The 288,358-nt window shown below is 36.2% G+C and overlaps 6 protein-coding genes, 1 non-coding gene and 4 pseudogenes across 8 annotated transcripts in view; 7 read left to right on the forward strand and 4 right to left on the reverse strand.

The window, feature by feature from the left end:
• The first annotated feature begins 4,639 nt into the window (after positions 1–4,639).
• Positions 4,640–9,300, forward strand: LOC119536223 (olfactory receptor 4C46-like). Of its 2 annotated transcripts, XM_037838929.1 has the most exons (2): positions 4,640–5,549; positions 9,281–9,300. In XM_037838929.1, exons 1-2 carry the CDS (start codon positions 4,640–4,642, stop codon positions 9,298–9,300), a joined length of 930 nt encoding a protein of 309 aa, XP_037694857.1. The 2 variants fall into 2 exon arrangements, with proteins under 2 accessions (XP_037694857.1, XP_037694856.1); XM_037838928.1 differs by lacking the exon at positions 9,281–9,300 and having other exon boundaries at positions 4,640–5,578.
• Positions 9,301–22,930: 13,630 nt separating this feature from the next.
• On the forward strand, positions 22,931–160,083 carry LOC119536857 (olfactory receptor 4C13-like). Its single transcript, XM_037839572.1, has 3 exons — positions 22,931–23,598; positions 30,789–30,800; positions 159,825–160,083. Exons 1-3 carry the CDS (start codon positions 22,931–22,933, stop codon positions 160,081–160,083), a joined length of 939 nt encoding a protein of 312 aa, XP_037695500.1.
• On the forward strand, positions 24,967–25,072 carry LOC119538893. The gene has a single exon (XR_005217679.1). It is a non-coding gene; the product is annotated as a U6 spliceosomal RNA (small nuclear RNA).
• LOC119535834 lies at positions 48,475–49,830 on the forward strand (annotated as a pseudogene).
• LOC119535997 (olfactory receptor 4C12-like) lies at positions 86,274–87,203 on the reverse strand. The gene has a single exon (XM_037838435.1). It carries the CDS (start codon positions 87,201–87,203, stop codon positions 86,274–86,276), a length of 930 nt encoding a protein of 309 aa, XP_037694363.1.
• LOC119535835 (olfactory receptor 4C12-like) lies at positions 137,335–138,252 on the reverse strand. The gene has a single exon (XM_037838265.1). The coding sequence runs from the start codon at positions 138,250–138,252 to the stop codon at positions 137,335–137,337; it is 918 nt and encodes a 305-aa protein (XP_037694193.1).
• A 6,254-nt stretch (positions 160,084–166,337) lies between the features above and the next one.
• LOC119536858 lies at positions 166,338–167,191 on the reverse strand (annotated as a pseudogene).
• A 10,479-nt stretch (positions 167,192–177,670) lies between these two features.
• Positions 177,671–180,195, forward strand: LOC119538266 (annotated as a pseudogene).
• Positions 180,196–195,240: 15,045 nt separating this feature from the next.
• On the reverse strand, positions 195,241–196,153 carry LOC119535717 (annotated as a pseudogene).
• Positions 196,154–250,746: 54,593 nt separating this feature from the next.
• On the forward strand, positions 250,747–256,108 carry LOC119537549 (olfactory receptor 4C5-like). Its single transcript, XM_037840051.1, has 2 exons — positions 250,747–251,663; positions 256,083–256,108. The coding sequence occupies exons 1-2, from the start codon at positions 250,748–250,750 to the stop codon at positions 256,106–256,108; spliced, it is 942 nt and encodes a 313-aa protein (XP_037695979.1). The 5' UTR covers position 250,747.
• A 31,752-nt stretch (positions 256,109–287,860) lies between these two features.
• LOC119536859 (olfactory receptor 4C5-like) overlaps positions 287,861–288,358 on the forward strand; it is a 979-nt gene continuing 481 nt past the window's right edge. Inside the window, exon 1 of the mRNA XM_037839573.1 lies at positions 287,861–288,358. This exon is cut by the window's right edge and continues 481 nt beyond it. Coding sequence (XP_037695501.1) covers positions 287,895–288,358 — 464 coding nt within the window. The 5' untranslated portion in view covers positions 287,861–287,894.

A 288,358-nucleotide genomic window follows, 5' to 3' on the forward strand; every position in this document is an offset into this window, starting at 1 on the left:
CCAAACATGTTGGAATGGCTTTTTAAATGGATAAGGGGAAGATTCTGGAAGAATTGTGAGGAGCTTGATAGAAAAGGCCAAAACTGCTTTAAAGAGACTGTTTGTGGAAATATGGACTCTAAAGATACTTCTGATGAGGCCTTGAAGAGAAATGATGAACGTGTTGTTGCAAACTGGAAGAAAGGCGATCCTTGTTTTAAAGTGGCAGAGAATTTGGCAAATTGAGTCCTGGTGTCAGATGGAAGGAAGAATCTGGAAGCAACAAACTGGAATATTTAGCTGAGGAGATCTCCAGACTACATGTGGAGGATGTATCCTGGCTTCTCCTTGCAGCTTATAGTAAAATGCGAGCGGAGAGAGTTAAACTTAGAACTGAACTCTTGGGTTCAAAGAAACCAGAAGCTGATGGCTTGGAAAATTATGAGCTTCCAGGGGGTGGAATCCCAGAAGCTACAGCCCAATCTGAGGATGTAACCAAACATGGAACCCAGCCGCCATTTCAGTACAAGCCAAGATTGGAGATGGAATTATCCAGAAAGGATTTGTGGAAACTCCTATTGTCTGATGGCTTTGACCCCTGTGTGCTTCATGCAAAGCCAACAGAATTTTTGCGAGAACTTTATAGACAGAGCCATTGCTGGTCTGGACTGGAGGAGACAGACAAGGAAAAAATTAAAGGAAAAACTTCTTCAAAGACAGAGACATGGAGGTTGAGGTCTGGAGTCAGGAGGTCTTGGGCTGGGAGAGCGGAGCAGCCCACATGCATGGAAAGGGTGAGTTTGCCCTGGAGGTCGAGGACGGGCTTTCTGCCTCGATGCTCTGGAAGAGTTTTGCCACCTCAGGTCCCAAAGAGGTTGGAGCACATTCCCAGGGAATTGGGGAGAGCCTGGCTGCCACCACACTGTTCTGAACGGGTTGAGCATGTACCCCGGAGATGGAAGGGAATCCGGGAGCTGCCCCGATCTTTGAGGAGGGTGGGGCCGAGAAGGTGGTCTCCCCAATGTGTGGGTATGTTGGAGCACTCACCTAAGCTTTTGGAGAGAAAAGGGCTGCCGAAAAGGCCCTTAGGAAGGGTTAGGCTCCCACTGTCTCAAGCCCCAAGGATGCAACATTGTTCTGTTAACGACTCTCAGACTTTGAAATCTAATGGAGTTTGTCCTGCGGGTTTTAGGAACTGTTTTGGTCCTGTTAACCCTGTTTTCCTTACTCTTTCTCCTTATGGCAATGGAAATGTTTATCCTATGAATGTCCCTCCTTTGTATATTGGAAGCATATAACTTGTTCTAAGTCCACAGATCCAAGCTAAAGGAAAAGTATGCCTTAGGACTGACCACGCCTATATTTGATTTTGATGGGATTTTATACTTAACTTTTGTTACTGAAATGGTTTAAGTTTTTGTGATATTGTGATGAAATGAATGTATTTTGTATTTGGAAAGATAATGTCATTTTTGGGGTCCAGGGGGTGGAATGTGCCGGTTTGAATGTATTGTGTCCCCCAAATGCCATTATCTTTGTGGTCTTGTGGGACAGACGTTTTGGTGCTGGTTAGATTTGCTTGGAATGTGCCCCACCCAGCTGTGGGTGGTGACTTTGGTGGGATACTCCTATGGAGGTGTGACCCCACCCATTCAGGGTGGGCCTTGATCAGTGGAGCCAATATAAAACATAAAAAAATAGCTGCCATTATTTTTGTGCCTTCATTGCTCTACTTCTCAAGTAATAAATAGTGAGTTTCCAGAAAAGGTTTATGACTAATAAGAAAATATAAGCTTCCTCTGTTTTATAAGTCAACAGGGAAACTGCATCCAAACTTCCCAATTGGGAATTATATCACCTTGCTATTCAAATGGCATTTGATTTCTTCACAGCAGAGGTTCAGACAGAGAATGATAACTCTTACTTGGTTAAATTTGTAGTACAAGGAATACAATTCCCCATTAATAGATGGGTTTTTCTCAATTATGGCTCCCCAGAATGTCTGTTTCTAATACAAAGCTTTTCCATCAAAAGAGATAATTAATTCCTGGGAGAGCAAGCAGCAGCTACAATATGAAGTCCCTGAACCTTTTGAATACCTCTTTAAATATCTACGAAATGCAAAGTGAAAATATTTTGTTGTTCACATCTCCAGAGCAAGATTCATCAAGGGTAAAGGAACCCATGTAAATGTGTTTGCTCCACATTTTCTGCCTCTTGCCCTGCTGGAACAGAGACATTTATATATAGAAGATCAATTGTCCATAATATTTCAAGTGAGTACATTCTAAAATGAATCCCAGGTTTTCTTAGAGAAGATTTTGAGTTTTAGACTAAAAAGAACTTAACACTTTGAGTTGATTTGTGTTAACAACTGCTGATTTGAATTAATTAGTCTCTCTCCTGGTGTGTGGAATCTTTCCTAAAAAAGTTAACAATTCCAAGTACTGGTCAGTTTTAAGATTGGATTGTCCAAGAATAGCCCCAAATATGATTAAATGATCTATAAGACAGCTAAGGTAATTTTTTTTCCAGTGGTGATAGCTCTTATTAAAAATTGTTACTTTCCATATATATAAATATTTATTTTCAACACTTTTCAAATGTGGAAATAAAGTATTTCATCCCCACACTATTCCTTCAAAAGATAATAAATATCATTAACCTCATTTAACAGATGAAGATGAGAAGACTCAGAGAAGTTAAGCTATTTGTAGGACTGTAATCCAGATTTCTGACATCTGGCACCATGCTATTATTGTGAAACAATTTCCTTTAATAACCAACCCATCATGAGGATGAAAACAAAATTTAAATGCACTTCATTCACACAAAAGACATAAATGCAAATATATAATGACACAAAAATTAGTTAATTATTTTAGTGTAAACACAGAATGGGGAATCCTTTGTGGGAATAACTGCTACTATGATTTGGATTATATGAGTCTCTGGGGCTTCTTTAAAGTTAAATTTGAAGATGATTCTTTTTGAAATTATTACTTGGTTAAAAGTTCCCTGTATTATTGTCAATTCCTCCTGTTTCATAGGTGCACAGTCAGTCATAAAATGGAATATATGAAAGCCCTGTGTGTCCCCAGCATTACGCTTAATCTTATATATGCTCTTTCAATTGATTCTCATAAAAACCTGTGAGATGGATATTATTATGTCATTATACAGAATGTAAAATACCAAAGCATTTACTCAAGCAAATGAAGTTGCAAGCAGAAGATCCAGGATTTTATTTGGTCTTGTTAATTCTAAAACCAATACACTTAATTATTATGACAGTTGTTTTCAGCATTTTGCAGAGAACTCTAAGGGAACCAGAGAGAAGGGGTCAGAGAGAGGGGTGGGGAATCAGGGAATGAGGGAGAGGCCAAGAGGAAGGGGTCTTTCAATGAAAGCAGTATCACAATTATTGTAATATTAATTGATCAAAGGTTTTATTAAATGTGTTTTATTACTCATCACTAAACAGTAAACAAATAATAATAATTATAGTAATATCAGGAGATTACTGTTTCAGCACTATTTGTTATAATAACATAGGACATGGTATAAAAAATGAGAGGAAAAATAATAAACAAAGTAGCCTAAGACATCACCTTGTCTCTGCCCTTTATTAGCTGCTTGATCTTGGGAAGGCTTCTTAACATCTCTGTGCTTCTGATTCCTGATGTATAAAAAAAAATACAAAAATATTTAAAGTACCCATCACAAGGGTTTTTAGTGAGCATTAAATAAGCCAATGTCTGCAAAACACTTAGAACACAAAGTGAACAAAAGTTTCTGCTCATATTATCATTATTATTCTAACCATGGCCATTAATATCTGGGCCTGTTACATTAGCTGCAAAATGGTTGAGCAATGCAAATCACACAGGTTGTTATAAGGATTAAATAAAATTATATATGTGAAGCATTTACCTTCATGCTATATATATAACAAGGAATCATTAAAAGTATATACGTTATTAGCTACAATAAAGTTAATTGTATTCACACAAGAAACATCATGAATGCTTTATAGTAACATTTTAATTGTTTCTTTCATTAATATCACCAATACCTCTTTCTTTCATTAACATCACCAATACCTGCTATTCATGTGTCCACTACTATAGTCTCCTGTCTTGTTTCTCTGTCACTTGCTTTGACCTCCTTTCTGAACCTCAGCCCATCCTTGCTCCAAGACAAAGTTCTTTGCAATAGCAATATCCCAGTATTCTCCCTTTGTGCTTCTTCAACTCATTTTCTCAATATCTTCCACGAGTCTCCATTTCCTACAGAATAAAGGGTAAATTCCTAGTCTAACATCCATGCCCTTTATACCTACTTTTCCCAGGCTATCTGCAAATATGTATACTTGCCACTGCTTCTAAATTAAGATTTTAGTCATCAGTGAGCACAATCACCTGCCCTATTAGTTTACAAAATTTCTTCATAACTATGCCCTTTACATAATGTCACCTGTAGGGCAGTTTTAATAAGCTCCAATAATACAAAGTCTTTATTTCCATTTTAATAAAATCTGACACTAATTGACAAATCAAAAGAATTCAGATATTTATTATTATTATAATGGGAAAGTTTTTAAATTCAAGGTTGCATTAATAAAATTGTTTTCATTTCAGGTAATGTAACTAAGAGCCACATGAAATACATGGAAAATAGAAACAATGTAACAGAATTTGTTCTATTGGGGCTTACAGAGAATCCAGAAATGCAGAAAGTCGTATTTGCTGTGTTTCTTGTCATCTACATCACTGCTGTGGTAGGAAATGTGGTCATTGTGGTCGCCATCATTTCCAGTCCATTGCTGGGTTCCCCCATGTACTATTTCCTGGCCTATCTCTCCTTTATAGATGCCTGTTATTCCTCTGTCAATACTCCAAAACTGATCATAGACTCACTCCATGAAAAGAAGACCATTCTATTCAGTGAATGTATGACACAAGTGTTTTGGGAACATTCCTTGGGAGCTTCTGAGATCATCCTGCTTACTGTAATGGCCTATGATCGTTATGTGGCCATTTGTAAGCCCTTGCACTATACAACCATCATGAACTGGCGGTTGTGTGGTCTGCTCGTGGGAGTGGTATGGGTGGGAGGTTTTCTTCATGCAACTATACAGATTCTCTTCATGTATCGATTGCCCTTCTGTGGTCCTAACATCATAGATCACTTCATGTGTGATCTGAACCCTTTACTCAATCTTGCCTGCACTGACACCCACACTCTAGGGTTTTTTGTAGCTGCTAACAGTGGGTTCAACTGCCTGTTAAACTTCATCCTCTTGCTGGTCTCGTACATGGTCATCCTGAGTTCCCTAAAGAACCACAGCTTGGAGGGGAGGCGCAAAGCCCTGTCCACCTGTGTCTCCCACATCTCAGTGGTCATCTTATTCTTTGTGCCTTGCATATTTGTGTACATGAGACCTCCAACTACTCTACCCATTGACAAAGCTGTTGCTGTATTCTACACTGTCATAACTCCCATGTTAAATCCCTTGATTTATACCTTAAGAAATGACCAAATGAAAAATGCTATCAGGAAATTGTGCAGTAGGAAAGCTGTTTCAGGTTACAAATAAATATCTTTGAGCCCCATAATACTTCAACTGAAGAAAGTGCCAAAATGATATTTGGGATGTTCTCAACAAGGAATACTTACAGGAGAAAGAAAAGAACTAACCACTATAATTCTTAGATTCTGTACTGAAGGAAGCGGAGATGAGTGCAAGAAATGGAAGGAAACCTAGCAGGATCATTTTATGTGTATTTGGAAAATCCTGCCAAACTGGTCCTAGATTTTTTTATTTCATCCATGTTTATGGATTCACAGGCTTTCCATCTAAAAAAAGAAAGAACTAATTATATATATATTGATATTGAGCATTAATCTGTAATTATCCAAAGAGATAGGCATTGGCATTTCTGCTCTACGCATTTTACATGTGTGGAAACTGACAGAAAAGGGAAGGGAAAAATATATAAATGCATCAAAGAGTCAGTAACCCAGTTTTAGCTGGTTTTACAGCCATGCTCTTAACTGCTATGACATACTGCCAGGCAATGATGATGCAAATTTCAAGTACTTATAATAGCAACAATTTATTGAGCCAGAGATTACTGGGCACATTGTATATATTATTTCATTTTCTTTAGAAATAAATCCAATAACTTCTCATTAATAACTACCTATTTTTATAGATTGTAATTCATGGTCATTCATTACTTGCAAATTCTTGACAACTAACTGTAATCAGGGCTTTAAAAACAATGCACATTTAATCTTTGAGTGATAGTTCATGAGATTTTGCCATGTTTCCAACTTTCCTTGCAGGATTCAGAACTTATTTTTATTGTTCATTTAACCTGTGTTATGCTTATTACCCAAAATAAAGAATAATGACCCAAATAATACAACATTGGGATATTAGGCATAAATTTCTATTTGTTAAATATGTAGTTGCACTCAGTGCAGTACTTGTCAGTAAGATGCAATTATTTTTGCAAGATAGCACAATAGTTCGTACACAATAAATGCTGAATTTATGTATACAAGTATAAATCATATGAATAAATTGAATAAAGTATATAGCATATATGACATACTGGGGAATTGTTTCCTACCTTTATCTTATTTGGATTCTAAGGAGAATTTTAGCTATCTTTCATGGGAGATTACAATTTTATTTATTTATTTTTTAATCCTGCTTAAACTCAGAAATGAGAAATAAATTAAAACAGAGATTCCCAGCAATAAGCAAATAGTTTGTCTTGGTATTCTCCCTGCTTTCAGCAAGCTTTCATTATCCTATGAATATGAGCTATTTATCTTATATTTCTCTGTTAATCCATTTTCTTTTTGCTAACATTTCATTATTAAATGCTGTTTTGAAAAACATATGGCTCTGTCCACACACATGTAAATTTTAGGGTGCAAATATGTGGTTACTTTCTTCCTACTTCATTCATTAATCAAGGAGCATATATTTTTGAGACCAAGTAATGAGACAGGTGCTGGGTTTCAGTGGAGTGTAAAAAGAGACCTTACTGTAGAGCTTCAAAGAGATTATTATCCATTGGGACATCTTCTGTGTAAGGCAGAAATTAAAACAGCACAGGGGACTATGAAAGCACATGGGAGAATACCAAGCAAAAGCCAGGAAAGGGTCAGGAAAGGTCTCCTAGATAAAAGACATAAAACATGGAACTTGAAGAATGAAAAGCTTTCCACAGTGTCAATAGTCATGAAGTCATTGTAAGAGAATTCTTAGGAGATGGAATATACAACAGAGGTCAAGAAATCAAATAAAGTATGATATAAATAGAAAATATAAACAATTCAGTATAGCTGTGGTTGCTAACACGTGTGTTCACTCAGCAATTATTACTGAATCCCCACTGTGTGCCATGCACTATGATGGGCAACAAGAGGCAAAAAGTATAAATATCAAGAAGAGTCTAATAAACCTGTTAAGATCTGATGTTAAGGATGAAGGGGGTATCACTGAACTAGTGAGTGAAAACAGTGAGACTTCAAAATTAGAATGAAAACTCTAGCTGTTTTGTGGGAACAAGACTGGAATCAGGACCACAGTCAAGAGGCTATCCCATTGATTTAGGTGTGAAAGAACGAAAACCTGAATAGTGAAGGACACTGTTGTGCTCAGCATGAATTTCCTTCACCAGGCTTCGGCCCACATGACTCACTGCTTTGGTTCTAGGCTGCAAATAGCAATATAGCTCCATGCTTCTCTGGATAAATGTACCAGATGAAAAGAAAACTGCCTCACTTGAGGGATATTACCACTACCCCAGGGCACATCAAGGCACAATGACTAACTGCCATGGGGATACAAAAGGCTGCACACCTTGCCTCAAATTCAACTCACCTCTGTAGTGCAATGTGTTTTCCAGAGTTCCTCTGGCTCCATGCTGAAGCCAGACTCAGTAGGGGTCACACCCTTTCTTCTCTCTCCTATGGTCTGCTTTCCTCAACCCTTCTATAAATCACTTTCATAAAAATCTCCATGTCAGATTTGGCATCTAAGGAATCTGAGCTACAAAGGAAAGATATAAAAAGTCTCAAATAATATTTAGGAGTTATAAACAAAACAATATAAGATATGGTCAAGATTAGAGAGAAAAAGGACATGAATGAAATCCAGGTTTTGGCTTAGAGCACTGAATGGAGGGAAGAATGCTGGATGGACACAGAGAAGATGAGTGTTTCTTGGAATATGTTGGGTGAGATACCATGGAAGACATCCAAATAGCAATGTTCAGTAGGCATTGAGTAAATGAATCTGATCCTCAGAAACAAGAACTGGGCAGAAGAAATATAGGATTCTTGAGCATATAGAGGGATATTTTAGATATAAAAGCACTAACCATCACCATGGAAGAGTGCATAAAGTGAGAAGGAAGGAGGGAACAGAATTTTCTCATGGGATTGATGAAACCATGGGTGATCCTCAATGGTCTATCAAATGATCAATAGGCATTTTTGTATTCTCAGGAAAATACAAAAGAAATTGATCACAATTTCAATTTTAATAAGTTCCAGTTTATATATTATATATTAGATATCTAATATATCTAATTAGATATATTAAATTATTTAGATATTTATTATCATTACAACTATTAGATATGTCTAATTAGATATATTAGATATCAAAAAGATATCAAGTCATTAATACAAAAGCAATTTGCTAAGAAAGAAGGTCAATCAGAAAAAAAGGAATAGGACCAGATAAATGAAAATAATTGACAATATGCAAAAATGGGTTGTAGATTGAATAATTAATTGTGAATAATTTAAAATCTAAGATGCTTTTTTTAATGGTATTACAAAAGAAATAGACGGACAATATGTGAGAGCAATTTATCAAGTGCTATCAGTGTGAATTTAAAGACCTCCTTTTCCAAACTCACCACATCATTCAATGATAATAAAGCAATATACATTTTTCCAGAGAGAAAAATTTGCGTGCCTGGAAAGTATTAAAAATCGCACTGTTATCAGACCTTTCATCTGAAACATAATGTCATAGTTTGAAGCTGTATTGTGTTCCAAAAAGATCATGTTTTTTTAATCCATTCTTTTGGGTGTAGACCTATTGTGGGTGGGACCTACTGATCAGTTTATCAATTGAAGATGTGACCCACCTCATTCAAGGTGGGTCTTAATCATCTTACTGGAGTCCTTTTTAAGAAGATAAAAGATGGAAAAACCTTGAGAAGTCTAGAGTAAAGCCCTGGAAAAGCTAAGAGAGGACTCACAGAAAAGAGAGGAAGCCACTGAAGCTAGAAGCTGAAAGCAATGAAACCCAGGACAAAAGGACATGAGCCTTCCCATGTGACAGAGTTGCCCTGGATGTGGCTGCCTGTCTTGAGACTAGGTATCATCCTGTTTATGCCTTGACTTGGGACACTTTCACAGCCTAAAAACTGTAAATTTTAAGTTAATAAATCCTCATTTTAAAAACCAACCCATTTCTGCTATATTACATTCCAGCAGTTTTAGCAAACTGAAACACACTAGAAATTGGAAGCATGTGAAAAAGGTCTTTGGTGTCCTTATGGGGGAAAAAGCAACCTTTAATTCTATATAATCTAATCTAGCATTCAAATGTGAAAATAAAATAAATAAATTTTCAGAAAGGAAATGACTCAGATATTTTACTAGTCAAGCACTATGGATAAGAAATATATCAAGAATGTATCCAAGCAACACAATGATAATGCAAATAAAGATTATGAGAAGAAATAGAAGAAAATGAGAGGAATACTTCTCAAATGAAAAATTAAATATGAAGCCCAGATATAATAATATTGATTACATTTTTCTCTTTGGATCAAATAACCTTGCTTTGTTCTGCAGTGAAAAGGAAATATAGTGTAATCATTTTACCATAACTGAAGAACTTTGGATTTACATGTTTTGAATCATTGTATGTGCAAAGCATATATAGTTTAATTATAACTCAACAGTATGTAAACACTGTAAACTTTGCATGTAAAAATGAAACATAAAATCAAATGTGAAACTGATCAACTAGTGCAGTTTTTCAACTTTCATTTTGATGAATTAATAAATTATGTAAAAATTAAAGAAATCAAAAATAGAAGCTTAGAAGAGTGACAGCAGCATTATGATAGATTTAGACGCTCCAAGTGTTGATCCCACCCATGTAAACATTGAAAAACAAGCAATAATTTGCAAATGAACTTTCTCAAGACTCGAGAAAATTCTAGTATTAACAATATTTAGCAAATGCTGAATCTAGAAAAAGAGTACTTGATATGGTAGGAAAAACTACTGGAACATTCCCTAGCCCACCCCACATTTAATCCATAGCTTTGTTTGAGTTAAACCCTTCCTTCCAGTATGGATCCTGAGTTCAAGAGGGAGTAGAGTAACCTTTCCTTGTTTAATGGGTTGTATGTATATCTGCTCAAGTTCATCTGGTGGCAGTCTGAAAGACTAATGAAAGACACTTGTTTCTTCCTTCCCTGTCCCAGAAATAACCTCTGGAAATTGAAGTGGCTAACGGGGTTACTAAACACTGTAAGATAAGTGAACCATTGCTGCATGGGGAAAAGATAACAAGTTGGGACAAACAATAGAGAAACCAGGGCTGTGAGGAAAAGCTGAGATTTTCTGGAGAAAATGAGCATTGGAATGTCCTTGCACATAAGGGAATTAATAAAACCATGCACACACATGTACAAAAAGACCTGAGAGTACCCTATGCTTTCTCCTCAGGCTATGCTGAGACAAGCTTCAAAGACTGGGAAATGTAGTTTATTTTGTTTATTCTTTTGTTACTTACCACCATAAAGGAAAGCCACCATCATAATATTAGCTGTATATAAGCTAAAGAAACAGATACCTCCATGTTTGTATATATCAAGGGATACAGTCTGTGCACAGTTTGAAAAAAATCACTAAATCAAATGACTACTATAGTCATTAACAAATAAAAGGTAGAGATAAAAATATCAAACTCTGTGGAATTGTAAGAATATGATTCCCTGACATAACATATTCAAAAAAATGTTCAAATGTTCTGATTTTGACCAAAAAAAAAAAAAATCACAAGATATACAAAACAACAACAGACAAGATGGTATTGAGAGGAACAAAATAAGGTGGCAGAAACCATCAAGGAGGATACCTAGACATTGGATGCACCAAACACAGATATAAATTAACTCTATTATACCTATTCAAAGAACTAAATGCAAATACAGGCAAAGAAATTTAAAAAAAATCAGGAAAACAATATATGAAGAAAATTATGGTATTAATAAATAGATAAAAATTATAAAAGGGAAGCAAACATGAATGCAGACAGAACATGAAAAGCACATTGAATAACATTAAAAAAATTCTAGAGGGGTTTAAAGCAGATTTGAGCTGAAATAAATAGAATTAGTGAACTTAAATATAGGACATTGGAAACTATCTAGTCTGTGTAACATAAATTAAAAAGAATGAAGAAAATTAAATGTAGCTGAAAGGACTTATGAGACTTATGAGACACATCATTATAAAAATTGAGGAAATAATGGCTGAAAATATCCCAAATTTGACAAAAGATATGAACATACACATCCAAAATTCTCTGTGAACTCCAAATACGATAAACTAAAAAAGACTCACAAAGAAACACATAATAATGAAACTGTTGAAAGCCAATAACAATAAATAAAATGATTGTGAAAGAAGCAAAAGAGAAGGAACACATCTGAATCAAGGATCCTCAATATGTTTTGTTTGGCAAGTTGCATAAATGTGAAGTGCCAATTTCTCATCAGGAACCATGGATATAATAAAGCAATAGGACCAAATATTTAAAGTGCTGAAAGAAAGTAATTGTCAATCAATAATTTTTTATCCAGTGATAATGTACTTCAAAAAGGAGGGAGAGATTAATATTTTCCCGGAAAAACAAAAGTTGAGGAATTTTACCATCACTAGCCCAACCCTAAAAGCAATGCTAAAGGCATGCTTAAGGCTGAAAGGAAAAGTTTCTAGATAGTGGATCAAAGTGGCATAAGGAAATAAAGTTCTTTGCTAAAAGTAACCACATGGGTAATTATTACTGCTCTTACTATTGTATTGTATTTTATAATATGCAATTCTGCATCTGACTTTATAACGTTTTAAAATGCAAATGAGTAAAATGTGATGATAATGTTGGTATCAAATCAAATGTGATTGTTCTGAAAAATCCACAAAAAGCTACCTGAGCTAATAAAAATATCAGATAATCGGAGGGGTACATGAGCAGCAGTCAAAAATCAGTAGTGTTTTTATGTACTAGTAATGAACATTCTGGAGAGGAAATAAATGCAAAAAATCCACTTACAATAATAAGGAAAAGAATCAAATAAATAGCAATAAATTTAACCAATGAATTTCTACATGAGAAACTACAACATATTTCTAGAAGATATAAAAATGGAAGGACATTTGTGTTCATGAATTGGAAGATTAAACATTAAGTAATCAATATCTCCAAAGTTATTTACTCATTCAATGCACTCCCCATTTATAGAAATGGAAAAGTTAATCATTAATTTTATATGAGAGGTTTGGGAACCTGAGTCACTGAAATTATCTTGAAAAAGAATTAAAGTGGATGACTCACACATACTGATTTTAAAATTTATTGCAAAGTTACAATAATAAAAATAACATGGTAATATCATGACAACAAACATATAGAACCATGCACTTTAACTGAGAGTTCAGAAATAATCTCTCAATTCTATGGGCAATTGATTTTTGACAATGGTGCCCAGTCCACTCAATGGAAAATAGTCTTTCCAACAAATGCATTCTGAAAACTGTGTATCTATATGCAAAAAATGAAGGTGGACCCTACCTTACAACATATATATATATGCACACACATATGTATGTATATATAAAACACCTCAAAATAGATAATTGCCTAAATATAAGAATAAAAGCTATAAATTTCCTAGAGGAAAATAGGGAAGTATATTCAAGACTTTTTGTTATGCAGTGCTTTCTTAGACTTTATATCAAAAACAAGAGCTACAAAAAAAAAAAGAAAAAGAAAAAAAAAACCTAGCAAAATAGACTTCATCAAAATTAATACTTCGTGAGTCAAAGGATTTCATAGGAAAAGTAAAAATATGATAATATGATGTAAAAAAAACAGGAGAAAATATTTGGAAATCGTGTATCTGATAAGGGCTTAATTTCCAGAATATATAAGGAAATCCTACATGTCAACAACAAAAAGACCAAAAACCCATTTTAAAAATGGGTAAATGACTTAGATATTTCTCCTAAAAGATATACAATGGCCAAAATGTGCATGAATGGATGTTCATCAGCCATTTGGGAAACACAAATCATAACCACAATGAGACACCGTTTCTTACTCACTACAGTGGCAATTATTAAAACAACAGAAATCCTTTTTGTGGTGGACAGGACATGGAGAAAATGTAAAATAGTGCTATACTATTACTGTGGGAAGCAGTTTGGCAGATCCTCAGAAAGTTATGAATAGAATTACCAAATGACCAGGTGATCCCACCTCTAGGTATGTACACAAAATAATTTAAAGCAGGGACTTAAAAAGATATTCAAACAACAATGTTTGTGGCAGTGTTATTAACAAATGACAGAGGATGGAAGCTACCCAAGTGCTCATAAACAAATGATGAACAAACAAAATGTAGTATGTATAGCTATAATGAAATGAATATTATTCACCCATAAGAAGGAAGTAAGTTCTAATATATGCAACCATATGTATGAAATGAACCTTGAAGACATCATATTGTGTTAAATAAGCCAAATACAGAAAGGCAAAACTTGTGTCAACTCATTGATATGAAATTATTAGAATTAGCAAATTCAAAGAGTCAGAATCTAGGGTACAGGTTACCAGGGGGCAGGGTGAGAGATAGGAACAGGAAATTAATGCTTAATAGGTACATAATTTCTTTTTCGGGTGAAAGAAATGTTTTCGTAATGGACGAAGTTGATGTTAGCAGTACATTGCAAATGTAATTAACATCACTGAATTATATATTTGAATATGATTAAAAGGGGAAATATTAGATTTTATATATGTTACTGGAATTAGGACTGCACAAAGCACACAGTGAACTCTAATTTATAAACTATGGTCTATAATTAATAGTACAATTATGAAAATATTCTTTCATCAATTTTAACAAAGATATCACAATATTGCAGTGTTATTAAAAGGGGGGTACTTTGGGACTCTATTTCTGCATGAATTTTCTGTAAACATTCTTTAATAAAAAAATATTGAAAGTAACATACATAGCATGTTACATTTTCCTCTATATAGACAGTTTGTTTTTGCTCTATAAATTTCTTTCTAAATTTTAGAATGTTTAATGACATCCCAAACAAAATTAATATAGACACATCCTGAATGACCTCCTGATATTTGTGTGTTATTATACAGCTTGCATTTATTTTAATGATTGTATTGGTGCCACATTAATACTTAATTTTTCGTGGGTAATGAGAAGAAAAACAAAGCAGTCTTGATATGTTAAGAATACATTGGTGCCAAGGAAAAGACCGGTGCTGTCCTGGCTCTGGGCAGGAATGAAGTTTTCATAAAATTCAAAGGAGAAAAGAGAGCTGATTCATACCAGGATGGATAAGCCTGTGGAACTCAAGCTCCTGGGCTTGGCAGCAGGCAGTACCTGACCCACAAAGCAAGTCAGGTTTGTTTTCATAAGACGTTATTGCTCATCACATTAAATCAGTGAGGTTACTTCATGGTTTACTGATTTTAGAATTTTGTTTGAAATTAATTTTTAAATTTGGTTTGGTTTTATAAATGCTATATGCCTAAAAAAGTGTGTACTTCCTTTTATATCTGTTCATATTTTGATATAATCATTTAAAAGCAATCTTCAAAAAAAAAAGTAACATACAACACAAGGACAATGCTTAATGAAGAATAGACATGATACATTTTGGAAGAGAATTGTGGCATGTTATCTTTCCCAAAAATTGTTCCCCACACCCGTTTCAGCTAAGCCATGTGGTTTGGTGGTCCATGTACCGGGTATATGGGAAACAATCAGACCTTGACCTCAGTGAATTGTGGATTTGTACTTTGACCTGTCTGGTGACTTCCTGAGGAAATGACTCTGGTGGTTGCCAAAGTAACTCAAGCCTTGGAAATTTCTCAAGGCTGGAGGCACCTTCTGGTTGGCGTTTTATGAAACAGCAAATGAAAATGTAGTGGTTGAACTACCTAAGCACTGAATAAAAGATAGAGCAAGCAGCAGACAGACTGACCAATCTGAGAAGGAAGAGGCTATGGAAGGAGATACATGGGAAAATAGTCTTCGGAAAGCTTCTGTGTATGGCAGGTAATCTAGAAGCCCACATGTGTGTTCAGAGATAGATGCATAATCAGAAAAGTCCTGAGAAGACCCTAAGCTTTTATGACCCTAAGCTTTTATTACTGCCTGATATTTAGTCTCTGCACAATCAGTAAGCGAAGTATGAGCTGAGTTGTAAAGAACCTGGCTAAGTGTTCAAGGAATGTCCCAACACAGAGCAAGGAATAGAACAATATGGTTTTTGCTGCAATCTTTTAATCGATTTGCTGTCAAATCACAAGCAAACCACAAAACTAACAGAATAGAGACTACAGTGACCACATACAAAAAGGAATACAGTCTTTACAAAAAGATAGTAACTTCAAAAAAATAAACAAATATAGTGAAAACAAACAGCAACAACGAACACTGAGGTGAGGAAAGAATCTAACTTCCAGAGACATCACATTATATTATTCAAAATTTGCAGTTTTCATTTAAAAATTATAGGCAGGAAAGATGCCAAAGTATGCTATTTTCAGGAAAACAAGGAACTTATAGAAATTATTCCTGACATATCCCTCATTGATATACCTAGCAAAAGGCTTTAAATCAACCATTTTACATATTTTCAAAGAGTAAAATGAAACCATGGACAATGATCTAAGGGATACCAGGAGAATGACATCTTAAAAAGAGGGAATAATAATAAATATCCAGAAATTATGAAGGAACTTAATAGAAATTCTAGGGTGAATAGTACAATACTGACACAAATTCAGTAGAATGATTCAACAGAAGATTTCCACACTCAGATGAAAGGATCAATAAACTGGTCAAAATTGGTCAACTGAGATATTCTTGTCTGAGGAAGAGAGAGAAAAAGAAACACAGAAAATTCAACAGAGCCTACAAGACTATGTGATACCTTCAAGTGCCCCAGCATACATATAATGGAAGTCACAGACAGGAAAGAAAGAAGCGGACAGAAAGTACATTTGAAGAAATAATGATGAAAAATTTCCCAAATCACAAAAATTAAAACTAGAGACCAATAGCATTTGAATGTGGTTACAAAACTCCTCAACAAAATGCATACAAACCAAATCCAGAATTATAATAAAATAATTGTGCAATAAGACCAAATGGAATTTATCTCAGGCATGAAAGGGAAGTTCAAATTTGAACATCAGTTAGTGCAATACACCACATCAATTGAATGAAAGGAGACCACATTATCAACTCAGTTTATTTGAAAAAAAAAAATTTGACAAAATCCAATCCCTTTTCATTATTAAAAAAATAAAAAAATATAAAAAATTAAAAATTATAAAAAACCTCAACAAACTGGGAAAAGAGGAAATTGCTTCAACATGATAAAGGGAATCTATGAAAAATTCAAAACTAACAGCATCCTTAATCATGAAAGACTGAACACGTTATTCATAAAATCAGGAACAATATAGGATGTCTCTTCTCAATATTATTATTTAGCATTTTACTGTAAGTGCTAAACAAGGACATTAATGAAAAAAAGAAAAAGCATATGCATATGAAGGAAGAAATAAAATTATCTCTATTCACATATGACATGATCGCATATATAGAAAATCTTATAGAATCCACACATTCAATTCACACACACACACGCATACATATGCACATATAATTGTAAGATTTAATAAATAACTACAGCAATGTTACAGGATATAATATCAACATACAAATATCAGTTTTATTTCTATACACATGCAATGAACAACCTAAAAATGAAATTAAGAAAACTATTCCATTTACAATAGCATCAGAAAGAATAACATTCTTAGGAATCAATTTAAACAAGATAGGATGTCTTTTAAACTGAAAATTAAAAAAAAAATTTGTTGACAAAAATTAAAGGATACCTATGGATGATAACATATCTTGTGTAAATGGATTGTAGACAATATAATTAAACTGGCAATACTCTGCAAAGGGGTCTAAACTTAATGCAATCTATGTCAAAATCCCATCTCCCATTTTTGAAAAAATGGAAAAGCTCAACCTAAATTCACAGGAAATTGCATACTGCCAGAATAATATTGAAAAATAAGACAACATTGGAGAACACAAAACTCATGATATCAAAACTTATTACTAAAGCAACAATAATGAGTAGAGTGTAGTTCTAGCATAAGTATAGACATACAGATTGATGAAATGAAATTGATATTCCAGAAATAAATTCAATTATGTATGGTCAAATGAATTTAATTTGGTGCCAATACAGTTCAACGGGTAATAAATAGTATGCTCAACAAATGTTTCAGGAAAACAGTATATTCACAGCCCTACCTAGCACCATATATAAAAGTTAACTCAAAATGGTTTAATGATGTAATATAAAAGCAAAAAACATAAAACTCCTTGGAAAAAATACAGGGAAAAATTTTCAGGACATTGCATTTGACAATGGATTTTAAGATATGGCAGTGAAATCTGAAGTAACAGAAGAAAAAGTAGTAAAAAAAAAAACAAAAGAACCCAGTGTACAGAAACTATTTCAGAAAATAGCTTAGAGGTACTTGTCAATTCATTGTATGAAGTCGCTATTGCCTAAATACCAAATCTCATTTTAAAAAAATGACAGGCAAATATTTCTTGTGAAGGTAATCACAAAGTTATTTAACAAAATATTAGGATATCAAATCCAGAAATATTTTTTTCGAAAGGTAATAATGTACCATGACCATCTGGAGTTTATCCTAGGAATAAAAGCTTGTTTTGTCATTCAAAAACCACTCAACACCATTCACTAAATTAACAGAATAAAAGAGAAAACACACATGACCATTTCAATAAGTACTTAGAATTGTTTTATAAAATTCAACCCAGAAATATGATTCATAAAAAAAGTTAGCAAATGAGGGCTAGAAATGAACCCCCAACCTGATGAAGAGCATCTATTTAAAACTTATAGCTAATATCACCCTTAATGTTGAATATGTTCCCTCTAAGATTGACATCAGAATAAGAATATCTATTCTCAACATTTCTATTCAGAATTTTACCACAGGTTCTGACTATTATAATTAGGTAAGGAAAAGAAATAAGTGACATAGACTTTGGACAGGAAGATACAAAATTATAAAATATATTTGTTTGCAGATAGCATGAGTGTGTTGGGAGAAAATATTCAGTGCTTTACAAAACAGTAAGAGATCCAGTGAGTGAAAATTAATTAAGTCACAGGATACAAAACCATTGTAGCAAAATCAATTGTATTATCACAAGCAAAAAGCAATTAAAAAATGAAATTAGAAGGAAAATGATAGGTACAATACTGTTAGCATGAAATATTAGGAGTAAATTTAAAGAATATATTCAAGTATTGTGTATGAAAACTAGAAAACACTGAGAAATTAAAGTGAGAGATATCTCAAGTTGATGAATCAGAAGATTTATTATAATTATTATTATTATTATTGCAATTCCATTTAAAAACCAGCATAATTTTTGGAGAAAATCACTAGCTTATTCTGAAATTTATACAGAAATTCAAAAGAACCTAAAGAAGCAAATAATTTTTCAAAAAGAACACAGTTGGAGTAATTTCTATACCTAATTTCAAGACTTTCTACAAACTTCGATAATAAAATCTGTGTGGCACTGGCATAAGGATAAACATATAGATTGATGGGAAGAACAGAAAGTCCAAAAGCTGACTCAAATAATTGGTATTTTTTACAAAAATGCCACAGTAATTCAATAGGGAAAGAATAGACTTTGTAACAAATTTTGCTGGATCAACTGGCTATCCATATGAAAAACACAGACCTTAAACATTATCTCAAAACATGCACAAAAATCAACTCAAATTGAGTCAGATTCTGTGCCAGTTTGAATGTATTATGTCCCCCAGAAAAAGCCATATTCTTTGATGCAATCTTGTGGGGCAGACAGAACAGTGGGGATTAAGTTCGAATGTTTGGATTAGGTGGTTTGCATGGAGATGTGCCCCACCCAGCTGTGGGAGGTGACTCTGGTGGGATACTCCCATGGAGGTGTGGCCCCACCCATTTGGGGTGGGCCTTGATCAGTGGAGCCATATAAATGAGCTGGCTCAAAGAGAGGAAACGGAGTGCAGCTGTGGGTGACGTTTTGAAGAGGAGCAAGCTTGCTAGAGAGGAACGTCCTGGGAGAAAGCCATTTTGAAACCAGAACTTTGGAGCAGACGCCAGCCACATGCCTTCCCAGCTAACAGAGGTTTTCCGGATGCCATTGGCCATCCTCCAGTGAAGGTACCCGATTACTGATGTGTTACCTTGGACACTTTATGGCCTTAAGACTGTAACTGTGTAGCCAAATAAGCCCCCTTTTTATAAAAGCCAATCCATCTCTGGTGTTTTGCATTCCACAGCATTAGCAAACTAGAACAGATACCATTGTATTATCTTTGTTAATGCTAGATCTATACAAATTCTAGAAAAAATTTTGATGTTGAAATAGACTAATATTACTTGTATCTTACAATAGGCATGAACCATAAGAAAAAAAGATGGAAACTGGACTTTGTCAAAATTTTGAACTTCTGCTCCTCAGATAACATTTTATTAAAAGTGAAAATGCTAGCCACAGACTTGTAGATAATTATATTTTATATATGTGTGTGTGTGTGTATATATATCAATTCATTCGTAAAGTACCCAGATTTCCTATTTCTGAAATGTGTAAATACTTGAACAGAAAATTCACAAATAAAGATATAAAACTAGCCAACAGAACATGCAAAAACTTCACAATATTTTTTGTCGCTACACACTCCCAAAATTGACTACAAGGAAAAAAAGAAAAAGAAAACAAAAACTAAACATACAAAGTGACAAGGATTTGGAACTCTATTGCTGTGGTATAGATACTTCTCTCTAATTTACTGCTGCCTAGTATTCAATAGTCAGCCCATGGTTCATCAGAGCTCACTTCAATATGCAGCATTTTGGTGTTACTGGGTACTTCTAAAGCCCTCTGGTAAAATGTGAAAAACAACAGAAGGAATCATGGTCTTTAAAATAGCTAACATTATCTTTATGCTGTCACTAACCTAGCTCTCAAGTAATCAAAAGCAGGTTTCCAGAAAAGGTTTGAGACTGATAAGAAAAAGAAGCTCCCTCTGTTACCTGAGTCAACAGGAAACTGCATCAAATATTCACACACTGGAATGATATTGCCCTGCTATTCACATGGCATTCAGCTCTCTCAAAAACTGACGCTCAGCCAGAGAACAAGGACACTCATTTGGTAAAGTTTCCAAGTACAGGGAATACAATTCCCATTAATGAGTGGGCTCTCCAAAGTACCTGTTTCTGTTACAAAAGTTTTCCATCAAAGGAGATAATTTATTCCTGGGAGAGCAAGCAGCACCTATAAGACAAGATCCCTGAACCTTTATGGAAACCTTTGAATCTCTATTCAATGCTATGTGAAAATGATTTGCTGTGGTTCACATCTCCAGAGCAAGATTCATCATGGGCAGAGTGACTCATAACTGTGTTTCCTCCACAATTTTTCACCTCTTGCCCTGTAGGGACAAAACCATCCATATAAAGAAGGTCAGTTTTCAATAGTGTTTCAAGTGAATCTATTCTAAATTAAAATCCTAGATTTTTGGGGAAAAGGTTTTTCAGGATTTAGGTTAACAGGAAAGATTTGGTCTTAAGAACATTTTCTTAACAAATGTTTATTTCAGTTAACTGAATAATCTTTTTCCAAGTATGTGACATCTTTGTATTGAAAGTTATTAATTCCAAAAGAAGGCCAGTTTGAAGATGAGATTGTTTGTGAATACCCCCAAACTTCATCAAGATCACCTATAAAGGCTACTGAGGTAATTTTTTCAATAGTGCTGACTCTTACTAAAGACTGTTACTTTCCATTGAAAAAATCCTAATTTTCAATACCTTTCAAATATGGTGATAAATTATTTCTTCCCCACCCCAATCCTTTGATAGATCTTAAATATCATTACCCTCATTTAACAGTTAAAAATATTGAGGATTAGCAATTTCTAACACTGTAACTGAGAGCTCTGACTTCTGTCACCTTGCTTTAATCTTGAGAAAATCTCCTTTAATAATCAACACTAATCATAAGGCTGGGAACTATTTAAGTACACACATGACAGGCATAAATAGGAATAGGAAATGAAATAAAAATCAGCTGATAAAGTTTAGCACAACCACGAACCTGAAGAATCCTTCATGGGATTGACTGCTATTATGAGATGGATAGTATAAGTCCCTTTGGATTCTTTAAAGATAAATTTAGGGATGAATCTTCGTGTGCTTTTTACATGGCTAAATGTTTCTCTGTATAACTTTTCTAAGTGTCAGTTGTTCTGATTTCAAGCTGCTTACACAGTCATAAAATGGAATATATGAAAGCCTATGTGTGTCCCCTACCCTGTGCTGGATATGTTCACATATTCTCTCTCAGCAACAGAACAATCTGTGAGGTGGATATTATTATTCTGATTTTAGATGTACGATATCAAGGAATGCACTCTAGATAAAAGAAGTTGCAGGTGGAGCCACCAGGATTTTAGCTGGTCTTTCTTATTCTAAACCAATACATGTAACAACTGTGACAGTTGTTATCAGCATTTTGCAGAAGTCTCCAGGGAGGATCACAGAGAGAGAGAGAGAGAGAGAGAGGGATAAGGATAGGGAGATCAGAGCCTGAGGAAGGGGCCAAGATTAAGGGGCCATTCAGTGAAAGCTGTACCACATTTTTAAAAATATTTAAAACATTCCAGAAGCATACTATGTGTTTATATATATATATATATACACACACATATATATACTGATGAATGTACCTCCAAAAGAGTATCAAAATAATTATTGCTGAAAAGTACTGTTTTGCTATTGTTTTTTATAACAAAATAATATAGGTGAAGACAAAAAATATTATAAATGAATACTTTAAAGCAGATTTTTTATCCTTTCTTTCATTACCGTGACCCTTATTTCAACTGCTGTAAATAGTCTCCAAACAAGTTTCTCTGACTCTGACTTCCACCTCCTTTCTGAATCTTAGCCCTTTGTTCCACAAAGACACACAGAGGTATTTGATACCCCAATAACTCATTATTCCTCTTTTCACATATTTCTCTACATCCTTCCACTCATAATCCACTCATTTACCATAGTTTTTCATTTTCTACAGAATGAAGAGTAAATTCCTTAGCTTTATACCCATGGATTTTATATACATCCTCTATCTACATTTCCAGGATTATATGCAAATATATACTTGCCACTGCTTCTAAATTAGGCAATTAGTAATCAGTGAGCACAATGGTCTCCTATATTGTGTTCACAAAATTTATTTATTTGTAGACTGTTAGCTGAATTTCACCTGGGAAGTAGTTAATTCATAACCTTTTACTCCTATGTCAAAAAGAAAAAAAAACTCATAAAAACTGACAAATCAATAGAATCCTAGTATTATTTCTTATAATGAGAAAGTTTAATAAAATCAAGGATGTATTAATAAAAACTTTCTTTTCAGGTAAAGTTACTAAATGCCCCATGAAATTAATGGAGAATAGAAACAACGTGACAGAGTTTGTACTACTGGGGCTTACAGAGAATCCAGAAATGCAGAAAGTCATATTTGCTGTGTTTCTTGTCATCTACATCACTGCTGTGGTAGGAAATGGGATCATTGTGGTCGCCATCATTGCCAGTCCATTGCTGGGTTCCCCCATGTACTATTTCCTGGCCTATCTCTCCTTTATAGATGCCTGTTATTCCTCTGTCAATACTCCAAAACTAATTGTGGATTCACTCCATGAAAAGAAGACCATCCTATTCAATGGATGTATGACCCAAGTCTTTGGGGAACATTTCTTTGGAGGTGCTGAGGTCATTCTGCTTACTGTGATGGCCTATGACTGCTATGTGGCCATATGCAAGCCCTTGCACTACACAACCATCATGAACCAGCAGTTGTGTGGGTTGCTCGTGGGAGTGTCACGGATGGGAGGTTTTCCTCATGCAACCATACAGCTCCTCTTCACGTTCCAATTACCCTTCTGTGGTCCTAACATCATAGATCACTTCATGTGTGATCTGAACCCTTTGCTTACTCTTGCCTGCACTGAAACCCACACTCTAGGGCTTTTTGTAGCTGCTAACAGTGGGTTCCTCTGCATGTTAAACTTCCTCCTCTTGCTGGTCTCCTGTGTGGTCATCCCGTACTCCTTAAGGAACAACAGCTTAGAGCGGAGGCACAAAACCCTGTCCACCTGTGTCTCCCACATCACAGTAGTTGCCTTGTTTTTGTGACTTGCATATTTGCGTACATGAGACTTGCAACTACTCTACCCATTGATAAAGCAGTTGCTGTTTTCTATACTCTCATAACTCCCATGTTAAATCCTTTAATTTATACCTTAAGAAATGACCAGATGAAAAATGCTATGAGGAAACTGTTCTGTAGGAAAAGTAGTCCAGATGACTTTTAAATGTCTCTGGATTCCAAAAAAGTTTCAACTGAGGCAAGGGTAAAAACTATATTTTGTGGTGAATGCACAGCTCTGATTATACCAAGGGCCATTGATTGTAGACTTTGAATGGATTGTATGGTGTATGAATAAAACTTAAAAAAAAGAAAAAATATATTTAGAATTATCTCAATAAGAAATACTTGTGGGAGAATGAAAAACTAATCACTATGATGCATCAGAGGAAGCAGTAATGAGTTCAAGAAATGGGAAAAAACCTAACTGAGGACCATCTTTTTATGCATACTTGGAAAATTCTGCTAAATTGGAGCTTAGCTTTATGGACTTAATCCACATGTATGGATTCATAAACTTTACCACATAAGAAATAAAAGAATTAATAAAATAGATTGGTATTGAGAAAAAATATATAACAATCTAAAGAGGTACACACTGCTATGCACCCCATTTTATATATGAGCAGACTGATAGAAATCTGAAAATAAATACAGATGCGTTTCTTGATAGATTTCACAGCCATGCTCTAACTGCTATGAGAAACTTCCAGGAAATGATGAAAAAAAGTGTCAAATAATTATAATAGCAACAATTTATTCAGCCAGAGTCTCTGCTGGGCACATTGTATATATTTTTCTCATTTTCTTGAGATAAAAATCCATGAATTTTTCACTAATGACTGCTTATTTTTATGTCACAACTCATGGTCACAATTAATTACCTACAACATCATTGCAATTAACTGTAATTCAAGGCTATAAAAACAATGGGCATTTAATTTCTGAGTGATGGGCAATGAGATTATGCTGTTTTTTGAACTTTCTTGTGAGTTTCAGAATGAATTTATATTACTCATTTAACCCCTCTTATGCTTATATCCCAAAATAAAGACTAATGATTCAATTAAAGTAACACTTGAAATGTCAGGCATAAATATCTTTATGTTAAATATGCAGTTACACTCAATGAAGGAATTGCCAGCAGATTGCAATTACTTTTTCAAGGTAGCAAAACAGATGATACACAATAAGCACTGAATGAATGAACCAAGTATAAATCATATGAATAAAATGGATAAAATATACAGCATAAAAATGGAAGGTGCTCACATCAGCAGCACATATACTAAAGTCAGAATGATACAGGGAAGATTAGCATGGCCCCTGTGAATGAGTAATGTCAAATTTCTGAAGTGCTGTATATTTTTTGGAATGATGGAAATGTTTTGGTAATAGATGGTAGTGATGGCAACACAATATTGTGAACATAATTAACAGTACTGACATATATATCTGAATATGATTAAAAGAGGAAAGTTTATATTGTATATATGGCAACAGAATAAAATTTTTAAAAATCCATGGAACAACACTACACAAACAGTGAACACTAAATTAAACTATGGATTATAGTTAATAGTACAATTATAAAAATGTGCTACCACCATTTGTAAAACAGTGTTCCACAGCAATGAAAACTGTTAATAATAGAGTGCTTTATGAGAAGATTGTATTTTAGGTATAATAGTTCTCTAAATCCTCAATTACTCTAATAAAGAAAAAGAAAATAGTATGGAAGTCATGGGAATTGTTTCCTAACTTTATCTGACCCAGAGTCTAAGGAGAATTTTAGCTAGATATCATGGGGGAATCATGATTTTTTATTTTTCTTACTTAAACACAGTAGTGATGAAAAAAAAAAAACAAAGATTCCCAGCATATGAGCACATAGTTTAACTTGTTATATTTCCTGCTATCAGCAAGGTTTCATTATCTTGTGAATGTGAGCTATTTATGTCATATTTCTCTGTTAATCAATTTATTATTTTAATTTTATTGAGCTTGTTTATGTACCATACAATCATCCAAAGATGCAAAGTGCACAATCAATTGCCTACTGTGCCATCATGCAGCTGTACATCCATCACCACAATTTTATTTTCAATTTTTAGAATGTTTTCATTACTCCATAAGAGAAATAAAGATAAAAGAGAAAACTCAAATCCTCCCATACCCCTAACCACCCACCCTCCATTATTGACTCACAGTAATGATGTTGTACATTTGTTACTGCTGATGAAAGAATGTTAAAATACTAACTGTAGTACGTAGTTTGCAATAGGTATATTTTTCCCTGTATACCCCTCTATTATTAACTTCTAGTTATAGTGCCATACATTTGTTCAAGTTCAGGAAAGAGATTTCTAATATTTGTATAGTTAATCACAGACATTGTCTGCCACAAGATTCACTGTTTTATACATTCCCATATTTTAACCTTCAACTTTCCTTCTGGTGACATATGTGACTCTACACGTCCCCTTTCCACCACATTCACATACCATTCAACACTGTTAGTCATTATTACCATAGCATGCTATCATCATCTCTGTCCATTTCCAAACACTTAAGTTCAACCTAGTTAAATATTCTGCTGAAAATAAGCAATACTCCTCATTTCTTAGACTCATTCTATATCCTAGTAATTTATATTTCATGTGTATGTGTTTACATATTATAATTAGATCATATCAGTGAGACCATGCAATATTTGTCCTTATGGTTCTAACTTACTTCACTCAATATAGTACCCTCAAGGCTTCTTCATCAACCTGTTATTTTTTCTTTTTTTTTAAGATGGTTTTGTTCACCCACCATACATTCCATCCTAAGTGAACAATTCCTTTCTAAGTCCCCTGTGTAATCATGTATTTATGCATCCACCACAATCACCACTATCTATATAGGCACATCTACATTTCTTCCACAAACAAGGAGAAAGAGTCAAAGAAGGTAGAGACACTAAAGAAAAAGAATGAACAAAAATGACAGCTAAATTTAACTAAAGTGCAATAGAAGAGTCCGACAACATCACCAATGCCAAAAGTCCCATACCCCTCCCTTTTTTTTCCTTCTTTTAGGCATTTAGCTTTGGTATATTGCCTCTGTTACATTAAAGGAAGCATAATATCATGTTTCTGCTGACTATAGTTTCTAGTTTGCATTAATTGTATTTTTTGCCCAATACCTACCCATTTTCAGCACCTTGTAAGGCTGACATTCATTTGTTCTCCCTCATATAAAAACATATTTGTACATTTTATCACAATTGTTGAGCACTCTTGATTTCACTGAGTTGTACAGTCCCAGTCTTTATCTTTCCTCTTTCCTTCTGGTGTCCCACATGCTCCCACCCTTCCTTTTTCAATCACACTCACAGTCTTCTTTGTTCAGTGTACTTACATTGCTTTGCTACCATCACTGAAAATTGTGTTCCAAGCCTCTCACTCCTGTCTTTTCCTATCTGTCTGTAGTGCTCCCTTTAGTATTTCCTGTAGAGCAGGTATCTTGTTCACAAACTCTTTCATTGTCTGTCAGAGAATATTTTAAACTCTCCCTCATATTTGAAGGACAGTTTTGCATGATATAGGAGTCTTAGTTGGCAGTTTTTCTCTTTCAGTACCTCAAATATATCATATCACTTCCTTCTTGCCTCCATGGTTTCTGCTGAGAAATGTGCACGTAGTCTTATTAAGTTTCCTTTATATGTGATGGATCACTTTTCTCTTGCTGCTTTCAGGATTCTCTCTTTTTCTTTGACATTTGATAATCTGATTTTTAAGTGTCTTGGAGTTGGTCTATTCAGATCTATTCTCTTTGGGGTATGCTGCATTTCCTGGATCTGTAATTTTGCGTCCTTCATAAAAGATGGGAAATTTTCATAGATTATTTCCCCTAGTATTGCTTCTGCCCCTTTTCCCTTCTCTTCTCCTTTTGGAACACCATGACATGCACATTCATGTACTTCATATTGTCCTTCAAATTCCTGAGATGTTGCTCATATTTTTCCATTCTTTTCCCTATCTGTTCTTTTGTGTGTAGGATTTCAGGTGTCTTGTTCTCCAGTTCCTGAGTATTTTCTTCTGCCTCTTGAGATCTGCTGCTGTATTTCTCCATTGTGTTTTTCATCTCTTGTGTTGTGCCTTTCATTTCCATAGATTCAGATTGTGCCAGATGTTTTTTCAAACTTTCAATTTCTACTTTATGTTCACCTGGTGTTTTCTTTATGTTCTTCATCTCTTTTGCCATATCATCCCTGAACTTGTTGAATTAGTTTTTGATTTGATTTACCATATTTCTTTGAAAATCTTTAGTTGATTGTTTCATTAATGTGAAACAATATCTCAACTGTATATTTTTAATAAAATTTTTATTATGATTTTTCACATACCATACAATTATCCAAAGATCCAAAATGTAAAACCAGTTGTCCCCCACTACCATCATACAGCTGTGCATCCATCACCACAATTTTTTTTTCAATTTTTATAACATTTTCATTACTCCAGAAAAGAAATAAAGACAAAAAAAGGAAACTGAAATCCTCCCATACCACTAACAACCCCTGCCTCCATTATTGATTCATTGTATTGGTATAGTACATTTGTTACTGTTTATGAAAGAATGTTAAAATACTACTAACTGTATTATATAGCTTGCAATAGGTATATTTTCCCTATATACACTTCTATTCATTAACTTCTATTTGTAGTGTCATATATTTGTTCTGATTCATGCAAGAGATTTCTAATAATTGTACAGTTTGTCATGGATATTGCCCACCACAAGGTTCACTGTTTTATACATTCCCATCTTTACACCTCCAACTTTCCTTCTGGTGACATACGGGGCTCTGAGCTTCCCCTTTCCACCACATTCATGCACCATTCAGCACTGTTAGTTGTTCTCACAACATGCTACCATCACCTCTGTTCATTTCCAAACATTTAAGATCAACCTAGTTGAACATTCTGCTCATAAGTAACTGCTCCCAATTCTTTAACCTTGCTCTATATCCTGTTAATTTATATTTCATGTCTATGAGTTTACATATTATAATTAGTTCATATCAGTAAGACCCTGCAATATTTGTCCTTATGTGTGTGATTATTTCACTCAGTATATTGCCTTCAAGTTTTCTTCATCAACCCATTTGTAAGATGGTGTTGTTCACACACCATACATTACATCCTAAATAAACAATTGATGGTTCCCTGTATAGTCACGTATTTATGTATTCACCACCCTCACCACTATCTATATAAGGACATCTTCATTTCTTCCACAAAGCAGGAGAAAGAGTCAAAGAAGGCAGAGAGGCTAAAGAAAAGAAAAACAGAAACAGAAAGAAACATGAAAGCTAGGAAGCATCAAAAGGAAAGATAACATTAAACTAAAGTAGAATAAAGAGTCAGAGAACATTATGGTTCTGGTTTGTTAATGCTGCCAGAAAGCAAAGCACCAGAAATGAATCAGCTTTTACAAAGGGGTTTTATCTGGCTACAAACTTACAGTCTTAAGGCCATAAAGTGTCCAAGATAAGGTGTCAACAATCGGGTACCTTCACTGGAGGATGGCCCATGGTGTCCGGAAAACCTCTGTTAGCTGAGAAGGCATGTGGCTGGCATCTGCTCAAGAGTTCTGGTTTCAAAATGGCTCAACATCTCCCAGGATGGTTTCAACATCTCCCAGGATGTTCCTCTCTAGGCTTCAGCTCCTCAAAAAATGTCACTCTTAGCTGCTCTTGAGACATTTGTTCTCTCTTAGCTTCTCTGGAGTAAAAGTCTGCTTTAAAAGGCCATCTCCAAAATGTCTCTGTAAGCTGCAGCTCCTCTCTCTGCTCCTGTGCATTCTTCAAAGTGTCCCTCTTGGCTGTAGCAAGCTCACTCCTTCTGTCTGAGCCTATATAGTGCATCAGTAAACCAATAAAGGCCCGTGATGAATGAGTGGAGCCATAGTACCTGGAAATTATCCAATCAGGGTTATCACCTACAGTTGGGTGGGTCACATCTCCATGGAAACACTCAAAGAATTACAATCTAATCAACACCAATATGTCTGCCCACACAAGATTGCATCAAAAACAATGGTGTTTTGGGGGCCATAGTACAATTCAAACTGGCACATTCCAACCCCTGGACCCCAAAATGACATGCTTTTTCCAAATACAAAATACATTCATCCCATGAAAAGATCACAAAAACTTAAATCATTTCAGTAACTATAGGTAAGTACAAGATCCCATCAAAATCACTTACGGGCATGGTCTGTCCAAAAGTGAAATTTCCCTCTGGCTGTGGACCTGTGAAAGTTAGAACAAGTTATCTGCTTCCAATATACAAAGGAGGGTCAGTCATAGGATAACCATTCCCATTTCCGTAAACAGAAACTGAAAGGAAAACAGGTTTAAGGGACCAAAACATTTCTTAAAACCTGCTGTAGATTTCAAAGTTTGAGAGTTATCACAGAACAATATTGCATACTTGGGGCTTGAGAGAGCAGGAGTCCAACCCTTTTCAAAGACTTTCATGATAGCCCTTTTCTCTCCAAATGCTGGGGTGAGTGCTCCAACATATCCACATATTGGGGAGACCATCTTCTCGGCCCCACCCTCTGCAAACATCAGAGTAGTAGTGCTGGACACCACCTTCTTCCTCTTAAGGAAGGTACACCCCCTAGGGATTTTTCATTTGCATATAAAGAGATTCTTTGTTTCTCTGACTCTGCTATCTCCACACTTGTCTGGGTCAGAGTGCTGCGAGTATAAAATGGCTGAGGCTTTGTCTACTGCAGAGCACTGCAAGCTGAAAATGGCTGAGGCTTTCTACACTGAGCCACCCAGGTTGAGAGAGAGAAAAGGAGACAGAAAGCCCTCTTTCAGGGTCAGTCCACAGCACCCAGATTTACCTATTGGCTAGCGATAGCACTCAGTCCTCTGGGCTCTCCATCCCAAGACAGAGAAGTCCCCTGGCTCTTCAAGGTTAGTCAACAATAAAAACCTCTGTCTGCTTGTTGGGGATTTGCAGCTTGCATTGATCAGTCCACATTTGCCAATTAAAACTCCAGTGCTGCTCTCTATCACAGTGAGGCTTTGCAGTTCAGGCTGCCATCTCAGCTCAGGTCCAGATGTTTTACTTACAGATTTTATGCTTTGATCTCAGGCATTTCTCCCAATCCAGATTGTTGCACAATGTGTGGACAGTCATGGTCATCCCCCAGCAGTTTTTTTCAGAACTTTTACTAGTTGTTCCTGATTGTTTATTAGTTGCTCTGGGGGACTAATTAACTTCCACTCCTCTATGCTGCCATCTTCTCACCTCAACTGTATCATAATTGAGATGCAAGTTTGTTCCTTTGACTGGGCCATATCTTTGTTTTTCCAATTGTAATTTGTAGTTTTATGTTGTCTATGCATCTTGTTTCCTTGCCTACCCCAATCAGATTTTCCTGGACCAGAACTGGCTCAGGTTTCAGAAGGGGAAAATATTCACTATCAGATTTCCCTGAAGGTGTGTCTTAGAAGATTGACAAACTTTCCTGTGAGGTCTCTAGCCACTGTGCTTTTCCTAATCTGCCCAGCAAGTGGCACCTGCCAGCCTGTCACTCCTGACTGGTGTAAGGAGGAGTGGCCCCTTTAGTTTCTGTTTTGGCTCTTTTCCCCCAGGCTCTGTAGTCTGAGTTCTGCAGGGAAGGCAGGCCCTAGAGCTGGGCTCCACTTTCTTCATCTTAGGGAAGATATACCCCATAGGGAGTTATCTTCTGCATTTGGATTGTCTCTTTCACTCTGTTATCTCCACCCCTGTCTGGGTCAGAGCACTTTGAACTGAAAATGGCTGAGGCTGTCTCCACTGAGCCCCTCAGGTTGAGAGAGAGAAAAAGGAAAAGAAATCCCCCTTTCAGAGACAGTCCACAGACCCCCAGTTCCACCCATCAGTCAGAGAGAGTCCCTGGTCTTTCTGGCTCTTTGAGGTCAGTCATTTCTAAAAGCCTCTGTCTGCTTGTTAGGGGGTTTTCTGTGTTTGCAGCTTCTATTCAACAGTCCTCATTTCTTAACTAAAACCCCAGTTGGAGCTGGGCTGAGCTATATTCACTGCTCTGGGAATACTGCTTTCTCTCACAATGATGTCTTGTAACTCAACCTACCATTGGGGTAGGGGGCTCCCAGCACAGTTCCACTGTTTTTACTTGCAGATTTTATGCTGCAATCTTAGCCATTTGACCCAATCCAGATGGGTGTGCAATTTGTGGACAGTCACAATTGTCCCCCAGCAGTTTTTCAAAATTATTTACTAGTTATTCCTGGTTGTTTATTATTTGCTCCAGAGAACTAATGAAATTCCACTCCTCTCTATGTCACCATCTTGCCTCTCCCCCTAATCAGTTTATTTTTGGTAACATTTCATTGTTAAATGCTGTTTAAAAAAAGTGTATAGCTCTCTCTGCACATAAATCAATTTTAAGGTCAATATTTACCAATTCTTCCTTCATTCCTTCAATAAGCAGCAAATATTTTTGAGTCCAAGCAGTGTATCAGGTACTGTGATAGTGCTGGGGTTTGTTGCTGGGGAAAAAAAAAAGGGCAAGTCCTGCCATACTGCTAATCTTCAGAGCTTATTATTCAGAGACTCCCAGAAGATAGCAGAAATTACAATAGTATGGGGTTCTATGAAAGCACATGGGAGGAAAACCAGCAAAGTCAGGAAAGGGTAAGGAAAGGTCTCCTAGATAAAAAATATAAAGCATGGGACCTGAAGGATGAAACAGAGTTTAGAGGGTGAAAAGGCATGAGGTTGTGGTGAGAGCATTCCTAGGAGAAGGAATATATAATGAATTGTTTATTGAATTCCTATTTTGTGCCAGGCACTGTCTAAGCATTGAGAGGGTAAAAGGAAAAATAGGAAGACATGAGTCTGGAGAGATATGAATGGGGAAGATCAAGAAGGGCCTTACAGTCATGTCCTGATACTAACGACAATTTGAAAAGTATAGAAAGGTCTTTTAAACAAGTGAGTGATACAGTGATTCTTGAGTTTTAGAATGATAACTTTAGCTATAGTGTGCATAAAAGACTCAATGCAGGAGAACAATTAGGAGGTTATCCCAATCATTTAGGTGTGAAACAATGGAAATATGAACTGTTTTGGTGCCAGTTGAGATTCAGACTGTGGTGGACACTTTTTTTCCCAGCACAAATATTCTTTACTAGATCAGCACTCACATGTCTCAGCTTCTTTGAGTCTGGGCTGCTAGGAGCCCACACACCATCCTTTTCTGGATATTTGTATCAGATGAAGTGAGAGCTGCCTCACATGGGGGATATTCCCCACTGCCCCAGGGCTCACCAGTGCCAAATGATTGACTGGCAGAGAGGTGAAAAACAATGGACTCCTTCACTCAAGTGGAAACACACTCTGTATTGGAATCTGTTTTCCAGAATTCCACAGACTCTACCCCATGCAGAAGCACACTTCAGTTGATACCATACTCTTTCTTTTTTTAATTCAGTTCTATTGAGATATATTCACATATCATAAAATATCCATGTTGTACAATCAACTGTTCACAGTACCATCCCATAGTTGTGCATTCATCACCCTAATCCATTTTGAACATTTTCCTTACACCAGAAAGAATCCAAATCAGAATAAAAAATGAAAATAAGAAAAAAAAAGCACCCAATTCATCCCCCCATCCCACCCTATTTTGCATTTAGTTTTTTTCCCCATTTTTCTACTCATCCATCCATACACTGGATAAAGGAAGTGCGATCCACAGGGTTTCCACAATCACACTGTCACTCCTGGTAAGCTACATTGTTATACAATTTTCTTCAATAGTCAAGGCTAATGGGTTGCAGTTTGGTAATTTCAGGTATTTACTTCTAGCTATTTCAATATATTAAAACCTAAAAAGTATTATCTGTATAGTGCATAAGAATGTCCACCAGGGTGACCTCTCATCTCCATTTGATATCTCTCAGTCACTGATGCTTTATTTCATTTCATTTTGCATCACATTTTGGTCAAGAAGATGTTCTCAACCCCATGATGTCAGGTCCAGATTCATCCCCAGAAATCATATCCTGAATTGCCAGGGAGGTTTACACCCCTGGGAGTCAAGTCCTACATGGGGGGAGGGCAGTGAGATCACCCACCAAGGTGGCTTAGTCAGAGAGAAAGGGCCACATCTGAACAACAAAGAGGCACTCAGGAGTAGACTGTTAGGCACAATTATAAGCAGGTTTCTCCTCACCTTGCAGACACAATATAAAGCTATCATTTTTTTAATAATTCAATTTTATTGAGATATATTCATATAACATGCAGTCACACAAAGTGTACAATCAGTTGTTCACAGTACCACCAAATAGTTGTGCATCCATCACCAAAATTAATTTTTGAACATTTTCATTACCACACACACAAAAGTAATAAGAATAAAAATTAAAGTGGAAAAGAACAATTAAAGTAAAAAAGAACACTGGGTGTTTTTTTGTTTGTTTGTTTGTTCTCCCTGTTTTTCTACTCATCCATCCATACACTGGACAAAGGGGAGTGTGATCCATATGGCTTTCCCAATCACATCATCACCCCTTATAATCTACATTTTTATACAATCCTCTTCAAGACTCAATGGTTCTGGGCTGTATTTTGATAGTTTCAAGTATTTACTGCTAGCTATTCCAATTCACTAGAACCTAAGAAGGGTTACCTATATTGTGTGGTATGCCCACCAGAGTAACCTCTTGGCTGTTTTGGAATCTCTCAGCCACTGAAACTTATTTCATTTCATTTCATATCCCCCTCTTGGTCAAGAAGATGTTCTCCAGCCCATGATGCCAGGTTGCATTCCTCCCTGGGAGTCATAGTCCACGTTGCGAGGGGGATTTACACCCTTGGTTTCAGATCCGACATAGTGGGGAGGGCAGTGATTTCATCTGCCAATTTGGCTTAGCTAGAGAGAGAGGGCCACATCTGAGCAACAAAGAGGTATTCAGGAGGAGACACTTAGGCATCATTATAAGCAAGCCTAGTCTCTCCTTTGCAGTAGCAGTCTTCCCAAGGGCAAGTCCCATGATTTAGGGCTCAGCCCATCAAACCACCAGTCCCCAATGTCTGTGAGCACATCAGCAACCATCGAGGTGAGGAAGCCCAACACCCCTGCATTCTCCCCCAGCAATGTTCACATTAGTGGTAGCATACAATATTTCTCTTTTGGTGCCTGGATTATTTTGCTCAGCATTATGTCTTTAAGGTTCATCCATGTTTTCATATGTTTCACAACATCATTCCTTCTTACTGTTGCATAGTATTCTTTTTGCATGTATATGTAACATTTTATTTATCCACTCACTGCAATTGTGAATAATGTGCTATGAACACTGGCATGCAGATATCTGTTCACCTCACTGCTTTCAGATCTTCTGGGTATATACGAAGAAGTTCAATTGATGGATTGAAGGGTAGCTCTATACCTAGTTTTCTGAGGAACTGCCAGACTGTCTTCCAGAGTGGCTGAACCATTATACAGTCCCACCAACAATGAATAAGAGTTCCAATTTCTCCACATCCTCCCAGCATTTGTAGTTTCCTGTTTGTTTAATGGCAGCCATTCTAATTGGCATGAAATGGTATCTTGTTTCAGTCTTAATTTGCATCTCTCTAATGGCTAGTGAAGCTGAACATTTTTTCATGTGTTTCTTGGCAATTTGTATTTCCCCTTCAGAGAATTGCCTCTTCATATCTTGTCCATTTTATAATTGGGCTGTCTGTACTATTGTCATTGAGTTGTAGGCTTTCTTTATATATGGAAGATATCAATCTTTTGTCAGGTACATGGTTTCCAAAAATTTTTCTCATTGAGTTGGCTGCCTCTTTACCTTTTTGACAAATTCCTTTGAGGTACAGAAAATTCTAAGCTTGAAGAGTTCCCATTTATCTATTTTTTTTTCCTTTGTTGCTTGTGCTTTGTGTGTAAGGTCCAGGAAATGACCTCCTAGTACAAGGTCTTGAAAATGTTTCCCTACATTATCTTCTAGGAGTTTTATGGTACTGCCATTTATATTGAAGTCTTTGATCCACTTTGAGTTAATTTTTGTGTAGGGTGTGATGTAGGGGTCCCCTTTCATTCTTTTGGATTTGGATATCCAATCTCCCAACCCCATTTGTTGAAAAGACTATGCCCCAGTTCAGTGGCTTTGGGTGCCTTATCAAAGATCCATCAGTTGTAGATCTGGGGGTCTATCTCTGAATTCTCAATTTGATTCTATTGATCAATATATCTATTTTTGTGCCATTACCATGCTGTTTTGACTACTATGGCTTTATAGTAGGCTTCAAAGTCAGGGAGTATAGGTCCTTCCACTTTTTTTTTAAGAGAGTATTTAGCAATTCAAGGCATCTTCCCTTTCCAAATAAATTTGATAACTAGCTTTTCCAAGTCTGCAAAGTAGGTTGTTGGAATTTTGATTGGGATTGCATTGAATCTGTAGATGAGTTTGGGTGGAATTGACATCTCAATGATATTTAACCTTCCTATGCATGAACATGGAACATTTTTCCATCTTCTAAGGTCCCTTTCTATTTCTTTTAGTAGAGTTATGTAGTTTTCTTTGTATAGGTCTTTTACATCTTTGGTTAAGTTTATTCCTAGTTACTTGATTTTTTTAGTTCCTATTGAAAATGGTATCTTTTTCTTGAGTTTCTCTTCACTTCTTTCATTTCTAGCATATAGAAACATTACTGACTTATATGCGTTAACCTTGTATCCCACTACTTTGCTAAATTGGTTTATTAGCTCCAATAGCTGTATCATCAATTTCTCAAGGTTTTCCAGATATAAGATCATATCATCTTCAAATAATGACAGTTTTACTTCTTCCTTTCATTCAGATGCCTTTCATTTCTTTGTCTTGCTGGATTGCCCCAGCTAGTACTTCTAGCACAATGTTGAATAACAGTGGTGACAGTGGGCATCCTTGTCTTATTCCTGATTTTAGAGGGAAGGCTTTAAGTCTCTCACCATTGAGTACTATGCTGGATGTGGGTTTTTCATGTATACTCTTTATTATATTGAGGAAGATTCCTTCAATTGCTACCTTTTGATGTGTTTTTATAAAAAATGGATGTTGGATTTTGTTGAATGCTTTTTCAGCATCTATTGAGATGACCATTTTATTTTCCTCTTTTGATTTGTTAATGTGTGGTAATACATTGATTGATTTTCTTATGTTGAACCCTCCTTGCATGCCTGGAATGAACCCTACTTGGTCATGGTGTATGATTTTTTTAATATGCCTTTGGATTTGATTTGCAAGTATTTTGTTGAGAATTTTTGCATCTATATTCATTAGGGAGATTAGCCTGTAGTATTCCTTTTTTGTGGCATCTTTGCCTGGTTTTGGTATTAGATAGATGTTAGCTTCATAAAATGTGTTAGGTAGTGTTCCATTTTCTTCAATGTTTTGAAAGAGTTTAAGTAAGATTAGTGTCAGTTCATTTTGGAAAGTTTGGTAAGTTTCCCATGTGAAGCCACTGGCCCTGGGTATTTATTTGTGGGAAGTTTTTTGATGACTGATTGGATCTCTTTTCTTGTGATTGGTTGGTTGAGGTATTCTATTTCTTCTCTGGTCAGTCTAGGTTGTTAGTATGTTTCCAGGAAATTGTCCATTTCCTCTACATTGTCCAGTTTGTTGGCATAGAGTTGTTCATAGTATCCTTTTATATATATATATTTTTTTAAATTTCTTCAGGATACACAATAATGTTACCTTTCTCATAAATATATCATGCTGCTGCCTTCTCGCCTCATGGAGGCTGCTGAGTAGTCACTACTTAGTCTTATGTTGTTTGCTTTGTATGTGGTGAATTGCTTTTCTCTTGCTGCATTCAGAACTTGCTCCATCTCTTCAGTATTTGCCAGTCTGATCAGAATATGTCTTGGGGTGAGTTTATTTATTTATATGGGTCTTCTCTCTTTTTGATTTTGTTACTCTAGCTAGGGGCTTGTCAATCTCATTCATCTTCTTAAATAACCAACTCTTGTTGTTATTTATTCTCTCTCTCTTATTTTTTGTTATTCTCTATGTCATTCATTTCTGCTTTAATCCTTGCTATTTCTTTTCTTCTACTTGGTTTAGGATTGGTTTGCTGTTCATTTTCAAGCTTCTTCAGTTGACCCATTAGTTTTGTCATTTTAATTCTGTCTTCCTTTTTGATGTATGCATTTAGTGCTGTAAATTTCTCCCTTAGTACTGCTTTTGCTGCATCCCATAGGTTTTGATATGTTGTGTTCTCATTTTCATTCATTTCTATATGTTTAACAATTTCTCTTGCTATTTCTTCTTTAGCCCCTGATTGTTTAGGAGTGTGTTGTTTAATCTCCAGGTATTTGTGAATTTTCTGTCTCTGATGGTTATTGACATCTAATTGTATTCCATTGTGGTCAGAGAATGTGCTTTGAATAATTTCAATTTTTACAAAATTTATTGAGGCTTCTTTTATGTCCCAGCATATGTTCTATTCTGGAGGAAGTTCCACAAGCACTAGGGAAGAATGTTTATCCTGGTGATTGGGATGTAATATTCTATATATGTCTGTTAAATCCAATTCATTTATCAGATGGTTTAGGTTTTCAATTTCCTTATTGGTCTTCTGTCTGGTTGATCTATCTATAGGAGAAAATGATGTGTTGAAGTTTCCCACAATTACTGTGGAAACATCAACTGCTTCCTTTAGTTTTGCCCTTTTGTCTCATATATTTTGTGGCACCATGACTGGGTGCACAAACATTTATGATTGTTATTTCTTCTTGCTGAATTGCCCCTTTTATTAGTATGTAGTGGCCTTCTTTGTCTCTCATAGCATCCTTTCATTTAAAATCTATTTTATCTGAGACTAATATTGTTGCTCCTGCTTTTTTTGGGTGTAACTTGTATGAATTATTTTTTCCATCCTTTCACTTTCAATTTCTTTGTGTCCCTGTGTCTAAGATGAGTCTCTTGTATGCAACATATTGATGGTTCCTATTTTTTTAATCCACTCTGCCAATCTATATCTTTTAATTGATGAGTTTAATCCATTTACATTCAACATTATTATTCTGAACGCATTTCTTGAGTCAGCCATCCTATCCTTTGTTTTATGTTCATCAGATATGTTTTTTCCTTCTCTCTCTTGTCCTTTAATGAACCAGTATTGAGTTTCTTTAGTACTGAATTTTTCTCCATGTCTCTCTCTCCTTTATTTGTTTCTCTGTCAGTAGGGCTCCCTTTAGTATCTCAAGTAGAGCAGGTCTTTTATTAGCAAAATCTCTCAGCTTTTGTTTGTCTGTGAAAAAAATTAAGCTCTCCCTCAAATTTGAAGGAGAGCTTTGCTGGATAAAGAATTCTTGGTAGGAAACTTTTCTCTCTCAGAATTTTAAATATATCATGCTGCTGCCTTCTCGCCTCATGGAGGCTGCTGAGTAGTCACTACTTAGTCTTATGTTGTTTGCTTTGTATGTGGTGAATTGCTTTTCTCTTGCTGCATTCAGAACTTGCTTCATCTCTTCAGTATTTGCCAGTCTGATCAGAATATGTCTTGGGGTGAGTTTATTTGTATTTATTCTATTTGGAGCTCACTGGGCATTTGTGCTTTGTGTATTTATGTTGTGTAGAAGGTTTGGAAAGTTTTCCCCAACAATTTCTTTGAATACCCTTTCTATACCTTTACCCTTCTCTTCCCTTTCTGGGACACCAATGAGTCTTATATTTGGACATTTTATTTTATCTCTCATATCCCTGAGATCCATTTTGATATTTTTATTTTTCCCCATTCTTTCTTTTGTTCTTTCACTTTCTATTTTGTCCTCCTCCAGGTCACTGATTCATTGTTCATCTTCCTCTAGCCTTCTACTTTGAGTATCCAGAATCTTTTTAATTTGATCAACAGTTTCTTTTGTTTCTTTTATTTCCATAACATCATCTATTATTATTTTTTTAAAATTTACTCTTGCAATTTCTTCTTTATGCTCTTCTAGGGTCTTCTTCATGTCCTTTATATCCTATGCCATGCTCTTATTGTTTGCCTTTAGTTCTTTGATTAATTGCTCCAGGTACTGCATCTCCTATGATCTTATTATTTGTGTGTTTGGGTTTGGGCTATCCATATCATCTGTTTTTCATATGCTTTAAAATTTCTGTTGTTATTAGCCTCTTGGCATTTGCATAACTTGATAGGGATTTTTTAGGATATGTATGCTAATTTAAAGACTGATCTCTAATTTGTCAGATCTATAGCTTGGTGGCATAAACTTTCTCTAACTAACCAGCAGGTGACATCTGAGAGCCACCTATTCCCCTCCAGCCAGTTCTCAACTTTGTGGTGTGTGGGTGTCTGATTCTTGTGGGGTCCAATTGGTTCAGCAAGATTGTGTGTGTAGTTGGTGCTGCCCACCCTGAATGTGGGGCATGTGTCTGAGTGGTTAGGGAGGGAAGACAGCTTTAATAATCAAATCTCCCAAATGTTCCTGGAGATTTAAGGCTATTGCGAGAGTGTAAACCTTCAGTTCAGTCTGGCCACAGATTATCTCTGCCACTGACCCACAAGTCCTTGGTATTGGCATATGCTCCCTGGGATTTCTGAGTGGGTCCCTCTTCCAAGCTGTGCCCTCCTAGGGCCTCTGCTGAGCAAAGGCTGTGCTATGTCAAGAGTTCACACTGCCCCTCAAGGGATGTTCCGGGCCACTGTGCTGTATAGTGGCATTCCATCCTGCTGAAAGGATTGCTCTATGGGGTGTGGTACTTTCCCCCCTTTTCACACAGCTCTGCCTTCCTAGCTTGAGGACAATTAGCTTTGGGTGCATGAAAGGCTACTGTCCATGTCTGATATTGTGGCATGTGTGCATGATGCTAGAAACACTTCCTGTCACACTGGCTTTTTTTGGTGCGGCTCTGGGCTGTGGCGCAGACACCAGGCAGGAGCATTCTCAGCCCACCAAGAAGATGGCTTTAAGGGGAATGGTTATTTTCCCTTTTGGCTCACCTCTGCCTTCCATGCTCTGAGACAATTAGCAGCAGGTGTGCAAAAGGCTATCATCCATGCCAGATATTGAGGCATACCCACAGCCTGTTTCTGATGCACTTCACTGTGTGGTTCTTGCTGCCATATCCACAGCCACTTTTGGGTTTTTTTAAAAAGAACTAGTCCAACTCCAAAGGCCAACCCACAGTTTCCCCACACTGCAGCATGGCTGCCAGATATTCAGCAGGCTTACCCACTCATTTCAGAACTCAGACTCCTGGTTTCACCAAGTGCACAGTCCCTGTGGATTTAGTAGACTTTGTCCAGCTGGTGCATCACTGGAACTGATGTTCTCAGTCACTTTCTGGCTTTTATCTAATATTTTTCATGGAGGTGTTTTTTTGCCCTGCCTCTCCTAACCACAATCTTCTGGTAGTTGATACCATATTCTTTCTTCTCTCTTCTATAATCTACTTAGTTCAACCCTTCTCCTGTAAATTCCTTTCATAAAATTCTGTATGTCAGACTTTGCATCTAGGAATCCAAGCTGCCATGGAGAAATAGAAAAGGTTTCAAGAGTCATTTAGGTTTTATAAACAAACAAACATGAAGGAAGTTAGAGACTAGAGAGAGGAGACATGAAAGAAATCCAGGTTCTGGCTTTGATCTTTGAATGGAATAAAAAAGTCAAGATGGAACACAGAGTGGATGGGTGTTTTTGGAATACATTTGGTACAATGCCATGGGAGACATCCAAATAGCAGTGTACATTAATCAGCTGAGTATATGGCACTGATCCTCAAAAACAAATTTGGGCTAGAAAAATTTAGGATTCTTTAGCATACAGATGGCAATTAAAGAAATAAATGCATGAAGTTCCACCTAGGAGGAGTGTATAACATGAGAAGGGAGGAGGGAACAAAATTTCTCAATGTGAGTCAGTGACACTAGTACTCAATGGATAGTATTCCATGCACATACTCAATGGCTTATCAGATGATCCATAGGCACTTTCATATTTTTAGAAAAAAAAAATTCATCCCAACCTAAAACATTTTTAGAAACACCAGTTTGTATATAATTAGAGATTCAATAGAGTATCAAATAAAAAAATAAAAGCAGATTGCTAATACAGAAGACCATTAAGAAAACAAAGCAGAGTTCCTGATAAGTGAAAATGATTATCAACATGAAAAAATCAGTTAAAGAGAATTAATAATTCATTTTAAATAGGTTAAAATTTAAGCTACTAATTTTAATGATATTGCTAAGGATATAGATGGAAAATGCATGAGAGGAATTCTTATTTACTGAAATATATATGCCAAAGTGCATCTATTTGTAGTCCTAGAAGGAGAGAACAGAAACATTTGAAGATGGAATGTGTTAAAAGATAAAAAAGGAAGTAAACATTTCAGTTATGAAGGAAGATACAAGTGTTGAAAATGAAAGAGTCTACCAAGTGTCAATCCATGTGAATTTAAAAGACCCTACTTCCATTCCAGATTCACCTCTTTATCTAATGATAATGAGGCAATATAAATTTTTCCAGAGAAAGAAAAAAGTTTGGCTAAAGAAATAAAATGCATACTGGCATCAAATTTTTCATCTGAAACATTAGAAATTGGCAGCATGTGAAGAAAGATCTTTGATGGCCTCAGAGGAAAAAAAAAACCTGTAACCTTTAATTGTAAACCTTCCAGTGTACATTCAAATGTGAGAATTCTGTAAAGCAAGTACTCACAACTTTTTCTGGTCAAGCACCATGAATAAGAGACCTATCTAAGAATGTATCCCAACAAAACTAAACAAAACAAAAAATGCAATAAAGGATATAATAAGAAATAGAAAAAACTGAGAGGAATATTTTTAGTAAGAAAAATGAGATTTAAACCAAGGGTTTAATAAAGCTGATTGCATTTTGTTTTTTCTCTATGGAAAGAATCAGCCTGCTTTGTTCAGCAGTGAATAAGAATTTTCATATAATCATTGTATTATAACTGAATACCTTGGGATTCAAATTTTTGGAATCATTGTATGTGCAAAGCAGGGATCATTTAATTATAACAATATGTAAACACTATAACAATATGTAAACACTGTAAAACTTCTATATTATAAATAAAAATATATAAAATCAATGGTAAAATTGACTAGTCAGTATACTATATGTCTCATGTTTCATTGTAAGGTATTAATAATTTATATATAAATTTGAGAAATGAAAATAAAAAGAATCTATTCCATCTACATGATAGTAGAGAAAGAAATCTTGAATTTCCATCCCTCTCAAAGAAACATTGAAAAAACAAGTAATAACTGGCAGAACAACCTTTATCAGAAACTCTGGAAATCACTCAAAGTGTTAAAATAACTGAGCAAATGCTGAATCAAGAAAAGAACAAATGGTAGCAAAACCTCATGGCACCTTTGCTTCTCACCCATAATTCCTCCTCAGTTTTGTGTGTCATCAACATTTATTTCCATTAAGAGTCCCTTTCCTGGGTTCCAGAGTGGGTAGGGTAACTCTTCATTGCTTTATGGGGTGCATGTAGATCTGCTCCAATTCAACTTGTGACAGTCTGAAGAACTAATGCAAAACATTCATTTTTTGCCTTGCCTGTCCTGGAAATTACACTGGACATAGAAGAGGCTGACAGAGCCACTAAAACACTGCAAGATAAAAATTGAACCACAGATGCATGGGACAAAAGATGACAATTGAGACATACAATATGAAGCCCAGGGCTTTGAGAAAATATGCAGTTTTGGGGGAAATTGTAGCATTGGAATGTCCTAGTACACAGGGGAGTTTAAAAGGCCATGCATTTTAGCACGGGGAAAGATTCATGCACAAAAAGACTTGAGAAGGCCCTGTGTCTTCACCTCAGGCTGTGCACTGCTGGCTAAGTGTAGAAGGAGAGCACCAGCACAGAGCCAATCTGCAAAGACTGGGAAAAGAATTTTCCTCCACTTTTGTCTTTACTACTTCCTGACATTCATGAATTCACTTTTATAACACTAGTGCATAAAAAGTAAAGGAATAGAAACTTAGTGACTACATGACTTCAAGGGATACAGTCTTTGTTTAGTTTGAAAATTCAGTAGATAAATGGAAATCTATAGCTATTAACACTTAAAAGGGGAAAGATTAGCAAACCCTGCAGAAAAGGGAGCATCTTATTCTCATTGACAAAAAATTAAAATATTAAAAGGGTACAACTATATGATGATACTGTAAACAGTTGATTGTACACTATGGATTACTGTATAGTATGTGTATATATCTCAATAAAGAAATTTAAAAAATGAAAAGGCCCAGATTTCAACACAAAATCATAAGTTATGCCAAAAGAAAAAAAAAAAAAAACAAAAAACAAAAAAAAACAGGAAATGTTAGAACATTGAGAGGAACATAATAAAGCAAAAGGAACCAAGACATGGAAAGCAAGGAAAGGAGGAAAGCAAGACATTGAAAATACCAGCCACAAAGTTTAAAATAACTGTATTCAATATGCTTAAAGAGCTAAAGGCAATCACAAGCAAAAAAATAAAGGATATCAGGAAAACGGTATATGAAGAAAATAAAAATATAAATAAAATGATTGAAATTATGGAAAGTAACCAAAGAGCAAAACAGGACTTGAAAAATGAGGTGACTGAAATTTTAAAAAGAATATTTATAGAGGGGTTCAATGCAGATTTGAGCTGGAAGAAAAAAAAAGAATTAGTGAAGTTAAAGATAGGATAATTAGAATTATCTGATTAGAGGAGCATAAAGAAAAAGAATGAAGAAAATTGAACAAACCCAAAGGGATCTGTGGGATGCACTGTGTACCAATAGTCACATTATGGGAGTTCCAGAAGGAGAAGAGAGAAAGAACATTTGAAGAAATAGTGGCTAAAAATATCCCAAATTGACAAACAACGTGAATGTACAAATCCGAAAACCTCAATGAACTCCAAATAGGATAAACTCAAGTAGAGCTATAAAGATAACATGTAAATATAAAACTTTTGAATGTCAATAACAATCATTAAAAGAATTGTGAAAGAAGAAAATGAGATGCAACATGTCACGAAACAAAGATCCTCAATAAGATTAAGAGCCAATCTCATCAAAAATGATGGAGGCTAGAAAACAGTGAATGACACACTTAAAGTACTGAAAGAAAATAAATGTCAACCAAGAATTTTATATCAGTAAAACTAACTTTAAAAAAGTGAGAGATGAAGACTTTCCACAAAAACAAAAGCTGAAGGAGTTCATCACCACTGGATCTGCCCTGAAAGAAATGCTAAAAGGTGCTCCTAGGATTTAAATTAAAGGAAATCAGACTGTACACTAAACTGCAAAAAAGAAAGAGAGATCTTAGGCAAAAGTGATCTAATGGGTAAATATAAATTCCAGATTATAGTATTATGCTTCGTAACACCACATTTTATTTTTTAAATAATCAAAAATACAATGTATAAAAAGTAATAAAATATATGGTTTAGGAAACAATGAAAAAAATGTGATAGGTTAAAAGAGCAACTTAAAGGAGAGGGATGGAGGAACAAAATAATAGATTGAATATGTTATTCACATTAGGTAAATAATGAATCAAACGAGATTGCTATAGATTTAGGATGTTAAAACTATATCACAAAAAAGAAATGAGAAAGTGATTCTACATGTTTCATTCAAAAAGATTAACTAAACACAATGGTAAGGAGTAATGGAATAAATGAGGGACAAATAGTTATAAAAATTACAGAAACCAATTGCAAAATTTCAGAATTAAGTAGTTAGTTTAAATGTAAATTCATTAAACCCTTCAATCAAAAAATAGATTAAAAGAAGAGAGAAGAAAGCACGATGCACCTATTTACTGTTTATAGGAGGCTCTCATATACAAATACACAAATTAGTTGAAAGTAAAAGGATGGCAAAACATTCCATGCAAATAGCAAATAACTGAGAGCTGGGGTGGATATACTCATATCAGATACTGTTACAAAGGACAAAAAAAAAAAAAAAAGGGACACTGCATACTGAGTAAAGTGTTGACTTGCCAAAATGATTTAGAGATTATAAACATATTTGCAACTAACAACAGAACACTTGAATATGTGAAGGGAACACTCCCAAAATTCTAGGGAAAAATAGACGGTTTTACATTAATAGCAGCAGGCTTTAGTACACCACATTCAAGAAAAGCACAGGACCAGATGACATCCCAGTTGAATTTTACCAAACATTTTGTGGAGAATTAACATAAATCCTGCTCACACTCTTCCAAAAATACTTGAAGAGAAAGGAACACTTCCTAACTTATTCTATGAGGTCAACATCATCCTAATACCAAAGCCAAATAAAAATACCACAAGATAAGAAAATTAAAGACTTGCATACCTTATGAATACAGAAAAAATCCTCAAAAAATAATAACAAACCAATTCCAACAGCAGATTAAAATAATTGTACACTAACATATACGGCCACTTTATTTTTGAAAAGGCTGCCAAGTATATTCAATTGGGAAAGAATAGTCTTTTCACCAATGGTGCTAGAAAACAAGGCCCCTACCTCATACCATATATAAAAATGAATCAAAGAACTAAATGAAAGAGCCAGTCCTATAAAACTCCTAGAAGAAAATGTAGGGAAACATCTTCAGGATCTTGTGTTATGCATTGGTTTCTTAGACTTCACACAAAAACACAAGCAATGAAAGAAAAACAAAATAGATAAATGGGACCTCATCAAAATTATAAACTTTTGTATCAAAGGACTTTATCATGAAAATGAAAAGACAACCTACCCAATGGGAGAAAATATTTGGAACCCATGCATCTAAAAAGGGTTTCTATCCAGAATATATAAAGAAATTCTACAACTCAACAATAAAATGTTCAACAACCCAATTAAAAATGGGCAAAGTAATTGAATACACATTTCTGCAAATGGTATATACAAATAGCTAAAAAGCACATAAAAACATGCTTAACATGATTAACTATTAGGAAAATGAATTTCACACTCACTAGAATTGCTACTATTAAAAACCCCAGAAAATTACAAGTGTTGGAGAGGATGTGGGAAAACAGAAAAATTTATTCATTGCTGGTACACATGTAAAGAGTTGTAGCTGCTGTGGAAAAAAGTTTGGTATTTCCTCAGAAATCTCAGTATGGACTTACCATATGTGGTAGTTTGGAGCTGTTATGTACACCAGAAAAGATCATGTTATTTTAATCCATTCTTGTGGGTGCAGACAGATTGTGGGTAGGACATTTTGGTTAGGTTGTTTTAGGTTGTTTCAATTGAGATGTGACCCACCCAATTAAAGGTGGGATCAATCCTTTACTGAAGCCCTTTATAAGAGGATAAAAGGCAGAAACACTGAGAGAGTTTAGGGAGGAATGCCCTGGAGAAGCAAGAAATGATCCACAGAAACTGAAAGAGCCAGAACCCGAATGCAGTGAAACCTGGGAGAGAAGGATCAGCAGATACTGGCCATGTGCCTTCCCATGTGACAGAGTAACCCTGGTTGCCATCAGCATTTCTTCAGAGAAGGTATCCCCCTATTGATGCCTAAATTTGGACATTTTCATGGCCTTAGAGTTGTAAATTTGTAAACTAATGAATCCCATTGTAAAAGCCAACACATTTCTGGTATATTGCATTCTGACAGCTTTAGCAAACCAAAACATCATATGACCCAGCAATCCCTCTACTACGTATATACCCCAAAGAACTGAAAGCAGTGATTAGAAAAGATATTTGCACACCAATGTTCTTAGTGGTATTATTCACAATTGCCAAAAGATAGAAGCAACCCAAGTGTCCATCAACCAATGAATGGGTAAATGAAATGTAGTATAAACATACAATTGTATGTTATTCAGCATTAAAAATGAATGAAGTTCTAGGTTATGAAACAACATGAAAAGAACTTTGAAGACATTATGTTGAGGGAAATAAACCAGACACAAAAAGACAAATACTGTATAATCTCACTGATTATGAAATAATTAAGATAATCAAACTCAAAGAGAGAGAATCTAGAATATAGGTTACCAGGGGCTGTGTTTAGGGATAAGGAATGGGGAGTTACTGCTTTATGTGCACAGAATTTTTATTTAGGTTTATTGTAATGTTTTGGAAATGGATGTTTGCAAGGGCAGAACAATATCATGGGCATAATTAATAGCTCTGAATTATATATGTGAATGTGGTTAAAAGGGGAAATTTTAGGTCATACATATGTCATTAGAATAAAAATTAAAATATAAGACAAAGGACTATACAATACGGTGAAGCCTATTTTAAATGATGGATTATACTAAATAGTACAATTTTAAAAATATTCATTAATGAATTATAAGAAATATGGCATATTAATGCAAGATGTTAATAATATGGTGGTATAGTGGGAAAAAATACACCCTAATGTCAACTACAGACTGCTGTTAGCATTACAATTTTAATATTCTTTCATCAATTGTAACAAAGGTTACCACACTAATGCAAAGTGTTAATAACAGGCGGGTGAGGAAATGGGCATTCTGTATTTTTTACATGATTTTTATGTAAAGCTATGACTTTTAATTAAAAAAATAAATTTAAAAATGGATATGATAATACTAACAGAAAAAGTTATGGTGAAGTTTACATGAAATAAAATTGCACAAATGAAGTGGGGGAGAGGTGCAGCCAAAAGGCTTGAATTGATACTTCTCCAAAGAAGATATACAAAAAATGCCAATGTGCATGAGAAAAGATGCTGAATATCTTTAGTCACCCCTTTTTCAAACAGAATGCACATTATGTACACATGCAAGCTGAACTGAATATGTTAAAAGATCCTAGTTTCAGAGGATAAATTATGGTGATGGAGAATCTTTTGTTGGGTCTCTTACAGAAAGCATAAATTTGTCTTTGGATGATCTTTAAATGTATCTTCTGATGATTTAGTAAAACTTCATGTCTACATTTCAGACACTAGTGTTTGTAATGATCATGGCATACATTATATGCCATTAGTATACACCAGTGCAATGTAACCTGTGGGGAGATGTGGAAAACCTATTGTCATTATAGTGACTTCCATTACTTCCACATGAGAATCACAGAAAAGTTTGAAAATCTATCAAGCATATTGAAGCTTCTTGGCAAAAAGACTTTTAATAATATGGATAGAGATTCTTTAGAAAAGAAAAAAAAGGATCTGAATGCATGTTTGCAGTTATTATTAACTCCTGAAATGATGAAAGCATCACCAGCTTTGGCTCACTATGTGTATGACTTCTTTGAGAACAAAGCCTGCAGTAAAGGAAAAGGAGATTTGCTCACTAAATGGACCCTTGTATAAATTCACTTCATAATCCTATAAGGAATCTTTCAAATGCAGTTAAATCCTTCCTGATAGCTTGGCAGAGGGAATGACTAAAATGTCAGACAACGTGGGCAAAATGTCAGAAACGTTAGGCCAAGATATAAAGCAATCATTTTTCAAGGTGTCTCCTTTAATTCCAAAGACTGATTCAGATCTGGGACATCATATGTATCAGCTCCGCTTGACTGTAATGTGGATGACAATACTCCACTTGGGGTAATTGCTGCTTCTCATGGACTAGTATTCAACTTTAAAAAGAGCAATCATTGGTTGTGAAGGAATATCAAAAACCTAATGCAGCAGAAAATTAGTTTACTATGTAGATTGGATGGCCTCACTGGAGCAAGTAGCAGATTCAGTAAAACGTTTCAGTAATACATTTTGTCCAAAAGGCATTTTAGCAAACTGTTCTGTACACAGATAAAGCTATTTGAATTAGAACAAGAATTACAGGAGAAACTAAATTACTTGCAAGTATGCTAGAGGAACTGAAGCCCGTTATTGGGACTGTGACAACATGGAAAGGTATTCTTTGTTTTTGAAATGTTTCAGCACAATCAGCTAAATGGGGAAATGATTTATGTCTTCTTGGAAGACTTTTCAGAAACCTTATATCCAGAGTATATTCCATGAACTTTTAACTAACTGCATTCATGGTCAAAGCAGATGCAGAAATATAAACAGCAACTTAAAACTACTCAAGCCAATTCTTTACAGAAAAGGTTACTCCCCAATCTCTGAAGCTGGTGTCCATTTTGTCCAGGGCTGAGGGTACAGACAGATCCTCAGGGGCTTAACTTATACCCCGTTGTGTCTGCACCAGTCTTTTAACATCTCAAAATAGATTTTTAATATGTACTCTCCTATAATCTGGCCACTACCAAGAGAGATTTTCCATGTGTTAAATGGTTTGGTGCATATTTTTGCAACATTGGCAGGATACTGCTCCCACATCAAGCAAAATGTTGTTTTCTTCTGTCTCAAACTGATCAGCATTCTCAAGCAATGTCTAAGTGCCAAAGTGTGTATATAAAAGCTAAGGAAAGTACAAAATGGTGGTTCACAGATAAGTTGGCTAATTTGTTTAGGAAAGGGAAACTGTGCAATGTATAATTTGGGGAGATTTTTTTTACATCATTTTTTAGGTCTGTGTGAGCATTTTAACATAGCATGGTTTAATCAGGTGAATTATCTTTGGAACCTTTATTTCAGGTCTGGGGAAAGTGACAGAATATTCTAAAAGTAAGAATTATAGTCTTATGACATAAAATAAAACCAAATATAAAATAAACCCTCTCTTTCCCCCTCAAAAAAAATGCATTGAGGAAGCTCTGGAACCAAAGAGTAATTTTCTGTAAAAATTGATGTAAGTATGTAAGATAAACAGAATCTATTAGTATTTTAACAAGTGTGGTCAATGCAGAAGACTTGGTCTTTCAATCAGAATATGTGGGCTCAAGTGTATTTTGCTCCCCTTTCAGTCAGAAAATTTATTGTTTCTTCTTTCATAAAAAAAGTATTTGATTAACTGATGATTACAGTCTCTTTCAATTGGAAACATCATTGCGTTTAGAATTTTATCAAAGGGAAATTTCTAATCCACATACAAATGTCACAATGTTTGGAATATACATGGCTTTACATATTCAGTAAAACAATACTTTGAAAAGCTTCTGGAATATATATACTATATAACCAATAGGCCAAGTACTTAAAATATTTAAACAGAAAGATAGGATGACTATGTATTTTGTTGAAAATGCACCAATTTAATCCCAACTGCTAAAGTCAGGGCTGCCTTCTTATTGTAAGAAATAGGGATCAACCAAAAATCAGTGGGTTTGTAGGAGTAAGAGAAAGTCAAATACAGGACTCATTCCCAAACTAATGTTTTGGGTTTGCACAACTCCAGGGGGCAACATCTACATTGTTTTCTGGACTAAACAATATAAATTATTTTTGAAAGAGAACCTTTTTCTGCTTCAGTATAACATACAACGCAAACTGAATTATTTGAACCATAAATTTAAACAATCTTTTTATTCTGTGTAAGTAATGCTTCAATGCTGTAGAAATTATACAATTATCCACTAAAGGGCACAAACAACATTTATGAACTCCAATATGAACTAGGTCTTCAAAGTTTCTGGACCAAAATTTGGATGTTCAAAACAATCCTTCTACACATTCTTCTCAGCAAATGTTCCAATTTTATAACAGTTCTCTAGAATCCTTATACCCTACTTTTTCTTTTCATCTCAGAAGAAGGCTATACCTCGCACTTAACAGGAAAATATGTGCCATCACAGAATCATTCTTTCAATCTCAAGCCTTCTCATAAAAAATTCTATCTAAAACACTTTTCACCTTTATGCTTTCTTTCCCAGACTATTAAAACATGTGCAAAGGCTCCTATTTACTTTTAATATGTCCACATGTGCTCTGCATAGAGCTCTTCCTTGTCTCCTCAAATATTACTTCTAGCTCCCATGACCAAAGCAACCCCCAAAATGTTGATGAGTTCTGGTAGCCTTATTAAGTGTTTGGCCCTAGAAGAATAAACATAAGGAGGGGATTACAGCATTCAGTTCATTCTCATCTGTGAAATCTATTATCAGTCAGAGTTAGATTTATTCTGTCCACTGCCAGGAAACTCTCACTTGGGGTTAGTCTCATCCTTTCTATGCTGATATCTTCTTATAGGGAAAGAAATACAACCAAGCAGTAAGGCTGATGGAAGCCATGCTCTATATGAGTAAATGTGTGTTTCACCAAATCCCCAAATGTTCTCATTTCTTGCTAAAAGAAGTTCTCTCAATGGTGCATCTCTCTATGGGTGGAGAGGATGCCCATCGTTATCCCTCAACATCTTCTTATGTTTCAGGACAGCCTGAACCCAAACAGCTAAGTTAATTACAGCAACCCTAGTGATTGCTGCAAGGTTGCAGCCAATTCTATCACAGAGGCTGAGGGAGAAGAAATGGAAATGAAGTCCTCCCTACAGGGTTTCTCTTCTTCCTCCTCAAGGGGCCTTTACAAGGAGGTGAGGCTGAGTTTGAGTTTCTCAATGATATCTGAATATAAGCACTATCCCTGACTATGTTTGAATGATTCTCCATCTATAGGGTAGAAGAAAAATCTCTAGTCCTAGAAACAGATTATGATATACTGACTCCTAGACACCCCATTCCTTTTAAGTCACTCAACTGCAGGATGAGAACTGCTGGGAAACCTGTTTCCTAAATACTCTCAGTCAATCATTAGCGAAGATACCACAATCTCCCTGTATATAGAGTTCATTTATATTTTGTTTTGACAGTTTAACAGAAAACAGAACTATTTTCTAACTCTCGCATTCTCAGGAAGATGACCTTAAGAAAGTCATTGTGAGGAATAAATGAGCTAACACATGCAAAGTGCTTAGAATAAATCCTGACAAATGATAATCATTTAATAAATACTATTTAGTATTATTATGCATGACCCTTTAATGCAGGCTAAACTGTTTCAGAGAATAGATTTTTTAAAAGGATATTCCTCAATCTATCTATCACGTATTTTGTTTCAGTTTGCTAAAGCTGATTTGTGGAAAGTCCTATCATCTGACAGTTTTGACCCCTGTAAGCTGCATGCGAAACAAACAATTTTTTTTTTTTTTTTGTAACATCTGTATAGATGGTCTGGACTGGAGGGGATGGAGAAAGAACAAATTGAAGGAAAAATTTCTTTCAAGACAGAACCACGGAAATTGAGGCCTGGAGTCAAGAAATCTTGCACAAGGAAAGCAGAGCAACCCATGCATGTGGAAAGGGTGAGTTTGCCCCAAATGCACATGATGTATAATTTTGACGTGTTAGTATATTTTGAAGATTTTTGCACCTGTACTCATAAAAGACAAGAGTCTGTAGTTTTGTCATAATCTCTTTGTCTGATTTTGGAATGAAGTGAAGACTCATAAATTGATTTCAGAAACATTTCATCCTGTTTTATATTCTGGAAGGTGTTCAGTAGAATTGATATTATTTTTTCCTTCAGTGTTTTGTAAAACTCATGAGTGAAGAGGTCTAGGCCTGAATTTTACTTTGATGGTAGGACTTTTACTATGAATTCAATTTATTTTATAAGAAAAAAAGAGGTATTCTATTTTCCATTTCTTTCTAAGTCATCTTTGGAAGTTTGTGTATGGCAAGATATTTATCATTTTAATCTCTAAATTTTCACATTAATGAGCATAGGACTTCCCACAGTTTTTCCTTATTATCCCTTTTAAGGTCCTTATTATGTCTCCTCTTTAATTCTTGATATTTATAAATTGTACCACCTAATTTTTCTTGGTCATTTTGCTTAGATATTTATCAATTTCAATGATTTTTACCAAAAGAGAAACTTTCATTTCATTGATTTTCTCTAGTGTTTTCCTTTTCTCAATTCCACTGAGTTCTGCTCATATCTTATTATTGCTTTCCTTGTCCTTATTTGGACTTCACTTGCTCTTAGTTTATTCAATTAAATTTGATTGAAACAGATCATTTATTTGATATGCTTATTCTTTTGTAATACATGCATTTAATGTTATGCATTTAACTCTAAGAACTGTTTTGACTGTATCTCACATATTTTGAAATGCTTTTTCAAATTGTCATTTAATTCAAAATATTTTTGAATTTCACTTGTGACTTCTTTGACTTTGGATTATATATAATGAAAATAACCAAAATTTAAAAATAGACACTATCAAATAATGAGGAAAAGGCCTAGAGAAATTTGAAATATCATTTGCTGCTGGTGGCAAAACAAAATGCCAAACATTGGAAAACAGGTTGGCATATTTGTATGAACTCAAACCTACATTTACCATGAAAACCTCCGTCCACACTAAAATAAATCCTCTCTATGGAAATGCTTATAGTAGTTTTGTACATGATTTCTAAGAACTGGAAACCACCCAAATACCTCTCAACTGGAAAATGGATAAAAAGCTATGATATATCCATAAATGAGAATACTACTGAGTCATAAAAAGGAATGAAGTTGTGATACACACACAAAACATGGATAAATCTCAAAAGCAATGCTAAGTGAAAGAAGCCAGGCTCAAATGAACATGTACTGTTGTTCCAGTTTCCTAATGCTGCCAGGATGTAAAACACCAGAAATGGATTGGCTTTTATAAAAGGATTTATTTGGTCACACCATTACAGTCTTTAAGACCATAAAGTGTCCAAGGAAATGCATCAACAATTGGGTACCTTCACTGGAGGATGGCCAATGGCATCCAGAAAACCTCTGTTAGCTGGGAAGACACATGGCTGGTGTCCTCTTGCTCCCAGTTTGCATTTCAAAATGACTTTCTCCCAGGACATTCCTCTCTAGGCTGCAGTTCCTCAAAAATGTCACTCTTAGTTGCTCTTGGGGCATTTGTCCTCTCTTAGCTTCTCCAGAGCAAAAGTCTGCTTTCAAAGGTAATCTCCAAAATGTTGCTCTGTAAGCTACAGCTACTCTCTCAGCTCCTGTGCATTATTCAAAGTGTCCCTCTTGCCTGTAGCAAGCTTACTCCTTCTGTCTGAGTTTTTATAGGGCCCCAGCAAACTAATCAAGGCCAAGTCTCACTGGGTGGGGCCATGCCTCCATGGAAATTATGTAATCAGAGTTTTCACCTACAGTTGGGTGGATCACATCTCCATGGAAACACTCAATCAAAGAATTACAATCTAGTCAACACTAATACGTCTGCACACAAGATTGCATCAAAGTTAATGGCATTTTGGGAGACATAATACATTCAAACTGGCACAACTGTTTAATTGAATTTTCATTGTGTTCCAGGAAAGGTAAAAATACAAAGACCAGAATGGCTCAGGTTTAAGCAAAGACCTGGAAATTGGGGAAGGGTTGACTACAAATGTGCCCAGGGGAATATTTTCAAGTGATGAAAGTGTGAGATTGTGATGGAGTGTGAGAAGGGAGGTGCAATATGGCAGCATAGAGAGGTGTGGAAATTAGTTAGTCCCCTGGAGCAACTAATAAACAACCAGAACAACTAGTAAATAATCTGGAATAACTGCTGGGGGAAACTCGTGACTGTCCACACATCATACAACAACCTGGATTGGGAGGAATGCCTGAGATTGGAGCATAGAATCTGTAAGTAACAGCTGTGGAACTGTACCAAGAACTCCCTCCCCCCATGGCAGGCTTAGTTGCAAAACCTCTCTGTGGTAGAAAAAAGCAGCACTCTCTGAGCAAGCGAACAGAGCCCATCTGAGCTCCAACTGGGGTTTTAGTTAACAAATGTGGACTGCTGAATACAAGCTGCAAACCCCCAACAAGCAGACAGAGGCTTTTAGTGATGACTGACCTTAAAGAACCAGAAGACTAATCTGCCCTGAGAGGGGGAGCCCAGAAGACTGGGTGTCACCTCTGGCCAATGAGTGAAACTGGGGAGCCATGTACTAGCTCTAAAAGGGGTTTTCTGCCCCTTTTTATCTCTCTCAACCTGAACGGCTCACAAGAGAGAGCTGTAGCCATTTTCAGTTTGCAGCACTCTGACCCAGACAGTGATGGAGATAACAGAGTCAGAGAGACAATTCAAATGCAGATGATAACTCCTTAGGGTATGTATATTCCCTAAGAGTGAGGAGGTGGGCCCAGTTTTCCATTCAGAACCAGACCCCAGAGCCTTTGGGAAAACAGCCAAAACAGAAACTAAGGAGACCACACTTCTTTACACAGATCAGGAGCCACAGGCTGACAGGCACCACCTTCTGGGCAGGTTAGGAAAAGTGCAGACACCGGAAACCTCACAGGAAAGTCTGTCATTCCTCTATGACACACCCTGAATGTAACCCCATTCTGAGACCTAAACCCATTCTGATCTGGGAAAATCATACTGGGGTAATCAAAGAAACCAAATGCATAGACAACAGAAAACTACAGTCTATACTAGGTAAAACAAAGATATGGCCCAGTCAAAGGAACAAACTTACCCCTCAATCAAGGTACAGTTGAGATATTATTTTGCTTTAATGAAACATTCTATTAAAGATTTCCAAAGAAATATGCTAAATCAAATAAAAAACCAAATCAACAATTTCAGGGAAAATATAACAAAAGAGGCAAAGGCTATAAAGAAAATACTGGTGAACATAAGGTAGAAATTGAAAGTTTGAGAAAATAACTGGCAGAATCTATGGAAATGAAAGGCACAAAACAAGAGGTGAAAAACACAATTGAGACATACAACAGCAGATTTCAAGAGGCAGAAGGCAACACTCAGGAATTGGAGAACAAGATACCTGAAGGCCTACACACAAAAGAACAGATAGGGAAAACCATGGAAAAATATGAGCAACATCTCAGGGAATTGAATGACAACATGAAGCAGATGAAAGTACATGTCATGGGTGTCCCAGAAGGAGAAGAGAAGGGAAAATGGGCAGGAGCAACAGTAGAGGAAGTAAACAATGAAAATTTCCCACCTCTTATGAAAGACATAAAATTACACATCCAAGAAGCACAGCATACCCCAAAAAGAATAGATCTGAGTATATCTACACCGAGATACCTAATAATCAGATTATCAAATGTCAAAGACAAAGAGAGAAACCTGAAAGCAGCAAATGAAAAGTGATCCATCACATACAAAGGAAGCTTGAAAGGACTGTGAAGATTTCTCAGCAGAAACCATGGAAGCAAGAAGGAAGTGGTGTGATATATTTAAGATATTGAAAGGAAAAAAAAAAACACCAACCAACTATCTTATATCTGGAAAAGCTATCCTTCAAATATGAGGGAGAGTATAAAATATTCTCTGACAAACAGACAGTGAAAGAGTTTGTAAACAAGATACCTGTACTACAGGAAATACAAAAGGGAGCATTACAGGCACATGGGAGAAGACAGGAATCAGAGGTTTGGAACATAATTTTGGGTGATGTTAGCACAGCAATGTAAGCATACTGAACAAAGATGACTGTGAGTATAGTTGAAAGAGAAAGGTTAGGGGCATGTGGGACACCAGAAGGAAAGAGGAAAGATAATGACTGGGACTGTATAATTCAGTGAAACCTAGAGTGCTCAACAATTGTGATAAAATGTGCAATTATGTTTTTACATGAGGGAGAACAAATGAATGTCAACCTTGCAAGGTATTAAAAGTAGGGTAATATTGGTGAAAAAATACAATCAAAGCAAACTAGAGACTAGTTAATAGAAACTTTGTATTATGAATCCTTTAATGTGACAAAGGCAATATAGCAAAGATAAATGCCTGTAAGAGGGGTGCATAAGGGAGGGTTATGGGACTCTTGGCATTGCTGATGTTGTGACTCTTTTATTGTATTTTAGTTTAATTTTATCTTTCATTTCATTTTTTTTAGCTGTCATGTTTTTTCTTTCTTTTTCTTTTTCTTTTGTCTCTCTACCTTCTTTGACTCTTCCTCCTTCCTTGTGGAAGAAATGAAGATGTCCTTCTATAGATAGTGGTGATGTTGGTGAATACCATCTAACTATACAGGGAACCATCAATTGTTTATTTAGGATGGAAAGTATGGTGAGTGAACAAAACTGTCTTGAAAAAAAATGGGCTCATGAAGAAAACTTGAGGGCACTTCATTGAGTGAAATAAGTCAGATGCATAAGGACAAATATTGCATGGTCTCACTGATATGAACTAATTGTAGATATGAGATATAATTTAACAGGATATAGAATGAGGCTAAAGAATGGGGTGCAGTTGCTTATTATGTGCAGGATGTTCAACTAGGTTGAACCTAAGTGTTTGGAAGTGGACAGAGGTGATGGTAGCACATTACTGTGAGAATAACTAACAGTACTGAATGGTGTGTGAATTGGTGGAAAAGTGAAGCTTAGAGTCACATATGTCACCAGAAGAAAAGTTGGAGGCTAAAAGATGGGAATGTATAAAACAGTGAATCTTGTGGTGGACAATGTCCATGATTAACTGTACAAATATTAGAGATCTCTTTCATGAACTAGAACAAATGTATGACACTATAAATAGAAGTTAATAATAGAGGGGTTTATTGGGAAAAATATACCTATTGCAGACTATGTAGTACTGTTAACAGTATTTTAACATTCTTTCATAACTGTAACAAATGTGCTATACCAATACTATGAGTCAATAATGGAGGGGGAGTTGTTAGGTGTAGGAGAGTAATTGAGTTTTCTTTTTTGTCACTATTTCTTTTCTGAAGTAATCAAAATGTTCTAAAAATTGGAAGAAAAAATTAATTGTGTTGATGGGTGCACAGCTGTATGATGGTACCATGGGCAATTGATTGTGGACTTTGGATCTTTGAGTAATTGTATGGTATGTGAACAATCTCAATAAAATTAAACTAAAAAATAACTTAAGCTGACAGAGAAACTAATATAGATAATGCAGCTATTATTTAAAATCCTTGTAATAATATAAAATTTGTTTCATTAATTTGTTATACATTATTTGACTCCCTACTATATAGGCAATACACCAATCTACATGCAGTGATAATCAGGTTATTATAGAGCTTTCATTCTAGCAGAGAAACTGTTATTCATAAGCCAATCATATAGTGAATTCTTTAATTATAATTAGGGTAAGTGCTTTAAGGACAGGAAAGTGTTCATCAGATATAATGTGCCTTTTCTCTTACTAGGGCATGTTACCTAAAGACAAATAATACGATTTTTATCTCCAGGTCTTAACTCTCCTCTAATTTACAAAATTATATAGGCAAATACCTAAACTATGTCACTGACTGGATATCAGAATAGTATTCATAAAACTAAGTGTTTAATATCCCACTCTGAATTTATTTCTCATGTCATTAAATGGTGTCACCTTCCACGTTATTTTTCAGACCAAATAACTCAGTCTATTTCATCCCTTTATTCTTGTCACATTACTTATAAATGCATATGACAAATCATATTGACTCTACCTTCAAAATCAATGTCAATTTTAAACATTCTCACTGCTTTCTGGTTCTTCCCAGAGCTAATGCAATAGCCTCCTGATGATTTCTTTGATTTCATTCTTTTCTCCAACAATCTGTATTCCCATGACAGCACAAATGATCATTTTGAAATTGGATTAAAAGATGTCACTCCTTTGCTCAAAACCCTTATGGTGAATTCTTGTTACACACACAATAAAATCCAATCTTTGAACCTGGGCTAAAACATCTAAGATGACCTGGTCCCAGGCTGCCTCCCAAATTCATCATAACAATTCTCAAATGGGTTCAGACTTAATGCTGTATCTCAAATATATGAAATGCTTTTTCATATGCTCCATTCCATTATTCTTTTATAAATGTTAAATTCAAAGATCAGAAAGAGTTTACTTATAAAATAATGATAAATATTTGTAAAAGATGTAAGCTTACACTTTTGTTTATTCATTCAATTTACAAATATTTATGACACCTATACTTTGTTAAGACCTTCAAATAAGGCAGAGCCAGCCATCACAGTATGTACACTAATATGTTGAAGCTCAGGGACTATTCCAGGTGCCATATTATCAGAGGAAAAAATCATGTTGACTGAGGATTCATTCACCTTTACACCATTAGACTATTTTTTTTCTGAGGGAAGTATTCATTTTGACATTAAAAAAGGCTGATTACTTCAGTTAAGAACTTCTTTATTCCTGGCAAGTTCCTTATAAGCCTAATAATATATACTATATGATAATTTTATATGACATATAAAAATATATATAATGACATTCATATATCACATTTAATCCTTACAATAACAAGTATTGTTATCCTCATTTTATTGTTGAAGACATAGAGCATAGAATAATCATTTTATTTTCTAAGATAGCTGATTTGTAAGTAACAGAATAGAAATTGAAATCTAAGTTTGATTGCCTTCAAAACTGCAGGTTTATTCAACTTTTCAATTTCTATAAGCTCAAGTGACATAAATTCGTACATAATAAGAAAATTCACAAAATCAAAAAGTCTGGTTTCAACCTTCAGCATTTAAATACCACCTTTTCAAGACTTGTTCACAATCTGATGGAAGATTAACACATCTATTTTATTATTGACTCAAGAAGTTGTAGGTTTACAAAAAAATGATGCAGAAGATACAGAGTTCCCATATTCTTGCCCTCACACACACAATTTTCCTTATTATTAATATTTTGCATTAGAATTGTACCTTTATTACAATTGATGAAACAAATTTATTATTCCTCTACTAATAACTAGAGTCTATAGTTTAGAGTTCACAGATTGTACAGTCATATTACTTTCTAAAAAAAATTATTCTAGTAACATATAAGCAACCTAAAATTTCCCCTTTTTCACTGGTATAAATTACTTCTACAATGTTTTGCTATATCACCACCATCCATTACTGAAACATTCCCATCACCCCAAAGAGAAACTCTATGAATTAGGCATTAATTCTCCATTGCCTACCCCCCAACCCAACCCATGGAAACCTGTATCCTAGTTTCTGACTCTATCAAATTGTTTATTCTAATTATTTCATATCACTGAGATCATACAATATTTGTCCCTTTTGTACCTGGCTTATTTCACTCCATATCATGTCTTCAAGGTTCATCCATGTTGTCACATGTATCAAAACTTTGTTCCTTTTTATTAGTAAATAATATCACAATGTTTATCCATTAATATGCTGATGGATCCTTGGATTGCTTCCACCTTTTGGTAATTGTGAGTAATGCCTTTATGAATATCAGTGTCCAAATATCTGTTACACTCCCTGCTTTCAATTCTTTTGAATATATACCTAGGAGTAAGATTGCCAGGTCACATGGTAATTCTTTACTTAATTTCTGAGCAACTGCCAAGCTATCTTCCATAGAAGCTGCACCACTTTACATTCCTGCCAACAAGGAATGAGAGGAATGAGTGTTACTGTTTCTCCACATCCTCTCCCACATCTGTAATTTTCTGCTGTTATTCTTTATTTCATTTTATCTTTTAAATTAAATTTGTTTATCAAAAAATAAAAAAATAAACATTTCCAGATAAAATAAAACAAAGGAACAGGAAAAACAAATATCCTGATATATCTTCATTGTTTTCAATATGCTCTTACCATACCACAAAAAAACTGACAAACCATAGTCATTCCTGAACATTTCCATATCTTTGATTACCCTCAATATCTTATCTGTTCTTATTAGATTATTGTTCTCCATTCACTAACTGCTATCTCTAGGTCCCCTATATTCTACACTAAGAGTTCACATTAGTGGTAACATACAATGTCTCTCCTTTTGTGTCTGACTTATTTCACTCAACATTATGTCTTTAAGGTTCATCCATGTTGTCATATATTTTAGAACCTCATTCCTTCTCACTGCTGTGTAGTATTCCATCATATGTATATATAACATTTTGTTTTTCCACTCATCTGATGTAGGACATTTAGTTTGTTTCCATTTTTAACAATTGTGAACAATGCCACTATGAACATCAGTGTACAAATACCTGTTCATGTCATTGCTTTCAGGTCCTCTGGCTAAAATATTGAGAAGTGAAATTGCTGGATTGTGCAGTAATTCAATAGCTGACTTCCAGAGTTGCTTTACTATTTACTGTCCTACCAGCAATGAGTAGAGTTCCAATTTCTCCACATCCTCTCCAGCATTTGTAGTTTCCTCTTTGTTTAATGGCAGCAATTCTTATTGGTGTGAGATCATACCTCATTTTGGTTTTGATTTGCATTTCCCTAATAGCTAATGAAGATGAACATTTTTTATGTGTTTTTTAGCCATTTGTATTTCCTCTTCAGAGAAATGTATTTTCATATCATTTGCCCGTTTTATAACCGGGGTATTCATACTGTTGTTGAGTTGTAAGATTTCTTTATATATACAAGATATCAGTCTCTTATCAGGTAGATGATTTCCAAATATTTTCTCCTGTTGATTTGGCTGTCTCTTTAACTTTTAAGCAAATTTCTTTGAGGTACAGAAGCTTTTAATTCTAAGGAGTTCCCATTTATCTATTTTTTTCTTTTGTTGTTCTTGCTTTAGGTGTAAGGTCGAAGAAGTGACCTCCTAATACTAGGTAATGAAAATGTTTCCCTACATTATCTTCTAGGAGCTTTATGGTGCAGTCTCTTATATTAAGATATTTGATCCATGCTGAATTAATTTTAGTATAGCATGTGAGGTAGGGGTCCTCTTTCATTCTTTTAGATACAGATATCCTATTCTCCCAGCCCCATTTGTTGAAGAGGCTGTTGTGTCCCAATTCAGTGGATTTTGGAAACTTATCAAAAATCAGTCAGCCATAGATCTGGGGGTCTATTTCTGAATTCTTAATTTGATTCCATTGATCAATTTGTCTACCATTATACCATTACCATGCTATTTTGACTACTGTGGCTTTATAGTAGGCTTCAAAATCAGACAGTGTAAGACCTCTCACTTCATTTTTCTTTTTTAGAATATTTTTTACAATTTGAGACATATTTCCCTTCCAAATAAATTTGATGACAAACTTTTCCAAATCTACAAAGTAGATTGTTGGAATTTTGATGGAAATTTCATTAAATCTATAGATTTGTTTGGCTATAATTGACATCTTAACTATGTTTAGCCTTCCTATCCATGAATATGAAATACCTCTCCATCTCTTTAGGTCACCTTCTATTTCCTTTATTAGTTTTATTTAATTGCCTGTGTAAAGGTCTTTTACATCCTTGGTTAAGTTTATTACTAGATATTTAATTTTTTTAGTTTTAATTGAGAATGGAATCTTTTTCTTGAGTGTCTCTTCAGTTATGTCATTTCCACTGTATAGAAACATTACATATTTATGTGTATTAATCTTATATCCTAACACTTTACTCAATTTGTTTATTAGCTCAAGTAGGTGTATAATCAATTTCTCAGAGTTTTCCAAGTATAAGATCATATCATCTGCAAATAATGAGAGTTCTGCTTCTTCCTTTCCAATTTTGATGTTGTTTATTTCTTTTTCTTGCTGAATTGCTCTGGCTACATCTCCTAGCACAATATTGAATAACAGTGGTGACAACAGGCATCCTTTTCTCATTCCTGATCTTAGAGGGAAAGCTTTTAGTCTCTCACCACCAAGTATTACACTTGCTGTGGATAATTCATATATGCCCTTTATCATATTGAGGAATTTTCCTTCTATTCTTAACTCTTAAATTGTCTTTATCATAAAAGGATGTTGGATTTTGTCAAATGCTTTTCAGCATTTATTGAAATGATCATTTAATTTTTCCCTTCTGATTTGTTAATATGTTTTATTACATTGATTGATTTTCTTAGGTTGAACTACCCTTGCATACCCGGGATGAACCTCACTTGGTCACAGTATATAATTCTTTTAATGTGCATTTGAATTCAGTTTGAAAGTATTTTGTTGAGAATTTTTGCATCTATATTCATTAGGGAGATTGGCCTGTAGTTTTCCTTTCTTGTAACATGTTTATCTGGTTTTGGTATTAGAGTGATATCAGCTTCATAAAATGAGTTACATAGTGTTCCATTTTTTTTCAATTTTTTGAAAGAGTTTAAGTAGAAATGGTGTCTGTTCTTTGTAGATAGTTTGGTAGAATTCCCCTTTGAAGACATCTGGACCTGGAGTTTTATTTCTAGGAAGCTTTTTGATAACTGATTGAATCTCTTTACTTGTGATTGGTTTATTGAGTTCTTCTATTTCTTCTTTATTCAGTCTAGGTTTTTCATGTGTTTCCAGGAAATTATCCATTTCCTCTAAATTATATAGTTTGCTGGCATACAGTTGTTCATAGTAACCTCTTATGATATTTTTTATTTCTTCAGGGTCCATGGTAATATCCCCCCTCTCATTTATTATTATGTTTATATGGGTCTTCTCTCTTTTTCACTTTGTCTATCTAGCTAAGGGTTTGCTGATATTGTTTATCTTCTCAAAGAACCATCTTTCGGTTTTATTTATTATCTCTATTTTTTTCCATATTATTTATTTCTGCCTTAATCCATGTTATTTCTTTTCTTCTACATGCTTTAGGATTAGTTTGCTGATCATTTTCTAGTTTCTTCAATGTTTCCATTAGTTCTTTGATTTTATCTCTTTTTTCCTTTTTAATGTATACATTCAGAGCTATGAATTTCCCTCTCAATACTGTTTTTGCTGCATTTCATAAATTGTTACATTGTGTTCTCATTTTCACTCATCTCTGGATACTTATCAATTTCTCTTGTAATTTCTTCTTTGATCCACTAAGTCACAGTGTGTTGTTTAACTTCCAAATATTTGTGAGTGTTCTGTTTCTTTGATATTTATTAACTTCTAGTTGAATTTCATTGTGGTCAGAGAAGGTGTTTTGAAAAATTTTAATATTTTTAAATTTGTTGAGGCCTGTTTTATGCCCCAGCATATGAGCTATCCTGGAGAAAGTTCCATGAGTACCACAGAAGAGTGAATATCCTGGTAATTTGTTATGTAATGTTATATATTATATTTATTATATATCTTATGTATATATATACACACAAGGAAACTCCTGGCTGCTGGGCTGTAAAATGTTATCTCCCAGGCAACTAAAAAGTCTTGGCCTGGGGCCAATAAAGCCTGTCTCCCAGGCCACTGCAGAGTCTCAGGCATGCTGACATGATAGATCCTGGTGCCATGAAAGTCCATCTTCTAAGCAACTGCAAAGATGGCTGTACTGGAAAGGGAACACCATCCCTTCCATGATTGTCTGTCCACTCAAACCACCAATCCCTGGTAGGGAAGCTCCCAGCTACAGGTTATCTCCTTTGCCTAGTACTTTGTCAGGTGCCCAGGGTGTGGATGGCTACTTCCCTCTGCACTCTCAGTTGGCTCATTGGCATACAGAGCTGGGCACTCTCCTGTCTTGAAAACAGCCTCTCAATTTCTCCAAGTAGGCACTCACTATGGGTATAGAAGTCCTTGTTCAGGTGGTGGGACCTAGAAAGTGCAGTTCTGGAGCATGTTGTTTCTCTTTTTTAGCATTTTCATGGAGGAGAATCCTTCTCTGTCTCTCCCAATCTGCCATTTTTAATGTTTTAATTTTTAAATAGGTAGAAATTCTAGTGGGTGTGAAATGGTATCTCATTTTGTTTTTGATTTTCATTTCCCTAATGGCTAATGATGTTGACCACCTTTTCATGTTGCTGTTTGACAATTTGTGTGTACCCTTTAGAGAAATGTCTATTCAAGTCTTTTGCCCATTTTTTAGTTGGGTTTTTTTTTCTTCATTGTTTAGTTGTAGGATTTAATGCATTCCTAATATTAAATCCTTTTTGAATATATGGCTTCCAAATATTTTCTCCCTTTGAGTAGGTTGTCTTTTTTATTATCATGGTTAAGTCCTTTGATTCAAAAAATTTAATTTTGATGCAGACCCATTTATCTTTATTTTCTTTGTTGTTAGTATTTTGGTGTAAAATTTAAGATACTATTGCCTAACACAAGATCCTGAAGTTGTTTCCCTGTGTTTTATTGCAGGAGTTTTATAATTCTGCCTTTTATATTTAGATTATTTTTATCCATTTTGGGTTGATTTTTGTGTATTTTGTGAGAGGGGCCCACCTTCATTCTTTTGTATACTGACTTCCAGTTTTCCCAGCACCATTTGTTGAGGAGACTATTTTTTCCCAACTCATTAGATTTAGGGATCTAGCACTCTTGTCAAAAATATTTTGGCCATAAACGTGTGAGTTGACTTCTGAACTCTAAGTTCATTTCCATTTGTCAAAATGGCTGTCCTTGTGCCAGTACCATGCTGTTTTGATTACTGTGTATTCTTATTAAGTTTAATGATCAGGAAGTGTGAATCCTGCCAATTCATTTCTCTTTTTCAAGATGGCTTTGGTTATTAATGCCCTTTACCTCTCCATATAAATTTGATGATAAGCTCTTTCATTTCCACAAAGAAAGTTGTTGAATTTTGATTGGGGTTGCATTGAATTTTTAAATCAATTTAGGTAGAAACACTACCTAAGGAACTATGTCATTAACACTACCTAAGGAACACTACCTAAAGGAACACTATGTAAGTCATTTTATGATACTAACAAACCAGATAAATATAGTAAATTAAGGGAAAGCTGTTGGACAATTTCCTTAATGAACAGAGATGCAAAAATCCAAACGTAAATTCTTGCAAATAAAATCCAAAGGCTACGTGAAAAAAAAAATTGCAAATCACAACAAAGTGGGGTTCATTCCTGGCATGCAAGGGTGGTTTGACTAAGAAAATCAATTAATGTAATCAACATATTAACAAATTAAAAGGAAAAATCAAATTACCATCTTGATAGATGCTGAAAAAGCATTTGACAAAATTCAACATCCCTTTTTGATAAAAACACTTCAAAAGGTAGGAATTGATGGAACCTTCCTAAATATGATAAAGGGCATATATGAAAAACCTACAGCCAGCATATACACAACAGCGAGAGGTTAAAAGACTTCCCCATAAGATTGGGAATGAGACAAGGATGCCCACTGTCAACTCTATTATTCAACATTTTGCTAGATGTTCTAGCCAGAGCAATTTGCTAAGACAAAGAAATAAAAGGTATCCAAATTAGAAAGGAAAAATTAAAACTGTCATTATTTGCACATTATATGATCTTATATTTGGAAAATTCTGAGAATTTGATGGCAAAGCTACTTGAGCTAAAACAAATTCAGCAGAGTGGCAGGATATAAGATTAATACGTGTAAATCAGTATTGTTCCTATACACTGGTAATGACCTAACTGAAGATGCAATCAAAATAAAATTCCATTCACAATAGCAACTAAAAAATCAAGTACCTAGGAATATAAAAACCAAGGATATAAAAGACCTACACACAGAAAATTAGAAATCTTTACTAAAAGAAATTAAAAAGGACCCAAATATGTAGAAAAATATCCTGTGCTCATGGACAGGAAGACTAAACATCATTAGTATGTCACTTCTTCCCAAACTGATCTACACAATTCCAAACAAAATTCCAACAACCTACTTTGCATATTTAGAAGAGTTAGTTATCAAATTTATTTGGAAGGAAAAGGAGCCTTGGATTGACAAAACCACCCTTAAAAAGAAGAAAAAAGTGGGAGGACTTACATTTCCAGACTTTGAAGTCTACTATAAAACCACAGTGGTTGAAACAGCATGGTATTGGCACAACGATAGACATATTGATCAATGTAATTCAATTGAGATTTCAGCAAGAGACCCCCATATCTATGATTGACTGATTTTTGATTAGTCCTCCAAATCCACTGCACTGGGACATAACAGTCTCTTCAACAAACGGGGCTAGGAAAACTGGAGATCCATAACCAAAAGAATAAAAGAAGACTACTACCTCACACCCTATACAAAAATTAACTCAAAGTGGGTCACATATCTCAATATAAGAGACAGCATAATAAACTCAGAAGATAATATAGGGAAACATCTTCAGGACCTAGTAATAGGAGGTAAGTTCTTTGATATTACACCCAAAGCACAAGCAACAGAAGAAAAAGAAATAGATATATGGGAACTCCTCAAAATCAAAAGCTACCATGCCAAAACAGAAACTAGAGGGGCCACACCTCCTTACACCAGTTGGGAGTGACAGACTGAGAGGCACCATCTGCTGGGCAAGTTAGGAAAAGCACAGCTGCTAGAATCCTCACAGGAAAGTCTGTCAATCTTCTAAGACACACCCTCAGGGAAACCTGATACTAAATATAGGCCCCTTCTGAGACCAGAGACCCTTCTGCTCTGGGAAAATCTGTTTTGGACAATCAAGGAAACCAGATGCTTAGACAACAGAAAACTACAAATCACACTAGGAAAAAATGAAGATATGGCCCAGTCAAAGGAAAAAACTTACACCTCAATTGAGATGCAGTTGAGATATTATTTCACTTTAATGAAACAATCAAAGATTTTCAAAAAGAAATGCTAAATCAATTCAAAAACCTAGTCAATAAGTTTAGGGAAGATATGACAAAAGCAATGAAGGACATAAAGAAAAAAATGGGTGAACAAAGGAAAAAATTGAAAGTTTGAAAGAACAACTGGCAGAATCTGGAAATGAAAGGTACAACCAAGAGATGAAAAACACAATGGAGATATACAACAGCAGATTTCAAGAGGCAGAAGAAAAAAATCAGGATCTGGATGACAAGACACCTGAAAACCGACACACAAAGGAACAGATAGGGAAAAGAATGGAAAAATATGAGCAATGTTTCAGATAATTTCATGACAACATGAAGAGCATGAATGTTCATGTCATGGGTGTCCCAGGAGGAGAAGACAAGGGAAAAGGAGCAGAAGAAATAATAGAAGAATAGAGGAAATAATCAAGGAAAATTTCCCATCTCTTATGAAAGACATAAAATTACAGGTCCAAGAAGCACAGCATATCCCAAACAGAATAGATATGAATAGGCCTATGCCAAGACACTTAATAATAATATGAAATGTCAAAGACAAAGAGAGAATCCTGAAAGCAGCAAGAGAAAAGTGATCCATCACATACAAAGGAAGCTTGAGATGACTATATAAGAATTTCTCAGTAGAAACCATGGAGGCAAGAAGGAAGTGGTGTGATATATTTCAGATATTGACAACAAAAGCTGAAAGTATTCCTATATACTCAGAATATTTTATTTTGGTGGGCAACACAAAGATAGTAAGATTGTATTACATGATTTATGAAGAGTTGTGAGTTTCATCACCTCATAGCTTCTGCTATGACAGATACTTGCCAATAAATGCATTAATCAGATGACTTCAAGATACATGGAAGATGTGGACATGATCTATTTCCCTATTACTCAAAATGTGTGTAAATATCACCTGCTTCAGAGACATCAGGGAAATTTGTTTAAAATGCAGATATAGCAATCCAAAACTCTCCCACTTATGAGAGTCTCTAGAGCTGTGTCCTCAGAATCTGTATTGAAAAAACAACTCATTCTGACAGTAAATTGATGATTGACAGCCAAATAGGCAATAACTAAATCTAAAGAAGATATCATTATAATGATGAATAATTACCCACTTGATCCTTCCTTCAAAGCCCTATAGGCCAACATCAAACTACTTTTGACAAACCGTGCTCAATTGATTTGAACAACCTAAAAATCATCTTCTATTCCCTTTAACATTTACAGGATAAATCATATTTTACATTGTCTTGAATACATCTTATTTTAAATCATCTTTTGACCCCAGAGCTTCCTCATATCATTTTTCACCTCTGCATTCCTGAGAGTGTAGATCAAGGGATTTAACATGGGTGTTATCATGGTATAAAACACAGTCACAGCTTTGTCAATGGGGAGGGTGGTCACTGGGCAAAGATATGCAAATATGCAGGGTACAAAGAATAAGATGACCATAGTGATGCGAGAGAAACAGGTGGACAGGGCTTTGCATCTCCCCTCCAAGCTGTGATTTCAAAGTATACAGGATGACCAAATAGGATACCATCAAAAGGAGGAAGTTTAACAGGCAGATGAACCCACTGTTGGCAGCAACAAAGAGACCAAGGATATGGATATCCATGCAGACAAGTTTTAACAAAGGGTTCAAGTCACACATGAAGTGATCTATGACATTGGGGCCACAGAAGGGCAGCCAGACTGTGAAGAGGATCTGAATGGTCACATGGACAAAGCCTCCAGCCCTGATCACTCCCATGAGGAGGCCACACACCTTTCGGCTCATGATGCTTGTGTGGTGCAGCGGTTTGCAGGTGGCCACATAGCGGTCATAGGACATCATCATGAGCAGGATGATTTCAGCTGCACATAAAGGATGCTTGGCAAAGATTTGAGTCATGCACCCCCTGAAAGAGATTGTTTTCTTCACAGACAGAGTGTCAGCTAGTATCTTAGGGGTAATGGAGGAAGAAAAACAGCCATCTCTAAAGGATAAATATGACAAGAAGTACATGTGGGACCCCAGGTACCTGCTAGAGCTGACAGTGATGATAATGAGCAGGTTGCCTGCTATGGTTACAATGTAGACAATTAAAATCACAGCAAATGAAAATTTCTGAAGCTCCACATTCTGGGCAAGGCCCAGTAAGAAGAATTCTGTCATGTTATTCTTCCTCTTCATCCATTTAACTCAAGTGCCAGGTGATTTATCTGAAAAAAACAAAAATCAACTTATCCTCAGTAGCAGCACTTTCACTGTTGAATACCCTTTGAGTGCCTTAGTTTTCCTAGTTTTACCTAATTCAATCAGAAAATTATATTAACTTTTGAATTTTTTTTATCCAACAGGTGACACTGGAAGTGGTGTTTATTTTGTTCACTATGATTTCCTGATTTTCCTTTAATTTTGTAAAATAAAAAAAAAGATGTGCAGATGATAATTTAGGAAAAAAGAATTCTGTGCATCATGTTTCAAGAGCCAGTCCATTATATGGTCATATATTCAGTGCAGTCACAGATACCTAAAAGTGCATATATTTACCCCAAGTTCTCTGGACATATTTAACAGAGGAAAAGCCAAAATCATTCTACTGATTTATCATACAAAAAGTGTCAAAGACAAACAGAGATTCTTCCAGGCTCTTCACCTCATGATTCATCACATTTTGTGTTTTCTCTGCCTATAAACATCTTCATTTTGTCAGGACTGAATAGTAGTGCTGCTACATCCTCCCTATAGCAGAGATTCTGGTGAACATCTATTACTGCACTTGCCACATTGTCATATGTTCATCTCTGTGTGTCAAACACTATGTATGGATCCTTGAAAAAAATTATCTTGCCTTACTCCTCTTGTACTTAGCCATTCTTGTATCCACAGTATCAGCCAAATATTAAATACTCTTAAAGCATTTGCTGCAAGAGGGAGAAGGAAAAAAGCATAAGAGAAAGAAAGTGGGAGAGAACAAGTTAGAAATACATGGGAAAACAAAGAAAGAACTAGGCACTGAATCCAAAGACAGTTTGGAAACCTTGAGTAGAACTATCCTTTATTCTCTATGTGGCATTGATTAATTTTATGAATTACTGTTCAATTTATTACTTTGTTAAGCAATGAATAATTATACGTATATATATAGGATTGTGGTGAGGATTAAAGCTTTCTATTACTATTATATGAATTAAGATTTCTTATGAGAGTACCACAAAAGAAAACATAAAACTGTCTTCCAATATCTTCAAAAGTAATAAATTCTGAAAACATAATCTAAAAAGTGAGCAGAAATGGGAGAACTATGGTAATAAAAAATGAAAAAGAAAGTTCATCAGATGTTTTGTTTTAAATACAGCAGGTTACTGAAACAATACTTAACATAATGCTTATTTCTTGTGGGCTTTTTTAATTTTTTTATTTGTGTTATTCTTTCATTAATTCACTCAAGGAATATTCCTTCTAAATTTGACTCTTGAAATTGAGTATGTTTTTCAAAACTGAACAAACATTTCACCATTTTAGTAAATATTTGGAAGAATATGATGCCTTACTGGACTTAAGACCCATTCAATTTCCTATCTAGAGTGCTGGCCAATGTTAGGTACCACAAAACATTTGCTTCATAGGAGAAAATGTGAAACAAAGAAAGGGGGAGATAAAGAAAGGGATGCGAAAGAGAAAGATGGACATAAACAGGGTCAGCTAAGAAAAACTCACTTTTAAAGAAGTTTGCATTTTGTAATATTTTGAACAAGTGCTGGATTTGAAATCCAAACATTTTATCCAACTCAAATTAATTGTGATCAATTATCATCAATAGCAGGGAAAAACACTGAAAAATAAATATTATAACTTGCTTTATGCACTAAGAGGTTAAAAAGTTCATTTTTTTGACAACTTGATAACAACTCTGATTTGTCACCTTAATTATAGCAGACTAATGAAATCTTGAAATAAAGCCTATTTTCGATTTTTCATCCTGTTTGTGTGCCACCAGAGCCATGGTTATGCTAATTTAGTGAGTTGAGGGTTAAAGTCTTTCCAGAAAATAAAAGACTAAAGTAAGGTCAAAACCAATAAAATTGTGTTTCTTTTATATACCACCAATGCACGTCTATCTGTCAAGAAATTGCTGAGCCTGAACTTGTTCCCATCAAAAACTATCCAAGATAATAAACTCATCCAACTTTGATGTTTAAAAGGAATTTTGATCTTGGAGAAAAGGAAGATCAGCTTCTCCCACCCATTTCCATTTCACCAGATTCACGGAAATCTCAAAGTTTTTAAAATGTTTATATGGAACTTTGCCTGCTAGCCTTAAAAGGGGCACTAACAACAGTGCATCCATTTTTCAAGCTAGAAAAGCTTATCCAAATATCAAGATAAAAGCACTATAATAGAGGTACCCTGAATGAGAAATCTGCTGAATCAATCCTTCCTTTTGTCAGAGCATCTATGCTCAGTCCAGAGTGAAATATTTGGTCCTTCTTCTCCCACCATTTCACTGGAAGCCCATGTCTGGCTCCAGACTGTGTGAGAGAGAGACACTGACTTTATGATTTGTTCTGACCAGAAATCTTCACAGTCCTTCCTTCTCAACTCAGTCAGTTCTCATGTTATAGAGAGACAATTTTATTCAAGTGGGTGACTCGTCCTGGGCTTCTCAAGGGAAGAATAATATTAGGAGATTTGCCAAAATGGCAAACAAATGCATATTCCTTCCCCCTACTGTCCCTATAACCAATGAATGATATTTTTGACAAGGGTTAGAAATCATCTGCCAGATTGGGGTGATCATCAGACTGGAGTCAGAATATAGATTCTTTGTTTCTGTTTTACAAAAAACATTCACTGAATTACTAAAATTAACCAGGCAGAGTTTTGCTCAATAATAACAATGATAGTAACAGCTATTGAGTACTACAAGCCTATATTAAACCCAATACATGTGCTACCCTCTGTAGTGGGTACTATTATTATTCCCATTTTTTTAGATGAAGAAACTGAATCATTATGAATTTAAGAAATTTACCTTAGAAAAAAGCAATCAGTTGGCTGGACTTAGAATTATACCCATCTGCCTCCATAGCCCAGACAGTATCTCTGCCTTCATGATTCAAAAAATTAAAACAACAAAAAGACAAGAGTGATGAGTACTATTAAAAGGGACAAGGTGTCGTATGTCTGCAACATGAGGACGTAGCTTAATTGCAGTAGAGATGGGGTGCTCAAATAAGGTTTCCTTAATTAAGCAATGTTTAAGCTAAAACCAAATATTATCCAAAGTTTAGCTTAAGAAGTTAAGTGTGAGTTTGGAAGGTTAACAAATTTGTGAAAAGAACTGCAGCATGTCATTTGATGAACAATGAACAAGTACCTGTGTAAACCCACCATTTGCACAGGCAATTCCATTCTGTTAGGAGCTAATTACAATCCATTTCACTTTCCCCAAAGGACCTTCAATTATACTAAATATTTTCATAGTCAATATAAATTAGCTGGGATTGATAAACACAGATCTGATCTCTTACATAAGCTGAGCCATAAATATATTTTCTTACATTGAAATATGTTATCTAGACTTTCTTTGCTTCGGTTTGCTCATCTTCAAATTAGGACTAATAATGGATGCCATTATGTATATATTAAACAGGATCATAGTAAAAAATTAATAAATAGGATTTTTAATAACTTGAAAAAAAGCCAGGTTTAAACATTTGAGATGAAATTTTCACTGACATGTTGATAATCTGTTTTTAAATGACTAAAAAATCTTCCTTCTCAGACATATTTTATAAATTACATCCCACCATAGAATAAATAATTTTGTCACTCTGTCTCCCTTGAGCTGCTTGCACTTCAGGGCACATGTTTTAAAATCTTCAGCTGCTGTACTTTGGAATCCATTCTTTCAATTTTAGATGACACTCCTAGTGGAGCTGGTGCTTCACAGCTGATGTAGGTGGATGGATTTCAGGGTAGTTTCCACTTTTCCAGAATTACTGACAGATTGCTATGAAGATTTACTCATAGCAACAGGTATTTTTATGTGCCTACTATTATTTGCATATATGTATATATGAATCATACTATTATTATGAGCCACTGGGTATGTAAATGTACAAGAGTACTAAGAAATGCCAAATAACTTCCTGAGGTAGTTTTATGAAAACAAACTCCCTGCAATTATATATGAGATCCCATGGATTCATAAGCTCTACATCACATTGCATTTTCACGCTGTTTTATTTTTGTAAATTAAATGTTATCTCATTGTTGGTTTCATTTGCATTTCCCCAGTTAATAGTGATTTGATTATGACTCCCTGAGTTTATTCACCACATGTCTGTCTTTCTTCTGAAATACTTGCTCATGTGTTATGCTCATTTTTCCATTGGATTGCTAATCTTTCAACTGTTTGATATATGGCTATTCATTCTATAGCATAGAAAGTAATCTTTTGTCAGATGCCTTGCAAATATCATCTAGTTTTGATTTTTCTTATTCAATACTTCATAGTATTTTGATCTCTATAATTTCTTAATTTAAATGTTGATGTCTATAGATAATTCCTCTTATTATGAAAGTTTTTGTCTTTTCTTTAAGAAAACATGTAATCCAAGGTCACAAAGATACTCACTTATGTTTCCTTTTAAATATTTTATGTTTGGTTTTTGATATTTAAATTCTTAAACAAACTGAGATTTGTTATGAACTCTGTCTAATCCAAGTTTACAAAAATTTGCTCCAGTTTTCTCCAGAAGATAGTTACTTTCATTTTTACTTTTAGTTTTATGACTCATCACAAATAATTATTGTGGGTTGTTAAATATAAGTTGAGGTTCATTTCATATGGATATACAGTTATTAATGGGTCTTTTGTTGAAAACACTTTTCATTTTTTCATAATTTCTAGCAGGTCTTGTAGCCAGAACCTGGTTGGCACCCAAAGTGAGTTGTGGTGCAGGCTCATTTTCTTGTCTCAAGAAAGAATTCAGGGACAAGAGGAATAGTAGCAAGCAGTAAAGTTTATTTGAAAGGCCAGCACACACAGGGAAATAGCAAAGGTAGGTAAGAAGGAATACACACTTGAGAGGTCAGTGTGGGCATGCCCCAAGAGAGAGGGCATGCTTCATTGAGCTATATCCAGATTTTATATGTTAACCTGTGGCTATGCTTTAGGCCAGGGTTGGGGGTGGAAATTCCCATTCTCCCCCACACTAGCTTAACCCCTCCTTTTCCCTCCATCTGGATATCTCAGCAAATTCAGGGAATTAGGGTCTGGTTCTCCTTCCACCAGCCCCTCCTTTCTCCCTCCACCTGTATATCTCAGCTGGTTTTCATAGGGTTTGGTTTTCCTTTTGCTTGGCCCCATCCTTCCTGCTCTCTATCTGGCTATCTATGACTTGATGCTGACTCTCCATTTGAACTGACCAATGCCCCTGGCCTGCTCAGAGTGCCCTATTCTAGCCTGCCTCAGTCTTCCATACATGAAAATACAGGGAACAAAGAAGAGAACTACGTTGATGTGGGAACCAAAGGAGGAAAGGGATTTCCTTCTCCTTTCCTGATCAAGGTTCTTTAGGGAATGCAAAATGACACCATAAGAGATGAGTAAGAGCAGCAATATAATCCTGCAGGTCAGTCCTCCATTTCCCACCACCAGGAGACCAACAAACATAGGAATCAGTAGACAAGTTACAATGAAGGGTACACGTCACAGGTAAAATGATCACAGAATGGAAGTACATGAGGTGAGATAAGTTAAATTACTGAGTACAGAAATCCCCCAGTTCAGGACACTATTAGCAGAACAACACACACCATTGCCTTATGAAAATCAAATAACGTGAAGGCTTACAGATGGTTGCATAATTGTCATATGCCTTCACCAACAGAAGAAAGACCTCTGATCCACCAGAGAAGAACCCAGTAAAATGCTGGATCCTACAATCCTGGAAGGATATGGTCTTTTTTCCAAAGAATTAGCCTGAAATCATTTTGGGGAAAATGGATGAGGAATAAATGACATCCATAAAGGATAAGCTAGCAAGAAAGAAGTACATAGGAGAACCAAGGGTCTTACTGACAGTTGCAATCATGAAAATGAGAAGTTTCCCACCATGGTCAAAATGTAGAAGAATAAGAACATAACAGAAAGTATTTTCTCTTCCTTTGGATTCTGTGTGAGACCCAGAAGTATGTAATATATCACACTGTTCCTTGGTTCCATCTATTCTTTAATTAGTGTTTCTATCAGATCTTAGAAATGGTTTATCTATAAAGCGATGAAAATATTTTAAATGTACTGTAAGCTTAATGTCTTATTTATTTATTCAATCAAAACATGTGTTTGGGGCCTCTGTGTCTATCAATCTCTCATGGATATGAGGATTAACAAGTTGTATATGATAGTTCCCCACCCTCAGTGATTTGATAAGTCACACAAATACAAAACAATATAATAAGAGCTATTTCAAATTGTATTCATGTGATCCTAAAGCTGCTAATTATAGTAACATTTAAATCAATCTGTGATCAGAGTAGTCTACCTAGAAGAAGCAATGTTTTAAGCTAGTTTAAGGAGAAGTGAGAATTGACTGAAACAAAAGAGAAAGGAAAGGGAATTCCTTGAAAAGACTCAGGATGTATAAAGTGATACTTTTTTCAACAACAAAGAATAAAGAACTTGTTTTCTTGGTAACTTCCCTAATTATTCTGTTACAATTCTCATTTTGGTCCAGAAGCCCATTTTAAAAGTTGACATTGCAACTGAGATCCAAAGAAATATAAGTTGTTACTATGGGAAATGCTGTTACATGTGGAACAACAAACACTGAGAAGAGTTCACCAAGTTCAAGACACCAAAATTCACTGGGTCTGGAGTATAAATAAGGAGAGCAAATAGGACGCAACGAGGGTGAAAAGATTAACAGGGAACAAATCATGAGGACATTATAGACCTTGGTAAGGAATTTGATTGTTATTTAAAATTCATTTAAAGTGAGAATAAATTAAACTGGACACATATTTTTGTAATTAATGAATTCCATCTAATAAAATATGTCAAAAATAAGATAGAAGACTTACTTAAGAATTGCTATGTAAATACGTGTTATATTGTGCTAGAGGCCGACGGTTGAGGACTATAATATTCACTTGCCTTTCTACTTCAGCACTAAGCACAATGTCTTGCACAGCAGGTAGTCAGCAAACAATAAATGGAAATATGAATATAACAGTGTTTTAGTTTTCTGGCTGTCAAAGCAAATATAACACAGTGAGTTGACGTAAATAACAGGAATTAATTGGCTCATGGTTCTGAGGTTAGGAGAAGTCCAATATCAAGGCATCACCAAGGTGATACTTAGTTCCTGAAGACTGACATTCTGAGGCTGGCTGTTGAAAGGGCTCCTCTTTCACACTTTGATGCACATGGAGCTCTCTTCTGGTCTCTCTCTGCTCTTCCAGGTTCAGGTGAACCAAAGCTTCTTGTTTCCATTTGTCTGAATTTCATTCTCCATATAAAGGACACTAGTAATAGGATTAAGACCCATCCTGATTGAGTCTCGCCTTAGCTGAAGTAACCTCACCAAAAGGTACTACTTACAATGGGTTCACACCCAAAGGAATGGATTAAGTTTGAGAGCATTTTTTCTGGGGTACATAAAGCTTCAAATCACCACACTCTACCTTAGGACCCCCAAAATACATGTTCTTTCTAAGTGCAAAATATATTCATTGCCTCACCTCCTCCTAAAAGCCTTAAGGCATTTTAGTACCAATGCTAAATGCAAAATGTTATCAAAATCTGTTATGGATATGGCCTGTCCTGGGGCACAATTCTGCTTTGTCTGTGGAACTGTGAAATCTAGAAAACAAGTTATCTGGTTCCAACATACAATGGAGGGACAGGCATGGGATAGACAGTCACAATCTAATAGGGAGAAATTGGAAAGGAAACAGGGGTCACAGTTCCCAAACAATTCTGAAACCCAGCAGGGCAAATTCCATCATATTTCCATGTCTGAGAGTCATCTTTGAACTGATATTTTGTCCTCCAGGCCTGATGGAGTGGCAGTTCCACCCCTTCTAAGCATTTATGCAATGACCTTGATCTCCCAGGACACTGGAGTGGAGGCTCCAGCCTCTCTGAGTATTGTGGTGGACTAGACTCACTGTGAACAACAGGGACCCCAACATCACTGAGCAATGAGGTAGCCACACTTTTCCTGAAAAATGAGGCATAATGCCTACCCTCTGCTACTGCCAGGGCAGATGGACTGTCCCTTCCAAATACAGGGGTTAACCTGCCCCTTCCATTCATGAGTCCACTCTCTTGGCCTGAGAAATCCCTTTGATCCAAACCTTTTCTTCCATGGTTCAGCCCTCAAAGTCATTCTTTCTTTGATTTATCCCTTCTATGCCCCTTTTAGTCCATGATGTGAGCCTTTCCATTCATACAAATTTAGCAAAAACCCTTGCTTGCCTGCAGTAAACAGGGGTCCAAGCCATCAGGCATTAGAAATTTCCACAGATCTTTGCTGCATAACAACATTTTCAATCCTAATTTCCCTCTAAATGGCTGACTGGTTCCATGTTATGTTAAACCTTCACATGGAGACTTATTGTCCTGGTTTGAATCTATTATGTCCCCCACAATAGCCAATCTTTTGGCTGTAGACTTACTACGAGTAGAATCTTTTGATTGGGTTGTTTCCATAGAGATGTGACCATGCCATTAAAGGAGGGTCTTGTTAAGTTTACTGGACTAATCAAGACCCACATGCTTGGAGACACAGACAGAAAGACATTTGGAGATGCTAAGCTCAGAGATGATGACCAGAGTTTGTTCTAGAGAAGCAAAGAGAGAACCCCCAGGTGCTTAGAGAACAATGCCCTGAAAAAACAAGCAAGGATGCCTAAGAGCTGAGAAAAAGAAGCTAAAAGAGACAGAAGCCCAAGCAAGGATGCTCAAGAACTGAGAGAGAGAAGCTAAGAGAGATTGAAGCCCAGAGTCATTTTGGAGAAATCCATTTTGAAACCAGAACCTGGGAGCAAAGGACCAGCAGATGCCAGCCAGGTGCCTTCCCAGCTACAGAACTGTTCAGGATGGCATCAGCCTTTCTTCAGTGAAGGTATCCTCTTGTTGGCACCTTAGTTTGGACACATTTATGGCTTCAGAACTGTAAATTTGCAACCTAATAAATTCCCTTTATAGAAGCCAATCCATTTCTAGTATTTTGCATAATGGCAGCTTTAGCAAACTGAAACACTTATTCTCTGGGGATTCACTTTCTGGAACTGCAGGGAGGTTCCTGTTGGAGCCGCTACTGGCCCTAACCTCAGAGCATGTTATCTGAATAGGCTCTGAATATTCAAAACTGTTAATTTATGGTTTCTATGTGCTTAAGAGTTAAATTTTCAGCATATCTCTTTCTTCTCTCATTTAACTGTAAGCAGTATGGAGGAAATGGGCTATATTTTCCACACTTTGCTTGGAAATCTCTTCAGTTGAATATCCAAGTATATCACTTTCAAGTTCTGCCTTCCATCCATCATCAGAAATTCATTTAGCAAAGTTCTCTTCAACTTTGAAATAAGGATTACCTTTCCTCCAGTTTCCAATAACATATTCCTTATTTCCTTTTAAGGCCTCACTGGAAGTACCTGTAGCTTCCATATTTCTGGCAAGGCTCTTTTCAAAGCAATGTAGGCATTTCCTATCAAGCACCCCTCAATTCTTACAGCTTCTACAATTACCCAATAACAAAGTTATTTCAAAATGTTTCAGTATTTGCAAAAACAGCACACTACCCTCTCAGTATCAAAAACTGTTTAAGTTTTCTGGCTGCCAGCAAATACCATGAAGTGGGTGGGCTTAACAATGGGAAATTATTGTCTCATGATTTTGAGGTTAGGAATTGTCCAAATCAAGAAGTCATCAAAGTAATATTTTCTTCCCAAAAATTGGTGTTCTGGGACTTGCTGTTTGCAATCCTTGGTACTGTGGCCCTCTGTCACATGTCATTAACATGGCAGCCTCCCATGACCTCTCCCTACTTTTCCAGATTTCATTGACCTTCAGCTTCTTACTTCTTGTTGGTTTCTTTCTATCTGTCTGAATTTCATTCTCCTTATGAAGGACTCCAGTAATAAGGTTTAGAATCATCATGACTGAGATAAGACACAACTTCACTGAAGTAACCTCATCAAAAGGTCCTATCTCCTACTTACAATGGGTTCACAGTGTGTAGTTAGAATGGCAAATAGCTTTACTAATCATCTTAATTGGCTTACACTCCTGTTTTTACTCAGTAATCTACAAAGAAGAAACAAAAAGCAATTGAAGCAGGGTGCAATGCCAAAGATCCCTTGTGGTATTGATAGAAACCTCTGCTTCCGGTAGAAAAGGACTATAAATAAAAGTCAAGCTTATGCCAGCAAGTCTGCTTATCTTCAAATGACAGCCACAGCTTTGCAGAGAAGTCCTGCTTATGAGGGTTGTGAATTAATATAACCCAAAAATACTCTTCTCCAGACAACCCATGACCACTTCACAGCTCATGAAGCCCACACTTCCCTTGCAACTCAAGTCTTCCTTGCCCCTCTCCATCCCCTCACATCCTCCCCTTAAGATCTGCCTTCTCAAACCCAGTCCCTTGAGCACTAACTTTCTTTAATTCTGCTCCCTATGCATGCCACTTAGCTCAATAGACTTTTTCTGCACCTTGGTTTTCAGAGTCTGTGCATCCCATTCTGAACTTATGACCCACAGCAGTGGATTAAGATTGAGAACATGGTTTTCTAGAGTACATATGGCTTCAAACCACCACAAACACTATGGTATCAAAGCTCTATTTCCTGCTTTCTAATTTCCTTGGGAGCTTTTATGTCAGCATTTTTTCCTATGTGTAGAGCAAGCAGAAAAAAGAAAATTTTTAAGTTTTTTTTTTTTCTTTTAGAAATACACAATGATCTATGGGAGAAAATGAAATCCAATATTTGAGCTCTAATCAACAACTGTAGTGAATATCAGTGGAGTCTAGTAGTGGCCCTTTTGCAAATTTTTCTAATTTCCTAAAGTGTAATCCACTCTCCCAATATAAAATCCAAAGAACTACATATGCCAGTTCCCCTTGCCTGTTGGGTACAGATATGTAACATAAGTTATGCTGAACAGGTGTATCTGTGTAAGCCTCTGTGTTGGAAATTAGTTCACATGAAGCTTGGTGCTCATGAGGCTCAACAGACAAGTCAGGGAAAGTAATAGTAGCTTTCCTGTTGGCAGTGGCTGCAAAGCCTTGGTGGCACAGCAGCAGCAGTTCCTTTAGTAGGTCATATCTTGTGCAGGGGTGCTACTACATGCAGTTGCTATCGTCTGAACCCAAACTTCATGACTCTAGCCCTTCCGAAGATCCTTTAAACTACTTAATTGCATATAATACATCCCTTCAAATTAAACCAACTGGAGATGATTCTGTGTCTTCACCTAATAACAATGGTTGCTATATCAAACTGACCTTAATTTCTGCATTTCAATTTATCACCAAAATTGGAATGTCATCACTTTCAAAAGCACTCCAGTTGACAAGTGTCTTTTTAACAAATGCAGTTAATCTTCAGAAAATACGTGAAGATAGTGGCCATTTACTCAGGGACTGCTTATTAAGTGCTTATTCTGTGACAAGCTTTGTTGTAAATGCTGCTGATGCAGTAGTTAATGAAACAGGCATTACTTCCCCTTTCATGGAATATGTTATAGTTTGGAGGAGACAAATAAATCAGATAAATCAGTTTGCAAAAATGCCATGTAATTGAAAATAATTGAAGGAGATAGATGATATGTTTACAGTGAATGGTAAAAGAAATTCTCTCTAAGAGGAGAGAGGGTGAGGAATTTGAACTGTTTATTTACTGGTGATGACAAGTCACCAATTTGAAAATCTAGATAAGCTGCATTTCAAGAAGCAAGAAGAGCTTGAATAAAGTGTAAAGGTGAGAATGAGGCCACCGTCATGGTGGCAAAATGAATGTGGGAGAGTGGGACCACATGTGATGAATGTTTGATTGGGGATCAATTATACAGTGTCTTATAGACCATGAAAAAACCACTTCAGATTTATGTAATTCTAGTTAAACGTATCAATTTCCTTCTACCAATCTACTTAATACACCTTCTGTAAGTGAATGCAATGGCATTTACATGGGAAAATATATCATGTTTAAAGAAAGGTAAGATATGAAGAAGCAAAGTAGAGCTCAATGCTCTGAGCTTCTCCAAAGAGTTCACTAAAGAGAGAAATTGCCAGAAGGAATACACAAAATAGTTTAGGTGAGGCAGGTTGTTTCAGTTCATTAGTTTTATTTCTATTCATCCTAAATTTATGTGTGCTAATTATTAATAGTAAACTTAAGCTTGTTGATGATCTTCAACTCAGAATAGAAGAGAACATACAATAAGCCATATCCAGGTCAAATAAAATTCCCCTCTCATCACAGTAATCAGCTCCCTAAGAGTTTTGTTCATGTCCTTTTAGCTCTTCATTCCTCTTTGCTGGACATGGATAGAGAACTACTGTAAACTCTCATTCTTGGGTCATCCAAGACACCAGCCTAAAGTGGCCCACTGCCAGCCTGAGACACTCTCTAGCACATCACTTGCTTCACTGCCTTTTTAGCACTTTTCATACAGCATTTATGTTGATTTTTTTTTATGTTTCTTATTTAATGTCTATCTCTCTCCTTTAGAAAGTATTCAAATATGTAGGCCCTGGAGGCAGAATATATGGGTTCAAATACTACTTCATGTATTCACCAACTTGTGACTTTGGATAACTTATTTAAATAATCTAAACCTAGTTAACTCTTTGGGAAAGCAGGAATACCAGGTATATACCTCCTAAGACTCTATGATAACTAAACAAAAAAATGCCTTCATAAGGTAGAGCCTGTCACATTGTAGTAAATAAATAATAACTTTCAGTTTATTTGTATACTTTCATAGTACAGCTCTCCTAAATGTCACTTAAAATTCATTAAATATGGGGGATTTCGTAAGCCTAATTTTATTTGGGAGACAGACTTTTAAAATACATTTTTTGGATTGATAATTACAAACATCCTGAGAAATATATAATGTTCATATGGCCTCTTAATATAATATCTATTTCAGTGATGTAATAAAATTAAATCAGTTTTAAAACATCAGGTAGAAATGTGACACTAATGAAGATACGAGGAAGGCAGCAAACTTGACATTTATTAAGCACCTACTGGATTTGAGGCACTCCCCTAGATATTTTGCACTCATTACCTCATCTAATCCTTAGGAGAATTCTAGGAAATAAATAAAATCATTTCATTTTACATATGAACTAAAACTTCAGAAAAGACTGAGACGATGTGAAATGCATGCTGAGTTATATAAACTGGGGGGATGGAATTCAATCACAATTGTATTGACTTCAGAACCACAAATTCTTGCACATCATCTTAAAGTTGGCTGCCTACAGGACTTCCAAAGGCAGAATAATATCTCTAGAGGTCAATAATGTCAATGCCTGAAAAGAAAATATGATGTCACATAGGGTTGGTAATTCAAGAAGGCACCTTTACACTAAGGAGACATGGACCAGGAAGAGACCCACAGAGGTCCTGATGTGCAGAATAAGGCTTCTGTTAGTTCTAGAGGAAATATAAGCCTGAATCTGCCCAATGTTTATTCCTTTTAAAAACACATATAAAATGTTTACCCTGGGCCAGGTAGTGTTATAAGTACTTAACATGTATTGACTCATATTACTAGCCCAATAATTTCATGAGGTTGTTACTATTATTCATTTCACAGATGAAGGAAAAACTTGCCAGGTTTTTCAAATCCCGGAAATCACATTCCAGATTCAGGTCATAAACACTGCACCATGCTACCTCCTCTGAATAAATATGTCTTTTATTTTAGGTCTGCTTATATTCTTCATACTTGCAGTGTTGACCTCACGCTCCTGGAAGATGATCCTTTGATACTTTAAACAGAGTTTGGCAGGAGGAATTGAGATCCACCAATAGATCAGCTCCAAGGTCTTACGTGGTGGCTTTAAACTGTATTTACCCCAGAAAAAAAAAAAAAAAACATTTTGAAAAAGATCTAACTTATATCTGTGGATATAATCTAATTGTTAGAAGAATCTTTTGATAAAGCCACTTCAGTTAAGATGTGACTTACCTCAGTCACAATGAGTCTTAATCCTGTTTCTGGAGACCACTATAAACAGAATGAACAGAGAGAGAGAGAGAAAGCCATGGAAGCAAGAAGCTGAAATCAATGAAACCCAGAAGAGAAGGGAGAGATTCTACCATATTCCTTGTCAAGTGACAAACTAAGGTTAGTTGTCACCAGCATCCAACCCCAGAAGAGCACAGTGTTGGGGAGAAAGTGTCGCCTTGCCAATGCACTGATTTGGACATTCACATTGCCTCAAAACTGTAAGCTGAAAAACGCCCATTTTTAAGCCAATCCTTTTCATGGTATATCCCTTGAGCAGCCTGGGAAACTAAAACATCTTTGAGTAACCAGGACTAATGCAGTTTGAAAAATCAAAAGACATTCAGGAAAAGTTGATGAGTTTGGGGACTATACAAGAACTCAATTATTCCTCCAAGGGCAATCAGATCTCAGCATAGTATTTGTTCACAACAAGGGCAGAGCAATTATGTGTCATCTCTTCTAAAGTTAAAAAAAAAATAAAGAAAATGAGGTAGTGCTCAGGGCCTGATGAGTAGCTGTGTTATATTTTCTGAGACATTGTTAATATAAAATGTTTACTACGGCTAATATTTATTTAGCGTGTAGAAGTTCTAAGAACTCCAAAGAGATTTTTGTATTTGATCCTGAATATGCCTCTGTCATTTCCCTTTAGCTACAACTTAAATATGTTGTATTTTGCCAAAGTTCACACTATCAATGGTAAAACCAAGATCTGAACTTTGAACTTTCTCTCTCAGACCCTATGCTAAAACCTATAATCTATTTCTACAAAATGTCCATAAAAAACATAAAATATAATATGTCATTGACACACTGTCTTAGATTGCCCAATTTGTTATCACAAATACCACAAATAGGTTGACTTAAAGGAAAAGTACTGTTTGGTTCTTGGTTTCCAAGGCCGAAAGTGCAAAACAAGATATCAGTGAGGTTTGTTTTCTTCCTGAAGAGTTTACCAGTTTGTTGTTGAATAAAGGTGATCCCTGGAATTTCTTGGATGTTCCATCACATGGCTATTTCCTGTCCTTTCTTGTGCTCTTTTTTTTTTCCTGACTTGCACCTTCTAACTCTTTATTAGGACTCCAATAATCAGGAAACATCCACTCTCTTTCAGTTGGACCATACATTAGCTAAGATAACATCTTCAAGAAGTTCTATTTGCAATGGGTTCATCGCAACAGGAATGCAGATTAAGATTAATAATACGTATAAATTGATGTAAATAATATCACCACACACAGTGAAACTGAACATAAGGCTCTCAATGTGAAAGACTAGATAGGATAACAATAGAGATTTAGTCCAAATAATGCAGAAGGAATAACTGCAAAACCTTCTTTGGGAGACAGAAAAAGACAAAGAGGGCATCAGACCAGAAGTGGCTGAAGAATAGAAAGTACAGTAAGAGAAGAAAGGCAAAAAAAAAAAAAGCTAAGAGCTTTCCTATTCATCCACAATATTTTATTTTGGTTGGCAATGGCAAGGATAGTAAGCTTGTATTACATGATATATGAAGATTTGGGAGTTTCATGGACCTCATAGTTTCTGCTATGAAGGATACTTGTCAAGAAATGCATTAATACAATGACTTCAAAATAGGCTGAATATTTGGACACAGTCTATTTCACTGTTACTCAAAATGTGTGGAAATATTGCCTGCTTCAGAGACATAAAGCTAATTGTTTAAAACGCAAATATAGCAAACAAAAATAGCCCTAGTAACTGGAGTCTCTGGAGCTGTGTCTTACGTATCTGTATGATAAAAACATATCTGATGCTAAGAGTACATTTATGATTGGCAGCCAAAGTGGCAATAAGTAAATCTAAAAGAGATATTCTTATAATGATAAATAATCACCTGTCTGATCTTTTTTTCAATGGCCATCATCAAACTACTACTAACAAATAGTGTTCACTTGGTTTTGAAACCCCAAGAATAATCTTCTGTTCCCTTTACCATTTAAAGGATAAAGTCACTTTTTATATTGTCTTGATTACATCTCACTTGAAATCACCTTTTTTACCCATAGTCTCTTCATAGCATTTTTCACCTCTGCATTTCTGAGAGTGTAGATCAAGGGGTTTAACATGGGAGTTATCATGGTAGAAAACACAATCACAGCTTTGTCAATTGGGAGAATGGTCACTGGACGAAGATACACAAATGTACAGGGTACAAAGAATAAGATGACCACAGTGATGTGAGAGACACAGGTGGACAGGGCTTTGCGTCTTCCCTCCAAGCTGTGAGATTTCAAAGCACACAGGATGGACACATAAGAAATCAGCAAAAGGAAGAAGTTGAACAGGCAGATGAACCCACTGTTGGCAGCAACAAAGAGACCAAAGATATGGGTATCCATGCAGACGAGTTTTAACACAGGGATCAGGTCACACATGAAGTGGTCTATGACATTTGGGCCACAGAAGGGCAGCCAGACTGTGAAGAGGATCTGAATAATTGAGTGGAGAAAGCCTCCAGCCCAGACCACTCCCAAGAGGAGGCCACACACCTTTCTGCTCATGATGCTTGTGTAGTGCAGGGGTTTGGAGATGGCCACATAGCGGTCATAGGACATCACCGTGAGCAGGATGATCTCAGCTCCACCTAAAAGATGCTCAGCAAAGATTTGGGTCATGCACCCCCTGAAAGATATGGTTTTCCTCACAGACAGGGTGTTAGCTAGCATCTTGGGGATACTGCAGGAAGAAAAACAGCCATCTATAAAAGATAAATATGACAAGAAGAAGTACATGGGTGACTCCAGAGACCTGCTAGCACTGATGGTGATGATGATGAGCAGGTTGCCTGCCATGGTGACCAAGTAGACAATTAAAAACACAGCAAATGAAAATTTCTGAAGCTGCACATTCTGGGTCAGACCCAGGAGGATGAATTCTGTCACATTATTCATCCTCTCCATCCATTCAACTCAAGTGCCAGGAGATTAACCTGAAAAAAAATTAAAATCAATTTATCCTCAGTGGCACTTTCACTTATGACTATCCATGGAGTGCCTTAGCTTTCCTAGTTTTACCTGGTTCAAAGTCAAGTAAAGAATTATATTAACTTTTTAATTTTCACATGTAACATGTGACACTAGAGATGATGTCTATTTTGTTTTCAATAATTTCCTGATTTTAAAACATTTTCTACAAGAAAAGAGATGTATGACTTTTAATTTTGGAAAAAAATGCTGTGCCCCATGTTTCAAGAGTCAGCCTATTATGTGATCATTTATTCAGTACAGTCTCATATACACAAAGGTGCATGTATTTATCCAAAATTGGCTGGACATACTTAACAAAGGAAAAGTCAAAATCATTCTGATTTGTCATACAAAAAAGTCAAAAATATACAGAGATTGTTTCAGGCTATTTACCTCATGAGTCATCACTTTTCTTGTGTTCTCTGCCTGGAAACATCTCCACTTCTCAAGACTGAAAGGTTGTGCTGCTACATCCTCCCTATCTCAGAGATTCTGGTGATTGTCATTACTGCTCTTGCCACATTGTCTCACATTCATCTCTCTGTGTCCAAGAGCATGAATCCTTGAGGACAAATATCTTACCTTACTATCCTTGTAGTCTTAGCCATTCTTGTATTCACAGTGGCAGTCAAGTTTAAACACTCATTAAGAATTTACTGAGAGAGGGAGAAGGAAAAAGGCAAAGGAGAAAATACTGGGGGTGGGGGTGGGGAAGAGAGAGAAATTCATGGGAAAACACAGAAAGTACTGGGCACTGAATCCAAAGACACGGTTTAGAATTCTAGAGTAGAGCTATCCTTTATTCACTGTGTAATATTAATTCATTTTATCTATTCATGCATAGTTTCTGCATCAACTAAACAATTAATAATTATCCCTATACAGCACTGTAGTGAAGATTAAAACTTTCTATTATTTTTATATGATTTTAGTTTTCTCCTGTGAATTCCACTACAGAAAACAGAAAACTATCTTTCAGTATCTTCAAAAGTCATAAATTCTGAAAACTTAAGCTGAAAAAGGGAGGAGAAATGGGAGAACTATGGTTACAAAAAAGTTAAAAAGAATGTCAATTTTTTTTTAAAAAAAAAGTCAGTTACTGAAACAATACATAACAAAGATTGTTTCTGGTGGGCTTTTCCATTTTCTATTTGTTGTGTTCATTAATTCACTCAATGAATATTTCTTCTAAATTTGTCTCTTAAAATTTAGTATATTTTTTCAAAACTGAAAGAGTAGTTCACCAGTTAAATAAATATTTGGGAGAACGTGATGCAGCACTGGACTTAAGACCCATTTGATTTCGTATCTTGGGTGCAGAAAATGTTAGTTACCAAAAAACAATTGCTTCATAAGAGAAAATGTAAAACAAATTATGGGAGAGAGAAAGACAGGGATGAAAAAGAGGAGAAAGATGGACATAAACAGCAAAGAAAAACTCACTTTTAAAGAAGTAGGCATCTTGTAATATTTTGAACAAGTGCTGCATTTGAAATAAAAACATTTTGTGCAACTCAAATTAATTGTGATCAATTATCAATATCAGGAAAAAATACTGAAAAATAAATGTCATAGCTTGTTTAACACACTAGCAGGTTAAAGAGGTTATTTTTGGACAAATTGATAACAAAGTATAAACAATGGATTTGTCTTCTTACTGATTTTTACCAGACTAATAAAATCTTTAATAAAGATTGTTGATTTTTCATCCAGTGTGTGTGCCATCAGAGCCATGGTTGTGCTAATTTAGTGAGTAAAAAGTTAAAGTTTTTCCGGAAAATGAAAGATCAAAGTAAAACAAAAACCAAGAATATTGTGCTTCTTTTACATACTGATGCACATCTACCTGTAAAGAATTTGCTAAGCGTGAACTTGTTCCCATCATAAGCAATCCAAGATAATAGACTCATCCAATTTAGGAGTTAAAAGGAATTTGCGTCTTGGAGAAAGAGGAAGATCAGCTTCTACCATCCATTTCTACTTCTCCAGACTCATGGAAATCTCAAAGTTTTTAAAATTTTTATATGAAACTTTTCCTGATATCTTGGATAAGGGCCCTAATAGCAGTTTATCCATTTTGAAAGCTAGAAAAGCAAATCCAATTACCAAGACATCAGTATAGATAAGAGGTCCCCTGAATGAGAAATCTGCTGAAGCCAGTGCTTCCTTTGTCAGTGTATCCATGCTCAGTCAAGAATCAAATATTTTGTCCTTTGTCTCCCACCATTTCACTGTAAATCCATGTCTAGCTCCTGACTGTGTCAGAGAGAGACATTGTTTTTATAATTTGCTCTGATCAGAAATCTTCACAGATCTTCCTTCTCAACTCTGTTAGTTCTCATATTATACAGGGACAGTTTTGTTCAAGTGGGTGACTCATCCTTGGGCTTCTCAAGGGAAGAGTAATTAATGTTAGCAGCCTTTGCCAAAATGGCAAACAAATGCATATTCCTTCCCTCTACTGTCCCTCTGACCAGTGAATAATATTTTTGATAAGGGCTAGAAATAATCTACAGGACTGGGATAATCATCAGGCTGGAGTCAGAATATAGATTCTTTGTTTCTATTTTACAACAAATATTCATTGAATGTCAAAAATTGACCAGGCACAGTTTGTTCAACAATAACAATGACAGTAACAGCTATTCAGTACTACATCCCTATATTAATCACAATATATGTGACACTTTTTGTGGTGGGTACAATTATTATTCCCATTTTTTTAGATGAAGAAACTGAATCTTTATGAATTTAAGTATTTTACCCAAGACAAAGAAAGCAGTTGGCTGGACTAAGAGTTACACTCATCTGCATTTATAGCCCACACAGTATCTCTGTCTTCATGATGCAAAAACTCACCTATCAAAACAGCAAATAGACAAGAGTGATGAGTACAATAAAAAGGGGCAAGGTGCCATATGTCTATAGAATGGGGACACAGCTACATTGGCATGCTCAAGGAAGCTTTCCTTAATTAAGCAATGTTTAAACTGAAACCAAAAGATATTATTGAAAGCCTTGATTAGGTATTTAAGTGTGAGCTTGGGAAGGTTAACAAGTTTGTGAATAGAACTGCCCCATGTCATTTGATGAATAATGAACAATTACCTGTGTAAACCCACCATTTGCATAGGTGGTTCCATTCTGGTAGGAGGAAAGAAACTACAATCTATTACATTTTCCCAAAGGCACCTTCAACCAAGCTAAATGTTTTCATAGTCAGTATCAGTTAGGTGAATTTTCTCGAGCAGACTATTAAAATGCATCCAGCAGGTAAATAACCCCAGATATAACTATTCCTTAAATATGAGCAAACACAGCTTGGTAGTAACCACAAAGCCTTTGGATAAACACAGATCCAGTCTCTTATATAAGTTCAGTCATGAATATATTTTCTCTTACCTTGAAATATGTTACCTAGCTTTTCTTCATTTCAATTTTCACATCTTCAAATTATGGCTAATAATGCATGCCATTATTTTAAAGTTTAATTAGGCCCAGGGTATGAAATTAATAAATAACAGTTTTTTTAGTAACTTAAAAAAGCTATATTTTCAAATTTGAGTTGAAATTTTCTCTGACATATTGAGAATCTGTTTTCAAGTACTAAAAAATCTACCTTCTAAGATATTTTTAAAAATTATATCCCACCACAGACTAATATTGTCACCCTGTCTCCCTGGATCTGCTTGCCCTTCAGGACAGATTTTGAAATCTTCAGCTGCTGTACTTTGGAACCCATTCTTTCTGTCCTAGGTGATGTTCCTGGTAGAGTTGGTGCTTCACAGCTTATGTGGGTGGGTGGATTTCAGGGTGGTTTCCACTTTTCTAAAATTTTTGACAAATTGCTATGAAAAATTGTTCATAGCAACCGGTATTTATGTGCCTATTATTCTATGTGCGTGTGTGTGTGTGTGTGTGTGTGTGTGTGTGTGTGTGTGTCTCCAAACTGAGATTGGTTATGGACTCTGTTCAATCCAAGTTTGCAAAAATATGTTCCATTTTTCTCCAAGAAGATTTTTTTACTTTTCATTTATACTTTTATGGTTGTATCTCATCTCAAATAATATTTGTGGGGTGTTAATTATAAGCTGATGTTCATTTTTATCCATATGAATATCCAGTTATTAATGGGATTTTGTTTAAAATATTTTCATTTTTCATAATTGCTTTAGCCAATTTTTTGTGAAAATGAATTGATGATATATATGCAAGTGAATTTCTGGACTCTATTCCATTTCATTGAGGTATATTTTTATCTTTATGTCAGTACCACACTGTGTTGATTATTGTATCTTTATATTAACTCTTGAAATCTTGTGCATATTTTCAAAGAATAATTCCTTCATGTGATATGCTAGATTTATTCCTACATATTTTGTTTTTTTATTTAATTGAAAATAGTGTTTTCTAATTTCATTTTCCATTGTTTCTTTTTGTTTTGTTAGAAAACATAATTTATTGTTATATATCGTTCTTTTTCCAGCAAAATAGTTAAATTTACTTAGTAGTTCTACTCTTTTCTTTTCTAAAAACACACCATATAATTTGCATATAAAAACAGTTTAATTCTTTCTTTTCAAACTTTATGCACTATTTCTTTTTCTATATAAAACATGAGTACTACATCTAGTAATTTCTTGAATAGAAGGGAAAAGCAGACATCATTGCCTTGTTCCCATATTTAGGAGGGAATTGGTGCAGTATTCCACCATTAATTCAGTGTAAGCTTTTTGTTAATGTGCATCATCACATTCAAGATATTTACTTTTATTCCTAAATTGCTGCAAGTTTTTTTCATAATTGGAATGATCTTTGCCAAAGCTTTCAACATCCACTGAGATGACCATATATTTTTTTAAATATCTTGTTTATTATATTGACTGTTTTTTCTATTAAATGAATCTTGCATTTCTTAAAGAAGCCCCACTAGGTCATTGTATATTATCTTTTAATAATATGACTACACTTGTGCTGACACTGAAAATGGCAGTATAAGAAAGCCCCCAAGCATCCATTGGCTAAAGCAAAGATTAATCTGGCATGCAACTTTCACTATCAACTTTTCTGGAACTCTGTAGCCTAATCAGGAACATACAGGAGAACATAAGAACCAATACAGAGGTGTATTCAGGGGGCTATACCCCCTGAAAATTTTTGGCCAACTAGCAAAAACTTACAGAGCCATCTTACTCAAAATGCTGAAAAATACTTAAGGGGTTTGAATAACAGAATGTGTGCCAATCCAAAAAAATAGCCAAAAATAAAAAGACAAAAAGAAATAAAAAAAAAAAAAAAACCAGCATTGCAACAGTATGAGAATCTCATGCACCCTTGTTGGGACCTGTCCCAACCACTCCATGATTTGAAGCCAGCCTTGCTCCCATTGTGGTTCAGTGGCCTTGTTCCAGAAGAAGAAGAGTAACTACCCCCATGTACATCCTGGGGCAGCCGTATCTCAGTGCCAATCTACAGGGAGACAGCTGAATGAGTGAACTCATTTCTGTCTCAAGCTCTCAGAACTTGCCCTGCAGGCAGAAATAACTTATGGACATCTAAAATTGGTTAAAAAAATAATTGCAAGTGGCCTGGCACGAAGTTTTCTCTGCCTTAAGTCATGCAAAAGAGCACATGGGAGAACTATATAATCAATTTAGGAGGGAGTAGAAGGAGCATTTGTATTCTTGTAGACAGGAATTTCCTAAGGCCACTAACAAACACAAAATTAGGACAAGAAGTAGGCTCAGAAAAGATGGAGAGGACCCTGAACTTCACATTTACCTCAGTATAATCCTCTTGATATGGGGGCTAAACTCTGAGGAAGAGTACTAGCCAACAAAGAGCCAATTTTAAAGACTATGAAGGGTATTCTTTCCATTGCTTTGTTTGTTTTAGCTTCTGGCTCATAAGGGTACATCAGTCATATTGCTAGCTAGATATACACTAAGAATAGAAAGGAAAATAAATGAAAAATAAAAAATGAACAGAGCCTAAGAGAACTTGTAAACCAATAATCAACTAATATATGCATTACGGGATTCACAAAAGGATATGGAGAAGAGAAAGAGACAAAAGGAATATCCAAAGATATATTGAAAAAATACATGGCAAATTTTACAAAACACTGAGAAGCAATTAGTGCATTTAACATCACAGAATTATATATGCAAATGTGTTTAAAAGGTGGAAATTTAGGTCATACATATTTTACTAAAATAAAAATTAAAACATAGGATTATACAGCACAGTGAAACCTGTAGTAAATGATGGATGACAGTTAATGTAGAATTATAAAAATGTTTTTTCATGAATTATAAAAAATGTACCACATTAATTGAAAGTGTTAGTAATAGCATGCTATATTGAAAAAAATAATGTAAACTTTTGACTACACTTAATACTACAATTATAATCTTCATCAATTGTAACAAAGTTTCCACTAATGCAAATATTAAAAAGGGAGGGTGTAGTAAATGGGAACACTGTATTTTTTAGATGATTTTTCTGTATATCTACAAATTTTCTAGTACAAAAATTTTAACATATCAAAGAACTAAATGTAGGAATCAAAACTATAAAACTCCTAGAAGAAAACACTGGAAAACATCTTGAAAATTTGTGTTAGAAAATTTTTTCTTACTCATTATACCAAAAGCATGAGCAACAAAAACAAATATATATATATATACATATATGATTTAAATTATGTGCAGCAAAAGATTCCATCATGAAAGTTAAAAATACAACTCACACAATTGTAGAAAATGTTTGGCAACAACAAATTCATTAAAGGTTTAATATCCAGTATATATAAAGAAATCGTAGAATTCAACAACATGCAGGCAAACAACCCAATTTTAAAATGGCAAAAAAAAAAAACCTTAAATCTTAAATAAACATTTCTCCAAAGAAGACATACAAATGTACAAAGAGCACATGAAAAGATGCTTAAAATCATTTGACACTAGAGTATTGCAAATCAAAACCAAAATATGTTATAATTTTACATGCACTATAATAACTACTACTAAAAGTGGGAATTAAGAAATATCGGAAGGGAGGTGGAGAATAAGAAGACTCATTCATTGTTGGGGGAATGTAAAATTTTGTGGATGAATGGAAAAAAAATTGGTTTTTCCTTAGAAAATTAAGAATGATATTAGCATATGATCCATGTATATTTCTCTTCTACTTATGTTTCCAAATATTAAAAGAAGGGACTCAACCAGATATTTGTCAACCAAAGTTCATGGAAGCATTTTTCACAATTGTCAGAAGATTGAAGCAATACAAGTGTCCCTCAACAAATGAATGGTTAAATAAAATGTTACACACACACACATACGAAACTCAAACATACACACAATGGAATATTATTCAACTATAAAAAAGAATCAAGTTCTTATACATGCAACAACTTGGATGATCCTTGAAGACATCATGTTGTGAGAAACCAGGCATGAAAGGACAAAAATTGGATGATCTCCTTGATATGAAATAATAGATTAAACAAATTCATAGTGTCATGCAGTTAACAGTGGCCAGTGTAGGGATAGGCAATGGCATATAAATGCTTAATTGTTATAGAGTCTCTGTATGCATTGATAGAAAAGTTTTGATAATGAATGGTGGTGATGGTAGCATTACACTATGAATGTAATTAACAGCAATGAATTAAATATTTGAATATGGATAAAGGGGGAAATTTTAGCTTGTTTTTATGAAACTTGAATGAAACTTAACAGAAACACAGGACTGTTCAACACAAACAGTAAACATATATAAACTATGGGCTCTCTTTACTAGTACAATTATAGTAAAAAGTTTTATCAGTTCTAACAAAGGTACCACACTAATGCAGTGTTAATGATAATCAGCATGAATAAGAGGTGGTATATGGAAACTCTATATTTTGTTATGATTTTTTGTAAAATTACAACTTCTCTAATTTAAAAATTAGCCGCTGTGCCAGTTTGAATGTATTATGTCCCCCAAAACACTATTATCTTTGATGTGATCTTGTGTGGGCAGATCTATCAGTGTTAAGTAGATTGTAATTCTTTGAGTGTTTCCATGGAGATGTGACCCACCCAACTGTGGATGATGACTCCAATTGGATAGTTTCCATGGAGGTGTGGCCCCACCCATTCAGCATGGACTTTGATTAGTTTGCTAGAGCACTATATATGCTCAGACAGAAGGAGTGATCTTGCTACAGCCAAGAGCGACACTTTGAAGAACACCCAGGAGCTGAGAGAGAGAAGCTGCAGATGAGAGGCAGTTTGAAGATGGCTGTTGAAAGCAGACATTTGGTCCAGAGAAACTAAGAGAGGAAAAATGCCCCAAAAGCAACTAAGGGTGACATTTTTGAGGAACTGCCGCCTAGAGAGGAATGTCCTGGGTAAAAGCAATTTTGAAACCAGATCTCTGGAGCATATGCCAGCCATGTGCCTTCCCAGCTAACAGTGGTTTTCCGGACACCATTGTCCATCCTCCAGTGAAGGTAGCAATTGTTGATGCATTACCTTGGACATGTTATGGTCTTAAGACTGTAACTGTGTATCCAAATAAACCACCTTTATAAAAGCCAATCCATTTCTTGTGTTTTGCCTTCTGGCAGCCTTAGCAAACTGGATCAGTTTTTGGTACCGAAGTTGAGTGCTCCTGAGTTTGCAAATACCAAGCATGTTGGAAGGCTTTTTAAATGGATAAGGGGAAGATTCTGGAAGAATTGTGAGGAGCTTGATAGAAAAGGTCTAAATTGCTTTGAAGAGACTGTGGAAATACGGACCTTATAGATACTTGTGATGAGGCCCTGAGCAGAAATGATGAATGTGTTGTTGCAAACTGGAAGGAAGGTGATCCTTGTTTTAAAGTGGCAGATAATTTGGCAAAATTGAGTCCTGGTATTGGATGGAAGGCAGAATTTGAAAGCAATGACCTGGAATATTCAGCTGATGAGATCTCCAAGCCAAACAAAGATGAAGTAACCTGGCTTCTACTTGCAACTTGTAGTAAAATGTGTGAGGACAGAGATAAGCTAAGAAATGAACTCTTGGTTTCAAAGAAACCAGAAATTTATGGCTGGAAAAACTCTGGGTTTCCAGGGGGTCAAACCCCAGAAGCTACAGCACAATATGAGGATGTAACCAAACATGGAAACAAGCCACTAGCTCAGTACAAGCCAAAGGTGGAGAAAGAGTTAAGCAGAAAGAAATTATGGAAAGTCCTATTGTCTTATGGCTTTGACCCCTGTGTGCTTCATGCAAAGCCAACAGAATTTTTGTGAGCTCTTTACAGAGCTGCTACCAGTTGGGACTGGAGGAGACAGACAAGGAACAAATTGAAGGAAAAGAAATCTTCAAAGACAGAGCCATAGAGGGTGAGATCTAGAGTCAAGAGGTCTCAGGCTGGGAGAGCAGAGTGGTCCACACACATGGAAAAGGTGAGTTTGCCCCAGAGGTCAAGGGTGGGCCTTCCAGCTTGATGTTCAGAAAAAGTGTTGCCACCTCAGGCCTCAAAGAGGGTGGAGCACATTCCCAGGGAACCGGGGAGAGCCAGGCTGCCATCCCACTGTTCTGAAGGGGTTGAGCATGTGGCACAGAGATGGAAGAGAATCCAGGTGCTACCCCAATGTTTGAGGAGGGTGGGACTGAGAAAGTGGTCTCCCCAATATGTGGATATGTTGTAGCACTTACCTCACTGTTTGGAGAGGAAAGGGCTGCCACAAAGGCCCTTAGGAAACATTAGATGTCCACTCTCTCAAGCCCCAAGGATGCAACATCATTCTGTAAACGACTCTCAGAATTGGAAATCGAATAGACTTTGCCCTGCAGGTTTTAGGAATTGTTTTTGTCCCTCAAACCCTGCTCTCCTGACTGTTTCTTCTTATGGCAATGCACATGCTTATCCTATGACTGCCCCTCCTTTGTATATAGGAAGCAGATAACTTGTTCTAAGTTTCACAGATACAGAGCCTGAGGGGAATCTTGCTTTTGGACAGACCATGCCTGTAACTGATTTTGATGGGATCTTGTACTTAACTATTTTTATGGAAATGATTTATGTTTTTGTGATATTGTGATGGGATGCATGTATTTTGTATATGGAAAGATCATGTCATTTTGGGGCCCAGGGAGTGGAATTTGCCAGTTTGAAGGTATTGTGTCTGCCAAAATGCCATTATCTTTGATGTAATCTTGTGTGGGCAGATATATCAGTGTTAATTAGATTGTAATTATTTGAGTGTTTCCAAGGAGATGCAACCCATCCAACTGTGGATGATGACTCTGGATAGTTTCCATGGAGGTGTGGCCCCACCCATTCAGCATGGGCCTTGATTAGTTTGCTAGAGCACTATATAAGCTCAGACAGAAGGAGTGATCTTGCTGCAGCCAAGAGGGACACTTTGAAGAATGCACAGGGACTGAGAAAGAGAAGCTGCAGATGAGAGACAGTTTGAAGATGGCTGTTGAAAGCAGACTTTTGCTCCAGGGAAACTAAAGAAGAAAAATGCCCCAAGAGGAACTAAGAGTGACATTTTTGAGGAACTACAACCTAGAGAGGAACGTCCTTGGAGAAAGCCATTTTGAAACCAGAACGCTGGAGCAGATGCCAGCTACATGCTTTTCCAGCTAACAGCAATTTTCTGGACACCATCGACCATCCTCCAGTACAGGTACCAATTGTTGATGCATTACCTTGGACATGTTATGGCCTTAAGGCTGTAAATGTGTAACCAAATAAACCCCCTTTAGAAAAGCCAATCCATTTCTTGTGTTTTGCATTCTGGCAGCCTTAGCAAACTAGAAGAGCCCCCAAAATGTAACACACAATGGTTGTGAACTATATTACCTGGTAAATTCAGAAAAATCTAGGGCAGTTTCATATATGCTTACAAATTTGATAGCTTTACATGAAAACGGAAACACTGTAATACATTTTTGCATTTTTCAAATTCCTGAAAAAAAAAAAATTAGTAGTAAGCCCAATGTAGGTAGAAGCTAACAAATTTAATTGGGTTTCTGTGGTATTTTAACTTACCTACCAAACATTGTGCAATTCACACCTAATTTGCAGCCATAGGGAATGCAGCTCACCTGCCTGGTGACCTGGGGTTAATATGAAATATAATGGCAAAGAATTCTCATTTTGTATTTTGACTTGCCTGGTGAGTCTGTAAGGTATTTGCTCTGGAAGTTTCCTTAGTTTAAATAGCTTTCAAAATTTCTCAATGCTGGAGGAGACTCAAGATTGATTATTGTCAAGAGCAGCTAAAGACAAATATACTAAATGCAGCAGCCTAAGTCAAGTGGGCAGAAGAAAGAATCAGTGGAGTTGACCATAGTTCAATTGGCATTATCCAGTCTGAGAAGCCAAAAGGAAAAAGATTGAAGAAAATTTAACAGCGCCTAACAGACAGTAGCATATCATCAAGTATACCAACATATGATGAACAATGGAAGCATAGAAAGAAAAGAAAAAGAGAAAAGGACAGAAAGAATATGTGAATAAATAATGGCTAAAAACTTCCCAAATTGAAAAAAAAAAATGTATATACATATCTAAGATGCTCAAACAACTTAAAATCAGGTAAACTTACAGAGATCCACACTGAGACATAATAATGGCACTGCATATGCAAAAGACAATGATAGAACCCTGAAAGCAGGAAGAGAGAAGCTATGTTTGGTGTAACAGGGATCCTCAATAAGATTAACTGCTACTTTCACATCAAGAAACACTGTGGGGCAATAAAACACTGTGTAACATACTTAAAGTGCCGACAGAAAATAACTGCCAACCTAGAATTTTATATACAGCAAAATAGTCTTACAAAAATGAAGGAGAGGTGAATATTCTCACAGATAAACAAAAGCAAAGGGAGTTTGTCACCACTAAACTTTCCCTAAAGAATCAACAAAACTAAAAGAAGTTGTTCAGGTTGAAAGAAAAACACACTAAACCATTTTTATAGTTGCAGCAATAAATGAAGATCTCTGGTAAAACAAATACATGAATAATTGCAGTATTATTGTATTTTTGGTTTGTAAGTCTGCTTTTGTTTCTTATAAGATCAAAAACAGAAATGCATAAAAGTAATTAGGCCTCTATGGTTTGGGCACACAATGTAAAGATATATAGTGGTTGACAAGGACAACAAAAGGGGAAGGATAAAGAACATAAGAAAGTAGTACGAGTGTGTTATTGAGGTTAGATTGTTATTAAATCCAATGATGTTATAGATGTCACATGTTAAAAATATACACAGAAGGAATTGAGAAGTGATTCTTAGTGATTTTGGGAAAGTTTCAGCTAAGCATAAAACTAGGGAGTAATGGAAGAAAAGAGGGACTAATGTGGTATGACACACACAAAAAATTGCAAATAGCAGAAACAAATCCTGCATTATCAGTAGTTAATTTAAATGTAAATCCATTAAGTTCTCCAATCAAAGCTAGTGATTGGTTGAATGAATTAAAAAATAAAAGCATGGTACAACTACATGTTGTTTGCAAGAGACTTACCTTAAATTCAAATACATTCATAAGATGAAGGTGAAAGAATGAGGAAATATATTCTATGTAAATTGTAAGCAAATGAGAGTTGGGAGGCTATACAAATATCAGATAAAAAAATTTTGGACAAAAGCTGTCACAAAGTGCAAAAAAGACACTATCTATTAATGAAAAGTTTTATTGTTCAAGATGATTTGGCCATTATAAACATAGAAGGACTGAACAATAGAGTTCCAAAATATTTGAAGAAAATAATGACTGAAAAGAAGGGAGAAATGGAAGTTTATCTGTTAAGAAAAGACTTCAATACACCCATTTAAATGTTGGATAGAACATCTAGACAGAGATGAAAAAGGAAATAGAGGACTTGAAAAACACTAGAAGCCTATTAGATCTAAGATATTTTTAGAATACATTATCCAAAACAATACAGTACCCATTCTTCTCAGGTGCACATAGGTTATTCTCCAAATAGACTATACATGAGGTAAAAATAACAAGACAAATTAAGTTTTAAAGGATTGAAATCATGCATATTTTATTCTCTGTACATAAAAGAAAAAAGCAAGAAATCAATCACCGAAGGAAGCAAACACAAGAAGAAAACATGGAAAATACATAAATACACATGGAAATTACACTTTTACATAACCAATGTGTCAAGAACAAATGACAAGGGATATTGTAAAATACCTTGACAAAAATGCAAATGAAAACACAAAATACCACAACTTTTGGAATGCAGGAAGGGCTCAGATGGAATTGTATAGTTCTAAGCATTTACATTTAAAAAGAAGAAAGATCTCAGATCAGTAATGTATACTTTTAGAAACTGGAAATTGAACATCACACTAAATCCAGAATAGTTCTGAAGGATATAGTAAAGATTAAAGTGGAAGTACATGAAATAGAAAATAGTAAAACAGTAGATAAAATAAAAAATTGTAGTGTTTATAACCATTTATAAACTGGTTGACAATTATCTAGAATGAAAAAGTAAAAAAAAATTATAGAGAAGAGGCCACTAATTAAGCTGAAACCAGATTGTGGGTATTCCATAATTATTAACTAATAAAAATGATTGAAAGAAAATACTATTAAGAATTTATGTCAACCACATGAATAAATCAAAGCAGAAGAACCACATGATCACCCCAATTGATGCAGAAAAGGCATCTGACAAAATTCAACATCCTTTCCTGATTAAAGCACTTCAATGGATAGGAATAGAAGGGAAATTTTTCAATATGATAAAGGCAATAAAAAACTCACTGCTAGCATCATACTCAATGGGGAGAGACTGAAAGCTTTTCCTTAAGATCGGGAACAAGACAGCGATGCCCACTATCACCATTGTTATTCAACATTGTGCTGGAAGTTCTAGCTAGAGCAATTAGGCAAGAAAAAGAAACAAAAAGCATCCAAATTGGAGAGGAAGAAGTAAAACTTTCACTATTTGCAGATGACATGATTCTATATGTAGGAAATCCAGAAAAATCTACAGCAAAGTTACTAGAACTAGTCAATGAATACAGCAAAGTGGCAGGCTACAAGGTCAACATGCAAAAATCTGTAGTGTTCCTATACACAACTAATGTGCAACAAGAGGAGGAAATCAAGAAAAACAAAATCCCATTTATAATAGCAACCAAAAGAGTAAAGTATTTAGGAATAAACTTAACCAAGGACACAAAAGAACTTTACACAGAATACTGTAAGAAATTGCTAAAAGAAATTGAACAAGATCTAAAAAAATGGAAGAACATACCATGTTCATGGATTAGAAGACCAAATATAGTTAAGATGGCAATTTTACCTAAACTGATTTACAGATTCAATGCAATACCAATTCAAATCCCAACAACTTACTTTACAGAAATAGAAAAAACCAATAACCAAATTTATTTGGAAGGGCAAGGTGCCCTGAATAGCCAAAAATATCTTGAGAAAGAGGAATGAAGTGGGAGGTCTCACACTATCCAATTTTGAAGAATATTACAAAGCTACAGTGCTCAAAACAGCATGGTACTGGCATAAGGACAGATATACCGACCAATGGAATTGAATTGAGTATTCAGAAGTAGACCCTCACACCTACAGACAAATGAAGTTTGATAAGGCAGTCAAGCCAAAGCAACTGGGAAAGAGCAGCTTCTTCAATAAATGGTGTTTGGAGAACTGGATATCCATTTCCAAAAGAATGAAAGAGGATGTCCATCTCACACCTTATACTAAAATTAATTCAAAATGGATCAAAGACCTAAACATTAGCACCAAGACCATAAAACTCTTAGAAGAAAATGTAGGGCAATATCTTAAAGATCTTGTGATAAGAGGTGGTTTCTTCAATCTCACACCCAAGGTGTGAGCAACCAAAGAATAAATAGACAAATGGGATCTCCTCAAAATTAAACACTTTTGTACATCAAAGGACTTTGTCAGAAAAGTAAAACAGAAACCTACACAATGGGAGATGATATTTGGAAACCACATATCAGATAAGGGTTTAATATCATGAATATATAAAGGAATCCTACATCTCAATAACAGAAAGACAAACAATCCAATTAAAAAATGGGCAAAAGACATGGACAGACATTTTTCTGAAGAGGAAATACAAATGGCTCAAAAACATATGAAAAAATGCTCAACTTCACTGGCTATTAAGGAAATGCAAATCAAAACCACAATGAGATATCTCACACCTACCAGAATGGCCATTATCCAAAAAACAGAAAATGACAAGTGTTGGAGAAGATGTGGAGAAAGAAGCACACTTATGCATTGTTGGTGGGAATGTAGAATCATGGAACCACTCTGAAAGACAGTGTGGAGGTTCCTCAGGAAGCTAAATATAGATTTGCCATATGACCCAGCTATTCCATGGCTAGGTATATACTCAGGGAAACTGAAACTTAAGACACAAACAGACATTTGTAAACCAATGTTTATTGCAGCATTATTCACAATTGCCAAGAGATGGAGACAGCCTAAATGTCCATCAATGGACAAGTGGATAAACAAACTGGTATATACACATGATGGAATATTATGCAGCTGTAAGACAGAGCAAAGAGATGGTTCATATAATAATGTGGATGAACCTTGAGGACATTATGTTGAGTGAAGTTAGCCAGAAACAAAAGGACAGATTCTGTATGGTCTCACTAATATGAACAGACATTAATGAACAAACTTTGGGAGTTAAAAGCTGACAACACAGGTGACCAGGAGATAGAAAGAGGGCAGAGACCAGACATTTGATGCTGAAGAACTACAGAATGTTTAGGATTGATTGTATAGATCCAGAAATAGATAGCATAATGCTGTGTGATGGTAGCACAGTATTGTAAGTACACCAAACAAAGATGTCTGTGAGTAAAGCTGAAAGAGGTGGGATAGGAGAATGTATGACACCAGAGGTCAAGATAGATAATAAAGACTGGGACTGTATAACTTGGCAAAAACTGGAGTGTCCAATGACTGTTACTAAATATACAAATATAAAAATGTTTTGGCATGTGGGAGAGCAAATGAATGCCAACCATGTAGAGTGTTGAAAAAGGGATGATATTCAGGATAAAACATAATCAAAGAAAACTGGAGTCTATGGTTAACAGTAACATTGTAGTATACCTCCATTAAATGTAACAAAGGCAATATGTCAATGCTAAGTGTATATGAGAGGAGGATATAGGGGAGGAATATGGGACTCTTGGTAGTGGTGTTATTTTCTGTCCTTACTATTATATTTTATTGTATGGCATGTTATTTTTCTTTTTATCATCTTTTTAATTATTGCTAAAAAAACAGTTCTTCTTGTAGTATTCAATATGTTCAAGTGCTGATTGTGGTGATAAATGTACAACTTTATGATGATATCATGAACAACTGATTGTACACTGTTGATAAATGTATGGTATGTGAGTATAACTCTATAAAATTGTAGGAAAAATATATATAGGAGTAAAAGTGTTGGAGAAAACATGGTGAGAGGGATGTACTTATCTACTGTTGATGAGCAGGTAGAATGGTGTAGCCTTTCTGAAGGTCAGTGTGGTTGTTCCACAAAAAGTTATGTGGGGACCATTAGGTCCTGCAACCTCATTATGGGGTATGTCATTGGAGGATCTGAGAGCAGAGACATGAATGGACATTTACAAACTGTTGTTCATGGAGAGAGTAATCATGATTTGCAATGGGTGGAGGTGACCTCAGGGTACATAGACTGAGGAACAGAATGGTGAACTGTGGCGTATGCATACAATGGAATATTGAGCAACTATGAGAAGAGTGAAGCTGTGAGACGCACAATGAGGTGAATGGATCCTGTGCACAGTATTTGAGTGAAGTACACCAGAAATAAAGGCAAACACTATAATGCCTCACCAATATGGACCAATTACAATGTGTAAACTCAAAATTGAATCTTAGAACATAGCCAAATGTGGACATGATTATTGTAATAGTCCCTAGATTGTAAACTCTTAAAGCAGTCAACTCTATTCCTGAATTGTAATGCCTGTCTCTAAACTTTGAGATGCTGATCCCTTAGTGTATAACTTAATTGGTCTCTGGAACAATGCATATCTCTGCGACACCTGAAACTCAGAACTAGAGCTTGGCAGATATGAATGTCAGTATTAGTGCATACAGCATGTGTTTAAAAAAAGCTGAAAAAGAGCCCAGACTTCAATTAGTGATATGAATGAAACAGATCTGTTTAAGACTAGGGCAAACTGGGCCAAAGGGTAAAGGTCTAAACTGACTGTGTTTTGAAACTTCAACTTCCATGTGAGACCAAGGGAAGAGATGTCTATTTGGTGCAGGATCTATATTTTCTAAACAGTATAACTCTACAGTTTGTTCAAACACCACAATTACATGGTACTTTGAATAGGAAGTGAGATATGGTAGGTTAGCATAGGTTAGAATGAAATAGTGACACATCCCAAAGTAATTTGGGCAGAGAATAAAAAATATATTTACAGTTCCCCACCCCCCCACCCCGAGGAGCTGGGGGAAGGTGCAGAATTGTTGGACTTCCTCACCTGGACTGGTGTTGATGTTGTCACAAACATTAGGACTGTTGGTTTGATGTCTGAGCCACGATCATGGGTCTTGCCCTTATGAAGCTTGTTACTGCAAAGGAGAGGCTAAGCTTGCATATAATTGTGCCTAAAAGTCTCCCCCTGAGTACTCCTTTGTTGCTTACATGTGGCCCTTTCGCTTTCTAACTGAGCCACCTCAGCAGATGAACTCACTGCCCTCCTCTCATGTGGGATCCAACTCCCAAGGTTGTAAATCTCCCTGGCAACACAGGATATGATGCCTGGGGATGAATCTGGACCTGGCACTGTGGGATTGAGAATATCTTCTTGACCAAAAGGGGATGCAAAATGAGATGAAATAGTTTCAGTGGCTGAGATATTTCAAATGGAGCTCAGAGGCCACTCTGGTGGACATTCTTATGCACTACATAGATAACACCTCTTAGGTTTTAATGTATTGGAATAGCTAGAAGTAAATACCTGAAACTACCAAACTCCAAACCAGTAGTCTGGACTCCTGAAGATGATTATATAATAATGTAGATGACAAGGGGTGACAGTGTGATGGTGAAAACCTCGTGGCTCACACTCCCTTTATCTAGTGTATGGATGGATGAGTAGAAAAATGGGGATAAAAACTGAATGACAAACAGGGTGGGATGGGGGGATTGTTTGAGTGTTCTTTTTTTACTTTTATTTTTTATTCTTGTTCTGGTTCTTTCTGATGTAAGGAAAATGTTCAGAAATAGATTGTGGTGATGAATGCATAACTAAGGATCATACTGTGAACAGTTGATTGTATACCATGGATGATTGTATGATATGTGAATATGTTTCAATAAAACTAATGAAAAAATTTAATTAAAAATAAAATTGAAAAAACAATTTACGTCAACAAATTACATCACTTCAATGAAATGGAAAAAAAAATAATAGAAATTCACTCAAAAAGAAACAGAAGATCCCAAGAGGACTAAAAAGTAATGCAATTGAATCAGTATTCAAGAACATCACAACAAAGAGAAAAACAGGACATGCTGGAATCTCTGGTGGATTTTACCAAATATTCAAAGAAGAATGAACAACTTTTTCAAACTGTTCCCATTAATTGAAGAAGAAACATTTCCCAAATGATTCTACTAGGCCACATTACACTAATAACAAGTCAGGTGAAGATATCCCAAGAAAGTGAATATACAGACTAATATTATTAATATAGATGCTAAAATTCTCAACAAAATATGAGGAAACAAAATCTCAAAGCACATGAGAAGGATATATACTATGATCAAGTTGGTATTATCCCAGGAATGTGAGTGGATAAACATAGGAAATTCAATCAATATAACATGCCACATTAAAAGAAAGAAGGAAGAAAAAAAAGCACGATCATCTCAATTGTTGCAAAGAAGGCATTTGACAAAACACAGAACAATTTCTTGATAAAACATTAAGAAAACTGGGACTATAAGAGGATTTATTGAATATGATTAAGGAAATATATGAGAAAAAACCACAGCTGATCTCATACTTTATTAAAGACCGAAAACTTACCCCAAATTTCAGGAACAAGACAAGGATGCCTAAATTCACCACTGCTCTTCAACATTTTACTGGAAGTTCTGGCCAAATAGACAAAATCCCAAAAATTACACCAGAAATATATGAGAACTAATAAGCCAATTCAACATTATTGCAAAGAATAAGATAAGCACATAAAAACCAGTTTGTTTCTGTGCATTAGCAATGAACATTCCAAAACTGGAATTAAGACTATTCCATTTAAGGACTTGGGCAAGATGGCGGCATATAGAGGAGTGGAAGCTAAGCAGTCCCACTGGAACAACTACAAAAAACCAGAACAACTAGTAAATAATCCAGAATAACTGTGGGGGAACAAACGAGACCATCCACTCATCATACACCAACCTGAATTGGGAGGAATGCCCGAGAACACAGCATAAAATCTGTAAGTAAAACCTGCGGAACCAAGTCGTGAGACCCCCTCCCCCATAGCCTGAGCTGCAAAGCCTCGTGGTGCCAGAGAGAAGCTCTCTCTCCAGCAAGTGAAAATAGCTCAGCTGAGCTCCAACTGGGGTTTTAAGTAGCGAGTGTGAACTGCTCACTGCAGGTATGCATCCCCAAAAAACAGACAGAGGCTTTGGGTGATGACTGACCTGGAAGAGCCGGAGGGTTGCCTTGGACTGGGTCTAAAGGGGACTATCTGTTTCTTTTTTGGCTCAGTGGAGAAAGCCCCAGTCATTTTCAGTTTCCAGGGCTGTGACTCGGAGAAGGGTGGAGACACCAAAAGCAGAGAGTGAGACCATTGAAATGCTAATGACCTCCACCTGGGGGGTCTGTCTTCTCTAGGAGGAAAGGGGTGGGGCCCTTTCCCTTCAGAACCAGACCCCAGAGCCTGGGGGAACAGGGCCATACCTCCTCACACCAGTCAAAAATTATAGGCTAACGGGCATCACCTGCTGGGCAGAAAAGCACAGTGACCTGAGGCATCAAAGGGTGGAGCAATTTTCTAAGACACACCCACAGGGAAACCAGATACTGAATATTTCTTCCCTCTGGGACCTGAGCCTGTTCTGGTCTGGGAAAACCTGATTTGGATAACCAAGGAAACCATGCCTAGACAACAGAAAATTACAATCTACACTAAGAAAAACAAAGTTATGGCCCAGTCAAAGGAACAAACATACACTTCAACTGAGATACAGGAATTTAAACAACTAATGTTAAATCAATTCAAAAAGTTTAGAGAAGATATTGCAAAAGAGATAGAGGCTGTAAGGAAGCACTGGGCATGTATACGGCAGAAATCAAAAGTTCAAAAAACCTACTAGTAGAATCTATGGAAATGAAAGGCACAACACAAGAGATGAAAGACACAATGGAAACATACAACAGCAGATCTCAAGAGGCAGAAGAAAACACTCAGGAACTGGAGAACAAATCACCCAAAAGCCTACACGCAAAGGAGCACATGGAGAAAAGAATGAAAAAATATGAGCAACATCTCCGGGAACACAAGGATGAAACAAAGTACAATAATGTACATATCACTGGTGTCCCAGAAGGAGAAGAGAAGGGAAAGGGGGCAGAAGCAGTAATAGAGGAAAAAATTAATGAAAATTTCCCATCTCTTATGAAAGACATAAAATTACAGATCCAAGAAGCGCAGCGTACTCCAAACAGAAGAGATATGAATAGGCCTATGCCAAGACACTTAATAATCAGATTATCAAATGTCAAAGACAAAGAGAAAATCCTGAAAGCAGCAAGAGAAAAGGGATCCATTACATACAAAGGAAGCTTAATAAGACTATGCGCGGATCTCTCAGCAGAAACCATGGAGGCAAGAAGGAAGTGGTGTGATGTATTTAAGATACTGAAAGAGAAAAACCACCAACCAAGAATCCTGTATCCAGCAAAGCTGTCCTTCAAATATGAGGGAGAGCTCAAAATATTTTCTGACAAACAGACAATGAGAGACTTTGTGAACAAGACACCTGCCCTACAGGAAATACTAAAGGGAGCACTACAGGGTGATAGAAGACAGGAGTGCGTAGTTTGGAACACAATTTTGGGAGATGGTAGCACAACAATGTAAGTACACTGAACAAAGGTAACTATGAATACGGTTGAGAGAGAAAGGTGGGGAGCATGTGAGACACCACAAGAAAGGAGGAAAGATAACGACTGGGACTGTGTAACTTGGTGAAATCTAGAGTATTCAACAATGGTGATAAAATGTACAAATATGTTCCTTCATGAGGGAGAACAAGCAAATATCAACCTTGCAAGGTGTTAAAAATGGGGAGGCATTGGGGAAGGGATGCAATCAGCATAAACTAGAGATTGTAACTAATAGAATCATTGTATTATGCTTCCTTTAATGTAACAAAGGTGATATACCAAGGTGAACACAGATAAGAGGGGGGGATAGGGGAGGTATGTTAGACACTTCACATTGGTGGTATTGTCTGATTCTTTATTCTACTTTGATTTAAGGTTATTTTTCCTTTTGCTGCTTCCTAGCTGTCATTTTTTTTTCCTCTTTCTTTTGCCTCTCTACCTTCTTTGACTCCCCCTCCTGCCTTGTGGAAGAAATGTAGATGCTCTTATATAGATAATGGTGAAGGTGGTGAACACATAAATGTATGACCATGCAGAAAACCATCGATTATTTACTTGGGATGGAATGTATGGTGAGTGAACAAAACCATATTAAAAAAAATGGGTTGATGACAGAACCTGGAGGGCAATATACTGAGTGAAATAAGCCAGACACATTAGGACAATTATAGCAGGGTCTCACTGAAAGGAACTAACTATAATATGTAAACTCATAGACATGAAATATAAGGTACCAAGATATAGGACGAGGCTTAAGAATGGGGAGTGGTTGCTTAGTTTGAGCAGAATGTTCAATTAGGATGAACTTAAATATTTGGAAATGTACAGGGGTGTTGGTAGCAATGTGAGAATAACTAACAGCACCGAATGGTGTGTGAATGAGGTGGAAAGGGGAAGCTCAGAGTCATATATGTCACCAGAAGGAAAGTTGGAGGTCAAAAGATGGGAATGTATAAAACTGAATCCTATGGTGGGCAATGTCCATGATCAACTGTACAAATACTAGAAATCAGTTCCATGAACCAGAACAAATGTACAACAATACAATTAGAAGTTAATAATAGAGGGGCATATAGGGAAGAACTATATACCTATTATAAACTATATACTACAGTTAGTAGTATTTCAACATTTTCTCATAAACAGTAACAAATGTACTATATCAATACTACGAGTCAACAATTGAGGGGGGTTGGTTAGGGATAGGGGAGGATTAGAGTTTCCTTTTCTTTTTTTCTTTTTTCATCTTTCACTTTATTTCTTGTCTGGAGTAATGAAAAGTTTCTAAAAATTGAACAAAAATTAAGTGTGATGGATGCACAGCTGTATGAGGGTACCCAGGGGCAAGTGATTGTACACTTTGGATCTTTGGATAATTGTATGGTATCTGAACAATCTCAATAAAAATGAAAAAAAAGAGACTATTCCATTTAAAATAGCACCTGAAAAAATAAAATGACTAGGGATAAATTTAACAGGAATGTAAAAAAAAACTTATATACTGCAAACAACAAAACATTGGTGAAAGAAATGAAAGAATATCTAAGTAAATAGGAAGATATCCTGATTTCATAAATTAGAAGACTTAATATTGTCAAAATGTCAATACAACTAGATGGTACTAATGTAAGGACAGATATTCACCAATGGAATAGAATTAAGCATACAGAAATAAACCAATATATTGCTTTTCTCTTGATTTTCAAAAAGATTGCCAAGTCCATTCAAGAGATAAAAACAGTTTCTTAAACAACTGGTGATGGAACAATAGGATATCCATATGCAAAAGAATGATGTTGGACTCTTCTCACTGTATACAAAAATTAATCCAAAATGGAGCAATGATTTAAATATAGACAAAGCCATAAACTTTTTGCAAGAAAACAGTGAAGTAAACCTTTCAGAACTGGTGTGCTGGTTTGGATGTATTATGTCCCCCAAAACACCATGTTATTTGATACAATCTTGTGGGGGCAAACATATTTAGTCTTGATTAGGTTGGAACCTTTGGTTTGGGCTGTTTCCATGGAGATGTGACTCAAACAGCTTTGTGCGTGAATGTTGATTGAATTATTTCCTTGGAGGTGTTACCCCTTCTGTTCAGGTGAGTCTTAATTAAATTACTGGAGCTTTATAAAAGCTCACAAACAGAAGGACCAAAGAGCAACTGCAGCCAAGAGAGACACTTTGAAGATTGCATAGGAGCTGAGAGTGGAGCTGGAACACAACCTGGGATCCGCAGATGCCAGCCATGTACCTTCCTAGCTAACAGAGGTTTTCCAGGCACCATTGGACTTCCTTTGGTGAAGGTATACTTGTGTTGCTGCCTTCATTTGGAAATTTTCATGGCCTTCAGACTGTACATTTGTAATCAAATAAACCCCCTTTATGAAAGTCAATCCATTTCTGATATTTTGCATGACAACAGCATTAGCAAACAGGAGCACCATGTATTTGGCACAGGATTCTTATATATGACGCAAATGCTCTAGCAACAAAAGAAAAAAATAGTTAAGTTTGACTTCATCAAAATTTAAAACATCTGTGCATAAAAGGAATTTAACAAAAATTAAAGACAAACTACTTTATAGGAGAAAATAGTTACACAATGTATATCTGAAAAGAATTTAATACACAGTATAGACAAAATACTGCTGCAGCTCAACAACAAATAGATTAGCAATTCAATTAAAAACTGGTCAAAGGAACTCAGTAGGTATTTCTCCAAAGATATACAAATGCCCAGTAAGCACATGAAAAATGCTCAACATCATTAGCTGTTAGGGAAATGCAAATCAAAAGAGCAATAATATACCATTTCATACCCACTAGGATGGCTATTACCAAAAAGTTGGAAAATAGCAAATATTGGTGAGGATGTGAAGAATCCTGAAAGTTCTTGCATTTCTGATGGGAATGTAAAGTGATGCAGCCACCATGGAAAACAGTTTGGCCATTCCTCATAAAGTGAATCAGAATTGGCATATGTCTCAGAAATTCCACTCCTAGGTGTTTGTGGTGTGTGTGGTTGTGTGTGTATACACAAAATAACTGAAGTTGGAATAAAACAGGCATTTGTATGCCAATAATCATAGCAGCATGGTTGACAATAGTGAAAAGGTAAAAATGAGCCAGGAATGTTTCAACAGATGAACAGATGAAGGGATAAAAAATAATGTGGCATATACATAAAATAGAAATTAAGAGTGAATCAAGTTTGATACATAAAACAACATAGAAGAACACTGAAATCATTATGATGAGTGAATTAGAAGACAAAAAAGGAAAATGCTGTATGATTCAATTTCTATGAGTTATCTAGAAAGAGCAAATTCATAGTGACAGAAAGAATAGTGTTTATCTTGGACTTGGGGAAGCAGAACTGGGTTTATTGCTTAATAGGCAGAGAATTTCTGTCTCAGATGATGAAAATGATTGCACAACAATGTGATTGCATTTAATGCCACTAAATCACACACTTAATGGTTAAAGTGTAAAATCTTATAGATATTTCACCATAATGCAAAAATGTTTAAAAGCAATAATTGTTTACTATTATTGGAGAACAATGTGTAGAGGTTTTAATTCAATTTTGCAACATATTTGGTAATCAATATCAACATTATCAAAGAATTCACTGAAATTAGTCAAATTAATCCAACCGGTACAAAAGTGTTACAACAAATGACAGTTAAATTATCTGTTAAACTGTGATCATTACAAAGTTAGTCATTTAGAATTGCAATGGTATTATCTTCACCTTCACAACAAAATTGTCCCCTGCCCATCTATGAAATGACATCATGAAATTGGGTATGAACCAAGTCTCAGTGGATTTTGGATTCTCCATCTCTCACAGTCCTATACATATGCCCTGTTTCATACTACAAGACTGTACTGACACAGGATCCAAATTAGCCTTATATTTAAGTAATGACTTAACATCCACAACATGTGAAACCTAATGAAGTTTAACAGGTTTCCAGTTCCAACTAACTGCTGTTGGGTTCTTTTCAAATTTTAGTTTACATGGGAGATGTTGGAAATTAGCAGGCACCTAGAAAAATCTTATCATTTATTCAGATGTTCTCCTAGACTATGGGGACCAAACATTTCCCATGAACTCATTACTGTGGTTATGCTGGCAAGATCCCAGACCATTGCCTTTAGCTACCTATGCATCCATTAGAAGGAGCTTACTTCATAGCCCCTCTTGGATCAATGTCCATGGCCTTACCGATCATTGTTTCCTCCTATTCTGTATAACTATGTTATTTTTTTATACATTTTCCTACAACTCACCTATGTCCAAGTTACTTGCTATCCTTTCACTTCCTCCCTGAAAAAATATCCCTTCTAAGAGGCAATTAAGTGACAATAAGTCCATTTCCTCTCTATGGTTTTCTTCAGTAAAGATAATTTCTGCTTGGACTCCTAGACCTCTGTCCACCTCACCAGGATTCCTTTAAGGCATTTTCACCAATGTCACTTTATCCATCAAATATATTTTTGCCATACATGTATCATTTGACTAAAATTCAAGTATATGTCTTGGATCCCAAAATATTGAGTCCCCCAGGATAGTATCATATTAATATTAGTTTGCCCTAAATATACTTTACATTTAGTATGCCAAAGAGTTTTCCTTGGATACCCCTTGCAAATATTGAGGCTAAAGTTAACCCATATAATCACTCCTAAAATGGCATTGGTTTCTGTTTCCAGGTATTCTTTATTTGAATTTTTGTCCTCAATCTGAAAAGGTAAGATCAATAAGCATTAGGATACAGAATACTAAGACAAGACTTGCATGCAGCAGGAAAGGCATGCATCTGGATCCCTTTCTCAACAGGCCAACACCTGAAGCTCTTTAATTGATCACAGTCTTTGTGGGCATCCAGGAGGCACTAGTTTTCACATGTTCTCTCTCAAAAGAGGTCTTTCATAATAGATATTACCTGTACAATGAGAACCAAAAGGAAAACCAACATTATAATTACCCCAATTCTTGCCCCAGTACATGTTGTTAGTCTCACTGAGACACGTCCCATAGATGACTCCAGATAGAAAGCTTTTTAGATCCACAGGAAACCATACTGAGCCATCAGCTTCCAACAAAGGTGAGGTTTAAATATAATGCAATGATGTCAAAATAATATTGGGTTTTCCAAATTTGCATTATTAATTTATTGCCTCCCTTTATATCTGCAATTATTTCTCCTTAAAATTTGTATGAACTTTCAATAACAACCTGTGTATGCAATGAGATCCCTTTTTCTCATGTTGCTTAATTCACATTTTTGGGTAATAAGGGAACTTTTCTTCTTCATTTTCTTATTTTCTGAAATCATTATCTGATAAAATATGGGTATTTTCATTCTCAAAATAATGTTATATCCTTTCGTAATTAAAGAGGCTTCCACTAGTCCAATAACAAGCTAACAGTCACCTTTCCAATGATGTGCATTTTTTTTTCTGGGTCAGGTAACTTCCCAGTCCAAAATGCAGGGTTAACACTAGATTGCAATTCCAGCATCCATTTTAGACAATGTTGTTTAGAAAAATGGAAGTTTTCCTCATGACTCTTTTTCACAGGAACACAGAAACATCTTCCATGAACTCTCCAGCATGTTTTCTCTCTTGTCTCATTGGCTAGAATTGTGTAACATGCTTATCCTTAAAACAGTCAATGGAAGGGTAGATGGAAGTACCATAATTGGTTAACACAAATCTAAATACCCACTCCTGGATTGGGAAGAGACTCCACTTTTCCTTCAAACACATGGACATGACACCAGAACAAAATGGAATGTTGATACAATGGTTTGTGAGCAACTCACATTATTTCCTGCACCCAAAATGTCTCTCTTGATTGTGCCTACTTTCTAATAGATTTGTAACCTCTGTCTCTTTCTTCCTGTTTCTCTGTCTCTTATATAGCTCTCTTCCTCTCTACTAACTTGTTACCTTGCTATTTATTCAAGATCAAGTTTCCCACAGACTAAAAAACAATTCAAACTAATCCCATGCCCCCTTTAGTAACTAATTGGAAACTCATAACAACTCTACTTTTTGCAACTTTCAGTTTTCCAAAAAGGCAACTGAAGCACAGAAAAGTTGGGCTCTTTGCACAAGATCACACAGATTATCAAGGATTGAACAAATGATTACCAAATAATTGATACAACTGTCATGCAAACATTGCTCTCAATTTAATTCAGAATATAATTTCCAAGTATTAGCTATGCATCATAAATTAACTGTGTCACATGTCAACATTTGTATTCTGCTTAACAATGCTATTTTAGTTAAGGCTCTTTTATAGGTTAAGATAATTTAAGTGACATGCATAGAGTCACAGAGTAAGTCCCATTGCTGGTGTGACTGTGCAATGGTGCAACCACTGTGGAAGACAGTTTGGTATATCCTCAGAAAATTAGATACCAAGTTTCCCTACAATACAGCAATGTCTTCTCAGTAAATATTCAGAAGGCCTGAAAGCAGCGACATGAGCAGATATTTGCACACCAGTATTCATAGCAGCATTGTTCACAATTGCCATGAAATGGAAACAAGCCAAGTACCCTTTGTGCTATATGCATATGATGGAATACCATGCAGCAGTTAGAATGAATGAGGTCATGAAACATGAAAACATGGATGAACCTTGAAGATATAATGCTGTTTGAAATAAGTCAGACAGAAAAGAGACATTGTATGTTACTACTAATGTGAACTCCTTGAAAAATTTCAAATAAGTGTCTTATAATGCAGAATATAGGGGACCTAGAGATAGGCAGAAGCTAGTCAAGGGGGAATGACTATCTAATACGTACAGATATGACAATGAGGGTGAACTAAATGGCATAGGAATGGTAAGGTGTGACCATTGGTTTGTTAATGGGATTATAAGTATCAGTGATGCATTGAAGGTGAACATGTTCATAAATGGTTATTTAAAGTTACATAATCCAGAGAGTAGCACCACAAACCTTAATGAGTATTAGCATGATGTACTTATCAGTTATGACACTGGTGCACAGAACGACCAACAGAGTGGTGTATGGAAAAACTATCCATGACATTTTAAAGACAATATTTAATGCCAATATCTTATCAACACAACACTAATACTAGGGATGAATAATTAGCAGCTAATAAGAGCTCTGGAATATATCAAGCTATGATAATTGTTTAAAGTTGAGAGTGATGATTGTATAATTAAGTGAAGATAATGCAAAAAACTGACAGTTTGTCTTGGGATAGGATACATATTAAGTGAAATTAAGAACCTAATACTGGGGAGGTGGGGCAAGATGGTGGCACAGAGAGGTTTGGAATTTAGTTGGTTCTCTAGAGCAGCTAGTAAACAGCCAGGAACAACTAGTAAATAGTCTAGAACTGCTGGGGGGCAACCATGACTGTCCACACATCATACACCAGCTTGGAATGGGTGGAATGGCTGAGATGGCAGCATGAAAGCTGTAAGTAAAAACTGTGGAAGTGTGCTGGGAGTTTCCTTCCCCCACAGTTGGCTGAGGTGTAAAACCTCACTATGGGAGAAACCAGCAGTCCCACCAGGGAGTAAGTGAATGTAGGTCAGCTTAGCTCCAACTGGAGTTTTAATTAACAAATGTGGACTGCTGAACATAAGCTATCACCACAGACAAACCCCTAACAAGCAGCAAAGTACCCTGAGGTCACTCCCAGTAGAGAGGAGGTGGGACTGCTGGGAAAAAAAAATGCAGAGGCTTTTGGAGTTGGCTGTGCTTAGAATACTGGGAAAAGCCTGTGTCCCAGGAAAAGGAGCACAGAATACCAGGTACTATTTCTGGCTGATAAGTGAAATTGGGGGACCAGGGACTGGCTCTGTGAAGGGACTTTCTTTCCCGTCTTTTCCTCTCTCAATCTGAGTGGCTTAGTGGAGAAAACCTCAGCATTTTCCGTTCTCAGTCCTCTGACCCAGGCAGTGGTGGAGTTAACAGAGTCAGAGAGACAAAGGAATAATTCAAGTGCAGAAGATAATTCCTTAGGGGGTGTATCTTCCCTAAGGGAGGGAGGTGGGGCCCAGCTTAAGTTCCTGCCCTCCCTTCAGAACTTAGAACCCAGGGCCTAAGGAAAACAACCAAAACAAACTAAAGGGGCCACACCTCCTTACACCAGTTGGAAGCAACAGGCTGACAGGCACCACCTGCTGGGAAGGTTAGGAAAAGCACAGCAGCTAGAGACCTCACAGGAAAGTGTGTCAATCTTCTATGACACACAGTCTGGGAAATCTTTTGAGACCTGAGCCTGTTATGGTCTGGAAAAATCTGACTGGGGTAATCAAGGAAACCAAATATTTAGAAAAAAGAAAAATACAAATCACACTAGGAAAAATGAAGATATGGCCCAGTCAAAGGAATAAACTTACACTTCAACTAAATACAGGAAATGAACAACTAATGCTAAATCAATTCAGTGAGTTTAAGAAAGATATGACAAAAGAGATGAAGGATATAAAGAAAACATGGGCAAACATAAGGAAGAACTCAGAAGTTTAAAAACAACAACTGGTAGAATCTATGAAAATGAAAGGCACAGAACAAGAGATGAAAAAACACAATGGAGACATACAACAACAGATTTCAAGACGCAGAAAAAAACATTCAGAATTTGAGAACAAGGAACCTGAAATCCTACACACAAAAGAACAGATATGGAAAACCATGGAAAAATACAAGCAGCATCTCAGGGAATTGAATGATAACATGAACTGCATGTATGCGTGTGTCATGGGTGTCCATGAAGGAGAAGAGAAGGGAAAAGGGGCAGAATCAATAATGGAGGAAATAATCACTGAAAATTTCCCATCTTTTATGAGAGACATACAATTACAGATCCAAGAAGTGGAGCATACCTCAAACAGAATAGATCTAAATAGACCTAAAACATGACACTTAATAATCAGATTGTCAAACATCAAAGACAAAGAGAGAATCCTGAAGGCAGCAAGAGAAAAGTGATCCATCACATACAAGGGAAGCTTGATAAGACTATGTGTGGATTTCTCAGTAGAAACCATGGAAGCAAGAAGGAAGTGGTGTGAAATATTTAAGATACTGAAAGAGAAAAACTGCCAGTCAAGGATCCTGTATCTGGCAAAACTGTCCTTCAAATGTGAGGGAGAGTTTATAACATTCTCTGACAAACAATGACAGAGTTTGGGAACAAGATACATGCTCTACAGGAAATAGTAAAGAAAGCACTATAGACAGATAGGAAAAGACCGGAGTGAGAGGTTTGGAGCACAATTTTGGGTGATGGAAGCACAATAATGTAAGTACACTGAAAAAAGATGACTGTGAGTATGGTTGAAAGAGGAAGATTAGGGGCCTGTGAGACACCAGAAGGAAAGACAGATGATAAAGACTGGAACTGTATAAATTAGTGAAACTAGAGTGGTCAGCAATTGTGATACAATGTACAAATATGCTTCTACATGAGGGAGAACAAATGAATGTCAATTTTCCAGGGTATTAAAAATGGGGTAATATTTTGGAAAAATACAGTCAATGCAAACTGGAGTCTATAGATAACAGAAACATTGTATTATGTTTCCTTTAACATAACAAAGGCAATATACCAAAGCTAAATGCCTATAAGATGGAGATATAAGGGAGGGGTATGGGATTCTTTGCATTGGTGATGCTGCCTGACTCTTTTATTGTACTTTATTTTAATTTTATCTTTTCTTTTGTACTTTAATTTTATCTTATCTTGTCACTTTTTTTTCTCTTTTGTCTCTCTACCTTTTTTTGACTCTTCTTCTTTCTTTGTGGAAAAAAATGGAAATGTCCTTATATAGATAGTGGTAGTGGTGGTGAATGCATAATTAATTGTGTGACTATACAGGGAACTATCAATTGCTTACTGAGTATGGAATGTATGGTACTTGAACAAAATCCTCTTAAAAAAATGGGTTGATGGATGAATCTTGAGGACTTAATATTCACTGAAATAAGTCAGACACAAAAGGACAAGTATTGTCTCTTCTCAGTGATAGGAACTAATTATAATATGTAAACTCATAGACATGAAATATAGTTTACTAGGTTATATAATGAGGCTAAAGAATGGGGAGTGGTTGTTTATTATGAGCAGAATGCTTAACTAGGTTGAACTTAAGCATTTGAAAAGGGACAGAGGTGATGGCAGCACATTATCAGTGCTGAATAGTGTATGAATGTGGTTGAAAGGGGAAGTTTGAGATACGTATTTCACCAGATGGAAAGCTGGAGGTTAAAACATGAGACTGTATAACACAATGAATCTTGTGGTGGACAATGTCTGTGATTAACTGTACAAATATTAGAAATTTCTTTAATGAACTAGAACAAATGTATGACACTTCAACTAAAAGTTAATAATATAGGGTTATATAGGGAAAAATGTACCTACTGCAAACTATGTACTACAGTTAGTAATATTTTAACATTATTTCATCAACAGTATTCCAATAACATGAGTTAATAATAGAGGGGTGTTAGATGTATGGGAGGATCTGAGTTTTCTTTTTTTCTTTTGTTTATTTTCTGGAGTAATAAAAATATCCTAACCTTGAAAAAAGTTAATTGTGGTGATGAATGCAAACAATATAATGGCACCATGAACAACTGATCATACACACTGGATGATAGTGTGGCATGTGAATAATCTCAAAACAATTGAATTTAAGAAAAGAACCCACTACTTAATAAATCAGGCCCTCAATTTGAGGCTTTCTGTTATAAAATTCAGGGTCATAAATGGGAGGCTGAACCTTCTTATAATTATGCCTAAGAGGCACCTCCAGGGAACCTCTTTTTTTGCTCAGATATGGTCTTGCTTTCTCTAAGCCCAGCTTGGGAAATAAATTCATTAACCTCCTCCCATAAGGCACATGACTACTAGGGAAATTAATCTCCTTCATGACATGGGACATGACTCCCAGGAATAATCCTGTCCTTGTCAGCAAGAGGTTGAAATGCCTACTAAGCCAAAAGAGGGAAAAAAGAAAGGTTACAAGCTGGCTAAGAGATCCCAAGTAGAGTTCAGAGGCTATCCTGGATGTTTCTCTTACATAAACTCCCACTAGACATTCCAAGTGGCCACAGTAGGCCCCCAATACCAGGGACCCTACCTGAGATTCAATGGGAGATTCACTCACTAGGTTTTCTCATTCAGAAACTTAAGTCCACCAGAGAGATCCTATGCCAGACAGTTCATAGAACCCAGAGACAACAGCCTTTTTAAGTAAAACAATCAGATGCAACCCCCTTCCCCAAACTGTTGACACCCCTTTCAATATAAAGAAGTTAGGGTGGTCACTGCCTAGACACCCCTGAAGATGGAGAAAGAGATTAAGTGAGAGGAAGGGGTCACAACAAACAAGAAAAGATTTAACAAACGTCTATGAATGCTGAAACATTATTTTTTAATCTTTTTAGTTTTCTGTCTCTCGCCTCCTTGTACCCACATTCTTCCCTCCCTTCTGTGTCCATGATGTGTCCCAGTTCCCAGGTTGCTCCCTGTTCCAAACTCCTGTCTACATAACCATAGCCAGGGTCACATAGCACCAGTCACCCCACTTTATCATTTCCAATGTGGGCTCATCCCCTTTATTTTTTTATTAACTTTATTTATGAAAAATAAAAAAAAATAAAAAAAAACTTTACATATATATATGCTTTTTTAGATGCTGGTGTGCTGGAATAGTTGGAAGGAGGTAAATGACATGGTATAACTGTAATCTATAATATTCTTTGAAATTTGTTCTAAAGCTACTCATTGAATTGTGCTTTGACAGTCCTCATCTTTCTGTATATACCATGTATTGTACAATAAGGAAAGAACTAGAACTGTAGAACTGTTACCCATAACAATTTTTGAAGTTACATATATAACTGCTTGTTGAGCTGTACATTGAGAGTAAACACCTTTATGTATGTAAGTTTTATTTTACAGTAATGGAAATAGTTGAAGTTGTGGAACTGTGACCCAAGGCATTCTTTGAAAATTGCTCTCTAACTACTTGTTGAATCATACTTTGACAGTTTGCACTGCTATGCATATATGTTAATGTTCACAATTAAAAAATGCATTAAATGCTATTTTATTGAAGGCTGTTTTATAAGTTCTGGTAACTTAAGTGATGAGTCACAGGGTAAATAATCAAATTGGTCAACATAACCAAGTTCATGACTTTAGTGTATGATTTCTTATCCCTCTCATATATAGGTATTCCCTTGTTCTAAATCTGAGCCTCTGTTTCCCTTGCATTAGGAGATGCCCAGAATCAAACATTTTTACTTTGTACTTGATAAGGTTACTGGAATAGGCCACAAATAGGAGATATTCTCATTTCTCCATTCTCACTTTTCTGGTCAGCTGCTGCACATAAGATATTGCTTAGGACTATGTCCTTCCTGTCACTGTTCATTGAACCAAAGCTCATGAACAATCCAGAGTTGGTCTGAGTCAGCAGCTCCTCTCTCAGCACATCCAGTGGGTAGACACATCACACCACCAGTGTCTGATGAGGTACAATAAAACAAATATTAGAGCTCAATTATCACACATAAAGTGCTTAGAACTCATCCTGATGAATATTAAAAGACTTAATAAATTACTAGGTATTACTATTATTTCCAAGTCTTTATAGAAAATGTCATTCCAAAGTTTATTGCACTGATCCATACAAGAGATTTTTTTAAAACAGAAATTAAATCTTTCTACCAAACATTCATTCAACAATTATTTACTGTGGAGGTGCTGTGATCCAGCAATGAACAAAGAAGAAAATCTCTCTGCCCTCTTTGAACTTACAGTCCAGTGGGGAAACAAAATAAACAAGTTTTAAAAGAAAACATAGTGTTTTAGCTACTCAAAAAGGCTAATATTTAATGTGAAAGAAAACATTAGTGTGAAAGAGTGGTTAGGATTGCTGGGAGGGGGGGAAATTTAAAAAGTGGTCAAGAAGGCTTCATGTATAGCATTAATATCAAAACCCAGAAAAAAAGTCAGAAACAAAAGGACAAATATCATAGGCTCCCACTGAATGAAATAATTAGAATATGCAAATTAATAAAGTTAGAATATACAACATAGAATACAGGGGCCTGATGGGTTGAGGAATGTGTAGTTAATTCTTAATTGGTATGGAGTTTCTTTTAGGGCTAATAGAAAAGTTTTGGTGATAGATGGTGGTGATGGTGACATAACTGAGAATGTAATTAATACCAGATATTTTATCATTGAAAGTGGATAAAATTTCAAATTTTAGGTTGTATATATATGTTACCAAAAGAACAACAAACAAAATCACATAGAACTGTAGAATGGAAATAGTAAACCCTAATGCAAATTGTAGAGTATAATTAATAAAATAATTGTAATAATATTGTTTTATAAGTCATTAAAAAGGTACCACCCTAATGTAAATGTTATCAACAGGGAAATCTGTGTATCTGTTTGGGGAAAAAGGTATAAGGGAACACTATTTTTCCTGCATGATTTTTCTCTAAACTTGCTGCTGCTGTAATAACTAAATAAATGATATAATCAGTGTAAATTTCCATATCAAAAGACTAAAGATGTGAAATCATATGTTCATCTCAATTGATGCAAAAAATTTCTTTGAGATAATTCAGCTTTTACTTATGATAAAACTCTTGGCAGATTAATAATATATCTACCTCAATATGAAATGTTAAACAGCATATGAATAAAGTGGTCGATTAAACAGAATAGAGTACTGAAATCAGTCTAAATACATGTGAGATCTTAAAATGCAGTAAAGTACTAACTTCAAAATGGTGAAAATTTAATAATAAGAAGCTATATAAAACAACAATCTAGGAACCATTAAAATTCAATGTCTAATGATATCCTTACATCAAGATAAATTCCAGATGGATGAAAAAGTTTTGAATGTGAAATACAAAAATGAAAGACAAATGCTAAAAAAAAATTAAATTCTATAAATGGGGAAGAATATTTTGGTAAGACTGAAGCCAGGAAACACTTCGTAAGCAAGATGTAAAAACCAAAGAAAATATTGGTTGTTCTGACTATGTAAATAGAAAAAAAATTCTACTAGGAAAAAAAATCAAGAACAAATAACAGGATGGAAAAATTACAATGACACATAGATAGACTAAAAGGCATAGTGCCATAGTATATAATTAACTCATAAAAGTCAGCATGGAAAGATGAACAATCAGAGCAAATAGGTAGAAGCAATTTTAGACAATCCACAAAGAAATACAAATAGGAAAATACAAACTGTTCAAAACTCAATTACATTTACACAATTTCAATTAAATTATACAAGTGAAACACATTGTCTCTAATCATACTGTCAAGTTCCAAGAATATTTATTGAATACTGATTGTTTAGAATGTGGACACAACAGGTATTCTCACTTCTATGAGCATGAGTGTAGTTGGTACAAACAAATGGATGGCATTTTGGCCATAACTATGAATACCCTTCTTATAAAGATGTATACCATTTGACCCAACCATTTCATTTATAGGAATTCATAATTGCATATATTCAAAAGGACCTATATTTAGTGCAGAATTATTTGTCATAGGAAAAGACTGGAAAAAATTTGAAGAAAACTATATAGATTAATTTTGTACATCTTCATGAAGGAATTTTATGCAGTATGTAGGTAACTAAGAACAACTTAGATTTATAATGACTGGTATGAAAAGATCATCAAGATCTTGAGTAAAAAACCTAAATTTTTACACAGAAGAACACAAACATGCATGAATATACACAATAAAATTTACTTGTATTTGCAAAAATTATTACATGAAGAATCTTAAGTAATAAAGTAGGGTGACTACATCTGGGCAGGAACACTGGAAGATTATGCTGAGTGATGTATATATTTATAGTTCACAATACTTTTTGGATGATTTGCACTTCACTATTTCTCAATTCTTTTAATTTAAAAAGTAGAAGTATTGTACAGTAAAAATCATATGTAATGCTAAAGAAATTTCAAAACAAGATGATCTATAAAGGATTTAATATTTTACTAGTTAAAAAAGAAGAAGCATAAATGACAGGACTTAAGAACAAATATAAGGCTGAGGGAAAAATTAGCAAATATAATTAAAATGAATTTAAAATTTTGTAACACTAAAAAAATTCATTCATTAATTTGTTATATATAAATTATTGGCTTCATAATATAGATGCAATATAACCTTCTAAAATTCAGTAACAAATACGACGTTATAAAGCTTTCATTTTGGCAAAGACTGATATCATTAGACCAGTCATTAATTCCTTAATTATAATTATGAGAAATGCTTTGAAATACAGTGAAGGGTGCATCAGATATAGCAAATCTTCTAGGATATTAGGAGTTATGTTCTAAAGTCAAATGATTCTCTTCATGGTGGTTGATGCAGTTATTTACTACCTAAAATGATTTTTCTTCTACAGAGCTTCATTATCATGTCATATAATATCTCAGAGTTTAGTTTCAGGGTTCTGTCTGGGAGTTGACAGTGTAAAATATGATCAATGACTTCTCATTGGGATCGTCTCAGGAGTACTTGCACATCTGAAAATTTAGGTAACGAAAAAGAAGACAAACACAGTGGTTAGGAACACAGAAGGAGAGTCCTTTCCATTTACCTTCCTGAATAAGGTTCTTCAGGGAGTCAAGAGTCAAGATGACATCAAAGAGTAAGAACAGAAATGCAATACTGCAGCTCAGTCCTCCATTAGCCACCACTAAGGGTTTCAATAAATGGTACCTGTCACAGATAAAAAGTCATCAATGACATTGGGATCCCAGAATGAGTCCATAGGGAGCTAAGTTTCATTGCTGAGGGCAGAACACCTCCAATCCAGGGCATTAATAGCAACATGACACACACCATTATCTCATGGAAATCTGATAATACAAGGACTTACAGACGGCCACTAAGCAGTCATGTGCCACTACCACAGAAGAACTCTGTTCCACAAAAAAAAGGTCCCTGTAAAGAGCTGGCTCATACAAGATTGGAAGGATAGGGTCTTTTGTCCAAACAAGAATTTTGAAATCCATTTGGTGGAAAAGACAGAGGAATAAATGGCATCAATAGAGGATAACCTAATAAGAAAAAAGTACATGGATGATTCAAGGATCTTACTAACAGTTACAGTCATGACAATTAGCAAGTTACCCACCATGATCAAAATGTGCAGGAACACAACAAAAATACTTTATATTCCTTTGGAAACTGTGTCAGATTTTAGAAATAGTTTATCTATAAAACAGTTATTTTTAAATTTATTAGAATATTAATCTTTGATTTATACATTCAATCAAAATTGTATGTGGAGCATTTATTTCTTTCATGGACATAGGGATTACAAAATTAAATAAGACATAGTTTCATGGCTTCCAAGATTTGACATATACTAATGGCTTCATATGAAAGAGGCTAAAGAAATGAATTCTACTATAAATATATTCATGTGATGCTAGGCGTAGTGTAGCAACATATAAATTAAAGTGTGATCAGAGGACAATTTCCAGAGAAATCAATGTTTTAGGTGAGTTTTAAAAGGGCACTGAGCATTGACTAGAAAAAGAGAGGATTGGAATGAATTTCCATGAAAAGTTTCAGAATGTAAATAGTCACGAAAGTGTAAACATAAGAACTCATTTAATATGGTTTACATGTTCAAAGTGGGTAGAACTAATAATAAATGGAGGACTATAGACCAAAGATCACTGTTATAGGTTTCATCCCAACTCATTGAATCCTCTTTCTTAGCTTTTTGTTTGGATATTCCCCCTTTTCCTGAGGTTTAAATGTGAAGCATCTCAGATTTTTATCTATAGGCCCTGTCTCACCCCTATAGTGAAGCTCATCTATTGCAATTGCCTAATAGATATTTTTAACTGGATATCAAAATATTATTTACAAAACTAAATTTTAAATTCTCCATGGAAACCTATTCCTTCCTAATTTTTCCCCAGCCAATTTCATTAAATGGCATCATCTTCTGTTTTATTGTCAGATCAAATCTCACAGTATCTTTCATCCCTTTACTCTTGTCACATTACTTATCAACATATATAACAAATCATACTGACTCTAACTTCAATCCATAGCAATTTTAAACATTCTCACTACTTCCTGGTAACTCCCTGGCCTACTGCAAAGCCTTCTCCTGGTCTCTTTGCTTTCACTGTCATCTCCAATAACCCCTGCCCTTGTGATAACACAAGGGATCACTTCGAAATTGAATTCAGAGATGTTGTTCCTTTGCTCAAAGCCCTTACAGTGAATTCTTGTCACAAACTTAATAAAATCCAATCTTCTGACCCCAAAATAAAACTTCTAAGATCACCTGATTCTAGGCTATCTCACAAATTCATTGTTAAAATTTTCAAATGGGTTCAGACTTGATGCAGTATCTGAAATATATGAAATGCTGTTCCAAATCCTGTTCCATTACTCTTTTATAAATGTTAAATTCAGAGATCAGAAACAGTTTATCTATAAATTAATGATAAATATTTGTGAAAGATGTAACTTACACTTTTGTTTATTCATTCAAGTGACAAATGTTTATAGAACATATTGTATTAATAACTTCAAATAAGGCAGTGCCAGTCATCAGGGAGTGTTCACTAACTTGTTGAAGCTCAGGCACCATTTAGCAAAGGAAAGAAATGGTTTTGGCAACTGAGGATTCATGTTTTCACAATTAGTCCAGTACTTTTCCATTTGGAAGTATTCTTCTTGACATTAATAAAAGGCTGATTACTTCATTTAAGAATTTTTTTTATTTCTGGCAAGTGTCATAAAAGCCTGATCAGAATTGTTCTAGTCTACTATATAATACTTAGGATAATTTTATATGACATATAAAATATATATAATCACATTTATATATCACATCCAATCCTTACAGTAACAAGTATTATTTTCCCCAATTTTTTTGTTGAAGAAGCTGAACACAGAATAATCATTTAATTTTCAAAAGGTGCACATTTTAAAAGAACAGGAATTAAAATCTAAGTTTGTTACCTTTAGACTTTCCTTTTTTTTTTTCAGTTTATCAGTTTTTATAAGCTCAAGTGATATAAATTTCTACATAATAGAAAAATTCACAAAATCAAAAAGTCTGGTTTCTGCTAATAACATTTAAAATCTCAACTTTCCAACACTTGTTCACAAACTGAAGAAAGATTTTTTTACACATGTCCTTTATTATGGACTCAAGAATTTTTAGATTTTCAAAAAAAATAATGCAGAAAATACAGAGTTCCCATATTCCCACACTCACACATAGTTTTTCCTAATATTATGATAATGCATTATAACAGTACCTTTGCTACAACTGATGAAGCAATTTGATTACAAATATACTAATAACTGTAGTCCACAGTTTACATTAGAATTCACAGTTTGTGTTGTACACTCTTATGTTATTTTTTTAATTTTTATTCTAGTAACATATGTGCAACCTAAAATTTCCCCTTTTAACTGCATATATAATTCAATTGTGAAAATTAATTGTATACTGTTTTGCTACATCACCACCAACCAATACCAAAATATTTCCATAATCCCAAACAGAAACTCTCTACCAATTGAGAATTAACTCTCCATGGCCTACCCCAACCCAGCCTGTGATAACCTGTATCCTAGTTTCTCACTCTATCAATTAGTTTATTCAAATTATTTCATATTAGTGAGATCATACAATATTTGTCCCTTTTGTACCTGGCTTATTTCACTCAACATATTTTCAAGGTTTACCCATGTTGTCACATACATCAGAAATTTGTTGCTTTTTACTAATAAATAACATTACAATGTTTATCCATTCATATGTTGACAGATGCTTGGGTTGCTTCCATCTTTTGGCAATTCTGAGTAATGCCTTTATGAATATCAGTGTCCAAATATCTGTTCTAATCCCTTCTTTCAATTCTTTTGGTTATATACCTGGGTTTGGGATTGACAGGTCATAGGGTAATTCAATACTTAATTTCTGAGAACCTGTCAAGCTGTTTTCCAGAGCAGCTGCACCATTTTACATTCCTGCCAATGTGAATGAGTGTTCCCGTTTCTCCACATCCTCTCCTGCATCTGTAATTTTCTGTTTTAAATTTTTTAATGGTAGACATTCTAGTGAGTATGAAATGGTATCTAATTTTGGTTTGCTCTACATTTCTCTAATGGCTAGTGATGTTGAACATCTTTTCATATGCTGTTTGATTTGTATCTACCCTTTGGAGAAATTCTATTCAAGTATTTTGTTCATTTTCTAATTGGGTTATTTGTCTCATTATTAACTTGCTGGATTTAAAATAGTCTTAATATTTAAACCTTTATGGATATATGATTTCAAAATATTTTCTCCCATTAAATAGGTTGTCTTTTTATTTTCATGATAAAGTCCTTTGAAGCACAAAAGTTTTTAGTTTTGATTGTGCCCCATTTATCTATATTTTCTTTGTTGCTAGTGTTTTTGATGTAAAGTCTAAGAAACCATGGCCTAACACAAGGTCCTGAAGATACTTCCCTGGGTTTTCTTAGAGGAGTTTTATAGTTCTTGTTCTGAAATTTAGGTTTTTGAACCATTTTGGGTTGATTTTTGTGTATGACGTGAGAGGGGCCTACCTTCATTCCTTTGCATATGGACTTTCAGTTCTCCCAGCACTACTTTTTGGAAGAGACTATACTTTACCAATTGAATGGATTTGGGGGATTTAGCACCCTTGTCAAAAATATTATGGCCATAAATGTGTGAGTTGATTTCTGAGCTCTCACTTCATTTCCATTTCAATATGGCTACTTGTACAAATACCATGCCCTTTTGATTGCTGTGGATTTGTAATGAGTTTAATGGTTGAGAAGTCTGAGATCTCCAACTTCATTTCTCTTTTACAAGATGGCTTTGGCTATTTAAGGCCATTTACCCTTCTGTATAAATTTGATGATAGGCTCTTTCATTTCCACAAGGAAGATTGTTGAAATTTTGTTTGGGGTTGCATTGAATATGTAAATCACTTTAAGTAGAATTGACTTCTTAACAATGTATAGTCTTCTATTAAGTTGAAATAGAATGTCCTTCACTTTGTATAGGTCTTCTTTGACTTCTTTTTAGCAATGTGTTGTAATTTTCTGTGTACAAGTCCTCTATGAAGTTGGTTATATTTCTTCCTAGATATTTGACTCTTGTATTTGCTATTATAAATGTAATTTTTTCTTGATTTCTTATTCTAATTTTTCATTATAGAAAAACCATAGATTCTTGTGTGTTGACTTTGTACCTCTTTTCTGAATTCATTTATTACTTCTATTAGCTTTGGGTGGTAAGGATTTTCTGTATATAGAATCATGTCATTTGCAAATAGGGAATTTTTGCTTCAAGAAGGAGAATTTTTTTTACCTCACTCATAAGTAACCAGAAATCCATTGTACTTCAGTATGACAGAAGTTGGCAAAAAACTGAACTCTCTCTTTCAGATTTGATTTCATATAGTTATGTCAGTCCTTTTCACTGACAGGCTATTCTGAATATTTGAGAAAAATATCACTTGAACCACAGATCCACTTAAAAGAAATTCCATGGTCAAACAGAAAACTTTCTTGTCTTATCATAATTTACTAAAAATGAAAATACAAATTCTATATCTTTTAAAAAAATAGCTATAAATTTATATCATATCCAGTAATTTGAAAAAGAAAAATTGCTTTTAGGGTATTTGATCTTCACATTCTAATGAGTTGCTTTGACCAAACTGGTTGCACATGACATTTTTATTAAATTTTTTGCCCGTTTTATATTATGCCATAAACCTAGCAAGAATCTCCTGAAATAGTTATTGCAGCTTTGAAAAAGATAGTGTCTTCTCCAAGATTGGGACAAAGGAAAATGGACCTATTATCCTTTCACAGCACAATATTTAATACTGAGTACCACAGTTGGTTAGTGCATAGACTGTTTCTTGCTTATTGAGATCACTGAGAGTTTCTACATATTTGAAGAACATCTTCAGTATAGAACCTGCTAGACCAATAACATAGTTTGTGTTATATAAATGTAGTAAATATCTTTAGAACCATTAGAGTTTAACTTGCTGTTGAGAATAAAGTACCAGCCCAACCTTCACATATAAAGTGAATTTAGCACCAATTTACTCACTTTTCCATAGCAAGTTTATCTTCCTTCTTATTTAATACTCAATTTTATCTGGGTTAAATTATTGTGAGGTATGTTAAAAATTTATTTCCAATTTAGATGTAATAACTAATTGTTTATCCAGTCACTGATTACTCTAAAATATTTAGTGAGACCATATTTGTGCCAGGTGCTATATTATGAACTTGGGATGCAATGTTAATAAAAAAAGAAAAAGAATAAGTAAAATATTCTAATTTCATTGAGCTTATATTCTTATAATAGTCAGCCAATAAATAAGTGAATGATTTTAAAAACTAATCATTATCTTTGATAAGCTCTGTAAAGACAATAAACAGAGCACTATCACAAAAAATAGAAGAAGATTTCTCCAGTTGATAAGGTAGACAGAAAAGGCTGACTTTATAGATTATATTAAGCTGACACTAAATATGACAAGGTTTTTACCATGGCAAGTTCTGTTTCATGTGGAAGGACCAATTTTGGAAAGACATTGGCAAATTCGAGACTGAAATGTCAGTGTTTCTGGATGGTAAATAAGAAAGGAGACAATAAAACAACTGAAGTTGAAAATATAACAAGGAAATAAAACTTAAAGGCAATTTAAAACTTCACAAGAAATTATTTTTACTTACTGGTTTTAGAGTAAAATAAATAAAGTTAAATAAGTAATATTTTTAATTGAGGAAGTTCCAACAAATCAAAAATCTCAAGATTACTGTAGAAGACTTTGATGAGAAGTGCTCCGAAGTCATATGCTATATATGCTAGTGCCAGAAGGTTAAGGAATATCTTATTCATTTGTCTTTCTAATTCTACAAGCACAATGTTTTGCATGTAAAATTTAGATGTATATATGAATATAAGTCTCTATGGGATCAACTGAGATAATTTGTCTGCTCTCTAACTTTCTTTGAGCCCTTTATTTCTTCCCTATGTGTTGGACAACAATGACAAGTGCACCTTATATTTTGTATAAATTGAAAAAAAAAAACTATTTATAAGGTAAAATAAAATCAATTATATGAGCTCCAAAATCCAACTGTATTGAACATTAGGGATATTGCTACAAAAAATCTTTTAAGGCACCCTGCACATTTGTTTCCCAAATGGTGAATTCACTTTCCCAATGCAAAATAAAAACTACATTTCCTAGAATTCCTTGCCAATAGGGTTCAGACATGTGACTTGGGTTCTGCCAGTCAGGTTCATCTGTGCAAGTCTTGAGTTGGAATTAGTTATAAGAGGCTGGGTACTAATGAGGGCTCAGCAGAATAAGAGTGGTTCTGAGATCAGGGGAAGTGGTAGTAGCTTTCTTACTTGGACAGAGGCAGCAAAGCCTTATTGACAGCATCAGCAGCTCCCTTAGCAGGTGGTCTCACACTAATGTGCTTCTGCAAGTAGTTCATGTGGCTGAACCCAGACCCTCGAATCAAGCCCTTCCAAAGATTCATTAAGCTATTTAATTGCCTATAATAAATCCCTTCAACTTAAACTAGCAAGAGATGATTCCATGTTTTCCACTGAGAAAACAGCTAATACCAAACTGACAAAATTTCTCTATTTAATTTTTTTCACCAACATTTGACTGTCATCAATTTAAGAATCATTCCAGTTAAAAAGGGTCCTTTTGATGGATACAGTTACTCCTCAGTGTGTTAGGTGGAAATGATGACCATTTATTCAAGAAATGTTTACTAAACTTTTATTCTCTATCAAATTTTGTTCTGTGTGCTGCAAATGCAGTAATTAATAAAATAGCCAATGCCTCTTATTTCATGGAGTTTATATACTTGTTAGGAAAGAAAGAGACAACAAATATGTCAGATAAATCAGACTGTAAAAATGTCTTAGAGAAAATGTAAGAGGGTGATATGATAGAAAATACCTCAAGGTAATAGAAAGCAGTTTTATAATGGGTAGTTAAGACTTCCTTGTAAATAGGAGAGCAAGTAGGACACATTGAGGTTGAAAAAATGAACAGGAAACAAATCATGAGAATATTATAGACCTTGGTAAGAAATTTGGATGTTATTTAAAATTCCATTAAACTGAAAGTAAATAAAATTAGACAAGCATATTTTGCAATTAAGGAAATGTCCATTTAATAAAATATGTCAAAAATAAGACAGAAGACTTACCTGAGAATTGCTGTGTAAACATATGCTCCCATTGTGCTAGTGGCAGAAGGTTGAGGACTGACTATCTATTCATTTTTCTTTATACTTTAGCACTAAGCACAGCAGGTAGTCAGTGGAAATTAAATGAAAACATGAATATAACACTGTTTCAATTTTCTGACTGATGAAATGTCTTGCAGTGGGTTGGCTTAAATAACAGGAATTAATTGGCTAATGGTTTTGTGGCTAGTAGAAGTCCAAATTCAAGGCATCATCAAGGTGATTCTTTCTGAAGACTGGCATTCTTCTGAGGCTGGCTGAGAAAGGCTCCTCTCTCATATCTTGAGGCACACAGAGGTCTCTCCTGGTTTCTCCCTGCTCTTCCAGGCTCAGGTGAACCAAAGCTTCCTGTTTCCCATGTTTTCTCTCCATCTGTCTGAATTTCATTCTTCTTATAAAGGTCACCGGTAATAGGATTAAGACTCATCCTGATTGAGAAGTCACACCTTGATTGAATGAATCTCACCAAAAGGTCCTACATAAAATGGGTTCACACCCAGAGGAATGAATTAAGTTTGAAGACATGTTTTCCTGGAGTGCATAAAGCTTCAAACCACCACACTCCAAACTCTGGAGCCCCAAAAGCCATGTTCTTTCTAAGTGCAAAATACATTCATTGCATCACCACATCCTAAAGCCTTTAGTCATTTCAGTAACACTGTTAAATACAAAGCCATATCAAAATCTGTTATGGATGTAGCCTGTCCAGGGGCACACTTCTGCTTTGTCTGTGGACCTGTGAAATCTAGAAAACAAGTTGTCTGCTTCCAACATACAATGCAGGGACAGGATAGGACAGACACTCCATTCCAATAGGGAGAAATTGGAAGGGAAACAGGGTCACAGTTCCCAAAGAATTCTAAAATCCACCAGGCAATTTCCATCAGATTTCCATATCTGAAAATTATCTATGAATTCCCCTGTTTTGTTCTCCAGGCCTGATGGAAAGTCAACTCCAACCCTTCCAAGCACTTTTGCAGTGGCCATGATCTCCCAAGACACTGGAGTAAAGGCTGCACCTTCTCTGAGTATTGAGGTGGACCAGGCTCGCTGTGAACAACAGTGCACAGACCCCATCAGCATAAGTAATGAGGTAGGAGCCCTTTCTTGAAAATGAGATATAAAGCCCACCCTCTCCAAGTTCCAGGGCAGATGGATTACCCCTTCCAAGCACAGGAGTGAACCTGCCCCTTCCATGGGTGGGCACACTCTCTTGGCCTGAGATGATCCCTTTGATCCACACCTTGTCTTCCATTGTTCAGTGCTTGAAGTCATACTTCAATTTGTCCCTTCTCTGTCCCTTTTAGTACAGGCTGTCAGCCTTTCCACTCATACAAATTTCACAAAAATACTTGACTTTGCCTGCAGTCCACAGGGGTCCAACCCATCAGGCAATAGAATTTTCCACAGATCTTTCTTGCATAACAACATTTCTGATCCTGATTTCTACCAAAATGGCTGACTGTTTCCATGTTCTGTTAAACCTTCACATGGTGCCTTATTGTGCTGGTTTGAATTTAATATGATCCCCACAAAAGTCATGCTCTTTTAATCCAATATTGTGGTTGCAGACTTATTAGGGTTGGTATCTTTTGATTAGGCTGCTTCCATGGAGATGTGACCCACCCAACTGTGGGTGAGATGTTTTGATTAGGGTATTTCCATGGAAGTGAGGCCTGCCATTTCAGGTAGATATTTATTAGTTTACTGAAGACTTTAAGAGACCTCAGGGGCTGATACAGACCAAGAAGCTTGAAGATACAGACAGGAAGATGTTTGGAGATGCTAAGCTAAGAGATGAAGCCCAGAGTTTGCCTCAGAGATGCTAAGAGAGGACTCCTGAACCCTTAGAGAGAAACAACCTGGAAGAATAAGCAAGGATGCACAGAGGCTGAGAGAAATAAGCTGGAGAAAAAAAAACACCCAGAGACATTTTGGAGCAAAGGACCATCAGATGCCACTCAGGTGCCTTCCCTGCTAACGGAAGTGTACTGAATGCCATTAGCCTTTCCTCAGTGAAGCTGTCCTTTTGATGCTTAGTTTGGACACTTTTATGGCCTTAAAACTGTAAATTTGCAACCTAATAAGTCCCCTTTATAAAAGCCAATTGATTTATGTTTTTGTTTTTTTTTTGTTTTTTGTTTGTTTGTTTTTTGTATAACAGCAGCTTTAGCAAACCAGAACACTTACTCTCTGGAGATTCACTTTCTGGAAACTCAGAAAGTGTCCTGTATAGACTTTCCTAGCCATAAACTCAGAGCACATTATCTGAACAGGATCAGAATTTACAAACCATTGATTTCTGGTTTCTTTGTGTTAAAGAGTTCAGTTTTCAGCATATCCCTTTCCACTCTCATTTATCTATAAGATGCAAGGAGGAACCAGGCTGCACTTCCAACAATTAGCTTGGGAATCTCTTCAGCTAAATATCCAAGTATGTCAGGTTCAAGTTCTGCCTTCCATCCATCATCAGAACTCAATTATTCATGTTCTTTTCAACTTTAAAATAAGGATTCCCTTTCCTCCAGTTTCCAATAACATAGCCATCATTTCCTTCCAAGGCCTCATTGGAAGTACATTTAGCTTCCATATTTCTATCAAGGCTCTTTTCAAAGCAATGTAGGCATTTTCTACCAAGCAATTCTCAATTCCTGCAGCCTCTGCCCTTTACCCAATTCCAAAGTTGTTTCCAAATTTTATGGTATTTGAAAAAAAAAAAACACCCAACTCTCAGTATCAAAAACTGTTTTACTTTTCTGGCTGCAAGCAAACACAATGCAGTGGGTTGGCTTAAACAATGGGAGTTTATTGGCTCATGGTTTTGAGGCTAGGAAATGTCCAAATAAAGGAGTCATCAAGATAATGCTTTCTTCCCAATGACTGCTGTTCTGGGACCTGCTGTCTGCAATCCCATGTCCTGGTGCCGTCTGTCACATGTCAATTCACATGGTGGCCTCTCCTGGCCTTTCCCTACATTTCCAGATTCCATTGACCTTCAGCTTCTTGCTTCTTATGGCTTTCTGTCAATCTGTCTAAATTTCATTCTCCTTCTAGTGAACTCCTGTAATAGGCTTAAGAATCATATTGATTGAGTTAGGGCAAAATTTAACTGAAGTAACCTTGTCAAAAGGTCCTATGTCCTACTTCAGTGGTTTCACAGTGCGATGTTAGAAAGGTATATAGCTTTACTAATCATCTTAATTTCTTTGTAGTTTACTCATGAAACTACAAAGAAGAAGCAAAAAGCAACTGAAGTGGGCTGGTATGCCAAAGATCCCTTGTGGCTTTGATAGAAACCCATGTCCCTGGTAGGAAAGGATTGCAAATAACAGTCAAGCTAACACCTGCAAGTCTGCTTATCTTTGACAGAAAGCCACAGCTTTGCACAGATGTCCTAGTCATGGGGGTTGCTAATTGAGAGACTGTGACCTAAAGACACTCTACACCAGACAATTCCTGACCCCTTCACAGCTCACAAAGCCCATGCTTCCCACACAACTCACATCTTCTTCACCACTCTCATCCCACCTCATACTCCCTGTATAATCTGTCTCCCCAAACCCAGCACCTTGAGCAGCAACTTTCTTTAATTCTCCTATGCAGTCATGCCACTTAGCTCAATGAACTATTTCTGCACCTTGGTTTTCAGAGTCTGTGCATTCCATTCTGAATTTAACAACCACAGCAATGGATTAAGATTAAGTACATGTTTTTCTGGCGTACATACAGCTTCAAGCCACCACCAGTACTATGGTATTAACTGAGCTCTATTTCCTGCTGTCTAACTTCCTAGGGGTTTTTTTATGTCAGCAATTTTTTCCTATGTGTAGAGCAAACAGAAAATGGACACTTTTAAATTTTGTAGAAAAAAACAACTGTTTGTGGGAGAAAATAAAATCCAATATTTGAGAACTAATTAACAACTCTAGTGAATATCAGTGAGGTGTGGTAGCAAAAAAAATCTTTCATAGGGCCCTTTGCACTTTTTGTTAGTTTCCTAAGGCATATTCCATTCTTCCAACATAAAATGCAAAGAACTAAATCTCCCAGATCCTCTTGTCTGGCAGTTGCAGACAAATGACTTGAGTTCTTCCAAACAGGTGCATCTGTGCAAGGATTTGAGTTGGAAATTAGTCATATGAGTCTGGATGCTGGTGAAGACTCAACAGACCAGAATGGTTAGTCAGGGAAAGTTATAGTAGCTTTCCTGACTGGCCAGAAGATACAAGACCTTGATGTCACAGCAAGAGCAGCTCCCTTAGCATGTCACAATTTGTGCACGTGTGCCTCTGCATGTAGTTCTTATTGGCTGAACCCAGACTCCATGACTTTATCCCTTCCAAAGATTCTTTAAAAAATTTAATTGCATATAGTACATCCCTTCAAATTAAACAAGCTAGAGATGAATCTGTGTCTTCACCTAAGAAGTATGGCTGGCATACCAAACCGATCTTAATTTCTGCATTTCAATTAATCACTAAGATTGGAATGTCATCATTTTCAAAAAGCTCCTCAGTTAACAAGAGTCCCTTTCACAAATGCAGTTACTTCAGAGAGTAAGTAGAGATAGAGGCCATTTATTCAGTGAACGCTTATTAACATTTCACTCTGTGACAAGCTTTGTTGCATGTGCTGTTAATGCAGAAGTTAAGGAAACAGGCAATGGCTATCCTTTCATGGACTACATTGTGGTTTGGAAAGAGAAGACAACAGACCAATAAATCAGATAATATAGATTGCAAAAATGCCATGTGAAAGAAAATAATTCAAGGAGATAAAGGGTTGGTTTACAGTGAGTGGGAAAGGAAGTCCTCTCTAATGGGAGTGAGGGTGAGCCATTTGAACTGTGTATGTATGTGTGAGGGCAAGTCAGCAATGGGAAGATCTAGATGAGTTGCTGTTTGGGAAGAAAGAAGAGCTTGTATAAAGATGCAAATGTGAGAATGAGGCCATTGTGATAGGAGCACAAAAAATGTGGGAGAGTGGGACCACATGTGATGGATGTTTGATTGGGGATCAATTATGCAGGATCTTATAAACCATGCGAAGTCCACTTAAAATTTACTATAATTGTTGTTAAATAAATCACTTTCCTTCTACCAGTAACAGAACAGTTGCTTTAAGTGAATGCTTCAGAGACATCAGTCTAATTTGTTTAAAATGCAGATACAGCAATAAAAAAAGAAAACAGTCCCACTTATTAGTCTCTCGATCTCTCTAGATCTGTGTCCTTGGTATCTGTATTTTAAAAGCAACTCTGATTCTGACAGTACATAAACAATTGGCAGGCAAAAAAGCAATAGGCAAATCTAAATGAAATATCATGATAGTGATAAATAAATACCTGCTTGATCCTTTCTTCAAAGGCCTATAGGCCAGCATCAACTACTTTTCACATATAGTGTTCACATGGTTTAGAACACCCCAGAAAAGTCATTTTTTATATTCTCTTGTATACATCTCAATTTAAATCACATTTTGACCACAGAGCTTCCTCATAGCATTTTTCACCTCTGCATTCCTGAGAGTGTAGATCAAGGGGTTTAACATGGGAGTTATCATGGTAGAAAACACGATCACTGCTTTGTCAATGGGGAAGGTGGTCACTGGGCGAAGATACACAAATATGCAGGGTACAAAGAATAAGATGACCACGGCGATGTGAGAGATGCAGGTGGACAGGGCTTTGTGTCTCCCCTCCAAGCTGTGAGATTTCAAAGTACACAGGATGGCCACATAAGAAACCATCAAAAGAAGGAAGTTTAACAAGCAGATGAACCCACTGTTGGCAGCAACAAAGAGACCAAGGATATGGGTATCCATGCAGACGAGTTTTAACAGAGGAATCAAGTCACACATGAAGTGGTCTATGACATTGGGGCCACAGAAGGGCAGCCAGACTGTGAAGAGGCTCTGAATGGTCGCATGGACAAAGCCTCCAGCCCAGGCCACTCCCACAAGGAGGCCACACACCTTTCTGCTCATGATGCTTGTGTAGTGCAGGGGTTTGCAGATGGCCACATAGCGGTCATAGGCCATCACTGTGAGCAGGATGATCTCAGCTCCACCTAAAAGATGCTCAGCAAAGAGTTGAATCATGCACCCCCTGAAACTGATGGTTTTCCTCACAGACAGAATATCGGTTAGCATCTTAGGGGTAACAGAGGAAGAAAAACAGCCATCTATAAAGGATAAATAAGACAAGAAGAAGTACATTGGGGATCCCAGGGATCTGCTAGTGCTGACAGTGATGATGATGAGCAGGTTGCCAGCCATGGTGATCAAGTAGACAGTTAAAAACACAGCAAATGAAAATCTCTGAATCCCTACATTCTGTGTCAGACCCAGGAAGATGAATTCTGTCACATTATTCATCCTCTCCATCCATTTAACTGAAGTGCCAGATGATTTACCTAAAAACAAAGTCAGTTTATCATCAGTAGTGGCATTTTCCCTTAGGAATGCTCGTGGAGTGCCTTAGTTTTCCTAGTTTTACATAATTCAAAGTCAAGCACAAAAGCATACTAACTGTTTTAAATTTTATATTCAACAGGAGATGAAAGAAGTGTTTATTTTGTTCACTACAATTTCCTGATTTTCTATTAATTTTCTCCAATTAAGGAGATATATGATTTTTAACTTAGGAATAAAATGCTGCGCTTCATGTTTCATGAACCAACCACTATATGGTCATATATCCAGTACAGTCACAGATACTCAAATTGGCTGAACATACTTACCAGAGAAAAACACAAAATTATTCTCCTGATTTGTCATACAAATAGAGTCAAGGACATAAAGATATTCTTTCTGGCTCTTCTCTACATGGGCCAGTCTTTTTCCTGTTTTATCTGTCTGCTAACATCTCCACTTTTTCAATACTGAAAGATGGTGTTACTACAGCCTCCATATCCCAGATACTGTGTGAACCCCCATTACTGCACTTGCCACATTGTCTCACATTCATCTCTGTGTACACTATGGATCCTTGAAGGCAAATATCTTGCTTTACTACTCCTGTAGTCTTAGCCATTCTTGTATCCACAGTACCAGCTAAAATTTAAACCCTCAAAAGCATTTGCTGAGAAAGAGAAGAGGAAAGAGACAAAAGAGAAAGAAAGTTGGAGGGAAACGGATAGAAATACAGGGGAAAGCAGGTAAAGAACTGGGCACTGAATCCAAAGACACTTTGCAATACTAGATTTGAGCTATCCTTTACTCACAATGTAACATTAATTCCTGTTATCCATCAGTCTTCATTTTTCTCCATCTGTTACACAATGAATAATTATGTCTATATATAAGATTGTGGTGAAGATTAAATTTTCTATTATTTTTATATGATTTTACTTTTCTAATGGGAATATCACCAGAGAAAACAGGAAAGCAAAACTACCAATATCTCCAAAAGTCATAAATACTGAAAACTGAAGCTAAAAGTTTGAGGAGAAATGGTAGAACTCTGGTAAGAAAAAGTGAAAAAATGTTTGTCAGATTTAAAATAAAACAGCAGGTTAGCAAAACAATACTTAACATAAGATTATTTTTGGTGGTTTTTTTTTTCTTTTTTTAACATTTGTTTAATTGTGCTATTCATTAATTGACTCAACAAATATTCCTTCTAAATTTGACTGTTAAATTTGAAAATGTTTTTCAAGCCTTTAAGTTCAGTTCACAATTTAATTAAATATTTGGGAGGATGTGATGTCTTCCTGAGCTTGAGTCACTTTTGTTTTCCTATCCAGAGTGCTGGCCAATGTTAGGTACCATAAAACATTTGCTTAATAAGGGAAAATGTGAAAAAAAAGGAAGGGAGAAAGGAAAAGGAGAAAGATGGACCTAAACAGAGTAAGCCAAGGAAGACTCTTTTTTTTTTTTTTTTTTTTTTTTTTTAAGAAGTCAGCATCTTGTAATATTTCAAAACAAGTGCTGGATTTGAATTCCAAAAAATATATATATATATATTAAACTCATGTTAATTGTGATCAACTATCATGAATCTTATGGAAAACTGCTGAAAAATAAATGTCATAACTTATTCTACATACTAATATGTTAAAGAGGTCATTTTTGTACAACTTGATAACAGGATATAAACAACTTTGTTGTCAACTTATTGATTTGATTTTTAGCAGACTAATAAAATTTTAAATAAAACCTATTGTCAGTTTTTCATGCAGTGTGTGTCACCAGAACTATGGTTATGCTAATTTAATGAGCTGAAAAAGTTAATCTTTCCAGAAAAAAAAAAGATGAAAGAAAAATTAAAAGCAAGACCACTGTGCTACTTTTAAATACCAATGAATGTGTAATGTCTAGGTGTCAAGAACTTTCTGGGTCTGAACTTGTTCACATCATAAGCTATCCATGATAATAGACTCATCCAACTTTGCTGTTGAAAAAGGGATTTGGGTCTTGAAGAAAGTGGAAGATCAGCTTCTGCCACCCATTTCCATTTCACCATACTCATGGAAATCTTGAAGTTTTAAAAATTTGTTGTATGGAAATTTGCCTGATAGCCGTGAAAGGGGCCCCAACAACACTGTATCCATTTTTAAAACTGGAAAAGCAAATCCATTTACCAAATCCATTTAGAGGTACCCAGAGTGAGAAATCTGCTGAAGCTAATCCTTCTTCCTTTTATCAGAATCTCCCCCTGTTTCACTGGAGGTCCATGTCTGGCTCCAGGCTGTGTGAGGGTGATACATTGTCTTTGTGATTTGCTCTGACTAGAAATCTTCACAGTCCTTCTTCTAAACTCAGCTCTTATGCTACGGAGAGACAGTTTTATTCAAGTAGGTGACTCACCCTTAGGCTTCTCAAGGGAAGAGTAATTAATATGAGGAGTCTTTGGCAAAATGGCAAAAATGCATATTCCTTCCCCCTACTGTCCCTCTGACCAGTGAATGATATTTTTCACAAGGATTAGAAATCATCTACAGAACTGGGTTAGTCATCAGGCTGGAATCAGAATATAGATTCTTTATTTCTATTTACAAAATATATTCATTGAATGCCTAAAATTGACCAGAGAGATTTGTTCCATAATAACAATGACAGTAAGAGCTATTGAGCATTACACACTTATATTAAACACAATACATGTGACTCCCTTTGTGGTGGGTACTATAATTATTCCCATCTTTTATAGATGAAGAAACTGAATTATTATGAATTTAAGCAATTTGCCAGAGAGAAATGAAAGCAGTTTGCTGGACGAAGATTTACACCCATCTGTCTCCATAGCCCAGACATTATTTTTGCCAATATGATGAGAAATATCAACTTTCAAACAACAAATAGACAAGAGTGATGAGTACGGTAAAAAGGGACAATGTGCCCTATGTCTATATAATGGGGACAGAGCTTAATTGCATCAGGGATGAGTGCTCAAGGAAGGTTTTCTTAATTAAGCAATGTTTAAACTGAATCAACATATATTGTCCAAAGCCTAGATTAGGGAGCTAACTGTGAGTTTGGGAGGGTGAACAAGTTTGTGAATTGAACTGCACCAACCATGTCATTTGATGAACAAAGAACAGGTATCTGTGTAAACTCACCACTTGCACAGATGGTTCCATTTTGTTGGGAGCTAATTACAATACATTGCACTTTACCAAATGTGCTTTCAATTACACTAAAACTTTTTGTGGTTAATTCGATTAGCTGGAATTTTCTTGAGGAGACTGTTAAAATGCATCCAGCAATTGAATGATTCCTGGTATAACTATTTCCCTAAATATGAGCAAACAGCTTGATAGCATCCACACAGCCTTTGGATAAATACAAATCCAGTCTCTTATATAAGCTGAGCCATGAATATATTTTCTTACCTTTAAATATGTTACCTAGCCTTTCTTCAATTCAGTTTGCTCAACTTCAAAATAGGACAAATAATGCAGTCATTATTGTAAAGATTAAATAGTACCATAGTTCAAAATTAATACATAGTGGTATTATATTTGATTCCTTAAAAGAAACCTAGGTTTTCAAATTTGAGATGAAATTTCCACTGGCATGTTGAGAATCTGTTTTCAAGTGACTAAAGAAATCTACCTTCTCAGACATGTTTCATAAATTATTTCCTATGACAGAATAACTAAAATTATAACCCTGCCTCCTTGGAGTTGCTTGCTTTTCAGGACACATGTTTTGAAATCTTCAGCTGCTGTACTCTGAAATCCGCTCTTTTGGTCTTGGGTGATGCTTCTGGGGGAGTTGGTGCTTCACAGCTCATGTGGGTGGATGGATTTCAGGGAAGTTTCCACTTTTTAAAAAATTATTGGCAGATCGCTGTGAAGATTTGTTCACATCAACAGGTATTTTACATGTCTACAATTTTTTGCATATATATATAAGGTTCAAATCTATGATTCATTGGGTATGTAAATATTCTGGAGTTCTAGAAAATGTCAGATCATTTCCTGAAGTAGTTTTTGGAAAAAAACACTACCAGCAGTGATGTATGAGATCCCACTGGTTCATACCTTCTATATCACATAGTATTCTAACACATTTTTTCTTTTGAAAATTAAATCTTACATCATGTTTGTTTCATTTTCACTCCACTAATTAATAATGATTTGAACATCACTCCATGAGCTTATTCATCACATCTTTCTTTCCTCTGAAATGCCCCTCGTGTATTATGCCCATTTTTCCATTGTATTGCTTGTCTTAATTTTCTTTTTATATGTGGGTGTTCATTATATATTAGAGAAAATAATATTTTAAGTGACTTTCATCTTCAAATTCCTTAATTTAAATATTGATATTTATATAATTTCCTCTATGATGAAATCTTTTTGTGTTGTAAGAAAATATTTACATACTTAAGGTCACAAATATGCTTATGTTTCCTTCTAAAATATTTTGTTTGGCTTTTCATATTTAAATTCTTAACCAAACTGATATTGGTTATGAACTCTGTCCACTCCAAGTTTGCCAAGGTATGCTCCAGTTTTCTCCAAGAAGATGTATACTTTTCACTTTCAATTTTAGGTTTATGACCCAGCTCAAAATATTTTTGTGAGGTTAATTGTAAGTTGAGGTTAATTTTTATCTATATGGATATCCAGTTATTAATGTGTCTTTTGTTGAAAATACTTTTCATTTTCCATAACTGCTTTGGCAAGTTTTTGTGAAAATCAACTGAGGATATATGTTCAGGAGAATTTCTGCACTCTCTATTCTGTTCTATTGAGCTACATATTTATATTTATGTCAGTACCCAATAGTCTTGAATATTATATCCTTACATTAACTCTTGAAATCTAATAAGGTTGGTTTTCAAAGAAGAGTTCTCTTCATGATATGTTAGATTTATTCCTATATATTTTGTTCTTTATCTAAATGGGCATAGCGTTTCCTAATTTCATTGTACTATGTTTTTATTGTTTAGGTAGAAAACAATTTATTTCTACATATCACTCTTTCTCCCAGCAAGATAGCTAAAATAACTTTGTAGTACTACTAGTTTATTTTCTCAATATATAACCATAAATTTGTATATAAAAATATTTAATGCTTCCTTTCCAAACCCAAACTCTATGTACTCTTTTTGTTTTAAATAAAGCATGACTACTACATCTAGTACTTTATCTGAAGAGAAAAATAGACATCATTGCATTGTTCCTACACTTGGGAGGGAAGTGGTGCAATATGTCACCATTAATTCAGTGTAAGCTTTTTGTTAATGCACATCATCATGCTAAAGATATTTACATTAATTCCTAAATTGATGCAAATTTGGGATGATATTTGCCAAAGCTTTTGACATCTACTGATCTGTTCATATATTTTTTCTACATCTTGTTTATTTCTGAATTATATTGACTGATTTTCTATTAAACAATTCTTATATTTCTTCAATATACCCCACTGGATCATGACATATTATATTTTAATAATATGACTATACTTGCAATGACATAAAAAAATGGTAGTGTAAGAAATCCAAAACCATCCCTTCATTAAAACAATGAATAATCTTGCATTAAACATTCACTGCCAACTGTTTTGAAACTCTGCAGCCTAATCAAGAACATAAGGAGAATGTAAGGGCAAAGATGGGGATGTAAAACATTCCAGGATGCTGATTCCCCATAAAATTTTCAACCAGCTAGCAATAACTGGCAGAGCCATCTTTCTCAAAACACTGGAAAACAGTTAAAAGATTGAAGTAACGGATTATTGCCAAACCAAAAAAACACAGTTTTTAAAACATTAGGAGGATCTCATGGTGCTCTTGCTGGCCCCTGTTCCAGCACCTCAATGGTGTAGATCCAGCCTTGCTCCCATTCATGTTCACTGTCCCTGTTCCAGATGGTGAAGAGTAACTCCTATAAGCAAACTGGGGTAGCTGTCTCTTAGTGCCAATCTATTGGGTGACAGCCTGAAAGAATGAACTCATTTCTACCTCAGGTTCCCAGAACTTTCTCCATAGGCAGGAACAGCTTATGGACAGCTAAAAGAGGGTTATACAGTAATTCCCAGCAGCCTGAAGCAGAGATTTATTTGTTTTCAATCATACAAAAGAGCACATGGAAGAGCTATAAGGTCCATTTATGAGGGAGTAGAGAGGGCATTGATATTCTTTTAGACAGAGAAATTCCTAAGACCTCTAACAAACACAAGATTAGGGAAAGTAGCAGGCTCAGAAAAGATGGAAAGGGCCCTGCACTTCACATTTCCCTAAGAATGAACTTCTTGATATGGGGCTAAACTCTGAGGAAGAGCACCAGGCTACACAAGCCAATTTTAAAGACTATGAAAAGTAGTCTTTGCATTGCTTTGTTTCTGTAAGCTCCTGGCACATAAGGGAATCTCTATCCTATTACTAGCTATATATATACTAAGAACAAGCATCTCAAGGACTAAGTCTTAGATTAACCCTTTAAAATATTAAAATGTCCTGTATGTAACAAAAGATTACAAGAAAAGCAAAAACAAACAAACAAACAAACAAACAAACAAACAAAAAGGATATGATTGCCATGCAAAGGAAGAAGAAAAAAATCAAGAAACCATAAACTCAGGAACCAGACTTTGGATGCATGGCACAAGGATTAAAAAGAAATGATCAGGTTGTTTATGCAGATAAAAGAAAACACAGAGAAAGAATTAAAGAACAGTAGGAAGAAATGAATTAACAAAATTAGAATCTCAATAAATGGACAGAAATTAAAAAAAAAAACAACAAAACAGAAACACCAAAGTTGAAGGCCACAGTAACTGAAGAAAAAATTCCCTAGAGAGTTTCAACGGTATATTTGAGCTGAATGGAATTAAAATCACTGACTTTTATATGTGAATGTGGATAAAAGGTGGAAATTGTAGGTCATATATATATATATATATTACTAGAATAAAAACTATAAGATAAAACTTAGGACTGTACAACACGGTAAACCATGTTGTAAACAATGGACTATAGTTAATAGTACATTTATAAAAATACTCTTTCATGAATTATAACAAATATTCCACCTTAATGCAACATGTTAATAATAAGATGGTATAGTGGGAAAATATCCCCTAATATAAACTATGGACTAAATTTAACACCACAGTTATAATAGTCTTTCATCAATTGTAACAAAGGTACTATGCTAATGCAAAGTATTAACAATGGGGGGTAGTATAGAATTGCTTTATTTTTTACATGACTTTCTGTAAACCTACAAATTCTATAATTAAAAAGTTTTTAAACTGGATCAAAGACCTAAATATAGGAATCAAAAGTATAAAATTCTTTGAAGAAAACATAGGGAAGCATCTTCAGAAATTGCATTAGCCTATGGTTTCTTACACTTTACACCAAAAGCATGAACAAATATACATATTTAAGTGAAATATATACATGTATATACATAAATGAGATGTCATCAAAATTAAAAACTTTCGTGCATCAAAACACTTCATGAAAGTTAGAAATACAACTTGCTCAATGGAAGAAAATATTTGAATACAACAAACCCAGTGAGGGTTTAATATCGAGTATAAATAAACAACTCATGTAACTCAACAAAACACAGGCAATGAACACAATTTAGAAAGGGGCAAACAAAAATTTAATTCGACATTTTTCCAAAAAAGGTCTACAAATGTCCAGAGAGCACATAAAAAGATTCTTATCACCTTTTGATATTAGGGAACTGCATATCAAAATTACAATGAGTGATAATCTTACATGTACTATAATAAATACTATTAAAATGGAAATTAATAAATGTTGGAGGGGAGGTGGAGAATACGAACTTTCATTCATTGTTGGGGGAATGTAAAATTTTGTAGATGAATGGAAAACAGTTTGGTGTTTCCTCAGAAAGTTAAATAGATTATTGCCATATGAGCCAGCTATCTCTCTTCTAGTTATAAAACCAAATATTGAAAGCAGACATTCAAACATATATCTGAATGCCAAAGTTCATGGCTGCATTCTTCACAATTGCCTAAAGATTGAAGCAACCCAGTGTCACACAGCAAATGAATGGTTAAACAATACATGATATATGTGAGTGTGTGTGTGTGTGTGTGTGTGTGTGTGTGTGTGTGTATGAACGCACACACACACATACAAACAATGGAATACTATTCAGCTGGAGAAAAAAATGAAGTTGATGCATGAAACAACTTGGATGATCCTTAAAGACATCATGTTAAGTGAAATAAATGAAGCATAAATGATAAATGTTGTATGATTTCACTGATATGAAATAACAGAATAAACAAATTCATCAAGTCAGAAACTAGAATACAGGTTACTGGTGGCCAGTGTGGGGTTAGGCAATGGAATATAAATGCTTAATTGGTACAAAGTTTTGTGTGCAGTGATGGAATAGCTTTGATAATGGAGGGTTATGATGGTAGCACTATACTGTGAATGTAATTACCTGCCAAAAGCTGGAAATTGGTAGTGTGGATTCAAAAAAAGCATCTTACAAGTATATGCCATTTACAAGTGTCTCACCTTAAATTCAAATACATGTATAGGATGAATGTGGAAGAATGTGTAAAAATACCCCATGTAAATTCTAAAGAAATGAGAGTTGGGAGGCTATACAAATATCAAAACAATAAAATAAAATAAAATAAATAAATAAGTTCTTAGTCAAAAAACTCTTGCAAATTCCAAAACAGACACTTTATACTGATGAAAATTTTGATTCAAGATGATTTGTCCATTATCTCATACAACAGAGCTCCAAGTTATTTGATGAAAATAATGACCAAAAAGAAGGGAGAAGTGGAAGTTTGTCTGTTAATAACAGGAGACTTCAGTACACCAATTTAAATGTTGGATAGGACATTTAGACAGATGAATAACAAAACAGAGAACTAGAACATACTATAAGCCAACTGGATCTAAGTGATACTTTTAGAATACTTTACCTAAACAATAAAGTACACATTGTTCTCAAGTGCACATAGATCATTCTAATAGACTATACATTAGGTAAAAATAAAAACATAAAATAAGTTTTAAAGGACTGAAATCACACATATTTTCTTCTCTGAACATAAAAGGATTAAGCAAGAAGTCAATCAGAGAAGAAAGGAAAAACTGGAAAATTCATCGATAAATGGAAATTATGCTCACTTAAATAACCAATGGTCAAGTAGAAACCACAATGGAAAATGCAAATACCTTGATACAAACAAAAATGAAATGTTTACATTTACAAAAGAAGAAAGATCTCAAATCAGTAATCTAACCTCATACTTTTTTAAACTATAAATTGAAGATCATGCTAAATCCAAAATAATTGCAAGGGATATAGTAAAGATTACAGTGGAGATACATGAAATAGAAAATAGTAAAACAATAGATAAAAGTCAATTTTTTCAAATTATCTATAAAATAGGCAAACAATTAGCTTGGCTGATAGAGTAAAAAAGTAGAGAGTAGAGGCAAATAATTAAAATTAAAAATGAGATTGGGGACTTTCCACAACCCTTAAATAATAAAAAGGATTGAAGGAAAAGACTATGGAAGGCAGGGTAAGATGACAGAATAGGGAGGTATGAAATTTAGTAAGTCCCCAAGAGCAACTAGTAAATAGCCAGAAACAACTAGAAAATAGTCTGGAACAACTGATGGGGGTACATTCATGACCGAACAACATCATACACCAGTCAAGAATGAGTGAAATGGCTGAGATTGCAGCATAGAGCTGTAAGTAAGGCTCCACAACTGTGGAGCTGTCACCCCTCCCCCACTGGCACAGAAGGCTGATTTGCAAAACTTTGCTGTGGGAAAAAGAAGCAGTCCCTACCAGGAGCAAGGGAATGATGCTCAACCAAGCTCCAATTGCAGTTTTAATTAACAAATTTGGACTACTGACTAATCACTATAAGCAAAGATAAACCCAAAGAAAGCAGGAAAGAAATGTGGAGGTCTATCCTGGCAGAGAGGAAGTGGGTTTGATGGGAAAAATTACATAAATAAATAAAAACAGAGGCTTTTGGAGTCTGCTGAGCTTAGAATACTGGAAAAGTGTTGAGTCCCAAGAAAAGGGGTACACAGAACTGGATACCAACTCCAGTTCTTGCCTAGTAAACTGGAGACTGGATACTGGCTCTGAAAAGGGGACTTCTTGCTTTTTTTCCTTTTTTTTTTTTTTCTTTCTCATTCTAAGTAGCTCATTAGAGAAAGTCTCAGACATTTTCAATTGTCAGCATTGACCCAGGCAACGGTGGAGTTAAGATAGTCAGAAAGTGAAAGGAAAAACTCAATTGTGGGAGACAATTCCCTAAAGTGTTTATCTTCCCTGAGGAAAGGATGGGCAGGACCCAGCAGAAATGGTGGCCCTCCTTCAGAGAATTCAGACCCCAGGGCCTCGGGGAAGGTGTGTGCAGAAACAACTTAAGCTTAGCTTCTGGCCCACTTGGTCTCTGGCTGGGACAGGGACCACTGAGAATTAGATACACCACACCTCTTTAGGCTGGTGGGGAGCTATAGGCTGACAACTGCCACCTGCTATACAGAATAGGAAAAGTACAGATTGAAAAGCCTCACAGAAAGCCTCAGGCTCTGCTGAGTCTCACCGTCAGGGAAACCTGATACTGAATACAGCCTCCTCATGAGATCTGGGCCTGTCTGGTCTGAGAAAATCTGATTGGGGTAATTAAGGAAATCAGATGCCTAAACCACAAAAAATTATAAATCACACTACCAAAAATGAAAATTTGGCCCAGTCAAAGGAACAAATTTACACTTCAACTGAGATACAGGAATTGAAACAACTCATAATCAAACAAATCTCCTAAATCAATTCAAAAATCAAATCAATTAGTTGAGGGAAGATATGACAAAAGAGATGAAGGATATAGAGAAGGCATTGGACAAACATAAGGGAGAACTCAAAAGTTTGGAAAACAATTGGCAAAACTTATGGAAATGACAGCCACAGTAGAAGAGATGAAGACACAATGGAGACATATGACAGCAGATTTGAAGAGGTAGAAGAAAGACAAGATGTCTGAAATCCTACACAAAAAAGAACAGATAGGGAAAACAGTGGGAAAATATGATATGATATATAAAATCAAAAAGGCAAAATGGTAGACAGTAGACATTACATTCAATGAAATTAGCCAGAAACAAAAGGATGGATACCTAATGGTCTCACTTATATGGACTAATATTGATGAGTGAAATTTGGGAGCTAAGAACACAGGTTATCAGGAGACAGAAGGAGGTAAGAGATCAGGAATTTGATACTGAAGGAGTAAGAAAGTTTGAGGGAATTGACTGTATAGGTAATGAAATGAAATGGATAACATAATAGTGTGTGAGGTAACACAATATTGTAACTACTCTAAACAATGATGAGTGTGAGTAAGGTTGAAAGAGGAAAGCTAAGGGCATGTATGACACCAGAATGAAGGACAGAAGACTGGTATTGTATAATTTAGTGAAACCTAGAGTGGTCAATGATAGTGATCAAATGTATAAACGTAAGAATATTTTTTAAGTGAGGGGGAGCAAATGAACGTCACCATTGCAAGGTGTCAAAAATTGGATGGTATAGGGGAAAATACAATCAATGCAAACTAGAGTCTACAGTTAATGGTAACACTGTATGATGCTTCCATTAATTATAACAAATGCAATATACCAAAACTAGATGTCTATAAAAGGGGGATATAAGGGAGTGTTATGGGATTCTTGCTGGTGATGATGATGTCTGACCTTTTCATTCTATTTTATTTTTATTTTTCTTCTATCTTTTTTAGTTTTATTCTTCATTTTTCTCCTTTTCCTGTTCCTTTGAGGAAGAGATGGAAATATCCTCGTAGAGATTGTGGTAGTGAATGCAAAATTATGTGATTATATCAGGAGTCAGTGATTGTTTTCTGAGGGTGGGTTGCATGGTATGTGAATAGTACTATTAAACATATAAACAGAGGGATACAAGTGCTGGAGAAAATGTGGAGAGAGGGATGTACCTATTCCCTGATGGTAGGAAAGTAGAATGGTGCAACACAACTGGAGGAAGTGTGGTGGTTCCATAGGAAGCTAACTATTCATTGCCATATGGCCCTGCAACCCCATTTTTGATATATACTTGGAAGAAGTGAGAGCAGAGACATAAGTGGGCATTGCACACTGATGTTATGGCAGCCATATTTGTGACACACATGGATGGTGGTGGCCTAAGGGTACATTGACTGAAAAATGGAATGGTGAACTGTGATGTATACATACAATGGAATACCTAGAAGCAGCATGAAGAAATGAAGTTGTTAGGTATGCACCTAGTTGAATGGACCTTGAGGACAGTATGTTGAGTGAAATAAACCAGAATTGAAAAGACAAACACTGTAGCACCTCACTAGTATGGATTAACTATAATGTGCAAACACTGAGAATTGAATCTGACTGCATAGATTATCAGGGAAGGCTTGTGGTAAATGTTCCTAGATTGTAAGCTCTTACAGCAGTCACATCTATTCATGAGTTGTAAAGGTTAACTCTAAATTCTGAGATGCTGATCTGTTTGTGTATGACTGGTTGGTGCCTGAAACTTTGGGTATCTGTGTGACACCTGTGTGCTTTAGAATGAATGACAGCATTACCCCATAAAGAAATTGTTAAAAAAAAAAAAAAGCTGAAATAGAGCTGAAGTCATGAGCAGAGATCTCAATTACAGATATGAATGAAACTGATTTGATTGGAACTAAGGTAAACCAGACTAAAGGGTAAAGGATGTTATTGACTGTGTTTTAAAACCTAAGCTTCTGTGTGAGACCAAGGGAAGAGATATTTATTTGGTGCAAAATCTATCCTTTCTGTAGCATGCCATATAATTCAACTTGCATGGTCAGTTTATTCAAATAGTATAATTACGTGGAACCTTGAATGGGGGTGAGATCTGGTTGGTTAGTACAGATTAATGTGAAACCCTTATACATCCCAGCATAATTTGGGCAGAGAATAAAAAGTATTTGCAAAGCCCCCTTGAGGACCTGGGGAAAAATGTGGAAACATTAAACTTTCCCACCTGGGGAATTTCTGATTTTCTTGCAAGCACTGGGGAATACCATTGTAGTTGGCGAATTCCTCAATCTTGGGGCTTTTCCTTATGAAGCTAGTCACTGCAAAGGAGAGGCTAATCCCATTTGTAATTGTGCCTAAGAGTCACCCCCAGAGAACCTCTTTGTTGCTCAGAAGTGGCCTATCTCTGAGCCTACTTGGCAAGTAAACTCACTGCTCTCCCCCTACATGGGACAGGATTCCCAGGGGTGTGGATCTTCCTGGAAATGCTGGACATGACTCCCAGGGATGAGACTGGACCTGGCATCATGGGATTGAGAAAGCCTTCCTGACCAAATGGGGGAAGTGAAATTAAACAAAATAAAGTTTCAGTGGCCGAGAAATCCCAAATAGGGCTGAGTGGTCATTCTGGAGGTTATTCATATGCATTGTATAGATATCCCTTTTTAGTTTTCAGTGTATTAGAATAGCTAGAAGGAAATACCTGAAGCTATTAAACTGCAATCCCTTATCCTTGATTCTTAAAGATCATTGTATAACTATGTAGCTTATACAGTGTGAATCTGTGATTGTGAAAACATTGTGGCTCACACTCCCTTAATCTTGTGTATGCAAAAATGAGTAGAAGAAAAGGGGGACAAAAAGTAAATGAAAAATAGGAGGGGAAAAGGAGTATGATATGTTTTGGTATTCTTTTTATTTTTATTTTTATTTTTATTCTTATTTTTTGGAGTAATGAATATGTTCCAAAAGTGGATTGTGTTGATGGATGCACAACTATGTGATGATACTGTGAACAATTGTTTGTACACTTTTGATGATTGCATGTTATGTAATATATCTCAATAAAATTGCATTAAAAAAAGAAAATACTATGAACAATTTATGTCATCAGATTAGATAACTTTGATGAAATGGAAAAATTCCTAGAAATTCACTCAAAAAGAAATAGAAAATCCCAATAAGTTTAACAAGTAAAGAGATTGAAGCAGTAATCAAAAACACCACAACAAAGAGACAAACGGGACTTGCTAGTTTGCTGGTGATTTTTACCAAAAAAACTTTCTCAACATCTTCCCATAAATTGAAGACGAAACATTTCCCAAATGATTTTACTAGGCCAACATTACCCTAATAGGCAGGTGAAGATATCACAAGAAAATAAAATTAAAGACTAATATTATTAATATAGGTGTTAAAATTCTCAATGAAATACTAGCGAACAAAACCCCGGAACACTTTAAAAGGATATATACTATGATCAATTGGGGATTATCTCAGGAATGCAAGTGAATGAACATAGGAAAATCAATCAATATAATATAATATATTAAAAGAAAGAAAGAAGAAACAGAAAACTATGGCCACCTCAGTTCATGCAAAGTAGTCATTTGAAAAAGTCCAGCACACTTTCTTGATAAAACATTAAGAAAACTGGGATAAAGGAAATATATGAGAAAACCACAGCTGATCTCACACTTGAAGACACACTGAAAACTTTTCCCCAAAGTTCAGGAACAACACAAGGATGCCTGCTTTCAGCCAAAGGAGTTAGGCAAGAAAAAGAAAAAAAAAGAAGCTAAACTTGAAAGGTCAAAGTAAAACCATCACTATTTACAGATGTCATGAAACTATATAAAGAAAATCTCAAAGATTACACTAGAAATCTATGAGAGCTAAAAAGTCAATTCAACAATCATGTAGAGAATAAGATAAAGACATAAAAATCAGTTTGTTCCTGTACATCAGCAATGATGTTCAAAAACAGAAATTAAAAAAACACAATTTCTGCACAAAGAACATATAAAATGTCTAGTAATAAATATAACAAGAATGCGAAAAATGTATACACGGAAAACTACAAAATGTTGCTGAAAGAAACTAAAGAATACCTAGGTAAATGCAAAGACATCTTGATTTTTTAAATTAGAAAATTTAATATTATTAATATGTCAATAAAACTAGTGGTACTTGTATAAGGACAGACATTTATCAAAGGAATACAAGCATACAGATATAAACCAATATATCCATTTTCTCCTGATTTTCCAAAAGATTACAAAATCCATTCAACAGATAAAAATAGTATCCATATGCAAAAGAATGATTTTGGACTCTTCTTGCTGTATACAAGAGTTAATATAAAATGAAGTAACAACCTAAATATAAGATGAAACAAAAAACCTTTACAGGACAACACTGGGGTAAATCTAAAAGACCTTATATGTGGCACTGGATTTTTATATAGGACACAATTATAAGCAGGTTTACCCTCTCCTTTGCAGTAACGAGCTTCGTAAGGGCAAGTCCCATGATAGGGGGCCCTGTACATCAAACCACGAGTCCTCACTGTTTGTGAGAACATCAGCAACAGTCCAGGTGAAGAAGTCCAACACCTCTGCATTTTCTCCCAGCTCCTCATGGGGGCCCTGCATATATATTTTTGTTCTCTGTCCATATTACTTCAGGATGTGTAGCATTTCATGCTAACCTATACAAACCTACCAGGACTCACTTCCTAAAAGTTCCATGTAATTATGGTATTTGAACAAATTGTATGAGCTAAATTGTTTAGGAAATACAGATCTTGCACCAACTAAACAACTCTTCCATTGGTCTCACATGGAATTTGAAGTTTTAAAATGCAGTCAGTATTGTCCTTTACCCTTGGGCCTGATTTGCCCTAGTCCTAATAACATCTGTTTCATTCATATCTCTAGTTAAGTCTGGACCCTTTTTCAGCTTTTTTTAACAGTTGCTATATGTGTTAATACTGACATTCATATCTGCCGTGTTCTAGATCTGAGTTTCAGGTGTCACACAGATACACAAATTTCCAGGGATTGATAAGGTTGTACACAGAGGGATTAGCATCTTGGAATCTGGAGATAGCCATTATAGTTCAGGAATAGATGTGACTGCTATAAGACCTTACAATCTAGGGACTTTTACAATAAGCGTCCCCCTGATAAGCTGTGCTCTAAGGTTCTATTCTAAGTTTACACATTGTAGTTAGTCCGCATTGGTGATGCATTATAGTGTTTGCCTTTGTTTCTGGTGTAGTTCATTGAAAATGCTGTCTACAGGTTCTATTCACCTCACTGTGTGTCTCACAGCTTCACTCCCTCTTGCAGTTGCTCAATATTCCATTGAATGCATACACACAGTTCACCATTCTGTTCCTCAGTCGATGTACCCTTAGGCAACCTCCACCTATTAAAAATCATGCAAATTCTCTCCATAAACACCAGTGTGCAAATGTCCACTCATGTCCCTCCTCTCAGATCCTCCAAGTAAATGCCCCCTAATGAGGTTACAGGACCTTAAGGTACCAACATATTTAGCTTCATGTGGAACAACCCCACTGTCCTTCAGAAAGGCTATACCATTGTGCCTCCTAACCAACCATAAATATATACATCCCTCTCTCCATGTTTTCACCAGGACTTTTATCCCTGTTTTTTTCCATACAATTTTATAGAGATATATTGACATATCATATAGTTATCTACAGTAGACAATCAGTTGTTCATGGTATCATCATACAGTTGTGCATTTATCACCACAGTCAGTACTTGAACTTATTGATTACTATAAAAAAAATTTTCTTAAACAAAGAATAAAAAAGGTAATAAGAAAAATAAAATATCATACAATGCAATAAAATAGTAGGGTCAGACAACAACACTACTACCAAGAATCCTATTTCCCTCCCATATATCCCCCTCTCGTACAAATTTAGCTGTGTTATATTGCCTTTGGTGCATTTAGTGGAAGCATATTGCAGTGTTACTGTTGGACATAGACTTCAGTTTGCTTTGATTATATTTTTCCCCAATACCATCCCCTTTCCAATACTCTGCATGTTGAAATTCATTTATTCTCCCACATGCAAGAACAGTTTTATATTTGTACATTTAGTCACAATCATTGACCACTCCAGTTTTTGCTAAGTTATACAGTCCCAGTCTCTATCTTCTATCATTACCTCAGGTGGCACCCATGCTTCTAGTTCACCTCTTTCAGCTTTTTTTCATGGAAATCTTTGTTTAGTGTAGTTACAATATTGTGCCACCATCACACATTATTATGCTAACTATTTCTAGATCTATACAATGAATCCTGCTGAACATTCTTCAGTCCTTCAGCATCAAATGCCTGATCCCTACACTCTTACTATCTCTTGGTAGCCTGTGTTATCAGCTTTTAACTCTCAAAGTTTGCTCACTAAAGTTAGTTCATATGAGTGAGACCATATATTATTTGTTCTTTTGTATCTGGCTAACTTCATTCAACATAATGTCCTCAAGTTTCATCCACATTATTATGTGTTCTATGTCTTTGTTCTGTCTTAGAGCTATGTCATATTCCATTGGATATCTGTACCACAATATGTTTATCCACTCATCCATTGATGGACATTTGGGCTGCTTTCATCTCTTCGCTATTGTGAATAATGCGGTGATAAACATCTGTTTACAAATGTCCATTCATGTCTTAACTTTCAGTTCCTCTGAGTATATACCTAGTAATGGAATAGCTGGTTCATGTGGCAAATCTATACTTAGCTTCCTGAGGAATCTCCACACTGTCTTCCAGAGTGATTGCACCATTCTACTTTCCCATCAACAGTGAATAAGTGTGGCTTTTTCTCCACATCCTCTCCAGCAATTGTTTCTTTTTGATTTGTATTTCCCAATATCCAATGAAGTTGAACATTTTTTTCATGTTTTTAAGCCATTTGTATTTCCTCTTAAGAAAAGTGTTTGTCCATGTCTTTTGCCCATTTTTCAGTTGTGTGTTTGTCTTTCTGTTATTGAGTTGTAGGATTGCTTTATATAATCAGGTAATTAAACCCTTATCTGATATGTGGTTTCCAAACATTGTCTCCCATTGTCTAGGCTGCCTTTTCACCTTTCTGACAAAGTCTTTTGATGTACAAAAGTGTTTATTTTCTAGGAGATTCCATTTGTCTGTTTGTTCTTTGGTTGCTCATGCTTTGGGTATAGCATCTAGGAAACAACCAACTATCACAAGATCTTTGAGAAATTCCCTACATTTTCATCTAAGAGTTTTATGGTCTTAGAAGTAATGTTTAGGTCTTTGATCCATTTTGAGTTAATTTTTGTATAAGGTGTGAGATAGGGGTCCTCGTTCATTCTTTTAGAAATGGATATCCAGTTCTCCAAACACCATTTATTGAAGAGGCTGCTCTGTCCCAGTTGCTTTGGCTTGACTGCCATATAAAAGACCAATTGTCCATAAATGTAAGAGTCAATTTCTGAACACTCACTTTGATTCCATTGGTCAGCATGTCTATCCTTATGACAGTACCATGCTCTTTTGAGCACTGCAGCTTTTTTTTTTTTTTTTTTGATTTTATAAAGGGGATTTATTTGGTTACAAATTTAGTCTAAAGACCAAGAAAATATCCAAATTAAGTTATCATTATGAGTATACCTTCACTGAAGGAAGGCATATGGCATCTGGAAAACCTCTGTTAGCTGGGAAGGCATGTGGCTGGCTTCTGCTGATCCCAGGTTGTGTTCCAATTTCTGTCTCAACTCCTGAGCGTTCTTCAAAATCTTGCTCTTTGAGCATTTTGTCCTCTCTTAGCTGCTCCAGAGCAAACACTGGGCTAGAATCTCCAAGCTGTCAGCAAAAGTCTGCTTTCAGCAGCTGTCTCCAAAATGTCTCTCTCTGTAGCTTTGTAATATGCTTCAAAGTCAGGTAGTGTGACACCTCCCACTTTGTTCCTCTTTCTCAAGATATGTTTGGCTATTTAAGACACCTTGCCCTTCCAAATAAATTTGGTTGTTGGTTTTTCTACTTCTGCAAAGTAAATTGTTGGGATTTTGATAGGTATTGCACTGAATCTATAAATCAGTTTAGGTAGAATTGATATCATAATTTAAGCAGTTTCTTGTAGTTTTGTTTGTGTAGGTCGTTTGCTACCTTCATTAAGTTTATTGCTAAATAATTGATTCTTTTGGTTGCTATTATAAATTGAATTTTTTATTGATTTCTTGCTCATTACTTGCATATAAGAACTACAGATTTTTGCATGCTGATCATTTTGCCTGCAACTTTGCTGTATTCTTTGATTAGTTCTAACAGGTTTCCTGTAGATTTTTCTGGATTTTCCACATGTAAAATCATGTCTTCTGCAAAAAGTGAAAGTTTTACTTTTTCCTCTCCAATTTGAATGCATTTTTTTTCTTTTTCTTGCCTAACTGCTCTAGCTAGAACTTCCAGCACAATGTTGAATAACAATGATGATAGTGGGCAACCCTGTCTTGTTCCTGATCTTAGAGGAAAAGCTTTCAGTCTGTTCTCATTGAGGATGATGTTAGCTGTGCATTTTTCATGTATTGCCTTTATCATATTGAGAAAATTCCCTGTATTCCTATACTTTGAAATGTTTTCATCAAGAAAGGATGTTGAATTTTGTCAAATGCCTTTTCTGAATCGATCAAGCTGATCATGTGGTTCTTCTGCTTTGATTTATTGATGTGGTGTATTACATGAATTGATTTTCTTGTGTAGAAACAGCCTTGCATACCTGGAATAAACCCCACCTGGTTGTGGGGAATTGTTCTTTTAATATGTTGCTAGATTTGATTTCTGAGTATTTTGTTGAGGATGTTTGCATCCGTATTCATTAAAGAGATTGAGCTATAATTTTCTTTTTTATAGTATCTTTTATTTTGGTATTAGAGTGATCTTGGCTTCATAGAATGAGTTGGGTAGCTTTCCCTCCTCTTCAATTTTTTTGAAAATTTTAAGCAGGATTGGCATTAACTCTTTCTTGAATGCTTGGTAGTATTCACATATGAAGCCATCTGGTCCTGAATTTTTCTTTTTTGGGAGCTTTTTGATGGCTGACTCAATCTCTTTACTTCTGATTGGTTTGTTGTTGTCCTCTATTTCTTCTCGAGTCAATGTTGGTTGCTTATGCTTTTCTAGGAAGTTGTCCATTTCATCTAAGTTGTCTAGTATATTAGCATACGGTTGCTCATAGTATCTTCTTTTATCACCTTTATTTCAGCAGTGTCATTAGTAATGTTTCTTTTCTAACTTCTGATTGCATTTATTTGTGTCTGCTCTCTTTTTTGTTTTGCTAGCTAGGGATAGATCAATTTTATTAGTTTTCTCAATGAAACTACTATAGTTTGTGCTGATTCTCAACATCTTTTTCCTGTTCTCAATTTCATTTTTTCTGCTCGAATCTGTTATTTTTCTCCTTCTGTTTTCTTTGCAGTTAGTTTGCTGTTCTTTCTCTTGTTTCTCCAGATGAACAGTTAATTCCTCAATTTTTGCTCTCTCTTCTCTTCTAATATAGCTGTTTAGCACAAGAAATTTCCCTCTCAGCATCATCTTTCCTGCATCCCATAAGTTTTGATATGTTGTGATTTCATTGTCATTTGCTTTAAGGTATTTACTTATTTCTCTTTTAATTTCTTCCTTTACCCACTGGTTTTCTAACTGTGTGTTGTTTAGCCTCCATATGTTTGTGAATTTTACAGTCTTCTGTTTGTTATTTCCAGCTTCATTCCATTATGATCCAAGAAAGTGTTTTATTATGATATCAGTATTTTTTAAATTTGTTGAGACTTGCTTTGTGACCAAACATGAGGTCTATCCTAAGAAATTGTTCCATGAGCACTTGAGAAAAATGTGTATCCTGCTGTTGTGGGATGTAGTGTTCTATACATGTCTGTCGAGTCTAGTTCATTTATCGTACAATTCAACATCTCCTTTCCTTATTCAACCTCTGTCTAGTTGTTCAATCCTTTGATGAGAGTGGTGTATTGAAGTTCCCAACCATTATTGTAGATTTATCTACTTCTCCTTTCAAGGTTCTCTGTGTTTGCCTCATGAATTTTGGGGCACTTTGGCTTGGTGCATATTCATGATTGCTATGTTTTCTTGATGAATTGACACTTTTATATTATATGGTGTCCTTTTTTGTCTCTTTTAATTGTTTTACTTTTGAATTCTAATTTGTCTGATATTAATATAGCTACTCCCACTTTTTTCTTTTTTCTGTTTGCATGAAATACCTTCTTCCAAATTTTCAATTTCAGCCTATTTTTTTTTCCTTGTGTCTAAAGTGACTTTCTTGTAGAAAGCATATAGATGGGTCTTGTTTTTTAATCCTTTCTGCCAGTCTGTGTCTTTTAATTAGGAAGTTTAGCCATTAATATTTAGTGTTATTGCTATAAGGGCAGTGCTTTCTTCTACCATTGTGTCTTTTGGATTTTACATGTCATGTCTTACTTTTTCCTCTCTCACCTTTTAACCTTCCTGATAATCTTCATTTCTACATTCTTCTCCAAACTTCTGTCTCCTGTCTTTTCCTATTAGCCTGTAGCACTCCCTTCAGTGGGCTGCTGTGCATGCTCAGCTTTTCTATTCTTATCACTTCTTATGTCTTTATTCTTTGCTCCATCAGAACTCACAGCTCTGAAGGACAGTGGAAGGCCATCTCCACCTGTGCCTCCCATATTACTGTTGTCATCTTACTCTTTGTTCCCTGTATATTTGTGTACATTCGGCCCATGGGCACCTTCCCCATTGATAAAGTTGTTGCCATGTTTTATACTCTAGTAACACCCATGCTAAACCCTTTAATCTACACCCTCAGAAATGCAGAAGTGAAAAATGCAATGAAGAAGCTCTGGAGCCAAAGAATGGTCTTAGATAATAATTAATGTAAATAAACAAGATGAAACAAAATCTATTCATATGTTAACAAGGGTGGCTAATATGAATGATAATGACCTTGCAATCAGAATTTGTAAGTTTAAGTATATACTATCCCTTTTTCTATCTGGAATCTTTAATGTTTACTCTTTCTTGTATATTAATGTTTCATTAAATAATGGTTAAATATTTTCCAAATAGAAATTCCCTTGCATTTACAGATTATTCATAAAAGGGACATTCTAATTGGCACAAAATTGTTACAATGTTTGGAGAATCCATGGCTTTACTTAATTAGTGGAACAATTCTTTGCAAACATCTAGGTATATATTATATATACAATAGGCCAATACCTAAAAAAATATTTAAACAAAAAGGGATGATGGATAGCTATTTTGTTGAAAATTCATGGTTTTAATGCAAACTGCTGACGTCACAGTGGATTTATTATTGTGAGAGATAGAAATCAGCCAGAAATGAGCAGATTTGGAGATGAGAGAAAGTCCTAAATTCAGACTTACACCAAAATTGCTGTTACTGTGTTGCAGGACTTGAGAAAGCCCCCTTTACACTGTAATCCAGGACAGCTTTTCCTTGAATAAATTATTTTCTCTGGCTAAAGCCAAGGAGTGGTATAAAACTATTCAGTTTACAGCCATAGAGCAAACTTGCACATGATATTCCCAGATAGAATGTATTTGTGGAGCACTTTTTCTTTCAAAACTATCTTACATAGCCCTTAACCTCCAAATAAGTTTTATTGGCTGGATTTGTGTGTTAGCTAATAGGACTAGAAGTAGATTTTAAAGGTATAAAAATAGCTGGTACAAGAGACAGAGTTTATCATGGGTGAGTTATCAAGGCAGAGTAAACACTTTCATATTTTAATAGAAAATTGCCTACCAGTTGCAGACTAATGAAATGGGAAATCCTTTGATATATAGGCACTTACATTGTGTGCCAATTTGAAACTGGTATATACCCCAGAAAAATCATCTTTTAATCCAGTCTTGACTGGGCAGACCTATTATGGATGGGACCTTTTGATTAGGTTGTTTCCTTGGAGGTATGACCCCACCCATTCAAGGTGGTCTTATTTAGTTTACTGAAGTCCTCTATGAGAGGATAAAAGAGGAAAAAGGGAAAGATATTTTGAGTACAGCACAGAGCTGGAGATACTATGCTAAGAGATGAAGCCCAGAGTTTGTCCCAGAAAAGCTAAGCAAGAACCCACAGACACTTAAGGGGAAAGCCACTGAAAGCAATGCAACCCAGGAGTAAAGGACTAGCAGACACCAGCCACGTGCCTTCCCAGCTGACAAAGGTGTTCCGGATGCCATTGGTCTTTTCCTCAGAGACAGTATCTACCTCTGGATGCCTTAATTTGGAGATCTGCATGACCTTAGAACTGTAAATTAATGAACTAATAAACCCCCATTGTAAAAGTCAATCCCTTTCTGGTATATTGCATTTCTAGCAGTTTTAGCAAACTGGAGCACATTGCACCGCTAAGGTAAAGAAGCCAGATGAAAGAAGAGGATCCAGCTCAAATGCAGTGTAGAAGTCTTCTGATCTTAGTGGCCATTGCTGTTTTTTGGAACTGAATGAACACATATTACCTCACAGTCATGCTAAACCTTATGTTAAATATATATTACAAACAAATTAATATTCAACAGTTAAGTAAACAATTCATTCCAGATGAGAAATCAGTTTTTCAATTGTGGCTAGCTCATTTGCTTATCACCAAACATCCTTGTGCTTCCCAACATATGTCCAGCTCCCTTATATTTCACTCAGACCATGTGCCCAGCTCACAGAAGAGTTGTGCTGCACTCAGTGTGAAATGTTAAGGAGCCTATGTGCAATCCAGCTTTCTTTTACCCTGTTTCACCAAGCATGCAAGACTGCATTAAAATGGAAGGACAACACAGTGGAAACAACCCGGATTACTGAGTGGAAAACTGCCCTACAGGATCACTCAACACTGAGTGGCTTTTACCTGATTATGAAATAAAACAGTATATGATCTGGATTCATCTGCTACCACAACAAATGTACCTTATTCTGACTAATTTGTTGACTAAATTCAACTTTACAAAGACCTGTAAGTATTAATTACCAGATTAGCATAATTGTTATGCTAATTGATTCTTAAACAGGGTAGAATGGATAAATAGCAATCCTCACACACACAAAAAAATCAATGAAAGCTTCCCTATGCTTTCAGTGTAACACACTACAATAACTGAAGTATTTAAATCATAAATTTAGACATCATCTTTTTCCTTTTAGCTATTATGGAAGTCAATGCTGAAAAAAGCTATACTGTCATAGAAAGGGGGTAGTAACAACAATTATGAATTACGATATGAACTTGGTTTCTTCTATGCTTCTTGAGCAAATTTTCTGGCTGTTCTAGATAGTTCCCGCTTCTATATACTCTTCTCAGCATATGCTCCAGTTTTGTACCAATTTCCTGTAGCCCTTACCCTACAAATTGTCCTCTCATCTCAGAAGGAAACTATTGCTCCCACTTGTCAGGAAAATAGAAACCATTACAGAATCGCTCTCCTCCTCAAGATTCATCAACAATAAATGTATCCATAAACCCTTTTCATCTATATGCCTTCCTACCCAATGAGTAAAACATTCACGATTCCTGTATAATTTTAATATGTCAACATGCATGTGACATATAGCTCTTTCCTTTTTCCTCAGAAATATTACTTCTAGCATCCATCAACAGAACACCCCACAAATGTTTATGGGTCCTCTAAGCCCTAATGAGTGTTTTGGCCCCAGAAGTGAAAAAAAAAAAAAAAAAAACAAGGGGAGGGAATTACAAAATTCCAGTTCCTTTCTTGTCTGTATGATAATGAAAGTCAGAGGTTAGAGTTAGAGTAGAGCTAGAGTTAAAGTAGAGCTAGAGTTAGACCTAGAATGCAGTTGTTAGGGTTAATCTGTGCCATTGCTAGGAAATTCTCACTACAGTTAGTGTCATTTGTCTCAGCTGGTATCCTCTTACAGAGACAGATCTAAAACCAATAAATCAGTTTCACAAAATCCATGCTCTATATAAGTAAATAAGTGTTTCACAGGATCTGCAAGGGCACCCACTTATTGCTCAAACAAGTTTCCTAATGGTGAATTTTTCTATGGGTAGGAGGATGCCCACACCACCCTCATTGTCTCCTAAGTACAGGGACAACCTGAACCCAACATGCCAAGTGAATTACACCAACCCAGCTGATTCTTGGCAAAATTGCAACCAAGTCCACATGAGAGGAAATGGAATTGGAGCTCCCCTCCCTTTGGAGTTTCTCTCTTCATCCTCTAGGTATATTTTGAAAAGGGGGCCTAACTAAATGTGATTTTCCCACTGACTTCTGCATGTAAACATAAACCCTCACTCTATGTGTGATGGTTCCCCTCTGTAGGGTAGAAGAAAAGAATATTAATCCTCTAACTCTATTACAATATAGTGACTCCTAGGTGCTCATGCAGAAACAAGTTATTTTATCCATGCCTTTTAAATCACAAAACTGAGTATGAGAACAGCTGTAAATTCAATCTCTTAAGTGCTGTCTGTCAATCATTAATTATAAGGCTACACAAAAAAAGATCACATTCACACAGGATATTCAGGTGATGTTTGAGTTGGTTCATAATATTCCAAATAGATATAAGTAGTATGAGAAAAATCTTACATACTGACACATGTAATTACCATTTTTGGTTATCTTCATTCCTTTGTATAGATCCATATTTCCATCTAGAAAAACATTCCCTCTGCCTGAAGGACTTCCTTTAATATATCTTGTACTCTGAGTCTGCTGCTCATGAATTCTTTGGGCTTTTACGTGCCTGAGAAAAATATTTATTACTGTTTGTTTGAGAAAGAACTTCTTGCTGTGTGTACATTATAGTTAGATGATTTTTTCTTTCATATGCTGTTCCACTGTCTCCTTCCTTGCTTTGGTTCTGCCGAAAAGAATGATGTCATTCTTATCTTCTTCCCCCATGCAACCATATTTTTTGCAACCTCTACTTTGCAAAATAGGACACAAGGCATGAAGAAATTGAGTAATTGTCCAAGATAACACAGAATTAAAAAAAATGATAACCAAGAGGGTCGTATTAGTGAGTATGTCTGCCATACAAACATTTCTCTCAATTTACTTCAGAAAATATTTCCCAAGTATCTTATATGCAAAATAAGTAGCTTGATGATTTAACGTGTCATCTTTTGGTATTTCTCCCAATAACCCTATATTATGTAAGGCAGTTTGACAGACCTTGGTAACTTAATTAACACATCTAGCATCATATATTAGTAGGTAGAAGATTTTGAAAAAAAATTCAAGTTCATGTCTTTTGTATATAATCCTCCAGGATGTTGGCATGGCCCATTCATGTAGAAGATGCCCCTGTTTATAAGTCTAAACTTCTGCTTAGACTTTCTTCTACTCTGGAGCCGTCAAGAAATTCCAAAAACAATGCTGCCTTGATGGTGCTAAGGCAGGCCACCAGGATGGAGCCCAAAGGTAGGAAAGGAAGTTTGGAGTTGTTGCCTTTTCTCCAACTTCTCTGTCCTGTTCAGCTGCTGCATACTGGATCTGTCTGAGAAATAAGTCCTGCTTAACTCTGGTAGTGGAACCCAAACTCCTGAACAATCCAGAACTGGTCTGAATCAGTGCTTCCTTTTCCATCACGTCCAGCATGTAGACATATCACAGCACCAGCACCTGAAGAGTTACACTAGCACAAGGATTACTGCCCAGGATTAGAAATCAGATCACTCTGGATTTAAATTGAAGTGCTAGTAATTATTAGCCTTTGAATTTGGCAAAATTTCCTTATACATAAATTGATGTGCTATGATCTCCCTCATCGGGATTATAAAGAACTAAGAAGAGATACCACACTTAGCAGAATGACTGATAGATAAAAGGGCTTATAATTTATTGGTTCTCATGATATTCATATTTCCTGAATCTCCTTACAATTTTCTCAGGGAATTTCAACTTCACTGTCAGGCTTTTTAATAGAGAGATCAAGCGTGCATGAAAGATTTCAGAATTATAAGGACTGGTGATTCTTGATTGAATACTTCAAAACTTGGCTTTTCTTCCCTCCAAATATTTTCATTTGCCCAGAACCCTAACAATAATAAGAGGAAAGAATAATACCTATGTATGTGACTAGTGACAATTCTTCTAAGAACCTGAGTAGCACATTGGCTCCTAAATGTTTCAGCCTGAATGTGAACACATCATTTCTGTGAGCTACTCCTATGGCCCTTCTTAAACACAAGGGGGCTGAAAATATGTTTGAAGCACTTGGGTATTTGGTGATGAGCTAATGGATTGGATTCATTGAGCAAAAGTGACCTCCAGATGGGGATCATAAACTCTCTATTTTGTGCTAGCTACTTTTGTTCCTATTATCTAAGGCTCAAGTCTATCCACTAAAAGATATTTTGGAGAGGAAGTGTTCTATGGATGTTTTTGAGGAAAAAATTGTTCACATATATATTCTCTCTGGGAATACCCTATGCAAGTTTTCTCTATGCTATACCTGGAAGAACATAATATCAACCCTTGGTTTAAGACAGAGAAAATAATTTATTCTGGGCAGAACCCAAGTTACGATGCAAAGGTGCTCCATGGGTTGTGCAACACAGCAGCAGCAACTTTGGGATGATACCTGCCTTAGAAACTTTTGTCCTCCACATACATTCATTTCTGATTGATGCCTATCTCCTACAATAATACGGCTACACTGAGTTCAGCAGTTGGGATTAAAGCAATTCATTTCCAACAAAATTCACAGCCGTATACTTTCTTTAAGTATTTTAAGTACTTGGGCTATTTGTTATATAGCTATACTTGAAGATTTGTGGATAATTTTCTATGGAATATATAATAAAATGGATATTCCAAACTGTGAAAATTTTATGTCAAATAGCAATGTTTCATTGATCAATAATTTGTACATGCACAGAAGTTTCTAATTTGAAGGAATTTTAGTAAACTTTTAATTAAATATTGATATTTTATGAAAGGAGAGCTATTCAAGATTCCACGTAACAAGGGGATATATATACATAGACCAGCATATTGTGACTGCTAGACCATTATCTTCTGAAACAGCAATACCTGATCTTAAAATATGAACAATTTTTTTAATCTTTTTATTTCCATGATTTGTTATTGAGATCGTGCTTTGACTCCAGATCTTCCTCATTGCAGTTTTCATCTATGCATTTCTGAGCATGTAGATTAAAGGGTTAAATATTGATGTTATCACAGTAGAAAATAGAGCCACTGCTTTATCCATGGAAAAAGTGGTCATGGGACAAAGGTATAAAAATATACAGGGTACAAAGAATAATACAACCACAGTAATATGTGAGGCACAGGTGGAGAGAGCCTTTCTCCATCCTTCAAAGCTGTGAGTTCTGAGGAGGCAAAGGCTGAGGACATAGGAGGTGGTAAGAATAGAAATACTGAGCCAACACAGGAACCCACTGTTGGCAGCAACAAATAGTCCAAAGATGAGTGTTATCAGTGCAGGAGACTTTCAGCAGAGAATAGGGATCACAGAAGAAATAGTCAATGACATTGTTGCCACAGAAGAGCACCCACACATTGAAAAGGATTTGAATCAGCACATGAAGAAATACCCCAGCCACACACCAGGAGGTCACACACCCACCAGTTCATTGCAATCATGTAGTGCAGAGGCCTACAGATAGCCACATAGTGGTCATAGACCATCACCGAGAGCAGGAGGATCTCAACTCCCCCAAGGAAATGCATCACAAAAACCTGAGTCATGCACCCAAGAAAGGAGATTGTTTTCTTCTCAGCGAGTAGGTCAAATATAATTTTGGGGGCTATGGTAGAAGAGAAAGAGCCATATTGAAGGACAAGAGAAAATACATAGGGAACCTGGGCTGGGCTGGTGGCAGCAGTTACTACATTGAATAGGTTTCCTGCCATGGTGAGAGAGTAGTTGATATCAAACACGACCACGAAGAGTTTCTGCACCTCTGGTTTCTGCATCAGGCTGAGCAGGATGAATTCTGTCACATTGTTCACTTGCTCCATGATCCAGTTTTGCAATAAGATAATGTATTTAATGCAAATAGCATGGGGATTACAACTCTAGTAGATCAATTTTGATCAAGAAAATAATGCATCTGTTAGATAATTTATTTCTTTTAAGATTGATGGAAACCAGAGCAGACAAACTCTAGCCTTAAAGCACTGCTGTACTGTTAATCATATATAGTGTTGAATACATAGCCTTCTTCTCAACACACACATACACACACATGCACGCGCACACATGCATAAGCACTGCTTATGACTGTTTTCATGCCAGATTCATTCCCTGCATTTATACATGACTGGATCATCTCCCAGTTACTGCCACCGTATTTTCTTACATAGCAAAACAGAAATTGAGAGGACCTTTAAGGATGAGCAGAAGCTTGAATTAATGAGCGTTACCTCCCTGTGTTTCTTTTCTAGTCCTTCAGGCTGATAAGGCTAAACTGCAGTGGTTCTTAACCCTTTTATGTTTAATTTCTTATAGGACAACTATCAGACATCAAGTAACTTCTATTTAAAATTAGGGATCATGTGGCTACATTTCAGGCTCAAGTGACCTGGGTGAATACTTGAGGCTAAAGAAAGAAACATGGTGGCAGTTCGATTTGTGAGCTCATGCTTCATTGAAACAGAAATAAGTAAGAATATCATATATTTCTTATCAAACACCTCTATAAGATGATGTACTGAGGGGGAAAAAACACATAGCTTGATGCAGTGTAATACTCACAAAATTTATTTGTAACTTTAGAATTTACTTTTTGAAGAACTTCTGTCATAATAAATTTCAGGATTCTTTTGCAATTCAGCACTCCTTTTAAGGAAGATTGTGAAACATTCTCTGGAACTGTTCAAAAAGGACATAAAAACACCATAATTTATTGGTCAGAGCATGTTCTTTAGGATAAATATAATTATATTTTGTTTTCACTGATAATCAGCTGAATGTTGTTGTGTATGTGCTGTAGTCTTATTGAGCCCAAACATTTTCATATTCAATGTGAGGAAAATAGCGAAGGGCATAAAGGATTGACGAGTATCTTTATTTCTTTTGTCAAAGTTTCTACCTTAAACATAAACATATAGTGATCCACACATCTGCAAATGATTCTTAAAAGATCCAAAATGAGAAAAGCACATATCCTAAATCTTATGTTTGAAATAATTCCTTGCTATAATATTAAGAGAAAAGTAAATGAACTATAAGTGAATATAAATGAAATAAGTACTGAAAGATGTTTGAAAAAAGAACTGTATTTGTAAAAATTTGGATTCAGGAATCAATGTACTGGGTAATAGAAAACTATGAGTCTTGATAAATAAATTCAAACGTCTATTCGTATTTAAAGATACTCTTAAAAGTAATGAGCAGAAATAAGCTCAATAAGAAGCAGGTAAGGTCACATCCCAAAAGGACATTAAGATAAACAATATTTTAAAGAACATTATGTATATTTCAGTGGGGGTAATAAAAGTTTGTTCAGCCACTGGTAGGTATTTATCAAGACAAAGCAAGTTTACTCTGTATATATGGTAGTAGAATAAAAAGTAATTAGAAAGCATAGGCCTGTATCACAAAAACATTGGATCCTAATGTAAACCATGGAATTTAGTTAATAGTACAATCATAATAATAGTCAGTTGTAACAAATGTATCACACTAATGCAAAATGTTAATAATATCAAGGGGTCATATTGGAACTCAGTCTCTTCTGCATGATTTTTCTGTAAACCTACCACTTCTGTAATTAAAAAAAAAAAAGAAACCCCCAAACCAAAGTAAGTCTACTCTTGATATCATCACCAAATAATTGGGGGAAAGAAGAAATGAATGTATTAAAAACTTAAAGTGTCAACCTGCTCAAAAACAGAAAACGTAGAGATAAATATGTAACTGTCCCTGGATGGGAGAGGCATGTCATGGAAATATGCAGTGGTATAAAACATAGAGAAAGCTGATGGATTCAACTACATATAGACAGGGAACAAAGTCAAAACATGTTTTCAACAGTTGACAGACAACTGTTACTGTAGGAATATCATTTGCAAATAAGGAAAATGTGCACACTACCCTAAAGAAGTCAAAAATAATGAAAAGATAATTCTCATGAAAAAAGTTACACATCTGAAATGCCCTCTATTCCATAAGCTCTCAAAGAAATGCAATTTAAAATGTGAAATATTTTTTTTACTGGCAAATTAACAGAGATGTATGAGAGCCCTATTATCCAGTGCTGGTGAGTGTGGGTTGGTATTAAATATTCTGGTAATAAACATGGCTTTACATAAAAAGAACTTTGAAACTAGGTATGTTCCTTGGTCCAGTATTCCTTATTCTCAGGAATCTAGTCTAAAGAAGAAATATTGACAAAACTTGTGCATACATGTGATATTTCACAGTATTTTTTTCATAATACTGAAAATGTAAAGACAACCATAATGTCTACACAAAGGTGAAAAGTGAAATGAATTATGATGTATAGTTACCAAATATCAGGTGGACAACAAGGTTATTTGCAAGAAATATTATTGATGTGGAAAGGTGATTTCAGTATAATAGTGAGTCGGAAAATGTAAATATAAAACAGTACTTATAATCTCAACTGTCTAAAATGGCATATATAATAGAAATGTCTATCAAAAAGACACTACAAACTAACAGTGCTTATTTGAATGAAGAATTATAAACAATTTTATGTTCTCTTTTAAAATAGATTTTGTGACCTGAGTTTTTTTATAAAGAGAATATATTGCTGTTGTTATCAGTAAAATAATTTAATAGAAGATTTACTTTTTATCTATTATCTGGCTCCATAAAACCTCAGTGAATGCTTTTCTGAGTAAACTGAATATGCTGGACATTGCTCATAAAGAGCTGTGATAATAGAAAACTATTTAAATTCAACTTACCTGTAAACTGAAGACCCTAGTGGCACCTTAAGAAAAAATGCCGATAAAGAAGTCACTGGCCTTACCTTAATCTCTGAAAACATTTTCACAAATAACAGGCTCTGTCTATGACAAGCCATCTTATCTGTCCTGAACACTTTACATGGAGTTTGCAATCACTGACTCACCACCAACTGCTGCTTTGTAAGTTCATCCCTTTTTACCTTAAGTGTAGTATTTCTTTCCCTCAGTTACTGACCCAGAAATGATTGCTTAGAGAAACTTCCTACATAAATCTGAATTCGTGGGCAGAGTTTATTTTTCCTCTGTAAGCTGACACCATCCTGTAAATGTGGTGTATAAAGTATCCCAGCTCAGATAATTCATTCCAGTAATCAGAAAATTTCCAAAGCTTTAGATTTCAGTGTAAATTGAAGGGGAAAAATATGACCTCTTAGAGGACATTTCTCCTTAAGCTTCCTTCTTACATATTTGGTCTTTTGCTCTTTAGTGACTATATAAGCATAATATAGAGCCATTAGAGATTAGGTTGAATAAGATTTAAAATTGTGAAAATAGAACACTATTGAAGCAGAAAAATTAAGGATTGCCAGCGTCATGAACTCAGCAGCACATGCAGTTGTCCTGATAGCAGATTCCTGATTTTAGCTCTTTTAAGACTTCTAAGAAAGTTTGTGCACAGCTTGGAGTTACCTCCTTTGGGCATGGGTTGGAAACTCAGACCAACAGCATCTATTATTTATTGCTGTATTTGTGCATATTTTGTTCCAGACTCAGTTATCCCCAGAGTCTGTCCTTATAAGCATTTTCATGTGCGATTTCAGGAATACATTCAAACACATATTACTTAAGCTCATCTCGTTAAGGGTGAGCTGAACTTTCACCTACCAAAGTATTAGCATCAGCAGCTTCAGCCAAGATGGCAGCCAAACCAGTTCATCCTGTTCTCTGCTGTGTCTGTAAGATCAGTGACCATGTGCAAGGAGTTGGGGGAAGATCCACTTAGTCTGGGTTAGCAGATTCTCCAAGAGTGTAGTTTGGAAGTGATCTTAGAGTCTGTGACTTAAGACACAGAATATTCTAGCCCCAGTTGTATGGGTGCCTGAACTAATCAGAGCCTATAAAACAACCCTAACAATATCTATCTCACAAAGTTATAGGGAGAATTGAGCAAGATAAAATGTGAAAAGATCTAGGTCAGTGTAAACTGCTATTCTGCTGTTGATGCCCTAAGGATAGATAAACTCAGTCTAGACAAACTACTGGCCAATATTAAAATCTGAATCATTTGCAAGACCAAGAGCTTTGGAGTACAACAAGTCTAGCCTCCTAAGGCTATCTCTTCTCCTTACTGTGTAAACATGGGCAAGTTTCGCAGCCTTTATATGTCTAAGTTTCCATATCTGCACAAAGATGATGATAAGGTTCCAATCTCATAGACTGTCATAAATTTACATGAGGTAATGCATGAATTGTGCTTAAAATGCTTCTTGATATAGAGTAAAAGCTCACTGTTAGCTGTTGTTATCTTCTGTACAGGAAATGAGAGCTCGTAGTGCAACTGATCAACTTACTTTATGGCAATAATTGTACCAGTTCAGATATGTAGTTTGCTTTATTTTTCTGCCTATTTGATAAAGTTCTGAAAGAATGCTGAAATTAGGAAAGAGAGTATAGACCAAGTTTTGTTGTATTCAAAACTGATTTAAGATTCATAATAATTTAGAAATCTTCTATAAGTGGTCAATCTCTCCACTGAAATAACTGATAGTGATGTTGAGATTCCTTGAAAGGTTATAGCAGTAAATAGAAATATAAATATCATGTGAATTAACAAATAGCAAGCACTGGCCATGTATCAGTCACTCTGCTAAGATTACTGTATCATCTGATTCTCATACAACCCCATAAGGGAGATATTAATATTTCTATTTTGTATATAAGGAAAATAATGCTAACTTGAAGCATCACTTGGAAAAGATCTGAAGGTTAGTAATTAGTAAAACTAGGTTTAAATTCAGACTGATCTGATTTCTAAGCCTGAGTTCTAATCAATATTATTGTACCTCATCAGACACTGGTGCTATGATCTGTCTTATCCACTGGATGTGATGGGAGAGAAATTCTGACTCAGATCAGCTCTTGGTTCTACCACGCAGTGCTTATCCTTAGCCATATGCCTTGTGTGGTGCTGCTTAGGAAAGAGAGGGATGGAGAAAATAGAACGTCTCATAATTCCTTTCCTACCTCTTGATCCATACTGAGGAATGGCCTAAGCACCATCCAGACAGCTTTGCATCTGCAAATTTCTTAGAGCTTACAGGGTGGAAGGAAAGTGTTAGTAGAACTTCCAATTTAGGAACACGGACCTCTCATAAATGAATGGCACATAGTAAGATTCTAGAGAAATTATGCACATACCTTAATTGGCCACTGCTGGAATGAAAATATCTGACAATGAGTTTGCTTAAATGAAAATCCTTTATTGCAAGTTCATAATCAAGATATCAGCAAGACCATGCTCTCTCTTGAAATTGATAGCATTATAGCGATGGCAACCTTCTGTCACGTGACTATGTCCTTGGTAAAGTCTTGTGGCTTTCTGTGACTCTGCTTCTGTCATGTTTGCCCAATTTCCTCACTTAAAAAGATTCCAGTCATGAGGACAAAGGCCTGACCTCACTGAGTTTTGCCACATCTAAATAGGATCTTTAAAGACCCTATTTACAAACAAGTCCACACCCTGACTCACCTTTATTATTCAAAGATACTATTTACAAACGGGTTCACACAGCCAAGAATGGGGATTGATATCAAGAACATGTTTTTGTGGGGTACACAATTCAATCCCAAACACCACCAAAGACATGAATCTGGATATGATTCCTGTTCTTACACTTACTAATTATATGACTATGACTGTCATTTAACTTACTCTGAGCCTATAAACAAGTCTTAGAAAAAATTATGTGATTGAAGGAATACTAAAAGAGAGCAACTGAAATCATCCAATGAGTATATTTATGCATAGAAAACACATGGAAATATTTTCTGAATTGAACTGAGAGAAAGGTTTGCAGCATAGCCATATCTGCTACTACTTCACTGTTGGTTATTAATTGAATCCTGACCAATTCATGTGGTCTTGGGATATTGATTCAACTTCTCTGTGCCTCAGTTTCCTCTTCTGCAAAATGGAAGGTTGCAAAATATAGGGTTATTATAAGGATGAAATTAATCACTAAAAGGGAGAGAAATGACTGAGGGTTAATATGTTTGGTATTGGAGAAAATTGATCATGTTTAAATGGTAGTGGAAGAAAACTGGTGGAAGTGGAGATAGAAGAGAGAGAGATACTAAAGATATGCGATTGGAAGGGGTAATCAGTTGAGGAATATTTGGTATGGCAGGCACTGTTAATCACCCCTGATCATTTTGTCAAACTCTATTTTGTGATGGTGTCAGATAATCATACCTTTGAAGAAAGTGGAGTATATTCTCAATCTATAGGTATGAATGTGTATGAAACATGGATTAGATTAAACCAACTATGGTAATGCAATACTCCTTTCCAGGGATTAACAAAATAATAGGTATGTTATGCAATTCTATCCAATATAACAAGAGGGGTAAATTTCTAGAGGTCTTCTGGAGGATGCCCCTGTGTTCTTAAAAAGGAATCATGAGGAAAAGTATTCCTCTTTTGAAAAATGCCCTCTGAAAGGGATGCTAGAATTGTCACCCAGAAGTGACCACTGGGCTTTTAAATTGAGAAATTTGGGACCAACCCATCTAAAAATACATACCATTTGAAGACAATTGATTGCTTCTTACTGCGTTTTATTCGAAACTGCCTTTATTATTGAAGGAGAAACATTATTTTCAGGCCTGAAATATCCATACATCCTGGGTTGTATCATAATTGTTCCAGTAGGAAATGAATAGATGAGTTCCCTTAGTCATTAAAAATTCAAATTCAATTTTGCATAGATGAGCAGATGACTCTCTGTCTTTGTGCCCTATATTAGATCCCCATGAGGAGTTATCTAACCCTATAGCTGAATAAACCTCTCTCTATGATCAGTTACTGGAGGATGCATAAGGAAAAAGAATGGTTTACAGATGGTAGCTTACATTTCAGATTGCAAGGCCAATAATCAATCTGCAAAGTAGACACAAGGGTCCATGAGGTTTTACTGTAATTTTTAAATTGCTTTTTCCTTGATTCAGTATCACTCTATTACTGCAATTCTTTTTCCTAGATCTCTGAGAAAGATGGCTCTGCCAGTTTTTGCTAGTTGTTCAATATTCTGTAGGGAACAGAAACCTGGAACATTTCACTCCACTTTGTTGGTCAACCAGATTCTCTCTGTCTAACTTTTTGAGGAAATTCCAAATGTTTTTCTATAGTGGTTGCACAATTTTACATTCCCACCATCACATACAAGGGTTCTAATTTCTCCACATTCATGCCAATATCTGATACCTTCTCATTAAAAAAAAAAAAAATGTCACTTTAGTGCGTGTGAAGTTGTTTTCTCTGGTGGTTTTAACTTGCATTTCCCCAAGGCTAATGATGTTGAACATCTTTTCATGTGCTCATTGACCATTTGTACATCTTCTTTGGAGAAATGTCTTTTCAAGCCCCATGCCCATTTCTAATTGGATTGTTTGTCTTTTGTTGATGAGTTGTAAGAGTATTTTAATATATGTTGGATACAAAATCATCAGATATATAATTTGCCAATATTTTCTTCCTTTGCCTGGGTGTCTTTTCCATTTCTTGATAATGTTCTTGATGCCAAAAGTTTTAAATACTGATAAAGTCCAATTTGCCTAGTATTATTTTGTTGCTCATATTTTTGTTGTCATAGTTAAGAAATCTTCGTTCAACCCTCAGTGCTCTCATCTCCACTTTGCATTGTCCAACTGGGTCAGTACAAGGGTCCCTGGTGGGTAAGATGGCATTACTGAACTCATGAAAGACTTACAATCTGTAAGAGATATCTGTTCCATCATCTTTGCCTATAATAGTCTAGTGTGGGCAATGAAAAAGGCAAGTACAACATGGCAGCCTGTTAGTGGCAGCAGACCCAGACATTGGGCAACTTGTATATTTATGCCAGAATACAACTCATCTCAATATCCTCCTGTAACCTTTACAGCAGGTGACATGAAAATCAGGTAATTTCTACTGCGGGAAGAAGAGGAGCAAGCAGAACCTATGAGAGGTAAAATTGACTGTTTTAACTGCTTTGCCTCTAGAATGCTTAGAGTCAGTATCTCCATTCGAGCTACAGATTTCTGCCACCTGCACCCATGCTGACTTGTCCCTGTGGCAGAAGAATAAAGCAACAGTAATTCACAGACCTCTAGTTTCTTGGACCAAGAAGTTCCCAGGTATAGCCCCACATTACTCTTGATAGGCAACTTACCACATGCTATTGGGCCTTAGTAGAAATTAAAAGGATTACTGAGACCTTCTATGTCCTCCTGAAGCCAGAAATCTGCAGCCTGTTCTGGGCGCTGGGTATCAGTATATTCACCCAGTCAGTGCCCAACAGCAGAGTATCTTCAAATGTAAGTGGTATATCAGGATCACACCTTCCCAAGCCCCCAGGGAATAACCAGGTTGTATGAGCAGGTGGCAGAGGCCACCACCAACAATGACTTTGTTGCAACACCTGATAATGCCCCTCCTTCCTTGCATGGGTATTGGGGAGACAAGCTTCCCTTGGCTTGGGCATATTATATGCCCCTTCTGGCACTAGAAAAAAATATCTAGTGGACTGAAATATGAGTGTTCCTCTCAGCTCTGGAGCACTTTGGCCCAAGCACCTCCATGTAGCTGTTGTTAACTCATGTGCTGTTGTCAATGGCTTAGTGGTCTGGCCGGGTTCGTAGAGGAAAAGCAAAGGTTCTCTGGGGTAGAGAAGAGACTTTTAGAAACAATTGTCAGTGTGGATGGGAAATAACTTTATTACCTATTTTGGTGCATATGGCAAGGTTCTGTATAAGATAAATATCATTAGAATGATTTAGCTGATAAAAATGCACTGAACTGCTTTTAACCCTTATGAGGCTGAAGATCCTCCTGGGAGAGAGGCTGAGGATGAGCCCTGTCTGGAGGATGAGGAAAATGAACACACTCTCAGAGATACCCATGAAATAGCTGAACTTCCCATGGTGGCTTCCACTTTATACTGGATCCACCTCAGAGCTGGACATGGAAATTCCAACATCATGAAATTATGGGCCGAAGAATACAGAGTACCTTCCTCATTAAAAGAGGCCCATTTACCAAGGTGAGAAACATCAACTAAAATCCAGAGCCTGAAAATGGCACTCAAGAGCTATTTATTCCCCAATGGGCTGCACTGGGCTGTTCACGGCAAGTGAACTACTTCAGTGCTCTCTCTCCAGCCCAAGTTAAATCCTATGTCTTGGTCATGGTAGACACCTATTCAGCTTATGGTCTTGCCTTTCTATTTGATCATGTGGGCACAATGCATATATGGGATACCTTGTAAAAATGTCTCTGCCACCTCTTCAGGTATGCAAATGACATCTCCTCTGAGAAATTATCCCACTTTACTGCACAATCCATTCAATAGAGCCCACACTCATAGTTAGATGGACCTTCCACATCACCCAGCACCCACAGGCAGGTGGCATTGTCAAGTTTAATGTCCACCTCTTAAAGGAGCTATGGCATCTACGTCCTGACAATTTTCTTATTGGATTGACTGTCCACCATATTCAGGCCTTCAGGAAGCTGAACTTAGCAGTTTCCCCAAAGGGAAACATGCCTTATCTTGCTTCCAAGCATACGGATGGGACAAGGGTGAGGGGGGAACCCAGCCTTTGCTGCACATCTAACATTATACCATCAAGATAAGAGTTGTCCCTGGAACAGGAAACCAAGGACATACCACATGGGGCTCTGCTTTACAGCATCTGTAAGGGGATCATCCCCTTTTTTACCCCATTACACCCTCAACACAATTTCCAGGATGCTGGGAGTTTAGGACAGCCCAGTAGAGGAGTGAGATGACAAAAGCAGGCTTAGAAAGACTCAACACACTTGGAGTGACAGTCCAGTGGGCTGGATCCATGAGGCTTATCACACAGATCATTGTTACCCTGGCTGGAAATAAGTGCCCATGAACAAAATACACAATCTCTCAGCCACCTTGAATGACATTTTGATTTCATAGCACAAGACCTTTAAGTTCACCAAATATCATTAGACTCTCTAGCCAAAGTAGTTCTTGATAATCTCATTACCTTACACTATCTCTTAGCCCACCAAGGAAGCATATGTGCTAATGTTAACATCTCCTACTGTACGTGGGTTAATATCCAGGGGAGATGGAACAGGAGGTAACTAAAATCCAATGGTGGGGGCTATGGCAGGAGAGAAGAGGCCACAATCTGAGTCCTTGAAGACCATGATCCTGGGCTGCCAGCATCTGGTTTGGAATACCAAGTGTACTTATGAGAAAACAGTTGGAAACTACTAAAAGGAAATTGAAAATGCACTTCAGCTATGCAAGGTCTATAATGGGAAGCATCGCAATTCAATCTTTTTGTTATGGATGCCTTTTAAATCTATGACCTGGATGGCTTTGCCCTTTGTTATTTCAACTTCAGTGAAGTGACTCAGCCACATAAGAATGAGCCCATCAAGGGGTATGGGCCCCATGGACCGTTCCCACCAAAATTCTATACTCATTTTACTTGCAGTCCAAGTCAAGTATTAGAGCCACAGTACAAAGTAAATGATACTGGTGACATGATAGATAACCCAATTGATGATCCAGGAAAAAGCAACATGAAATTCTCCCCTGAATTGGGTATGATTTTTAATAAACATGATCAGAACTTGAGAGACTTGGGATATCAGAAACAGGCATTTAATATGCTTATTAGTAAGCACTTGGGCTACCATAGAGATGTGCCAGATACAAGGAATGCAGTAGATAAAGAAAAGACTTACCCAGCTGCTCTTCCAGTTGCTAGCATTGTTATTTGTTTCTACAATGAAGCTTTCTTTGCCTTGCTCCGGACAGTGCACCGTGTCATAGATGGGACTCCAGCACATCTTCTTCATGATATTATCCTACCCTAATTATGATGATTGTGATTTTGATGACTTGAAAGGAGAACTAGATGAACATATCCCAACACAGCTCCCTGGAAAAACTAAAGAAATAAGAAATAAGAAGCCTGAGGGATTGATTTGAGGAAGAAAGATTGGAGCAGCCCATGCTACAGTAGAAATTCTTGTATTGCTAGATAGCCACTGTGAAGTGAATGAGATGTGGCTACAGCCCTTGCTGGCTGCAGTCCAGGAAGACTGTAAAACCAGTGTGCCCAGTGATTGATATTACGAGTGCTGATATGCTCATGTACAGCTCTTCTCCTACTGTACGAGGAAGATTCAAACAGGAATCTACAAATGCTGGAGAGGATGTGGAGAAATTGGAACTCTTATTCATTGCTGGTGGGACTATATAATGGTTCAGCCACTCTGGAAGACAGTTTGGCAGTTCATAAAAATACTAGATATTGAGTTACCCTAAGATCCAGCAATTTCAGTTCTCAGTATTTACCCTGAAAGCGATGACACAAACAGATACTTGCACACCGATGCTCATAGCAGCATTGTTCACAATTGCCAAGAGATGGAAACAATGTAAATGTCCTACATCAGAGGAGTGGATAAATAAACTGTGGTACATACATACAATAGCATGCTATGCAGCAATAAGAAGGAATGAAGTCGTGAAGCATATGACAACATGGTGAACCTTGAGGACATAATGTTGAGTGAAATAAGTCAGTTACAAAAAGAGACATATTTATGTAACCACTAATGTGAACTCTGAAAAATTTAAAACAAATATATCATATTGTAGAATATAGGGGACCTAGAGATAGACAGCAGCTAGTGAAGGGGGAATGATAATCTAATAAGAATTGTTGAGGGTAATACTAATGATATGGGAATGCTCAGGAATGACTATGGTTCATTAATTTTCTCATGCTATGTTAGGAGCCTTTTGGAGGCAATGAAATTATTTCAGGATATTTGATTTTCTTATTCCTTTACTATGCTTTATTTTGAATTTTAAAAAAAAATTAATAAATAAAGTTAAGAAAAAAAGATTCAATTGAGGACTACACTTTAAATGGGATCTTGATCCTCTGAGTTAGAAGGACCAGAAGGAGATACTGCACCAATAAAGTTACTTACTGGAGGATCGTTTGCCATGAACAGACACTTTTTAGATGAACTTGGACAGTCAGACAGTGGCATGGATATCTGGGGAGGAGGAAATTTGGAAATATCATTTTGGATGTGGATCTGTAGAGGTAAGCTCTTCTCACTCTTGCTCTAGAGTAGGACACATTTTCTGGAAAAAGCAACCATATGGGTCTCCCAAAGGCCAGGGCACCATGACACACAATTCTTTGAGGCTGGCACATGTATGATTGGATGAATTTAAGAAATAATATTTTTCTTATGACCTGATCTGAAGACCAAAAGCTATGGAAATATTAGTGAGGATGTTGAATTGAGAAAGAAGTTGGATGATAGATCATTTAAATGATATTTGGATAATATTTACCCACAGATGCAGATATCTGTGCCCAAGGCCAAATCACAGCAACTCATTTTTATTAATAGAGGGCCAAAATGCCCCAAAGTTCTTCAACGTGAAAGGCTCTATCACCTCAAAACCAACAAATGTCTGGTGGCACAAGGTCACCCAATTCAGAAGGGAAGCCTTATAGTGCTTACTGTGTGTGACTATAGTGACCCAAATCAGATCTGGGTTTATGAAGAGCATGAACTAGCTTAAAATAATCTCCTTTGCTTGTATATGTCAGAGATGCACTCATCAAACCCACCACGACTCATGACGTGCCATGAGTCAGGAGGATCTCAGCCATGGACCTTTGGGAAAAATAATTGGCTCCACCAGGTGTCAGTTGGACAATGCCTGTCAGTGATTGATCCGCTGAGTCAGAAAGTCTGTGTTGCTATGGCAACCTGTGATGACTCCTCCTCACAGCAGTAGCATTTCGAAGGTTAAGGGGGAGACCTCAGACTGGAATGATGCGATTCCATCGGTGTTGCCTCCTCTGTAAAATGTGGTGCTTTATGAAGACTATTGATAGTAGAAGAAAAGCCCTGAACTGATTTCCTATTTGGATAGAACTAGCTTTGAGAGAATAAGCATTTTCTTGTCCTATGGAGATGCTTGGAAAGGTTAGCAGAGGTGAGACAGCAAACACATTAGAGATTGGAGAACCATGTTACCATCGGTAGCAGATGAAGTCCATTTCATAAAGATATTAATGTTGTTTCTGAGCTGCTGTTAAGGAATTTCTTGCTTATAGAAGAGAATTTCAGCTTTAAAGACTTTGTTTTGTACAAAGAACCAAATGAAGGGGTTTGGCATTTCTGTTCAAATTCACGCATGCTTCTTTTTAATCCCTTTAATAATGGAATGGCATTTGGTAGGAAAATTATCATGATTTCCTTCCTTAGAAGACTTCATAGGAGACAAGTTATATTTTTTACTTACTATTATCATTGGTTTAATATGTCCTAAATAGATAATTTAAAAAGCCTTATTGAATCCATGTTACTTTTAACTTCAGAAAACTCATTTGTAAAACATTTAAAAAGCACTTAAGCATTATAAATTATTTTTATGAAATTTGATACTATCTACATTTAAAATAGAGGGTCCTTTTGATTATTTAACTAGGAAAAAAATCCAATGGCAACAGGTACAAAAACATTCTATATACAATTTTTCCAGCTGGACCATGGCGGGGGGGGGGGGCGGTGGCAGACATGGATGCAACCATTTCTCCAGGTAGTCCTGATTACCTTCCTTGGAGTAAGCAAAATCCTCTAACATGCTACAGGCATTGGTGTTCAGCTCTACCTGTCTCCACCTTTGAGTTAGAGGTGGGAAGTGGCTTGTGTTGTGGAAGATAATGCAGAGGAGTAGGTTAGGTCTAGTCAAAAGGCCTAGGGATGGATGGCTGGGGAAGTCAGAGGCACACCTAGTGGCCATCTCCCAGCCCTTGCGTATCCTCCTCCTTTTCTACATATGCAGATGCCTCAATATGTTTCTATTCTGCAGCCAGGGAAGAAAGGTCTAAGGGACAGATCTGACAATACCTAAAATCTAGAAGCTGAGAACAAGCCTCAAAGGTGTTTGCCATGCAGCAACTCTACACAGTTTGCTTGAAACATGCTTTTTGCTCAGTGGCAGGGCTCCCTCCCCCTGGGGTGGAAAAATACCTAACTCTGGAGCAGCAGGGGCTTCATTCATCTCAGTTGGAAAGCCAGGTGTGCAGGATCACCATGCACTGACCCTGACCTGAGCTGTTGGCCTCCCTAGTGGACTGGCTATGATGGGATCTCTTCCCCTGCTCTTCTGTACCCTCTGTGCTGGGTAACTGATAAAGTGATCATGTGCTGAAAGTATCTGTTGTTCTTGAGCCTATGTTCCCATGAGGACCCATATAGCAACTCTTCCCACAATGTCAGTTAACCTGTTTTCAAGTTCTCTGATTTTTCGTTCTGCATGCGTAAAGCTTCTGGTGAATCCGTCTAGAGAATTCTTTATGTCAGTATTGTACTTTCTGCTCCGGAATTTCTAAATTGGTTCCTTTTTGTAACTTTTACCTCTTTGTTGATACTCCTTATTGTGGTGAGACATCATACTTCTGGGCTTTTTTGTTTCTTTGTCCATGGTTTCCTTTTGTTCTTTGAGCATATGTAACAGTTAAATGAATGTCTTTCTCTAGTTCATCCAAAGCCTGTGTGCTCAGGGACAGTTTCTATTAATTTCTCTTTTTCCTGAGAATAAGCTATACTATCTTGTCTCATTGCATGTCTCATTCTCTCTTTTTTTGGAAGACTGGACATTTTTAATATTATAATGTTCTATCTCTGGAAATCATGGGCTAACATATGTTAAATAATTAAGATAATGGCTGGCATATAGCAAGCATAATATGATTTCATTTTAAAAGGAAAAAAATATCATTTGAGTCTGTTACAACATCTGTATGTGTCTGATTTGGGCTGATTTATCTTCTAGATAGAGGAGGATCCTTATTCCATCCAGGTCAGGGCCTCCATGGAGCTTGTCCTAGTTCCTGAATCCTTATATGAATAAGGTTCTTTCTGGTAGGATCAAGCTATTGTCACTTAAGTTTTCCCTTGAACTCCATGCAAGGACATTATTCACTTTACGGGCATTTTCAGCTTCTGAAAGTTTTGTAGGCAGTCAAGTTCCAGATGATGGGGGAGAATTTAGGGCTCTGGAGTCAGCAGAACAAGGACTGAATTCCATCTTAGTAGTTTACGTAACTGCATACATTTCAAATGGTCTGAGGTTTATTTTAATCTTGGTTCATATGTACCATGAAATGATAGTACCTATTTCGTAGAGTTATTTTAAGCATTAGACCAACTAATATGCGCAGGCATCCAGTAAAGTGCCTGGCACTCAATATGTGCTTAATGAATCTCACTATTTGTTGCCTCCCTCACTTCTTTATCAGTGTCCCTTTCCTGTCTGAGTTTTAATAATCAATGATTTGTACTTATTATTCAACTCTATGTTGATACAATATCAAGAGGCCACAAGGTACAAATATATTTTCTCAGAGTACAGCCAATAAAATAAATACAAGATGGGTGAATTTAATATTCTGAAAAATTCACCTGAAAATCAGAACGTCTCCCAAATTAAAATCAGGTTAGCAAAAGACCACAACATTTAATGATTTTTTATGTCAAATATGAGAGATGTAAAATAATAGTAATTGTAGATAAAGCTAGTATTTATATATGACAGTATTCAGTTACTTTGAAGTCATTGCCTTTTTAATCCTCTAAGACACTTTATGAAATACATATTATTCTTGGTTTGCGGAGACTAACTGAAGCTTGGGCGATTTATATAACTTCCTTGAGGTGAGAAGAGTTAGAGAATGCTCCAAGTTGGATTTTTGTTCTTTTAATGGTTATTTTTATTATGGTAACATATAAACACATGCAATTTTCCCACTTTAGCCACTTTCAATTATGCAATTTAATAATCTTAAGTAATGTCACAATGTTGTGTTACCATCAACACCATCCATTACTAAAAAATTTCTAACGCCCCAAACAGAAGTTCTGTACAGAGCCTACATTTTTAAACAGTTTCTAATGGAGAAACCTTGGCAATAAATAAGTAAATGCATATCAAGATCAATTCAGAGAGTGAAATGGGCTTTAAAAAAGCTGGTGAGGGGAATTGAGTGATAGAGAGTGACTCAGAAGACAGGAGGCCTCTTTAGACTGGGTGTCAAAAAAACCCAAGAGCAAGAATTTTCAGTGTTCATCTAACCATGTCCAGGGGTGAGTGGACATAAGTTAAAAGGACATGGGTAAAATAATTAGAAGCCATTTTTTGGTTGTGGGATGAAGAATTTGATTTAACCAGGATGGTGATTCTGCCTTGAGATCACCAACAGCCTTAACTGTATTACATTAATTCAGTAATTAATTAAACTCAGTATGAAGAGAAATAAAACATGTGTACTTAAGCACCATCTTTGCCCAGAAGACTTGTGTGTCCTTTCTAGCAGTTGTTCTTTGGCAGACTTTTTGGCGTAGTTGCAGAATTGAACTCCACCTGAACTCTTTATGACCTTCTTTCTTTAAACTACCATTTTCCCCCACATAAAAGCCCTTGCATTCACTTACAGCAGCTGAGCTAAGCTGATTAGTAGAAGGAACGCTCTCTGTTACATCACAATTACTCTAAATTGTAATTGGCCTTTGCATGGCCTATGAGGCTCCGCACAATTGCTTCCCACTCAAACACTCATCTGTGACCTCATCTGGTCACGGTCACCCATGTGACCTCTTCTTCCCGCACAGTGGCTCCTTTCAAGACTTGGGCCTTTGTACTCACTCTTCTTACTTCCCTGGAATTTTTCTCTTCTAGAAATTCACATGCCTGTCTTATCCTCATCACTCAGTCTGCAGTTCAATTATTCACTCCTTAGAGAGATTTCCTTAACCAACTATTGTAAAGCCATCCTCCATCCCATTGTTTTATTCTCTAATCCATCCCCTTGTTACATTTTCTTTACAGCATTTTATATTATGGTGTATCTGATTTATTTGCTTATTGTCTCTTTTTCCCTAACTAAAAAGTAAACTCCATGAAATAGAGGCTTGGCATATAGTGATATATTCACTATCGCATCATCACCACATAAAACTAAGCTTGGCATAGAGTAAAGGCTGAAAAAGTATTTACTGAATAAATGGTCATTATGTCCACTTAACTCTTTTAAGGGCAATTGGGTTTGTTAAAGGACCGTTGTTAACTGGACTGCTTCTGAAACTGATGAGCTTCCAATACTTGGTGATAAGTGCAATGGGGAATTTTAGGTCAGTTTGGTGTTTTGGATTTTGTTGTTTCTGTTGCTATTGTAAATAGAATCTTGCCTTCTATTGTATTTGCCAAGGACCTGGTGTTTGAAGATAGGGAATCTTTAAGTTTTTTTTGTAAATAAGATACAATTCACACAGTGCAAAATTCACATCTTTAATTGCACAATTCTGTGAATTTTGAAAAATATATAAGTTGTATACCTATTACCACAATCCTGATATAGATTGATCCACTATCTGAAAATATTCCCTTTTGCCCCTTTATAGCCAACCCCTCCCTTTACTTCCAGGCCCTTGCTAACCCTGATCTCTTTCTGTCCCTTCATTTATGCCTTTTCCAAAATGGCATGTTAAGTGAATTTATAACTATATAGTTCTTTGAGCCTTGCCTCTTTCAATTAGCATGATGCATTTGAAATTTGTCCATGTTGTATTCATTCCTTTTTATTCTTGAACAGTGCTCAAACTTATGGATGCATTCAATTTCCTTATCCATTTTTAAACTGAAAGCTGTTTACATTGTTTCCAGTTATTAGAAATTACCAATAAAAATAGTATAAACATTCAGAAGCAGTCTTTTTGCATGTGAACATAGGTTTTGGTTAGGCTTGGTTAATTACTAAGAAGTGGAAGAGCTGAGTTGTATAGTAAATTTTGATTTGGTTTTTTGTGAGTCTGCCAACCTGCCAAAGTGTAACATTTTGCTTTGCCACCAGTAACAAATGAATTTTCCCATTCCTCTGCAAGTTTGTCCACACTTGATATTGTCAATTAAAAAAAAAACCTTTAAATTAATGTGTAGTGATATCTTATTGCAGTTTTAACTTGTGTTTCCTAAATGACTACTTATGTTGAGCATCTTTTCTTCTGCATGTTGTTTGCTAGTTATTTGTCTTCTTTGACGAAACGTCCAATCAAATCTTTTGCCCATTTTATATTTAATTTTAATTTTATTATTATTGAAAGTTGAGGGCTCTTTATTTATTGTGAAAACAAGTCTTTTATCATGTCATTTGCAAAATATTTTCCCCTTTTTTGTTCTTTGTCTTTTCATTCCCTTCTGATAAAGTTCAGCTTATCAATGTTTTTCTTTAATTAATCATAGTTTTTTGTTGTATGTAAGAAATATTTCCCTAACCCAAAGTCTCAAAAATTTTGTCAGTGTTGTATGGCATTGGGTTTAACATTTATGTTAATTATTGATTTGGGGTCAATGTTGTTCATGGAGTAAGGTAGTGACCAAAGTTTAATTTTGCAAATGTATTTCTGATGATTGCTGACCCATTTTTTTAAATGACTACCATTTCTCCATTGAATTGACTCTGTCCCCTTGTGAAAAATTGATTACCCATATATGTTTGAGTCTATTTCTGGACTATATACTGTTTCACTGATGTATATGTTTATCTTTTCTCTGATATACAACACTGTATAATAAATTTAAAAATCATGCCCTCGAACTTTATTCTTTTTAGAAATTATTTTGACTATTCTATTTTTTTCTTCTTTTCATATAAATTCTAAAACCAGCTACTCAATCTCTACAAAAAGTCTATTCAGCTTCTTTGAATCTATGGCTCAATTTGTGGGGATTTGAAATATTAATAATAATGTCTTCCAATTCATTTGTGTGGTACAGCTCTGTATATTTGTATCTCCCTGATTTCTTTCATCAGTATTTTGTAGTTTTCAGCACATATATGTTAGTTTTGTACCTAAGGATTTCATGGTTTTTAGTACTATTTTAAATGATGCTTTAAAATTTTCTATTTCAAAATGTTCTTGTTAGTATAACATAGATAAATGATTTATGTTGACTTTTTATTCTGTGATCTACCAAACTCTCTTACTAGGAACTGTAGCTTTTTGCATAGTCTTAGAGATTTTCTTTAGATATAATTATTTCATCCGTGAATAAATTTCACTCCAGGCTTTCCAACATTAGAGGAATTAGTTTCCTCTGTTCCCTTGGTGCATCAGATAGGCCCTCCAGCTGCTGATGAATAGGAGTGTTGGGAACAGGCATCTTTTCCTTTTTCATGTTCTTTGGAAGAAGATATTCAGATTTTCATGAATAAATATGGTATTAGCAATAGGATTTTGGAGGTACCCTGTATCATACTTAGATAGTTATATGCCATTCTTAAGGGGCTAAGAGTTCTTTATTTTTAAATTATAACTAAAAGTTGAATTTCATCAAAGTATTTTTGCATCAATTGAAATGATCTTAAGATTATACTTCTTTAGTCTTTTGATATGGTGCATTATACTGATTGTTTCTGAATATTGATCCAGCCTTGTATATCCAGGATAAATCTCAAGTGGTCATAAAATATAGTTTTGATTTATTAGTATCTTCTTGTAATCATTTGCACTTGTGTTTATGAAGGATATGAGTCTGTACTTTTGGTGTAACTCACTGTTATTTTTGATATGTGTCTCCTTTTTGTTCTTGATCATTCTGGGTAGAGGGTAGAGGTTTATCAGTTTTATTCATTGATTTTCTCTATTGTTTGCCTGCTTTCAATTACATTTATTTCTGCTGTTATATTTATGATTTCTTTCATTATCCTTACTTTGGAATTCACTTGCTTATTTTTTTCACTTTGCTTAGATGGAAACATATAATTTATTCTAGATGTTTCTTCTTTGCTAACATATGTATTTGATGGTATATATTTATCTCTAACTCATGTTTTTAATTGCATCCTACATATTTTGAAGTGCTGTAGTGCTCTTTTTAAAAATTAATTTAATTCAAACTATTTTTAAATTTCACTTTGACTTCTTCCTAGACCCTTGGGTTATTTATAAGTTTATATTTTATTTCCAAAATTTGGTCATTTCTATTGATATTTTTCAGTTATTGATTTTAGTTCAATTCTGTTATGAGTCCAGACACAATGTATAAGACTTGAAACTTTTTTTATTTGTTAAAGCCTTGTTTGACTTTGACCTGGTCTACCTGGGTGGATGTTCTGTGGGTATTTGACAAGGAGGCAACAGATATTCAAATATCTGGATTCCCTAGATAATTTTTGGTATTGAATTTGTATTTAATTCTTTTTTAGTCAAGGAACACATTCTGTTTGATTTTAATTATTTTTCATATATTGCTTTTTCTTGTTCCAATATGTTTACCTTGGTGAAAATTCTGCATGTGCTTGAAAAAAATGTTTATTTAACTTCTGTGGAGTGGGGGGTTCATTATATTTCATGTAGGTCAATTTGGTTGATAGTTTTGTTCAGTGCCATGTATATCCTCACTAATTTTCTGTATCCTTGTTATATTGTTAATGGGCTATGTGAGTTGATGTCACCAATTACAATTGTGGATTTGTCTATTTTGTATTTTGGTTCTATCATTTTCTGTGTCATATATATGGAGCTTCTTGTAAGGTGAATACATAAAGATTGTTATGTCTTTTGATGAATTGACATAAATAATTATGTTATTGACTTCTTTATCCTGAAGAGTATTCTTTGTGATATCAATATTATAAGTAAACTTATTCCAGCTTTGTATTGATTAGTGCTTGCATGATGTCTTGTTTTCCATTTTTTTACTTTTTACACGCATGTATCATTATGTGTAAATAGGTTTGATATAGACAGAAAGCATATTGTTGGGTCTTCTTTTATTTATTTTTTCACTTAATTATCTTTGTTTTTTAAATACTCTGTGGTGTGGTTTTCCAAAGTGGACTCTTTATATTTGCTTTTCCTCTAAAGATACAAACAAGTCCGGTACACAGTGTTTGTAATTCTATGTTGTTCCTTTAAATTGTGTAACATTATTTTCCCATTTAACTCAATTTTTATGATATTAATATAAAAATTTTAAATTTAAAGGCCCATTTTAATTGCCCTTTAATGTTATTGATGTGTTTAAGACATAGGCCACTACTTGCCTGATAGAATATTCAAATTTGGTATTGTTTAAGTTGTTCTCAATTTTTGTTTGTTCTATCTAACATAAAGGTTTCAGTTTATTTAGATTTACTTTTCTAGGCAATAATTCTTCATAGGTGGTGCTGATACTTCTAGTACTTATGATTCTGTCACAATGGAAGGTACCTATTGATGCTCAGTTTGATTTGTAAGATCTGTTTGTATCATCATTTCTCCAATACAACATTCTCATTAGCCTTAATCCAATAGTTTTAGAATCAAAATACACACCACCTATATAACAAAGGATACTGTCTAATTTTAATTAATGATTAACTGGGAGGACATAGGAGGCTGGATTTGTAGCAGTTCTTACTCTCTGAATGAGAGATTTGAAAGGGAGTAGTGGAGGATCTAAGATGGCAGCATAGAGAGGACTGGCAGCTAAGTAGTCCCCCAGAACAGCTACAAAAAAACAGAAACAACTAGTAAATAATCTGGAACAACTGCAGGGGGACAGACATGACCGTCCACTCATCATAAACCAACCTGAATTGGGAGGAATGCCTGAGATCACAGCATAAAATCTGTAAGAACTGTGGATCCAAATCGGGAGACCCCTCCCCAACAGCCCGAGCTACAAAGCCTCATGATGCCAGAGAGAAGCTTTCTCCCAGTGAGCGAATATAGCTCAGCTAAGCTCCAACTGGGTTTTAATTAGCTAGTGTGAACTGCCCACTATGAGGTACAAATCCCCAACAAGTAGACAGAGGCTTTGGGTGACAACGGACCTTGGAGAGCTGGAGGGTCACCTTGAACTAGCTCTGTTCCTTTTTTGACTCAGTAGAGAAAGCCTCGGTCATTTTCAGTTCCCAGTTCTGTGACCCAGACAGCGGTGTGGCACAGGCAGAGAGAGACCATTGAAATGCTAATGACCTCCCCCTAGGGCGTTTATCTTCTCTAAGAGGAAAGGGGTGGGGCCCAGCTCTTCTACCTGCCTTTCATTCAGAACTTATACCAGTCAAGAATTACAAGCTAATCTTTGCATCAGGCTGGGAGCGCCCCTGCATGGCCCAGCGGTCTGGGGCTTCCCTTGAGGGACGACGTGCACTCGTGACATAGCACAGCCTTCCCTCAGCAGAGGTCCTGGAAGATCACAGCTGAGAAGAGGGGCCCACTCGGAAAACCCAGGGACACTTACATCAATGCCGGTGGTTTGTGGGTCAGTGACAGAGAAAATCTGGGGCAAAACTGAAATGAAATCTTAGACTCTTGCAACAGCCTTGAATCTCCGGGAACACCTGGGAGGTCTGAATATTAAAGTAGCCCTGCCTCCCTGACCACCCAGACACATGCCCCACGTTCAGGGCAGATAGCTCCAACAACAAACTCAAACTGAGTTCACCAACTGAACCCCACAAAAAATCATTTCCCCACACACCACAGAGACAGAGTTGGGGAGAACTGACTTGAGGGGTATAGGTGACTCGCAGATGCCATCTGCTGGTTAGTTGGAGAAAGTGTACGCCACCAACATGTATATCTGAAAAATTAGATTGATATTTTTTTTTTTACATCTTGAAAGAACTCTATCAAGCAAAGCAAATGCCAAGAGGCCAAAAACAACAGAAAATCTTAATACATATAATAAAGCCAGAAAATATGGAGCACCCGATCCCAAACACCCAAATCAAAATCTCAGAAGAGACACAGTACTTGCCACAATTAATCAAACAATCACAATTGAGGAATGAAAACATGGCACAGGATATAAAAGACATGAAGAAGACCACGGAACAGGATAAAAGGGACATAAAGAAGACCCTAAAGAGCATAGAGAAGAAATTGCAAGATTAAATAAAAAAATAGAAGATCTTATGGAAATAAAAGAAATTGTTGGCCAAATTAAAAAGACTCTGGATACTCATAATACAAGATTAGAGGAAGTTGAACAACGACTCAGTGTCCTAGAAGTCCACAGAACAGAAAATGAAAGAACAAAAGAAAGAATGGAGAAAAAAATCAACAAAATCAAAAAGGATCTCAGGGATATGACAGATAAAATGAAACATCCAAATTTAAGACTCATTGGAGTCCCAGAAGGGGAAGAGAAGAGTAAAGGTCTAGAAAGAGTATACAAAGAAATCACTGGGGAATACTTCCCAAACCTTCTACACAATACAAATACACAAAGAATAAATGCCCAGCAAACTTCTAATAGAATAAATCAAAATAAACCCACTCCAAGACATATTCTGATCAGACTTTCAAATATTGAAGAGAAGGAGCAAGTTCTGAAAGCAGAAAGAGAAAAGCAATTCACCACATACAAAGGAAACAACATAAGACTAAGTTGTGACTACTCAGTGGCCACTACGGAGGTGAGAAGGCAGTGGCATGACATATTTAAAACTCTGAGAGAGAAACATTTCCAACGAATAATACTTTATCCAGCAAAACTCCCCTTCAAATTTGAGGGAGAGTTTAAATTTTTCACAGACAAACAAATGCTGAGAGAGTTTGCCAAAAAAGACCTGCCCTACTTGGGATACTAAAGGGAGCCCTACCAACAAAGAAATAAAGAAAGGAGAAAGAGATATAGAGAATTTTAGCAGACATATATAGAACCTTACATCCGAAATCACCAGGACACTCATTTTTCTCTAGTGATCATGGATCTTTCTCCAGAAGGGACCATATGCTGGGACATAAAACAAGCCTCAATAAATTAAAAAAAAAAAAAAAAAGCAAACAAACAAAAAACAATTGAACATATTCAATGCACAATCTCTGACCACAATGAAATACAAATAGAAGTCAATAATTTTTGAATTGTAACTCCGCTATTTATTTCCTACATGATATAAAATACACAAACTCTAATGACAAATCAGTGATTTTGAACTCAATGTAAAATGTGTAATTTTTGAAAGCACTATATAAAGGTGGGGGAATGGAGGAGTATAGGTACATAGTTTATGGGTCCTATTGAAATTAAGTTGGTATCAAAGAAAAACAAGATTGTTATGGATTTAAGAGTTTAATTTTAAGCCCCACAGTAAACACAAAGAAATTATTAGAGAATATGACCATAGAGATGAAAAGTAGAGTGTGGGCTAAGAGAAATGGGGGAAGGGGCAATGGGGAGTTAAGAAATGAGTGTAGGGCTGCTGTTTGAGGTGAAGGGAAATTTCTAGTAATGGATGGTGGAAAAGAGCATTACAACATTCTAAATGTGATTAGTCCCACTAATGGACTGCTAGGGAGGGGTGGAATGGGAAGATTTAGGCTGTATATATGTTTCCACAATTGAGGAAAAAAAAAAAAAAAGACAGTCTAAATAGATGACAATTGAATGCCAAGGATGACCCTGGAAGGAATCTGAGGATGGAGGACAGAAGGCTCAAAGGGACACAGTTGAGACATAAGGAAAAGGAAATATAGAATGTAAGCTTTGTATCATTGTTGAATCTCTTGTACTTCTTAGCTGCACTTAATGGGATTGCATAAAAGAATGTTCCTGTTCATGGGAAGTTTATACGTGAATTATAGTGTTTGTTCAAGGATGTGTGCAGCTAGCTGTCATATGTTCAGAAGACAGAGCAACAGATGATGGATGATAGATAGGGAGAGAGGGATGGAGGGAGGGAGGGAAAGAAATAGCGGTGTGAAAACATGTTAAAGTTAGTGGATCGGGGTATCGGGGGAAGTTAGGGAATGCTGGAGTTCTGTATATGGGGTTTGTATTGTTTTTGCAACTGTTCCTATAACTTTGAATTTATTTCAAAATAAAATGTAAAAAAAAAATGACAACTTAAAAAAAATACCATTGTGTGAATATAACAAATATTCCATAATTTATATATTGTCTGATGAATTTACGAATTGTTTCCCTTTTTTTTTGCTATTATAAACATCATTATATGAAAAAAAGGGAATAGTGTCTAGAAGTCAGTATATCATAATCTAATTGGAGAAATAGAGCAGACTTGACTTCACCGTAAATATGGAGAATCTTTCAGACATATAGTTGGAGACTATGCATGTACAGAGAAGTCATTGAGAAAATCACACTCAGCCAAGCCCCCTGGTAAAAGACAGCTAGTAGAGGAAGAAGGGAAACTCTGCACAAAGGAGAATTCCACTTCCATGTCCACTCTCTTAGCCTTTGATGTGGAGCTGGTTGAAAACTTGCCAGATATCAACCTGGTTGGTGCAATGAATGTGGCAATTGGATTCAGGCTGTTCCAATATTTAAGGAGACAATGAATGGTAGGGTTGTGTATGTTACCAACCCACAGAAAAATCTCCCACTGAGGCAATTTTAAATTAAAAAGAAGTGAGAGTCATAGGACATCCAGGGAAACACTTATCATCTTATGTAGGGCACAGTTTCCATCAAGCCCAGTGCTTGGTTGGAGCTCAGTCCCCATAAGAAGATGTCAGCAGAGACAGGATTGGACTGATCTCTAGTTAGAATATTCTGAAATGGCATGGAATAATACTATCTAATTGATCAATGATCACATATAGGCAGGAAGGGAACTGGAATTTGTAACCCTTTTCCTTCTAGGCCAAAAATCTTCACCAGATATACAAGAATGCATAAAAAAGTTTGGTCTGCTCTGTTCCTTGGAGCTAGAAATAATATTTCTGAGTAGATATGAAGAAGTTGTGTGCAAAAACACATGCAAACATATAATTTAAAAAAATCCCTCATACATGTTTTAAGTATGGATGATTCTGTGATGGTTCCAATATTCCTGATTAGCGATTATTCCTATTGGTGATTAGTGGCCATTAGTGGCCACAGGATTCTTCTGAAATGAAAGGAAAATTTGTGGGATAGGATTATAGGAACTTGATGCAAATTGGTACACATGCTGAGAAGAATGTTTAAAAGAATAACTATCTAGAAGTCAGAAAAATCACTCAATTAGTGTATAAGACCTAGCTCACATTGGAGTCTGTAATTGTTGCCAACCCTGTCTACTATACAAGTACATAATATTCTTCAGCATTTCTTTACATCTTACACAGAGAGGAAAATGGTGTACAAATTAATGTTTTAATTACTTCAGTTAGTGTGGTGTTTTACACTAAAAAAGGCTTAATTTGGCTTGGTTTATGAGGATTCCTATTTACTCATTCCACACTATTTGAGAATCTAGATAATTTGAAAAAGTTATGCCCTCGGTTCTCTTCTTAACTTATAAATATTTGTGACAATAAAGGCAGTCATTGCACTAGTCAGGATAAGCTGTGTTTCACTGTCAAAACAAATGAATCCTGAAATATTTGTTGCTTAATGTGCACCCATTTATTTCCAGTACACCCAAAATCCACTGAGAGTTTGGGAATCATGTAGGGCATTTGTCCTCCATGTAGATTCTCACTTATCCAGCTTGATCCCTCTCTGCTTCTCTATTCTGGTTACTTTATGCACTTTTTCTATGCTTGTAGAATAAGAAATAAAAAAGGTGTATACTTTCACTGGTTCCTAATTTCTGTAGCCTGAGTGTGGCACATATATCTTTTGTGATCTGTCACATGAACTTTATAATAAAATGGGGCTGAAAATATGGTTGGAATACCTGGGTATTTGGTGATCATAAATGGGTTTGTCATAATTGAGAAAAAGTGATTTTCCATTTGAAATGAAATGTTTACTAACAGTTGCATAGTAATATGCATATGATATATATATATTTATCATATATACTATGTATGTCATGAGATACAGGCACAGCTATGGAGTAATTTGGGTTAATTCTTTTCCTGAAAAGATAAAAGTGAAATCACCAAGATTTTCAACACATCTGACGTGGCTTAATCTGGATCTTCTTCTTGTATCTGGACACTTCCTGTTAGTATTGCGTTATAGGTGACTACAGCTCAAGTGGTATGAAGTTGGTCTGCAATTTTCTGTTCAAATTTGAATGTGCAGCCTTTCTACCTTATTTACTCAGGTATTGTAAACTCTCTTTTGCATTAGCTACTTTTTTCCTTTTAGTTAATGCTCAAATATATCCAAAATAATCTATTTAGGAAGTGAATTGGTATATAGATATTTTCAAAGGAAAAAAATTGCTCCGCATGTATATTTTACCTATGAACATCATGTGCAAGTTTTCTCTATGGCTATACTTCACTGACTTCAGGCAGGGAAATAAATTTATTCTTGGCAGAAACCAAATAACAATGTAAATGGTGCTTCATGTGTTGTGCAACACAACAGCCTTAATTTTTTATAAGTCCTGTCTTAATGATGTTCTCTCTTTCCTTCAAATACATTCATTTCTAGTTGATGCCTTCCTACTACCAAATTAATTCTATCCGTACTGAAGCACCTAGGATTAAAATGATGACTATTCAACATAAACCTTAGCAATAAAACTTTTAAATATACTTTCTATACTTGGGCTAGTTGGTACATAAGGTATACTTAAAGATTGCAGATAACTTTTCTATAGAATACATAAAGCCAAGGATTTTCTGAAGATCATACCATTTTACATCAATTAGCAATATCTCTTTGATCAATAATTTAAATATGCAAAGAAGTTTCAAATTGGAAAAAAAGTATAGCCACCATTTAATTATGTATCTGTATTTAAGGAACATGAAATATTTGTTTCCAGATAACAAGGTGATAAATGCAAATGCAAATGTTCTTTCAGCAAGACTATTATCTTTTGCTTTAGACACACTTGTTCTTGAAAATATGAATAATTTTGTTTTATCTACAGGATCACTTTTGACTCCAGAGCTTCTTCATTGCATTTTTCACCTCTGCATTTCTGAGGGTGTAGATTAAAGGGTTTAACAGAGGTGTTATCATAGAATAAAATAAAGCCACAGCTTTATCCATGGGGAAGGTGGTCATAGGCTGAAGATATGCGAATATACATGGTATAAAGAATAATGTAACCACAGTAATATGTGAAGTGCAGGTGGAGAGAGCCTTCTGCTGTCCTTCAGAGCTGTGAGACCTCAGGTTACAAAGGATAAGGACATAGGAAGTGATAAGAATGGTAAAACTGAGCATACACAGGAACCCACTGTTGGCAGCAACAAAAGGTCCAAAGATGTGTGTATCAGTGCAGGATAGCTTCAGCAGAGGGTAAAGATCACACATGAAATGGCCAGTGACATGGGAGCCACAGAAGGGCAACCACACAATAAAAAGGATTTGAATCAGACCATGAAGAAATCCCCCAGCCCAGGACAATGGCACGAAGAGGCCACACACCCTCCGGTTCATTGTGACCGTGTAGTGCAGGGGCCTGCAGATGGCCACATAGCGGTCACAGGCCTTCACCGTGAGCAGAATGATCTCAACTCCTCCAAGGAAATGCATTGCAAAACACATGAGTCATGCACCAACCAAAGGAGATAGTTTTCTTTCCAATGAGGAGGTCAAATATCATATTTGGAGTTGTTGTAGAGGGTAAGGAACCATCTAGAAAAGACAAGAAAGATAGAAAAAAATACATTGGAGATCTCGGTGTTGGGCTGGTGGCGATAGTCACTACAATGAGTAAGCTGTCTGCCAGGGTGATTAAATAGATGACTGTAAACAAGGCAAACAAGACTTTCTGTGCATCTGGGTTTTGTGTCAGGCCGAGCAGGATGAATTCTGTCACATTGCTCACTTGCTTCATGATCCCGTTTCGCATTTGGATGATGGATTTACCTGCAAATGGTGCAGGGATGGCAAAGGTGGTAGATCAATTTTGACCAAGAAAGTAGTATAACCATCAGATCATTTATTTCCTGTAAGACTGATGCAAACACCAACAGACAAACCCTAGATTTAAAGTTGAGCTATAATTTTAAACACATATTAAACAAATAGCACCTTCTACACATGCATGCACACACACACACATTTTTATGGCTGTTGATATGCCAGACTCTTTCCTGCAATCCTGCATGGCTGGATCCTCTCCCAATCAATTCCACAGTATTTTTAAAAATAGACAAACAGGAATATAAAGAGTACCTGTGAAGGAGGAGAACAGGATTGACTATACGAAGGTCTATTTTCTTGTTTTTCTTCTCTAGTCCTTTTGGCTAAAGATTCTCAACTGCAGAGTTTCCTGTTTTTGTTACATTTAGTTTGTTCCAGATTGACAATAAAACATCAGGTAAGTTCTACTTGCAATTAGAATCATGAAGTCACAATTGAGAATCACTTGAACTGAGCGAAACATTGAGGCTACAGTAAGATACATGGTGGCAGCGAGATTTGTGAACTCATGCTTCATTGGAACAGAATTGTATGAGAATATCATAGATAATTTATCAAACACCTCTGGAAGAAGAATATCCTGAAAACTGAAAAAGATCAAATAGGGGAGGCGGGGCAAGATGGCGGACTGGTGAGCTGTATGTTTTAGTTACTCCTCCAGGAAAGTACGCAGAAAGCCAGGAACTGCGTGGACTGGACACCACAGAGCAATCTGACTTTGGGCATGCTTCACACAACACTCATGAAAACGTCGAACTGCTGAGATCAGCGAAATCTGTAAGTTTTTGCGGCCAGGGGACCCGCGCCCCTCCCTGCCAGGCTCAGTCCCGTGGGAGGAGGGGCTGTCAGCTCCGGGAAGGAGAAGGGAGAACTTTAGTGGCAGCCCTTATCAGAAACTCATTCTACTGATACAAACTCCAACCATAGATAGACTGAGACCAGACAGCAGAGAATCTGAGAGCAGCAAGCCCAGCAGAGAGGAGACAGGCATAGAAAAAAAACAACATGAAAAACTCCAAAATAAAAGCGGAGGATTTTGGAGTTCTGTGAACATAGAAAGGGGAAGGGCAGAGCTCAGGCTCCGAGGTGCATATGCAAATCCTGAAGAAAAGCTGATCTCTCTGCCCTGTGGACCTTTCCTTAATGGCCCTGGTTGCTCTGTCTCTTAGCATTTCAATAACCCATTAGATCTCTGAGGAGGGCCCTTTTTTTTTTTTAATCCTTTTTTCTTTTTCTAAAACAATTACTCTAAGAAGCCCAATACAGAAAGCTTCAAAGACTTGTAATTTGGGCAGGTCAACTCAAGTGCAGAACGAAGAGAGCTCTGAGACAAAAGGCAATAATCCAGTGGCTGAGAAAATTCACTAAACACCACAACTTCCCAAGAAAAGGGGGGTGTCCGCTCACAGCCATCAACCTGGTGGACAGGAAACACTCCTGACCATCGCCAGCCCCATAGCCCAGAGCTGCCCCAGACAACCCAGTGTGACGGAAGTGCTTCAAATAACAGGCACATACCACAAAACTGGGCGTGGACATTAGCCTTCCCTGCAACCTCAGCTGATTGCCCCAGAGTTGGGAAGGTGGAGCAGTGTGAATTAACAAAGCCCCATTCAGCCATCATTTCAGCAGACTGGGAGCCTCCCTACACAGACCAGCAGCCCAGAACTGCCCTGGGGGGACGGCACTCACCTGTGACATAGCACAGTCATCCCTCAACAGAGGACCCAGGGTGCACAGCCTGGAAGAGGGGCCCACTTGTAAGTCTCAGGAGCCATACGCCAATACCAAGGACTTGTGGGTCATTGGCAGAGACAAACTGTGGCAGGACTGAACTGAAGGATTAGACTATTGCAGCAGCTTTAAAACTCTAGGATCACCAGGGAGATTTGATTGTTAGGGCCACCCCCCCCTCTCTGACTGCCCAGAAACACGCCCCATATACAGGGCAGGCAACACCAACTACACACGCAAGCTTGGTACACCAATTGGACCCCACAAGACTCACTCCCACACTCACCAAAAAGGCTAAGCAGGGGAGAACTGGCTTGTGGAGAACAGGTGGCTCGTGGACACCACCTGCTGGTTAGTTAGAGAAAGTGTACTCCACGAAGCTGTAGATCTGATAAATTAGAGATAAGGACTTCAATTGGTCTACAAATCCTAAAAGAACCCTATCAAGTTCAGCAAATGCCAAGAGGCCAAAAACAACAGAAAATTATAAAGCATATGAAAAAACCAGACGATATGGATAACCCAAGCCCAAGCACCCAAATCAAAAGATCAGAAGAGGCACAGCACCTAGAGCAGCTACTCAAAGAACTAAAGATGAACAATGAGACCATAGTATGGGAGACAAAGGAAATCAAGAAGACCCTAGAAGAGCATAAAGAAGACATTGCAAGACTAAATAAAAAAATGGATGATCTTATGGAAATTAAAGAAACTGTTGACCAAATTAAAAAGATTCTGGACACTCAAAGTACAAGACTAGAGGAAGTTGAACAATGAATCAGTGACCTCGAAGATGACAGAATGGAAAATGAAAGCATAAAAGAAAGAATGGGGAAAAAAATTGAAAAAATCGAAATGGACCTCAGGGATATGATAGATAATATGAAACGTCCGAATATAAGACTCATTGGTGTCCCAGAAGGGGAAGAAAAGGGTAAAGGTCTAGGAAGAGTATTCAAAGAAATTGTTGGGGAAAACTTCCTAAATCTTCTAAACAACATAAATACACAAATCATAAATGCTCAGCGAACTCCAAATAGAATAAATCCAAATAAACCCACTTCAAGACATATACTGATCACACTGTCAAACACAGAAGAGAAGGAGCAAGTTCTGAAAGCAGCAAGAGAAAAGCAATTCACCACATACAAAGGAAACAGCATAAGACTAAGTAGTGACTACTCAGCAGCCACCATGGAGGCGAGAAGGCAGTGGCACGATATATTTAAAATTCTGAGTGACAGGAATTTCCAGCCAAGAATACTTTATCCAGCAAAGCTCTCCTTCAAATTTGAGGGAGGGCTTAAATTTTTCACAGACAAACAAATGCTGAGAGAATTTGCTAACAAGAGACCTGCCCTACTGGAGATACTAAAGGGAGCCCTACAGACAGAGAAACAAAGAAAGGACAGAGAGTCTTGGAGAAAGGTTCAGTACTAAAGAGATTCGGTATCGGTACAATAAAGGATATTAATAGATAGAGGGAAAAATATGACAAACATAAACCAAAGGATAAGATGGCTGATTCACGAAATGCCTTCACGGTTACAACGTTGAATGTAAATGGATTAAACTCCCCAATTAAAAGATATAGATTCGCAGAATGGATCAAAGAAAATGAACCATCAATATGTTGCATACAAGAGACTCATCTTAGACACAGGGACAGAAAGAAACTGAAAGTGAAAGGATGGAAAAAAATATTTCATGCAAGCTACAGCCAAAAGAAAGCAGGTGTAGCAATATTAATCTCAGATAAAATAGACTTCAAATGCAGGGATGTTTTGAGAGACAAAGAAGGCCACTACATACTAATAAAAGGGGCAATTCAGCAAGAAGAAATAACAATCGTAAATGTCTATGCACCCAATCAAGGTGCCACAAAATACATGAGAGAAACACTGGCAAAACTAAAGGAAGCAATTGATGTTTCCACAATAATTGTGGGAGACTTCAACACATCACTGTTTCCTATAGATAGATCAACCAGACAGAAGACCAATAAGGAAATTGAAAACCTAAACAATCTGATAAATGAATTAGATTTAACAGACATATACAGGACATTACATCCCAAATCACCAGGATACACATACTTTTCTAGGGCTCACGGAACTTTCTCCAGAATAGATCATATGCTGGGACATAAAACAAGCCTCAATAAATTTAAAAAGATTGAAATTATTCAAAGCACATTCTCTGACCACAATGGAATACAATTAGAAGTCAATAACCATCAGAGACTTAGAAAATTCACAAATACCTGGAGGTTAAACAACACACTCCTAAACAATCAGTGGGTTAAAGAAGAAATAGCAAGAGAAATTGCTAAATATACAGAGATGAATGAAAATGAGAACACAACATACCAAAACCTATGGGATGCAGCAAAAGCAGTGCTGAGGGGGAAATTTATAGCACTAAACGCATATATTAAAAAGGAAGAAAGAGCCAAAATCAAAGAACTAATAGATCAACTGAAGAAGCTAGAAAATGAACAGCAAACCAATCCTAAACCAAGTAGAAGAAAAGAAATAACAAGGATTAAAGCAGAAATAAATGACATAGAGAACAAAAAAACAATAGAGGATAAATATCACCAAAAGTTGGTTCTTTGAGAAGACCAACAAGATTGACAAGCCCCTAGCTAGACTGACAAAATCAAAAATAGAGAAGACCCATATAAACAAAATAATGAATGAAAAAGGTGACATAACTGCAGATCCTGAAGAAATTAAAAAAATTATAAGAGGATATTATGAACAACTGTATGGCAACAAACTGGATAATGTAGAAGAAATGGACAATTTCCTGGAAACATATGAACAACCTAGACTGACCAGAGAAGAAATAGAAGACCTCAACCAACCCATCATAAGCAAAGAGATCCAATCAGTCATCAAAAATCTTCCCAGAAATAAATGCCCAGGGCCAGATGGCTTCACAGGGGAATTCTACCAAACTTTCCAGAAAGAACTGACACCAATCTTACTCAAACTCTTTCAAAACATTGAAGAAAATGGAACACTACCTAACTCATTTTATGAAGCTAACATCAATCTAATACCAAAACCAGGCAAAGATGCTACAAAAAAGGAAAACTACCGGCCAATCTCCCTAATGAATATAGATGCAAAAATCCTCAACAAAATACTTGCAAATCGAATCCAAAGACACATTAAAAAAATCATATACCATGACCAAGTGGGGTTCATTCCAGGCATGCAAGGATGGTTCAACATAAGAAAATCAATCAATATATTACAACACATTAACAAGTCAAAAGGGAAAAATCAATTGATCATCTCAATAGATGCTGAAAAAGCATTTGACAAAATCCAACATCCCTTTTTGATAAAAACACTTCAAAATGTAGGAATTGAAGGAAACTTCCTCAACATGATAAAGAGCATATATGAAAAACCCACAGGCAGCATAGTACTCAATGGTGAGAGACTGAAAGCCTTCCCTCTAAGATCAGGAACAAGACAAGGATGCCCGCTGTCACCACTGTTATTCAACATTGTGCTGGAAGTGCTAGCCAGGGCAATCCGGCAAGACAAAGAAATAAAAGGCATCCGAATTGGAAAAGAAGAAGTAAAACTGTCATTGTTTGCAGATGATATGATCTTATATCTAGAAAACCCTGAGAAATCGACGATACAGCTACTAGAGCTAATAAACAAATTTAGCAAAGTAGCGGGATACAAGATTAATGCACATAAGTCAGTAATGTTTCTATAAGCTAGAAATGAACAAACTGAAGAGACACTCAAGAAAAAGATACCATTTTCAATAGCAACTAAAAAAATCAAGTACCTAGGAATAAACTTAACCAAAGTAGTAAAAGATCTATACAAAGAAAACTACATAACTCTACTAAAAGAAATAGAAGGAGACCTTAAAAGATGGAAAAATATTCCATGTTCATGGATAGGAAGGCTAAATGTCATTAAGATGTCAATTCTACCCAAACTCATCTTCCAGATTCAATGCAATCCCAATCAAAATTCCAACAACCTACTTTACAGACTTAGAAAAGCTAGTTATCAAATTTATTTGGAAAGGGAAGATGCCTCGAATTGCTAAAGACACTCTAAAAAAGAAAAACGAAGTGGGAGTACTTACACTCCCTGACTTTGAAGCTTATTATAAAGCCACAGTTGCCAAAACAGCATGGTACTGGCACAAAAATAGACATATAGATCAATGGAATCGAATTGAGAATTCAGAGATAGACCCTCAGATCTATGGCCGACTGATCTTTGATAAGGCCCCCAAAGTCACTGAACTGAGTCATAATGGTCTTTTCAACAAATGGGGCTGGGAGAGTTGGATATCCATATCCAAAAGAATGAAAGAGGACCCCTACCTCACCCCCTACACAAAAATTAACTCAAAATGGACCAAAGATCTCAATATAAAATAAAGTACCATAAAACTCCTAGAAGATAATGTAGGAAAACATCTTCAAGACCTTGTATTAGGCGGCCACTTCCTAGACTTTACACCCAAAGCACAAGCAACAAAAGAGAGAATAGATAAATGGGAACTCCTCAAACTTAGTAGTTTCTGCACCTCAAAGGAATTTCTCAAAAAGGTAAAGAGGCAGCCAACTCAATGGGAAAAAATTTTTGGAAACCATGTATCTGACAAAAGACTGATATCTTGCATATATAAAGAAATCCTACAACTCAATGACAATAGTACAGACAGCCCAATTATAAAATGGGCAAAAGATATGAAAAGACAGTTCTCTGAAGAGGACATACAAATGGCCAAGAAACACATGAAAAAATGTTCAGCTTCACTAGCTATTAGAGAGATGCAAATTAAGACCACAATGAGATACCATCTAACACCGGTTAGAATGGCTGCCATTAAACAAACAGGAAACTACAAATGCTGGAGGGGATGTGGAGAAATTGGAACTCTTATTCATTGTTGGTGGGACTGTATAATGGTTCAGCCACTCTGGAAGTCAGTCTGGCAGTTCCTTAGAAAACTACATATAGAGTTACCATTCAATCCAGCGATTGCACTTCTCGGTATATACTGGGAAGATCGGAAAGCAGTGACACGAACAGATATCTGCACGCCAATGTTCATAGCAGCATTATTCACAATTGCCAAGAGATGGAAACAACCCAAATGTCCTTCAAGAGATGAGTGAATAAATAAAATGTGGTATATTCACACGATGGAATACTACGCTGCAGTAAGAAGGAACGATCTCGTGAAACATATGACAACATGGATGAACCTTGAAGACATAATGCTGAGCGAAATAAGCCAGGCACAAAAAGAGAAATATTATATGCTACCACTAATGTGAACTTTGAAAAATGTAAAACAAATGGTTTATAATGTAGAATGTAGGGGAACTAGCAGTAGAGAGCAATTAAGGAAGGGGGAACAATAATCCAAGAAGAACAGATAAGCTATTTAACGTTCTGGGGATGCCCAGCAATGACTATGGTCTGTTAATTTCTGATGGATATAGTAGGAACAAGTTCACAGAAATGTTGCTATATTATGTAACTTTCTTGGGGTAAAGTAGGAACATGTTGGAAGTAAAGCAGTTATCTTAGGTTAGTTGTCTTTTTCTTACTCCCTTGTTATGGTCTCTTTGAAATGTTCTTTTATTGTATGTTTGTTTTCTTTTTAACTTTTTTTCATACAGTTGATTTAAAAAAGAAGGGAAAGTTAAAAAAAAAAAAAAAAAAGAAAAACAAGGAAAAAAAAGATGTAGTGCCCCCTTGAGGAGCCTGTGGAGAATGCAAGGGTATTCGCCTACCCCACCTCCATGGTTGCTAACATGACCACAGACATAGGGGACTGGTGGTTTGATGGGTTCAGCCCTCTACCGTAAGTTTTACCCTTGGGAAGACGGTTGCTGCAAAGGAGAGGCTAGGCCTCCCTATGGTTGTGCCTAAGAGCCTCCTCCCACATGCCTCTTTGTTGCTCAGATGTGGCCCTCTCTCTCTGGCTAAGCCAACTTGAAAGGTGAAATCACTGCCCTCCCCCCTACGTGGGATCAGACACCCAGGGGAGTGAATCTCCCTGGCAACGTGGAATATGACTCCCGGGGAGGAATGTAGACCCGGCATCGTGGGACGGAGAACATCTTCTTGACCAAAAGGGGGATGTGAAAGGAAATGAAATAAGCTTCAGTGGCAGAGAGATTCCAAAACGAGCCGAGAGGTCACTCTGGTGGGCACTCTTACGCACACTTTAGACAACCCTTTTCAGGTTCTAAAGAATTGGGGTAGCTGGTGGTGGATACCTGAAACTATCAAGCTACAACCCAGAACCCATGAATCTCGAAGACAATTGTATAAAAATGTAGCTTATTAGGGGTGACAATGGGATTGGGAAAGCCATAAGGACCACAGTCCACTTTGTCTAGTTTATGGATGGATGAGTAGAAAAATAGGGGAAGGAAACAAACAGACAAAGGTACCCAGTGTTCTTTTTCACTTCAATTGCTCTTTTTCACTCTAATTATTATTCTTGTTATTTTTGTGTGTGTGCTAATGAAGGTGTCAGGGATTGATTTAGGTGATGAATGTACAACTATGTAATGGTACTGTAAACAATCGAAAGTACGATTTGTTTTGTATGACTGCGTGGTATGTGAATATACCTCAATAAAATGAAGATTAAAAAAAAAAAAAAAAAAAGATCAAATAGACAGCTTGATGCAGTGCAATGGTCCCCAAATTTATATCTAACTTTAGAATTTATTATTTGGGGAACATCTTTCCTATTAAATTTCAAGGGACTTTTGCAATTCAACATTATATTTTAAGATTACTAAATGTTCCATGGATCTGTTCAGAAAACACATACTTGAATCTGAACACATAAAAGCACAATAATTTATTGGTCAGAGCATGTTCTTTAGGATAAAGAGACTGTATTTATTTTCTACTTTTACTTACTAGTATCTGTGTGATATTGTATATGGGCCATAGTCTTAAAGAGCCTACATTTTTTCATATAAACTTTGAGAAAAGTAACAAAAGGCATAGATCAATTCATGATCATTGTTACTTATGTCAAAGTTTGTATTCTAAAGGTAATAATACAATTTTCCACGAACTTCAAAATTATTATTAAAAGATCAACAATGAGAATACCACATATCATTCTTATCCTTGAAATGATGCCTTGTTTTAATATTAAGAAAAAAATAAATGAACTAAGTGTGAATAAAAATGAACTAATTCCTCTCTCAAGAAGTTAGAAAAACTACCAAGTATATCAGCAAAAGTTTGAGTGCAGAAATCATTAGATCAGGACACAGAAAAATATCAGACAATAAATAAGTTCAAAAACTTATTGGTCTTTAAAAATGCTGTTAAAGTAATGAGTACAAATAAGCCTAGTAAGAAGGAGTCAAGGTCAAAACCCAAAAAGATGTTAATGTAGGAAAAAAGTAATGAATCTTTTAAAGGATATTGTCATGTATAGTTCCAGGGGAGGGAGGGTAATAAAACATTTTTCAGATCTGATAGGCATCTATCAAAACAAAGTAAGTTTTTTCTCCATATCATCCCCAAAATAAGGGGAAAAAATGAAAAAGGATTTTGAGTATTAAAAATTTAAAGCATCAATCTCCTCAAAAACAGAAAAACAAAGAGATTAATATGTAACTGACCTCTGCAGTAGGGAGGCATGTTAAGAAAAAACTGTGGTATAAAACATAGCACAAAAGTGATGCATTCAAATACATAAAGACAGGGAACAAACTTGAAACATATTTGCTACAAGTATAACAAAACAACTGTTACTACAGAAATAGCATTTAGAAATAAAGAAAAAGGTCTACGCACACTAATATAAAGAAAAAACTAATGAAAAGCTAATTCTAGTGAAAAATCTTTGACATCTGAAAAATCTTCTATTTCATAAGCTATCAAAAATGCAACTTAAAATGTGAAATATTTTGAACTGGCAAAGTAACAAGATGTATGAGAACTGTATTATCCAGTCTGGTGACTGTGTGTTGCTATTAAATATTCTGGGAATAAATTTACTTTGTATACAATATGAACTTTATAATTGGTCATGTTGCTTGTTCCAGTACTCCATATACTTAGGAACATAATCTCAATAAAAAATATGAGCAAAGCTTAGGGAAACATGTATTTCACAATAATTTTTTCATAATAATGATGATGTGAAGACACCCCAAATATCTACAGAAAGCATATCAATTAAATGACTTATAATGTATAGTTATGAAATATCAGGTGGACATCAAAGTGACTTGTAAGAAGTATTATTAATGTGGAAAGGTGTTTTGAGTATAATAGTGAGGAGGAAACTGCAATTATAAAATGATCTCAATTGTCTAAAATGACATGTATGATGGAAATGTCTCTTAAAAAAGACACCAAAGATAATTTAAATTATGGATTATGCAAAATTTTTATGTCTTTTGTAACAATTTTGTGATTCTGCTTTGGTATAAAAAGAATATATTGCCTTATTTTCAGTCAAATAATTTAATAAAAGTTTTACTTTTTATCTATGGTCTGGCTCTGTAATATCTCAGTACTGCTTTTCTGAGTAGAATGGGCATGTTGGTCATTGTTCATAAAGATCTTTGACAGAAGAAGTACATATCTAAAACCAAATTACCTGTAAACTGAAGACCCTAGTGTCACCTTGAGAGAAAAATACCAATAAAGAAGTCACTGGTTGTACTTAAACTTCTGAATGCATTTGGAGAAGTAACAGGCTCAATCTATTACAGGGCATCTTATCGGCAGAGAACACTTGCATGGAGTTTGAAATCACTGACTCATCACTAACTGCTGCAGTGCAAATTTATCCATTTTTACTTTAAGTATAATATTCCATTCCCTCAATTAATGACTCAAAAATGATTGCTTAGAGAAACTTCCTAAGTAAATTATTGCTCATGTGCAGAGTATATTTTTGCTCTAAATGCTCATACCATCCTGCAAGTGTGGGCACACACATCACAACTCAGATGAGGAAATTCTTTGGTCAGAAAACTTCCAAAGCTTTAGGCTTCAATATATATTGATGAGTAAAAACTTAACCACTGGAAGAAACTTCTGCATAAACCTCCTTTCCACACATTTGCTCTTTTGCTCTTTAGTGACTATATGAAATATACTATAAAATCCACTTAGGATTCATTCTAGCCTGATTTAAAACTGAAAATACTAACTATGTTAATGCAGACAAATTATGGAGTGCCATCATCATGAACTCACAAGCAAATAAAAGTTACCTCGAAGCAGCACATACCTTAATGCAGATCTTTGAAACCATCTGAGAAAGCCAGTGCCCAGCCTGGAGATAGTTCCTTTGATCCTTGGGTTTCTGGATCCATAGGACTTGGAAACCCAAAGCCAGTACCATCTATTATTTGTGGCTTGTTATGCTTATGTGGTATTGCAGGATCAGGTACCCCTAGACTCTGCCCTTTTCAACATTTTCAACAGTGATTTCAGGGACATATTTAAATGGATATAACTTGAACTCATCTAGTTAAGGGTGCTCAGAACTTTCAGTTCCCAGAGGATTAGAATTAGCAGCTTCAGCCAAGAAGGTAGCCAAGCCAGTTCATCCTGTTCTCTTTTGTGGCTGTAGCATCTGTGACCACGTTTACAGAGATCCAGTTAGACTGTGTTAGCAGACTCTCTATGGTGGTAGTTTGGAAGTGATCTGAGAGTCTGGAACATAAGGCACAGAATGTTCTAATGTTGGTAGTATAAGTGCATGAACTAATCAGAGCCTATAAAACAACTCTAATAATACCTGTCTCGTAGAATTAGAGGACTAAGCAAGTAATACATCTAGGTCAATGCAAAGTTGCTATTCTATTTTTGATGCCCAGAGGATAGACACATTTAGCTACAGATATTAAAAATATTTTTAAAAAATGGGACCACCCCTAAGAACAATTACCTCCTAAGGACGCCCCTCCTACCAACTACGTGATCTTGGAAAAGTTTCTAAGCACTTTATACCTCAGTTTCCACTGTTTCCAAAGGGGATGATAACAATAGCTAATTTATAGGACTATTGTGGAGTTATCAGTGATAATGCAAGTGTCATGCTTAGAGTGATGACTGGCATAGAGTAAACCCATTACTATGTATTGTAATCTTCTGTTCATGTTAGCAGACCTTATGTGTGACCAGGCAAGTTTTCTAGCAAGATTATAGTAACTCATATATATAACTTGTCTTGTTTTCTTTTATATTTGGTAGGACTTTGGACAATTACAGGAATTAGAAAGGGCAAGTGTTCTACAATTGAATCATTGTAATTATGAAATCTTTATATGAGTGTTTGATCTCTTCACTAAAATATCTGATGGTGAAGTACAAATTCCTTGAAAAAGTGTTAGGAGATAGAGTCAACATGAACTCAATGAGAAAATCCAATAATGGACACTTTCTATGTAACAGTCACTCTGCTAAGTGTGGTATCTCATCTGAGTCTCACATAATCCTCAGAAGGGAGATATTGTTACTTCCATCTTATGTATAGGAAATTGATGCTCAATTTGAGGATCACTTGGTCAAAGATAAAAAAAGATGATACATGCTAGTGCTCAGAATTAAATCCAGACTGATCAGATGTCTAATCCTGAGCCCTACATTTTATTTTATTGTTCCTCATCAGACACTGATGCTGTGATGTGTCTAATCCACTGGATGTGATGTGAGAGGAAGTGCTGACTCAGATCAGCTCTGATGTTTAGGAGATTTTGTTTTACAACCAGGGGCAGGCAGGACTTACTCCCCAGGCATTCCCATGTTTAGCAGCTGACCAGGAAAGAGCAGCATAAAGAAAGGAACACATTGACCTGCTTTTCCTACCTGCAGCCCCATCCTGGGAACCTGCTTAATGACATTCCAGATAGTTTTCAGTGAAGTGGAGGGAAAGAACCAGAAGAAATTGAAAGTTAGGACCTGGCATGTCTCTCCACGTATGAGACATGTTGGGGTCCTAGAGAAATAAAACGCCAAGGACATGACCCTGGGTATGATTCCCAGTCCCTTCACTTCTGATTCTATATGCATGTTAATTAATTTATGTAATCCTGGAACACAGGTGTTTTAGTTTTCTCATTGCTAAAACAAGTACAATCCAATGCGTTGGCCTAAACAACAGTAATTTATTGGCTCATGGTTTGAAGTTAGGAGAAATCCAAAACTGAGGTATGACTAAGGCAATGGATTCTTCCTAAGGACTTGTGTATTGGGGCTGGTTGCTGGTAATCCTTGGTCCTTGGCATTTCTATCACATGGCAAGGCACATGGTGGCATCTTCTTTCTCTTCCAGTTCCTATTGACTTTTCACTTCTTGCTTCTTGTGGCTTTCTCTCTGTCTAAATTTCATTCTTTTTAGAAAGGGTTCATGTAATATGATTAAGATGCATTCTGAGAATGCTGATTTGAATCTTTTATGTATCCAAGAAAAGCCTATGTTCTTTTAATCCAGCCTTGTGGAGGTAGACTTATTGTGGGTGGGATCTTTTGATTAGGTTGTTTTCATGGAGATGTGACTCCACCAATTGAAAGTGGGTCTTAATCTCCTTCATCTTATCTATGAGAGGAAGAAAGACAGATGAAACTCAGACCTCAGAGAAGCTAAAAGAGACAAAAATGCCCACAAAAGTTCAGAGGTATTTTGGAGAAAGCCATTTTGAAACCAGAACTCAGGATAAGAAGGAACAGCATACATCACCATAAGCCTTCCCCTGTGACAGAGGAACGCTGGATGTCATCAGCCTTTCCTCAGAGAAGTTATCTACCCCTTGATGCCTTAATTTGGACATTTTCATGGTCTTAGAACTGTAAATTTGCAACCTAATATATCCCCATTGAAAAAACCAACCCATTTGTTGTATATTGCATTCTGGCAGTTTTAGGAAACCAAAACACTGATTGAGTTCGGCCACATCTTAACTGAAGTAACCTCATCAAAAGTTCCTCCTTACAATGGGTTCACAACCACAGGAATGGATTAAGTTTAACATCATGTTTTTCTGGGATACATAGCTCCAAACTGTATCAACAGCCATAAATAAAATAGAGTTATTAGGAAGAACCAACGTAAAGCATGTGAAATCATCAAGCTAATATATGCATTATAGTAATGCATCAAAAATTCTTGGAAAAATTTTCTGATTTAAATTGTGATAGATGTTTGCATTTCCACAGCTATTATATCATGCTATCATTTTTGAATCCTGATCAAGTTGTGTAATTCTGGACATTTTTTCAACTTCTCTGTACTTCAGCTTCTTTTTCTGAAAAAGAGTGATAGTATTATTGTATAGGTTTGCTATGAAGATTAAATTGGTCAGTGAAGAAAGACATAGGAGAGAGGGGAATAATCTGTCAGAGTGGAGTGATTTGCTCATGTTTCAATGCATGTGGGAGGAATCTAAACGCTAAGAAAGCTAATGGAAGAGAGGAGGGAGAGGGAGAGGAAAGGGAGAAAGAGAAGGAAAGGGTAAAGGAAAGTAGGGTAGGGGAGCGGGAGAAGGAGGGTGGAGGAAGAAGGATAGGAGGGGGAAGAGAGCAGAAGAGAAGAGAGAAGAGAAGAGAAGAGAGAGACAAAAATGTAAGAGAGAAGGCTGATTAATCTCCATAGGCATCTTGTGGAGCAGCTATTCCCCAACTTCATTCTTCCTAATGAACCCTAATTTTGTTCCAGCATCAGGTGGCCAAGTATTTGGGTAAAGTCAGGTCTATCAAAGGCAATAGTTGTGAATCTGGATTGGTCTAAACCAATTCTGGTAATTTCATCCCTTCCCAGTGATTGATCTAGGGAAAGGCATGTGACACAATTCTAGCCAATCAGATAAGATAAACTCTGCTGGAAAAACCCAGAGGATGCTTCTCTGTTCTTAAAAAGACTATCATGAGGAAAACTTTGCTTTTTCCACATTGCCCTCTGCAAGGGATACTGGAATTGTCAACCAGCAGAGACCATTTAGCTTTTGAACTGGGGAGCTTTGGGACTACCACAGCAAAAAAAAAAAAAGTATACACCATTTGAAAGGCAATTGCTTGTTATGGGATTCCACTTGAAACTATTTTTATTATTGAAGGGCAAAGCATTATTTTTAGACATGAAATACCCATACATCCTGGGTTATATAGCAATCATTCCAGAAAGTAGGAAAATGAAAAGAAGAATTCCTGTATACAATAGAAATTTTAATTCAAGAACATGTGATAGGGAAAAGATAATCTATTCAATGGGCAGAATTAAGAAAAATGTTCCACATGGCATTAGAGTAATTGGATGATAACAATAATGATATGGTATAGATTTTACCCACCTTGAGCATTAACCAATGGATTGGCAATGTTTTGGAAAAAGGGCTTTAGGCTAATGAAAGATAAAAAGAAACTTCTATGAAATGTCTGGTGAAGGGCCTGGATAAATATTAACTCAAATGGTAAGGAAGAAGAGTAATTGCTGATAAGAAAGAAGCCAATAAATAAATAATGTAATGAATAAGTTTATGTTACTTTTGTGCCTCATGAGAGGGCAAGACCTAGAAAAAATATTATCACAGCTATATTTAGAGAGATCCATAAGAGTGAAACTATTCTCCCAAAGAAGGGTGCCACCTTTATTTACAGATGAAGTTCCAGGATTGGCCTTCATGGGTTTAAGAAGCATTCTATTTCGAGTCATCTATGTGTTGAATCTCAATGACTCTAACAAGACCTTGTGGGTGAAGATTTGGAATATTTCAAATTTTTTCTTTTGGCTTTCATGCTACAGTTTACTTCCTTTACTGAAGACCTCTTTAGGAATAGAATATGTGACAATTATTGTATACAAAGGACTTTATTCAACAGCAGAATCACTGGTCACTAAGCAATTATTAACCTAGATGATGGCCTGTGGAGAAAAGGACACAGATACTATGGAAATAAACTATCTGCTGCATGCAAAATTTGTCATATTATTTTATGCTTATTAATCATATTTTTGCCAATTGAGGGCAATAATCAAATGAGTGTCATTTTACAATTGACTAGATGGGCTCATATACTTAGCTCCAATGTTTGTGGTGAGTGTCTGTGGAAAGCTCTTTTGTCACACCCAAACTAAAGCATATGTGGGTATGACTAATAATCATGTGTCATTATCCTGGGTAATTCAATGTTTTTGAGTCCAAAATATAAACTCAAAATGTACTCAGTGTTCAGCAACAACATGTTTGGTGAATAAAATGATCATTAGCCAAACAACATAAATAGCACTGGTAGTGTCCGCAGAGCTCTAGGGGTCCAAGCAGAATTTTCTTTTACTGAAGAGAGCTATACTAAAGAAGAGGACTCATTGGCCATTGTTGATCACTTAGAAGGGATTTTTTTTCAGGAAGAAGTGAAAGGATGACAAGCAACCTGGACAGATATGATAGTTGTAGAAAAATGAACTAAACAATCTCAACAGTATGTATACAGCACACCAAGAAATAAAGATCATTCACAATGATGCAAGTGGATTTGTGAGCTGCACTCCTCCAAATGGGTGCATAGGTAGCTCAAAGGCAATGAATGGTCCAGGATACTGGCAGCAGAAGCACTTGAATGAATTTATCGGAAATTATTTGTCCCCATAGCCTAGGGAAATGCATGAAAAGATGATATGATTTGCTTAGGTGCTCCCTTACTGCCAAGGCTCCACAATCAACTAAAACTAGACATATCCAACAGTGAATTTAGTTGGAACTGAAAATCTATTAAACTTGACTAGGAGTTTACTGGTTCGGAGAAGATGGTCATTACTCAATAGAAAGGCTAATTGGGGATCCTTTGTCAGTACAGCCTTTTTTATGGAACAGGAAATATGACTAGGCCACCAAGAGGCTCAGAATCCAGAATTAACTCAGACTTGGCCCTTGATTTATAATCCAATTCATAACAACATTTGGTAGATGGGCAAGGGCCAGTTTTGTTGGGATGGTCAAGAAAATACTATTGTAATTCTAAAAGACTTATTTTGTAATGATCCTAATCCAATAAGTAAGTTAACTGCTATTTGGTGGAATACTGTTATAATTGGTAGGATTAAATTGACTCATTACAACAAAATCTATAATGATACTGATATTGATGACCAAATGTACTGGGAAATTGAATTAAAATCTCCACATGATGCTCATCCAATGACATCTGATTGGTCAGAGGAACAAATAGTGGTAGTTAAGAATCAACTAATTGTTACATTAAATCTATCTATTCATATATTTCTAAAGTTCAAATGTCAATGGTGAGAGGAGGCAAAAGAGTAGACAAACTTGTGCATGATTAGGAAGAAGTTTGTGCTGGAATGTTTGGCAAACTGAAATGCTTCTCTAAAGCAATACCCATACTTTATTTGATAGTACAAATTATTAGTGCTTTTACAGTTGTCCATTTGCTTTTTCTTTTCCATTAATGGTACAAAATATGCAGGAGAAAGAATTATTGTCAGAGATTTAAAATTGAACAGTGTTGACCATTGTCAGAGGGTGGTCTATATAGGAATGAGTTATTTTACAGCTCAAAAGGAAAACTATCCTTATCTCTTGGTACACCTGGCTTTGACCCTTGGACAGGATATGGGCAGTGGAAATTTTGATGTGCTGTTTAAAGTCCAAATCTCCCTTGGTAAACCCAAGGGCCAGTTTCATTTTGTTTTGTGTCATTTTTTAACTGATGGTTTCATCTGACCTAAATGGCTTGACCAGAAGAACACAAATACCTCACTAGGAATTTATGCCTTGAGATCTCTTGAAGTCAAGATATATCATGCAGCTCTTGGTGGTTTAACTGGAGTCAAAGTTTGTCTGTGTGACCAAGAACCCCATAGAGGTTGTGCCTGAATGTCTCTTGGAACTCCAGTGCTTGTCTGCACTTTGTTTCTCTTATTGAACATTATCCTTTGCCTTAAAATAAAAAAAAAAGCCTTACCTGAGAATGCTCTTTGGAGTCTCTTGTGTCCTGTCAAATATCCAAACCCATGAAATACTGCAGGTGATAGCTCCATTGGAAATGTTTATAGGATCTTTGGGATAACATGAGGAGGTGAGGGAGGATGGAATTACACTTTACCTTCACCACCTCACAGAATTTTTCTTTTGCATTGGCTGATCCAGTGAGCACAGGTATAGGTTTAAATTTATTTGCACCTGAAGAAGGTGGCATGATACCCAAAACACACTATCCACTCAATTAAATTTGGTAATAGGCATTCCTAATATATTTTAGGTTGGGTCACAACTTTACCTCACATAGCCCATTTCAAGATAACTGAATGCAGCCCAAGTACCATGTGGTAAGGGAAAAAAAAACCCTGTGACTTTTTTCCTACCAGGTCATAGATACATTTCTGAAATTATATTCAAAGGTAAGTGTTAAAAGTGTTGCTCTTATACCTAGCCCTGTGGGTAAACAGTGTGGTTGAGTTGGAAACTCTGATGATGGCGAGAATGTTGTGAGTCAAAATAGTAATAATTGAAAAGAGTAGGATGATACAGCAAAAAGCAAGGCACTAGTATGTCAGTGATGATACCAGGACAAAATGCAATCATGCTACTTCCATAAGACCACTTTAGAATAAAAGACAGTACTTTTAGCCATCTTTCTCAGATATGGTGCTGATTAAGGGCCAACACTGGAAATATCCTGCAGACTTGTTTACTCTAAAGAAGACGATTTGGACCCCTGTTGATTTTCAAGCTGTACCTGAAATATCTTCCCAGCTTATTTGGAGAAAGAGATGTAGAGCCTTGCTGAATCAATTTATGACAGACAACTACAGCTTTAGTTGGGACTGTGGTTTATAGCCTATGAACTATGTTTACCATCTTCTTATTTTTCAGATGACCTGTGAGAACTAGTGGGAATGATCATACAGAATAACATAGTTTCCATGTGGCCACAAATCAATACAATATGTTGCTAAACTGTCTGTAGGATGGATGCAGATTGCTGCTGAGTGCCAGGTCAGGACTTGTGTGCCCAAACAGAATGCTAGGTAGTGTAGCCAGGAAGTTTGCTTAAGAGGCCTTGAAGACCTAGATCATATTGCATTTCATAGTTCTTGATGTTCTGGCATGTGAGTGAATAATTTTCTTCAACATTGCCTTATATCTTATGTAAAGGGAAAAAAAAGTTGGTGTATGGTTAAATACTTCAGTTAGTGTACTGTATTACACTGAAGCAAAAATAAGGCTTAATTTGACTTGTGATCATGTAGTTCAGGGGCCTGCAGATGGCCACATAGTTGTCACAGGCCATCACTGTGGGCAGGATGATCTCAACTCCCCCAAGGAAATGCATCTTAAAGACCTGATTCATGCACCCACCAAAAGAGATAGTTTTCTTCTCAGCAAGTAAATCTAATATCGTTTTGGGTCCCTTGAGAGAAGGAGCCATCTAGGAAAGACAAGAAAGAAGAAAATATGTGATAGAGCCAAGGTCTGGGCTGGTGGCAAGGATCACTACAATGAGCAGGTTTCCTGCCAGGGTGAGAGAGAAGATGAATGCAAACACAGCAAAGAGTTTCTGCACATCTGGCTTCTACATCAGGCCAAGCAGGATGAAATCTGTCACATTGTTCACTTGCTCCATGAATCCAGTTTTTCATTTGGGTAATTGATTTATCTATAAACAGAACAGGAATTGCAATGGTGGTAGATTGATTGTGATCATGAATATACTGTATCTTCTGTCAGATAATTTTTGCCTGTAAGATGAATGGAAACCCAAGGCAGATAAACTCTAGACTTAAAGTTGGGCTATATTTTTAGTCACAAATTGAATATATAGCATCTTCGACACATGCACACATGTGCATGCTCACAGTTTTCTGACACACCGGGCACCTTCCCTGCAATCAAACATGGCTGGCACCTCTCCCAGTCACTGCCATAGTGTGTTCTCTTATGGAAAGTGGGAATAAAAAGGACCCCTAAGGAGGAGAGGCTTGGATTCATGAGAGTCTGTTTTCCTGTGTCTCTTTGTTCATTCCTGCTGCTGAAGCAAGTTTGCAGAGTTTGTTTTCCATTTTATGTTTCATTTGTTTCGGGATGAGTTGAATTTGAAGTTAGAGATGATGTAACCAAATTTCAGAAACAAATGAACTGAGTGAATACTTGAGGCTGAAATAAGATACACCCTGGTAGGCAGATTTGTGAGCTTATACTACATTGAATCAAAATTGTATAATATTATAGATTCTTTTATGGAAGAAGGATATCAGGAGGGAATAAAGCAGGCCACATAATACAATGCAATATTCCCCCAAATTTATTTGAAATTCTGGAATTTACCGTTTGATTTCAGGGTCTTTTTGCAAATCAAAACTCAATTTAAGGAATTTATGAAACATCCTCCGGTTTTGTTCAGATAATAGTTACATCTACGGCAAGGGACCAAAACCACTACAATTTATTTAATATATGTGTTCTTTAGAATAGACAGACTTATCTTGAATTCTGTTTACACTGATAAGCGAAAGTAGCTGTGTGATGTCTGTATGGGCCTTTATCTTATTGAACCTCCTATACATATATATATATATATATATATATATATATATATATATATATATATAAAGTAGGAAAAAATAGCAGAATGCATAGGGGAATTGAAGAATGTAACTATTACTTAGGTCAAAATTTTTAGTCTATAGCTAAAAAATATCTTTCCATACATTCCAAATGATTGGTAAAAGAATAAATTGATAAAACCATATATAAATATTTTTATCCTTCAAATATTTACTTCAATGACATTAAATGAGGAAATAAATGAACTGAGGGAGAAAATAAACAAGCTAAGTACTTAATATCAGGTGAACATTAAAGTGATGTGTAAGAAGATTAATGACATGGAAAGATGTTTTCAAGATAGCACTCTGTGTAAAATGCAAGATTTAGAATGGCATATGCATTATGATCTCAATTGTCTAAAAAGACGTATACATAAAAAGTATCTAACATCATATATTAATAATGCCTATCTGCATTATGCAATTAATGGTAATTTTTCTTGTTTTTATAAATGTTCTGTTCTGATTTTTCTGTAAATAGTATATATTGCTTTTATAATCAGCAAAATAATTTAATAAAAGAAGTTTTAATTTCTTATCTCAGGTCTGAGCCATAATATCTCAAGTGACTGTTATTCTGGGTAGACTGGGTATGCTGGTCATTATTCCTAATAATATTCCATTATTCTTTGACAGTAGAAGCACCAGTATAAATATAACTTACATCTAAATTGAATCCTAGTGTCACCTGGAGAGGAAAATACTAAATAAGAAGTCACAGGTAAAACATACCTCTCAGAATGCATTTGGAGAAGAAGTAACAGGTTAATATCATGAAACGGCATCTGATTTGCAGAGAACACTTCATGTGGGTTTAGCAATCACTGACCCATCACTAAACGCTGCTTCGTGAGTTCATCTATTTTTACCTTAAGTGTGGTGTTTCTTAAAAGACCTGAAGTAGTGACTTGAGAATGATTGCTAAGGGAGGCTACCTAAGTGAGTTTATCTTTGCTCTAGAGGCTCACATCAACCTGTGAATGTGGGCCACAATCATCCTAGCTCAGAAAATAATTTCTTTATTCAGAACTTTCAAAACTTCAGGCTTCAAATAAAGTTGATGGGGAGGAACTAACCATTGAAGGACACCTCTTCCCAAGCCTCCCTGCTGCACATTAGCAGTCCTGATTTCTTGGTGGCCAGGTAAATATACTACAAAAGTCTCTTCATATTTGCTCTAACCTGATTTAAAGAACTAAATATAGCAAACTTTGTTAAAGCAGAGTAATTAGAGACTGCAGGTATCATGAATTCAGCAACAAATGAAAGTTGTACTAGAGGATCAGTTCTCTGAAGTCAGCTCTTTAAAGCCTCATGTTTAGAAACCCTGTGCTGAGATTGAAGGTGGAGCCTTTGGTCCCTCAGAGTCTGGACACAAATGGGTTAGAGATTCAGAACAAAACAGCATCTTAATCTGTGGCTGGTTAGGTTTATGTGGTGTTCCAGGCTCAGAAATCATCAGTTTGTCCTTATTAACATTTTTGTGTATGATTAAAGGTTAATATTTAAAAGGGTATTGTTCAAGCACAAAAAAGAGGTAGGGATGCTCTAAACTTTCACTTCCCAAAGGGTTAGAATTAGCAGCTTCAGCCAAAGTGGGCAGCCAGACGAGTTTATCCTGTCCCCTCCTGTGGCTGTGGCATTTGTGACCGAGGTGGGTCAGAGAGCCAACTGGATTGGGTTAGCATTCTCTCTCTCTGTCTATGGCTATGATTAGCAAATGGTCTTAGAGGCTGGGACCCAAGGCACAGAATGTTCTAGTCACCTGGGTGCAAGAGCTTATCAGAGACTACAAATCAACCCTAAAAATACATGCTTCACAGAGTTATAGGGAACATTGATGAAAATAAATTTTGAAAATATCTAGGTCAGTGAAAACTGTTTTACTGTTGATGTCCTTGGAAGAGACACATGCAGCCTAGAGAGCCTGCTCTCTAATATTAAAACTCGGACATGCTCAAGAGCAAGAGCTAAGTAGTACATTAAACTCTACTTCCTAGGGCTGGATTTTCTAGTTATTAACCATACAATGAGAAGTAATAAATAATGAGTACCTTATGTATCTGTCAATCTGCTAAGTGTGGTATCTCATCTGAGCCTCATGTAACCTCCATGAGGAATATAGTGTTATTGACATTTTACATAAAAGGCAATTAGGCCCAGGTTATAAAGCTAATGTTGGATAAAAATGAACATCTCCTAACTTCCTTCCTTATTTTTGACATCTATCCTTAGTAATCTACCTAAGCCTGATCTAGAGAGCTTTGTTTTGGGGATTTCTTGATAGCTGCAGGGTAGATGGAAAGTCTAAACACATTAGACTTATGAAAAGGGGCATCCTTTACATGAATAGGATATGTTAGCATCTTAGGCAAATTATACTTGAAAGACATGAAACTGGATATGATTCCCAAATCTCCCACTTACTAATCATATGATTCCTGACTGTCAATTAACTTATCAGAGCCTGTTCAATAGCATTAAATAAAATTGGATTATTGGGAGAAATACAAAAGATAGCACATGACAACATCCAAGCTAATGTATTTTGCATAAAAATACTTGGAAAATGTTCTCTGAATTAAATTGAGAGAAATGTTTGCATGACAAACATACCACTAATATAACTCTGTTGTCATTTTTTGACTCATGGTCAATCTGTATCATCTTGACAAATAACTCAACTTCTCTGTCCCTCAGCTTCCTCTTCTGCAAAGTAGAAGATTGCAAACAATATGGTTGTATGGGGAAAGAAGATAGGAATGACTTCATTCTTCATGTCACAACCAATGCAAGCAAGGAGACAATGGAACACCCGGTGGAAAAAACTTCTGAAAGGAAAATCTGTCAAGCTATAACAAATAGACAGTACATAGGTCTTACAAAATCAGTTGCAAAATAATGTTTTGCTGCAAACAAAAGCTAAATGAATTCATCATCAGCACACTCACAGTAAAAGATACAAAAGAAGTCCTTCAGGCAGAGGGAAAATGATTCCAGATGGAAACATGGATCTCTACAAAGAAATGAAGATCACCAAAAAATGGGAACTACATTAATAAATGTATAAGACTTTTCTCATAATACTTAAATCTATTTAAACTATTATTCACTGTTAAACAAAAAATAAACATAACCAAAATATACTTGCTTACCGATCTTTTAATTATGATTGACTAAGAGGACTTAGGATACCAGATTTTCAGCAGTTCTACCCCACCAATTCAGCAATTAAAAAGGCATAAGTATGATGATTTTTTGCAGAAGTTCCTAAGAGTCAGTACATCATAATGTATTTGGATGAATAGAGCAGTTTTTTATTCTATCCTACAGATGGAGAATCATGCAGACATAATTGACAGTGTGTGTTTATATGCGGAAGTCATTGAAAAATCACACTCACCCAAGCTCAATTGCAAAAAACATCTAGAGGGTGAAGAAGTGATACTCTGTGGGGAGGAGGGCTCCACCCCATTATTCTTCCTCAGCCTCTAATGCGGACTTAGTTGCAACATTGCCATGAATCTCCTGGGTTAGTGTAATTAATGTGGCAATTTGGTGGCACTTTGGTTTAAGGCTGTTCTGTATTTCAGGAGAAGATGACAGTAGTGATGTCCTCCCCAGCAATGGAAAAATGCACCATTAGAAAACATCTTTGCACAAGGAGTGAGAGTCCTTGGGAAACCACAAAGACATGGATTCACTTATGTGGAGCAGGCAATGTCAACCTGATTGCTTGGTTGGAGTTCTGTCCTATAAGAGCATGTTAGCAGAAGACTAGTGAGAAATTCCTGGCAATGGAACAAAATAACACAAACAACTTGATCATTCAGACACAATGGGAAGTGAATTTTAGATTCCTCTCATCTTGTTTTTAATTCTGAGGCCAAAACCCTCCTTAGGGCTTAGCAGGACCCATAAATCTTTTGGTGGGTGCTATGGATATGAAAGCCAGAAGTCTAATTTCTGAGGAGAGAGTGAGGAGTTATCAAACACGTGCTGATATTTTATAATTAAATTGGAGTCCTTACACATTTTACTCATTGGAAAGAAAGGTATAAACATGAATTGTTTATAGATATAAATTTTGATGATGATAGTTGATATTGAAATGATCTGTGATGGTCCCTCTTGAGTCACAAGTGTGAAGCATAATCTTCTTCTGAGATGAGAGGAGAATTTGTTGAATAAGTGTTATGGGAAATTGGTACACAATTGGAATTTATGATAAGCTGGATGTGTAGAAGAGGGAAGTATCTAGAACAGCTAGAAAATTTGATCAATAAGTATTGAATACTGAGTTGATATTGGAGTTCATAATTGTTCTTGGTATCCCACAGTCTGATTGTATCATTTTCTTTAGCATTGTCTTCCATCTTAGATAAAGGGGGGAAAAAGTGATATATAAATTTAGGGTTTAAATACTTCAGTTGCTGTAGTGTCTTATACTAAAGCAGAAAAAGGATGTAATTTAACTTGATTTTGCAAGTATTGCTATTTATCCATTTTACATTATTTGAGAATCAAGATAAATACAAAATTTATGCTAATCTGTTCTCGTATTAATACTTATAAGCCTTTGTAAAGATAAAGTTAGTCAATGCATTAGTCAGGATTAGCTGCATTTTGCTGTAGTAACAAATGAATGCTAAAATCTCAAGGACCTAACATATTCAATTTTATTTCCTGTTCAAGCAGAATCCACTGAGTGTGAGATAATCCTACAGGGCAGTTGTCCTCTGCATATTTACTCAGTAATCCAGTTTGCTTCTTCTGCATAGGCATGGAATCTCAATGCAAATTTTTCCAGTCCTGCTGCAGCAGAGAAAAAGAAAGCTGGAGGAGTAGAATGCTGACACCTAAAATTTCTGTCTGAACATGGAACATATCATTAATGCATTTTATTTACATGGTTCCACTTAAATACAAGAGGGATGAAAATATGGTGGGAGAAAATGGGATGAAAATTTGGTGGGAGCACATGGATATTTGGTGATCAGCAAATGGGTCAGCCACCGTTGAGAAAACTGATTTCCTTTTGGGAATGAATTGTTTACTAAACTGCTGAATATTAATCCATATGTCATTTATATTTAACATAAAATTAGGTCATGTATGTGAGTATTAATTCAGTTCTTCTGAAGACAGAAGTAAAGTCACTACATTGTCTGGACTTCTGCACTGGCCTGAATTTGGATCCTCTTCTTTTATCTGGATTCATTCACTTAGAATTACATTGTAAGTGTTTACATCTCAAATGGAATGATTTCATTATGTTGCAACTGGTTTGCAATTTTCTAATCAAATTTGAAAGTACAGATGCTCCCTTATGTTTACTCAGATATCATCAACTCTCTTTTGCATCTGCTGCTTCTGTTCCTGTTATCTAAGGTTCAAATCCATCTGATAAAACCTATTTTGGAGATGCAATGCTCTGTAGGCTGTTTTGAGAGAAATGGTGCTCTGCAAAAATCTACCTGGACATAGTGTGTGTAAGGTAAATCTCTAGATGCATCCAGAAGAACTTAATGTCCATCCTTGACTTTAGGCCAAGAAAATAACTCTGGGTCTTGCCCAGATTGCAGTGTAAATGGTGCTCCCTTAATTAAAGGTTCAGCATTAATTTTGGGATCAGTCTTGCCTTAAACACATTCCCTCCATCCCCCAAATTCTCAGTTGATCCCTATCTTTCACAATAGTATGTCTACTCTGACTTCAAAAGGGATTAAAACTATGAATTTTCATCCAAATACTTATCTATCATATATGTGGTTCAAATACTTTTAAAGTACCTGGCATATTGGTTATATAATCTACACCTGGAGTTTAGAAAATAATTGCTCTATTGCATATAAAAAGCCATGTTTTTTTTTTTGGGGGGGGGGGTGATGTCATCAATATGGCAATGTAAACAGCAACTGAAAATCTCTTCCCAGAAATTCAGCAAGAAAAGGACAATTCTCACTTGTTCAGAACTCTAGAGAAAAGTATAGACTGGAGAAAGATCCCACAAGTGCTGAATTGAAGAAAGACAAAAATGTCAGGTAGGAAACTTCTGCCCCAGAAACTTCTGCCCCTCCCCCTCACTTGGTCACACCCAGCTCAGAAATATCCCAGAGACAGCAGACAGGATCCCTTCCACCTCCCACCAGGGACACTGACTATAATACCTTTCACAGTGTTAAGACAGATCCCCACCTACATTCAGACACAGAGACCAAAATCCACAGGACCCATGGCAGGATTAAGCCATGGGGGAGAGCAGAATACAAAAGGGCAACAAGGAAGAGCCAAAATGGAGGATCAGGGAAGGAACCACAAAATCTTCTTAAAGTCAGCAAGTAGCCAGGCAGAAACAACCCACATCAACTGTTTGAGAACTCAGGGTACAGGCCCAGGTCACTGAGGGACACAGAGTTTAAGAAAACATGTACAGAGACTATGTTTTCAGCCCTGGGTCCTGGTAGCATCCTCCACCCTTGAGGAAAACAGTAGCTTGGGGCCCAATCCTTGCCTGGAGGGTGACAGCAGACTGGGGCAGCTGGGGGAATCTCCCACCACAAGGAAAGTGGGGGACATAGACCCACATTGAACCAGCTTTTGGCCAATAAAGTGAGGGCACAGGAATCCCACAGTTCAGCTCCACCCAGGCAGATGCTGCTGGGGCTCCAGGAGGTAAACAGCTTCTGAGGATGATGAAGCCACCAAAAAGTGCCATCTGCTTGGCAGGCCAGAAACTGCAGGGGAACTGCAGGGCTTTTCAGAGCCTCTCCAGACTCTATCCCAAGCCTGTTGGAGCTGATCAACACCTCCTGCATGGGTACCTGGCACTCTTTTGGCCAAGAAATATGAATGACCCAACTGTCAAAGCAGTGCCCTAATACAAATCCAGGAACAACCAAACTCCAGCCAAAAGAGAAATTGACCTTCAGAATAGACCCATCAAGATAATCAGATGACCAGATAGCACCAAAATATCACAAGACATGCTAAAACTCAAGAAGAAATGGCTCAGGAGAAGGAACAGATCTAAAAGTCAAAGGAGATACAAAATTGGGAACAACTCATTAAAGATGTGCAAACAAATCTCCTGAATCAATCAAATAAATGAAGGGAAACATATATAAAGAGATAAAGGATATAAAGAAGACACTAGAAGAGCATATAGAAGAATTTTAAAGAAAAGAAAAATAAGAGGTATTATGGAAAGAAAGACACTACTGATGAAATGAAAAATAAACTGGAGAAACACAAAGGCAGATTTGAAGAGGCAGAAGAAATAATCAGTGAGCTAGAAGACAGATCAACCAAATTTGAAGAGACAAAAGAACAAATGGAGGAAAAAAAATAGAAAAATTTGAACAGGTTCTCAGGGAAATGATTGAAAACACAAAGTGCATCTTGTGTGTCCCAGAAGGGGAAGAGAAGGGAAAAGAGCCAGAAAGAATATTCAAAGAAATCATGGATGAAAATTTCCTAACCCTTAAAAAAGACATAAATATGGAAATCCAAGAAGCCCAAAGAACTCCAAACAGAAAAAATCCAAACAGACCCACCTCAAGACACATAGTAATCAGACTGTTAGATGCTGAAGAGGAGAAAATTCTGAAAGCAAAGCAAGAGAAAAACAATTCACCACATACAAGGGAAGCCAGATAAGACTAAGTACTGATTTCTTATCAGACACCATGGAGGCAAGAAGGCAGTGGTACAATATATTTAAGATACTTAAAGAGAAATATGCCAGAAAAGCTGTCCTTCACAAATGAGAGAGGTTGAAAATAGTCAAAGATAAAAAGAAGTTGATAGAGTTCATTAATAAGTGACCAGCCCAATGAGAACTACTCAGTGGAGTCCTGCTGGATGAAAAAACACACAGGAGAGAGAAGTCTGGAGGAGGGTATGGAACTAAGAATATTAGAAAGCATAAATTAAAGGACAAAAAAAATAGGTCTGGCAAATAAAAACCAAAGGATAAGATTGTTGAATCAAGAACTGCCTTTACACTAATAACTTTGAATGTTAATTGAATAAACCCCGCAATCAAAAGACACAGATTGGCAGAATGGATTAAAAAATATGATCCCTCTATAAGCTGTTAAGAAGAGATTCATCTAAGACCCAAAGATGCAAATGGATTGAAAGTGAAAGGATGGAAAAATATATTCCATGCAAGTAGTAATGAAAAGAAACCTGGGGTAGATATTCTAATATGAGAAAAAAATGATGTTATGTGCAAGAAATGTTATGAGATAAAGAAGGACACTATATAGTAATAAAAGGGGCAATTCAACAAGAAGAAATAACAATAAAAAATATATATGCTCCTAATCAAGATTCCGCAAAAGACATGAGACGAACGCTGGGAACACTGAAGGGAATTATAGACAGCTGTACCATAATGGTGGGAGAATTCAACACATCACACTCTCCAATAGACAGAACAACTAAAAAAAGGATGAATAAAGAAATAGAGAACCTAAATAATATGATAAATTAACCAGATTTAACAGACATATATAGAACACTGCAACCCCAAACAGCAGGATACACATTCTTCTCAAGTTCTATGGACATTCTCAAGAATAGACCATATGTGGAGCACAAAACAGGACTTAATAAATTTTAAAATACTGAAATTATACAAACTACTTTCTCCGATAATAATGGAAGGAGGCTGGAAATCAACAAACGGAGGACTGGAAAATACACAAATATATGTAGGTTGAATAAAACACTCTTAATCAGTGAGTCAAAGAAGAAACTGCAACAGAAATCAGTAAATATCTGGTGACAAATGAAAACAAAAACACAAAGTATCAAAACTGATGGATGCAGCAAAGGCAATGTGGAAAAAGAAATTTATAGTCCTAAATGCCTATATTAAAATGGAAGAAATAGTTAAAACCATGACCTAACTGAACAACTGGACAAAGAACAGCAATCTAATGCCAAAGCAAGCAGAAGGAAAGAAATAACAAAGATTAGAGAAGAAATTAATGAAATCAAGGATTAAAAAGAATAATAGAATCAGTAAAACCAGAAGTTTATCCTTTGAGATCAATAAAATCAACAAACCCTTGGCTAGTCTGACAAAGACAAAAAGAGAGAAGCTGCAAGGAAATAAAATCACAAATGAGAGGGAGCTCATTACCATAGACCATGAAGAAATAAAAAAAAATCATAAGTGGTTACTATGAACAACTGTATGCCAACAAGCTAGACAACATACATGAACAACTTCCTAGAAATACACAAAAAACATACACTTACTCAAGAAGAAATAGAAGACCTGAACAAACCGATCACAAGTAAAGTTATCAAAATAGTCGTCAAAAACCTACCAAGAAAGAAAAACCCAGGCACAGATAACTTCACAGGTGAGTTTTACCAAACATTCCAAGAAGAATTAATACCATTCCTGCTCAAAGACTTCCAAAAAATTGAAGAAGATGGGACACTACCTAACTTATTCTATGAAGCCAAAATTACCCTAATATTGAAGCCAGATAAAGACACTAAAAGAAAAGAAAACTTCAGACCAATGTCTCTAATGAATATAGATGCAAAAATCCTCAACAAAGTACTTGTAAATAGAATCCAACAGTGTATTAAAAGAATGATACATACACCTTGATCAAGTGGGTTTTATCTTGGTATTCAAGGGTTGTTCAACACAAGAAAATTAATTAATGTAAAAAACAACTAAGAAATTAAAAAAGGAAGCCCACATAATCATCTTGATTGATGCAGAAAAAGTATTTAACAAAATTCAGCATCCTTTCATGATAAAAACACTTCAAAAGGTAGAAATCAAAGGAAACTTCAACACAATAAAGGGCATATTTGAAAAGCCCACAACTAACATCATACTCAATAAGAGACTGAAAGCTTTCCCTCTAAGATCAGGAAAAGAATCAAGGAGGCCCACTGTCATCACTGCTATTCAGCATTGTGCTGGAGGTTCCAGCTAAAGAAATCAGGCAAAAAAAAGGAAATAAAAGGCATCCAAATTGAAAAGGAAGAAATAAAGCTCTCACTATTTGCAGATGACATGATCCTGCATTTAGAAAATCCAGAAAAAAAATGACAGTGAAGCTGCTAGAGCTAATAAGCATGTTCAGCAAAGTGATGGGATAAAAGATCAATACTCAAAAATCAATAGTGTTTCTATACAGTAGTAATGAGCTATCTGAGGAGGTAATCAAGAAAAGAAAATTCCATATATAAAGCACCTAAGAATCAAATATCTAAGAATAATCCTAACCAAGCATGTAAAGGACTTGTATGCAGAAAATTACAAAACATTGCTAAAAGATATCAAAGAAGACCTGAATAAATGGAGGGTCATTCCATGTCCATGAATTTGAAGGCTAATTAAGATGTCATTTCAACCCAAATTGATCTACAGATCAATACGAATCAAAATTCCAACAGACTACATTGCAGAATTTGAGAAGCTAACTATCAATTTTATTTGGAAGGTAAGGGGCCTTGAATAGACAAAAGCATTTTGAAAAAGAATGAAGTGGGAAGTATCATGCTTGCTGACTTTAAAGCATATTATAAAGTCACAGTGGTCCAGACAGCATGGTACTGGCATAACAATAGACATACTGATCAATGGAATCAAATTGAGAGCTCAGAAATAGACCATCAGATCTATGGTCAATTGATTTTTTGATAAGGTTTCCAACCCACTCAGCTGGGACAGGACAGTCTTCAATAAATAGTGCTGGGAGTACTGGATATCTATAATCCCCCCAAAATGAAAGAGATTCCCTATCTCACCCCCTATTTAAAAATTAACTCAAAATGGATCAAAGGCACCAATATGAGAACCAGTACCATAAAACTCCTTAGAAGAAAATGTAGAGAAACATCTTCAAGATCTACTGATAGGCAGCAGTTTCTTAGACTTTACACCCAAAGCACAAGCAAAGAAAGAAAAAATAGATAAATGAGAAATTCTCAAAAATGAATACTTCAGTGCTTCAAAGGACTTTGTCAAAAAGGTGAAAAGACAATCAACTCAATGGGGCAAAATACTTGGAAACTACATATCTCAAGGGTTTGATATCCAGTATATATAAAGAAATCCTACAACTCAACAATAAAAAGGTAAAAAATCTAGTTAAACAATGGGCAAAGCTTTTTCAGCATGAAGAAGTTAGGATGGCCATTGCCTAGTTATTCCTGATGATTGAGAGAATAATCAAATGAGAGGTAAGAGTTGTAACTAAGAAGTTAGGATTTAACAAATGATTATGACCACTGACTCATTATATATAGTGACTATGTGATTGTAAAAACCTTGTGACTGACATCTGCTTTATCCAGTGTAAGGGGAGATAAGTAATAAAATAAAGACATGCATGAAAAAAATAGGCTGGGAATATGGGGGGGAAATACCCCTACATAAACAAAGGACAGTAGTTATAATACTACATTAATAATCTTTCATCAATTGTAAGAAATGTAACCACTGTTAAAAAAAAAGTCAAATTACAAAAAAAAGGGGGATATCATCAATTGTAACAAATTTTTTTCAACAATGCAAATTTTGGTCGTGGGAAGGTTTACGGGAATCCTGTATTTTATGCATGATTGTTCTGTAAACCTGTAACTTCTCTAATAAAAATGTTTTAATGGGCAAAAGCAATTATGTAGAGATTCAGTATTCATAAACTTTTGTTAAATTCTATCTTGTCAGTTGCTATCACTTCCTCTAGTTTAGTCACTTTCCTGATCTTCTGGGATGTCTAGGCAGTGACTCCCCCAACTTGTTCACATTGAAAAGGGGTGTTGACATTATGGGAAAAGAGGGATGCAACTGGTTGATGTTCTTGAAGAAGCTGTTGCTTCTGGGTTTTGGGACTTAGCTGGCATAGGAGCTCTTTGGAGGATTTAAGTATCTGAAGAATAAACTTAGTGAGTGAAACTTTTATACAGTCTCGGATAGGGACTCAAGAATTCTTTAGCATTTTCAGGACTACTGTTGACTTGGGCTTATATGGAAATGGTGGAACTGTAACTAATAACATTCCTTGAAATTCAGTCTATAACTACTTGTTAAATTGTAATTTGAAAGTCATCACCTTTTTGTATATATGCTATATTTCACAATAAGAAAATAAATGAAACTAAGGTATTATAACCAATAACATTCTTGGAAGTTTCCTATATGACTATTTGTTAAACCGTACTTTGAAAGTTATCGCCACTTTTGCATATATATTATATTTCACAATAAGGAAATAACTGAAACTGTGGAACTGTAACTCATAACATTGTTTGAAATTTGAAATTAACTACTTGTTAAATTGCACTTGGAGAGTTATCACTTCTTTGTAAATATGTTATATTCCACAATTTAACAAATGTAATTATCAAATTATTTTTTTAAATGGGCAAAGGACATGAATAGACATTTTTCCAAAGAGGAAATAAAGATGGCTAAGAGGCACATGAAAAGATGTTCACCTTTGCTAGCTATTATGGAAATGCAAATCAAAACCACAATAAGAAATCATCTCATACTTACTAGAATGGCTGCTATTAAATATACAGGCAACTACAAGTGTTGGAGAGGATGTGGAGAAATTGGTACATTTATTCACTGCTGGTGGGAATGTAAAATGGCACAGCTGCTGCAGAGGGTAGTTTGGAAGCTAAGTACAGAATTGCTTTATAACCCAGCAATCCTGGTATCAGGCTGTACCCAGAAGATCTGAAAGCAGGGATGTGAACAATATTTGCACACCGATGTTAAATAGCATTACTCACAATTGCCAAAAGATGAAAACAACCCAGGTGTCCAACTACAAATGAATGGATAAACAAAATGTGGTATATACAAATGATGGAATATTATTCAGCAGTAAGAAGGAATCAACACCTGAAGCATGCGACAACATGGATGAAATGTGAGGACATCATGTTAAGTGAAATAAATCAGATACAAAGGGACAAATATCATATGAACACACTGATATGAGCTAATTAAAAGTGTAAGCTCATAGGCAAAAAATATAGAATATAGGTTACCAGGACATAGAATGGGGCTAAAGAATGAGAGCAGTTGCTTAATACGTGCAGAATGTTTAGGGTGAACTTAAATGTTTGGAAATGAACAGAGGTGACAGCAGCACGTTATTGTGGGTATAATTAACAGTGCCCAGTGGTGTGTGAATGTGGTGGAAAGGGGAAGTTTAGAGGCATGTATGTCACCAGAAGGCAAATTGGAGGTTAAAACATGGGAACGTACAATGCAGTTAATCTTGCAGTGGACAATGCCTGTGATTAACTGTACAAATATAAAAAATGCTCTTTCATGAACTAGAGCAGATGTACAACACTACTATAAGGAGTTAATAATGGAGGGATATATAGAAAAAAATGTACCCATCACAGACTATGAACTATAGCTAACAGTAATATTTTAATACTAGTTCATCAACAGTAACAAATGTACCACACCAATATTACTGGTCAATAATAGATGGGAATAAGAGTATGGGAGTATTAGGATTTCCTTTTTTATTTTCATTTCTTTTCTGAAGTAATGAAAATGTTCTAAATTTGATCATGGAACTGCATGCACAATTATGTGATGACACTGTGAGATAGTGATTGTATACTTGGGATGGTTTCTATGCTGTGTGAATAAACTCAACAAAATTGTATTAATAAGGGTAAAAAACAAAAAAAACACATGGGTTTTTCAAACATTGTGACAATTTTAAGTAAATTAGAATGTATCCTTGACCAATAATTTGTAAATGCAAAGAATTTTCTAAATGGAAGAGACTTCACTTACTATTTAACCAAATATTGATAATTAATGAAAGAGGAAACATTAAAGGACCCAAAATCCTTCTCAATAGCCATACTTGCTAAATTAAAAATAGCTTTTGTTTTGTATTCACATTAATTTTCCCCAGACCACTCTTTGGCTCCAGAACATCCTCATGACATTTTGAATATGTAGCTTAAAGGGTTTTACTATAGTATAAACATGGCCACCATTTTATCAATGGGAAAGATGATCATAGATCAAAGGTACAAAAATACACAGGGCACAAAGACTAATATGACAACAGTAATATGGGAGGCACAAGTGAAAAGAGCCTTCTACTGTCCTTCAGAGCTGTGAGTTCTAAGGGAGCAAAGGAAAAGCTGAGCATTCACAGTAGCCCACTGTTGGTGACAATAGAGTCCAAAGATATGAGTGTCAGTGCAAAAGAATTTTGGCAGAGGGTAGGGATCATAGACAAAATGGTCAGTGACATTGGGGCCACAGAAGGGCAACCAGTACATAAAAAGGATTTTAATCAGGGTAGGAAGGAAACCCCCAGCACAGGACACAGACATCTAGAGACCACACACACACAAGTTCATTGTGATCATGTAGTGCAGGGGCCTGCAGATGGCCAAATTACAGTCATAGGCCATCACTGTGAGCAGGATGTTCTCAACTCCACCAAGGAAACACTCCACAAAGAGCCGAATCATGAATCCACTGAAGGAGATAGTTTTCTTCTTGGTGAGTAAGTCATATATTTTTTGGGGGGCCAAGATAGAAGAGAAAGAGCCATCTAGAAGGGACAAGAAAGACAAAAAAAAAATGCATGGGGGACCCCAGGGTTGCACTGGAAGAGACGGTCATTACAACGAATCAGTCACCTACCAGAAAAATAGATGAGTGCAAACATGCTCAGAGGTTCTGCATGTCTAGGTTCTGTGTCGGGCCAAGCAGGCTGAATTCTGTCACATTGTTCTTCATTCCATGAATCCAGGTTTGCACTGGGTAATTGATTTATCTGCAGATAGCACAGGGATTGTAATGGTGGTGGATTAAGAAAGTAATATATCTGCCAGATAATATGTTTCCCATAATATTGATGTAAATCCCAGATAGAAAAACCCCAGACTTAAAGTTGGACCATAAAATCACACATTGAACACATCGCCCTCTTCTACACACACCTACACAAACAGAGTATGGTTATATGGCTGTTGACATTCCAGGCACATCTTCTGCAATCATACATGGATGGATCCGTTCCAATAACTGCCATACTATTTTCTGTCATAGAAAATCAGGAATAAGAACAGGACCTATAAAGAAGTGCAGAGACTTGAATTATGGCATCTGCTGCCCTGTGTCCTTTCATCACTGCTGCTGCTGATGCTATGCTGTTGAGCTTGTTATCCTTGCCATTTTTACCTTATTTCATGGTGGTATAAAGCTTCAGGTGATGTCAATTTGAAATTAGGGATGGTGTAGTGACATTTCTGAATCATCTGAAATGAGTGACTATTTGAGGCACTTTAAGATACATTTTGAGATGTTTCTTTAATGCTATATTGAAACAGAATTGTATAAGAATACCACAGAAAACTTCTGTAAGGATGTCCTGAGGAGCTTATAACAGACAGCAAGTTGGGAAGCAATATTCACCAAATGTTTTTTGAAACTCTCAAATTCATTATTTGCAGAACTTCAGTCATATTTAGAGTTAAGGAGCATTTTGCAAATCAACATTCAGTTTGAAGAAGTTTATCAAGTGTCTTCTGGATAAATTCTGAAAACAGATACTTTTAATGTGAGGAAACAAAAGCACAAAATTTTATTGGATAAAACATGTTCTTCAGAACAAATAGACATTTTTGTGTTCTTTTTTCATTGATGAGTAGCTGTATGATGTTTTATGGATCTTCATATGACTTAACCTACACATTTTCATATATAATGTAAGAGAACTTACTAAGGGCATAGAGGAAGTAAAAAACATCATTATTAATTATGACAATGTTTGTATCATAAAGGTAAAACTTACAGTTTTCCACATACATCCAAATTATTCATAAAGGGAAAAAAAAGAAAATAACATATACTAATATTATGGTCCTTAAGATAATTGCTTATTATAATATCAAGAGAGAAATAGATGAATTAATTGAGACTATAAGTGAACAAAGTAATCATCTCAAGAAGTTATCGAAACCAATTATATTAGGATAAAGTTTGAATGTAGGAATCAATACATCAGATATAAAAAGATACAATATTTGATGAATAAAATAAAAAAAATCTTACTGGTATTTAACAAACACAATGAAAACAGATAAACACAGATAAGTCCAATAAGAAGAAAGTATGGCCAAATCCCAAAAGACATCAATTTGAAGTAATTTTAAAGAAACTGAATATAGTAGTGAGAGTAATAAAAGTTTTTCATATCTAATACAAATTTTTTGAAATAAAGTAAGTCTTCTCTTCACATTGCCATCAAAAAAGGAAAAAAAATAAATATAGAAAAAATGAATATTCTGTATTAAAATCTTCAAATAAAACATAAATCCATTAAAATACAGAAAAACAAAGAGATAAATATGTACCTGATCTGGATGGGGAAGGGCCTGTTAAACAAAAATGCAATAGTGTAAAACATAGGGCAAATATCATCAGTTCTAGTATATACAGCCATGGCACACACTTGAAATTAAGTGCAATAATTGTGACAGAAAACTATTTCTATAAACCAGTTTTACTTTCAAAAGGATCTACTCACACCATTATAAAATTGGCAACAATAATGAAAAATATTTCTCAGGAGAAATGAGACATCAATAAATCCTCTTTTTTCATAAACCATCAAAGAAAAGAAATTTAAAATATGAAAAATTTTTTAAAATGGTAAATTAATGTATGAGAGTTATATTATCTAGTGCTTGTGAGTGCTGTTGATAATAAGTAATATGCAAATAAATTTTTCTTTCTATAATAAGGGCTTTATAATTGGTCATATCCCTTTTTCCAGCATTCCCTACTCTTATGAATCTATTCTAGATTAAAAAATATGAGCCTTGGAAAGGAAGAAGGTGGTGGCATAGAGAGGAGTGAAAGCTAGTTAGCCCTCCTGGAAAAATTAATAAACAACCAGGAACAATGAGTAAATAATCTGGAATAACTGCTGGGGGAAAACCATGACTACCCACACATCATACACCAACCTGAATTAGGAGGAATGCCTGAGATCACAGCATAAAATCTGTAAGTAAAAACTGTGGACCCAAGCTGAGAGCCTCTTCCCCCCATGGTAGCCCAAACTGCAAATCTCCCTGTGCTAGAGAGCAGCACTCTCTGAACAAGTGAATATGCCTCAGCCCAGCTCAAGGTGAGGTTTTAATTAACAAATGTGGACTGCTCAATACAAGCTGTGAATCCCCAATAAGCAGACAGAGGCTTTTGGCGACAGCTGAACTTGGAGAGCCAGAGGACCTCTCTGGGAGGGAGGGGTAGCCCAGAGAACCAGATGCTATCTCTGGCCAATGGGTGAAACTGAGGGTGGCCACAGACTGGCCCTGAAGGGGGCTTTCTGTCATTTTTTTGGCTCAGTGGAGAAAGCCTCAGCCATTTTCAGTTCCCAGTGCTCTGATCCAGACGAGGGTGGAGACAGCAGAGTAAGAGAGACTATTTGAATGCAAATGATATCTCCCTAGGGGGTAAGAGGAAAGAGGTGGTGCCAAGGTCTACTACCTGCCTTCCATTCAGAACCAGACCCCAGAGCCTGGGGGAAAAACAGCCATGGGCCACACCTTACACCAGTCTGGAGTGACAGGCTGACAGGCACCACCTGCTGGACAGAAAAGCACAGCGGCTTGAGGCCTCGCAGTGTGTATCAATCATCTAAGACACACCCTCAGGGAAACCTGATACTATTGCTTCCTTCTGAGACCAGAGCCTGTTCTGGTCTGGGAGAACCTGATTGGGATAACCAAGGAAACCAGATGTCCAGACAACAGAAAACTACAATCTACATTAAGAAAACCAAAGTTTTGGCCCAGTCAAAGGAAAAAAACTTACGCTTCAACTGAGATACAGGAAATGAAACAACTAATGCTAAATCAATTCAAAAAGTTTATGGAAGATATGGCAAAAGAGATGAAGTGTATAATGAAAACACTGGGTATACATAAAGTGGAAATCAAAGGTTCAAAAAAACAACTGGCAGAATCTATAGAAATGAAAGGCACAACAAAGAGATTAAAGACACAATGGAAACATACAACAGCAGATCTCAAGAGGAAGAAGAAAACACTCAGGAACTGGGGAACAAGAAACCTGAAAGCCTACACACAAAAAAACAGATAGAGAAAAGAATGGAAAAATATGAGCAACATCTCCAGGAATTGAATAACATGAAATGCAGGAATGTACATATCATGGGTGTCCCAGAAGGAAAAGAGAAGGGAAAAGGGGCAGAAGCAATAATAGAGGAAATAATCAATGAAGATTTCCCATCTCTTATGAAAGACATAAAATTAGAGATCCAAGAAGCACAGCATACCCCAAACAGCATAGATCTGAATAGGCCTATGCCAAGACACTTAATAATCAGATTATCAAACTTCAAAGATAAAGAGAGAATCCTGAAAGCAGCAAGAGAAAAGTGATCCATCACAAACAAAGGAAGCTTGATAAGACTATGTGTGGATTTCTCAATAGCATGGAGGCAAGAAGGAAGTGGGGTGATGCATTTAAGATACTGAAAGAGAAAAACCACCAACCAAGAATCCTATATCTGGCGAAACTGTCCTTCAATTACAAAGAAGAGCTTAAAATATTCCCTGACAAATAGACAATTACAGAGTTTGTGAACAAGATACCTGCTCTGCAGGAAACTCTAAAGGGAGCCCTACAGACAGAAAGGAAAAGACAGGAGTGAGAGGTTTGGAACACAATTTTGGGAGATACTAGCACAGCAATGTAAGTATACTGAACAAAGATGATAGTGAATATGGTTGAAAGAGGAAGGTTAGGAGCATGTGGGACACTAGAAGGAAAGAGGAAAGATAAAGACTGGGACTGTACAAATCAGTGAAAACTAGAGAGCTCAACAATTGTGATAAAAGGTATCAATATGTTTTTACATGAGGGAGAACAAATGAATACCAATCTTGTAAGGTATTAAAAATGGGGTGGGATTGGGGAAAAATGCAATTAAGCAAACTAGAGACTATAATTAACAGAAACATTGTATTATGCTTCCTTTAATATAACAAAGGCAATACACCAAAGCTAAATTCATATGGGGGGACATAGGGGATGGATATGGGACTCTTGCAATTGGTGATGTTGTCTGACTCTTTATTCTACTTTAGTTTAATGCTCTTTTTCCTTTTGTTGCTTCCTGGGTGTTACAGTTTTTATTTCTCTTTCTTTTTCTTTTGTCTTTCTAACTTCTTTGACTCTTCCTCCTTCTTTGTGGAAGAAATGGAGATGTCCTTATATAGATAGTGGTGGTGGTGAATACATAAATACATGACTATACAGGGAACCATCAATTGTTTACTTAGGACAGAATGTATAGTGTGTGAATCAAACCATATTTTAAAAAAATGGGTTAATGAAGAAATCTTGAGGGCACTATATTGAGTGAAATAAGACAGCACATGAGGACAAATATTGCAGGGTCTCACTGATATGAACAAATTACAAGGTGTAAACTCATAGACATGAAATAAACATTACCAGGATATAGAACAAGGCTAAAGAATGGGGAGTGGTTGCTTATTATGAGCAGAATGTTCACCTAGGATGAACTTAAACGTTTGGAAATGGACAGGGGTGATGGTAGCATGTTGTGAGAATAACTAACAGTGTTTTATGGTCTGTGAATATGGCAGAAAGGGTAAGCTCAGAGTCAAGTATGTCACCAGAAGGAAAGTTAGAGGTTAGAAGATGGAAATGTATAAAACCATGAATCTTGTGGTATACAACATCCACAATTAATTGTACAAATATTAAACATCTCTCTCATGAACTAGAATAAATGTACGGCACTATAACTAGAAATTAATAATAGAGGGGCATATAGGAAAAAGTACATAGCTATTGCAAACTATATACTACAGTTAGTAATATTTTAATATTCTTTCATGAACAGTAACAATTGTACTATACCAATACTATGAATCAATAATGGAGGCTGGGTGGTTATGGGCATGAGAGGATTTGAGTTCCCTTTTTTGTCTTTATATATTTTCTGAAGTAGCAAAAGTGTTCTAAAAATTGAAAATAAAATTAATTGTGGTGATGGATGCATAGCTGTATGATGGTACCATGGGCAATTATTGTACACTTTGGATCTTTGGATAAGTGTATGGTATGTGAACAACCTCAATTATAAAAAATGAGCCAAATTAAGCATAGAGAGTTTTAATTTCACACTATTTTTTTATAAAAGTGAAAAAGTGAAGACAACCCAAGTGTCTACATAAAGGTGAACAACTTTAAAAATCACTATATATATAACTTAAAATGTCAGGTGAATGTTAAAGTGTTTTGATAGAAGATTATATAGAAGAATATAATCTGAGTAGAAAATTCAAGACATAAAACATCGAACATTAAGCTTTTGATTGCATAAAATAACATACATACATAGAAAAGTACATAAAAATAACATTAAGATAAGTAGTGCTATATGAATTGTAGTATTAATGGATATATTTGTGGGCTTCTTCACAAATTTTCTGGTTTGATTTTTCTATAAATATAATATATTGCCTTTATATTCAGTAAAATAATTTAATAAAAGCAGTTCCATTTTATTATTTCAGGTCTGTGTCCATGATAGCTTGAGTGGCTGCTTTTCTAAGTAGACTGAGAATGACAGTCATTATTCTTAAAAATCAATGATAGTAGAGATACATGTATAATATGACTTACTTGTAAATTGAAGAACCTAGAATCACCTTGAGAGGAAAATAAACAAAAAAGAAGCCATCTGTTGTACCTACCTCTCTAAATGTATCTGGAGAAGTAACAGGTTCAATCTATGACAAGTTATCTTATTTTTAGAGAACATTTTGCATGGACTTAGCAATTACTGACCCCTCATTAACTACTGCATTGCAAGTTCATCCAATTTTACCTTACATCTAACATTTCTCTTCCTAAATTAGTGACTTGACAATGATTGCTGAGAGAATTCCCAAGTAAATCTGAGCTCATGTGCATAGTTTCATTTTGCTCTGTTAGCTCACACCATCCTGGGGATGAGGGCCTTAAGCATCCCAGCTCAGATAGGATTGTCTTTAGTCAGAAATTCCAGAGCTTTAGTCTTCAAAAGAAATTGATGAGGCAACACCTAATCACTGGAGGATATTTCTCCCCAAGTCCCCTTCCTGCATATTTGCTGGTTTGCTTTCTTGGTGACTGGGTGAAGTACACTATCAAAACTGGAACTCGAACATGACTCCCAGGGATGAGCCTGGACCCCGCATCAATATCGTGGGATTGAGAAAGACTTCCTGGACCAAAGGGGAGGAGAGAAATGAAACAAAATAGAGTTTAAGTGGCTAAGAGATTTCAAATGGAGTCAAGAGGACATTCTGGAAGTTATTCTTACACATTATATAGATATCCCTTTGTAGTTTTTAGTGTGTTGGAATAGCTAGAGGAAATACCTGAAACTGCTGAACTGTAATCTAGTCACTTTGATTCTTGAAGATGATTGTAGAACTGTATAGCCCTTAAAGTGTGACTGTATAATTGTGAAAACCTGGCAACTGATACTCCCTCTATCCAGTGTGTGGGAGGAAGAGTAAGAAAACAAAGACAAAAAATAAATAAATAATAGGGGAAGATAAGAGGTGTGGGATGTTTTGGCTGTTCCTTTTTTATTTTTATTCTTCTTCTTATTTTTTTTGAAGTAATGAAAATGTTCTTAAATTGATTGTGGTGATGAATGCACAATTATATGAAGATACTTTGAGCCATTGATTGTACATTTTGATAATTACCTGGTATGTGAATATATCTCAATAAAATTGCATTTAAAAAAGAAAAATGTAACTTGATTTAAAGCCTTGGAAATAGGGAATTATGTTTATATTAAAGCAGATATATTAGGGGTCACAGGTTGCTAGGAATCAGCAATAAATTAGCATTGCCCTTTTGTAGAATATCCCTAATGTCAGCCTTTTTAACTCTTTTCTTAGGCACCTATTGTCCTCCTGGAGATAACTCCTTTGGCTTTTGGAGTCTGGACCAAAATGAATTGGAAACTTAGAAACATACAGTGTCTCTAATCTGTGACTGGTTATGTTAAGTGGTCTAATAGGCTCAGGAACCCCCAGAGTTCGTCTTTATCAGCATTTTAATGTATGATTACAAAGAAATGTTTAGAGAGATATTGCTCAGCACAAGGAGGTAGGGATGCTGTCAACAGTTGGCTTGTAGAAAATTATAATTAACAGCATCAACCAAGATGGCAGCCAAACTATATTATCCTGTTGCTTCCTGTGCAGTGGCATCTGTGACCATGTTGAGGAGGGGACAGAGAGCTGGCTGGGGTAGTTGGCAGCATTTTATGCCTGTTGTTTGGAAGACAGCTTAGAGTCTGGGATGTAGGACACATAATGTATAGTCATAGGAGTACAGTTACATGGGCCAGCCACATCCTATCCAACACTCAAAGGGTGGACCGGGCAAGAAAACAAGTGAAAATGTGTAAGTCTTTGAAAAACTACTCTTCTACTGTTAATGGCCTGAGGATAGACACATGTAGGCTAGAGAAACTACTGTCAATTATTGAAAATATGAATCACACTTAAGAGCAAGAGCTTTGGAGTACAATAAACTATGCCTCCTGGGAATGGCTCTTGTACTTATTATCAATGTGAACTTGGACAAATTTCTCAGATTCTTTAGGCCTCATTTCCCACATCTCACCTAACGGGAGGAGAAGGAACCTATTTCATAGGATATTGTGTGGAATATATGAGATAATGCATGTAATGCATAGACTGGCATTTGGCATAGAGGAATCACTGTTTTGTCTGTTGTCACCTTCTCTACAGGAAATGAGTGGTCATGGTATGACCAACATAGGTTCTGGCAAAAATTGTCTCAATTCACATATATACGTATATTTTTTTCTTTTTTCTTATGTCTGTTATAATTCTGGGCAAACGAAGAAATTAGAAGAAAAGAAAGGCAAAGTTAGAAGTGTATACAGATTCACAAATCCTTACATGAATTCTTCAATGAATTAAAAAGAACTAAAAATTCTGACTGTGAAGTTTAGATTCCCTGAAAAAGATGAAGGAAATAAAAGAACTGTGAATAGCATGAAAACTAATAAACAATGTTCCCTTTTTGTATCAGGAAGTCTGCTAAGTGTTGTATATCCTCTGGGTCTCTTATAATCTCTGTGATAGAGATAATATTATTACCATTTTATATGTAAGGAAACTTGGACAAGGTCAATAGCTAACAATTAGTAGTGCTTGGATTTAAGTACAGACTGATAGGATTTCTCATCTGGAGCTCTAATCATTGTGTTGTAACTAAGCGGACACTGAGGCTGTGATGCGCCTACACACTGATGTGATGAAGGAGGATGCCCTGACTCAGACCAACTCTCCAATGTTCAGGAGCTTTGGTTCTATGAGCAGGAGCAGGCAGGACTTACTCCTCAGGCAGATCCCATTTTCAGCAGCTGATTCAGAAAGAGAGGGTGGAGAAGAGAGAATTTCCTAACTTCCTTTTAAACATTTGGTCTCCATTTTGGTGACAAGTCTAAGTGCAATCTAGACAGCTTTGATTTGGGAATTTCCTGATGGGATCAGTGTGGTGGAAAATATAAGCAGCAATTTAGATTTTACACACAGGGACATTCTCTACATTAATAGGTCATGCTACTATCATAGAGGAGTATATACCAAGTGCACGAATCCCCATATTATTGCCAATTCTTCTATTTACTGGTATATGATTCTATAAATGTAAATTAATTTACTAGGACCTGTCAAATACTTAAATAAAATAGACATTTAGAGAAATACCAAATGATAGCTTGTTAAACATCAATCTAGTGTATTTTGAATAGAAAATGCCTAGAAAATATTTTCTGAATTAAACTGAGAGAAATGTTTGCATGACAGACATACCCACTAATATGGCACTGTTGGTTGTTATTTTTGAACACTGGACAATCTGTGTCACCTTGGCATTTACTCAATTTCTTGGTGTATTAGTGTCCTCTTTTGCAAAGTACAAGGTTGCAAGGGAAATGTTTCTGTAGGGGAAGAAGATAAGAAAGACATCTCTCTACATGTCAAAACTAATGCAGGCAAAGAGACAGTGAAGAACTATGTGAAATAAAGTTTTCTGAAAGAAATATTTGTCAAGCTAAAATACATACAGAGCAAGGAGTTCTTTCAAAACTAAATACAAAATAAAGATATTTTTATGTCTACAAAAGCAAAAAGAATTCAGCAGCAGCAGACTCACCGTACAAGATATAAAAAAAGTTCTAAGGGGAAGGGAAGCTTATGTGTGTATGTGTGTGTTTGTGTGTGTGGAAGAGGACTATGTGTTTAGTAAGTGACTAAAAATAGGGTCCTATTCTAAGGCTGAGGTTGATCTGGCTGGGGTTCCCATATATTACAGGAAACTAGCACTTCTAATAGATGTATTATTTGTTTGGTCAAAATTTATCTATCCCCATTGCAATCCCTCCTTTACTTACACATAAATTTTTATCCGAGTGCCATATGGGATTCATGGAGTGATGAACAATGTAATGATTCATCCTGCTCAGCCTGACACAGAACCCAGACATGCAGACCCTCATTTGCTGTGTTACACGACTCATCTACTTTCCCACTTTTGCATGAAACCTACTCATTGCAATGACAATCACCACCAGCCCAGTCCTATGATCCCCCATGTATTGTTTCCTGACTTTTTTGTCCTTCATAAATGGCTCCTTCTCTTGTACCATGACTCCCTAAATAATATTTGACTTATTCTCTAAGAAGAAAATTATCTCCTTCAGTGGATGCATGACTCAGGTCGAGGCAGAACATTTCCTTGGTGCAGGAGATCCTCCTGCTCATGATTTTGGTTTATGACAGCTACATGGCCATCTGCAGGCCCCTGCACTACATGACCACAATGAAGAACCTGGTGTTGGCCTCTTGGTGACCATTTCCTTGGGTGGGGGATTTCTGCATGCTCAGATTCAAATCTTTTTTATGCTGTGGTTCCCCTATTGTGGACCTAAAGTCATTCACCATTTCATTGTGATCTTTACCCTCTGCTGAAATTCTCCTGCACTGACATTCACATCTTTGGAATATTCGTTGTCACCAACAGAGGGTTCACTCACTTTTTCAATATTTATCTCTTCCCATGTCCTCATCTTTTCCTCCTTCAGAACTCACAGCTCTGAAGAGCATCAGAAGGCTCTCTCACCTGTGCCCCCCATAACAAATTAGTCATCTCATTCTTTGTACCTTGTGTGTTTGTTTGCCTTCCACCCATGACCACCTTCCCCTGTTTTATAATATGATATTACTCATGTTAAACCCTTGAATGTCTACACTCTCAGAAATGCAGATGTGAAAAATGAAATGCCCTGAGGAAGGCTGAAGCCAAAGAGTGATCACTGATGAAAATTAATATGAACAGATAACAAAAAATAAAATCCATTCATTTTAAAAACAAGTTTCACTAAAACAAAATTAATGGTCTTGCAATCAGGATCTGTGGGTTTAAGTGTATGTCATCCCTTCCTATCTGGAATCTTTAATGTTTCCTCTTTCATAAAATATCAATATTTGATGAAATGATTAAATCTTCCAATTAAAAACTTCTTGGCATTTACAAGTTATTGATCAAAGGAACAACAGTAATTCACATAAATTGTCACAATGTTTGGATAATCCATGGCTTTCTAAATTTAATAGAACAATTCTTTGCAAAACTTCAAGTTTGGCATATATAACCCATAGCACAAGTACTTAAAAATATTTAAACTAAATTTATGATGGATAGATATTTTATTGAAAATTCAACTTTTTAATCCCAACTGCTGGAATCGGTGAAGAATATATAATGTGAGAGAGAGAGAGCAATCAATGAGAAATAAATGGGAGTGAAGGAATGAGAGAAAGTCATTACAGCAAGACTCATCACAAAACTAATGCTGCTGTATTGCACAACCCAGGGGGTATCATTTACTCTGTGATTTGGGCGATTTCAAGAATAAATTATTTTTTCTGCCTGAAGCCAAAGCGAGATATAAAATTATTATATTTATGTCAATAGATCAACCTAGCACATGATATTCCCAGGCATAAGGCAAACGTGGAGCATATTTTCTGTAAAAGTCAGCCTGCACAGCACTTAACCTCCAAAACTGCTTTGATGGGATGGTTATGAGCACTAGTTAACAGCAAAACCTGCAGCAGGTGCTAAAGAGTGCTGTTGATATTTCAGTATTCAAGGCAGAAAATCTTCACTTTTAACTTTATAAATGAAATTTCAAATCAGTACAAATCAATGAAATGGGGTAATATTTCACTTGTAGAAACTTCCATTGCAATTCTAAAAGAAAGAATACAGAAAAAACAATAGGAATCAGATTACGGACAGGGAGAGTTCTGCAGATTTTAGTAATTTAACACTGAAACTCATAAGGACTGGATTAACACAAATTAACATTGGCATGCCATTATCATATGTTAAGATATGTATCACATACAGATTAATATTCACAGTTTACTAAATGGTTCTTTCCAAATGGAAATCAGTGTTTTCAAAGGTGGCTGGCCTGTTTGCTAATCACCCAATGTCACAGTTTTGGCCCCCATCTATTTAAGTAAGCCCACAATACAAGCTAGGAGACATGATGTGCTTCTTATTCAGGCAAATAATTTAGGAGCCACTGTGCTACTATCCATCTCTTCCCTGCGCAACATGCCTGGAAGATGTGCCTGGAAGATGGCAGGACAACACAAGGAAGCAACAATGACTACCAAATAACTACTCGGAGAACAAATGCCACAGAGGATCACCCAACCCTCAGTGGATTTTGCCTGAACAAGAAAGAAAATTGTTTCTATAAAGCCATGGAGATTTCAGGAATCATTTGTTACCACAGCAATGTGCCACTTACCCTGACTAATGCATTGACTAATGTTACCTTTACGAAGACCTATAAGTATTAATAAGTAGAAAGATTAGCAACGTTTGCAGTTATCTTGATTTGCTCATAGTAAAGAATGGATAAATAGCATTGTCACTAAGCAAAGTATGATTAGAACCTCTCTGCTTCAGTGTAATATACCACCCTAGCTGAAGAACTTAAACCATAAATTTATACATCACACTTTTTTCCCATTACAGAAGATGTGAAGCAATGCTGAAAAAAATTATACATGTTTTGTGCCAATTGTGAACTCCAGTATGAACTTCTTGTCTGCATTACAGTCAAAGTCAGAGTTAGAGTTAGAGTTAGAGTTAGAGAATTAGAGAATTAGAGTTGTTGAATTAGCATTGTTAGAGCTCTTCTGTGTCATTGGAAGGAAATTTTCAATAGGGGTTAGTATCATCTTTCTCTACTGACATCCTCTTTTAATGAAAAAATTCCTGCCAAGCAATCAGGTTGACTAACACCATATGTGAAGAAGTAAGTCTTTCACTGGATCCTCAAGGAGTCTCTCCTTGGCTCCAACAAGTTTACTAATGGTGCATTTGTTTTGTAGGTGTGGTGGATTCCCGTACCTACCTGTCATCATCACCATAAATACTGGGATGGCTGAAAACAATAGTGTTAAATGAAACCCTCCAAGTACATGGATTCCTGAAAAGTTTACAAATGATTCCACATCAGAGGCTGAGGAAGAGGAAACGCAATTGGAGCCATCCTCTCTACAGAGTTTCTCTTCATTCTCCTCGAAGCATCTTTTACAAGAAGGGTTAGCTAAGTGTGATCGTGATCTTCTTAATGGCTTATGTATAAAACATTATCCCTAACTCTATGTCCACATGATTCTCCAACCTTAGAGTAGAAGAAAGTGATCTATTCCAACCAATAGGTTATGCTATACTTTAACCTACAAACCATGGAGAAAAAAAAACATAGCATATCCATGTCTTTAAATCACTCAACTAGAAGATAAGAACAGCTGGGAATCTTGTCTCCCAAGTCCTTTACTTCAACCATCCATTAAAATATTTCACTCTCCAAGGACATAAAGGTGATGTTTATTTTTGTTTTGACAGTGAATGACATTTTAAATTGATTTCAGAAATGTAAGAAACCTCTTATGTATTTACTCATGTAGTTACCACACATGTGCTTTTCACTCTTTTGTATAGATCCCTATTACCATCTAGAATCTCTTTCTTCTGCCTGAAGACTTCCTTTATACATCTTGTAATATGAGTCTGAAGCTGATGATTTCTTTTCGTTCTTGTATGCATGAAAACTTTTTTTTTTTGCTTCTGTTTTTGAAAGAAATTCTTGCTGTGTCTGAAATTATAGCTTGACAAATTTTCTTTAGAAATTTTTCGTTCATAAGATGCTCGTCCACCTCCTTGCATGTGTTCGTTCTCACAAGGAGAATGATATCATGTTTGTCTTCTTCATATTTACAACTATGTGTTTTGTAAACATCTACTTTGCTGAAAAGGAAACTGAGGAACAGAGCTGTTGTGTAACTTCCCCAAAATCACACAGATTTCCCAGGATTCAAAAATGGTAAACAACACTGTTACATTAGTTGGTGTGTCTACTATGTAAACGTTTCTTTCAATTATCACAGAAAATATTTTCCAAGCATTGTCCATGCATAATACAACTAGTTTGATGATTTCACAAGCTATATTTTTGTATATCTCCCAATAATACTATTTCTTTAAGGTCATTTTACTGGCTCACATAGGTTAAGTGATATCCATAGAGTCATATGGTTAGTAAGTAGAAGAACTGGGAAACATATGCAGTTCTTCTCTTTTCAATATAAGCTTTTTAGGACGCTAGCATGGCCCATTCATGTAGAGGATGTGCCGATTCTTGGATCCAAATTTCAGAATAGACTTTCCTTCCATCCTATCCCATCAAGAAATCCCAAAATCAAAGTGTTTAGAATGTCCTTAGGGTAGTCACCTATATGGGGGCCAAAGGCATGAAAGAAAGTTAGAACTGCCTTCCTCCACCCCCTTTCTGTTCAGCTGACCCTAACCCTAACCCCCTTTCTCCTGTTCAGTTAACCCTAACCCTAACCCTAACCCTAACCCTAACACATGGATCTGCCTGAGGAGTAAGTCCAGTCTCCTCCTGGTGGTGGAACCAAAGCTCCTGAACAATCCTGAGCTGTTCAGAGTCAGCACTTCCCCTCCCACAACATCCAGGGTGTAAGACACATCAGAGCACCAGTGTCAGATGAGGTAAAATCATGTCATGAACTGAGCTCAGGATTAGAACTCACATCACCCCGGGCTTAAATCTGAGCACTATTAATTGTAAGTTTTGGTCCTTGCCAAATTCCCATATATATTATCTCACTCATGGAGATTATATGAGAGTCAGATGATTTACCAAATTTAGCAGAGTGACTAATACATGAAAGGGTCCATTATTTAATAGTTCTCATGATATTCACATTCCCTTTATCTCCTCCAACCTTTTCAGGAAGCCTCAACCTCAGTGTGAATTTTTTTAGTGGAGAGATCCAATATGCCTAAAATATTTCAGAATTGTTAAGATTTGTGAATCTGTATTGAATAATTCAAAACTTGGCCATTTTTCCCTCCAAGGTCCTGCATTTGACCAGAATCCTAACATAAAGAAAGCAAGGTACAAAGTTGAGACAATTCTGGCCAGAACATTAATCAGTCACAGCATTAGCTCTCTTTTCCTCTATGGAGGATGACAGCAGACAAAAAAAATTCCCTCTATGCCAGAGGCCATTTAAGCTTCTGTACATTATCTCAAATAACACCACTATGTCCTAAGGTGCCCTTTGCACATATGTGGGAAAGGAGGTATAAAGAAGCTGGAGATCTTGCTCATGGTTGCATAGATTGTAGATAAAACAACCAGTCCTAGGAGGTGCAGTTTACTGTACTGCAAATCTCTTGCTCATAAGCATGATTCACATTTTTAATGTTTTGCAGCAGTTTCTCTCACCAACATGTGTTTATCATCAGGTCATCAGTGGTAGAATAAAAGATTTTCACTTGTTATCTTGATCAGTCCCCACTATAACGCAGTGAGTCGGATAATGTTCAGATTGTTGTATGTGTCCTGATAAGCTCATGCACCGTTACTCCCACAACTAGAGCATTCTGTGTCCTACTCCCAGACTAAGATCACTTCCCAACCACAGCCATAGAGAGACTGTTAACCCACCCCAGCTGTCTCTCCTCTCACCCCCACACCCTTGGTGTCACAGGTGTCACAGTCACAAGAGACTACAGGGTGAACTGGCTTGGTTGCTGTTTGGCTGAAGTTGCTAATTCTAATCCTCTGGGAGCTGAAAGTTCAAAGCATCCCTAACTCCTTGGCTGGAACACTATCTGTTTAACTATTTCCCCATAATCATGCATGAAAACACTGGGGATATTTGAGCCTAGAGATCACTTGACAAAACCAGTCATAGAATACAGATGCTGTTTGTTCCTAAGTTTCCAAAGTATTTGGATTCAGACTCAAGGGCAGAAAGACCTATCTCCAGGATACATGTAGGGTTTCTAAGAAAAAAGGCTGAAAGGAGCAGAATTCAGGGGGTTGTTACTCCAGGGTAACTTCATCTAATTCAAAGCATGGTATTTGCAATCCCTAAATATTCTGCTTTATCATAGTTTGCTCTTTTCAGGGTTGTAATCAGGTTAGTTTTGATCAAGTGACTTTTATAGTATAAGTCATCTTGTCACCAACAACACAACAATGATAAATGTTTAGGAAAGAGAACTAGGAGAGATGGCCAATGGTAAGGTGTTTAACCCATCATGTATTTCGAAGCCTAGAGATTTTTAAATTCTGCTAAGGAAACCCGTATCTCAGCTGGGATGCTTGTGGCCCACATCCACAGGATGGTGCAAGCCCCAAGAGCAAAAATAAACTCAGCACATGAACTGAGATTTACTTGGGAGGTCACTCTTAGCAATTATTTTTAGTCAATAACTGAGGAAAACATACACTGTACCTAATGTAATAGTGGATGAACTGGCAAAGCAGTAGTTAATGATGGGTCAATGGTTGCTAAGTCCATGCAGAGTGTTCTCTAAAAACAAGATGTCTTGTCATAGACTGAACCTGTTACTTCAAATGCATTCAGAGAAGTAAGTAAGATCAGTTCTTTATTGATATTTTCTCTCTAGTTGACACTAGGGTTCAATTTACAGGTAAATTATATGTAAAACAAATGTTTCTACTTCAACAGATTTTTACAAATAATGACCAGAATGCCCATTACTTAGAAAAGCAGTCACTCAAGTTATTATGGACTCAGACATGTGATAAGAAGATAAAATTTCTTTAACTAAATTATTTTACTTTTAATAAAGACAATATATTCTTTATATAGAAAAATTAGATTAGAAAATTTATGAACTATGCCTACAAAATTCCTATTAATACCATAAATCAGATAGCACTAATTATCTTAATATAGACACTTTTCTATGAACATATGCCATTTTATAAAATTGATAGCCTAGTATATAGGGCATTTTATATCTTACATTTTCCACTCAGTATTGTATTGAAAGCACTTTTCCACATCATTAATTTCTCTTAAAAAATCACTTAAATGTCCATCTGATATTTACAATTGCATATATTAATTCATTTAATAGTCTTTTTTTAAACTATTAGACATCCTGACTTGTCTCCACTTTTCCACTACTATAAAAAAAATAATGTGAGCTACAACTTGCATGCGTAATTTTTTGCCCTTTATTTTATATCTAGATAAACTCTTGAAGTAGGAATACTAGACTAAGAGGCATGACCAATTACAAAGCGGTTAATACAGAGAGTGAAATTTTTACAGAATATTCTAAGCCAACACACACAAGCCATGGATAATATAGTTTTCATACAACCTTGCTAATTTGCCTGTTAAAATTATTTCACATTTTAAAATTCACTTTTTTCTGATTTAAGAAATAGAAGATTCTTAACGCCTCATTGTTTCCTGAAATTACATTTTCATTATATTTGTCCTTTTTTATATATGGTGTGAATAGACTTTTGTCCTTTTTGTAAATGCGTTTTTATAGAAATAGCTGTTGGTCTTACTTTTCACAATTATTTTCAAGTGTGTTCCATGTCTTTATGTAGTTCCATTATCATATTTTCCCTATGTTTTATACATTTTGCCTAACATCCCTTACCAATACAGATATGAAATGCATATTTAACCCATTCTTTTCTATTTTTGAATAGATTTATGCTTTTATTTAAGGGTTGAATGCATACAATTCTTTTTTATTTTTTCTTTTCTTTTTATTCAGTTTTTGATGATAATATGAAGAAAAGTTTTATGTTGCTTTGAAAAATACCTATTAGTTGCTGATAAACCTTTATAACCACAGTGCTATGGTCATAATATTCTACTCAACATATTTAAATTGATGTCATTAGCTTATGAGGGGTGACAATGGGATTGGGAAAGCCATAAGGACCAAACTCCACTTTGTCTAGTTTATGGTTGGATGAGTAGAAAAATAGGGGAAGGAAACAAACAGACAAAGGTACCCAGTGTTCTTTTTTACTTCAATTGCTCTTTTTCACTCTAATTATTATTCTTGTTATTTTTGTGTGTGTGCTAATGAAGGTGTCAGGGACTGATTTAGGTGATGAATGTACAACTATGTAATGGTACTGTAAACAATCAAAAGTACGATTTGTTTTGTATGACTGCATGGTATGTGAATATATCTCAATAAAATGAAGATAAAAAAATAAAAATAAATAAATTGATGTCATTTTATGAAATGAGCATACTTGATTCTTATTCAGTTAATATATGTTCATCATTTTTAATAGTGTTTTTAAAATACAGTAAGCTTTTGAATTTATTTATCAAATCTAATACAATTCTATTTTCTTATATATCAATTTCTGCATTCAAAATTTATCCTTACATAACTTCTTGAGATGAGTACTTAGTTCATTTATAGTCTCTCTTATTTCATTTACTTTCCTTCCTGATGTTATAATGAGCAAATATTCAAAGATAAGAATACTAATGTGCATAATCTAATTTTTGTTCTTTTATCAATTATTTGGTATATATTTTTACCATTAGGTTACAAACTTTGACATAAGCATAACAATGTTCCTCAATTCTTCTTTGCCCTTTGTTATTATTCCTACACTATATAGGAAAAAATTTAAGCTGAATAACATGAAAGACCATACAAAGTACATGGCTACTCATCAGTGAAAACAAAATACAAACTAGTCTCTTCCAAAGAATATGCTCTGTCCAATAAATTATGGTGCTTTTGTTCCCTCAAATTAAAGTGTCAGTTTTCAGAACATTTCAAGAGATCATTTCATAAACTACCTCAAAATGATTATTGATTTGCAAAATATCTCTGAAATCTAAGTATAACTGAAGTTCCACAAAAGTGAATCAGGAGTTTCAAATGAATTGTGGAATTATACATTCCATCACACTGTCTTATTCTCTATAGAACATTATGCCTTCAGGAGATTTGAAAAAGAAACTGTGGTATTATAATTTTTTTGTAGTATGAGCTCACAAACCTAGCTGTGAGAGTGTATCTTACTGCAGGTAAATGTTCACTCTTTTCTGCTGATTCTAAAATCACTACACCATCCCTAATTTCATGTTGAAATCACTTGTCTATTCAAACTGAAAACAGGTAAAATTAACAAGGATAATCAACTCTGCAGCTTAGCCTTATCAGCTGGTGCGATGAGAAGGAAACAGGGCAGAAGGCAATGAAAATTTAAGTCTACGCTTTTCCTTCCTTTTATTCCTGTTTTTATATGGCAGAAAATACTAGGGCACTGATTGGAAAGGATCCACCCATGTACATTTGCAGGAGATATGCCTGACACTGAAACAGCCATAAAGAATACTGCATGTGTGTGTGTGTATATGCATGTGTGTGTGTTCAGAAGAAGGCTAGGTATTCAATATGTGACTAATGCTATTGCCCAACTTTAAGGCTGGAGTTCATCTTCTCGATCAGTCTTACAGGAACAAATAATCATGAGAGATGTACTGTTTGCCTGATCAAAATTTATTTATCATTATTGCAATCCCTATGCATTTTGCAGATAAATTGTTCATCCAAATGACAAATTGGATTCATGAAATGATGAACAACGTGACAGAATTTGTCCTGCTTGGGCTGACACAGAAGCTATATGTACAGAAACTCTTGTTTATTGTGTTTACACTCATCTACTTCCTCACTCTGACAGGCAACCTACTCATTGTAGTGACAATCACTACCAGCCCACTCCTGGAATGCCCCATGTATTTCTTTCTGTCTTTCCTATCTTTCATAGATATTTGTTCCTCATCTACCATGGCTCCCAAAATGATATTTGACTTACTGGCTGAGCAGAAAACTATCCCCTTTGGTGGGTGCATGACTCAGGTATTTGCAGAGCATTTCTTTGTGGGAGCTGAGATTATCCTGCTCATGGTGATGGCCTATGACCGCTATGTGGCCATCTGCAGGCCCCTGCACTACATGACCACAATGGGCTGGTGGGTGTGTGGCTTCTTGGTGGTCTTGTCCTGGGCTGGGGGATTTCTTCATGCTCTGACTCAAATCCTTTTCATAGTGTGGTTACCCTTCTGTGGCCCCAATGTCATTGACCATTTCATCTGTGATCTTTACCCACTGCTGAAACTCTCCTGCACTGACACTCACATCTTTGGACTATTTGTTGTTGCCAACAGTGAGCTGATATGTTTGCTCAGCTTTTCTATTCTTATCACTTCCTACATCTTTATTCTTTGCTCCCTCAGAACTCACAGCTCTGAAGGACAGTGGAAGGCCATCTCCACCTGTGCCTCCCATATTACTGTCATCATCTTACTCTTTGTCCCCTGTATATTTGAGTACATTCGGCCCATGATCACCTTCCCCATTGATAAAGCAGTGGCCGTGTTTTATACTCTAGTAACACCCATGTTAAACCCTTTAATCTACACCCTTAGAAATGCAGAGGTGAAAAATGCCATGAGGAAACTCTGGAGCCAAAAGATGATCTTGGGTATCCACTAATGTGAATAAAGTAACTAAGGAATGAATGAGCCAACTACTTAAAAAATTTTTAAACAGAAGAGGATGATGGATAACTATTTTGCTAAAAATTCATGGTTTGAAAGGAAACGGTTAAAGTCATGGTGGACTTATTGTGAGAGGCAAGGATCAACCGGGAATGAATGAATATGGAGATGAGACGAAGTACTAAGGCAGGACTCATCCCAAAATTTATGTTGTTGTGTTGTATGACTTGAAGAAGTCCCATTTACATTGTAATCTTGGGGAGCTATTCCATGAATAAATTTTTTTTATCTGGCTGAAACTGAGAAGAGATATAGAATTATTCCATTTACAGCCATAGAGCAAACTTGCACATGATATTCCCAGTTAAAAGATACATGTAGAGAAATTTACTTTCAAATACAGTCTACAAAGTTCATCTTCAAAATAAATCTTATTGGATGGATCTGTGCCTTAACTAATAGGACCAGAAGTAGCTTGTAAAAGAATAAAAGAGGCTGTTACAAAAGAGTGAGTTTATCATATCTCAGTACTCAAAATAGAGAGTCTGTGCTTTCAAATTTTAATAGAAAATGCTAACTAGTTGTAGACACCATCCATGTGCTTTCCCAGCTAAAAGAGGTTTTCCAGACACCAATGGCCTTTCTCCAGTAAAGGTATGGCATTGTTGATGCCTTACCTTGGACACTTTATGGCCTTAAGACTGTAACTGTAACCAAATAAGCCCCCTTTATAAAAGCCAATCCATTTCTGGTGTTTTGCAAAATGGCAGCATTAGCAAACTGGAACAGTCCCCAATGGCATTCACTTCTTGCTCAAAGAAGTTTTCTAATGGTGCATTTTTCTATAGGTAGAGGATGCCTACACCACCCCTCATCATCTCCTTAAGGACAGGAACAGCCTGAAATCAAACCACCAAGTGAATTACAGCAACACGGGATTACTGGCAAGGGTACAATCAAGTCTGCATTAAAGGAAAAGGGAGAGGAGATGGATGTGGATCACTCCTCCCTAGAGCATTTCTCCCTTCATCCTCTAGGTGTAATTGCACAAAGGGGCCTATCTTGGTGTTATTTTCTCATTGACTTCTGCATATAAACATAGATACTTGCTCTATGTCTGATGATTCTCATCTGTAGGATAGAAGAAAAAGCTCAAATACTCCAAATCTAATATGATATACCTACACTTAGGCACTCATGCAAAAACAAGTTATTTTATCCATGCCTTTTAAATCACAGAAATTGAGGGTAAGAACTGCTGGAAATCCAGTCTCCTAAGTCTTCTCAATCATTAATTAAAATGTCACAGAAAATGATCACATTCACACAGAATATTCTGGTCATGTTTAGTTTTTATTCAACAATGTGCTGGTTTGAATCTATTATGCCCCCCACAAAAGCCATGCTCTTGAATGCAGACTTATTCTTGTGGGGGCAGACGTAGTCTTTTGATTAGAGTGGAACCTTTTAATTATGTTGTTTCCATGGAGATGTACTCAACCAACTGTGGTGAGTCCTTTCCATTAGATCCTTTCCCTGGAGGTGTGACCCCACCCATTCTAGGTGGGTCTTAATTAGATCACTGGAGTCCTTTAAGAGACCACAAAGAGAAGGAGCTCAAACAACCTGAGAGAGACATTTTGAAGAGAGAGAGAGAAAACCAGAGAGAGATATTTTGGAGAGAAGTTAAGATGTGCCATCCAGAGTTTGCCCTGGGAGAAGCTAAGAGCCGTCAGACCCTGATGCTTGCAGATGCTGGGAGATGCAGACAGAAGGATGTTTGGAGATGCTAAGCTAAGAGGTGAAGCCCAGAGTTTGTCCTGGAGGAGCTAAGAGAGAACTCCCAGATGCTTAGAGAGAAATGCCCCAGGAGGACCAAGCAGAAGCTGAGAGAAGCTAAGAGAGACAGAAGCCCAGGAATTTTGGAAAAAGCCATTTTGAAACACAACCCAAGAGCAAAGGACCAGCAGAAACCAGTCACATGCCTTCCCAGCTGAAAGAGCTGTTCTGGGCACCATTGACTTCCCTTCAGTGAAGGTATCCTCTTATTGATGCCTTGGTTTGGACAGTTTTATGGCTTCTGAACTGTAAATTTGTAACCTAAGAATCCCTTTTATAAAAGCCAATCCACTTCTGGGATTTGGCATAACGGCAGTTCCAGCAAACTGGAAAAAATTGTTAAAAATGTTTAAGTAGATTTAAGTAATATGAGAAAAATCTCTTGCATTTATTCATGTAGTTACCATTTTTATCTTCCTTCCTTTTCATAGATCCAGATTTTCACTGAGAATCACTTTCTCTCTGCTGAAGGACTTGCATTAATACATCTTGTACTGAGAGTCTGCTGATAATAAATTCTTTTAGATTTTGTATGCAGGAAACAAATACTTATTTTGCATTTTTTAAAAGATACTCTTGCTATTTATGTATTATACCTAGACAATTTTTCTTTCAGAAATTTTTCTTTCCCATGATGATCCACTGTCTACTTGCTTGCATTGGATCTGACATAAAGAATGATGTCATTCTTATCACCTTAACCCATGCAACCATATTTTTTCAATCCTTCTATTTTGCAGAAGAGGACAATGAGGCATGAAGAAGGTGAATAATTTGACCAAAATAACATAGAATTCAAAAAATGACAAGCAGCAGTATTATATAGTGGATATGTCTGCCATGCGAACATTTCTCTCAATTTTAATTCAGAAAAATGTTTTCCATGTATTTTCTATGTAAGATACCCTAGCTTGAAAATTTTGCCTGCTCTTATTTAATGCTGTTTCACAAGTCCTGGTAAGTTAACTGACACTTATAAAGTCATATATTAGTAGGTAGAAGAATTTGGAATAGATATATAGTCCTCTAGGATGCTAGTATGGCCCATTTGTGTAGAGGATGTTCCTGTTCCTAAATCTAAATTTCTGTTTCCACTTTCCTCCACTCTGAAACTGTCAAGAAATTCAAATATGTCTAGACTGCACACAGGCAGTCACCAAGAAGGGGACAGATGTACAAAAAGGAAGTTAGGGGGTATACTCTTTTCTTCAACCTCTCTTTCATTTATTACCTTGCTCAATCCTCCCTATAAATCTGGGAAACAGAATTGTTGTATAGACTCTGACTGGCTCAAGCAACAGTACTCACAAGACTAAATATTCTGTGCCCTACATCACAGATCTAACATCTTTTCCAAACCACAGGCTTAAGTTGCTGATATCCTACCTCAGCCTACTTAGCCACAGATGCCACATCCACAGAGAGAATACAGTGAACTGGTTTGGCTGCCATATGGCTGAAGCTCTTAATTCTAATCCTCAAGGAGCTGAAAGTTCAGATAATCCTCAACCATTTGTGCTGAGCAATTTCCACTGAAATATTTTCCTATTTTCCTTTAATCATACATGAAAATGCTGATAAGGACAGACTCTAGAGATTCTTGAGCCTAGAAGACTATCTAACATAACAGCCACAGATTACAGATGCTGTTTGCACTGTGTTTCCAATCCAGTTGGATACAGACTCCAAGGGACCAAAGAAGATATCTCCAAGGGAGAACTGGGTATCTGAAAAATGCTTGGAAGAGCTGAATTCAGGGACCTGCTACTCCAGGGCTGCATTAATTTATTGTTGAGTTCAAGACTACTTTCTCTACTTTCACATAGTTTGCTATTTTTGGGGCTTTAAACTACATCAGAATTTTGATCAGGTGGCTTGTATAATATACTTCATCCAGTCACCAGGAAAGCAAGACCAGCAAATATGCAGGAAGAGTACTTGGGGAGAAATATCCTCCAATGATGAGGTGTTGCCTCATTAATTTCTTTTGAAGACTAAAGCTTTGGAAGTTATGACTAAAGACAGAACTTGAGACTCACATACACAGGATGGTCTGAGCCAACAAAGCAAAAATAAACTCTGCACATGAACTAAGATTTATTTAGGAAGTCTGTCTCAGCAATAATTTTCAAGTCACTAAATGAGGAAGAGAAATATTAGGCTTAAGGTAAAAAAATGGATGAATTGCAAAAGAGTAGATAATGATGGATCACTAGATGCTAAGTCCATGAAAAACATTCTCAAGAAATAATGTGACTTGTCATATATTGAACCTGTTACTTCTCCAAATGCATTCAGAGAAGTAGGTACAACCATTACTTCTTTACTGGTATTTTTCTCTCAAGGTGGTACAAGGTTCTTAATCTGTAAGTAAGTCATATTTTTACATAGTAGGTTGTATATTATGGGATGTAGGGCACATAAGATTTACTCTTGGGAGTATGGGTACATGAGCCATTCAGAATCTACACAATAATCTAAATACCTGTCTCAAAGAGATGTGGGGAGAATTGAGCAAGATAACAAGTGAAAAGATCTTGGTCAAGTCAAACTTGTTATACATACAGATTAATATTTCACAGTTTAGGAAACTATTTATTCCAAGTGGAAAACCAGTTTCTCCAATGATGTTCAACCCATTTGATGGTCATCAAATATCCATCCGCTCCCACCAGAATTTCATCCCCCTTGTGTTTAAGGGTGACCATGTGGCTAGCTCACAATAGTGATGTATTACACACTCAGGAAGAAACATTTCAGAGCCTATTTTCCAGAATCCTGCTTTATTTTTCCCTACTGCAACGAAACTGAAAGACATGCACTAAGTTGGCAGGAATACACAGAGGAAGCAACCAGAATTACCAAATAACCACACAGAGAAAAAAAGGGCTCTAGAGGATCATCCAACCTTTAGGGGACTTTGGTTGAACAGGAAGTAAAACTGACTTTGTTAAGCCACTCAGATTTCAGGATTCATTTGTTACTTCAGCAAAATGCAGCTTAACCTAACTAGTGCATTGGCTAACTTCATCATGACAAAGACCTATAGATATTACTAAGAGAACAGGTTAGCATAACTTTTGCAATTTTCCTGATTTTAAAACACTGTAGAATGGATAAAAAACAATTTTACAAAACCAAGTCAAACTAGAGCTACTTTCTGCTTTGATATAACACACTACCCAACTGATTGTATTTAATCATAAGTTTATACATCACTTTTCTTTCCCTTTACCAAAGATGTAAGGTAATGCTTAGGAAAACTATGCAATCATACACTAGGGGGTGCAACAACAATTATGAACTCCAGTATGGCTCTATCTTTAGTTTTTATTGATCAAATTATCAGGCAGTTCTAGACAGTTCTCTCCTACACATTCTTCTTAGCAAAAGTTCCAATTTTGTAACAATTTCCTATAATCCTTATCCCACAAATTCTCTCATCTCAGAAGATGACGATGCCTCCTGCTTTTCAGGAAAATAGGAAACATTACAAAATCATTATTTCAATCTCAAGCTTCCTCACCAATTATTTTATCTAAAAACCTTTTACTCTTTATCTTCTGGCCCAATGAGTAAAATATGTGCTATGGCTCCAATTAAAATTTAATATATAATCATTTGATCAAAATACAACTCCTTCTTGACTCAGAAATTTTATTTCTAACTCCCCTGAAAAGGGCACCTCCCCAAATATTTATGGATCCCATTAAGGTTTAATGAGGGTTTTCACTCCAGATTTAAAATAATGGAGGGAATTACAAAACCCAGTTTCTTTCTTATCAGTATGACAATGAGAGAGTTAGAATTAGATATAGAGTTAGAGTGGTGTGCCGGTTTGAATGTATTGTGTCCCCCAAATGCCATTATCTTTGTAGTCTTGTATGGGGCAGAAGTTTTGGTGTTGGTTAGATTTGCTTGGAGTGTGCCCCACCCAGCTGTTGGTGATAATTTTGATGAGATGTTCCCATGGAGGCGTGGCCCCACCCATTCAGGGTGGGCCTTGATCGGTGGAGCTATATAAATGAGCTGACTTAAAGAGGAAAGAGAGTGCAGCTGGGAGTGATGTTTTGAAGAGAAGCAAGCTTGCTAGAAAGGAACGCCCTGGGAGAAAGCCGTTTTGAGGCCGGAGCTTTGGAGCAGACGCCAGCTGCCTTGCTAGCTAACAGAGGTTTTCCGGACGCCATTGGCCATCCTCCGGTGAGGGTACCCGATTGCTGATGTGTTACCTCGGATACTTTGTGGCCTTAAGACTGTAATTGTGTAGTGAAATAAACCCCCATTTTATAAAAGCCTATCCATCTCTGGTGTTTTGCATTCTGCAGCATTAGCAAACTAGGACAAGTGGTTAGAGTTATTTTGTGCCATTTTCAAGAAATTCTCACTATCGTTTATTCTCATACTGCCTCTACTGACAGCTTCTTATAGAGACAGAACTCCAACCACACAGTCAGGTTAACAAAGCCATGCCTTGCATCAAGAATAAGTGTTTCACAGGATCCCAAGGACTCTTGTTACAGACCAAAGGTGAGTCCTTGTCCAATGCACACAAGAGACAATTCAGTGATCCCAAGATTTCAAGAAAAAGAGTCTATTGGCAAAGACCAGCCTCACTGAAGGCAGGAGGACAGTTCCTCAGATCTGTCTCACCAAGTTATAATGAAGCAGCATTATACTGACTTCACTGGTTGGTGGAAAGTTACATGGTGTTAGGGTGATGTGGATTAGGGGATGGATGAGGGAGTGATGACCTTGCACTGGTGTAGCTTCTATTCATGCTAAAACATGGTTCTACCTACATCACATGTTCAAAAAATGGTATCTAAATAAATCCCTCCCAGAAGCCAAGAATTTAGTATTATTATGAGATAAAGGAGACTCTAGGTCAGGATTTTACCTAACAGTGCACGTTCCTCAAGTCAGGTTAGGTAGGTTTCTTTGGTTTAGGGGTAAAACAGGATCTAGCAGTTGGCTGTAGAAATTTGCTTTACCTTATGATTTTGCATAGGGTCTTGTGGGTATGGCCTAGCATGTTCTCAGCTAAGGATTGCTCAGTGGATCCTAGCAGGTGTTGAGCTAGGAGTTGCTAAACAGAGCTTGGGAATGTCAGTGGCTCCTAGGTTGTTAAACTCTCACTTCTTGTTCAAAGAAGTTTTCTAAAGGTGTATCTTCTGTAGGTGGAAAAGGAGCCCATTCCTATCCCTTATCATCTCCTTAAGTACAGGAACAACCTGTAATTCAAGCGAATCCACCAACCCAAATGAATCTTGGCAAGATTGCAGCCAAGTCCACATTAGAGGCTGAGGGAGAAGAAATGGAAATGGAGTCCTCCCTCCTACAGAGTTTATCTTCTCCATCCTATAGGCATATTTTACAACAGGGTCCTGGGTGACTATTATTTTCAATGACTTCTTCACAAACACAGGCCCTCACTCTCTGTTTGCATGAATTTCCATCTGTGGAGTGGAAGAAAGACTGCTATGTTCTTCGACATCTTATATGATATACTGACTTAGCACCTCATGCGTAAAGTTTTTAAATCCATGCCTTTTAAATAACTTAATTAGAGTAAGAATGCTACTAATTTGGACTCCTAGTTTTTCTCAGTTAATTAATTAAAAGTCAAAGTCATGAGGATATTTAAGCAGTGTTTATTTTCATTTAATAATAAAATATTAAATAGATCTAAGTATTATTTGGCAAAGAATGTGTACTCATATAGTTACCATTTTTAGTTATCTTCATTCCCTATTAGAGATTCATATTTCCATCTAGAATCATGTTCTGTCTGCCTGAAAGCCTTCTTTTATACCTTGTACTGTGAGTGTGCTGACGATGAATTCTGTTAGTTTTGTATGCATGAAAACATATTTATTTTCTGTTTGTTTTTGAAAGATATTCTTATTACATATACATCATTTCTTGACAATTTTTTCATCCAAAATTTTTTCTTTCATAAGGTATCCCACTGTCTCCATGCTTGCATAGGTTCTGACATGAAGAATGAAGTCATTCTTATCTTCTTCACCTGTACAACCATATATTTTGCAACCTTACATTTTTTTGGAAGAGGAAGATGAGGCACAGAGAGCCAGGAAATTTGCCTAAGATGACACAGATTGTCAGAGTTCAAAAAATGACAACCAACTTTTTGAGAGTAATAGGTGCGTCAGCCATGCAAATATTTCCCTCAAATTTAATTCAAAAATATATTCCAAGTATATTCTATGCAAAATAGACTAGCTTTCTCTCTTAACCATCTGAGTACTCTGACTACATGTTTATGCTGACTTTATCATTTATTTCAAAAGACAAGTCTTTTCACTCTTAGAGGAAAACTGTTACAAAGGATTTGTTCCTTCATCTGTAACAGTGAAGTCCTAAAATAGCTTAACATATTGCATAAGAAATAGTAAATAATTAAAATAAATTTTCTATCTTTCAGTTAAGCTAAATTATCATATTTTTAGAAATTATATTGTACAGAGTTCCTAAAAACTAAACTATGTTCTTACTGTCCATGTTGTATCCTGATACTAATCTGTATGATGTTAAAAGTTGCAGATCATGGAAACAACCAAATTTTCTTGTCAGTTATATTATTTTGCTCTAACTTCCAAAATTTAAATTTTCTGTAGCACAGTATCTAATTTAACCTGTCTAATCAGTTTATTTAAACAACCTAATTCAACTTTACTTGTGATGAAACCTAGAATAAAGTTTAAAATCTTCATCAGTAAATGAAAATATTTGCAAAGTTCTGTGAGGGACTAAAGAAAAATAGAAGTATTAAACCTGTTGACCTGGGGAATACTTACTAATCTCTTAAGCAATAGGAGCTCCCCATTTAATAAGCCAAGCCCACAATCTTAGGGCTGGCCCATAAGAAACTTATTTCTGCAATAGCAAATCTCAGCCCACTTATCATTAATGCCTCAGAGTCACCCCCAGAGAACCTCTTTTGTTGCTCAGATGTGATATCTCCCTCTCTAAGCCAAACTCTACAAATAAACTCACTACCTTCCCCTTACGTGGGACATGACTTCAAGGGATATAAGTCTCCCTGGCAACATGAAACATGACTCCCAAAGATGAACCTGGCCTTTGCACCATAAAATTAGTGAACTGAAAAAGGGAAATAAATTTCAGTGGCTAAGAAATTTCAAGTAGAGTCATGAAGTAATTCTACAAGTTTCTTATGCAAATTTCAGCCAGATATTGCAAACTGTCACCAAAGGCCAAGCCCCAACCAACAGTGTTCCTAACAACTTTGGAGTTTACCCTGAGCTCCATCTTGCTCCTGCTTCATTCAGACTATGTGTTCCAGTTTGCTAGTGTGGCCAGAATGCAAAATACCAGAAATGGATTTGCTTTTGTAAAGGGGGTTTATTTGCACAAATTTACAGTCTGAAAGCCATGAAAATGTCCAAATTAAGGCATCAGCACAAGTATACCTTCACCAAAGGAAGGACAATGGCATCTGGAAAACCTCTGTTAGCTGGGAAGGCACATGGCTCATGTCTGCTGATCCCAGATTGTGTTCCAGCTCCTCTCTCAGCTGCTGTGCATTCTTCAAAATGTTGCTCTCAGAGTGTTTGTCCTCCCTTAGCTTTTCTGGAGCAAAGTGTCAGCAAAAGTCTGCCTTCAAAGGCCATCTCCAAAATGTCTCTCTTGGCTGTAGCAGTGAGCTCCTTCTGTCTGAGCTGTTACAGGGCTCCAGTGATTTAATTAGACCCATGCTGAATGGGCAGACCCACACCTCCATGGAAATAATCCAATCAGAATTATCACCTACAGTTGGGTGGGTCACATCTCCATGGAAACAGCCCAATCTAAAGGTTCCAACCCAACCAAGGCTAAATACCTCTACCCTCACAAGATGTCATTTTGGGGGACGTAATACATCCAAACTGGAACACCATGTATACAATTTCTCACCCAGTTTGTTTCTTCCAGATTAGAAACCTTTCACAACAAATGTTTCCTCTACAGAGGCCACACTCCTGTTCCCCTGAGCACACTCCCCACCATACCCAATGCAAAATCTACCACCAGACACTGACATGGAAAGAAGGGAGGGTAGGAGAAAGAGACTCAAACAAGGAAGGGGAAGAGGGAGTAAGTAAAGCTAATCTCTAAAAGCAGATTGCCCCATATTGCTGGGGCCTCTTGCCTTTCATCCCCTTTTCTTGCAAGAGTGCTCACATGTGTATTTAATAAACTTTCTACCTGCTTAATCTAAAAAAAAAAAAAGACTAGCTTGATATCTTCATATGCAAACTTTTGTATCTCTTGCAATAACATTATTTTATTCCAAGCTGTTTAACTGGTCCTAGAAAGTTAATTGAGATTCATGGAGTCATATTATTTGTAAGTGGAAGGAATGGGAATCATATCCAGTTTCATGTCTTTTAGGAATATTTCATCTAGGATGCTAGCATGGCCCATTCATATAGAGGATGTCCCTCCTCATAAATCTAATCTTCTGCTTAGACTTCCCTTCCACCCTGTAGTCACCAAGAAATTCCAACATCAAAGATGCAAAACCAAAGACAGATAGGAGGAAGTTAAGAGATGGTCTGTTAACTCCACCTTCCTTCCTGTTCAGCTGCTGGGCTCTGTCTGTGGAGAAAACCCTGCCTGCCCCTAGTGGTAGAACCAAAGCTCCTAAATAATCCAGACCTGGTCTGAATCTGTACTTCCTCTCCCATCACATCCTGTGAGTAACACAACTCACAGCAAAAATTTTTGATGAGCTACCATAAAGCATCATGATAAGAGCTCAGGATTAGAAGTCAGATAACTCTAGACTTAAATCTGAGCACTACTAATTATTAGTTTCTGACCATCACCAAATTTGCTTTTATATTAAGTGGAAATACTAATAGCTTCATGATATGGGGATCATAGCTTCATGATATGGGGATCATATTAGATTCAGATGAAATGATACACTTAGAAAATGGATTGATATATAAAAGTGCTCATTACATTTAGTTCTCATGATATACACATTTCCTTTATCCCCTACAACCTTTTCTGGGAATCTCAACTTCACTATAAAATATTTTAGTGGGGAGATCAAATACTCCAAGAAAGATTTCAGATTTATAGTTACTTGTGAAACATTACTGACTACTTCTAAACTTGGTCTTTCTTTTCTCCATTTGCCCACAATCCTACCATCCACAGGAGAAATGAAGACAAACTACACATGAGTTGAGAACATTTTTGCCAGAGTCTGGGCACTGTTACACCATTAGCCCTCTTTTCCTATTCAGAAGATGATGAGAGAAAACCACAAGTTTTCTCTATGTCAGGTGCCATTTTAAGTGTTACAAGAATTATTTCATAAAACTGCAAATGAGTCTTATGACATAGATTCCTTCCCATCTCCTTTAAACAGATGTGGAAAATGAGGTATAAGGAAGCTGAGAAACTTGCCCAAGGTTACTGTGCCTGTTTGTATATATATTATGCCCCCCCAAAAAAGACCAGATTCTTTGATGCAATCTTGTGGGGGCAGACTTATTACTGTTGATTAGGTTGGAAATGATTGAGTGTTTCCATGGAGATGTGACTCAATCAACCATGGGCAAGACCTTTGGTTGGATAATTTCCATGGAGGTGTTACCCCACCCATTCAGGTTGTATCTTAATTAAATCACTAGAGCCCTATAAAAGCTCACAAACAGAAGGACCTCAAAGGAGCTACAGCTGAGACAGACATTTTGAAGATGGCCAATGAAAGCTGATACTGAGATTTTGGAGAATGCCATTTTGAAATGCAACCTGGGAACAAGCAGGCACCAGCCATGTATCTTCCCAGCTAAAAGAGGTTTTCTGGATGCCATTGGCCATCCTCCAGTGAATGTACCTGATTACTGATGCCTTACCTTGAACACTTTATGAGCTTAAGACTATAACTTTGTAACCAAATAAAGCCCCTTTATAAAAGCCAATTTATTTCTGGTATTTTGCATAACAGCAGCATTAGCAAACCAGAATAGTCCACAGCAGTAAGTAGAAAAGCCAGCCCTAGGAGGTGCAGTTTATTGTAAACCAAAGCTCTTCCTCTGGTGTATCTCAGGATTTTAATATCAGAGAGCAGGTTCTATCTCCTGCATGTGTCTATCCTAGGGCATCAACAGTAGAACAGCAGTTTTTAATGGCCCAGATATTTTCACATTTATCTGTTCAATCCTCCTATAACTCTGTGAGACAGGTAACAGGATTGTTTTATATACTCTGATAAGCATTTGCACCCATTCTCCCATGAATAGATTAATATGCACCTGACATCCCAGACTCCACAATCACTTCGAGACATAGAAATAAGATGCTGCTAACTTGCCTCGAACAGCTCGCTGCCCACCCACTCAGTCACAGATGCCACAGCCACAGGAGAGGATGGGATAAACTCATTCGGCTGCCAACATGGCTGAAGCTGCTAATCCTTACCCTCTGCAGACTGAAAGTTTGATGAATTCCTCAAGAATGAACTGGCAACTAACTCTTTTTTAAAAATATACACCTTTAATAATATATGGAAATGTTATTAACAGACTGGGGATTCCTGAGCCTAGAACACCACATAAACATAACCAGCCACAGAAAACAGATGCTGTTTGGTCCTAACTTTCCAACCCATTTGTATTCAGACCCCGAGTGACTAAACGAACTATTTCCAGTCTTAGCACAGGGTTCCTATAAAGAAAAGACTGAAAAGAGCTGACTTCAGAGACCTGCTCCTCAGGGCAACTTACATTTGTTGCTGAGTTCATGGTACTTTTAATCCCCAGTTATTCTGCTTTAACAAGGTTTGCTCTATTGAAGTCTTTAAATCAGGTTGTATCAAAGATAAACTCACCCACAAACTAAGATTTAAACAAGAAGTGTCCCTTTGCAATCATTTTCAAGTCACAAATTGAGGTGCAGAAACACTATACTTAGGGTAAAAATGGATGAACTTGCAAAGCAGCAGTTAGTGTGTGGTCAGTAATTGCTAACTCCACATAAAATGTTCTCTAAAAATAAATGCCTTTTCATGGAATGAACTTGTTACTTCTTCCCCAAAGGTATTCAGAGAGGAAGGTACAGCCAGTGTCTTTTTAATTAGTATTTTCCTCTTAAGGTGGCACTAAGATTCAATTTAAAGGTAAGTTATATTTATATGTGTATTTACTATCACTGATTTTTTTGAGTAAAGTCTGGCATACCCAATGCACTCAGAATAGCATTATCTCAAGGTATTATGGATACAGACCTGAGATAAGAAAGCAAAACTTGTTTTATTAAATTATTTTACTGGGTATAACAGCAACATATTCTCTTCATGGAAAAATAGAATCAAAATTGACAAAAAATGAAAACAAAAATTGTTCTTAATCCTATAAATCAGATAAGTACTTTTAAGACTTTAGTGTATGTGATAGTTAGATTCATGTGTCAACTTGGCCAGGTGATGGTGTTCAGGTGTCTGGTCAAGCAAGCACTGTTCTGTTACTGCAAGGACATTTGTGACTGGTTAATAAACCAGAAGGTGGGTTTAGTAAATCATCAGTCAACTGGCTGCAGCTGTGACTGATTACATCAACAAAGAGTGTGTCTTCAACAATGAGAGAATTCAATCGGCTGGATTTAATCCAATCAGTTGAAGACTTTAAGCAAGGCAGATGAGGACCTTCACTTCTTTCGTTAACCAGTGAAGCATTTCCTGAGGAGTTCATCAAAGTTTCCAGTTCATTGCTGAGGAGTTCATTGAACATCTTCATTGGAGTTGCCATTTTGTTGCCTGCCCTGTGAAATTTGGACTCATGCATACCCAAAGTTGCATGAGACACTTCTATAAAATCTTATATTTATAGATATCTCTTGTTGGTTCTGTTTCCCTAGAGAACCCTAACTAATACAACTTGGTACAGGGAGTGGTTCTTGAGAAACAGAATTTTAAAATGGGCTTATACAATTGGTTTTCTACTGTGATTAGATTCAAAGACACTAATGACTCCATTTCCAATAATCAAGACGGCACTGGCAGTTCATGTTGTGGGTTGGCAGTGGAGATATGCAAAATATCACCATTTGATTCTCTGAATCATACTCTTGTATGAAGCAAGGCTCTGGGTGACAATGTTTTTGGCACCCTAACAGAGTTTTGCAGAGTTAAGGGGTGTAATGATGTTGGCTAACCATCTCTTAGATATGCTGGATAAAGTTATAAGAGAAAGGGACAAGCTAAAGTCTTCATACTTAAAATGCAAGTGCCATATGACAGATGTAAAGGTTTCTATGTGTGCCCTGAGAGAAAATCTTATTTCCTGTGGCTGCAGACTTAAGATTTCAGAAAACCAGACACAGAGTCTCATTGTGCAAGTAGCAGATTTACAATATAAACTAAAATCTCAACCTCTCAGGGTGTCTGCTGTTAAAGTAAAGACAAAAATTGGAAAAGAATGGGATCCTGAAACTTGAGATGGGGACATATGGAATGGTAATAAGGGAAATGAGGACATTGGAACCCTGGATGCTGCTCGGTCTTTGTTAGATATACCTGTAGTTGTCTCTCCTGAGGAAAGATTCCCCCACCTCCTGTTTGCCCTGAGGAGAGAGATACTCAACCTCCAGCTTGCTTTGAGGAAACAGTTTCCCAACCTAAAGTCTTCCCTGAGGAGCATGCTATCCAACATCCACCTAAAGAGATTAATACTTCAGTGCCTGCTAAACCTGTAGTCAGCTCCCCTGAGGAAGCAGCCCTCACTCCTCTCTCTGGAGAGATTAATTCTGTTTCACCAGATGAAACTGCAACAGACTGTCCTGAGGTAAATGGCCTGAGGGATACTTCTAATTCTTTTAATACCCACCCCTACCACTAGTCTTTGCTTCAAGACCTATAACTAGACTTAAGTCCCAACAGGCCCTGTAGGGTGAGGTAGAAAGTGTGAACCATGAGGATGTACACTATACCACAAAAGAATTGTATGAGTTTTCCAACTTACACAGACATAAATCAGGGGAATATGTATGGGAATGGATATTAAGTGTGTAGGATAATGGTGGAAGGAATATAAAGTTTGATCAGGCTGAGTTTACTAATATGGGCCCACTAAGCAGAGATTCTGCATTCAATGTTGTAGCTTGAGGGGTTAGAAAGGGCATTAACAATTTGTTTAGGTGCTTGGCTGAAATGTGGATCAAAAGGTGGCCAACATAATCTGAGGTTGAAATGCCAGAACTGCCATGGTATAATGTAGAGGAAGGGATTCAAAGGCTTAGAAAGATTGGAATGTTAGAGTGGATTTATCTTGGAAGACCTGCTTTCACACCCATGGAATGTCCAGAAGACACACCTTTTACCAGTACTGTGAGGAATAAATTTCTGAGACTAGCTCCATCATCCCTGAAGAGCTCTGTAGTCACCCTTCTTTTCAGGTCAGATATTACCATAGGAACTGCTGTCACTGAGCTGATATCCTTAAACACAATGGGGATAATCAGATCCCAAGTTGGCAGAAGCCACATGGCAGTTGTTAATCATCAAAGGTGGGAGTGGCTACCATAATGGAAAACAGACTCAAGGCAGCAGTCAAAGTAATCTGACTCACAGAGACTTATGGCATTGGCTAGTGGATCAAGGAGTACCTGGCAATAAAATATATGGGAAGTCAACTAAAGTCTTGTTTGAGCTGCATAAGCAGAACTCTAGGTCAAGTGAGCAAAAGTCTACCATGAATTACAAAAACAGAGTCATGGCCCCTTAATCAATTCCCAGAAATGAGACAGTTTACAGATCCAGAGCCCCTTGAATGATGGGAAGACTGGGTATCCTGGGGGAAGGACCCTGTTACACTGCCATTTATATGTTAATCATCCTCCCAGAATTCTCCAGGGGGATCTACAGCCTTTTACCTGGTAACTGTGCATTGGAGAAAAGGAAATGATCAGATATTTTGGGGATTATTTGACCCTGGTTCAGAACTGACATTAATTCCAAGAGACCCAAAACATCACTCTGGTCCACCAGTCAGAGTTGGGGCTTATGGATGTCAGGTGATCAATGGAGTTTTAGCTCAGGTCAATCTTTCAGTGGGTTCTGTGGGTCCCCAGAACCATTCTGTAGTTATTTCTCTAGTTCCAGATTGCATAATTGGAATATGCATTCCAACTGGTAGAATCCTCAGATTGGTTCCCTAACTCATGGAGTGAGGGCTATTATGGTGCAAAAGGCTGAGTGGAAGCCACTAGAACTGCTCCTGCCTAGCAAAATAGTGAATCAGAAGCAATACTGGATTACTGGAGGGATTGCAGAGATTAATGCCACTCTGAAGGACTTGAAGGATTCAGGGGTGGTGATTCCCACCACATCCCCATTCAACTTTCCTATTTGGCCTGTACAGAAAACAGATGAATCTTGGAGGATGACAGTGGATTATCAGAATCTTAGCCAGGTGGTGACTTCAATTGCAGCTGCTGTTCCAGGTGTGGCATCATTGTTTGAGTGAATCATCACATTCCCTGGTACCTGGTATGCAGCTATTAAGCTACTGAGTGCTTTTTTCTCAATAGCTATTAGTAAGGACCACCAGAAACAGTTTGTGTTCAGCTGGTAAGGCCAGCAGTATACATTCACTGTGCTACCTCAGGAGTATATCAGCTCTACAGCCCTATGTCATAATATTGTCTGCAGGGATCTTGATCATTTCTCCCTCCCACAAGACATCACACTGCCCGTATAGATGATGTCATGTTGATTGGACCTAGTGAGCAAGTAGTAGCAACTACTCAAGAATTGTTGGTAAGAGGATTGGAGATAAATCCAAGAAAAATACAGGGAACTGCCACCTCAGTAAAATTTCTAGGTCTCCAGTGGTGAGGAGCATGTTGAGATATCCCTTGTAAGGTGAAGGATAAGCTGTTGCATCTGGCCCCTCCTATGACCAAAAAAGAGGCACAATGCTTAGTTGACCTCTTTGGACTTTGGAGACAGCTTATTCCTCATCTGGATGTGCTTCTATGGCCCATTTGCTGAGTGACCAGAAAAGCTTCTAGTTTTGAGTGGGGACCAGAACAAGATGAGGCTCTGTGACAGGTCCAGGCTGCTGTGCAAGCTGCTCTGCCAGCTGCTCTGCCATTTGGACCATATGATCCAGCTGATCCAATGGTGCTGGAAGTGTTGGTGGCAAACAGGAATGCTGTTTGGAGCCTTTGGCAGGCTCCTATAGGAGAATCACAATGTAAATCCTTAGGATTTTGGAGTAAAGCCTTACCATCCACTGCAGATAACTACTCTCCACTTGAGAAACAGCTTTTGGCCTATTATTGGGCTTTAGTAGAGACAGAATGTTTAATCATGGGCCACCAAGTTACCATGAGACCTCATTTACCTATCATGAAGCCATAAAGTTGGGCATGCACAGCCGCACTCCATCATAAAATGGAAATGCTATATACAAGATAGAGCTCAAGCAGGTCCTGAAGGCACAAGTAAGTTACATGAGGAAGTGGCCCAAATGCCCATGGCCCCCACTCATTCCACCTTACCTTCTCTTTCCCAGCCCAAAGCTATTGTGTCTTGGGGAGTTCCTTACAATCAGTTGACTGAAGAAGAGAAAACTCAGGCCTGGTTTACAGATGGTTCTGCACAATGTGCAGGAACCACCTGAAAGTGGACAGATGCAGCACTACAGCCCCTTTCTGGGATGTCCCTGAAGATAGTGGTGAGGGGAACTCTTCCCAGTGGGTGGAACTTCAAGCAGTACACCTGGTTGTTCACTTTGCTTGTAAGGAGAACTGGCTAGAGGTGCATTTGTATGCTGATTCTTGGTGTGTTGCTAACAGTTTGGCTGGATGATCAGGGACTTGGAAGGAACATAACTGGAAAATTGGTGACAAAGAAGTCTGGGTAGAGGTATGTGCATAGACCTTTCTGAGTGGGCAAAAAACATGAAGATATTTGTGTCCCATGTGAATGCTCATCAGAGGGTGACTTCAGCAGAGGAAGATTTTAATAATCAAATGAATAAGATGATCCATTTTTTAGATACCAGTCAGCCTCTTTCCCTAGCCACTCCTGTCAATTCCCAATGGGTTCATGAAAAAAGTGGTCATGGTGATAGGGATGGAGGTCATGCAGGGGCTCAGCAACATAGACTTCTACTCACCAAGGCTAACCAAGCCACAGCCAATGCTGAGTGCCCAAGCTGCCAGCAGCATAGACTCACACTCAGTCCCTGATATGGCACCATTCCCTGAGGTGATCAGCCTGCTACCTGGTTTCAGGTTGATTACATTGGAACACTTGCATTATGGAAGGGGCAGTGATTTGTTTTCACTGGAATGGACACATACTCCTGATATGGGTTTGCCTTCCCTGCATAAAATGCTTCTGCCAAAAGTACCATGCATGGACTTATGGAATGCCTTACCCACCATCATGGTAACCCAAACAGCATTGCTTCTGGCCAAGAACCCAGTACACAGAAAATGAAGTGAGGGAATGGGCACAAGTTCATGGTATTCTCTGGTCTTACCATGTTCCCCACCATCCAGAGGCAGCTGGGTTGATAGAATGGTGGAATGGCCTGTTGAAGACTCAATTACAGCACCAACTTGGTGGCAGTACCTTGCAGGGCTGGGGCAGTGTTTTCCAGGATGATGTGCATGCTCTGAATCAGTGTCCACTGTATGGGGCTGTTTCTCTCTTAGCCCGGATACACAGGTCCAGGAATCAAGGGGTGGAAACAGGAGAGGCACCACTCACTATCACTCCTAGTGATCCACTAATATAATTTTTACTTCCTGTCCCTTCAACCTCTGCTGGTGTACAAGTCTTAGTTCCAAAAGGAGGAATGCTTCCACCAGGAAACACAACAATAATTCCATTGAACTGGAAGCTAAGACTGCCACCTGGCCACTTTGGGCTTCTTATGCCTCTGAATCAACAGGCAAGGAAGGGGATTACTGTACTGGATGGGGTGATTGATCCTACTATCAAGGGGAAATAGCACTGGAACTGCACAATGGAGGTAGAGTTTTCCTGGAATACAGGAGATCCCCTAAGGCATCTCTCAGTACTACCATGCCCTGTGATTAAAGTCAATGGAAAACTGCAATAACCCAATCCAGGCAGGACTACCAATGGCCAAGAAACTTCAGGAATGAAGGTTTGGGTCACCCCACCAGGCAAAGTACCAAGGGCAGCTGTGCTTGCTGAGGGTAAAGGAAACATGGAATGGGTAGTGGAAGAAGGTAGTTGTAAATATGAACTATGGCCATGTGACCAGTTACAGAAATGAGGACTATGATGGCATGAATATTTCCTCCTTGTTTTGTTGAGTATGTTTGTGTTTGTCTATAAAGCAAATATCTTTGTTTTCTTCTCTATCTTATCCCCTTACTATATGACATAAGCTGTATTGTTCATTTTGCAGTGTTTAAGTTAAAAGAAATCAATTTTAAGAGTTAATGTCACCCAAGGACTTGCACCCTATTCTAGAGAGATTTAGTGCATTTCTGGTTGCATGCAGGACAGCGGAGTGTTGTTAGGCAAAATATATTTCTGTTATTGTTCTCTACTTAGAGATAAAGTATGGTTTAAGGTGATGTGTATAACTGCCAAGATGACAAGGGGTGGACTGTGATGGTTAGGTTCATGTGTTAACTTGGCCAGGTGTCTGGTCAAGCAAGCACTGGCCTAACTGTTAATGCAAGAACATTTGTGGCTTGTTAATAAATCAGAAGGTGGGTTTATTAAATCATCAGTCAATTGGCTGCAGCTCTGACTGATTACACCAATGAAGGGCATGTGTTCCACAATGAGAGAATGCAGTCAGCTAGATTTAATCCAATCAGTTGAATACTTTTAAGTGAGACAGATGAGGACCTTCACTTCTTCTTTGGCTAACCAGTAAAGCATTTCCTGAGGAGTTCATCAAAGTTTCCAGTTTGTTCCTAAGGAGTTCATTGAACATCTTCATTAGAATTGCCAGATTGCTGCCTGCCCTACAGCATTTGGACTCATTCGTACCCAAAGTTGCATAAGACACTTTTATAAAATCTTATATTTATACATATCTATTTTTGATCCTGTTTCCCTAGAGAACCCTAACTGATATAGTGTATATTCTTTGGGTACTTTTCTATGTATATATGTCTGTTTAGACAATTGAGATCATGAGATACAGGCATATAATATATTGCATTTTCTACTCAGTGTTATGTTGAAAGCAACTTTCCATGTCATTAATTTTCATAGAAATTACTTTAATATCCCCTGATATTTCATAACTATACATCATAATTCATTTAAGTTTACTCCCTTAGGCAGACACTAGGGTTGTCTTCCCTCTTACACTGTCATTTTTTAACCTTGCAAATAACAACCTGTATGCATAATTTTGGCCATATTTTTACTAGAGTAGACTGCAAGAGTAAGGAGTACTGAAAATTTTATACAAACACAAGCACCAGATAATGTCTATCAGAAATCTTTGCTAATTTGTGAATTAAAGTATTTCACTATTATTAAACTGCATTTTTTTCATTATTTATGACACACAGGATCTTTTAGATGCCTAATTTTTTCCTGAGAATTACTTCATAATTAATTTTGCATTTTTTGATAAAGCTGTGAATAAACATATTTCTTTAGTTTTGAAAGCAATTTCTACAATAATGGCTATCTTTCACACTAGTTGTGGTTATTTTTCATTGACTTCATGTAATTGAACCTATTATTTTTATCCTTTTATGCCAATTTTTTTTTTTCCTTTCATGTTCTTCTCCATCTAGAGATCAGGAACATATTTACCCTTTCATGTTTTTTTATTTATTTTTTTTTTATTTTTAAACAGACTTATGGGTTAACTTAATATTTTAATACTAACAACTTTCTTTTTCCTTTTTTCTTTTTTGAGGATTGGCATGAAGAGAAGATTTAACTTTGTTTTGAAAAATGCCTATAGTTCCTGAAAATCTTTTATCATCCCCCTGAACTATTGCTAATATTATTTTAAGCAGTTTTTGACTGAAGGTCTTGGGAAATTGACTATACTTACTTCTCATTGAATTTATCAGTGTAATCAGTTTTATTAGTATTTTTTTAAACCCAGTATGCTTTTGAATTTATCATCTAATATTTTTTCTGTCTGTTCTATTGATGTGATTCAAATTTTTTTTCCCTAATATAACTACTTGTTTTTCTAACTGCTTGAGTTGAGCATTTAGTTCATTTATTTTCTCCATCAGTTCATTTATTTTCTCTCTCAATGTTATAAAAGCAAGTATTTCAAGGATAAAAACATTGATGTGTTTTTTCCATTTTTGTTCTTTTACCAGTAATTTGAAGTGTGTGAAAAGCTATATTATTTGCTTTTAGTCTACTAATTCTGACATATGTAATAATTCCTCTATGCCCTTTGTCATTTTTCCTATATTATGTATAAAAAGTTAGGGTCAGTAAGACTAAGGTCCATAGACCCATCACAGGGCCACTAGCTAATAATTCAAAAATAACCTGTCATTCTATGATTATATAGCTTTGTATCTTGCACAGTGTGACTGTGTGATTCTGAAAACTTTGTGACTTACACTCCCTTTATCCAGTGTATGGACAGATGAGTGGAAAAATGGGGACAAAAATTAGGTGAAGAATAGGCTGGGATGGAGGGGATGGAGAGACCTATGTGTTCTTTTTTGCTTTTGTTTTTATTTTGGAGTAAGGAAAAGGTTCAAAAATTGATTCTGGTGATGAACACACAAATGTATGATGGTGCTGTGAATAATCGGTTGTACATTGTGGATGACTGTAGGGTGTGTGAATATACCTCAATAAAACTGTATTTAAAAAAAGTAAATGAACAATGAGGGGAGGAGGGGAAGGGCATGTTTTGGATATTCTTTTTATTTTAATTTTTATTTTACTTTTTGGAGTAATGAAAATGTTCAAAGATTGTGGCAATGAATGCACAGCTATATGAGGATACTGTGAACAACTGATTGTACACTTTGAATGATTATATATTATGTGAATATATATTAATAAAATTTCATTAAAGAAAAGGAAGAGGAAAAAAACCTATCATTCTAAGCAACACATACCTTGTAAATTGTTGTGATTTGTTTCTTTGGTTATATGTATCTGTTTTCTGGACAGATCAGAGGATTTTTCATAAATCCCTTAAACTGAGTTTGTCTTACAAAAGGTCCCTAAAATTAACATAACAGAAGTTCCCCAAACAGAGTACCCTGGAGATTCAAATAAATTTCAGGAATATTGCATTGAATCATTCTGCCTTTTTTAATCTATTCATAATAAAGTTTATTCAGAGGTTTTCAATAAAGAATCTATGATATTCTTATAAAATTTTGTTTTGATGTAGCATAAGTTCACAAATCTAACCTCCAGGGTGACTCTTAATACAGCCTCAAAAATATTCACTCAGTTCATTTGATTCTGAATTGTGACTACAGCATCCCTAATTTCAGATTGTACTTGCTTGATGTTTTACATTCACCCTGAAAGAAGTTAAAAATATCACAGAAAACAAACTTTGCAACTTAACCCTGAGTGAATGGGCTCTCAAGAATGCAAGAGTCTACTCCTGATTACAGGTTTTTTTTTTTTTTTACCTGTTTTCCATGGGAAAAATATATAATGGCAGTGACAGGGAGAGGACTGACCATGTATGATTGCAGGAAAGGTGTCTGGCATGATAACAGTCATATAATCATCTGTGTCTGTGTGTCTGTATGTGTGTGTGTCTGTGTGTGTAGAAGAGGTCTATTTGTGCCACATGTCACTAAAAATATGGCCCAACTTTAAGTTTGAATGTAGGAATCAATACATAAAGTATAAAAAGATATTATATTTTATGAACAAAATTAAAAAAAAAAAAACTTACTGGTATTTAACAAATACATTAAAACACAGAAGGACAAAAAGAAGAAATTATGGCCAAATCCCAAAGGACATTCATCTCCAAACTCCAAGTTCCAAAGTTACATTTCCCACTTGGCAAAAGACCAGAGGTTCCAAAGAAGATAGTTGTTCGCATGGCAGTTGGGTGTGGGGAGCTGAGGCACGCCCTAAGTATTCCATCTTTCAACTATTTACAGAACTTCCCATGAAGAGAGTTCTAGAAAATACAGTTTTCTTCATTCTTACATTTCTGGTGGTGTTCAATTGTCCAGAAACATTTAACGATTTACCCACTGACTTGCCTCTTGCCCCATTTCTGTTATTGTTTAGTATTAATTTTAGTTCTCTTCAATTATGGGACAATTATCACTTTTATATCATACGGTTGTAGGAACCAGATTGGCACCTGAGGTGAGCTCCAGTATAGGCTCATTTTTCTTGCCTCAATAAAGAATTCAGGGACAAAAGGTTTAGTAGCAAGCAGTAAAGTTTTATTTGAAAAAGCCAGCATACGTGGGAAACAGCAAAATTTGGTAAGAAGGAATACACACTTGAGGGGTCAATGCCAGTGTGCCCAAGAGAGGGGACACACCTGGTTGAGCTATATCCAGGTTTTATATGTTAACCTGTTGATATGATTTAGGCTAAGGTTGGGGGTGGAAATTCCCATTCTGCCCACACCCTGGCTTAACCCCTCCTTTCTCCCTCCACCTGTCTATCTCAACTGGTTCTGAAAAGTAGGGCCTCTTGCCTGGCCCCTCCTTTCTGTTCTCCGTCTGGCTATCTCGATGGCTTGATGCTGACCCTCCATTTGAACTGACCAAAGCCCCTGTCCTGCCCAGAGTGCCCTTTTCTAGCCTGTCTCAATATGAGCATTACAGAAGTGATGCACAAACCCCTTACTTGACCAACATGCACGTGGGCATTTTAAAAATTAGAGATGGGGGGGCGGATATAAGAAGCGTGAATCCTAAACAGAAGTTACGTTTGTATTTTTAGGAAGCTCATTTCTCTTTCAGCAACCCTGCCCCCCTTTTTCCCTAAGAAAAACCCCATCCCAGAACTGCTTTCCCCCAGGCTAGAGTCCCACTTGCTAATCCCCTCAAGTGAGATTTGTCACCACCCTACCTACTCCCTTGAAAGTTAACCCTTTGGCGTCCCATGCCTTCAGAATAATAGCTATGGATCTGATGAATGATGACACAACGGGAGGCAGGTGACTTCAAAGAAAGAAACTTTAAATCGAATTTCGGTCCCGGAGCTACAAATAGTTGAGAGCAAAGGAGGCGCACAAGATGGATGCCCTGCCCTGAAGCGATCAGACTTCAGGCATGCGCTGCATGGAGAAGTAGAGAAAGTTTACAAGAAATAGGACGAGAAAAAGAAGCTCCGGCCAATCACCTTGGAATAGTCTCCTACTCTGCTTTGTTGTTCCAATAAGGTGTTAGAACACAATTTGCCTGACATCCGCAAATCCTCCCTTTGTTCAGGGGGTTATAAATTCACAAGGCCCCTCCTAACAAAACTTTGGAATATCGCGTTTATTTGGCATTGCCCAATTTGTGAAATGTTAGACTATTAATAAAGCTCTATTTTTTTCGGAGGGAGGGCAGGAGGAAGGAAGGAAGGAGAAAAATTGTGAATATAGCAGTGAAGGTAATAAAAGATTTTAGTAATTAATACAGATTTTTCAAAATAAAGTCTTCTCTTCATATTACCATCAAAAAAGGAAAAAAAATAATTAAAAAAATAAAAAATGAATGCTGTGTATTAAAACCTTAAAATAAAACATATCTGTTAAAATACAGAAAAACAAAGAGATAAATATGCACCTGATCTGGATGGGGAAAGGCATGTTAAGCAAAAATAAATGCAAAAACACAAGCCAAATATCATCAATTCAACTACATAAAGTCATGGAACACACTTGAAATTAAGTACAATAATTTTGACAGGAACCTATTTCTATAAACATAGCTTTATTTTTAAAATGGTCTACTCACACCATTGTAAAAAATTGACAAAAGGAATTCTAAAGTATTTCTGAGGAAAAATGGGATGTCAATAAATCCTCTATTTTATAAATGATAAAGAAATGCACTTTAAAATGTGAACATATTTTAATGGGTAAATTAATCAGTATGTATGAAAGCTATATTACACAGTGCTGGTGGGTGTTGTTGGTATTAAATAATCCACAAATAAATTTGACTTCATATAATAAGGGCTTTATACTTGGTCCTGTCCCTTTTCCAGAATTCCTCACACTTACGAATCTCTTTTCTGAATTTATTTGTGAAAAAAAAAGAACTAAAATATCTGACTATGAAGTTGAGATGCTCTGAAAAAAAGTGAAGGAGCTATATGGAATGTGACTACCATGAAAACTAATAAATAACGTGTACTTTTTGAATCAGGAACTCTGCTAAGTGTGATATCTCCTCTGAGTCTCTTGTAATTCCCATGAGGGACATATTATTTCCATTTTATGCACAAGGAAACTTGGACAAGGTCAATCGCTAACAATTAGTAGTGCTTGGATGTAGGTGCAGACTGATAAGATTTCTAATCCTGAGCTCTCATCATTGTGTTGTTGTACCTCATCAGACACTGGGGCTGTGATGTGCCTACACAGTGATGTGATGGGAGAGGATGTCCTGACTCAGACCAGCTCTCCATTGTTTAGGAGCTTTGGTTCTACCACAAGAGGCAGGCAGGACTTACTCCTCAGGCAGATCCGATGTTCAGCAGCTGATTAAGAAACAGAGGATGGAGAAGAGTCTTTCCTAACTTCCTTTCTTATGTTTGGCCTCCATTCTGGTGAACAATCCAAGTATAATCTAGACAGCTTTGATTCTGGAATTTTGTGATGGCTGCAGGATAGAAGAAAGTCTAAGCAGAAATTTAGATTTAGGCACAGGGACATCCTCTGCAAGAATCAATCATGCTAGCATCTTAGAGGGTTATATACCAAGAGAAAGAACACCCATATTATTGCCAATTCTCATATTTACTGATATATGATTCTATAAGTGTCAATTAATTTTCCAGGACCTGTCAAACAGCCTTAAATAAAATAGACGTATTTGGAGAAATACCAAATGACAGCAGGTGAAAATATCAAGCTAGTGTATATTGAATAGAAAGCGCTTAGAAAATATTTTCTGAATTAAATTGAGAGAAATGTTTGCATGACAGACATACCCACTAATATAACACTGTTGGTTGTCATTTCTTGAATCCTGGGCAATCTGTGTCATCTTGGCATTTACTCAACTTCTCTGTGCATCAGTGTCCTCTGCTGCAGAGTAGAGGGTTCAAAAGAAATGTTTCTTTCTATAGGGAAAAAAGATAACAAAGGCATCATTCTTCATGTCAGAACTAATTCAGGCAAAGAGACAGTGAAAAGCTATGTGAAATAAAGTTTTCTGAAGAAATATTTGTCAAGCTCTTCCGGTTTGCTAATGGTACCTTTTCACAAGATACCAGAAATGGATTGGCTTTTATAAAGGGGATTTATTTGATTACAAAGTTACAATCTTAAGGCCATAAAGTATCCAAGATAAGGTATCAACAATAGGGTATCTTCACTGGAGCTATTGGTGTCCGGAAAAGTTCTGTTAGCTTGGAAGGCACGTGGCTGGCATCCGCTTGCTCCCAGGTGGCATTTCAAAATGGTGTTCTCCAAAATGTTGCTCTTTGGGCATTTTGTCTTCTCTAGACTGTAGCTGCTCTTCAAAATGTCACTCTCAGGTGCTCTGAGGTCTGTGAACTCCTTTATAGGACTCCAGTGATCCAATTAACACCCACCCTGAATGGGCGGGATAACACCTCCAAGGAAATTATCCAGTCAAAAGTTTCACTCACAGGTGGCAGAGTAACATATCCATGGAAACACTCAATCAAAGGATTCCAATCTAACCAATATTAATATGTCTGCCCCCACAAGATTGCATCAAAGATAATGGTGTTTTGGGGGACATAATATATCCAAAGTGGCACACAAGCTAAAATACCTACAGAGCAAGGAGGTCTTTCAAAACCAAACACAGAATAAAGATTTTTTTTTGTCTACAAAAGCAAAAAGAATTCATCAGCAGCAGACTCACAGTATAAGGTATAAAGAAAGTTCTATAGGTGGAGGGAAAGTGATGTGTGTGTGTGTGTGTGTGTGTGTGTGTAAAAGGACTATGTGTGTGTTTCGATAAGTGACTAAAAGTAGGGCCCTATGTTAAGGCTGAGGTTGATCTGGTTGGGGTTTCCATCTATATTACAGGAAACTAATACTTCTGATAGATACATTGTTTGGACAAAATTTGTCTATCCCCATTGCAATCCCTTGGCTATTTACAAATAAAATTTTTATCCAGATGCCATATTGGATTCATGGAGTCATGAACAAAGTAACAATTCACCTTGCTCAGCCTGGCACAGAACCCAGACATGCACTCTCATTTGCTATGTTATACTCCTTATCTAATTTTTCACTCTTGCAGGCTACCTACTCATTGCAATGACACACCACCAGCCTGGCTCTGGGATCCCCATGTAGATTTTCCTGCCCTTTTGCCCTGCATAGATGGCTCCTTCTCTTCTACCAGGGCCTCCTATATGATATTTGACTTATTCTCTAAGATGAAAACTACTTCCTTTGGTGGATACATGACTCAGCTCATTGCAGAGCATTTCCTTGTGGACTTAAGATCCTCCAGCTCACGGTTTTGGCTTGTGACTGCTATGGGGCCATCTGCAGGTCCCTGCACTACATGACCACAATGAGTCACCTGGTGTTGGCCTCCTGGTGACCATTTCCTAGGCTGAGGGATTTCTGCTTGCTCAGATTCAAATTTTTTTATGCTGTGGTTCCCTTATTGTGGACCTAATGTCATTGACCAACAGAGGTTACGCTTACTTTTTCAATACTTATCTCTTCCCATATCCTCATCTTTTCCTCCCTCAAAACTCACAGCTCTGAAGAGCATCAGAAGGCTCTCTCACCTGTGCCCCCCAGAACAATGTAGTCATTTCATTCTTTGTACCCTGTGTATCTGTTTGCCTTCCACCCATGACTACCTTCCTCTGTTTTATACTGTGGTATCACCCATGTTAAACCCTTGAATGTCTATACCCTCAGAAATACAGATGTGAAAAATGAAATGCCCCAAGGATGGAGCCACAGAGTGATCTTTGGTAACAGTAAATGTGAATAGATAACAAAAATAAAATCTATACATTTTATGTGAGTTTCAGTGTATGACATTCCTTCCTATTTGGAAACTTTAATGTTTCCTCTTACATAAACTGTCAATATTTGATGAAATAATAATTATTTCTTCCAATTAAAAACTTCTTGGCATTTAAATATTATTGCTCAAAGGAAAAATATTAATTGACATAAAATTGTCACAATATTTGGATAATCCAGGCCTTTACAAATTCAATAGAGCAATTCGTTGTAAAACTTCGAGTATGGTTTATATAACCTATAGCATAAATACTTAAAAATATTTAAAGTAAATGTATGATGGATGGGCATTTTGTTAAAAATTCATCCTTTTAATCCCAACTGCTGGAATCAGGGAAGACTATATAATGTGAGAGACAGCGATCAACTAGAATTCAATGGGTGTGAAGGATGAGAGAAAGTCATTACAGCAGGACTCACCACAAAACTAATGTTGGATTGTTGAACAGCCCAGGGGGTAGCATGTCCACTGTAATTGGGACAATTTCCAGAATAAATTATTTTCTCTGCCTGAAGTAAGAAGGGATATAAAATTTTACAATATGTCCATAGAGCAACCTTTCACGTGATATTCCCAGGCAGAAGACAAACGTGGAGCATATTTTCTGTTAAAGTCAGCCTGCTCAGCACTTCACCTCCAAAACTGCTTTGATGGGAGGGTTATGAGCCTTAGCTAATAGCAAAAACAGCAGTAGCAGGTGCTAAAGAGTGCTGTTGATATCTCAGTATTCAAGGCAGAAAGTCTGCACTTTTAACTCTATACATGAAATTGAAAATCAATTACAAACCAACGACATGGGGAAATATCTCAGTTGTAGAAACTTCCATTGAAATTCTAAAAGAAAGAACACAGAAAAAAGAATAGGACTCAGATCAGGGCCAGTGGGGAGCCCTGGAGATCTTAGTAATTGCACACTTATCTTCATAAGTACTGAATTGACACAAATTACTCATAGGCATGCCTTTATCTTATGTTAAAATATATATCACATACAGATTAATATTTGCAGTTTACTGAATGATTCTTTCCAAATGGGAAATCACTTTTCACAAAGGTGGCTGGCCTGTATGCTGACACCAAATATCCATGTGCTATCATAATGTTTTTGGCCCCCGTGAATTTAAGTAGGACCACAATACAAGCTAGCAGACATGATGTGTTTCTCACTCAGGCAAATAATTTAGAAGCCAGTGTGCTACTATCCAGCTCTTTTTTTCCCTGCTATAGCAATCCTGGAGGATGTGCCTGAAAGACGGCAGGACTACACAAGGGAGCAACATGGATGACTGGGTAACTATTCAGAGGACAACTGCCACAGAGGATCATCCAACCCTCAGTGGGTTTTACCTGAATAAGAAAGAAAATTGTTTCTGTTAAGCCATGGAGATTTCAGGATGCATTTGTTACCATAGCAAAGCGCAACTTATCCTGACAAATGCATTGACTAACTGTTTTTACAAACCTATAAGTATTAATAAGTGAAAATATTATCAAAACGTTGCCCTTATCTTGATTTACAAATAGTGTGGAATGGATAAATAACATCCTCACAAAGCCAAGTATGCGTAGAACCTCATTGTTTCAGTGTAATATACTACCCGAGTTGATCAATTTAAACCATAAATTTATACATCACACTTTTTTCCCATTATGGAAGACGCAAAGCAATGCTGAGAAAATGATACAATGCTTTTTGTGCCAACAAATTTATGATCTCAAGTATGAAATTTCTGTCCTCATGACAGTCAATTAAAGTTAGTGTGAGAGTGAGAGTTAGTGAGTTAGATTTGGTAGAGTTAACCTTATTGAAACTCTTCTGTGCCATTGCTAGGAAATTTTCAATAGGGCTTAGTACTATTTTTCTCTTCTGACATCCTCTTTTAGCGCAGAACTGTTAAGCAATCAGGTTGATTAAAGCCATAAGTGAAAAATTGAGTAAGTGATTCACTGGATCCTCAAGGACTCTCTTTTTTGCTCAAAGAAGTTTCCTAATGGTGCATTTTTTTAAATAGGTGTGAAGGATTCCCATCCCTACCAGTAATCATCTCCATAAATACTGGGATGTCTGAACACACAAATGTTGAGTAAAATACCACTGAATGGATTACTGGCAAGTTTGCAAGTGATTCCACATGAGAGGCTGAGGGAGAGGAAACACAATTGGAGCCATCCTCTCTACAGAGTTTCTCTTTTTTCTCCTCAAAGTATCTTTACAAGGAGGCTTAGCTAAGTGTGATATGTGATCTTGTTACTGACTTCTGCATAAAACATTGTCCCCAACTCACTCTCCATCCTCATGATTCCAACATTAGAGTAGAAGGAAGTGCTCTATCCTCCAAATAGGTTAGGATATACACTATCCTATGCACCACTGGGAAAAAAAAAAACATATTGTAGCATATCCATGTCTTAAAATCACACAACTGGGAAACTTGTCTCATAAGTCTTTTAGGTCAACCATTCATTAAAATATCTCACTCTCCAAGGACATAAAGGTAGCATTTCTTTTTGTTTTGACAGTGAATGATATTTTAAATTGAATTAAGAAATACAAGAAAAATCTTTTATATTTATTAATGTGGTTTCCATCCTTGTGCTCTTCACTCCTTTGTATAGATCCCTATTACCATCTAGAATCACTTTGTTCTGCCTGAAGACTTCCTTTAATACATCCCCTAACGTGAGTCTGAAGCTAATGAATTCTTTTAACTTTTGTATGCATGAAAATCTTTGTTTTCTGTTTGTTTTTGAAAGAACTTCTTACTATGTCTGAAATTATAGCTTGACAAATTTTCTTTAGAAATTTTTCTTTCAGGAGACGCTCTTCCACCTCCTTGCCTGTGTTCATTCTCACAATCAGAATGATATCATGTTTATCTTCTTCCTTCTACAACTGTATTTTTTGCAACCTTCTACTTTGCTAAAAAGGAAACTGAGGAACAGAGCTGTTGTATAATTTTCTCCAAATCACACAGATTGCCCAGGATTCAAAAATGATAACAAACACTCTAATACAATGGGTGTGTCTACTATGCAAACATTTCTTTCAGTTTAACTCAAAAATATTTTCAAAGCATTATCCATGCACAATACACTAGTTTGATGATTTCACAAGCTATATTTTGGTATATCTCCCAATAACACTATTTCTTTAAGCCTGTTTTACTGGCTCACATAAGTTAAGTGATATTCATAGGGTCATATGATGAGAAAGTGGAAGAATTGGGAAACATACGCTGGTTCATGTCTTTTGGATATAACTTTTCCAGTCTGCTAGCATGGACCCCCACTCATGGAGAGGATGTCCCTGTTCTTAAACCTGAATTTCAGCACACTTTCCTTCCATTTATCTCATCAAGAAATCCCAAAATCAAAGTGTTTAGAACGTCCTTAGGGAAGTCACCGACATCATGGCCAAAAGTATGAAACAAAGTTAGAGTATCTTTCTCCACCCCCTTTCTCCTGGTCAGCAGGGGCACAAGATCTGCCTGAGGAGTAACTTCAGTCTCCCCCTGGTGGTGGAACCAAAGCTGAACAATTCTGGGCTGGTCAGAGTCAGCACCTCACCTCCCACAACATCCAGGGTGTAAGACGCATCAGAGTTTCAGTGTCAGATGAGGTAAAATAATGTCATGAACAGAGCTCAGGGTTAGAAATCAGATAACTCCAGGCTTAAATCTGAGCACTAATAATTATTAGCTTTGGTTCTTGGTCAAATTTCAATATATATTGTTTCCCTCATGGGGATTATATGAGACTCAGATGATTTACTGAACTTAGCAGAGTGATACATGAAAGTGTCCATCACTTAATAGTTCTCATGATACTCTCATTCCCTTTATCTCCTCCAGCCTTTTCAGGAAACCTCAACTTCAGTGTCAGATTTTTTAGTGGAGAGATAGAAATATTTCAGAGTTGTAGGGATTTGTGAATCTGTATTGAAAGCTTCAAAACTTGGCTGTTCTTGCCGCCGACATTCTGCATTTGAACAGAATCCTAAGGTAAAGAAAGCAAGCTACAAATATGAGCTGAGATAATTCTTGACAGAACACGGATTAGTCACAACATGAGTTCTCTTTTCCTCAATGGAGGATGACAACAGACAACAGTTTCCTCTATGTCAGAAGCCATTTAAACATTCCATGCATTATCTCAAATAACCCCACTAGGTCCAATAAGAAGTTTTTCTTCATGCTCTATATTCATATGTGGGAAAGGAGGCATAAAGAAGCTGAGAAACTTGTCTGGTTGCATAGATATTAAGTAAAACAGCCAGTCCTAGGGGGTGCAGTTTATTATACTCCAAAGCTCTTGCTCATAAGCATAATTCATAATTTTAATACTTTGCAGCAGTTTTTGTAACCTACATGTGTTTGTCCTTAGACCATCAACCAAAGCATAAACTTTTTCATTAAGCTAGGTGTTTCATTTGTTATCTTGATCAATCCCCCCCCATAACTCAGTGAGTCAGATAATGTTAGGATTGTTTTATGTGTTGTGATAAGCTCATGCACCCTTACTCCCATGACTAGAATATTCTGTGCCCTACTTCTAGACTGTAAGATCACTTACCAACCATAACCATAGAGAGAATGCTAACCCACCCCAGCTGTCTCTCCTCTCACACCCACCCCCTTGGTGTCACAGGTGTCACAGCCACAAGAGACAACAGGATGAACTGGCTTGGTTTCCATTTGGCTGAAGTTGCCAACTCTAATCCTTTGGGAGCTGATAGTTCAGCGCATCCCTAACTCCTTGGCTGTAGCACTATGTGTTTAAATATTTCCCCATAATCATGTATGAAAATGCTGGGGATATTTGAGACTAGAGACCACTTGACAAAACCAGTCAAAGATTGTAGGTGCTGTTTGTTCCTAAGTTTCCAAGCTATTTGGATCCAGACTCAAGGGCCAAAGGACCTAGCTATAGGATGAGTGTAGGGTTTCTAAGAAAAAAAGCTTAAAAGAGCTGAATTCAGGGAGCTGTTACTCCAGGGTAACTTCACCTAACTGCAAAGCATGGTATTTGCAATCCCTAAATATTCTGCTTTATCATACTTTGCTCTTTTCAGGATTATAATCAGGTTAGTTTTGATCAAGTGACTTATATAGTATAAGTCATCTTGTCACCAACAACACAAGAATGATAAAGATGTGGGAAAGAGACCTAGGAGAGACGGCCTCCAATAGTAAGATGTTGCCCCAACCATGTCTTGTGAAGTCTAGAGATCTGGACATTCTGAATAAGGAAATTAGTATCTGAGCTGGGATATTGTGGCCCACGTCCACAAGATGGTGTGAGCCCCAAGAGCAAAAGTAAACTCAGCGCATGAACTCAGATTTACTTGTGCGGTCACTCTTGGCAATTATTTTTAGTCAATAACTGAGGAAAACATATACTATACTTAATGTAATAGTGGATGAACTTGCAAAGCAGCAGTTAAAGATGGGTCACTGGTTGCTAAGTCCACGCAGAGTGTTCTCTAAAAACAAGATGCCTTGTCATAGACTGAACCTGTTACTTCTCCAAACACTTTCAGAGAAGTAAGTAGAATCAATTCTTTATTGAAATTTTTCTCTCTAGGTGACACTAGGGTTCAATTTGCAGGTAAGTTATATGTAAAACATATGTTTCCACTATAACAAATTTTTATGAATAATGACCAGAATACCCACTACTTAAAAAAGCAGTCACTCAAGTTGTTACAGACACAGACTGAGATAAGAAGATAAAACTTCTTTAATTAAATTATTTTACCAATTATTAAGGCAATATATCTTTACAGAAAAAGTAGATCATAAAATTTACGAATGCTGCCTACAAAAACAGCCATTAATACCATAAATCAGATAAAATTATTGTAATATATTGTTTTTAGACCCTTTTCTACATACATATGCTATTTTATACAATTGATAGACTGATATTTATGGTATTTTATATCTTTCATTTTCCACTCAGTATTATATTGGAAGTACTTTTCCACATCATTAATTCTTAAAATTCACTTAAATGTCCACCTGATATTTATAATTGTATATCTTAATTCATTTAATAGTTTCCTTTAAACTGTTAGACATCCTGAGTTGTCTTCTCTTTTCCACAATTATAAAAAAAAATTATGGCATACCACCTGTATGTATATTTTTTCCCCATTATTTTACACCTAGAATAGATTTTTTGGAATAAGGAATAGTGGACTAAGGGCATGACCAATTATAAAGCCCTTACTACATAGAGTGAAATTTATTTGCAGAATATTCTAAACCAACACACACAAGCCTTGGATAATATAGTTCTCATATATCCTTGCTAATTTGCCAGTTAAAATTATTTCACATTTTAAGTTTCACTTCTTGCTATTTTAAGAAATAGAAGATTCTTCATGCCTCATTTTTTCCTGAAATTACATTTTCATTATATTTGCCTTTTTTTATAAATGGTGTGAGTAGACTTTTCTTTTTTGTAAATGCTATTTTTAGAGAAATAGTTGTTGGTCATACTTTTCACAATTATTTTCAAGTGTGTTCCAAGTCTTTATGTCATTGAAGCTATCATATTTGTCCTATGTTTTATACATTTTGCTTAATATTCCCTTCCCAATATAGATATGAGATACATACTTATCTCATTGTTTCCTATTTTTTTAAATAGATTTATGCTTTTATTTAAGGGTTGAATGCATACAATCTTTTTAAAATTTTTTTGTATCTTTTTTCCATTTTTTTAACGATAATATGAAGAAAAGACTTCTGTTACTTTGAAAAATTCCTGTTAGTTACTGGTAAACATTTATTACCCCAGTGCCATAGTCATAATATCCTATTCAACATACTTTAAATTGATGTCCTTTTAGGAATTGATCATACATGATTCTTATTCAGTTTATATGTGTTCATCCCCTTTGACAGTACTTTTTAAATATCAGTAAGCTTTTGAATATATTTATCAAATCCAATATTTTTCTATTTTCTTGTATATCTATTTCTGCATTCAAAATTTATCCTAATATAACTGGTAGTTTCTAACTTATTGAGGTGAGTACTTATTTCATTTATATTCTCTCTTATTTCATTTATTTTCCTTCCTAAAATAATATTGAGCAAATATACAAAGATAGGAATATTAATGTGCATAACATAATTTTTCTCTTATCAATTATTTGGAATATAATTTTACCATTAGGTGACAAACTGTGACATAAGTATAACAATGCTCTTCAATTCATCTATGCCTTTGTTATTATTCTTACAATAAAATGAAAAAAATTAAGCTCAGTAATATAAAACACCATACAAACTACATGGCTATTCATCAATGAAAACAAAATACAAAAATATTCTACTCCAAAGGATATGCTCTGTCCAATAAATTGTGAGACTTTTGTTCCATCAAATTAAAGTATCTGTTTTCAGAACATGGTCAGAATACATTTCATAATCTTCCTCAATGAGTATTGATGTGCAAAATACCTCTGAAATCTAATTATATCTGAAGTTCCACAATAGTGAATTTAGGATTTTCAAATAAGTTGGGCATTTATGCATTGCATCTTGCTGTCTTATTCTCTACAGGATACCATGCCTTTGGAGATTTTGAAAAAGAATCAGTGGTTTTCTTATAAAATTCTCTTTCAAACTAGCAAGAGCTCACAAATATAACTGTGAGGGTGTATCTTTCCTCAGCTAAATATTCACTCATTTCTGTTGATTGTAAAATCACTACATCATCCCTAATTTCATTTTGAAATCATTTGTTGTTGTCTGTTCACCCTGAAAAAAGGTAAAATTAGCATTCAGCTTAGCCTTATCAACTTGTGTTATGGGAAAGAAACAAGGCAGAAGGTGCTGATAATTCCAGTCTAAGCTTTTCTTTCATTTTGTTCCTGTTTTCCTATGCAAAAAATACTAGGACAGTGATTGGAAAGGATCCATCCATGTACAATTGCAGGAGATACCCCTGGCACTAAAGCAGTCATAAAAAAATGTTATGTATGTTTGTCTGTGTGTGTGTTCAGAAGAGGGCTATGTAATCAATGTGTGACTATTACTATGGCCCAGCTTTAAGGCTGGGGTTTATCTGCTTGATCAATCCTACAGGAACAAATAATCATGGGAGATGTATTATTTACTTGATCAGAATTATCTATCACTATTGCAATCCCTGTGCTCTTTGCAGATAAATCATTTGTCCAAATGATAAATTGGATTCATGAAGCAATGAACAACGTGACAGAATTTATACTCCTTGGCCTGACACAGAACACAGATGTACAGAAACTCCTGTTTATTGTGTTTACACTCATCTACTTTCTCACTCTGACAGGCAACCTGCTCATTTTAGTGACAATCACTACCAGCCCACTCCTGGAATGCCCCATGTATTTCTTTCTGTCTTTCTTATCTTTCGTAGATATCTGCTCCTCATCTACCATGGCTCCCAAAATGATATATGACTTACTTGCAAGCAAGAAAACTATCTCCTTTGGTGGGTGCATGACTCAGGTATTTACAGAGCATTTCTTTGTGGGAACCGAGATCATCCTGCTCATGGTTATGGCCTATGACCGCTACGTGGCCATCTGCAGGCCCCTGCACTACATGACCACAATGAGCTGGCGAGTGTCTGCCCTCCTGGTGGTCCTGTCCTGGGCTGGGGG

This window comes from Choloepus didactylus, chromosome 6, assembly GCF_015220235.1.
Source record: "Choloepus didactylus isolate mChoDid1 chromosome 6, mChoDid1.pri, whole genome shotgun sequence".
NCBI lineage: Eukaryota > Metazoa > Chordata > Mammalia > Pilosa > Megalonychidae > Choloepus > Choloepus didactylus.

Excerpts from the sequence above, each read along its gene's own strand:
- LOC119536223 (XM_037838928.1), top strand. The coding sequence starts at position 4,640 with ATGAAATACATGGAAAATAGAAACAATGTAACAGAATTTGTTCTATTG.
- LOC119536857 (XM_037839572.1), top strand. The coding sequence starts at position 22,931 with ATGAAATTAATGGAGAATAGAAACAACGTGACAGAGTTTGTACTACTG.
- LOC119535997 (XM_037838435.1), bottom strand. The coding sequence starts at position 87,203 with ATGGAGAGGATGAATAATGTGACAGAATTCATCCTCCTGGGTCTGACC.
- LOC119535835 (XM_037838265.1), bottom strand. The coding sequence starts at position 138,252 with ATGGAGAGGATGAATAATGTGACAGAATTCATCTTCCTGGGTCTGACA.
- LOC119537549 (XM_037840051.1), top strand. The coding sequence starts at position 250,748 with ATGACAAATTGGATTCATGAAATGATGAACAACGTGACAGAATTTGTC. Across the intron at positions 251,664-256,082 it reads TGCCATGAGGAAACTCTGGA|TCAAACTTGTTATACATACA; the intron begins GCCAAAAGATGA and ends ATCTTGGTCAAG.